At 31.0% G+C, this 248,253-nt stretch overlaps 2 protein-coding genes, 1 long non-coding RNA gene and 1 other non-coding gene across 12 annotated transcripts; 1 reads left to right on the plus strand and 3 right to left on the minus strand.

Moving 5' to 3' along the window:
* Positions 1–23,821: 23,821 nt before the first annotated feature.
* LOC139091838 (uncharacterized) lies at positions 23,822–101,881 on the minus strand. The gene is made up of 4 exons (XR_011544547.1): positions 101,058–101,881; positions 81,473–81,594; positions 59,201–59,319; positions 23,822–24,182 (listed from the first exon to the last, which is right to left on the minus strand). It is a non-coding gene; the product is annotated as an uncharacterized lncRNA (long non-coding RNA).
* pros (homeobox protein prospero) lies at positions 79,457–237,941 on the plus strand. Of its 9 annotated transcripts, none has more exons than XM_070642053.1 (8): positions 79,457–79,490; positions 135,735–135,791; positions 168,251–168,514; positions 226,868–226,931; positions 227,256–231,161; positions 231,984–232,196; positions 235,671–235,815; positions 235,884–237,941. In XM_070642053.1, exons 5-8 carry the CDS (start codon positions 227,440–227,442, stop codon positions 236,061–236,063), a joined length of 4,260 nt encoding a protein of 1,419 aa, XP_070498154.1. In that variant the 5' UTR covers positions 79,457–79,490; positions 135,735–135,791; positions 168,251–168,514; positions 226,868–226,931; positions 227,256–227,439; the 3' UTR covers positions 236,064–237,941. The 9 variants fall into 9 exon arrangements, with proteins under 9 accessions (XP_070498154.1, XP_070498155.1, XP_070498156.1 ...); XM_070642060.1 differs by lacking the exons at positions 79,457–79,490; positions 135,735–135,791 and adding an exon at positions 164,020–164,436 and having other exon boundaries at positions 227,256–229,855; positions 230,273–231,161; XM_070642057.1 differs by lacking the exons at positions 79,457–79,490; positions 135,735–135,791 and adding an exon at positions 164,020–164,436 and having other exon boundaries at positions 227,256–229,477; positions 229,541–231,161.
* On the minus strand, positions 137,203–138,019 carry LOC139091918 (uncharacterized). Its single transcript, XM_070642167.1, has 2 exons — positions 137,744–138,019; positions 137,203–137,684 (listed from the first exon to the last, which is right to left on the minus strand). Exons 1-2 carry the CDS (start codon positions 137,969–137,971, stop codon positions 137,466–137,468), a joined length of 447 nt encoding a protein of 148 aa, XP_070498268.1. The 5' UTR covers positions 137,972–138,019; the 3' UTR covers positions 137,203–137,465.
* TRNAN-GUU (transfer RNA asparagine (anticodon GUU)) lies at positions 145,956–146,029 on the minus strand. The gene has a single exon. It is a non-coding gene; the product is annotated as a tRNA-Asn (tRNA).
* Positions 237,942–248,253: the final 10,312 nt, after the last annotated feature.

Below are 248,253 nucleotides of genomic sequence, written 5' to 3' on the forward strand. Positions count from 1 at the left end.
CTAAGCATTTATTTGCACGCATGAATGTGTCTCTCTGTTGCTATAATACTCTTGAATTATCTATTTTGTTAAATGGATACATTCGGATAGTTTCTTCATTATATTGAAATTATTCCTTCATATTGAAAATTTGAATGAGAATTTTTGACTTTAATTTTGGAAATTTGTGAAATTTCTTGAGTTGATGTAGTTTGTTGTGTATCATAATATTTAGGATCAAGGAGATTTAAGGATATCAATATTGCCCCTTTAAGTTATGCTAACATTTGATTTATGTTTGAGTATTTAAGAACAATTGCAAGATTTTGAAAGATTATTTAAGTCATTTGGATGTTTATGAACTTGACAGGCTCCATTGGACAGAAGATGTTGTTAGGAGACCTGTGGAAGCTTTATTTAACAAGGTCTTTAAGTCATGTTCCTACAAGGTTTTTTTTAGAGACTAGGTCTTTGTTGGATAAGGTTAATCTGTAACTTGGCAAAATTTCTCAATTTTTAAAGATTCTAATTCCAAAAAATGTTGAATAAATGCAAAATTTCCATGAAAAAAACATAAAATCCTCAAAAAAATTCCAACAATAAATTTTTTATTCACACAATAGATACATCAGATCTCTAACTTAGTCTCTATAAATGCATAATTGAGAAGACAGAACAAAAAAAAAGATTCTTCAGAATAAAAAAAAGTACATAAAATCGTAAAACATGTAAAAAAAGAAGAGTAGGAACTGGAAGAATGAATTAAAATTGCATGTGAAGCAGTAACAAAAGTGAATTTCTATGCATCATAAATGAACACAAAAAAAAAGCGATAGAAGAAGTGAAAATTGTAGCATATCTCTACAACTCTAAATGGATAGATGGAGAACACAGTAAAAAAAGAAGAAGGAAGACAACCGAACCCATCAAAATGTACAATAATAAAAACGAAAGATGAAGGGGGAGGAATGAGCATTGAGCATTAAAAAAAAAGAGAGAATAAAGAGTTTTTTACAGACAATGGGAAAACTTTTCTCATCCTCATCTATTGCCTGTACATTACAGCACACAGGAAAAATTGTGCCATAATAAAATTTAATGTACTAGCTAGCCATTGCTAGTTGTAAAATTTTATAAGTTTTTTTTTTTACTTCTTTTCAAGCTTGAGGAGCATAGAAAATTTATGCATTTCACATATATACTGTACATGTTCATTGCTCATTGCCTTGTTCATGCCATTTTTTCCCATATCTTTACAGAATATTTGTACTGCTTTCATTTTTATAGGAATTTTTCGTGAGATAGTGAGGATTATTGGCCATATTTTGACTACTGTATTTTTTGGGCACTTTTTTGTTCATCTGATAAATGATTTTATGATGTTGTTCAACCTGAGTTCTAGTTTCTAATGCAATGATATGATGAGCGTTAGATTTGTCTTAGTATTGTGTTGGCTGAGTAAAGGAGAATCTAGGGCTGTGTTGTACAAACTGTTTGACGATCACACAATGCGGGTGTCTAGAGTGTCAAACTATAAGCTAGTGAGCAAAAATCCAGTAAACAGAGCCCAAGTCATCCAAGAGTTAGTAGTAAAATCACATTTTTCAAGATTTAGGTAATGGTTTCCAATACCAAGAACTAAGATTTCGAAAGATCTTCGTCCCCAGAATTTGTCTAAATCGAGCATTCGCGAATTTTTGAAATGCTATATGTAAATGTAGATGCATCAATGCATAGTGATTAGCCAACAGACTGGATAATTGTAACATTTTCTTATTGTAAAAGGTTTCGATTCCCACCATGACAATTAGTCATTTAAAGGGTAATACTATAAAGGTTCATATATTGTTCTAGACTTTACAGAAAATTCTAGATACCCTAAATATGACATTAAGTCAAGCTAGGATCACGTAGAACCAGTTTAGCGTCCAATTCCGTTAGGTTGCGCAATGAGCAGTATATCTGATTTTTTGGACACTCGGATTATAGCAAGAAGCAACCTGCAAGTATTAGCTTGAACAGATGCATTTATGTCATTGTCATTTCTATATGTCCTTTATGTCGAATTCACGCTGGGTTCTCTGACAGTGATTCTTTCAGGAACAAGTTCCGTTATGAAATTGAGTTTGAAACATCCCGAGATTATCACGATCTCGTCCCAAACTCGAGAATTTTTCGAAGCATATTGAATATTAAGCTTCATTTTTTCCAAATTGTGAACCTTTGAGTTCATCAAAATTCCCAAAAGAATCCCAACTCGACTCATTCAACTTCCCAACTTGTTTCTTCTCCTTTCTATTACAACATTCAATGGTCAACATTTACAGAAAAGTTTCCGTTTCCTTGGCTAAATAAAAGTGAGTACTTAGAATAGCATCATCGTCATCATCATCAACAACAACATGGTCCATACTAACTGTAACAGTATAAAAGACTAAGAATAGAAAAAAAAGCACATACATAGAGAGGAGAATAAAATTGAAAAAGAAAGAAAAAAAATTTTTTATATGCTTGGCTTTCTAGCTCCTTGTGGGTGAGAACAGAATAACACACAGTCGAGTGTGAGCATAAGCAAAAGGTGGTGGTCGAATGGTTGAAAGTACGTGCTATATTGCTATAAAAACAGCTATCTATCTTAATAGCACTCTTCTCATTTTTCATGTTCTTTTGCTACATAAAACTCCAACTACATACATCTTTGTGCTGTATATTTATGATGATGTATGCCTCCCGCCTCCTCTCAGCCACCCCATCCTTCGTAATAGGGAAATAAAAGTTTTTTATATTTTTACACCACACACAATAGCACACAAGCTATCTATGAGAATAAATTCTACATCTTTTGTGTGTTAAAGCTTGAAAAAAAAATTTTTTTTTTTCCTTCAACCTTTTTCCTACAGCTTACCACAAACAACCTTCTCTACAACTTTGCTCCTCTGGTGTGTTGAGCTGGTTAAAGGATGGAAAGATTTCTACTTTTTTTTTTGCTGGACAATCTTTGATTGAGGTATTGATTTTTAGGGTTATCAGTTTGTCTTATGAGAATTGGGAGGAGTTAATGTTTATACTCAATACTCAAGGACTTTGACGACGGGATAATAGGGTTCCTAGCAAGCTCTGAACATAATACCTGATGTACCCTACAATATACCTAGTTACAATTGAAATGTGCAAGATTTTGTAAGGAAAGTCATCCAGATATTAGTAAATCTTTGTATACTAGCAGTACTTACTTACTTACTGGAACCATGCTACGACTTGGAGCCTAGGTTATTACAAAAGGCCTTTCATCTGGCTCTGTTGCTTACCACATCACAATCCTTGAACAAATTCCCTGTTTTGACATCTAATTGACATTTAAGTATTACTGTTTTACGCCAAGTAGTTTTGGAGCACCAGGACATCTTTTCCATTGTGGATTCCATCCAAGCACGGTGTAACAAGTTTGTTTCCATCCGATTAACAACACTTTCAATATACCAAGCAGTGGAGATACGTTATGTGTCAAAGACTTCAAAACTGCATCCAACACGCTTCGAAAATTAGATATGATCTCGGACTGAGCTCAGGACCTTTGGTATGTAAGACCAACGTTCTACCATTTAGGCCACTGATGCCAATTCACGGTTTAGTACTGTATTGTACTTAGTATAAGAAATTTCCAGACGGAATCTAGCGACAGATCCTGCTTTAGCGACATCCAAGTTAAACTATAGATCACAATTGTTCTGTATTGTCATAGAAGTGCCCAAAAAATCACTCCAAAATGTTTAAAAAGTCAACAACTTCAAATGCGATTTAGTCACTCAACCCGAAAATTTCCAAACTTGTTCTTTTTTACATAAACCATAAAAATAAAAGAAAACTCCGTCCATACACAACATTTTTATCTTCCTTTTTATCTCCCCAACCACCCTCATACCATTTTCTTAGTTACTCATATACAACTACTTGTGACATGTAAGAAGAGGAAGAAAAAAAAAGCTCTCGTCCATGTCGTATACATAATCTTTAGGATATTTTTTTTTCTATACTGTTCTCTTTCTTTCTTTCTTCTCATCATCGTCATCGTCATGTATACATATAGTAAAAAAAAAGTAGAAAACTATAAGGAAAAGTTGTATACGATGGTAAACCACGCCTCAAAACTTAAAAATAACCCTTTTTCTGTATATCACAAGGATCCTTTTTTTTACCATTCTCTACTGACTTTGCCCTTTTCTTATTACATTTATCGACTTTTTTTCTTCGTATGGATGTATGCATGAGAGGAAAAAAAAAAGTGTTGTTCGTGATTTTATTACAATTTATGCTGAAATATATGCTTTTTGGATTATTTTAAATTCTTGAGCATCTTGAGTTAAATTAGCTTGAAATATGCATAGCTTTATGATGCACACATATGTTGATGCTTAGTATCTATAACGTGATTTTGTCTTTCAGAGGTTCAAGTTTCATCAAAAAAGCACTAATTGTCATTTAAAACAGTACCAAAATTCATGTTTTGATTATAGGAGACAGAAATAGTTGAAGTTATGGTTTGAGTAGGAATTTCAGAGCCGTTAGCTTAGCTCAATTATGGAACTCTAGAGTAATAAGATCTTATACGAACGTATCATGATTTTAGTATCATATACGTTTGTAGTAGTAATATTTTAAACTTATTAATAATAATTGACTTGTAATAGCAAGTAGTGTCTATTAATATGTCACCAGGAAGGTACAAGGTGAAGAAAAGGAGAAACATGTGGTCTTAGGCTGACATGACTCTTGTTTACGGTCGGATTTGGTAATATCCAGCTACAGGCTTGCCTTGTCTATACTGTATACTTTCCAATGATCAAATGATACATATAAATGCTTCACTAGTAGATTTACCATGCAGATCAAAGTGGGCCAAAAATAGCAGAAATGCTGCCATTAGGGTTAAGTTTACGGTATTATAACGTGTTGTCCTAAATACAGCGATGTAGCGGTGTTCTATCGACTATTTTATGCAGTTCGATTTCACGTTTGGAGATTGTTACTTCTAAGATGCATCTGAATTGAACTTTACCTTCTTCAGGATCAATCCACCTTATCAGACAACGAAAACACGTTTAGGTTTCGTTTTGTATGCTCTTTGTCTGTTAGGTCCATCAATGTCTGTTATCCAGTAATGTCCTAAAGGAATTCTATTTACAGTGTTACATTTTCTACCCTTTCATATACATTTTTCCTTCATTTTCTTTATAAAGTCTAAGTATCACTAAAACTCAATTTCAACCTCCTCAAGGAACATCAAAGACCTGAATACATAAGCATACATATTCAATCAATTTTCTTAATAGCATTTCCCTTCCAAATGAATGTCTTCAATCAAAATGTTTTTAATGAATTTTGTTCATTCAACAAGTAGTCAAGCCGATAATACAATTAAATGATCTAAAATCTTATTACTTGGATGAAATCAATTTAAATTGTCTATTCCAAAAAGTCTGTTAGCATGCTGAGGATCTTAAGGATTCCTCATTCTTTTAGCAAAAAAAAATATATAAAATTATCAACTCAGTAAATGCATTATGTACGTCCATTTATAAGCTATAGTGAAATATTAAAAGAACATAAATCTAACATGCTCTAGATATAAATTAAATTAAAATGTATTTATGTTGTCTTATGCTTCAGCTCAATGAGTCTATGGCTCAACCCTTTTAAATTATTCAAAAAGATGCAGAGTTAGGAGAGAAAATGGACTTTTCTGCTTGTGGCAATTCTTAAAAATTTTTCCTCTTTTTTTACACAATAATTGTGGATTTTTCTTCTTTTCTGGATCCGGCCAACATTAACCACTTTCTAAATATTTTACTAGGCAAAATTTTAACTCACACCCACAACAACTTCTGCCTATTTTTCTTCTTAATGCTTTTTTCCTTCCTTTTTATTCATTTTATTTTGAAAAAAAAAAGCTCAGAAATGATAATTTTTCTCTAATTTTATTTTATGTATATTTCATATCTTTATGGAGATAGAATATAAAAAGTTTTTCTATGTTGAAAATTTTTGCTGCTATAACAAGATGAATAAAAAGAAAAATTGGAGAAAATTATGACAAGTTGATGTTGATGATTTGTACAATTTGTTTCATTGGAAGTTTTGTCTTTGAATTGAAGTTAAGCGAAACAGCTTTGATGCATGTATTCTGTTGTGTTAGGAATGATTTAAATGAGAAGCAACTGTTGTGCCGATAATTTATATAGCAAGCAACTATTGTGTTGAGATTTAATATGGCGAGCAACTGTTGTACTGAGAATTTATATGGCGAGCAACTGTTTTATTCAGAATTTCGATGGCTAGAAACTGTTTTATTCAGAATTTCGATGGCTAGAAACTGTTGTTCAGAGAACAGGAATATTGCAAGCAACTGTTGTGCTAAGATTTCATTCTGTAAGCAACTGTTGTTCTGAGAATTTATATGGCGAGTAACTATTATCTGTGAATTTTTCTTCTTGACGAGCCAACTGCTGTACTTTAAAATTTTATGGCAAAATTTTTGTTCACATATTATACGATATTTCTTATGCGATGCATACTGAGATATGGCGAGATAACAAGAATAAAGAAGCACAAACAGAGAACTGAATGAAGCTCTTTCCTAGATAATTTTATAATTTATTATATTCAGCTATAGTATACAATGAAGATTGGACCATAGAAAGAATAATTTATATGGTAAACTATATTGAAAAGAATAAAAACTTTCTGGACAATGGCAAAAAGACAAAATTAATGGAAAATTTTTAGATTGTGTAGAAAAAGCAATTTCATGCATTTCATTTATTCTTGAACTATTCCCTTCAACCTTTTTATTCCTAATTTTGATTCGAACTTTTTGCATTTAAATCGCATAATAGCACATAAAACTTGATTATTAAAACTCAAATTTCACAGCATTAAAATTGCAAATAATTGGTTTTTTTGGATGTTATTTGTTTGGATGTGACGTGTGTGACTGTTAATGAGTATAAGGAAAGGTTTGCAAAATTGTATGATGCTGTGAACTAGGGGTGAGATTACAAATCCCAAGTATTTGAGGATGGGGTATTTTGTAAGAATTTGGGTAGCAACTGTTGTACTTGGGTTTTGGACCCAAGTACTTGCACAAATCTTTATAAAATAGAATTTGTCTTATATCATTATAATGATTATTATTTTTTTAGTTCTCAAAATTTTATCATTCATTAATATTTTCATAAATTTTATACGTAAGAAAAATCTAGGTTTGGCAAAAAACTACATTCGGCATTTTTTTGCCGACCCGTATGAAAATGCATTCAAGTGAATTTTTATTATATATGAAAATTTGATTGTTTAATTTTAAATAAATCATAGTGAAAATTCCATTTACGAGACTTTTTCAATTTAATGTAGGAAAATCCAGTCAGCAACTTACAATTTTCCATAAATTTTCACTTTATAAAAAAACTATATTGAAAAGAATAAAAACTTTCTGGACAATGGCAAAAAGACAAAATTAATGGAAAATTTTTAGATTGTGTAGAAAAAGTTTTTTTTTATATATTTCATGCATTTCATTTATTCTTAGAAATTCCCTTCAACCTTTTTATTCCTTCTTGCTTTTCGAATCCCTCCTTTTCATGCATTTCAAATTTTCGCATAATAGCACATAAAACTTGATTTTTTGAAATTTCAAATTTCACAGCATTAAAATTGCAAATAATTGCTTTTTGGATAGACTATTTGTTTAGATGTGACGTGTGTGACTGTTGATGAGTAAAAGGGGAGGTTTGGCAAATTGTACTTGATGCTGCGAACTCCTTTCGGTCGCCGACAGAACGACTGACCGACCAACCAATCATTATATCTTATTAAGCTACTTTTTTGGAAAAAATTCCAAAAATGCGCTAAAAATCCAAAAAACTAACAAAATATCCTCAAAAACCATCAAATTAATTTTAATTAAATCACTCAGCCCCACCAAAAAGTCCAAAAACTCCTACAACAATACGAAACCTTCCAAAGGCAACAACCGGTCACATTTCCAATTATTCATAACGATCATAAAGCAACAACAACAAAAAAAGAAACCATTTCCATCACTTTATTAAACTCTCGTTTTCTTTTGAAATATTTTTATGGACATTACCATACCTTAAAGTAATTAATAATGTAAAAAAGGATCAAATCCAACAAAAATTGGAAATTTATCACAAAAAAAGTCTTTAAAATAATAAAATTGACATTTATGATTTATTAGTTTTTCGTAGATGGACATAAAGTCTGAATAGAAAAAAAGAGTGAGTAGGAGATGAATGGCAAGATATAGACTGTATATGGACATCATAGTATGAAAGAGGCATTGAAGCATGAAAGAATGACTTGGTAATTTGAATACATTTTAATGACGATGCGAGGAGAGTGCTTGTGGGTAGGGGTGGATGCGATGCGAGGACGAAACAAAATGAAAGTTATGGAAAAATTTTTTGATGGTGTGTAAGGAATTGACAGGAATAGAAAGAGATTATGTCGGATATGTGTAATATTTTTGGGGATTATTGATGAAATGGAAATGACGTTTCTTACATAGTTGATGCAGATTGTAGGAATTTTATCGGTTTTATGGGAAGATTAGAATCGATGGCACACTTCTGAGTTGCATTTTATGGAATGTCTAGGGATTTGAGTCTATAATGCTATTAAATATTTGATATGTTGATGACCAAGGGCTCTACTGAAGAGAACGATGCAGTTAAACAGCTTAAACTAGGAAAATTTAGAGTCTGAACCTTTACATGTACCAATAAATCTAGCATTGATTTACTAAAGTAATGGAAGTCATTAAAATTTTAATGTCGTTAGTATTGAGCGATTCCATACCAGATGGAAAACATTCTAAGTAAAAAATTGAGGTTTCGGCTTCTGATGGGAATCGAACTCACATCCAGACAAAAGAGAAGGTTATTGATATTCGGTGTGGTGCCTAATCACTGACACCATTTACCTTCCTCTCGGTTTTATGGCAAATTTGCCTATATATATAGTTCAAATCCCTAGATTCCACTTAAGTCTGACATCACGACGAAGTCATTTCTCCGGGCGAAGCATGACTCAATTTTGCAGTCATTTAGAAGGTATATCAAGTCCATTAGGTCTTCTTATGTATTTCATGTCGATCCTTTTCCATATATTGTCTCATTCAGGCTCATTCTAAGACATTCTAGGTTATGCTATCTAAATTCGGGTATCCAGAGGTCAACTCAACCATAAAACACTAACTTAATGAGGCATCATGACAAACTAAGTCAGATTTTGATCCATTTAAAGAACTGAAAAGGTAACCAGTTTACCAGACACTAGATCTCTTCCAATCACTCAAAATCTCCCCATCCAAACCCAAATCCACATCAATTTGTGACACAACTTATGACTTTTCATCCTCATAACTTCATATTTTATCAAAAAATTTCCTTCTTTTGCCATTTTTTCTCCTCTCCCTCTTCATCATCATCATTCTTGTTGTTACAAATTTCCGAAACATCCTGTCATATTTCATATCACATCATTGAAAAGGTTCTCATCCTCACGCTACACAATTTTTTCCTGATTTCTTCCTTATAAAATATCATTTTTTACAGCATTCATGCATGAAAGGTCACAAAAAGGACATTCATAAGATGGAAATTGCTGTTGTATATCCGATATTTCTGTACATCTGAACCTTTTTTTGTTGTTGTTGTGCTGCTATCTCTCTCTATGGAAAGTTAGGCAGTTGATGATGATGTTGTAGGAAAAATGGATAGCATGAACTGATGAAGGATGACTTGAGTTTATTTCTCGGATGATATTCATTACCTTTATCATCATCAGTTGCTCAGGATCATTAGTGAATGTTGGAATTTGAAACTTTTTTCGTAACTGAAATTTTTGTTCTTGTTGTCCGTTGCCTTTCTCACGATACCAAAGATTCATCAACCCTTATATCCAGCAGCAGTAACATAGTAAATTTCTTGAGATGGACCAAAGGTCAATATGAACCTGTTTTTGTGTAGAATAATTTTCTTATAAGACTTTTACCGAAGGGGTTCCTCTCCCCTATCGCACATTGTCAGTTCTGTACACATGCATGGTATGGTAAATAAGATAAATGGCATCTTGGTAGCACATTCAACTTGCTTATATCATTTACGAAACATTCAAGAGAATTAAAATAAGGGGTTGCTTTTTTTAAATCCCACTCTGCTTAGTGATGCTGAAATTTTACTTCGTTCTTGTGTGACTCACAAAGAATTTAATTTAATTCTTGTTTATCTTCTTTTTAGATTTCTGGTCTTATTCTTTTTTCTTCTTAGTTCTTTTTTTAATGAAATGTTGAATGTACTGTGATAATACTTTTTTATGATGATATAACGGAAGATAAGTGAATGAAGGGAGGATTTTACAATGAATATAATGAAAAGTTTTTGTTGTTTATGACGATGTCCAGTGGGAAAATAAAGGTTTTTGGCATTAAAAATGGATTTTTGGAGAGAAAAACGACTTTGAGAGTAGTAAATATCATCTTTGACGTTACTAAAGGCCGAACATTGATATGGTCAGTAATAGAATAAGATGGAAGGCCTTTTTGTAATAACCTAGGCTCCAAGTCGGAACATGATTCAAATAAGTAAGCCAAACAACAGTCACAAAGACGTTAGGTTAATTTGATTGATGAACTTGGATTGGATGCAAGGTCAAGAACTGACAACTTCATGGAACCGTTCGTGTCTTGGAGCTCTAGCTATGAGATAAAAGACATTTTGCCATTTGGACTTGATTGAATGTAGGAGTGTGGATGCTATTACAAAGTGACTTGGATCCTAATCACTACATCTATTTACAAGACATTTTGCCACTTAACTAGGCTATTGAAGTGCAGTGGACCCTCACTCGTTAAACAATCATAAGCCGCGAATAGCCCTCTGGCTCTTGTCATTAACTCTAAATTCTGTTTTTAAATAATAAGTATAGTATTTTGTTAATCAATAAAATATCGCAAACTAGAAAAATTTAAGAAGCAATTTAGTTATTGCTATTGCAATTGATAAGAAAAAGGTTCGAGTCCTACTGAAAAAAATTAAATTTATTTGATTTTTACGAAATTTTTTTTAAAGAGTTTTTCAAATTCAATATTTTTAGGACAAAACTGCGCATCTTTTAGGTCTTTTATATCTAAAACGCAGATAAGCCTGTACCTTTCGCCCGAATCCTAACTTTTCAACAACTCCAATAACTATTCTTACAATTTTTTAGCGATTTTAAAAATTTAAAAAAATATCCAGACTCAAAATTTGTGCTATTTTCATCTCATTTTCTAAATTAAATAATCCTTAGCAACAACACCCTCCGGTCATCCATCTAAAAGGACATACGCTTAAATCTACGAAAAGCAATGCAAACATAAAACGGCATTAAGAAAGAGGGTGAAAACCAGTGAAAACTAAAAAACTGAACAAGAAGAACAAAAAAATTCAATAAAATTAATGTCCAAAGTCTTTATTGTAGACATGGCGATAACACAAGGAAAAGAATTAAAAAAATTCATCTCTTTAGGGAATTTTTCTCTATGTATGTGGTTTTGTGTATGAGCAAAAAAGAAGTAGAATTAACAAGGAAATGAGTCCATGTTATAAGAACACAACAAAGATCCTTTTTAATTCCTTTATTTCTTTTTCAGTGAACATTTTCCATCCTCATACTGCCAACAAAAGATATTTAAAACCATTTTGTAGGGAACGTCGTAAAGTATTATCTTAAAAACTCTCAGTTGTCATGACAACCACGACTGGAGATTCATGTCTATGTAGGAGTGTATATGGAGAGAGAGGAAAAAATATAACGGAAAGAAAAGAAAAAGATGAGGAAAAATTGTGTACATGTATATGGAATACTGGTATGGATGTGCTCGTTGTAAAGTTATTGATGGAAACGCATTTTCTCAGAATCAATCAAAATTAATAAAGCCTTGATGACTTTTGATGAAAATATGCATAAGGACAGCGTCATACTGATTTCATACCAGTTTCACGATAAATTCCACTTTACATCGGCTGGACACCAGCTTTATACAGGATTTCTTCTTTTTCTACTTTCCAGGTAAGGTAAAAATAGATTGCGACAGCCAGTTGTCTAACTAATGATCTCAAAAGCGGTATTGAAGGTATTTTAGGACATTTAATTGCATACTGTTCACTTTTCCCTTTGAAAATAAATAAAAGAACTTACTGAGCTTTAATTTTGATATCCGATTTGAACAGGCTGTGATTAGATGATTGTAAGTTTAGTAATTAACTTAATAATGTATGACAAGTCCCAAAAATGTTCATAACCAGACTATTTGTAGTTAGTTCCACTTGTTCTTCACCTTTGACATTTTCCATTGCTTCAGTTCTTAAATCTTAGAATCTGAACCAATATTGGAGTTTAACCTTCCAAAACTATGCTTTTTCACTGTGCTTAATCCTTTAAGCCTAAGTTCTACTTCTTTAAATTCGTTCTGGCTTAGAATTAATTAAAAATCACTGAATTTTCTTCAAAACAATTTCACTTGATTTATGTACGGATTAAAATTATCCGAACAACTTGAAGTTGGCTGTGAGTTTCGATAAACTTAACGAAATAAAATTCAAATTTCCAATGATCGTTGTGTTAGATATTTTTAGAATGAAATAATATCTTATTGATTTAGAATTTATGACAGGCTTCGATGGGTGAACATGGTATTACAAGACCTGCAGAATCTATTCAATAAGGTATTCAAATCAAATCCGACTTTACAGATAGTAAAAGAGCTCGTCGATGGTCCAAGAACTCTTCAAGGAATCTGTCGATAAAGACAGTTTTGCATTTGGTATTGAAATTGGCAGACGAAATCCAGCAATAAGACCAACGTTCAATATTATCTGAGGGAGGCCATGGATCACAATTGATCTGTACAACATCAGGAAATCATCAAAAATCATGAATTGCAGGTATAGTTTATGATTAGTTCGTATAGTTCGGGAACCGATGATTGGAAATCGGAATTGCATAGTAAAGTTGAGTGACAGACTAACCAAATTGACAGACAATATCGTCATTACCTTACAAAAACTATGCTCTCTAAAGGGGAGTTGTTGTCCATGTTATTCATTTACCATACATAAATACACAAGAGAAGATGAAGACGAAGAAAAATGAGAGGATGAGATGAGATGGAAACTTTCCATAACTTTTTTTATATTCCTCTTAGAAAAAAAGAACTATTTTCTATTATGGGATTCATTTAATAATTTTGTCACGTTCATGTAAAGTATTTTATAAACATTGTATGATATTGGATATGTGACATGAATATTAAATGAAACCCCACAACAAATATGAGAAACATAAAAGTTTTAAGGGTTTCTGAGCGCAAAAAAAAACTTTTCTCATGTATATGAAGCTAGCTTGCTATTATTCTTACTGATATTCTTCTTGTTCTCATTTTTCTGTTGATAACATTGAAAAAGGAGCCTTTTTTTCATGTGCTGTAGAAAAAGAAACTATCTTAGCACATGCAGACCAACAATTTTTACATCCCCCCCATACACAAAACTATCTTCTTTTCCAATAAGTAAATGTGTATAGCAAGCAATAGTTTTATAGCTTTAGGGGATTCATCCTCTTTTGACCACTCACATGGTGAAGATGATGTATAGAAGGATGATGAGTATGAGGGAGTCATTCATTATGGATTTTAAATTAGAAAAGATGGATGAGTATGGAAAAAAAAGTATTTTTCGAAAATTTTTATGGTTGAAGTGATGCTGATGCGCAGTTCTTGGGATATTGAACATGATTATTGAAAATATGGAGCAGCTCGAAGTCGACTTAAACTTCATATGGAGTCGGGTCGACTTGAATCGATTTAAGAATATTTAAAGCCGCAGAAGTTGAATTGGTAAAGCCATTGTGACCAAGTGGTTAAGAATCAGACCAAAAATCTGTAATTCACACCTTTTATGAAACGTGAGTTCGATTCTCAATACTAGAAGCTAACCCGAGTAACAAAAATTGATTAATCGGTCGAAAATCAAGGCTGTCGACATTGGGTCAATGAATCCGACACAAGGCACTATGTCATAGTCTGGTGTTGGATTTTGAATTGAATATCCAACTTGTAATATCAGAGTAAGCTCTCAATCAATCTCAAAAGAATGAAAGGAAGCCAGTCATAGAGTCAATTGCCTAAGGGATGCTCTGGATCAAAACTGATATGTGTGAACAAAAGTATGCTGCTACATTCAAATAATGCTCACGACATTCAAATTGTCAAGGATTTTAGACTTTTGAGCTTAAAAAATCTCATTTCCTTAGAGACATAGAGCATACTCACATAAATGAGCATTGTCATGAGTATACTCTTTTTCTGTGGGGATGATGTCTAATTAACCTTCAAAATCTGAAATAATGAGCAATAACATGAGCTTCATCCACAAATTATAAGACCTTATTCCTTAAAAATCAGCTACATAAATTAATGACTAAACATTTAAGCTCAAAATTTTAAAGCATGACATCAAACAAGTCTTAAAGCTTCCAATTAAGTGACAAGTCACACAACCTGAACTCTTTTCCTTTCAACCATATCGATTACTAAATTCCTTCTACATTAATAAAAGGTGCCATGCTATTCATGTCTTTCTATTCTTTACTTTTCTGTCTCCTAAAAATCTCTCGATTCCGATGTATTGAACTTACATTGGCATTAGAGGTAAAGGTGTGAGTGGATGTGAAATTAACATGCTTCATTAGACATTTCCATAGGGAGACAAATTTTCATCACCAGTACTTTTTTTTGGGGTTGATGCTGATGCTGTTTTTTGTTGCGGGTGGTCAAAATGCTTTCAACGAACGAGAAATTGAGAAATTTTTCTTAGGTTTGAGTGGATGGACGATTTTTTTTGTTAGTTTCTCCATCCATGAGACATTCATTAGTTCAGAAAATGGAAAGATGAGGCAAAAAATACAGTCTTAGCTTGAAGGGAATGGAAACAGATTTTATTGAGAAAATATCGAAGTAAAAGGAAATTAAAATTTATGTAAGTCTGTCCTGGAAAAAAAGGAAGATGAAAATTTTGTAAAATTTTTAATTAAATCTTTTGAGGATGATGTATTGGATTACTTGAAGGGTTGGTTCTTTTTTATGGGGAGGATGGACAGGATGTGTTGAATGGAATTTACAAATGTCTTTTGTCTGTATCGATATGAGTAATTTTTGATATAAAGACAATATATTTTGTAGGTGTTAGACCATTTGTGTGAATCTTACATTTGTGAAATTTCTATTATTTAAATCAGTGATTCAGGTTGGGGAAGATATCGATGTGATTCGTTGCTGGACCAAATATCCAGTGCCACATGGTATTCCCTGTCTTTACTAGAAACCTGCTGGAAATACTGGTGATGACCTAGTCGTCCCGATTTAATGACCAGATTGAAAGCCTATTCAAGGTTCTCGCATGCAGGTTGCTAAGTTGGCCGCTAGGTACAACGACTTAAAATGGATGCCAGCCGCAGTTGACTAAAACCATTATTGGGCGTCGGAGATAGTGAGTGGAGATAGACAGCCGTTTTCCAACGATGGTAAGCGTGGCAGACCCACAAATAGGATAGGAATAATGGGCTTGTAACCTATTATCTCTGAAATTAAGTGTACAAAACGTAAAGAAGACTGGATTGCCCTCAATAAATTGTCACAAAAACCTGACCTCACTTTCTCTTGACTCTACATAACATTGAATGGAACAATACTATTTTGGGATGATTTATGGTTTTTTTAGAGTACGGCAAGAACCGCAGGAGTTCATTTTCTGCAAAGTAGGTCTACAGACATTTAGATTTTGATTGTATCTTACAGTTTGTACAAGACCGCAGACCTGCAGATAAAGAATGTAATTTTTGACAAACCTTAGCTTTTTGCATCTAAAATCCTGGATAAATGGAATAATTATGTTCAATTAATTGGCAGAATTGACCATTAATCCTTCCCACCTTGGATACACCCCTGCAATCCCATCTAAACAATTAATTTCCTGCAATAAAATTAACTAAAAATTTCAAATCAATTGAAATTTTTTGAAGCTATAAGTTCATAATCAAATTAGATTCATCAACAATTTCACATCAACTCTAAAAAAATTTTATTTTTTTTTCGAGCATAGTCATGTCTAGATGAAGGAAAAGAAATTAAAATATAAAATTTTCATGAAAATGAATAGAAAAAAAGTTGTATTTATTATCTTATCTTGTAGAAATAACAAGTTTTTTTTATATGTATATAACAAGCTGCATAGGAAAAGGAGGATTTTGTGGTGGATGGATAGATTCACATGATTAGTTCTGTTGTTGATGATGTAGATAGGGAAAATTAAATGTAATTCCATTGATTGAATTATTTAGTTCAAAATTTTTTGTTTTTGCTCATTTAGGTCCAATTTTGGGAGTTGAGGAGCTTTGCTGATCATAATTATAGCAAGCTAGGTAGAGCTAACTGCAGTTTAGGTAGCTAAGGTCAGTGTTTGAAGGTCTTTGGGAGTCTGGACTTCAAAAGTACGCCTATACAATGGATTTGCCTCCAATGGAGTCCTTGCTCCGTTGATTTCGAACTTTAAAGGAACCGATATCACTTTTTTTGGAAGAAACTGGATTCTGGACTTCACATTGGAGTCCTACCACCTCTGGTTCGTGTAGATACAGTGAATGTAATCCCTAAATAGAGTGATCATGGGGATATGTTGTTAGCTCAATTAAGCAGTATTTGTAATTCAATCTGGGTAAGGTCGATTAGCAACTAGGCACCAGATCTCAAGTGACTCTATTACGATGTCAGACCCACGCCTGCTTTAGACTGGATTTTTGATCAATTAACCAATTTGTGATTGTTCGAATGCTAAATCCTGATCCAAATTAAGACGGAAATGGGCTATTTCTGCTAAAATTGGTCTAAAAATTGCTAAAATTCAATATAAAACATCCAAAATTTCCCTGAAAATTAAGAATCACATGACACACATGTGAATACAGTACAAACTCTCAACACATAAGGAGCAAGGGCATGATAACATGCTTTGCAATAAAGGAAAGAAATGCCTCAAAATTGCTGCATGCTAGACATTAAAAAGAGTTTTTTTTTTGTTGCTCCTCTTTCTTTTCCTTTTTGCTCTTAGAAAAAAAAGAGGAAGAAGAGGAAAAACTCTGCACCAGAGAAGAGGTTTTTGCATCACAAATTTATGGTATGATAATATGGGAAAAATTTAGCAATTTATTTGCATAAAATATTAAATTTTATTTTATTCATGTACAATGTTATAGACTTTTTTTTCCTCTCCTTTACGACTCATGTTGCTGCTTCTTCTACACTCAACCCCCAAAAAAACTGAAAACGGAAACTTTTTGTATCTCTCGTTTTTTGAAGCATACACATCATTAATCAAGTCCCTTATAATGGCACTTTTACTTTAGTTTTTTGAAAGCTTAATGGCCAAAAAGTTTTTCTTTTCATTTTTCTATTCTGTTGTGAATTTTTTTCCTATTTTCTCAAATTTAGAATGTAGAAAATTTTTGAATCAACTTACAACGAAGCTTTGAAGCTTTTGTAAAACTTCAAGATGTGTTGATGAGGACAGAAGATGGAGTTTTTGGAAAAAGTTTTTTTTTTGGAGATTTTCATGTAATTTGAGTTTTTGTGATGAAAATGAAGTTTACATTTTACAATTTGCAGGTTATGGCACAAAATTTGCTGAATTCTAGTACAAAATTGCTGAATTCTAGTACAAAAATGCTGAATTCTAGTTCAAAACTGTTAAATTCTAGTACAAAAAAGCTGAATTCTAGTGCAAAGTTGCTGAATTCTAGTACAAAATTGCTTAATTCTAGTACAATACTGTTGAATTCTAGTACAAAACTGCTGAATTCTAGTACAAAACTGCTGAATTCTAGTACAAATTTGCTGAATTCTAGTACAAAACTGCATACCCAAATTAACTTCCAATACCCACAGCAACTCCCTAAATTGCCTTCATTTTAAAGACAAAAGGAATTTTTTCTAAATTTCATTATATTCAACTAAAACCGAGCAAGCTCCACAAGCATAAGCAAGAAAGTCATAAATTAGTCAATGAATGGGAAGTAGGAAAAAAAAATTCTTCTTTTTCATCTCCTTCGTCATTCCAGCACTAAAACTATATACTTTTTTATCTTCATCTCCCAAGCTCCCAAATGAGAAAAAAAAAGTTTTATGTTAGAAAATTTCGAATTAGAATTATTAGAAGTGGGACTGAGGAACTCTCAAATACAATTTCTCATGGGCCTCCTCTTACTCTGCCTCTCCTCGCACTTACTCTTGATGTTTCCCCTTACTATTCATTTATTTAAATGAGAAAAAAAGTTTGTTTGGAAAAATGGAGAAAAAGTATTCTTGAACATTTTATATTCATTTATGAAGATGAATATGGACAAGATGGAGAAGGAAGATTCAGCAGTTTTGGACTAGAATTCAGCAGCTTTGTACTAGAATTCAGCAGCTTTGTACTACAACTCAGCAATTTTGTACATGAATTCAGCAGCTTTGTACTAGAATTTAACAGTTTTGAACTAGAATTCAGCATTTTTGTACTAGAATTCAGCAATTTTGTACTAGAATTCAGAAGTTTTGTACTAGAATTCAGCAGTTTTGTACTAGAATTCAGCAATTTTGTACTAGAATTCAGCAGTTTTGTACTAGAATTCAGCAATTTTGTACTAGAATTTAACAGTTTTGTACTAGAATTCAGAAATTTCCTACAAAATTCATTCTCATCAACTCAAATTTCACCAAACTTGATCATAATAAATAACCAGACCCTCGATCATCCTCACTCAAATCCCAAAACACAACTCAAAAATCTCCGATATCAGCTTGTCATTGTTGCTTGTTAAAACTTTATTTCTATGTTGATGATTAAAACTTTTTCTCTAAAAAAAGGCAAAAAGGAAGAGAAATGAGGGTACGAAAAAGATTGAAATATGCTTGTTTGAGATATGAAGCTCCTCCATTTTTCCGAGATGTCGAAAAAAATAATTTTTTATCCACAAGCAGAAGAAAATATGAAAAAACTGGAGATAGAACAAAATAGCATGTTTGATAATTTCTAAATAGTTTATCTTGCCTTTATCTTCATCAAATTTTACTTCTCTATTGGATATGAGAAACTTTGTACAGAACCGTCCTCATTCACATACACACATTCTTTTTTATCAGAAAACTAAATATTAATAATTTTTTTTCTGTTCCTTTTTCTCTTCGTTTTCTTCAGTTTTTGCATTTGATGATGTTGTTATCGCTTATAATTAAATGGGAAAATATGAACAAAAAGTTTTAAAAAAAGAACGCTTTGAGATAAAATAAGAAATTAAGGCAATTTTAAATGTGCAATTTTTTCAGTAAATTCAACAGTTTTGAACTAGATTTCTGCGATTTTGTACTAAAATTCTACAATTTTGTACTAGATTGTAGTAGTTTTGCACTAAATTTAGCAGCTTTGAACTAGATTTTTGTAGTTTTGTACTAGAATTTATCTAATTTATACTAGATTTCTGCAAATTTGTAGTAGAATTCAGGAATTTTGTACTAGATTTCAGCAATTAATGACTAGAATTTAGAAATTTGTACTAAAATTTATCGTTTTTGTACTAGATTTAGCAATTGTGCTAGACGTCTGCAAATTTGTACTGTTATTCATCAGTTTTGCATTAAATACAGCAATTTATTACTAAAATTCAGCAGTTTTGCTTTAGAATTTTGTCAATTTTGTACTAGAATTTTGAATTTTGTACTAGAATTTAGAAATGATACAAAAAGTTAGCCGTTTTGTACTAGAACTCAGCTATTTTGTAATAGATTTTAGCAGTTTTGTACAAAAATTTAACAATTTTCTTTCCCAACTCTACAATTTACACTAGAACTCAGCATTTTTGTGCTAATTCTTTTTTTGCGAAAATCCTGAGTAGAAATGGACACAAAAAAATATGTTTTTTTGCTGGTGTGAAAGCGCAACAAGTATTTTAAATGTGCAAAAAAATGTGATGGTTTTGAACGTTGAAATTTGCATGTGTACACAGATTCATTCATCATTTAGTGTCTTCTGACTGTGTAGTTCAGACTATGATAGTTGTGTATGGCTAATGTTCATCATGTCCTATTAGAACTCAATTTTACAAATTAGAAAATTTTCTATAATTAGATCAAAATTCTGTATCTTATTAATCTGAACCCTTTTTCTCTAGAAATTCTAATCAATATCGAGCAATAAACCTTTTTCCCATAAAATACCAGTCTCTAATTTTTCTATCAAACTATTAAATGTGACTTAAAATTTTATTATAATTTAATTATAAATTCAAAGAGAATTAATCAAATGTAAATTAGTGCTTTGAAGCCTTTTTCTTCTTATTTCTATTTTTCCCTTCATCCGTTCCGTAATCTTCCAACACAATTCATTCCACATCCTTACATATTTATAGAATACTAATAATAATATTGTTGAATAAATGTGAGAAACTTTATTATTAAATCAATAAACTCAAATGAGTGTATATAGCTATGGTGCCATCTTGAAATTCATTATAAATAGTCCAATGTATACATGAGAAATGTATGTGGGATGAGGAATTAGGTAGGGGTTGAAAAATGAATATACAGCAACACCGCCACCCATAATATTTTCTAAAGGATAATGAGATTTTCGAGAGAATGTAGCATAAGAAGAATGAAAGTTTTTTTCCTTTTTTTATCAGCATCAGCATTATGGAAACCCTTTTTATATGCCTCACACCATCCGTGCACCATAAAAAAACTCAATACATCCTTCAATTCCACCCCTATACTTTTTCCTAAGCCATTATTTTAATGTGCGAACCCTCCTTCATATAATCTTATATATGTATGTATGTATTTCATATTAGAAATGTACAGTTTTGTAGAAACATCACCCCATTTTATGTTTTCCTTTAAAATTTTTTAGCATCTTTTTTTGCAAAATGAAAAATGATGTTTTTTTTGGCTGGATTTTCTTTTAATTTTGATAACTTATATGAAATTTGACTGAATTTGCTCCTACAAAATCTAATAAACTATTGTTTCCTGAATCTTAATTCCTTTCTTACTTAATTTTGAATATACATTTTCTATAAACTCTAGTTATTGATTGACAATGTGCCGAGACAATCCACGGATATCACGTTTACGATTTAATATCAAAAATCCTTACTCAGTAGCTAATGCAATGTCTATATTCCCACTTATAGAAAGAACAAATGAAAATTCTGGCTTCTGTCACCACCAAATTGAAGCCGCCAATTCTTGGTGTTAGTTAAACACTCTGTAACGGAATCATCTCCATTTGTGTTCCCTTGGGATGGAAACGATCAAAATTTAGACAGATTTTGAATACATCCCTACAAACAATGAGCATATTCACTCAAATGAGCTTACTCATAAGTATACTCAATTAATATGACTATGTTCAATGTAGACTAACATAGAAGACCCATGCAATCGCCAATATGTAACTCATAAGCATGCTTCTCGGCCATTAGGATTTTTTGATCAAATTCAACATGATTTTGAGGTAATTCCATGTATCATAATCATCAGTATTAGACAAATCTTAAAACAGACTCGGATTTTGGCTATGAACGTGACACTTCAAATCAGCTCGACTCCATCTAAAACTCAGCTCAATTTCGAACATTGTAACTGAATCAGCGTCTTAGGAGTAGCTTAGCTTCATAGAAATCGTTAAATTCTTCAAACATCATGTCTTGTGAGTGTGCATCTAATATTAAAATCCATAACCAAAAAATGCGCTTCATCCACTCCTACCAAGACAGTGTGACTTTACTACTCATCGCCTACATATTTACACCCCGATGGTAAAAATCTCTCTTAATATTCTTCGAAGGAAAAAACTTACCTCAAAACAGAAACTTTTTTCTCATTTTTCTTGTTTGTTTGTTGATTTTTAATTAAAATTGAGAGAAATGTAGCGTAATGAAGAGTCCAAGGATGGTAAGAATATTGTTATGTCCATCCATAGCACTTGGGTTGTCGTCCTCCTCCCAATAACTCAAACTCCCAAAGGATGTTTAAAAACTAGCAAAAGTATAAACTTTATATTATAGTTTATGAAACAGCCAATCACTCCCTTGATTAATGCTTCATGCATGGCTTAAAGTTTACACATCACTTCACATGGATACAGACTTTTTGGTATACACAAAATTTTTTGTATTTTTTTCTCTCCAAAAAAATGATTTTTTAATTAAATTTCTCGACAATTTAGCACAAAGAATTTTATTTTCGGACCTTTTCTCGTAATGGGACGGTGAGGAACTGAAAAAATCTCAAAATTGTCTTCATAAAAGCATAACATTACGGTCCAGCTGGCCGATATCTTCTCAGATTCCTTGTTTTCATACAAGGTTGACCGTTATTATTTAAATAATTTATTCAAAGGTCATTCCTTATAGTTGCACCTATGCTGTATATGTGAAGATACACAATGTGTATGCTGTGTAGCATCAATTTTTATGTGACCGTAAACAATTTTAATGGGGGAAAAAAATATTCTTGAATTTTTATGCTGTCTTGCAAGAAAAAAAATCAGGTTTTTAAAGACAATTTTTTTCTGTTGATTCATCTTCGTGAGAAAAATGTAAAATAATGAGGATGAATAATAATTTTTGGAATGAATTTTTATAATTAAGGAGTTCTTGTGAACTTTGAAGATTGAAACTGGATATTTTGGTAGTTTAATTTTTGAGATTTTTCTAGTAGGGAGAATTTCGAGAATATTTTTTAAGGAATAATTCAGAATTTTTTGACTGTTTGAATATGAAATCATTAAAAATTTTAGCGTAATCAACACAAAGGTCAGAAATTTCAGACAATTGCTAAATTAGCATTCATTCAATTGGTTTAATATTTTTACGTGGAATCGTAGACTTATTTATTTACTTCGCTGGTCATACAGGTCAATTGTGATCCATGGCCTTTCTCTGAAGTCGTCTCTAACAGTCCTAATCGCTGGCTACCGCTTGTCAATTGCCAATACCAAATAAAATACTGTCTTTATTAGCTGTTCGCTTCCAATAGTTCTTTGACCGTTCTCGCAATCTATTTCCTCTTGCTTCATAATGTCACATTCTGTGTTAAAATGATAAATCTCCAAATAATTCCTTCATCTCCTTTAACTGCCATAGTTCAAATATGATTTTTAAAAGGATGCTTTAACACCTTACACACAGTCAATTTGAGCCAGATAGTTTCAGCACAAGATTTTGTTTCTTTCGCAACACACTAATAAATTTTAGATTTAATACCCAAAGTCTTGATAATTCTTCTTAAAACCTCACTTGATGATTTTTGTATTTCCTGAGAGTAATCGTAAATTCTCATTTATGTTTTGTGGAGCATAGTTTGAGTAGCATTGACTAAGCCTCTATTTGGCAACTAAATGGAGGAACTGAATTTGGGCCGAATCTTTTTAGGATCTCTGACAGAGTCTTTTTCATTTGTGTAACTCAGAATTAACTTCAAGAATAGTGAAACATAAATTGTAACAATCATTACGTTACAAAAACTGCTATTTTATACAAATTCTCCTTTAAAACTCCAGATGCAATGTACCTAATTTGCAATCAAAATCTCTGAAAAAAGAATTTTAAAATCTTGTCGAATAAAATTTTCTAAAACTCTTTTTTTCTACAAAAAAATAAAATTTATTAACAATTTTTTTTTTTTTTACATAAACAAGTAAATTCATTAAAGACTACGAAAAGCCACAAGTAAAGTCCATGAATAGCAAAATAATGAACTTCTTCATTCACCATTCAAAAAAGTTAGTTCCACTTCTCATTTTTTTTATTCACACACAACATTTTACAAAAAAATTCTGTATGAATATCAACAAAGTTGTACTTTTTTTGTTGTTGTTGTCAACAAATGGAAGTAATTTAGACTTGTCAACTTGCTTGTGGACTCACACAAGTCAGCCTTCAATCTCTCCATAATTTTCTGCTTCATCTACAGCTATAGCTTGAGAAACTTTATAGATTTTCTCAATTATCGTATACCAATATTACCATCATCATCACAAGTTTTTCATCTGGGAATAGGAAAAAAAATAAATAAATTTTTATAGCTTTTTTGGACATTTTTCATATAGAAAAAAAAAGAATTTCCCTTCCATAAAAATTGAAAAGTTTTGAGGAACAAAATGATGAAAATGAAATAAAAAAAATTGTTGGAAGTCCTCGTGTTATTAGGCGTGGGACTTAAGCGCAGTTTTGCTCAGTCACCAATATTTGTTTGACAAATCCAAGTTCAATCACTAATAATGCACAATGATAAGTCAAGGTCCTCAATAACTCAATAAGATGGAGTTAATGCTTCAAACCCTAGCTCTGTTGGATGTCTGGTTGGTTAGATCTCACGTCTCACCCAGCCATCGAGCTAGCCAGACACCCAGCTAACCTGCCACCCAGTCAGTGAGCCACTCAGCTATCCAGCAAACCTGTCTCTAGTCTGCAAGTAATCCAGTCGACCATTAACTTAGTTAGTCAACCACAAGACAGCAAGTCACCCATCATCCCAGACGCCCAGCTAGCCATCAAGAAAGCCAACCAGCCGGCTGCAGCCAGCAAACCACCCAGCAATCCAGAAACCCATTCACCCAGCCTATCAAAGTGAAATTATCAAGCTATTTTTATTCAAAAATTGCTCTAAAAAATAAATTTTCCACACAATCTATAGCTTTTTTTTTATATATGCTATAGTCCCTCATGAGCAGATCTTTTGCTCCTTGTTTCCATTTATGAAGAGAAAGTTTTATGACATTCTAATCATATTCTAATCAAACTTTTTAACTACTACTTCTCTCCTCGTCATGAATAAGTTTTTTTTTGACTCCCTTGTGCTTGACTTCCTTTTTTGTTCTCTGAGGCAGGTCACTTTTTTATTGGAGCTGGGAAAAAATTAAAATTGATTTTAGAGTGCTGTGGATCTGGAATTATTTGTAGACAATTCGTTAAAAAATGTTTATTTTCAATTGTTAATTTGAATAAAATTATTAAAAAATGCTCGAGAGGTTCAATTAATATAAATTGTCAAATATTCCAATTAGTGATTAATATCACAGTTGCTGGTGGGTATTGGAATTGCGCAAACAATTAGTTGATTTCCTTAGATGAGCACACAGAAATGACTCAATCCTGGTATTTAATGTAGAGTATAGACTCCCAAAGAGCATAAACCAATTATTCGGCCTAAAATCCGGCCATAGAACTCGAATTTAAACCGAATCCAAGATCATGTCAGAGTCAAACCGATCTGGAGTCAGTTTTTTGTTGCCGATTTATTATTGACCAATTTGTGCTATCCGCGACTGAAAAATCCAAATATTAATGATTTGAGGTCTGATTCCTAAGATTTTCACTTTATTCTGCTTGATTACGTTACTACAGCTATCGTAGAAAGTACAAATGAAAAAAAAAATCGACACTAGACCAATCTGAGGTAGATATAAAGTCGGATTCGGTATGGATGTGACATCGAGCCAGCTCAACGTTGTATTTAGGCTCCATATTTGGTGTCATAATAATATTATGAACTATTCAAGTTTAAAATAATATTAGTCCAAAAAATTGTTTAATTTTCATACTTACTTAACACTACTCTTAATAGTACATAAATTACTAAGTCAAAGGCTATTCCACATTTAAGGGATATTTTAAAACATTAACAACCCTTACTCTCAATAACAAGATCGAGGATATTATCCCCTACACACAAACTCATTCACTAGTGACATCTACACAAACACATTCAAATTACACCCTAGATTCATTCCTCATCCTTTTCATAAGGATACACATTCCACAACACATCCATCCCCTCAAACACAGAGGTCGCTCATATCAATCAAAAGAAAAAACTTGTTTTCTAGATGAATGCATAACGTAAATTAATTTGCATTTCATTCTTTATGCAAGCGTATTTATGTGTGTATACATGTATGAGATTCATGATAATATAAAGGAAAACATTAAAAACTTGTTGATGGGGATGATGATAAATCAAGTTTTCTGTGATTATTTTTTTCATTTCAGAGATTTGTTTTGTTATTGTTGTTGTAAGGACTTAAAAATTGTTGGAAATGCTTTACTTTAATAGTTTTTGATGAATTTGGGCATTTTGAAAGTAGTTCTTGGAATGTGATTTTTACGCCGTTAAATAAATGTTCATTCGGAAATATTGAAATTTTAAGTTAGACTCAACTTCCTAAATATTCAAATTTGTAAAACAAAATGCTTTTTAATTCCTAGAAATTGGTTCACAACCTCAAAGAGGGATACTAGCAATGTCAAACGAAATGCTTATATTGGACTAGATTATAATGAAAAACCATGCATCTAATTTTTAATACAAATTTCTTAAACATTTGATTTTGTTGGTCAAAGTCATTTTTAGAACATTGTTCATTTAATAGCCTAACAATAACCTAATAATAAAACCAGAGCTCAAAGTCGACTTGAATTTTGTATGGAGTAGAGTCGACTCTAATCGACTTTTCCATACAAAATCAGAGTCGAATTCGAGCTCTTAATAAAACAGATCCCATGACACACGGATTCAGCGAAATCCAGAACCATGCTAGAGTCTCTCTGGCAGTAATTCATCTTAATAATGTCAAAGCAAGCCTATAATTGATATTTTGATTCCATGAAGTTAGTGAAATTATTTCATCATTTTAATGCAACACTATAACATAATCAAAGTATGATTATGCCAAACGAGTTGAATTTACATGCTCCGGGGAAAGAGTAAACATTTCCTTAGAGCACTTAAGTACTAACACGTGTGTTTATTAACTACCAACTCGATCTTAAAGATACTTTTCTATCAATTTCGCACCAACTAACACATCTAGTTATCTCTAACTCTAGTGACAATGTATCCATATGTAATCCATGCATAAGATTTGCGGAGCACGTTTTGATACTGCTGTTTGTGTCGTTCAGGTTGCTAAAGAAGGGAAATTCATGCTAGAAATTTGAATAATTCAAACTCAAAATCGACACGAGTTATGTATGGAACAGTCAAATTAATTAAACTCGACTTCAAGCTCTTTAATAATTATTAATCATAAATTATGATTCTAGATCACTATGAACTAGGGAAGCATTGCATATGAATCAAGCATTATTATTATTATTAATTTCATTTATATTTAATCAAGAGTTAACCCAAAATTCCATAAATATCAGGAATCAATTCATAAACACAAAAGAAAAGCCATCCATTCAAAATTCTATCCGTTAAATTTCAAACATCCATTTCATTGATATTCACATCACAATACAATCACTAATGACACTCCAAAAATATATAAAAAAAAACTTTGATAATAATTTTAAACGGTTCAATTTAGCATCTTTATTTGTACATAAATTGTCACTTCCATCATTGTCCTTTATTCGATGAATTATTGAGTAAAGAATAACTACATATATTGTCCCCAACATACATACATGAGTATGTGTTATTGTACGTATATTGACATTGATGCATGGAAAATTTATTTTCATTCAAAACATTTGTTCGGCTTCGCATTTTTCCAGCCTCAAACTCCAACATCCTTTTTTTTGTATTTTATTTTTATTCAATTCATTTCCTTCATTTTTTTCATCATGCTAAATTATTCACCATCACATACATGCAGCTGTGGATGTGAAGTATCTTCACACATACCAAAATACGCACCAAATTATCTAACTAACGGACATAATAGAAAGCAAGCACATTTTTATGTGGATCGAGGAAAAAAAAGTGCTTTTCTAAGGCGGAGTTGGTTGAAAAATTGGAGAAAATCAAGGCACACATTTAAGGCCTCTTTTTTATATCCCATCATCGACACAGCATGCACAAAAAATGTTGTTTCCTAAAAAAACGTGCCTCACAATTACATGCACGCACACATTCACATGCACATTTTTTCAGCCAAGTTATTTGAAAAATAAAAGAGTTCTACGCAACATGGAGATGACGACGAGGGATATATACATAAAAAAATGGAAGGTGATGGAGGTATACGCATATGTACACACACATCTACAGCATTTTTCGGATTTTTTCGCACAAAAGTGTGAATTTTTTTATTCATTTACTCACTAACACACACACACACACACACACAAATGGAAACGGAAGTTTTTTAATGCTCTCAACTTTTTCCTTTTTTAACCCATTTTTATGGCAGCAACAAAAAAATTTTGTAGGCGGAGCTCAAAAAAATGGTTGTCGGCAAAAAAAAAGAGAACTTCTTATTTACTTAATTCCTTTATATATATTTTTTTGTATGTACACAACTCTGTGTGCTGTGTAAAAAAAAAGAATTAACTTTTTCCTCATCTTTCATGCCTTTCTCCTATTTCCCATTTCGCCAAATGTTAAACCTTATTTTTGGTAAAAAAAAATTAACTTTTTCCTCATCTTTCATGCCTTTCTTATTTCCCATTTCGCCAAATGTTATTTTTTTTTATCAAGCCTTCATATAAGCCCATTAATGGTGTGGGGATGTAGGTTATATCCCTCAAACTATTCATCTCGGTCACATATGCATTTTTGGTAGGATGATGACTCATTCCACTTCATAGTTCTTTGCCTTCATACGATGATGGTTGTGTCACATACATGCAAGATAAATTGTGCCTGGCTTGCTCTCTCTCATCTTCGCTTCCTCATCTAGTTGCGTTCCTAACAAAAAAAAAATAACGCAATATATGCTCATCATGCGTTGCGTCATGTCTTGACGCTATGTCGCTCTTCCTGAACTGCAGACACTCGACATGGACGACAGTAAAAGAATTCCTAGATGTTGCTGATGTTGAAAATTTATTGAATCTAATGCAATTAGATGTAAGCCGGAGCATGATAAGAGTTATGTGGCACAAGCATGATGTAAATATTTTTATTTTGGGGTAGACTGTCTGAAAGAAAAAGAAAATTAAAATTTATTAAAGGAAGACATGAGAGACGGAACTTAATGGAAAAATGGATGATAAATTTAAATACTTTTTATGGTTATAGGGAAAATTAAGAAAAATAAAGGGAGAATTTTAAATTGAGTTTTATGACTGTCAAAAGAAGGATATAGAATGGACATTGAGATTTATTTCTTGTTGTAATGGTTTTTATGGATCTTGAATAGATTCATTGAATGAACAGACAAAGAGCATGCTATCATGATACAAAAAGACCACTACAGTATTTAAAAGCAGTCTTTTTGCCTAGGATATAGAAGATTTGATGCTTTCTAACTTATAAGATTGAGAGAAGTGGCGTCAGTTAGAAAGCTCTAAGGGTCTCTAAGAGTCTCGGCTCAATCTCAGGGTAATTCTAGTAGAATTTTGGTGCTTTTTTGCTGTTCTAGTCACGATAACTCTGTTGTGAGATTCAGAGACCCTATTATCCTCTTGTAAGTTGCTTTATACAATTTTAAGTAGGTGCATTGAATTGATAAACCCTAAGTCATGCAGTGAATAGAGTTGAAAAAACAATGATCCGATACTTAGTACGGACCGCGGAGAATCAACTATTAATCCCTAACAAAATCTCCAAGGGCCTTGCATAATAATTGAAACGGTATTAGACAAAAAGCAGCACAAATATTGACCTAAGCTCCGAAAATTATTGCAAAAAGCAGTCGTATGCCGCCCGTTTTAGTGTCCTTCACGCGTCCTTAACCGAGCCCTCATCCCATTTCATCGCAACATTAATATTCCTGATTTTGAGTTTCAAAATCTTGAAGATTCATCAAAAATTAATTTACAGAAATTGACTAATCCACATCATAAATGGGCCACTAATTCAATAAAACCTTTCAACATTTCCCACACATAATAATAACAACCTGCATATCAGCATAAAATATTTTTTTTTTAAATATTAAACAAGCAAATCACACATAAAATTTTAATTTCACAATATTTATTTAATCATTGAATTTTTATTATTTATTTTGTGATTTCGACTCTCACCCAAGCGCTTATGAAAGGAGGTTGATATCATTGACCCGATAATGCAATTTAGTTAGTAAGCCGCTTACGTCAATTATCGATCAATCAATCTATGTTTAAAATGCAAAAACGATGACAAAATGTCATGAAATATTTTAAAAAATATGAAAAAATGCCTGAACATTATTTGATGTACTTATGCTCATGCATGTGTGTGTGTTGGAGACAGGAAACTTTTTCTATACGATTAAAATTTTAATTAAATTTCATGTTTGAGTGGCGGAATTAAAATGTGTGTGATGGAATGGATTTGTTTGATTATCAGTTTTTAGCTTTTTTAAACATTTTTTTTTTTTCTAAATTAAAATATTTCCTTTTTGATCCGAAAAAACTGCAAGTCATGTGCAGTTATGAATTTTTTAGACTATTGACAATAATATTAAAATTCATTTATATCTGCAATATGTCATCATTGCAATGAATTATCATCTTTGTTCTCTAATGGTGAACATTGTTTCGTAATTCAAACAATATAGTCAGCATAAATGGCTTCTAATACAAATATTTGATAGTTCATTGTTGTAATCATTTTGGTTTGTTACAGACTGGAATATTTTTATGGATTTTTTTATGGATTTTTTTTTTGGTGGTCAGGTGGAAAATTTTTAAAAAATTTGCTAATTGACACTAGAATAGAATATAATATAGGTTTCGCATGTAGCGAAATTGGCACAGTACCTAAGACATCAATGGAACAAATAATGTCCAAATAGCGCTGTTTGCGTACATCCTCAATAAGATAGACATTACTTCTTTAATTTTCTACTCTGACCGATCAATTGTGATCCATAGTCTCCTTAGATGAAGCTAGAAGCTGTCTTTGCTTTTTTTAGTTGGCAATTACTAGTACCAAATGCACTTTAATCATTCGGACTCCTTCGAAGGAAAATGCATTGGCAGATGAACATTATATTATATTTTATTCAGCCGAAAATAAAGGAATATTGTTTTTTGCAGCTTTTTGTGGCGTCACAATTTAAAAATAGCAGATAGTTTATCAGGGTTATTCTGATAGTTCAAGGTTAATTTGATCTGTACACCTGCTGGTTTGTTTGCTGTAGTTTAGTACCAAGCGTTCAATGAAAAGCAGGTAATCATTCAACATGAGTCATTGCATTCTGATTCCAGATCGACTTGGCTTTGGCTCTGGGCCAAATTCAATGATATCCGAACTCAGTTCAGAGTCAATTTAGTAGAGGGTTGAAATTTGGGGCTATTCTTTGTTGTGTGCTTTTCGGATTACCAGTTAGAGAACTATTGATTTTACTTGCGATTAGGCTTTTGACTGAATTAGATTTGTCTTATTGCAGTCACATTTCAAATCATTCCAATTTGATTTGTCGTGCATGAAACTAGGCATTGACTTGAAAAATTAGCTCAACCAGAGCATGAATTTTACTCGGATTTTGTATGCAAAAGTCAATTCCATATGAAATTTGAGTCGACTTCAAACTTTGTTGTCATCCCGAGGCTGTGTTGGTTAACAACAAATGTTAACTTTTCGGTGATTTTTAATGATTTAAAGCTTTTAATGTTTAATTCTTTTTAAGTTCAACATTCATTAATTCCCAAGACAACAAGCTTCATTAATCAATTAATTGCACCTCATTCATCAATCTATACTCCTCATTGACACCTCCATCAGCACACAGCAATTACAAACAAGTTTCATAGAATTTCAATAAATCCAAAATGATTCCCATGAAAAATCAAATCATGCATTCAGGACACAAACATCAAAAATTTTGAAACTAAAAAAACCAAAGCATCGATAGCAAAAAAAATTCAGGTGAAAAGTGCAGTCTCATCCAATGGAGTAAGTAAGTGCCTATGACGATATGAAGAATGCAAGTCCATGTGAGTACAATGATGTTGATGATGATGTATATGATATGCTATAGTATCATATAGCCATTAAGCCTTAATCCCGCCTATGTACAATTCATAATGCATTTTTTTTTTCGTCGCGCGAGATTTTTTTTTAAAAAATATATAAATTAAAAAAATGCACACAATTATATGAGACACGTGTTTTTTTTCCATACAGCATTTTTTTTTTTTTGTTTTGACCGAGCGACGAAATAAAAAAAAATGCGAATAATAAAAAAAATGGGTAAAAAAAAAATCTGTGCCAGAAACGCGGGTAAATAAAAAATGCTACATTTTTTTTAAATACCCTTTCCATCCTCCCCATTATTATTATTTTCAATAAAAAAAATCCCGTAATATTTCAATAATTAGTGTCATTCAATAAGCGAGCGGATGAGTAGCGCGTGGCTAAAAAAAGTGTGACTTTTTTTTAATAATAATAATGTGCATCTGAAGTTCAGTTTCTGTTTGATATTCAAAGGATTTTCAAGTTCAAAACAGCTCAGCAAAAGAGCCCAAACACACATAAAACTTTCACTTTCAAGCATATATAGTTTTGTTGCCTAACCTGACTCTAATATTTAGAGCAACAACATATGGACACAAAAATATTTTTCATATATGAAATTCATGTGTGCTCACATTCTATGCATGCATATATATTGCAAAGCAACAAAACAATATTTAGAAATCAGGATAATAGAAAATAGAGTGAGAGAGAGAGATGGATAGAATGAGGAAATATATTCTCTGTGTCATTGGCAATATGTGCAAATATTAATGAACCTAGAGTGTCATAAATATCAATATATATATAATATTGTGTAATAGATAATAATAATAAGATGAAATGGAAATAATGAATTGAAATAATAATCATTATCATTATCCCTTTGGGGTAAATTGTGTTGATTCTTCTTGTGAAGTGACTTTTGGATTTTGATCTGGTATATATTTGTGTAGATGTGGATCTGTGTAGGTGAATTTGTTTGTGATAAGATTGTGAGTGTTGAAGGATAAATTGAAGGTGTTAGTTGATGTTTGTGTTTGAATACTTTTATAGGCAACCGGCTTCTATCTTGAATTGAGTTATGAGCTAGCTTACCCTAACTGACAAAGAACATGCTTTAATGCAGTGGTGAGCAACCTTTGTGCCGCGGAACTATAGTGTGCCGGCTAATATTTTTGAAAAAACGTATGTCATGTGAAGTTTTTGGCCAAAGCTTACCACCAAGTTGTGCCGCTAAAAATAAAAGGTTGGTCAGTACTGCTTCATTAAAACAGTAATACCAAAATACCAGCAAAAGCGTTCTCTTTGTCTGTTAGAGTTATAGTTTAAGACGGAAATTCAATGCGATTTGTTGTGACACATCCATGTCAATCATTAATTGCCATTGATTTTTGAAGAAATTAGAGAAAGTTGTGGGAAATTTAAAGTATTTAATTAATTTAAATTCGTAAATTTTTGAAGACAGTTCTTACTGGTTTGGAACAGTAATTGAAGGACTCCATTGTGGAGGCAATTTCAATGGAGTCTGAATTTAACTGTAGACAAATTTTAGGACAATTGAAATCTGAACTTCAATGTCCGTATGGGCCAGTGGTAGACAATTGTTGTGTCGCGGAAAACCGGTGTGCCGCGGACAACTGATGTTTCACGGACAACTTGTGTGTTGCGGACAAACGGTATATCGCGGACAACCGGTGTGTCGCGGACAATTTGTGTGCAGCCAAAGTTTTCTGGAAATGACGGTACCAGTCGAGGCTTACCACAAAGGTTTTCCATTACTGTTTTAATCTACAAAACAATATACTTAAGCTGTTCCAATCCACAACTGCATGTTTTATGCGTTTCAATGCTCATATCAGTGCAACTTAAGAGAATTCACTAGAAACGTTGTATTTCATAGCCTCAACCTTTAGTTACAGTTCAATGCAACATAAACTCTTAGCTTTATGATGTCGACATTTGAGAATCCTTAAAGCTTTTCATTACTATTTCCAAATGTATACATGCACATGACATTTTCATTTTCATCTATCAAATTACTAATTTTCTAACAAATTGTCCACAAGCACATAACCATTATGAATGAAATTTTAATGTGACCGTATTGCCACATATATTACGATAATAATAATAATATTGATGATGAAATCGATTTGACATAAAATAGAAATCGAGAGTGCATGAATATTAGGCACAATTTTTTTTTTTTTTTTTCAAAACACATGTTTGAATATGAATTGAAATTTTTGGATCGTTAAAAGTGAAATCGATATGTTCATTAGACTCTGTCTGTAGCCAGCATTTATCGGAAATTGACTTTAAAATTTAATTTATATCTATCTTCGATCTATGTTCACAAAATGTTTGTGTCTGTGGGAATTTCTCTAACAATAATAATCGCACATGAATGGATTTTTGTTATCAAAAATTTTGTTTTAATAGAGAAAATTTTGTGTGTGTGAAGGAATTAAAATTTATTATTTAAAATTCTTGTTGCTTATTGTTGGATTGATAATTGAAATGATTGGAGGATTCTAGGTGTGAAGGAATTAGAATTAAAAGTTAAAATTTGTCAATTTTAAATTTTAAGTTTGAATTGAAACTTTTTTAAAAATTTTGATTTAAAATTGAAATTTGAATATTAAATTTAACGCTTTTTGATAGTTTGAAATATAAAATTGAATTTGAAATTTAAAATTTGATTAATTTGAAATTAAATTTGGATTTTGAAATTAAACTTGAAATTAAACTTGAAATTTGAAATTAAACTTGAATTTTGAAATTAAATTTGAAATTTGAAACTAAAATTGAAATCAAATTTAAAATTAAACTTGAAATTTTAAATTAAAATTGAAATTTGCAATTAAACTTGAATTTTGAAATTAAACTTGAAATTTGAAATTTGAAATTCGAAGATTGAAATTATGTTTGAAATTTTAAATTTTTAAAATGAATTTTTTAATTTCGAAAAATCAAAAATTTAAAATTTTAGTTTTTAAATATATCTCAGTCCACTATAGTCGGTCTAATTCCAGCAATATCACCATAGCATATCAACTGAACCAAATCATCCTCATGAAATTTTCAAGATAATCTTTCCATCCTCAATTTAGAAACAATTTACCAAAGATTCACTGCCCAATTTACCCAATTGTTCAAACAATTTACCAGCAAACACAATTTTCCCATCCACAAAATCCCGATTAAACCCAAAATCCTTTTGTACAAAAAAAGATAATTTTTTTTAGCGACGGCATTTTACAGCACACAAAATTAATTCTTCTATTTGTCAATTGAAATAAATTTAATATAGCACAAAAAAAAGTAACAACATTAAAACTAATTGTTGAATCGTCCACAAAATTGAAAAACCTTAATTGAATTCAATAGGATTGTGGCAATTCCTATTTTTTTGATAAGCACTTTAATATTTGTATTTTAAATGAACCGTATGTTGCACATGTGGACATACATTCACATGGACATTTAGAATACTAATATTGAATACTAATAAAGTTGATATGAATATGAGACAATAATGTGTGGAAATATTCAATGAATTCAAAGAATCAATTATGTACATTACATACATATAATTTTTGTCGATAAATTTAGTTCATTCGGACATTGTTAGAGAAAAATATTTTAGTTCATTGACTTAATTATCTTTATGGAATAACACGGTGTATGTTTGTGTATGAATTAGTCAGTTATTAATTGAATGTTCTGACAGGTTTAAATATTTGATATTAAATGGGTGTGATTACGGTTTGGTGAGGTTAATAGTTAATAGTTTATTTTGGAAAGTTTTAGAATTCATGTAATTTGCAGGTGTTTGTTATGTTTTAATAGATTCTAAAGTTTAATGATGCATTTAACTCTCTAGATTCTCAAAATTCTCTCTCTTTGCAAAACTAAAATTGATTCTATCTTTTTAAAATTGAATGTTTATTATCTTTTTGAGCATTGTGTCACACTTTCTAGGAATATCCGGTAGCTCAACATATAAGAGCACTTGACATGCAATTAAGAGGACGCAAGTTCGATTCTTACTCGAGTCGTGTTATGAGTAACTGAACTTGAATCTTATTGCAAAGATTCCAAACAGTTCAAACTAACCTAGACTACACGCAGTTACTATCAGTTTATGCAATTTTTAATAAGAGATCATTCGTAAATTACATAACGTTCATGGAAGAGGGGAGCTTATAATTTAGTTATGGAGTACAAAATTTGGGTCATGATTTTGTTTGAAAAAGCATTACGACGCAATTTTGAAACGTTCCCTAATCACATATTTAGACATTATTTAACGATCATTAAACATTTAATTGAAAGCCGGATCAAAGCTCTGATATTATATCAATTTTTTTGGTGTAAATTACACTCAAATAGTAACAATGGCTCTTAATTAAACAACATTTAAATGTGTGCCAATCAAATTAGGATCTAAATTTTAAGAGTAACAGAAGTCCTCTTCCGAGTTATTAAGATATACGGTCTAGATTATAGTTAGTAAAAGAGATAGATCTCGTTTAAAAATTAGACCAGTTACAACTTATTGTCTGTTAGGAAGTTCTATAAAATCTACCTTAAATTTTACTAAATTTCCATTCTTTTAAATCTAAATTTCATAAAACTACAAAAAATACCACTTTATCACATAAGAAGATTTAAGTAGAAAAGAGGTTAAAACTTATTTTAATATTAGTAAAATAATTCATGCAAAAATAAAATTTAAAAATTTTTTCAATATGCATGAAAAAACTCATATAAAGTAATTTAATTAAAAGTTTTCCCCGAAAAATGAGACAAAATTCATTTCTGATTTTTGAAAACAAGCGCAGAATAAAAAAAAAACTAAAAATTAATGCAAAGTTTTTAATGAGTTTTAAATGAAAAATCCCCAAAAAATATGTTTTTCAAAAATTTAAAAAAAAAAACTTTTTCCATCAAAAAAAGCTCTTTTTTGTTCTCTCGCATGTTAATCATTATGAAATTTTATATCATATTTATTTTATATATTTAAATACCTTTTTTTGTTCATTATTTTTCAAAAAATTGAGAGTTTTTTTGTGTTCTCATTTTATTTATTTTAATTTTTATTTTTTTTCGGTGATGTATTTGTACGCTGTTGGATGTAAAGCTTCCGAATTAATATATTTTCAATAATAATGCTTATAATGAGAGAGAGTTTTTATCATTATGAACATTTTTTTCGGTGTTGTTAGCTCAGTATTAAATATGTTAAATTTTGATTGTTGTTTGGAGGGTGAATAGGGCGCATTTTACTGTAATATGTTGAGTATATGTGTATAAGAATTGTATCGGCTGTATGAAAAAACCTCTGATGTTGCATATATAGCTTTAATCAGGGGCGTTTTCGAGCGACACATAGCGGCGATCCTCATTTTTTGCGATAAAATGCAACAAATCGCATTTTTGCCATAAATTGGATCGAAGTCAGCTGTCACGATGCCACAAATGCAACTTCGCGTTTTTAGATGTATAGCTCGTTTTAGGTTTGCATGTTTACATGTCTTCAAACTTGAAGTTTAAGACAACTCGTAGGTTTTTGCCATAGAAATCCTCACAAAATTGAAAAAATAAATTGAAGTAGACCGCTAATCCTTAATACACACCTTACACTAGTATCTTTCTCATTCTAACTCTAAAATCATTAATTAAGTCTTAAATCTCTCATTTTGTACCTAATTTTTAGTTTCTGTTGTCAAATTACTGCTCCAAAAAAAAGATATTATTAAATTATAAAACATATGATTGACTGAGAGGGATTCGAACCCATGAGATTCTAAATACAAACCTAGGGTCAGTGATATCGGCCTTACCACCTGGTCTATTGGGGCATTTTAGTTTCTTAACCTATGTAATTGAAATGCTGTTACTTAAGTTTCATTAATAGCACAAATTAGTACATTCATCAAAAATCCATCGCAGATCAGTGTGAATCTGACTTGACTCTGATTTGGTTTGAATTAAAATCTGTTTTAAATTCGACAATACAACCTTGTGCAGGATTTTGGATCAATTTACGCACTTTTGCGTTTAGAGGCCATGGATCACAATTGATCTAATCGGCTAACGAAGTAAGTAAGTAACCGATTATTCAGGATTGTGTTTTATTTTAAGAATACGTACTCCTTACATTGAGACTAACGATCATTGATAAATCCAATGAAAATTCCATCAAAAATGGCTATATTAATTTATGGACAAAACGTCAATTCCACCAAACCTAAATTGAATTTCCCGTCAATATTTGCAGACCCAAAATAAAAAAGTTTACTAAATGCGGAAAAACTGAAAAAGTCGACAAAAAAAAAGCTTCGCAACATGAAAGCGCTTTGCATTTATGAATGTAGATGTAGTGTGGAAATTAAAATAATATAAAAAGTTTATTAAAATTCTCATAAATAATTTCAAATATAATAAACCGTTCTGCACATATGTACAGGAACTATCTACATCATGCAGCTAGAAAAATAATAATCATAAAATTTCATAATTTTTTTGCCTCCTTTTCCTATTTTAAATATTAAATTCAATTTCCCAGTGGTTTTTGGAGAGGATGCAAGAAGCTCATAAAAAAAATGTTGAAAGGAAGAAAAAGTTGATGCTTTTTGTTGTTGTTGCTGTGAACGTGCACATCAAAAATTATTAAAATTCATTTTTGTGAGCATAGAAAATAAAAAAAAAAGTTTTTTAATATTATGAAAGTTTTTCATCATCATTGGCAAAAGCTACTGATGTTTTTTGGGGGTTGACAATATTTTCACGGATTTGAATACTTGATTTTGGTTTGTCCACAAACAGTGGGGTTATGAGAATAAAAGGATGCTTAAAATATGATAAATATGCTTTTTCTTAAGTAAATTCAAATTTTGCTTTCAATTTTTTTGTCAATTTTCTAAGATTAGTTATCAAAAAGGCACACGACTCCAAAATAGCCGATCTGGCCCTAGGCCAGATTAGAAACATAAGTTACGTTGGCCTGGGTCTGGATTTTCAGCCATTTTTACATCGTGTGCTTTCTTGGAACACTTTGCTCCTAAACATTGTCTTTGTCTTGAAATCGGATATTCTTAGTAAGATCATTGCCCAATTCAAGGACAATCAGTCAATTCCATTAAATTTCAATCAAAAAATCACAAATTCCCTTTCAAAAATGCACCACAAAACCCTTTTAACCCTTCATCCATTTCATACTCATTTATTTCATCATTTTTCTGCACATCTAATGTTGAGAGATGGAATTTAATAATATCCGGGATGTGCATAATAATAATAAAAAGGAACTTTCCATTTATGCAATTTCCATAGTTGAGCATCATAAAAAAAAAAAATATTTCAATTTTTGGCATAAAAACTTTTTTTATATTTTAATTAATTATAGAGCTTGCCATCCATTCCTCGCTCTTTCTATTGCTTGCCATATAAAGTTTCATGTCTAAGAGTTCATTCGTTATCATTGAAGTTTTTGTTTTTTTATTTAATATAGTACATCCTACATTCATGTCCATTTTGTATGAAAAACCGAATAGAAGATGAGATTTATGATGCTTTGTTCAGTTCCAAAATTGAGAAATTTTTTTTTTGGTAATTAATTGAAGATAAATAAGAAAAAGTTTATGCTGATCACAAATTATGTTTTTCTGAAACTTTTGAACTTGTTTTCATAAAGATAATTGAAAAAGTTTATCAGATAACATTGAATGATTTTTGTAGGAATTGAAGATAATTAAAATAATTGAATAAGTCTTGGCATGGATTGTATCAAGTTGTTGTCGAATGATCTGAAAATTGGTTTGGATATTTAAGTTTATGAATAGCATAAAGTCAGATTGTGAGTCGAAGTTGCTCAATGGTGGAAAGGTTTAGTTCTTTGGGACTTAAGTATTCCAAACCGATCAAGTGATCATGGGTTCGAATCTCAGTTTTGGAGATCTTTCACATGACCTCTTCCAAATCATATGCATCTCAAATGTGACTCACTGCTTTCCACTGTAGACTGCATGCAATAATGCCTGCAAAAAAGAGGTTCGAATCCTACATTAAGCTACAGTTTTCTGTTGCTGAGCTACATGATTGTCATAGATCTTCAGGAATTTTATAGGATTCGTAAAAAATTACAGGTCTGAGCTTCCAAGTCGACTCAGATTTAGTATGAAGCGGAGTCGACTTGAGTAATAAAGAACGAATGGGAAATACAACACTGCATATGTAATCAGGCTCTATTATTCTTGGTCTAGCTCTAAAATTTTGTATTTTTGTGTAAATTAATGAGTGAATGGATCCTTTATTTTACCTTATTTTAGAGATTCTTATTATTGTTCATTAGATCGACCGGAATTTCAGTCGGTCCTATGAACCTACGTTCTAATAGATTGCATAGGAGTGATAGTAACTAGGATGAGTATAGCACTTGAATTTAATGAAAAAATATAGACTATGCCATATAAATTTGAGGAACATTCCTAAATTTATGATTTTTCTATGATTCTGTCACAAAAGTTCCTTAAGAGTCCTAAAGTTTTATTTGAACCTGTTTAGAAAAATTGTCAAAAACCATGCATTTTCTCGTCCACAATCTCAATTTCAAACTAGTTAAAATTTCATCCATAGAAATGTAAAACAATGTAAACTTCCAATCTATGTAACACAAAAAGCTCTCAATTTTCCCCATTCATCCTTCCTTTATTACAAAGATTACTTAATGAAAAACTTTACAATCTCATCAAACTGAAGAAGTTCTCGAAAAAAATCAGCACAAAAAGTGAACTGAAGATCATCAAAATGCATCAAAGCTAATGTGAGTGCCACTCAATGTGCAAACGAAAGCTCGTTTTCAACTTTTACCCAAAAAAAAGAAATAAATGACTCTTCATATATGACAAAAACTGATCCCATCAAGTCTATATTATAGACATACAGCTAGGCATGCAATTTTATCGATTTTTTTTATATATTTTTTTCATTTTCTTCATCCTCGACTCGTTTTTTTTGTGTGCAACTCACCCTTCACGTTCCTATCCCATAAAATGAAGTCGCAATGTATGTGCATCGTATATGCACACACATTATATGGACGTAAAAAGTGTCGTCTGCAAAATGCACAAAATTTTATACCGAAAAAAAAAATTAAACAACATAAAAAAAAGAAATGAAAAAAAAGTTCTGCATGACAACGACATGTGCATATATGCATATAGCAACAGCAGTAGTTGAGAGAATGAGTGCTTCGATTTCGTGTAGAATGATGAAGAGATGCAATGGTAAAAAAAAATACGAGTCAAAGCCGGGAAAATGAAAAATTGCGATGCATTTTAGCAATATAAAGTGAATGTGTGTATGCATATGATGATGGTGGATGCAACATACACACGATATATGTGTATATGCTTTTTTTTATATTCTCTGTCGTTGCAATAGCAACTTTTTTTTATGCGTTTCATGAGCTGGATTATGAGGATGATGAGGGGGGATTTGAGATGCAGTTTGGTCTTGAGATTAGAAAGCATCTGGATTGTATTATTTGCTGGATTCTGGATTTTCAATGATTGAAGCGTTTAAAGATGCAGTTAAGGTATCTTGAATTTGCCTTAATTATGAAAATATTCGGGAATTTATGTGAATTAACGAGTTTGAATCAAAGACTGCTATTTTGACAATAAGGATGTGTATTTACTGAAGTATATCCATCCTCAGATTTAGCAATGCTCCATTATGGATGCACCTCCACTAAAGTCTGGAAAAAGTTTAGTCCAGACTCCATTAGAGGCACTTTTTTGAACTTTTAGAGTCCAGATTTGGAAAGTCCTGTCAAGTCAGTCCTTCCATTCCTTCATAAAGTCAAGCAGCGTAAAGATGACAATGATAGCCTTATGGAATGCACATTGAGTCATTGTCAGTTGAATTCTGTGTCGCTTAGATAACTTTTCAGCTGTATAACTAACTAAATAAGGAGTAATCAGTTTCAATGTAGCAATTTGATAAAGAGATGCTAAACCATTACAAAGAACATGCTTACTCAAGTAAGTACTGGTACATGAACGCTTGATTGGGACACTTTGTGACCTTTGTTCCTTAGGAGGCAAAGATTGAGTTCTCAAGAGCATACTAAGTTCAGAGAAACGATCACGAGTAAGGAAATCTAGCATATTTAAAGTGAGCAAGCTCTTGTAGGTCATGGATCATACTTGATGTCTACGGACAACGAAATAATTAAGAAAGTAAGTTCTCGGAATCACATTATTTTCCTGCTAAGGCTTTTAATTTGTTAGATCATCGCCCAACTTCAGCTTACTTTTCAATCATAATTTTGAGTATAAAATCATTCAATAAATGCAAATATCCAGATAAGTCCATCAATTTTCATTAAAAACTTCCATCTAAACTCAAAAACTGCGCCTTAATCATCCACCAAAATCACCCATAAAAAATCACAAACGTATTTTTTTCATCTCTGTCTATATGCTGCATATACACATAACATGTATATGGAATAGTTTTTTTTATATTCCTCGTTTCTGTTTTGTAGTGCATGGTGTCAGCCATCGTCCGGTAATATTTCAAAATGTGCATTCATGCCTATTTCCCATACTACACATCATTTTCGCCCACCCGCTGCTTTTTTCCTCTATTTTTGAACTTTTTTTTATATATATCCACCCTCGCCATCCTCAGTACATCTCACAAAAATCGAACTCAGTTTTTTTTATCCCTCACGCTGAATGGAGATAGATATGTTGATGCACATGATGCACATTTGAATATGCATACACGCAATCGTGAAGCTTTTTTTTTTGTGTGCCGTTGATGCTGCATTCAATAGAATTTATGTGTGTGCTTATGTATGCACTTTTTTTAGATTCCAATTTTTTTTTTTGCTGGGATTATATGGGAAGTTCGTTTGCATCGCGAATTTTGCAATTTTTTATTCTATGACTGCGAGGATTTAAAACAAAATTTTTTGATGCTTGCGGTTTTCCTTTTGGAAATTTGATTATAAAAGTTTTAGCATGGAAAATTATGGACAAAAATCAGTTCTTTTTTTTTTTGTTGATTAGAAACCCAACAATCCGTAGCAAATGAAAATGAAAATTTCGTAAAGCTTTTTTTTTTGGGCTTCTAATTGTAGAAAATTTTTCGAAGTTAATACGTGAGCGATTACATTGAATGACTAATTTTGGGTGCTTCATAGGGATTGTAAAATTGCAAAATTTTGTTGGAATATTTTTGGTGCTTGATTTGATGGTTTGTGAGTTGAGTTTTAGATTAGCTGTTGCTGTGTTGCATATGGATTGAATTTTGGATCTAATGCTAAGCAAATATGCTATAGAATGCTACATCTTGCTGAAATTTATTAATAAAATGAGACATAAATGCATAATGACGACTAATCATTTAATATCAGCAGCATTAATTGTATATGATCCAATTCTTAGTCATAATCCAATATAATAAGTAGCATCAACATTCGCATTAATTACCCCAGAAAGCACAAGGCATAGAAATATCAAAAATTAAGCTCAATACGAGACTTATGCATGCCTGGACCAGATTTTGTAACTTTTATGAGTCATGTGTCCATTTTTATTGGAAAGGCGTCAATTTGGCATGTTTACTTACTTACTTACTTAGTTATGTTAAGTTCTAAGAACGATAAATCACAGGACGACGACTTAGTTGTTCTTTGAACTAGACAATTGTTCACTAACCCTAGTGTAATGTGCAATTAGAATCATACTCAACTTTAATTGTGATCGGAGCTGGAGTGCCGAGATTTATTGAAGCCACAATACTCATCTAATTGACATACACTTTTAGAAATCATAATAATATCTAAGATGCCACCAATAGCTTGCTCACTGTAAATATGCTAGATGAGCATGTTCTTCAGCATCGCTTTCAGTTTACTGTACTCTTGAGAACACACATTTTGCCTGTTAGGGAAAATGCCTTCACAATCTCTCGATCTTCACTTAGCAGCAGAATTGACCGAGCTCAAGATTTAAAAATCCTTCACAATGGAGTCTTCCCAACTCCACGTCAGGGTCAAAATTTTGAGTCCAAAAAAGCTTTTCTAATTTTCTAAACAAAAATTTTCATCAAAATTTCAAAGATCATTTTATTAAAAATTTCTAAATTAAATTTGTCATCCAGTAATTAATTTCTAAATATCCTTAAATAAATCCTAAAATTTCCACATTTGCAAAATTCATCCAAAGAAGTTGTTTAAAATAAAAATTTAATTAAAAAATTCCTTTCATCTCATAAAATTTTCACACCTCATAAATTTTTCATACAATAAACAAACATCAGCATGCAGAACAAAAGCCATAGAGCAAGTATGCATATGTATGTGTGTGTATGTTGAGGCTAAAAAAAATATAAGAACGATAAAAGTAAATTTCCTTGATATTCAGCATCAGCATCAGTAGAAAATTTTCCTCTCATTTTCTTCTTCCTTTCCTTTTCCCCGTCAAAGCATCACACAACCGAAAGCAGCATCACAAAAAATTTTTGTATGGACATGGAATGGGTAAGTTTTTCACACAGTCAGAATATATCTGAATTTTTCATTGGCTAACGGGGGAAAAATGCAAAAAAAAACAAGTTTTTTCCTCGCCACAAAAAGTGCTTTTTTACTCCAAAAAATTTTTCCCATTTTTCAGGAAAAACTCCGCCCCAGCCGCACATTTTCTATTTTTTTTTGTACACTCTGTTCTTTTTTCACTTCGTCAGACAGCTACTGCTGCTAAAAACGCAAATGTCGGAGATTTCTATAGCATATACGTATATTCATGCAGCATAGAAAGTACGGTACATAAAAGAAAAATGTTGGAATGAGGAATGGGGTGGAATGAGGATGTTGAAGATGTGAATGGACAGTTAGATGGATGGACGGAATAAAAAACTGTTTCAGCTGCCTTTCGTTCGTTTAAAAAAAAATAACAAAATAAGGAAATTTTTGCTGTTTACATGCAGGCAGGAATTTATTTTTTTTTAGGTATCAACTTGGAATATTTAATGAAAATGTAAGAGAGGAAAAATGCATTAGAATTGGTAGCAAATAATTAATGACTTGAAAATAGCAGATGTTGAATTTTAAAATAGATATCAATAATATTAAGCTATGGTAATGAATGAAATTAAAAAAAATGGAATCTCGGTTAACTCATTTTCAGTTCATTCAATCTTAATAATCAGCATAATGAGACTGTTTGACTTGGATGTGTTGGTATGACAATATGAAGTTCGTACTATGCTATAGACTCTTTATTATGAATGTTTCTAGTAATAGATGAGTCAATTCTATCAAATAAGCTAGTTCTACAGATTCTTGGCTTATTTCTTAACTAACTTACTTATTTCGTTGGCTGGGGCGCACAAGGGCAAATTACCGCGTGTAGAGAATGTCTGAAAACAGCTCTTTCCTTCGAAACCTTCTCCCAGTTCGGGATATTAAGGACTCTAGCGTCCTTTTTGCATAAAAACTTGACGCTTATCTGAAGCCGAGTACGATCAAATCTGGTCTGAAGCTACAGACAATCTGGCTTAGAGTCAGAATAATGCTGACCAGAGACCAGATTTAATTGAATGTGGTCTAAAGTTTGAGTGATTTTGGCTTGATAACTGAAAATTGATCCATTTCTATGTCGTGTGCCTTCTGGATTATTGGTTCATTTCTTGTAAACTGTACAAGTGTAGAGTCAATGATTTGGGATATTTTGGGTATTTTGTTTTCTTTTCCTTGTTGCCTTTTGCGGTTCGATCAATTTTTGGCTATTTCATCGGTCATTTTCTTCAAGAAATTTGAAATTTTCAACCAAAATGGGTCAAAATCAGCGGAGCATTCAGTGCTGTGCGCTGTTTGGACAGCTTCGCGGCTCACTGTAATAACGACGAAGTAGTGGTGTACTAGCGAACATGTTGTGCTATTCGGGAAAGTACTCTTTAGTGTGAAGATGGGGGTTTAAAAGTTTGTTATGGATTGCAAATTTTTGTTCATAATTTTTTTACAGAGCATTACATTTGATCATTTGAAAATGCAATTTTGACAGTTACCAATTTTTCCAAAGACCCCTAACTTGCCGTTAATCATAGTCAAAACAAACAGACATTAAAAATTATATTTCAACTGCTCCACGCTCATCCTTCTTTTTCACAATTTTTCATTATCTCCAAAACTTTTTTAACTCGTACAATTTTTTTATTTTTACATTTTTTCTGACAACGTCAAATAAGAATCGCCATTTGTCATGACTGTTAAGTCGCTTCTTGAATATTCCTCATGTAAATTCCATTCATAAAAAAAAATATACACAAAACAAGAGAAATTCCCTATAAAAAAAGGAACTAGCATACAATATCCCATGTAATTTCATGAGTTGAAAAATTACATTTTTAATCTCGTTTTATTTACAGCACAAAAAAAAAATATCTTGATGGACAATTAAAGGAGAAAAAAATAATGAAACTTTTTTTCAGTGCTCTCTACAGCAATGTGCCTTGTTAAGACCATCACACACATACAGCCATGTTGAATGCACATTGCTGTACCTCATTCTAATTAAATCTCAAGAGGATTTCAATCATTTATGATGTATGATGATGAATTTTTTTGCCTCTTTTATAAAAAGAATGAAAATTAAAAAAAAAGGTAGAAACTGAAATGTCGAGAAATGAAAAATGCGTGTACGTGCTATAGACATGAAGCAGAAGCACACAAAAAAAAGAGAAAGGGATGAAAAATTAATTTTAAAAATTCCTACTGCTACATTCAGTCAAGGTAAGGTAAGAGACGATAATGTATGTGTGCAATGAAGAGGATGTCGAAGAAGCACAAAAAAAAACTAACGAAGAAAAATGGACGATTTAATTGAATTGGAATTGAATTATGAATGAATGAATGAAGATGATAATTTTTTTTGAAGAATGAAAAGTCAAGAAAATTGAAAATGAGACTGATGGCTATCGGAAGTGATGGAACGGGATGTATATTGCATTTAGTCAATGAGAATCTTAGCTGAGCTGCTTGGTTGACCTAAGAGAGAACCAAAGATTAGATTTATTATCAATATAGAGTTCACAGAATGTTCAGAACTCGTATAGATCCATTGTGACTGTTTTTGAGTCTTTTGTGGTCGTTCTGGACTGCAGACAAGTCTTGGTTCTTTAGATTTTGGTCCTAAGCAGCATGCTTCAGAATATCTCATTTTTTGGTGATCAAACTGGACAATAACAGCCATCAAGGTCATTTTGAGCTTCCTGTCTAAAATATCAGTTTATAGTCTTCAAAAATTCAAATTTCAGCTCATGGGACAAGCTTAATTCATCAACAGCACCTCAACATATGTTCAATCACATGCAATCCAACCAGTTGTCCATCATCATATTCTCAGTTCCAAAATGCCTATTATATACATCTCATCACTTTGTCAATTGTCAAACTCAAGAGTAAACATCATTCAACATTCAATTTTGAAAAAAAAATTGTTATCAAGTCTTTCAAAACCCCATCAAAGGCTTTTATTTGATTGAGGCAAAAAAATCCCCAAAAGCGATTGTAAGCCTATCAACCATTTTCATTAATAACAATTTTTAAAACAATCATATACAATGGATTTAATTGTTCCATCCATTTACAATCACTTATCCATCAATTCGTGTTCATAATGCAGTAACAAAGTATTAGAATTGTAGTTTATTGTCAATATTTGAGCTCAATAAAATTCCAATTTTTTTTATCTATAGTTGTTGCAGTACAAATAGAAATTGTCTAAAGAGATTTTCTTTCAGTCTAGAAACGTGGTTTTTTACAGATATTTCCATATACTTCATCCCATCAAAGTTTGTATACAATTGAGAATGCTACGTGATTGCATTTCACATTTATCGATTTAATATCTCGAGGAAGTGGCAATTTAAGGAGGAAGTTTTTCGCTGCAAATTGTGTATTGAAGGATGGATTCTCACTCAATGCAATATTGTAATTTTTTATTTCAATGGAAATTGAGAATGGGTAAAGTATTGATTCAATTTTATGTCTACTGAGGATTTGAATGGATGTGATGAGTTTCATTGATGGAAAAACAGAGAGACAGCTTTTGAAGGGGATTAAGAATGGAAACAATGTGGAAATTTTATTGCTTTGTTGTGAAATTTTTCTTTTTCAGATTTTAATTTTCAGACATCTTTAAAATATGTTGGAGGAATGCAATGTATTTGGTGGGCAGCGTCACGTCACCATGTCAACGTCAATTAATGCTATGGAGATTTTGGAGTGTCGTGACACTTAAATGGACATAAGATTGCCATTAACTAGTTATAGCGTACCAGAATGGACAAAAATACGTTTTAACTAGTTGATGACAAGTTAATGTCCAGTTGATGACTAGTTCTAACGTGTTTTTGTCCATTATTATATACTCAGAATTTAACTGATTGTAAAATATTCAAATTTTCATGGTAAGTCAATTTTAAGAGGGTTAAAGACACCATAGCTGCGTATAGGAAGGTTCACGACTGGGAAAAGCTTTACGATTGTTAATTTGACAGAATACTGCACTTAAACCTTGAATCAAAGACACCCTGATGTTGTTGACAAGTAGCAGTCATTAAAATGAGCATAGTTAGTTCAGTAACGACCGAGGTAAGTTATAGCTAGTTTTAACACTTTTAGTTGAACAACGGAAGCTTTTCGTCATTTTTCTTAAGAACCCTAGCTAACCTGATCGGTACATATTGAAATGATGCATTTAAGTTGCAGTTAATTGGAAAATTTGGTCGTTTTCGCCAATTGACTGCCGTTTGGTTTTAAGAATTCTGCCGCTTCATCCCAGTTGTGACAATATTTCAATATGTGCTGATCGGAAAATTGAAGAATTTTTCATCAAACTGACGAAAAAGTCTCCTTGCCTTGCCAATTTCTAAGCATATAACATTTTAGCTTTTCAGATCTTTTGAGATCCGAGCTGCGCTAAAGTGATTCGCGGCTAATGATTGTTTAACGAATGAGGGTGCGCCAGACAGCACTCAATAGACTTACAGTTTATAATGGGATTTGAACCACTATTTTTCTCAGATTAGTTTGTCTCTAGCCTACAAAGGGAGGCTGTGAGGCACTATCCAAAGTCAAATCCAATAGTTAAAGTCACTATCCAAATCCACCAAACAACAAAAACTCATTAAAAAGACACTAAAACAAATACAAAAAAAGTCAAATGATCAAACAAAATCTGATAATCATGAATCGCATTGACCATTTCCAATCATTACATCAAAGACTATCTATTCAATTGTTACTATAACATTAACAATCCGCCATGCAAAAAATAGCAAAAAGAATTTACAAAATGAAATTTGTATTTCAGCTTCTATAAAATCCTCAATTAACGAGCGAGTTTTTTTCATCCACTTTGATTACATTTGCATTAGGCTTGATGAACATCAAAAGGCATCTCAAAGGCCAATTTTTTCTCTACTTACAGAGAGTCATAGAAACGCAGCTATGGATGTTGGACATAAAAATTAAAGGGAAATTGATAAGTTTCCATGTTTTTTTCTATTTGACCCTCCACATGCTGTTCATCTTTGTCTTTCCATTTATCAACAAAAAAAAAGTAGCCCTTAAAGGCATGAATAATTACTCGTATTTATATTATTTGCTTAGCAATATTCAAAGGTTGTCAGGTTCTCCAAAATATACACATGGAGTGGAATTTTTCATTCTATGGAAATGATGCGACCGCTAGGCAGGACACACCATATACACCCATCAAATTAAGACTCAATTCTATGTTATGTCCATATACGCAAATTTATTTTACTTTCCCTTCTTCCTCTTTTTTTTTGTATTTTTTGACTGAATGTTATTTTCCATCTCCGGACATGGACAAACAAAAGAAAAATTATTCTCCATTCATTTCTGTACTCTTTTGGTGAAAAAAATAATTTTTTTTTTGGACAACATTTTACTGCTTTTTCTGAAAAATCATCATCATCATCCTTTTATGGTGAGAAATGGTTTTTTTTTGTTTGCTGCGTTTTGCAGATGGGGAGAAAGGGATGTGAGGGTGATTTGAATATGATGTGTGGTGTTTTATGAAATATACTTCATTTCGCACTTAGTAATTAAAGTCTGGAATCGAATTTGTTGTCTTACAATTTTTGATCATATGCTCTTAACACTAAGCTGTCAAAGGGGTTTGAAATACTTGGCAAAATGTCAACTTAAACTATTATTCTGTTCTTAAGGTTTCTTGACAGTGTACTGGAGTATGAAGCGGATTTACTTGGAAATTTCAACATTAATTCCTAGAAATTGGAATGATTTTATTGAAATCTGGTAGAATTTCGTACGTTGAAAGATGTTCTAAATAACATTTCAATGGAAAGCTATTCAATCTATTCATTTATCTGGTGTCTGTATAGTTTGAAATCTGAGATTTCTAGATTCGCTTATGCATGGATCTTAAGCGGATCTGGAAACCTCAGATTCCAACCTACTCAGACACCAGATAAATGAATAATTTGAATTGCTTTCTGTTTCTTAGAATCATCTTTATTGGAATATTAGGTATCCATGTATAAGCGAATCTATACCAGTGGGAGAATAAGTACTCTATAGTCGCGTAGCTCGGCAACAGATCCGATATCTGCAAATCTCTTTTATGAGTACGTGGGTTCGATTCAAATCATAGATTTCCCAAACATTGAATGGAGTGTTTTCGATAGAACTTGCCTTAAGGGTGCCTGAAACGCACGTTTCGTAGAAATGGCCGAAAATCCAGTTCTAGGTCTAATTGATTCTGGCCTGACACTGAATTTCATCGAATCTGATCTCATATTATATTCTTGCTGGCTTATGGCTAAATTTTCGGCCATTTTTATGCCTTTTGCATTACGGGATGGTTCATGCATCACACAACATCCAAATCAACCCCATTCGTTCCCATAAAGAACTAAAACACCGTCCAAAAAGAGTATTATATATTCTTTTTTAAAACATACACACGAATAATTAATGGAAGAGGCTTTTTCGCTTATGATAATAAAATAATGCCAAAAAAACCAAAGAACCTTCATGAAAATCCAAAAGCAAATATTTTTATAATTTTTTTTCCAACGTAAAGGATATAAAAAAGAATCATTTATCATACTTTACAACAATACGCACATTACATGTAATACGTACAGCATCGATATGTAAGGTTTTGTTCTACAATCAGACAACACAAAATAAAAAAGGATTCGCCGTGTGCTTATCATCGCGTTAACAGCACAAAAAGCGAGATATGGTTGGGAAAATGAGAAAGCCTTTCGCGAATGCGATGACATAAAGAAAATGAATTTACTGTTTGTTTAACGTGTTCCATATATTGCCAATCAAATTAAGCCCCGTCGAGTGTAGAAAAATACAGCGTGAAAAAAAAAACACTTTTTTTATGTTTGCATAAAACTTGACAAAAACGCATAAATTTGAATTAAAAATGGAGGGTTGTGTGCTGGATTGTACAGGAAGAGGATGATTTTGAGATGAGAATTTTCTCATTAAATGGTGTAAATTTATGCCATGATAATAATCTTTCATAAAATATCGTCTCTGTGGAGTTGGAAATTAGCAAAATTAGCAAAAATTTAGAGGATATCTTCATGGGGGTAGATTGTCAGTGACGTCTGTTGAGTTATTGGATTTTTAGGCATTTTCTGTTGGTCTGTAACATAATTTTGATACTAAACATGCATCATATGCTGTGTTATAGAGTTTATAGGTACCAATGTGAATCTATACTGTCTGTTCCATGAATTCAGTACGAAATATGCGTCAGGGAATGTGTCATGCAGTTTTCTACACGTACCCAAGTGTATTCATTCCACAAGGGTATAATCCAGTAGGAAATAGGCGTCCTGATGCTCTAAGAGCAACATGGCATTGGACGGTAATGAATGAATGCCAGTTAGATGTCAAAACTGAGAATTTGAACAGGATTTGTGGTTCAGCCATGGGAGAAACATGGAGAACCATTAGGAATCCATGAGGGAGGTCATGGATCACACTTGATCTGTATGGTCAGCGAAGTAAGTAAGTATGTTGTGGTTCAGCCAGCAATTGAGTCAGATGTAAGGTCTTTTGTAGCAACCTAGGCTCTAAGGTGAATTCATACTTCGGATTACAGAAGTATATCCAGAGAGAAGGAGCTTTGGGGTCAAAATCCAATTTTTGGATTCAGAATTCTTCAATTTTCTAAAGTTTTTTCAAGACAAAACTTCCAATCTCCTCACAAAACTTCTATCTACACCCTTCAAGGTCATACCTTAAATACAGACCCCAAACCCTCCCCTACCCTATCCTCAATCCCCAATTTCTCCACATCCACAAAGTAAATGTATTAGAAGACTTAAAAATGCACACATAGTGATTTTTAAACTAAATCATTAGCATAAAACTAAAATTCGTACATAAATTTTCCTCTACCAAGCTCTTTAGAGGCAGCCTCGGCTATCTTCTACGTCCACAATGAGACGATAAATTTCAAAACTTCTCTCCATCTTTTTTTTTTCGTCCCGATGAGCTCTTTTATCTTCATCAGACCGAGGATTTACTATAATTTTCTGTATATTGTTCAGATATGCTCTTCCATTTCTCCATCTACTTTTTTTTCTTTTTTTACTTCCACTTCAAATACATTCGCTCCTTCATTATATATTCGAAAAAATCTTCTTTACTAAAGTGGGCTGTGTCTGGGACTATTAAAAATACAGAGAAATAATAAAAAAGGGTTAAAAGAGAAAGAAATGCTTATGCAAGGATTTTTTTTATAATGCTATGAATGTATACAACATTATAGTTAGGGAATTATACAGTATATGAAGATAAGGGATGGTTACTGTTGGGTTATGGGATGGTGCTACGTTTTGTTTGATTATTATGTAGAATTTGACTTAATTGATCACTAAAAATTCAGCAAAATTCATGAACATTTTTAAGGAATTCATTAGCATTATTATTGCTTTTTACATAAATTCTAATTCCGTTAAAAGGATTTAATGCTCGATTTCATAGAAATTCACAAAACAATTTTCGGTATGCTAGTCAATTAATTCAAAGTACCCAAAAGTCCCTTAATATCTTTTTTGGCAAGGTTTAAGCCATGAATGTTGGTTTTGAACTTGAATTCTCGGACAACTCTCGGGTTCGATTCCTACCTTCAGCAACGTGATATTTCGGCTTTTTTATAAGAGCTGCATTGGAAAATTAACAGTTTTATAGACAGAATTATTTAGAACTATGAATTAGACACCATAAGACGTAAGGACAGGTCAATTACAATGTAGTTAGAATCATTTTTTGTCATTTACAGGTTTTAATAATGTACAACGAAAGCCATAGATTCACCCTAGTTGTTTGTTGGATTGAGCAAGATTGAGGATTGAGCAGAATTGAGGATTGAGCAGGATTGATGAGGAATTGACTAAACAAAGAAGAGAACTGACATAAATACTAAAGCTAAAGAATTTGTGTTCTCAATTAGCTGCTACTCAACAAACACCAAAAAGAGACTATCCGTTGTAAATCAGAGGTTATTTTTCAAGATTCAAAAATAAGTCAAATTCAGCCATCACAGTTCAATCAAAAATCAGATGAAAAACAAATTCAAGTCTTTCCTGCATCATGAATGTTGATACGACAGTGTCTGGCCAGTCGTTTTGTGTCAGAACACCTGGAATTCATCGCTGGAATTCTTATAATTCCGGTATCAACCTGAGGTTACCAAAAATAAGTCAAAAATCGTGCATTATTCCTATCTAACCAACACTAGTAATCTCCTCACAAGTATTCCATCCCCAGAAACTAAAGTTCAAGAGAATGAGTTCCTTTTTTATTCTATTTAAAAATATAAAAGCAGGGAAACTTTTTCTTTCTCTTTTTATACGTTCTTTTTTTTCATCTCTAAGCCTTTTTTCTACATCCATACATTATCAAGAGATTTTCCACCACCTCAGAGCTCCTCTCCATGCATACTTATGTAGATGAACATCCAACTTTTTTTGCAATAAGCATAGAATTTATTATTCATCCTAACTTTTTATATCCCTTAACCAAGATAAAGTTGAATGGTTATTCCTTTTTTGTTAGTTCCATTTCCATTATTTTTCCTCTTTTTTTTTGTGTAAAAATAACGAGAAAATTTTCTCATTTTCTAAAAAAAAGGATGTTGGGGGTGGAAAATCTCCATTTTCAGCCATTGTGATTTTAAATGAGAAAATTTCTTCTTCTTCAGCACATCCCCAAATATTTTATAATTGTCTTGAAGCACAACCGAGAAAAAAATTTATCTCTCAGTGCGGCTACGTGAAAAACGAAAATGGACGTTATCTCGAAGAATGAATCTGCATGCCATTAATGGCGATTCTATATAATTTTTTGTTGTTCCTTTCTATAGACTACGTGCTTAACTGCAGAAATGAAAGAAAATGGGGAATAAAAAAAAACTCTTGCCACCCTCGCTTGTGCATTATAGTTGTAAGGATGCTAGAAAATTGTACGAAAGGGGATTTATTTATTTTAATAACAACAATAGGGGTTTTTTTTATGCTGTTAAGGATAGAGAAGCTATTTTTCAGCTTTGTCTTCTCCCTCGTTCCTTTTTATGAATGCTATTATTTGCATATTTTTACAATTTCCTCTACTCTACTCTTGATATTTCTCATCCTGCAACTCATAGAGCAGTGGTGGGTAAACTGTGTGACGCGGCACAGTAGATTCCATGAACTGTATGCCGTGTGTAGTTTTGGTTCAAGGCTTATCACCTAACTATGGCGCGTCACTGCTGCTTTTGTTCTTTACTCTATGTCAGTGGTAGGCGACCTGTGAGCCGAGACACAAAAAGCGATGAAACGTATGTCGTGTGCAGTTTCTGTCTAAGCTTGCCTCCTAGATGTACCGTATTGTAAAATATAGTAATTACATATAGTATGGTTTTCCGAAGTCTCGAGACCGATATCGAGACTACCGGGAAGACTACTCGGGAAGTCTCGATTTCGATCTCGATCGGGAATCCTTAGCACACAGGTTGTCCACCACTGACAATAGAGTTGAAGAACAATAGCAGTGGAAGTTAAAAAATTTAAAATTCTATATGAGCTCATTTTTTGGAGTATAAAAGTTAATGATAGCAATGAGAATTAAAATCATTTTGAATGTGTGTTCTTGGAGTTTTAGTGCGCAATGTTTTTGAACAATGGGGTTTAATTTTGGTCAATTTGGTTCAGTCGATTTGGGAACAGTTATAGTCAATCCAGGTGTTTATGCATGCTATTGACATTGAGTAGGGGTTGAGCAGAGTTTGGAGTTGACTCGAATTTTGTATGGAGTTGAGTCGATTTTGAGCTCTGAGATTGAAGAAGCTGAGTTATGTGTCAAGGTAGGTGCATTAAACGCGTCTGACCTATGCACTCAATAGACCTACAGTTTACAGTGAGGTCAGAACCACTCCACTGAGGACATTACTGCCAATTACTGAATGTATCTTAAAAAGGAAGGCTGTAAGCTGCATTTTCGCTACATTTGATTCGAAATAGGACATGTCATGTTGAGTTTCGAACCCAAGATAGTTTGGTCGGTTTTGCAATAATTTAGTACCGAAGTACTAAACCATTCGCCATCGAGTCACGTCGACTCACTAATTTTTGCTTTTCTTATGCATCACTTAGACAAAGAGGTCATGGATAATGGATAATGGTCATGGAATTCATGTATATATAGCGCAGTAATTCAAATAGCTTCATATTTTCAACATTCAAAGCTTTATTGCCTCTCAAACTCAATAACATAACCACTGCTACTTGTCAAACATTATTTTTCATCCTCATCCACTTTACGTATGTACAGACAATGAATGAAGAATATTCACAATTCTCTTCATAATAATAATTCGAGTTCAGAAAAACAAAAGGCAACTGAATAAAGCCTGAAAGAAGTAAAAAAAAAAAAATATATATTTTTGAGGCTAATTTAACAATAAAAACATAACAGGAAAAGAAGTTTTGTGAATTGAAAAGGGTTCATATGTCTGATATGATAATGTAATGGCTACTCTGTGTAAATGTTCAAACCCAAATCATGAAAAATTATACCTTCAAATGCAAAAACATGAAACTTCTTCTGCGTTGCGCTTGGGAATTCAAATTTTAATTGGATTATATTATTTTTTCAGGCAAGGATCGTTTACATATCCACAGAAAATAATTAATGAGGTTTTTGTTTTTAATATTTTAATATTTTTTTGAAAAATTATTCATCTCTTGTTTGTGAACTTTATGGAAGATAATACGATGTAACAGCAAGATGGGGTTGCAGTCATGGCGCCCTCATCCCAACACAAACAAAACTCAAAATAACAAACTTTTCATATAGTTTGTAAAAACCCACAAAATGAAGCATTTTTCCATTAAGCTACACTAATCACGTCGCTTTTCATCATTAAAATTTCTACCATTTCCATTAAGTACAAAAAAAACTAACATTTTAGTAAAATTAAAAAAGTTTTTATCCACCATCGAAAGCAATTTACCTTACAGTGTAGGAAAAAAATTAATTTAAATGTGCCCACAAAAGCATGAAAAGCACTTTTTCTCAGTCACAAATGTCCTTGTGGTGATTTTTTGTCAAAATTGTTTTGGTACTTATTCGAAATAGCACAAGTTGGCTAATGGATCTAAAATTCGGTTTCAGAATAACTGACTCTAATTTGGTACCTGATTTAAATCGAATCCTGTTTTAATACAGAATCATGTCGACCTGGTGTCGGAATTTTGATTGATTGAACGAATTCCGGTATTCAGACTTAAGATTTTAACATCACTTGACTTGTTCTAATGTGATATTGGTGAAATATTCAAAAAAGTCTACAATATACTTTCTATTTCTTTATAATGCAATATTTCAACAACGCACATAGTGTGGAAATGGCAAAAATCCGGCTCTAGGTCTTTGTGAGTATGGCTTATGGCCAGATTTCATCGATCTGGACGGATTCATATATCATGTAATTTTCTTTCAAGATAGAAACTCGAAATTCCAGCTTGAATTCAATTAATTTTACTCGAATAGCACAGCGTGTTCACTAAGGTATCGGTACTTTCACGTTTCAATGGAAAGACTCGTAGTTGTTTTGACGAAACCATGAATACTGATTTTGACCCAATTTTACAGACAAAATTGCGAATCGCATTGCTCGGGCTTGATATCTGACTCAAGTAGACAGATAGACGATATTGACGTAATAATATGGGTAGCTTTGCTAGGTTTCTTGATGTCTAGGGTATCAATCAATTTGTGTTTCCTATCATTATGTATATTAGTGCCAATTTTCTCTTTTTGCTACGCCATTGTGATCTGATGTGTATGTATGACCAAAACGATAAAAAATCTCTAATGTTTTAAACTGACTATCCTCTTTTGATGATATCATTTTGAATCTTCCTTAATGCCTAATTTTCCTTGAGAATCTCTCCCAGAAAGTGCAAATGGACCAAATCTGGTTTCAACCGGTTCAAATCTAGTTTCAACAAAGAACAAACTTTAAGTCAGAATTACACCGCTGTAGTTTCCCTAACAAAATCATCTCAAGGGACATTTTTCCAGATGACGAGAAGAAGAAACTTTCTAATTGTTAAATATACGTAAAGGAAAAGTTTAAATGTGGCTTTCCAAACCGCTTCAACGTGCATAAATCATTTTTTTTTCTCAAACATAAAGAAAAAGTTTCTTCTTACATTATTTTTTTTTCCTCCTGAACCCAACCATCTACCATCATTTTATGTCGTTTTCTGTAGCCTCAAAAAAAAGTGAGCAATGTTAAAAGATATGAGCGAGTCATGTCGAGTGGAAAAAGTCTGTAATTCAATTGCTCTGCAAACTAAATTGCCGAGTTGGAAAAGTAATTAAAAATATTTAATGAAAATTTATCGTTTCCAGTTCTTTTTTCACTCGCCCGGGTACAAGCAGAAATAGAATCTCCGACAGCAATAAGAAGAATGGAGAGAAAAGAGTTTAATGCCATTTACAGATAGGATATTTTTTTTAAATGTTTCTATGCTTTACATTGTTCTATGTGCTACACAAGATGGATGTAATGAATTCCTTGAATGTAAGGAAAAATGGGTAAAGTTTAATTACAATTTGATTACTTTACGAACAAAAATTGCTGTGGGCTATTGTCATTAAAATGGGAATATTTATTTTTTTTCTAAGGGATTATATGGACAAGTGGTATTGTGGATTGATAGATCTGGAATTTTATAGTAAAATTAAATTTTTTTCTAGGGACAGTAAAGATTTTGGAAATTTTATTTGACAATTTTCAACATGAAATCATAATTTTTTTTATGTAAAGATATAAACTTGATGTGTAATAGTTTGTGTATCATAAAATTCAATTTTACTTTTGCATGATTGGTACAATAGATTCAATCATCCATAAGAATAACAGCAATTCTTCCCCAAAGTATGATGCCAAGATTCATTATATGAACAATCAAAAGTTTTTTGATTTTTGTCCAGAAAAACCACTAAAAACCAAGTTTTCTCACTGATCACATTAGCTAATCCTTGCAAGAATCGTGCCTACACTCCTGTAAATTAGGATATGCTCAACTCTTGCTTTTGATAAAAATATGTAGGTTTAATTTTCAGACTTTTCTACTTCAGACTTCTGTAAGTGATCGCGAGGAAGACCGAAGAATTCCTGGATTAGATGTGTTAAAAAGGAAGCTAGAGTCCTTAATATCCCGAACTGGCAGAAGGTTTCGAAGGATAGAGCTGTCTTCAGACATTCCCTATGCGCGGCAATGGGCCCTCGTGCGCCCCAGCCAAGGAAGTAAAAATGTACATAAGTGAGTAGGTTTAATTTTGATACTACCAAATAGCAAGCGCAACTTGATATTGATCGAGGAAAAGAAGGTTTTATATCCAGTAAAATAAGTGTGTTAGTCAATTGCCCAGCTATACGAGAACTTATCGAATATCAAATTAGATAAATTACAACTTAATGCTTCAAAATTGAAATAACTTTGACACCATGATTCAAAAATTAATTTTAGTTTCAAATTTACTGTGATTTTTTATGGCTTAAAACTTACAATGGTGTAACACAGGATTTGGATACGTTAAAATAGTCCCATTCATATTTTTTCTAGTGTTGCTTATGAACGATCATCAACTTTCACTATTGAATATCCTTGATAGGTATCTGGTTCATCTAAAAATAAAATAATTAGGAATAAATTAGTTCAATGAGCTCATTTTAGAGGATGATGGAATACATTAAATTTGGCATTAATTGAAAATATCTAATAATAAAGGATCAGACACAATTTTTCCAAATAAAACTGACGATTTCTACAATTCATACGATAGTGGCTGATCCTTGACAGTAATTTAAACACAAAAGCAAAAATATCATTAAGTAGCATTCAGGATAGCATATTAAAATAAAATCTTCAAAATTCCACCCAATCTTTCCCCCATGCATCTCATACCATTAACTAAAAATCTACAAAAAAGCATATATTTTTCAAAAATAATTTTCAACTAATGGATAAATAATTAAAAAAAAAGAGAATGTCTGCGAGAAAAGATAAAGGACGGACTTATTTTCCGTTCACGACCATCTTCATTACATTAAAATGCTTTTATAATAAAAAGCCATTTTCTATATTCTTAATTTCACATTATATATATATATATATATTTTTTATCTCATTTTAATGAGATTCTTGTGCTGGATGTGAGTTCTTTTTTATTAAATTTAAATTAGATGTGAGTGGGTAAAGATGGAATTTTTTTTGTATAAAATAAGTAGAATTTAGGGACATTAAAAAGGATGAGAAATGGATGGATGATTTGAATAAAATAACAAATTTAAATAAGAGGAATTTAATTTATTTTTTATGAGATTTTAGATAGGACAAATTCGGAAAAGAGTCTTGAGTGTCATTAGTCCTAGCTTCAGGGGCGTACTTTGGGATGTTGGGGAGATTTGACGGTTTAACCAGATTTGAGAGTTCAAGTAGCTGACCACCCAAAATTCCAATCAAAAACGGCCTCTGCTTCGTCCCTGCTACGACTCTACTACGTCACTGCTTCATCAAAGCTGTGACCTTGCTACGTCTTTGCTACGACCATAATACGCCCTTGTTACGTATCTACTACATCACTGCTACCACTATGCTTTGTCCTTGCTACATCCCTGTTATGTCTCTGCTATCGTCCATGCTACGTCTTTGCTACGTCTATGCCACGTCCCTGTTACGCCTCTGCTACTTCCATATTACATCCCTGCTATACCTTTGCTACGTATCTGCTACGTCCCTGCTACATCAATGCTACGTCCCCGCTCCGTGTCTCTGCTACATCCCTGCTATACCCCTGGCTAGCTTCAATTTCATTATATGAGGTGATTTGGGTCAATATTCATAAGGATTTAACATTCAGCCACCAACTCTAGTCTCAATCAAGTCCCCCAATCCACAACCAAACACAGTAATTGATACCAAAACGCCCCCAAATCAGAACATTCACATAAACATCCACATAAGAAACACAATAGAAACTCATTGAAAATTCAATTTAAAAATTACTGGAAATAATCTCCATCAACACTAATCAATCCCTTATTAATTAATATCGACAGTAAAAAAAAATCCTCAAATGTCATCATCGTAGCTGTTATGAAACATAACTTGAAGGATCCTTCATCAGTTCAAACTTTCCCTTTTCATTGAGCCAAATGATTTAAACATCACATATATGTACATCATCTCAGTCATCCTGTGTATATTTGTGGAAAATGCCAATGAACATATGACCAATAATATGGAAAATCATACATATCCATAATAAACAACAACATTCACATCATATCGTACGGTTATATAAAACAATGCAAGAGGAAGAGATGAAAAAAAAAATAATAAGAGTGAAAGCAGCATGTTGACCTCTTCAAAATTCAACAAAACAGAAAAACTTACCGTAAAGTTTATGTATATCGACAAAAATTGTTGCCATGACTCTTGAAAATCATCATCAAAAAAAGGGGAAACTAGGATGGTGATTAGAAAATATGAAAATTTATTCAATCTTTTCAATGGAATGAGATATAAAAGGAAATGATTTGAATAGATAACGTAAAATTGACTAGAAGATGAGAGATGACATGTATGATGTGTATTTACAGATATGGATGGTATTGAAGAATTTATTAGAATGGAGATTGAATGGCTTTAGTTGAATTTAGGGACTGAAGTTACAATTTAAGAGAGCTTGAAGCCAATATCTCAGTACAAAATTTCGCTAAATAAGGTCCAAGACACCAAAAAGCATGAAAACTGCATAAAAAATTATCAAAAGGGTGTGAAACTTTGCAAAAATTGACGATAAACTAATTGAATAGCAGAGCTTGACATCGACTCCAGTAGACTTTTCTACACAAAATTCAAGTTGATTTCGAGACTTGTGGTAATTTGTCAATTTTGGCAACATTCTGCATAGGTTCATGCCCTTTGATAAGATCAAGTCAAAATTTATATACGATTTTCATACTCTGATAAATTTTCAGGTTATTATGAGTGTAATACTCTGCTTGGGGGTACAAAACTATGCAAAAAATGAAGAAAAACATCAAAATAGGAACCAAATCAAAGGATACAAAACTTTAAAATTTTAAAGGGTGTAAAACTATGAAAAAATTATTGCTGAACTCGAAATCGACGTCTGTGTCATTCAGTTAGTTTATCGTGATTTTTTTAGCTTAGTTCGAAACTCTCTGATAAGGTTTTATGCTATTATGAGTTTAGGACCATACTAAAGGGCGTGAAACTATAATCAGAACAAAGAACAACAGCAGAGTTGCAGCCATACTAAGGGGCGTGAAACTATAATTAGAATAAAGATCAACAGTAGAGTTGCAGCAGAGTGAACCCTATTCAAAGGATGCAAAACTATAAAAATTTGCAGGGTGTAAAACTACAAGAATTGCATTTTTTCTAAGCTTAAATCAACTAATTTCAATTTTAACGCAGTTATTCTTAAATATCATAGCATGAAATGGAGTCTAGTCAACTTTAACCATATAGACTTCGAGCTCTAGTAAATTCTAGCTAATTCTACACCAGTAACCGATTCTGTCAACAACACATTCCTCTCCTAAAATGAATGATGATTTAATTCATGCCCACTTCTTTGATATAAAGGAAAAGCAATTAAATTACACTAAAACTTTCTACCATTAACAGCAATCAATACGTAAAATTTCTAATACAATACTTCCTCATCCCACATATTTTAATAAAATCATCAGATACATCTAACAATATTTAGATGCTACAAAATGTATTTACATTATCGGTTGTGATACCGGAACAAATTTTTTTTTTTGCATAATATTAGACACAGACATGAATGCAAATTTTGCTTACGGATCAACGAAAGTGAAAGCGAAATAGAATTTATTGAATATTAGGAGTAAATTTGTTGGAATATCGATAATAATTGCACATAAATTTCTATTACTGCGGATTATTGTTGTGTCATTAATTGATTAGAATCTGAATTTCATTGACACTTGTTGTAATTTATGGGGCTGTATGGACACAATAAATGATTTAAAAATTCAATTAATTTGTATGAAAATTCTTTATTGTTGTGGAATTTAAATTGGAGTGACAAAAGTGAAAAAGGCTTCGTAACGACCAGGAGGAGGAGGGTTTTTCCCCAAACCCCCTTGAATACGCTGCTGCTAACGACTCCGCCATGGTAAAACCCCAGAGTGACACATCATGACCATGACGTTGTAACTGAATTTATGATGACCAGGGACGTAGTCAGGAGGTGGGTTTTGGGGTCTAGAGTCCCCATCCTGAACAATTTCGGTCTTCCCAAGGGTCAGACACTCCAATGTTCAGTTCTGTACTTACTGTACTTTTCATACAAGTGCTTTAAATACAGTGAGTACAGTATTGTACTTTTGGAATGTTTGACTTAGGGTATGACATGACAACGTCATAGGATGGAGTCATACCTCTTTGAAGCATCTTGTCCCTAAGCTCCGTCATGACAATTTCCACCCTGGATGGAGTCGTACTTCGAAACCTTTTCCATTTAAATCACTTAGTACATTAACTTGACTAAACTTTAATCACATCCATTACATTTCATCAAACTCTTAAGCTTTTGTTCAATTGAATGCATCAACTTGGAATGCTTGTTCTGATAGTTAATCTCAAAGTCATCAAACTTTTTCAGGACTTCAGCTTTTAATTCAATCAAATTTTGATCATGGACATCCATACGAACTTTAAGGTTTTCAATTTTCATTTCGATGTCTGAGGATGTTGCCGGACTCCTGGTAGAATTTGAAAAAGTTTTTGCTATGTCTGGACTATATTTTTGACCTTTAAGCAAGTGTTCATATCTTAGAATCGTTGGACTTTGACATGAGGCTTTGGCTACAGCAATAAGGCCCAAAACTGCATTTCGATTATTTGTAGCTGCACTATTTTCACATGGATTTCCATTCAGCCATAGATAGCTTAAGTTGGACAAATGATCAAAGACATTTGAGCTGATATGAATAAGTTTATTGTAAAAGAATGAAACTCCAACTAATTTAGGATTATAGTAAAAGGTTCCTTCTTCCACAACTTCAATTTGATTATTATCGAAGTACATTTCCATCAAGTCTGGGAATGGCTTCAAGTCATCAGCGACGAGCTCTTTGATTTGTCCACCCGTGAAATAAATTGCGATGAGATTTTTGAAAGTTCTATGGATATCCCTTGGAAATTTTTGGACGTTTCCAATGTTGCCATATAGACCTTGTACGTTATCATTATTTTTGCCAGACATATGCGATCCACTAATATGTACTGTTGGATTTTCGGGAGAGCTAACGGTTTGTATAACACATGAGTAGATTTGGGAGAGTGTATAGTAATTTACAACACTATAGCTGCATCTGATGTCAACTGATGTTGCTATGGTGATGATTGATAAGAGACTAAGGTTGATAAGAAAAGGTTGTTGAAAAATTGAAAAATTATTAATTCGACTTTATATTTATTTTAATAAATTGATTCAGTTCCATTTGATTAGTGTCACGTTTAATTCCAGGCAGAAACAAATCGGATCGAAACTACATTAGTCTGCCTCGAACTAGACATAAAACTAGTCAAATAACAAATTCCAGCTGGCATAGAGCATGCTCTCAAAAGCAGAGCTGTGAGCAATACGAACATGCTCATCTAGGACTGTTAAGATACCTATAAACTAAATTCGATTATCTTACTTACAGTATTAATTTTTTCATTTTTATAAATTACTATTCACTTATTCAATCTTATTCACTTGATGTCAACAACTCGAAATAAACTCAATAAATGATAATAAATTGTCCTAAATCACGACTTTTATTCGAAAATTTCATATGATGTCATGCTTCAAAAAATGAGTAAAATTCTGTTAATTTAATTAAATTTAAATTTTTGATTAAATTTGTATTATTATTTGTATTATCAAACAAGACTTTATTCACAGACTCAGCGAGACTCATCTGGAAATTTCAAAATTTGTGTAATCTGTGCCTTGAGATTCACTTTCAATCTATTTATTAGCAAATTTGACTTAAATTACTTTTTAAATTCTCAAACTTAATATGTAGTGTGTACGAAAATTCAGAATGCATATTTCCAAAATCAATTTCAAAATCTTCAATTTTGCTTTTATATGCTGGACTCTCTGACGTTCCACATTGAGTCTTGATATCGACAATCTCGTTGCTATATTCGTTGAAGATTTCATCGATATTTTGACATTTTGTATTACATTTAGGACATTTTTGTGACGGTTGTGCTGATGGACATGATTTTGCAGTAGTGTAAGGTGTAGGTGGAACAGTTGGAGGTGGAAGAGTTGGTGCCGGATGCTTAGCACAAGTCCCTTTAACCTGATTTTGCAATCTCAAAAATGCTGCACTTTGGCATGTCAATTTTGCTGTAGAAATAATGTTCAGGACTCCATTTCGATTATTTATGGCAGCAACATTTGGACATTGGACATTGCCATTCAGCCATAGATTATTTAAATTCAACAAATTATCGAAAACATTTTGATGAATGTGGAATAGTTTATTGCTCAAAAATGAGATTCCAGCTAATTTTGGATTAAAGTCAAAAGTTCCTTCTTCAATCACCTCAATTTTGTTACGTTCAAAATACAGTTCCATCAATTCCGGAAATGGTTTCAAATCTTCTGCGACAAGTTCCTTAATTTGACCGTTATTAAAATGAATTATTTGGAGATTTGGGAAGTATTTTTCCAGTCCTTTGGGAAACTTATAACATTTCCAATGTTACCGAAAATTCCTCTAACATCCTCTGAACTTGAGCGAGCTGCATGATTTCCAGTTACATAAGCATCTTGGTATTCAGGTGAGGTAACAGTTTTGATAATGCACGAATAGATGCGCTTATGGATGTAGTAATTGTGAATGGCAAATCTACAATCAATGTTGACTGATGATGAAATGTTGAGGATTGACAGAAGGCATAAGGTGAAACTGTTTAAAAATTGCATCGGAAATAAAATAAATTATGTTTTAATTAGTCAGGAATTAAGATTGAAATTACTCACAAAATTGATTTCCTCATTCTTGAAATATTCAATGAATTTAGGTAAATTATGTACTGTACACAGCACAAAATTAAAAGTTCAACTGTCAAGATTATTTTTAGTCGCGAATACTTGCAATTTTAGATGATAAGAACAGAAAAAAAAATTTTAAAACTGTTATCATGCCTCAATACCGTATTTGTATTTCAATAATTTTATAATACTCAGAGTAATACTTTCAGAGATACTTAGGTCGTTGAACAAGTACAAAGGTAACAGAGTGACTTATATTAAATATGCATCGCTAAGACACGACTTTACATCATGGTTATTTTTTAAAAGCCTTTATCAGCCTTTATCCTCAGCATGCAAAGAGTTTGCTCACAAGAGCAGAGTAAGCTAAAAGTAACTCTCGCAAGCATGCTCAGCTAGTATATTTGAGTATAAAAAACTGTCAAGATCATGCTCTCTGCTTGTTAGAGCATATTTCTTTATTTATCTCAAAATCATATTTTACAACAATTCAAACCAATCATTCACAGCTATTCAAGTTGCTTTTTAAGTTCTCAAACTTATCATTAAGTGTATTCATAAATTCAGACCGCATATTTGCATATTCAACCTCAAAATCATTAATTTTTTCCAAAGCTTGACTTCCACGATATAGACATTGTCCCTTAAGATCAAGAAGCTTTGCACTGAAGCCTCCAAACGATTCATCAGAATTCACACACTTGACAGCAGGAACAGCAATTTTCGAAGGACTTTTGAGCTTCTTTTCTAATCTCAAATATGCTTGACTTTGACATGACGATTTAGCTGTGGCAATAAGAGTCAGAACATAATTTCTATTGTTTCTAGCCACACTATTCGGACAAATATTCCCATTAAGCCACAAGTATGTAAGGCTTGTCAAATTATCAAAGACATTTGCACTAATATGATAAAGTCTGTTGTTCAGGAATGAAATTGCAACCAATTTAGGATTAAAGTTGAAAGTTCCTTCCTCAATAACTTCGATCTTATTGTTGTCAAAGTAAAGTTCAACCAGATCTGCAAAGTATTGCAAGTCATCAGGACGTAGTTCTCTGATCAGTCCATTATAAAGGTAAATTACTTTAAGATTCCTATATCTTTCAAGACCTTTTGGTAGTGCTTGAATATTTCCAGTATTTCCATAAAATCCCATAACATCATTGTTAGATTTGCCTGTCAAATGAGTTCCAGTAAATTGAGCAAATTCACTTTCTGGAAAAGTAACTGAATTGATAACGCAAGAATAAATTTGTCTGAGTATGTAGTAATTTTGAATGCTGTATGCGCAATCAATTTCTACAGACTTTGAAGTGTGTAAAGTTGATAGAAGACATGCGACAAAACTAGAAATAAATTTATGAATTTGATAATGAATTATAACTTTTGGGTTAATCTGTAGCTAATTATTATACACTTACAGAAGTAAATTTCGCATTTTGATGATTTTTTGGTCTGACTTAATATTTTTGTGCACTTTGGAATGTTAGGGATAATTCATAAATTACGTAACACCAAAAAAGAAGGAGGAGTGTTTTGCAAATTTGATACGGAATATAGAACAAAAACGTAGAGGAAGGTGGATCTTAAAAAGCTATTTTTAGTGCCACGTAACTTCCGAACGATCCCTCACCGTGAAATAAGAAATGTCAATTACATTTGCATGTTTAAGATTGTGAACAACGAATACAATTAAATAATGCATTTGTATTTGAAAGAATTGATAGCATAATTTCATTTTTTAAAGTAACCGCCATTAAACTGAAAGAAGATGATAAGGAACTTGCCTGAATATAACAAATTGGTCAATCAATTTGAAATGTAACACCAAACTGACCTTAGCACGGTAACCGATTCATTTTCAAACCTTAGCTGGGAAAGAGTATGCCATTTTGGTATCACTATGTTATCTAAATCAGGTATTTTGACCTGTTAAGGTGAGTCAGAGTCATGTCAAATTGTAGCCGGATTTTTGAACGATTAACCGATTTGTGCTATTTCGGTTAGTTTGAATACGAATCTTCCAGATTGTAATACTCAAAATTGTAAAGATTATGTGCGAATTCTTGTTACAAAATGATTGAAATATCGGTGTCTGGTAGGAATTGAACCCACTCACTCACAAAAGAGTGAGTCAGAAATCCGGCCTGTTACCCAACCACTAGGTCACATATGCCTTTTTGCTCATACTAGCAAATTCGCATATACATCCCAAACCGACATCCCATTCAACCATTAATCCCCGCTAAATATGTTTAAAAAAAGTAAAACTCGACTAGAAAAATAGAAAACAAAAAATTGTCTGTAAATGTATTAACATCAATCTTGTTCTATCTCAATTCTATTATATCTGTAAGTATCCTTATGTATATACACACTCATCACATGAGGCTCAAAACAGCACAGTTATGGATGATACTGGAAAATGATTTTACTTATTAATCATTTAGATTGAGTTTTATATTTTTTCACGCGCCGTTAAGATAAAAGATATGAATTATCTCTGCATGTTGTGGATTTTTTCCTCTATATCCAGTTACTGCTTATGATATGTGAATATATATATATACTTATGTACTAACCCATCCATCCGTCCATTCATTCACATTCAGCTTTTTTTTTGTGTATATTTCTAAAGCGTATCCATCATCATCATATATCATCTGACAAAGGGGCATCTCTTCTGCTTTTTATTGTGCTGTTTTTACAGAAATATAAAAAATTTATATGTGAATATATAAACACACATTTATTCATTCATGTGCCATAAATGCCAGAAAAAGAAAAAAGGAAGAAATGAGAAATAAAAAAAAGTAGAGGGCGAATTGTGTATATTGTCCATAAATTAATGCATAAGAATTATACATTTTTTTTTGTGTTCATATGTAGGAGTGGAAAAGAATTTTGATCGCGGATTTTTGTAGTTGTTGGGTTTTGTAAGTTTTGTTGTTTTGTTTACAAATAAAGCTTCTGAAGGAGGATTAATAGCATGAGTTCCTTGCAAATGGACTTGGACAAGTTCAGAACACTACATGATATCTGAATCTAGACTCAAAGCACTTAAGCAAGCATTAGCCAGCATCAAGAGCTATCTAGCACTAGTTTGTTTTATCACACTAGCATGCAGAAGTGTCGTAAGCAGGATGGAAACTTGTTTAACCGCGCTTGAGTGGAATCCACAAGGAAAAAGGCGACCTTGTGCTCCAAAGTCATCTTGGCATAGAACAGTTTTGCGAGAATGTCAATTTGTTGTCAAATCAGAGAGTTTGTGCAAATTTAGAGATAAGGTGAGCTAAATAGCCAGATGGAAAGACTTTTGCACTAACAAAGGCTCGATATTGGAGCTGTTAATGATTACAGTACTTTATTAACTAAATTAAGTAAAGAAAATGGGTTCAATCCAGGGTTCAATCATTATAAGAAGCTCAACTTCCAATCATTACATACCCGGGAGGCATGCTGAAGTAAATTTGATTCAGCAAATAAACTACTAAAACGAATTAGAATCGTAAACCCAAGCTGAAACCAATGTTGAAGAATGGACAAGAATAGAAATATGGGTTGGAGCCGCTATAGCAGCTGGCAAAAATAAACCTTTCATGGTGCAATCAAAGTACCTTATCGTCATTTTTAACATTTTACATCATCTGGTGACGTTAGAGCACACCTACTCTAGTGATTATGCTCGATTTAACAGGAAATTTTCGTCATGTAACCAAAAAGTCATAAGTGACATCGATGTAATACATTATGGAATATTTTAGTTGCATGAAGCTGCTTTTTGGGTCCCAAATCTAGTGATGTGTTAAGCATTGCTAAATTTAGGAGCAAAATTTGGTGTTAATCATCAATAAATGCGTCAATTACTCAAAATTTCCATAATTTTCTTATTAACTCATTCATCCTTCACTCTCTCTTTTTTGCCATGTATGTATGTCTGTTGCCATGTTTAAAAATTACCGCACATACAGTTTCCTTTTAACTTTGAATTTCTCGTCTCAAACCCTCCTGGCCCTTTATATCATGCATATATATTTTCCTTCTTCCTACATGATATTTTCTCTCTGTGCTGTGCTTAGAACCCTTTTTAACTGAATTCATGTTATTTTTTTTACTTCACACACATTCGAGGGCATTAATGATGGCTTTTATCTTTTCCAATTTTAAACATAAAATAAACGAAAAAAATTTCACTCTTCGATGTTGCATAACTGCTGCTATTTTTTTTTAGACACAAATACATTCATAGACGAAAATAGAATGGAAGAGAAAGGAAGAATTTTTTTTACATAACGTAAGATGAGATGAGGTCTATTGTGAATAATGAATGTATGGAGAAATGGTTCATGTTCTATTAAAATGAAAATTTTTCAACCCTTCCATCTGCCTATGTTCTTTTTTTTCTTTTCATTCAATCCTCAATGTGGAAGTTGGAAAAAATATTTATTTTCTCAATGAGAAATTCGGTTTTGTGATGAATATGGGGATAGAAATGAGCATTTTGGGTATTAGATGAATTTTTGCGGACTTTTAAGGTTGAATTTATAGGAATTTTGTCTACAATTTTGAGGTTATGACCCTAATTTTGAGGTTATTTAACCAATTATAAGACATTGTCTAAAATGCTCAAGTTATGCCATAAATTGAAAACGCATAACTTAAGTTTTAGGTTATGTGCCCAATTTTGAGGTTATGACTTTAATTTGGAGGTAAGGTGGCTAATTTTGAGGTTATTTATGAAATTTTAGAGCTTAAATTATCAATTTGGCTGTTGCAGAACTCAGTTTTTGAAATTTTTTGACGAATTCTGAGATTTTGTGCATACTTTGAGGTTATGAGCCTAACTTTGAGGTTATGTAACCAATTTTGATGTTATGTACCGAATTCTAAGATGATATTCCAAATTTTTGAGCTTTAGTTATCAATTTTGATAGTGCAGAGCTCAATTTTGAGGTTATGTGTTGTATCTTGAGGTTTTGTGACCAATCTTGAGGTTATAAACCTAATTTTGAGGTTATGGCCCTATTTTTGAGGTTATGTGCCTAATTTTTGAGGTTAGGACAGTTTTTGTTTTTTTAAACCAATTTCGAAGTTACTTTAAGGTTATGTACCATATTTTGAGGTTATGTCCCTAATTTTTGAGGTTAAGTTATCAATTTTAATTTGTTAAGTAAAATTTGTAAGACCTCATCTGTTAAGATTGACTTCAACTTTAATGCAATTATACCACAAAACTGCGCTATATACCCAAATAACAATCAACCACCCCACAATTCCCTTCACAACTTTCTTCCTCTCGTCTCTGTAATGTTCTGTCCATAACTCTGACTAAAAAATTGCCTCTTTTTCTATTTTCTACATTTATTTCATTGGGGAGATTTCCCTTTTTTCCCTCTTTTCAGCCTGTTTTTTTCAATCAAGCAGACTTAAATTGCTCTCAATTCTATTCCACATTTTCTACATTCATTCAATGTGATAGGCTAAAATGTATTTTTTTTCCTCCTCTTCGAAGATGCTGTATGTTGAAGCTTTATTCCATTATATATGATTCTCTCATCCTATCGACCTAAACGAAAAAAGTTTGCTTCATATCAGCATAAAAAGCGAACATTTTAAAATAAGTGAATCAATGAGGAGTGAAAAGAAAATGAGAAAAATGAAGATGAGATGTTTCATTGAAAATGTCATGTACAGAATGAGTTTGATGAGAAATGGAATGATATGGACGTGAACATTTCGAGTGGTTTTGAAACTTTTTTTGTTTATTTTGAATTTTTATATGCTTTTGTAAATTATTTTGAGGTTATATTACAATTTATAGAGCATTTGATGCCTATAGGTTCGATATTTAGGAGGTTTGGCACAGTCTGGACTAGATTGTAACTTTCGTTAAGAATATAAGCAGTTAACTATGCCATAATACTTGTTTGACAGTCCTTAATCAATACCACGTGGTCAAAGCCTATTGGTACACCCTCAACATACCAAATTTCACTACAAATTAATTGCTATTAAGAAACCTAAGCAGTTTGTTGTCTCATCGTGCAATTTGGTCAGCCCTTAATCATTGCCACCTGATCAAGATCTATTGGCACACCCTCAACATATCAAATTTCTCTGCAATTTGATTGTCATTAAGAAACTTAAGCACTATGTTAACAAGCTGACAACAATTGTTGTCCTATCGTGCAAATTTGACAGCCTTTAGTCACCAACATTAAGACAAGGCCTATTGGCACACCCTAACTATACTAAAATTCACTAAAAATGCCATAGCATTAAAAACTTTAAATCTTTCATATCAAAAAATCCTCAAAATTTAATCAAAATGAGAAATCCTCACGTAATTTTCAAATAATTCTTTCCCCTAAACCCCCAACCCCACTCCCATCCCCCCAAAATTTTATAAAATTTAAAATTCAAGTGAGTAGTAAGAGAAAAATTTCCATAGTCCGTTGATGGTTTTCATCTCATTTTTTAACCCAACTTTCGGTATGTGCACAAGAGTTTCCATGCTTATATTCACATCAATACAACAACAACAAAAAAAAAAATGTCGGGTGGTGTGAGACTCACACACAAAATGAATGCTATATGCAATATAAAAGAGGCAGAAGGATATTTATATACGGTATTAAGTTCTAGGGATACTGAATTTCATTAAATCTATCGAGAGACTTTTTTCTTCCTTTCCTTTTCAACAGCAACGCATATATACATGTGATTCTAAATGATTCAAAATAAAAAGGGGTAGAAAAAGGAATTTTTTTTTTGTTCATATGTGAACTCACAGAAAATGCACACGACAGAGATCTCATGAACACTCTCTTTTTTCAAGGCTTAGTTTTTGAGATGGTGGGGATTTTGGATCTTATTGTGGCGATTGTTCGATTGAAAGGAAAGAGAAAATGTCATCTTAACCGAAAACAGCCGAATATAGACGATAAAAGCCGAACTAAGACGATGAAAGCCGAGCATAGACGGTAAAAGCCGAATTTAGACGATAAAAGCCGAATATAGACGATAAAAGCCGAATATAGACGATAAAAGCCGAACTTAAACGATAAAAGCCGAATATAGACGATAAAAGCCGAACTTAGTCAATAACAACTGATTCTTTCCCACAAAAGCAAACCTCAATGCCGAACTTTGCTGAAAACAAACGAACAAAACCGATGAATGCCGAACGCAGTCGAATGGAGCCATGGCTCTTTGGTAAAAGCTAATCCAATTCGAAATGAGAAGATTTAAGTGAAAGAGTCTAACCTAATCGGCAAGATGAACAATAAACCTGAACTTAACCGAAATCTGCCAAAGTTTAACGAAAATGGCCGAAATTAAACGAATATTGCTGAATTCAGACGAAATTTGTTGAACTCGAACTGAACATGTAGAACTTAATCGAAAATAGCCAAACTTATGCAAAAATTGTTAAACTTAAACGAAAATTATGGAACTTATACGAAAGCTGCCGAACTTATACGAAAGTTACATGATTTAGCTTTGAGCTAATCAAGCTTTGATTCATCCAAAACCGAATTGATCCGAATATAGTCGAATGGAATCTAACTTATTAGAAAATATAGGAAAATTACCGATAAAAAGCCATTAAAAATGCGCCTAATCCCCCAAAATCTCCAAAAGTCAAATTTTTTAGTATAACTGTACATAAATATAAATACGTATATCGCCTGGATAGAATGTCGACCAAAACATATATAAAATTTTTTGGTTAAATTTTTTATTCTCTATCCTATATTAAAAAAAAGAGTAAAAAATAGGAAGGAAAGAATAGAAAATGCCATTATCCATTGTCGTCGTTGAATATAATTTCTAGACATTGAAAAATGCAATGACAAAAAGAGGTGATGGAATGGAATGAAGTAAACAACAAAAAAAGTAAAAAGAAAGAAAGGGAAGCAGTTAGATGAGCAGTAATAGCACATACAGCATAGCATAGGCAGTCAACATCAAAATGATTTTAGTTAAAAAGCATTTTCTTCATTCACACTACACAAAAAAAATTAGGGACGAGATGGAATATAAAATTCTAATATGGAAGCAAAAGTCCACTGAAAAGAAACTTTCTCCGTGCGTGCGTAGAAGCAGTAAAATGTGTGGAATGGCGTGTGTGGGTAGGACAAGAAAAATATAAATTTTTCACCCCTCTTATTTTCCACGTCCATCGCATGCGAGAGTCGAGGAAAAAAAAGTATTGCTTTAGGTAAAATGACCACCATCTCATCTTATCATGCTAAATATGCTGAACACTTTTGAGTTTATGTATGTATAATTTTTTTTTTTTTGTATATTCATTTTCTAAAATGGCGCTGTTTGGAGGAGTTAAGTTGTGGGAGATATTGTGTTGGATGAAAGGAATTTTTATAATTATTAGAATTTTTTCATGAATTTAATTAGTTTTTGTATGGAAGTATGTATTTTTAGAAACTATATTGTGTAGGTAGCATAGTAAAGTCGTCAGATCATGGCTGCGTGGGCGACACAAATGAAATGTTGCTTATATGTGGCTTCCATATTGCTTCCATGTCGCTTATATTAGGTTTCATGTAGCTTCAATGTAGCTTTCTTTGGCTTTCATGTGGCTTCCATGTGACTGCTATGTTGCTTCAATGTGGCTTCTAAATTGCTTTTATGTTTCTTCTTTGTAGTTCCCATTTTTCTTCCACGAGGCTTCCATGTGGCTTATGATTAAGTGCCTCACAGACTTCATTCATGCTGCTTACATGTGGTTTCAATGTAGTTTTTATGAAGCTTCTATATTGCTTCTATGTGGCTTCTTTGTGGCCTCCATGTAGCTTCTTTGTGGCTTTCATGTATCTTCCATGTGACTACTATGTGGCTTTCATTTGACTATTAAATAGCTTCCATGTGACTCCTATGTAGCATTCATGTTGCTTCAACGAGGCTTCTATGCGGCTTCTGTGTGACTCACAGGCTTCATTCATGTGGCTTCTATGTGTTTTTCATGTAGATTTTATATGGTTTCTAAGTAGCTATCATGTGGCTTCGATGTTGGTTAAATGTGGCTTCGATGTTGCTTAAATGTGGCTTCTATGTTGCTTAAACGCTTTATATGTAGCTTTAATGTGATTTTCATGTGACTTTATGTGGCTTTCATGTTTCTTCAATGAAGCTTACTAGTTTCTTTCAATTTGACTAGAACCCAAATTCCTCAATGATTCCAACTACAATTAATGCCACTCAAAAGTTTACCTCAATTTTCCCAGCACTTAGTCACCCGAGACCAACATTCATTCAACCAAACATACTAGCCTATTCATTAAACAAAAATTATTCACTACAAATATGCATCAACTACTCAATATTTTGTGTATAAATTTATCTTTAAACAATATTCCACAATTACACAATAAATATTTGGTCAATTCATCCCAACTTATCATTTTCAATGTAAATTACTTCATAAATTTAACAGCTTAAAACTGAAATCCGTAATCGATTTGTCAACGAACACCAAAAAAAAATTTGTTTACAGCATATGAAATGTTCAATAAAAATTCGGCAGTTAAATGAATTGTTTAATTAATTTTCATGAATTGTTAATGATTAATGGGGAATTACTCATTTAAAATGTTGTAGAATGTCGAGTCTTACAATGCGATGAACAGATATCCGATGGATAATTTGTTAAAGTTTAATTAATTCTGAAAAAGTAAGATTGGGAGATCTGAGGTGAAGAAGGTGGTGTCAAAATTGAGTATGGAACTCTCTGTGGCTTCCAGATCAAGGAAGTGACAGTGAGTTAAGCGACATTAATGTTAGTTACTCAAAACCTTACAACTTTTAAGGTTCTAGAGAAAAAATGACAATTTCTCACAATATAGCAAAGTGGGATTCGAACCCATACCCTCTTGATTGTGTGTGGTCTTGTCTACTGAGTTCACGTGCTCTAACCAGCTGAGCTATCGAGGGTTGTTAAGAAGCGTGACACAATGCTGACTTAAACCTTTATTTTCCATACAGTGCTCATTGTAAGTCCATCACTAGCACCTAATGCTTCTATAACTATCCAAACTGACCTATAGTACCACTCAAAACCTCTCAAAACTCAAGAAACCTCAAAAATCATCAAAAAAATCCCTCAAATTTCATTGCTAATAAAAGTAATTCCTTTCCACCAATTAATTCCCTTTGTGATGCCACAAATATCCACAAATAATTTCTTTTTCATCATTCCCATAAAGGTTTATTTGCAGAAGCGATTAAAAAAATTCTGAATTATGAATTTTGTGTTTTTTTTTGTCTCCATTCAAATCGTGAAAAATATTCAGCACAGCATAAAAACGTGTACATGTGAACATACGAATATGTGGCGAAGGATTAGATCGGAGGGGATGAACATTTATTGTCATTAAAAGCAATAATATGAGAAAAGTACAGAGCTGAGTAGAGTTTAGTAAGTTTTATGGATACTCGCTTTTTGTTTGGATATACATTTTTTATGTGTTGGATTTTCTAATGAAATTTTTTGAAAAAATCGTCAATGTAATGAAAAGGAGCTGGAATTAAGATAGATTTCTGAACTAGAATAGCACAAGCCTGAGTCCATGCTTAATTAATGATTTTTAAAAAATTCAAAAATTTGAAAATTTGAATTTTATTTGACCGTTATATTTTCAAAAATAAAATTGACCGTTATTTTTTCATTCAATTTTAAATTCATTTCATTGATTGATCCAACGGCATCAACATTACAAACAGACTATTAATAGTCATCCAATGTAAATGCCTCCAAACTGTATCCAAAAAATCATCAAATTTTATCCGAAAAATATCATCAAATTTCAATCATATTTCATTACAACTTTTTTTTACTCCAGTTCCAACTCATATCCATCAAAATCAACACACACACAACAAAAAAAAATCAATCAGAATTTCCCACTTCAATGGATAAGCACATAAAATAAAAAAAATCTATAAAAACTGATTGAAAATCAAGTTTTGTACAAACTATTGCTTTGAGTGTTCATTAAGTTCCTCCAAAAAATTGTTGACACAAAATACCCAAAAATTCATTTTAATGGAACTCTCGAAATGCGTTAAATTTTTGTATTTTTTTTTTCATGTCAAGAACTTTCTGTTTTATTTGAGAAATCCGGCATCATATTGCAGTCATATTTTAAGTTAAAAAAATCCATTATGAATATTAAGCATGAATAAATAAAAAAATAACTGACCTTGCTGAATGTGAAAAAAAAATTCACATTTTTTTACGTGCGAATTTTTTTTTCTGTTTGCGTTGTTTTAAAAAAAGTTTATGAAGATATAAAAAAAACTGTCTGTAGTATGGGCAAAATCAATAATCGATTCGCGATTTTTATGTCATTCACTTTTTATTTTGCGGAAGGATTTCCTCGAAATGAAAGTTTTTAAATTGAGAGTTTTAAGAATTTTGGTTTTAATTTTATTATACTACAAAGTACTTAGTAGCAGCTAATGAACCCAGAAGGCACAAGGCGAATAAAAGATCGCAAATCTATATTCAAGCCAGTATAACTCTGGTTTCAGGTCAGATTCGATGAATTTCTGGGTTCAGGTCAGAGTCAAGTTTACCTGACCACATTTTTGATCATTTCTGCAAGCCATGTGTATTTGGGAAAGCTATTTAGATTCTTCAAGGAATCCACTAATGACCAAATTATTAAGAAACAATATTGCGATAAAATATTTTAAACAACAGGAATTTGAAATATCTAACTATATTTAATAATCTTCAGCAAGTAGTTTTAATGAATTTATCTAAATAGGATCGCGAAATTTTCATTACGTGATTTAGATCTAATGGAGGAGCCATGTTCCAGTGAGGAAAGTTGGTTTTAAGAATTTTGTCCCTGACTTGTATGCACCAACAATAAGTGTAGTGCTACAAGAATTAAGTTAACTTTCAATTTGTTTTGAAGGTACTTATTGAAGACTCCAAGTTGACTCCAATGCACGAGGGCGTGAACTCTTGAAATGCTACGATCAGCTATCATAAGGATGAATCGTTATTTAAAGCTTTAGATAACATTTTATGGTTCTGTTTCAAGTAAGATCTTAAAATAATTTTCCAAAGAAAGGAAAATGAAAAGTTTAAGAGTCCATAGGCTTAATAGAGCTGTTCATGGACTAAGCAAATCAATTGAAGTTTCAAAGCACATTTATATGATAAGAAATCATAGAGTGTCTGATTTGTATATTTGAGAGACATTAGGGATATATTTAGACTGGCAGATGATCGTGAATCAAAATTAATGTCAGCAAAGTGAAAAATCAAGTTGGTAGCCAGAGAACTCTTGAGAGGGAGGATGTAGATAGAAATATTTGATACTGGTAATTGACAAAATGCAGCCAGAAATAGAGCCAGTTTTAGACGCCAAATGAGAAAGTCCATGGATCACAGTTGAATTTAGAAAAATGTCAGATAATACTAATCCAAAAAATAATCTAAAAGTCATTTAAAAATGTCAAATTTTAACCACATATTTACATAATTAAAATCTAAAAATTAAGCAAAAATCAAAATTCAATTATCAGCAAATCAAAAATTTCCCATAAATTTCAATTATAACTTTTTTAAACTGTAATTAATTTTCAATTCATTAATTTCAAATTGAATCGTTCACAATTTGCTATCAGCATTAAAATGTAATAGATTTTTAATAGAAATTATTTTTTTTGGTACCCTCAAAAATTTTTCCTCACCCATAAAAATTGTGCCTCTACCTCACAACTTTCGACCCCCCACAAAACAACTTTTTTTCACCGTCCACAAATCTTTCGACAATTTTTTTTTTCAATTTTTTCTCTTCTACTCAAAAGGTGTCGTTAGTTGTACCGTCCAAAAACAAGCAGTTACAGACTTGAGAAATAGTCAAGTTTATTTCATCCTGCTGTATAAAATGCTGTTAATCAAGGGGACATACGTGCATATGTAGGGAAATGCTGTACATAAGAGTCACACAGCAGCAGCATTTCATTGAAATGTATGACATGGAAAATAAAAGAGTCTACAATGATGAAATATTGAAAGCAGCAGCAACGGTCGAAAAAGGAAGCAACAACAACAACAAAAAATTGAACGCGGGAAAAAAAAGATCGCGAGAAAAATTAGAGAGGAGACATACAAATATTGGAGCATGAAGAGCATAACTTGTGCTGTATATCTGCACCCCCCTCCTCGCCAATTGTATCACCCACCATCCTCTATATCTGACGACGACATCGTCATCAGGGCATGAGGCAAAAAAAATGAAAATGAAAAAAAAAAGGAATTGTATGAAAAAAAAAATGTGCGGAAAAAAGCATAAAACAATATTTTTTAGGTTCGCCGTTTTTTCCACCATCGGTAGTCGGCCAGTGCGAGAAAATATTTTGTTAGCTGTGGTGTGTTTTTTATCATTTTTCCGTGAAATATATAAAAACAGAAAATTTGTTCCTGTCTTAGGAAAAAGGAACTTTAAATAAATAACAAATTTGTAGGATTTTTGTCACTTAAAAAATCGAAAAAAAAAATTGGACTAGAAAAAATTGACATTCAAGTGAAGCTTAATAAACTCACAGTAGACATTGACCTTTTTTTTGTTATTGTTAGTGAAAAATTTTAATTTTTCTTAAGTTTTAAGACTTTTTTTTAGTTCCTTTATCTTCATCGACACACATGACAACCAACCCCACAGTGGAAGTGACGACGGGAATTTTACAAATGTGAGTAAAATTTTCAATGTTGCACCTTTAAATATGATCAAAAAAAATATATATATATTAAGCATGCTGATTAAATATGATGATGATGACGGTAGTGGTGGTGGTGGGGTGGGTCAATGTCGACAAGTATATTTCACTATTGTATTGTGGTATGATGGCCAGCATGTCATCCACTATGCATATGTATATTATGTACATATAATCATTATATATATGTGATAAATGCATTATTGCATTATCGAAATGTATACCGAAATTAGAAAACCGAAATACCGGTATCAAAGATTTTTTGAATAGTTCAACTGTTTATGCTCAATTTATTATTAATTACTTATTTGCTTTACGGCAAATTATTTTTGCGAGATCACAAAAAAGGATGTTAGTTTTTAGTTTTTTTGTTCATTTTTTGTTTAATAAGCTGTAAAAAAAATTTTTCGAAAAATTTGGGATGAGGTCATTTTAGTGTATTTTTGGGAATTTTATGCAGATTTTGAATATTATTTTCATGGATGGAGGTATTGAAATCCCTAATTGCATTATGTGCCTACAGTTCAACTGGTCATCAATTTTGAGATTGTTAGTTAATGACTAATGAATTTTATGCATATGGATGGGGGATTGGCAAACTTGCAATTGACTAATTATATATGTGATGCATTTTCAAGATTCTCAAATGAGATAAATATGAAGCAATAAAATTAGCACGGTGCTATTCCTTTATTATGCGATCGACAATAGCTGTAAATAAGGCATCGACTTTAGTCGTCTCGACTTTATTTGATTAACATCATTGTCAATATCCAAGTATTCAAGCATATTCTTATTGAGCATCTTACGGTACTAATGAGCATATTCACCAGTTACCGTATGTTGCTCATTTAGCATATGCTAGTATTTCAGGGTTTGTTTATGAACAAATTAGATTTCTAATATAATTTCGACGAATTATCGAATGGGCAATAGATGGGGAGGAGGGATTTCAATTCGAGATTAGAATTGAATGTACCGAATTTCAATAATGATTCTGAATTGCATAAATTTCAATTTTGAGATCAATGATGAGATTAATTACATTTTGATCTTGAGATTGAATTTATGCAATTCAGGATCGGTTCCATAATTCGGTACATTTCAATAACCGGATTGAAAATTCTAATGAGTAGTAGTTCCAGATATAAATTCAGCAATTCTCTCCTTTGCGTCCTAGATACGAAGAATAGCTTAATGAGGTCAACGTTACAACCTTAACCTTGCTTGTAGCCCAAAACATGTTTGATAGTGTTTATGCAACTTGTTTAAAATGGAACAAAAGGAAAATTTCTTAATATCAAAAGAGCAGTGATTTTAAGATTGTCTAAAACTCTCCTTCAGCATTACATGAAGCACATGAGTATCTTGTCTATTGTTCATAGTTTACATTACTATATATGCAACATAAAGAGTAGATTAGTCACGACGTTCATTATATTATAGCAGACAACAGCCAAAAAATTATAATTTTGTATTAATTCTCAACATCGGTCAAGACAGCAGTCGATTTATTGGACAGTATGTCATAGATGAATCTCAAAAATTAGCAGTTAAAAGTAAATTTCAAAAACAGCAGTTAAGAACTCATACCAATTCCAATATACATCCTCAAAAACTCACCTATGCATCATATCCACCTTAAATTTCAAAAATATTCCATAATCCTATTTTCATGATAAAAATTATTACAAACCTTAATTCATTATAAGCAGTACAGATAATATTTGCTATAAGCCTCAACTCCTATAAATCTGTCGAGTTTAGTAATTAATCATGCAACAACAAAAAAGGAAGCGATAAGCGTATTAAAAAAGTTTTGATCTACATTTAAGCCTTAAATTCTAATTTAATTGAAAAAGCATTTTTATATATTCTAAGCATATAATATTTTATTAAGCATTAATTTGATTTATTGTGACTACAAAAGCTGAATTGTTTGAAAAAAAAATTACTTGATGATGATGACTGGCAATGGTGGGAGTTGATGATGGTTGTGCTGAATTGTGTTCATTTTTAATAAGATGGCGACATTGTAGAATTTTTTAAAAATTTCACTTTTAAGTCACTTTTGAGCCTGCAAAGATAAAGACAGTCATAAATTAAGTTAAAATTCATCAAAATTTTTCAATAATTTCAAATAATTTAACCTCAAAAATTTCAATTATGGCCGATTTTTATATCCAGTTTGCCATTAGAAAAAGTAACCCACACCACCATTAATCCTTGCCATTTTTTCTCATGCGTTTTCACCCGCATTCGTACATTTTTCAAAACCCTTCATCTCAAATTTCCTCTTTTTTTATGCATGTCCTGTGCATGTGTGTGTGCGACTTTCTATGAAAATAAAACTTCTGCGCAGGCATTTTTTACCATGACATGAAAAAAGTCATCATCATCAACAACAACAATAAGAACTAGAAAAAGAGTACAAAAATTTTATAAAAGTTGGATTGAAAAAAAAAAGGTCTACGAGAGGATATTGTGACTGTATGTGTGCATGCACAGCATGAAAAAATCACACATTTAGGGGATGAGTTGAAGAGAGAGAAACTGATGAGAGAATTGTGAATATTTTATGGTGGCAGATGATGATGGTGGTGAGATGCTGATTGTGAAGATGGAACGCACACATGCACATGCTGTATTTTTTTTAAAAAAAAATACTCAAATTCTACAAAAATGAAATAAAAAGAGGAATTTTTTTAACTGGCGATTGCGCAAAAGTCGTTACTGAATTTTATTGATGTTTTATCCTCGCGCTTTTTTTTTGTGGACGTCCAAAAAAGACATAATTTTTTTACATAAAATTATAAAAAATATGTGCTTTTTTTATATAAAACGAGATTTTTTTTAAATATTAAAAAAATTAAAGCCTTTAAATAAAAAAAAGAGTCGAGAAGATGCAAACTGTTGCACTCACGGATTACGAATATCGATTATTTTTTTTTCGTACCATATATAAATTATATGTTGCAATTCAACTGTGTTGAGGCTGTCATCATTGAAAATGAAATTGAAAATTGGCTTTATGACAAATCGATAATTTGTTTTAATCACTTTAATATTTAATGAGAAAAACTTTGTATTGGCTATTGGACTTTAAACATTTGTTTATTTATGGTCAGTTTAGAATGTGATGGTTTTGATAGCCTTTGATGTTTGATGATTTTGAGGAATATTTTTTTTGATTGGTTTATAATTTAATGCAATTAATTTTGATGTGAATTATATTAATTGTTGAAAAATTGGCATAAGGATGAATAGAAAAGATTTCTTAATTTTTAAGAGTTTATGCTTTGAAAATGATGATTTTCAATGTTGGAATCCTGTTTTTAGACAGATAGAAAAACTTCACTGATAGACAGCCTGGACAAAAACTTAGCAAGAAAATCATGTTCCATTTCCCTGAAAGTCTTATTTGAATACTAATCTAAATTTGCATAATATAATGTCGTGAGCATTTTTCGAATCGTTTTCATATCGACAATACTCTAATATGATGATTAAAAGATGAATCTCTGATGGGAATTGAACCGACAAACTCACAAATGAGTGAGAAATTTATCCGATCTGCTGTCGAATCACTTGATCAGATGCATTGACAGAATTGCCTTTATATGACTTGGTACCCAAGACTTCGCTTATCTCAGACAGCACACAGAAGTTATGATGTGACATCAATTAAGTTACAGAATTTATTATTTTTCACACTCCAGCTATTAATTATCTGATTGAAACAATGATATGAAAGATCTTTTATTTGAGCCTCTAATTTTGTATCTTCTAAAATATGTAATCCGGCACATTGTTGAAATATACAAATGTCATGGTCAGCATGCCATCAAGCACCTTGTGTGGACTTGCCATCAAGATGAATTGTTCCAAAGTAGTTAAGACATGGACTAATTTCTTCTAAATGTCATAATTATCCTAGAAAAATTCAATTACTCCAAAAATTCATTAATTCTTTACATTTATGTCCGAATTGGTAAGACTCCGATTTAGAGACGTCTTCTTTAGAATCAAGACTAGAGTACGGGCGGATTCTCTGGAGTTCAGACTCGATCGGAGGCGCCTGTTTGCCTTTTTTGATTCCAGATTTTCAAAGTCCTATCAACTCTGATTTATCGTAAAGACTAAAATGCATTTAACTAAAATATTTCAATTTCTAATCCAAATATCCATCAAAAATGTTCCTTGTCTTCTCTTAAACTGTACAAATCTATTGACAAAATTCTAGCCATCAATGCCTTTCACCTCTTAACAAAAAGATAAATAACTTTCATGATCTCAAAAGTTCATCATTAGTTTTGCTGATTATTAACCATAGAAATATGAATAAAAGAGAATAAAAAGAAATTATTAACATTAAAAAAATATTTTTTTTGTGCATCCCATCTGCGAATGAATTTTCATAATACGAAAACTAATTTTCATATATATAAAAAGGGATCCCAACTTTCTCTCTATGAACATGATATTAACATCGAGTATTTTGTTTTAATTATAAAAACTACAACGACGGAAACATTAAAAGTTGAGCTGTAGCATGAAAAAAAAGAAGAGTATCAGGTATAATTGCTCAGCTTCATTATGTGTATGTTATGTTACCTCTCACTACTGACTGTTGCTGTTCAAGTATAATCCCGTTTCTTTATATCATGTGTACATGAATAGCCATTTTCAAATGTAAAACTTTTAATTTTTTTTTTTTTTTTTTTGTCCATACTCACAGCAAAATGAACATTGAGATCTGTTGGAAGTTGAAATTGCATTTTAATGTAGCAGAAATATTATTTTAATGTTTATTACTTTTTTTTCATACAGTTTTTTTTTTGAAATTTTCATAGATTTGAGTATTGTATGAAATTTACTGCAAGAGGATATTCAAAACTTAATGTTCTGGATGTGCATTAAAAACAGGAATATATACGGGTCTCGCTTTTTCATTATGGCTATTACATCTTATCACGTTTCAACTCTTGCTTCATAATTATTTTCTTGTCAGTTTGGAATTGGTTACATTGGATTGATGGTATGTGGCGCATTTTACTGCATTATCTATTGTTGCTCAGAGCTTGACTTTCTTCTTGATTCTAGAATTTAGATTCTTAATTGACTAATATGTATACATTGCATGTTTTAGGGCATGATGTACACTGTACATATCCACAATTTGTGTATTTAGAATCAAAAGCCAAGTTATCGAGACTGAGATCGACACAGGGTCTAGATCGGGATGTTGCCTAGATCGGGATGAGTCCTAGGTTGGGATGGAGAATAGATCAGGATGGGGTCTAGATCGGGATGAGGCTTAAATTGGGATGGAGCCTAGTTCAAGACGGGTCCTAGCTCAGGACGAGACCTCGATCGGGATTAGAGCTAGATCGGAACAAGGCTTGACATCTCGAGAACCTCTCCTAAGAATGGCATTTATTGATCAAAATTCCAATATTTTGCATCTCCAGTGTGTAAGCCTATTACTCTATAGAATGCTCATTGCATAGCTCTAATCGTTGAACCTAGAATTGAACCTAGACCAAAACCCAACAATATGACTCAAGAGTTCCCATAACTTCCCCACAAAAATCCGCTAACTTTAATAATCGTAAATGAATTTTAAGTACACATATGAGTCACATAAAGCAAGCACCAATAATGTCGATCCTTTCTCATGAAAGCAAAAGTTTTATTCCTTTTTTTATATACACATATTTCTCATAACAAGCCATTATAATATGACAGTCCAACAGGCGACGAAACGATGAATAATCGCATATATATTTTAATTTCATTTCTTTCACATCAGCGTCATTAAAAAAATCACTTCGCTTATTTTATTTCGAAAAACATTACTTAATGATATCGTTTTATATTATGTCTGCATATTAAAACTGTGGATATGAGACACAATTTTATGTTTACGGGAAATTAATTTTCTAATGTTTATTCATAAAAATTCAATTTTCTCGTTCGTGAAGGGATGAAAAATACTTTTTTTTGGGAAATTTTTAAGTGTAAATAACAACAGCTATTGTGATGGATGGAAGAATATTTTTTAATGGTGATATTAAGGAAGTAAAGAGATTGATTGAAATATGATGAAGAAAATGGAGGAAATTTAGGATTAGATCAAAAGCAGCTGGTATGAATTTCCTGAGTTTTAGATGCAAAAGGCTGTAGTTTTCGACTCTACTTTATGTATAGTTTGAGGATGCAGACTTGTAGTTACAGATGAACACTAAGGAAAGTCATATTCCGGGTTTATGAATTTTAGATTGTTTATATCAACTTCAGTCATTAAACTGCTGCTCACTTAAGAATCCAAATATATAAACATCTGATAAATCCCTAGCTTGGAGATGGGGGTTAGAATTCAACACCAAATTTTGTGGATCACTTCTTTCTGGGTGAACTATCAAGGTACATTTGCTTCTTGATTTACAAACTGCTTGATTGTCGGATAATGTATTAGGGTTTTTGAGGTTTGAGCTCGAAATTGATTTATATTTTGTATGGAACACAAATTTGACAGTTTCTTGTTAATGAGACCATCCCGAGCAAGTTACGGATTATCCTGATCTTTATTCAATCTTGAGAAATCATAGTTAAATACTAGCTAGATACCTAGTTGCACTAGTCTTTAAATATTAATATCATTGAGCTATCTTACCCTCTCTAGGTTCACACGCCAAAGTATTTTGCCCAGTACTTGTCGTTATTGAAGACTTTTCATAATTTCTCTTACTGGAGATTGAAATTCTCCAATTTTATCCTCCAAATGTAGTCATAGAAAATTATTAACCATATAAGGGCATATATCGAGACATTCAACCAGAATATTACTCCTAATTCTATAGAACCATATCTAACATATCCATCACATAGAGAATAGTGAATAGAATTCACATCCAGACTCGACTTGTTCCCATTCTTTACAAAATTATTAATTCCACTACATTACAAAACAAATATGTATGAATAATATGGATAAAAATTCTTCAAAAGATATTTTTCATATCAAATAAAATGCAAAATCATAAATGCAGAAAATAAATTCATCTAAAATTAGCTACAAGGCATTCATGTATTTCTTTTTTTTATGCAGCCATTCAAAGAAAACTGAATTTCATTTTATTCTTCCTTTTTTTCTATTCCATTTCGAGATAACTAATTAAAATTTCAAAAAGTAATAAAAGAAATAATATAAAGCATAGAAAAAGGATAAAAAAGAGAATTTTTTCTTTCATTTTACATTTTTATGTTTTAGTCATTGAAGGAAGGAATGAAAGAAATGCCAACATAACATATTATGAACAGAGTGAGAGAGAGAGAGAAAAAAATATCCTTTTTCTAAAGCTTCATTATCATGCAAGAACGTAACATTAATTTATTTTCTATTCGAATGAAGAGAACCAGAAAAGAAGAAGAGGAAAAATGTAACAAGTTTGAGAGGTATTTGGGTTGGATTATGAGGCGCATTTTGTTAGTTAACATCAACTTATTCACTTAGACACCAAGTTAAAACGTCAATGCATTTTTGCAGCCATAAAACGTGAAATTTGGATCTGTTTCATTTGAACCCTAGTCCAAAGTTGAAAAGAGGTTTATTCAGGACACACTCACTGCAGATCGATTTTTGGGTTCAAATTGCCCTACCCAATTCTTTTTTCGAACCCATCTAAATGCTCCTCTAGGGTTTGATGCTAGATTTTGTTTAGTCAACCTTCAATAGAGTCGTGTTTCTAATTTGCGTTTTAATGTACTAAGATTGTTATTAAACTAACACAAGGTATTTTACAGTCCCATTCACCTTATGTTGCTTTTTGTACAAGTTGCTTTGGGAAATGGTCGATTGTAGACTTTATCATCTAATCTGATTGTGGGACTATTATTTTTCAGATGGGGTGCTTTGGACAGGCTTGTACTTTTTCATAGTTTTAATTCGATAATTGCTCGGTCGCTATTGATGCGCTAACGGTGTCAGAAAAACAACAATGAGGTATAGACTTCATTCCGTCAACTTCGGAGTAAGATGGTGAATTCCGAATTCAATGTAATAGCTAATTATTTATTGGACAGTGGCTCTCAAACTATTTGCTGCAACAAACTCGTTTCTCGAATTTCCAACACAAAAATTTTAGAAAATTGAATTTTATTAATGATTTTTGATTCTATTCTGATCAAATCAACCCAAATAAAGAGATCACACTGAAATTCAGGTAAGCAATTAGAGTTGAATGATCATGACCCTAATGCAATCAGATATCACAGATAACCCAATATAGCAAATACAACTCATAAGACAATATAGACAAACCAACGACACAAAACTCAACATCCATCCCAAAATAGCTCCTTAATGAAAAGAAAAAGGCAAAAGAACGAGAAAAAGAGTAAAATGTGGATGTGGAAAAAGAAAAGTTAAATATATGAAAAAGGAAAAACTTTTTTTCTGTAGAATATTTGAATAACTTTTACATTTTAAATGGTTTTCAAATGCAAACAGAAAATTGTGATGGAACAAGGAAGGAGGATGAGAGAATGAGGAAGTAAATTGCTGCTGGATAGTATGCATGAATATACTTTTTACGACCATCTCTATATTTTCTTTACATTTTATTTTTCCTCATGTATGAGCCACAATCACATTTTTGTTAGAGGGGATCGGGCATGCCACCCACTTCTTTCATTACATTTCTATTTAGTTTTTCTCTACATTTTAAAATATTCAATACGTATGTATTTATCTATGACTAGTATGGTACGATATGTTGAAAATAAAAAGATTTTTTTTTTATCTCGACAAAATGAAGTCAATGCTGGAGATGGCAAAAAATGGAGATGAAATAAAGGAATAAAAATTTACTTTGGTTTTACATTTCTGTATTCTTTTGGGACAGGGGTGGGTTGCTTGGTTGACACCTGTCTCTATACCTATCCTTACCATTTACAGCTTCATCTACCCATACACCTACACCAATCCTTACCCTAACTTCTACACATACCCTTAGCTATCCTACTCCTACTCTTACCCCTGCACCTATCCTTACCCCTAACCCAATTACCCAAGATCTACCCTTTCACATACCTACATATACCAAAGGTATACCTATCCTTATGGACCTACATACTACTCAAAATATAGAGTTCATTTACATACACCTGCCCTTGCTCCTACACCTACCCGTACCCTTACCCCTACACCTATCCGTACCCGTATATACCTCTACACCTATCCTGCATGTTCCTGCCCAAGATATACAGGGCATTACTTACACCTCCCCTTGCTCCTGCACCTACCTAGCTCCTTCACCTATCCTAACCCTTAACACTTACCCTTATCCTAGTAGGTGTAGACTCCTATCCAGAATATGCAGTTGACACTCATACATCTACCCTTGCTCCTTGCCCTACTCTAAGGTATGCCCTAGGATATGCACTAATTGAATGGGTATCTAAACCGACTCCTGGGGCTTACTCAGGAGAAGTTGGAGAATTTTGAGGTTAAATTCAACCCCCTTTATTCCACCTTGCCCGATTTGGACAAAATTATTCAATTTTCTAGGGTTTTTCAAGAGTAAAATGCTTTACTTCTTCCCTATTCTCCTCCCCAAAAAATTTGAGGATTCCCTTCAAAACATCCAATTCCCGCCCCTGCCTTCAACTTTCAATAATTCAGAAATAGAGACAAAAAAAAAAGAATTTCTATTCGAGTCACATTTTGAGGCACATGAGGTTCATTTGCATTTGAATCCATTTTACATTCACTTATTGTTCATGTCATCCTTTCTTTGTCATGGCTAAAGTTTTTTTGAAAAATTGAAAATATTCCTTTAGTTTAAGGCCATCAAATAATTGCATCAAATTTTCTAGACAGACAAACAATTTATGTCTCATAATTATTTACAGCTACAAGTAATTCAATTATTTTTTAGACGTTATTTACACAAAAAAAATATATTTATTTATCACCAATAGACACTGCTGGAAATTACCATAATAATTAAATTTCTAGCAAAATTTACATCCATTTTCCCAAAAAAAAATAAATCTCATCTTCATCTCATCTAACAGACTCGAAGATTTTAATTAAATTTGCATTAAACTGTATCGTAAATTTAATCATCACAATAAATCGTTAGACTTTTGTCACTTCTGTGGTCCTGTCTCCAAAACATAATGAATGCCACTTGAAGCAGAAAAAATAATTTTCTTAATGGACATATGGAAAGTAAAAAAATAAAAATAAAGTGCAATTTCGTTGTAGCCATCTAATTGTGGGAAGGAGAGATGAACATGTAAGGATTTCTTTATTTTTGGACAGTTGGATGTTGAGTTTAGAAAGGAACCCAGTGGAGATGTTGATAAACATTCCTTAATATTGGTACGAAATTGTAGTTTTATGGGAATTTAGCAATCAACCTGACAACCAGTGAAACTGCTGTTTTGTCCTGAATATTATGCTGATCAGGGTTCAAATCCTTGTCTTATTGGCAATACTCTACAAATGAGATGTAATGATTGAGATCGATTGAGAAATCGGACTTTGATGGGAATTGAACCCACATTCTCACTCAAACAGTAATGTAGATTTACGGTCTGATGCTTAGCTACTCGGCCACAAAGGCCTTACTCTCGTACTGGCAGATTTGCCTGAATATAGTTCGATACTCCAGATTCAATTCTGCTTAGAATATCCTCTAACTTCAATGTTGTCCAATCTTTTTTGCATCACGTCGTCACAAATTGGTGATCAGCTTGAACCGTGTGTGATTTACGGCATAAGATATTTGGCATTTCCAAAATACTCTGCGGTATACAGCTGCACAGCCCAAATAGCTCGAATATTTCAAATCGCTTAATCGATCCAAAATCCGACAAAAGGCTGACGTGACCTCGATTTGATGCCGGATTTGGCTTAAATTCAACACAATGTCAGAGTCAAGTCAGTCTTTTGCTGGGTTTTGGATCGATTAACCGATTTTTGCTATTCGGGACACTGCTTTAACTGGTAAATGTTAAAACGTTTAGTCAAGCTCTAACAGATTAAGAGCATACTCTGAGTATACTCAGTTTTGTATTCTAAGTAAGGATCTCAATTTCCTATCAATACCAATCCATCTAAATATCCATCCCCAATGGGTTAACTAAAAAAAAAATTACAAAACAAACGACATTCATGAATAAAGAGCACAACAAGAGTTTTTCATTTCCATATTACAATCTCAACAAATGAACTAACCAAAAAAAGGAAAAAAAAAGTCCATTTGTAAAATGAAGTTCCGAATTTTAAAAACACATTTCTATTTCTATTTATTCCTGTACACAAAAAAATACTCTTTTTACCATCTAAGCACTCAGAAAGCTTTTAGATGAAATTAAAAATGAAATTTATACAAAAATTTCATGAAAGAATGCAATCACGATATTAATTTGATGGGAAGTTGATGTTAAAAGATTGAGATGAGATGAGAATGGATGAAAGTTAAGGGATGGTTTTTGTGTGAAAAGCTATCGTGAGTTGAATGACAAGATAATGCATGTGTGCAAGTTGGATGGAGCTATATTAATGTCATCAGATTCGGGGATTGGTACTTTAGTCAAATTTAATATTCAATATTAGAGTTAAAAGGCTAGTTAGCAAGGAAAGTTTGTGACGAGACCTGTGGAAGCCCACTTAACAAGTTCTATGAGTTCAATTTTGAAGGTCAAAAAAGCGTGAGGAAGGCTCAAGAACTCATGGATAGAAGCTCTCATAGAGATAGCATTGCATTTGGTATCGAAATTAGTCAGTTGGAAGCTAGTGATAGAGTCAACTTTAAGGAGATGACTAACAAGGTAATAATAAATGGCAATTGAGGACTGTATGAACAGCGAAGTAAAATCATAGAAGCCGACTGCATTCAATCGATTAAGACTTTCTTCGAATGGCCTACAGAATCAGCTGAGATGAATGAACCTCTTTCAATTGACGTCTAAATGGTCAACTGGCTGAATCACTAGTTCCCTTGCCTGAAGTTGCCAATACAAAGTGCTAGCAATATGTCGATTAATCAACAGAATTCCTTAAAAGAATACGATCCTTCCTTACGTTCATCTACAGTTGGCAATAAACTCCTGTGCATCTCCAGCATCAACATAACTAATTAAGCAAGTGTGCAACACAGATTAATAAAACATGGCTTGAGGATAGTCATGAGCAACATTAACTTAAAGCATCATAGAAGAATTTTGGATCTGAAGATGTAATAGATACAAGACTAAGGTTCGAATCCTACTCCACAATTAGTAGTTAAATGAAGATCTACATGCATTTTTCAGATCCACAGTTGAATCAATATGGCTAGAATAAATAGTTCCCTTGCCTAATTTGCCCTAAGACTCCTCTAAACCCCTAGCTACTATCTACACCCCAATTAATTATTTATTTCCCCCAGAACTAAATCAATTAAATTCATCTCATTATAATAATAATTATATCTGTCTCAATCTCCATCATCAACATATGTATCATCATCACATACACAAGATTGAAAATAATTAAATAAAAGCAATTCAATCAACATCACATGGCACGGTCTCTAAATGAAGGAACTTAGTTTTTTTTTAATCATTACCAGCACAAAAAAATAAAATTTTCTCGATTCTAAAACTATTCAATTAAAATATCTTCTCATCATCTCCATGTGCAGAGATATTATATGAGCCATTTTATATGGATACAAGAAATTCCATACAGACATTGGTAATAAAAAGGATAGAGGATAGCCTCATTGTTTGTGAAAAAATTGCATAAAGCAAAAATTGAATTTAAAATATTTTTTCCAATTTTCTTTACTTTTTTTTATTATTATTTGCTTTTTATCTCATGTGCTTTTGTAATTATAATATTCTGGTCCATGATATGAAAAAAAAATTTCTAATCATGAAAAATAGTTTTCGTTATATCCTTCCTTACATGCCATGGTAACGATGCTCTATGTCCATAAAATGTGAATTTCAAAAAAGAGAATGAAATGAAAAAAAAAATTTCATCTCGAATAATTTTCTATAGAATAAAAAAGGAGGGTATAGAGGAGGGGTTCAATGTTATTATTCCTATAGATACCATTAGTTTTTAATGCATGCTTGGAACTTTGAACATATATACAGAAAAAAAGAAAAAAAAACTATATCATTATAGTTTTCTAATATATTTTTTATGTAAGCTCATTCTATATGGACATTTGGAGCTGATTTTGAGGATGTGATGAAAATTTGATGGAATTTTGACTTGATGAACTAATGAAATTTAAAAATTCAAATTTCAAATTTGAGTTCGTGGAAAAACTTTCTTAAATTTTTGAATTAGTCACTTAAAAATTTAAAATAAATCCAGTAAAGTTCATTTTACAAACAAAATTTGAAAAATTCAAATTTTGAATCTAAAAAAAATTTTAAATTTTAATTGAAAATTTAAATTTTGATTCAGAAAAAGTTGCATTTTGAAAATTAAAAAAATTAAAATTTGAACAAAAAAATTAAAATTTTGAATTTAAAAATTTAAGTTTCAAAATTTAGAATTTAAAAAAATTAAAATTTTGAAATTGAAACAAATTTGAAGGTTTTGAAATTGAAGAAATTTAAATTTTAAAGATGAAGAAATTGGAAATTTTCAATTCAATGAAATTCAAATTTTGAATTTAAAGAAATTTAAATTTTGAAATTTAAACGGCGTGAAATTTAAATTTACGCCAATTTACAGAAATTTTTCAAATACGTTTCACGCCAAAATTTGATTTCAATCTTAAATTTCATTTTTTTCAAAGTTTAGTTTCGATTTTTGTTCGTAAATCTGTCAAAATTCAAATTTTAAAATCGCTTAAATATTTCCTTCCACAAACTCTTCCCTACTTCCATCTCATTTCTTTCTCATCATCCTCTCAGTGTTGCCCGATGTCCTCAAAACTTCCCCTTTCTATTATATTGACAAACATCCAATACAATAACCCTCTTATTACAAATATAAAAACTTTTTCTTATATTCAAACAGAGAAAAAAGTAATTACGAAAAAAAAAAAAATTTCCATCTCCCTCTGTGGATGTCTTTACTTCTCTATGGAAATCTAAGGCAAAATATAGGAGTTACTTTTACTATACAACAAGCATCTATCTATGAAATGAACATGAAAAGTGGTTTTAAAATTTACATGTTCGAGCAAGGTTTTTCGTTTTACTAAAAATGTGAAAGAAGAAAAAGGATATGTGAGGTGTAGTTGGAACTAAAAAATGAAAATGGAAGGAGATAAATGACCTTATGGGTGTGGGATGAATGGAAGTTTTGGGATGTTCAAAAATTGAATAAATTTCAAAAATAATGAATTTCAAAATTGAACAAATTTCAAAAATTAAGAAAAAAATTTTAAAAATTTAAAAATTTAAAAATTTCAAAAAATTAACAAATTTCAAAAAATAACAAATTTCAAAATTGAACAAATTTCAAAAGTTGAATAAATTTCAAAATTGAACAAATTTCAAAAATTAAACAAATTTAAAAATTGAACAAATTTAAAAAATTGAACAAATTTTAAAAATTGAACAAATTTAAAAAAAAAAAGAACAAATTTCAAAAAATTGCAGAAAGTTTGAAAATTTCAAAAATTTAAAAATTTCAAAAATTGAACAAATTTCAAAAATTGAACAAATTTCAAAAATTGAACAAATTTCAAAAATTGAACAAATTTTAAAAATTGAAGAAATTTCAAAAATTGAACAAATTTCAAAAATTGAACAAATTTTCAAAAATTGAAAAAATTTCAAAAATTGAATAAATTTCAAAAATTGAACAAATTTCAAAAATTGAACAAATTTCAAAAATTGAACAAATTTCAAAAATTGAACAAAATTTCAAAAATTGAACAAAAATTGAATAAATTTCAAAAATTCAATAAATTTCAAAATTCCAAAAAATCCAATAAATTTCAAAAATATTGACATTATTCACAAACATCTCCATTTCCTCCTTATTCAAATCACACACACATCACACACAACCCCCACTTACATAAATTTTATGTTCAAAAAAGTGTAGCTCCTCATTTTCATAGCATCAGTAATATGAATATCCCCAGCTGAGTCTCATCTATAAAATACCCTTTTTTTTGTGCTCTCCTTCTACTCGTCTTCCTTTTTTATACCCTTAAAAATAACGAAAACTTTTTTCATATTCAATGTGTGTACTCTAGCATCTCTAGCATCCCCCATATTCATAGTTTATAGATATTATAATATAGTGTAAGGTATTGGATAGAAGCAGATGAAATGAGTAATGAAAGGAAAAAGAAGTGGGTGGATATGGAACTAAAAAATGGTTTTTCGGTTTTCTTCTCATTTTTACTAAAAAAATTTTAGTTTTTTGTATCCATAGGAGGAGAAGGAGCTCCATGGTGATATATTATTATGAAAAAAAAGTAATATGAACTTTACCCCATACCGCAAACTTTTTCTACACCACATTCGACATTTTGCTGATGATAAAATATTAAAAACTATGTGGATGGAGGCATGGACATAGAAAACTTATGAAAAATTTGTAAATGAGGATATATATTGAATCAAAAAGGCAAATGGAATTCTTATTTTGGGGGAAAAGGAAAATTTTGGTTTTTTGATGAGATTTGAGAATTTTATGAAGGAAATTTTAGAGTTTAATGAATGAAGCGTAAGATTTTAAATTTTAAACTGCACTAAAATAATAAAAAAAAATTTTCAAACTCATTCTGAAAAATATTATAAAATTTTTCTAACTTCATTTAAAATATTTCATTTAAATTTAAATTTTTGAATAAAAAAAATAAATTTTAGAGTTTTTTTTGAAAATTAATAATTTTTAAAATTTAAAATTTCAAATTTTAAAATTTAAATTTCAATTTTTAAAATTTAAAATTTTCAATTTTTAAAATTTAAATTTTTTTAAAATTTAAAATTTCAACTTTTAAAATTTAAAATTTCAATCTTTAAAATTTAAAATTTTAATTTTTAAAATTTAAATTAAAATTTTTAAAACTTGAAACTCTTAATTTTAAAAATTTGAAACTTTTAATTTTTAAAATTTTTTCAAAATTTAAATTTTAAAATTTAAAATTCCAATTTAAAAATTTCAAATTTTTAATTTTGAAAATTTAAAATTCTTAAGCTTTTAAAATTAATTTTTTGATTAAATAGATAAATTTCATATTTCCAATTTTAACAAAGTTTTGATTTTTTTGAATCTTAAGTTTTTAAGTTTTATAAATTAGAAAGTATTCTAACTTTTTAAAAAATTTAACAATAAAAACAAATTTTAAATTTTTTAAATAATTAAAACTATTTAAATCAATTAAATTTTTATAAAATTGCCATTAAATCATCAAGATTTATTCTTGAAAAACGATGGATTGAATTCAATTTATTTTTTAAATTCATTTTTTCAAAAACTGAATTAAATCTTTATAAAATTTTGAGCATCATATCACAAAGCATTTCAAAATAATTACAAAAATTGCAAAAAAAATACAATTAACTAAAAACCTTTTCTAACATCCACTTTCTACTAAAATGGAACTAGATTTTCATCTAAACTTTAATTGAACCAGAAAAATGCTATAAAATTGCAAACATTTTATATGAAAATAAATTAACTAACAGTAACATGAGTCGTGCCATAACTATTAAAATTTACTATCAAATTTATCCATTCACAATTTTTACTATCCACAAAAATGGAATTAGATTTTGCTTAGAAATTCAATTAAGAGTGCCCTTATGTACCTCGAAAAAAATCGCCGAATAAAATATAAAAAAAAAATGTGCTCGTGTGAAGATCCATTTATCAAGCTTAATTCACATGCCGCTAGAGAATGAGGATGTATGGAAGCATATTGATATCAAAAAATCGAATTTTTTTATTATTATTTTATTATTTTTCTTCATAATATTTTTATATTCATACTGGAATGGTCAATGCCTTGATATCATGACAATTTAGTAAGCTTTTTTTTTTGTGTCCAACTGAGAATATAATATTATTATAGATGGTAGTGGTCGAGATGGGTGGGTGTGTGTGGAAAGAGGACATCAAGTAAAGAGCTTTTGTTTGTTTGGAGATTAAAAACTTTTTAATTAATATTCAGTGCATGTTCCATGTGTGATATATATATCCATATGAAATGGAAGCACATAAACTCAAATATATTGACTATGAATCACTTTTTCTACCTTTTACAACTAATAGTTTAGAGTTTTCAAATTTCTGAACTCCATCTTGCATCTTTTTTTGCTGTCGAAAGATAAATGATCTTTTTTTTGTAATAATTACATCCCTTACTAAAATACAGATGAAAAAGATGTGCATGAAGATATAGCAATATTTTAGTTTTAATTTATATGAAATTTTAAAGTTAATGCAGAAATAAAAAGAGGGTGGATATGTACACATGGAGATGTTGTTGGAAGATGTGAAGGGAAAATGTGAAAAGAAAGATTAATTACTGCCTTATGGCTTTTAGTTCTTTTCGGTTATGGAAATTTTGTGATGATTGGGTGAGCGTGGATTTCTCAATTCTTAAAAAAATTGTTAATTTTCATTCAAATCTCATTAATTCAAATTTCATTCAAATTTCGTTAATTTTCATTCAAATTCAAGTCTTTCTGTCAAAAAGTTCGTTAATTTTCGTTGAAACTCAAATCTTTCTGTCAAAAAATTCGTTAATTTTCGTTAAAATTCAAATTTTTCTGTCAAAAATTCGTTAATTTTCGTTAAAATTCAAATCTTTCTGTCAAAAAGTTCATTAATTTTCGTTAAAATTCAAATCTTTCTCTCAAAAAGTTCGTTAATTTTCGATAAAATTCAAATCTTTCTGTCAAAAAGTTCGTTAATTTTCGATAAAATTCAAATCTTTCTGTCAAAAATTTCGTTAATTTTCGATAAAATTCAAGATTTTCTGGCAAAAAGTTCGGTAATTTTCGTTAAAATTCAATTATTTCTGTCAAAAAGTTCGTTAATTTTCGTTCAAATTCAAATCTTTCTGTCAAAAAGTTCGTTAATTTTCGTTAAAATTCAAATCTTTTTGCTTAAAATTCCTTAAAATTCAAATTATTTTGTCAAATTTCCTCAACATTACTTCCATTACCGAGCAAACCGCGCTCAACTTAACTTCCCATCTTAAATGTTCCCCCATTTTCAACATTCAACATTTAAATTATTTTTCCATCCACAATTCACAAAATTTTTAATGCTTCTTTTTATAAGTAGATGAAAAACAAATGAAAAATGTCAGAAAAATCCTTTCATGCTTAATAAATTTTCCTTTCAAGCAAAAAACTCTTCTTTTTTCCTCCTTATTTATTATTTTTCATTTTCTACCATTACATTTCACCCTCTTATGCTGCTCATGCATTTCAGGCTTCCTTTTTTATGTTTACAATTTCATTCGCAAATCTATCCCGGGGGAAATTTGATATGTGCGGTGTATGGGTGTGTGTGTGTGTATGTGTTGTAAATTTTAAATAAGTTTCCATCTTTTTCACTCGTTTTCAACTCCTTCAAGTCAAACCCTCGCACCATTTTTTCGTTTGCATAAACAATTTTGAATGGATTGAAGATTAACAATTTTAGTTTTAAATGGTATTGGGGTTTGTTTATGAATGACGGTTATTTAAAAATGGAATTTTTACGCACATTCTTAAGCGACAAAGAAATTTACGAAAATACAGCTCCAGATTCTAGTCTAAGTCGGATTCCATCGAATCTGGCCTGAATCCTGACCTTGGTATCGAGACAATGCTGGCCTGTAATCAGAATCATGCCATTTGAAGCCAGAGTCATGCCAGTATGGAGCCAGAATCATGCCGGTATACGGCAAGAGCCTTGCTAGCCTGGAGCTGGAGTGATACTGGCCTAGAGGCAGAGTCGTGCTAGCTTTTAGTCAGAGTCATTCTAGTCTAAAGCCAGAGTCTTTCTAGCCTGGAACCAGAGTCATGCTAATCTGCATGTAGCTAGCCTAGAGTCAGAATCATCCCGGCTTGGAGCTAGAATCATGCTGAACTGAAGCCAGAGTCATGGTAACCTAGAGCCAGAGCTATTCAGGCATGGAGCCAGAGTCATATTAATTTAGAACCAGGGTCATTCTAACCTGGGATCGAATTTCTTCCACTATTTGCCTTGTGCGTCTTAATCCATATTAGACTTCATTCATAAATGCTCAACCAAACTTCCCATCAATTGCCTTTTTCCTTTCTATCCATTCCTTTTAGTAATCACATAACATGCGTGGAAATGGAATTAAAAACTCTTTCCAAAAATATAAGAGAAGCCAAAGACTCCTGGATCATGTGATTTATAGCAAGTTGAGGTTTTAAGTCAAACGCTTTCATTTTTGTAATGCCTTAATACACTCTCTTCGAGACTTTATTGCCAAATTCTCTTTTGAGTCTATTTTTTTTTTGTAAAAAACAAAATATTTACATGCACGAAATTGAAATTGACATCATTGCATTCGATTGCATTGTTGTTGTACTTTATGGATAAATCTATAGCTTAACATTTTCTATGGATTATTGAATTTTCTACAACACTAGGGAGAAATTTTTATTTTTGAAGAGGATTTTCTATAGAAATGTCACAATCAAATACAATTGCAATTGGCTACTCTTTCACATTGTGCAACTACAATGCGCGTTGGATGTTCCTTTATCGTTAAAATCCTCCAATATTAAATCCCACTGTGCCATCCACAATGAAATGCGTAAAAGGCTTAAAAAAATATTGTTTCCTCGCATTTCTAAATTGCAATCTATAAAATTGAATGCTGCATATAAAAAAATTGCGCTTTTTTTTGTATTTTTGTGCTTCTTTTTGGATGATGCTGAAGCTTTTGTTTATCGAGGATTGAATGAAGTTTCTGGATTATAGTAATTTTTATCTTGAAGCACCATTGAATTGTAATAAGGTTTAGTTGGCTATTTTATAGAAATTAGGAATGGATATGCAATTGCAGATGAATTAATTTGATTAATTGATAGATTTTTTGGTGGTATTTTGGATGTTATGGATGGATGAGTTAGCTGACAACATTTTGGGCAGTTGTTTAATAGCTTGTAATTGACTTGTAATTAAATGTCGATTAAAATGAACTATAAATTATCAGAAGCTGCATAAAAGTTACATCCGATCGGCTTATATTGAAGTGTTTCTGCTACGTTGCAACTACATGGCAGCAACTTGACGAAAACAACCAAATTTGCCATTTGGCTACAACTTGGTGCTAAGTATAATGACGCTGATTGGGCTATATTTTTGCTTTTGTTTCTTAGAACAGCCACGATCCAACAACTCGGACTCCCTAGGAAGTCTTGGTCTTGGCTATCGATCTCAAGAATCTGTCGAGACCAAGACATCGTGAAACTTTATGATCAATGTAGCAAATTTCATTTTTCACAGTAAAACTGGGTCAATGATACCCGACCTTTAGGTCATCTACACTTCATACTATGAATACAGCAGCATAGCATTCCCATAGCTGAACTATTCATAACTCTAAACTCCCATAAATTCCAACATTTGCTGCCCACAATCACTTAGTAACACAAACTTAATATGTATAAACATTATAATAATTCAGTATAAAAAAAATTGCTACTGATGTGATTAAAGCTTAACGCGGATACAGCGGGAAACCACCGGAAAACCAAAATCAAATAAACACGATGAAAAAAAAAATATTACATCGTAGGTAGATGTTACTGAATTGAGCGTGAAAAATAAAAGTTTTTCGTTTACACTTTGGTTTTGAGATGAAAAAGGAAAGTTTCTATAAATATTTTTTAATGGATTGATGGATGAAAGTTCCAGCATATTATTATGATTACTATTAAAGTTCTTTTGGTATCTGATCGAAATGGAATCTGGGTTATAGAGTCATATGTAGATGAATCTGTCATTGCGATTATGAAGTTTCTAAGGCCAAGTGGTTAGGCAACAGAGCACATATCTGTATCAGTCTTTAGTAAAAAAGTTGGTTCAATTCTCACCAGAGATCGGTTTCCTAATCATTGTATAAAGTATTGCGATTAAGACATGGATTCGCACAATATTCACAACAATTCACTGTCAAATTGAAGAATAATTACCTGTCGAGAGAGAATTTTGTCTTCAAAAAACCCTACCCTTGCCTCAACCCCTTGTACTACTTCATACTAGCATTCGGACAAGAACCGAAGACCTGCATTTTTAGCTGCGTTGGCCTGCAGTCTTTGACTGTATCTTTTAGTTCGTTCAAGATTTCAAGCCTGTCTTTAAGCCCACATTTTTGGACAAATTCAACTTCATATGTTATTGATGAACACAAATTTTTTATGCACTTCCAAATAGCATTTACACATTTTGTAACAAAAAACTGAACAAGTATAGATATACTGAAATTTGAGTGTTTTGCAAACGGCCAAACGGCATTTTAATTGAAATTTTGAGATGAAATTCAATAATATTTCGTTTTTTAAAATTACTAAAATACTCACGTATCCTTTTACTCAATCCTTATCATTCTGCATATTTTAATGGATAGCTGCATTGAGGTCCAATATTACAGCATTTAAATGCAATGTAACTTACAAAGTTGAATATTTTGTTAATCATTTCTAAATGATTGATCCAATTTTTTTATCATCCCCATACCACGTAATGATTATTTTTAGTTCCTCATGATGAATATGCTTATAATATTATTAAATAATAATCATATGTGCATAAAAATTATTAAATTAATTAAAGCATCTTGATAAGGTTCATTTATTAATTATTATTTTCACAATTTTGAATTTTTTAAATAAATTATTTGGAACTTTTATCGCAATTTAAATCGATAAAATCATGTTGATTGGGTTTGAGGATTATGACACATATTTTGTAACGTCACGAACACTACAACGTGGTCAACAGGGCACAACTTGATTGCCGTATTAACGCTCGATCGGGACGCCGGATTTTGTTCCATTTTTACGGTAACATGGGCTTTTTTGATACATTTTTTCGGGATGACTTGGTTACATATTCGGTATTTAATTTCAATACTAAGCTTCTGTATTATTATTTCAAATTTTCAATATTTTCTATGATAAAGCTCAATAGCTTAGTGGAATGAGCACTTGACCCGGCAATCGAGTACTCCGAGGTTCGATTCTCGCTTAGGATGATTCATTGAGTGAATTTCTTATTCCAACTAATTTCATAAATGTCAATATCATTCTATTCCCCAATCAACAAAACCCCAACATCCCCACACAAACCCCAAATCAGCACCACGAAAAACCGTACACGAATATCCAAAAACAATATTTCTCAATTCCGATACACGACCGACAAAAGATGAAGAAAAACTAAAAAAATAATAAAAAGGAACAATCTTCAAAGGCCATAAAAAAAATCTTCAAATAACAAAATTAAAATTATCTCACGCTCAAGAAGAGCAACGTGAACTTGCTTCCAAAAAAAATAAGAATTTCGGTAAAACTAGTTCCAACCCCATCCAAAAAATTCAAGATTGAGAAAATAAATAAGAAGATGAGTCAGTTTAATTATATATGCAATGAGATCCTGATCTTTTGACATCTCACCGGACTGGTATTTAAATACAGCACACATTGTGTGTCTGTACATCCCCTTAAAGGATTCCTTTTGAAAATTTTAAGCATCAACATTTCCATGTAAATATTTGAAATTGAATTACGTACGAAGAGTTGAGTTAAAGTATTCAAATATTTATTGAGCCTCGATCGAATATCATCATCATTACATATTTGAATAACGGATATTCATGACTTTGTAAATATCGTCACCAAGGCTCCCAAAAAAAAAAAATCGAAAAGATGAATGCAGAGAAAATCGAAAAGTATCAAATTTCCGGTCAACATTCATGTTTAATCCTTTCTATTTGCATAACATTTTTTTAAATAGATTAGAAGTGAAGAAGTGGCCTGTTTTTCTGAATAATGAAAGATAAAGTCAATGGAAATTTATTAATTCAAATGGTAAATATTTGAAGTTATTTTTTTTATCGGAAGGCGTCAGAAAAATTGCTTGTTGGTATGGAATATTTTGATAGATTGGTATTTTATGGATTATTAAGGCATGATTAAGTACTTATTTGGCAGGTTGTAGTTTAGAAAGCGTGAGTTAACTCAGGGTTGCCAGGACTCCAATTTGGAGGTTCCTCTAGTTAAATCCGGGCTTCAATGCAGACGCATTTTCAGATTTTTGTTTTATGGACTCCAAAAATCCTGCCAACTCTTGGTTAACTCGATCTCAGTATTCAAACCATAAGTTTTAAGTAGGATCTAAATTATTTCTGGGTCAAACCTATTAAAAAGAGACCAGAGTTGACATACCGATAGATTCTAATCGAAAGACCGCGTGATCACGGCTGATACAAGTGAACTCTTCCCAGGTAGCTCCCTTCCGCCGATAGCCGCATGTACAGGTTGCTTCGTTCTGCCGATGACCCATTTCATAGGTTGTCATTTTCCATGGTTGGCCTATTTTGCAGGTTTTCCTCTTCTGTCTCCTTTTCCAGGTTGCTCCCTTTTCGATCTCTCTTCAGGATACCATCTTTTGGCCATCGACTCTTCTTTCTGAAATTTTTTGCCGGCTTCAACCTTCCGTTAATGGCTCCTTCTAAAGGTTAACACCGTGGCATTGACAGAAAGCAATAACCTAAGAAAGTAGCATGATGGAGCATTAAGAATTAACTGTTAAATGACAAAACCCTGGATTTTCTCAATTCTGAAATATACTGTTTGCTACGTTTCTCACCGTGTTTAGCAATCATTTACAAACTTCGTTAGCAATACAGATGAATCAAGCATTTAACATTCAAAAGACTTCAAATGATATCCAACTTAAGATCCTACAAAAGACTTTGATCAAATCAACAGCATATTCAGACATTTTTCTATCACAAACCTCTTCAACTCTCACAAACTCAAATCGTACCCATGTTCATCCCCATTCCAATAATATCATCTTCTACCTCACCTCATTCCATTAATATCATAATAGCACATCACATCACATCCCATAAAAGTGTTGAAGCTCAAATGTCAAATACATTCATCCTGAACGATATCTCGAGAGTGGTAAAATGAAAAGTGTGATGTGAAAGCAGCAGCATTAAAAATTTTTTTTAGAAAAGTTTTTGCATCAAATGCAAAAGTGCGGTTCTTTTTGGAAATGTTGTCATGTTCGGGATGGCTTTTTTTTAGAAAAAAGAAGAATATTCCAAAATGAAAAAAGTTTTCATCTCCATGGAGGGGAAGTGCAATTTTAATGAAGAATTGTAGTTGATAGTGGATGATGATGAGGACAATGCTTGACTATAATGCATAAATATATATATATATATCTCATTCTTGCCTCTATCACCATAGACATTAAACCGATGTGAAGAAAATTTTTCATATAAATTATCCTAAAAAATTATATATTATAAATATAGATAGAAGACTATATGTGCATGCATGTAGGCCAGTGGTGGGGAACCTTTGTTATGGGATGAGACATCTTAGTTAACAGGGTTCGATGAGGCTGGACATGTTGTTAGAAGACCTGTGAATCGTCCTCTAAATCTGACTTTAGATATGACAAAAGAGCTCGTGGACGACCTCTTTGAAGGAACCCATTGATAGAGACAGTATTACACTTGATATTAGTGATTTCCAAATGGAAGTCAGCTTTAGGTGCCATCTGAGGGAGGCCACGGATCAGTTTTTCACTTAGTATTGGTAATCGGCAGACAGAAGCCAACGATAGAGTCAGCTATCTGCGCCATCCACGGACATCTATGGATCATAATTGATCTGTAAGGCCAGCAACTTAAGTTAGTATAGACACCTTGTTGCTGAACCTCGATAGAAGCCACAGACGGCATAGGGTCCACACTACTTACTTACTTCATTGGTCATACAGATAAATTTAAATCCATGACCTCTCACTGGTGTCACCTGAACCTTGCGCTATCGCTGACTTCCACTTGCCAATTTCTAATACCAAGCACAGCAAATCTCTATCAACAGCTTCCTTCCAATAGTTTCTTGGTCATGATATTCCACTAATGCACACTAGTGTCCCATGACCCACAGGTTGCCCACTCCTGACATCCCCAATGCAGCATGGAAAAAAAAGGGGAGGAAAAGAAAAACTTTTTCTTTATCATGAAAAATTTGTTAACATTAAAAATTTATGGAATAAAAAAAAAGAATTTTTTTATGTTAGAGAAATGATAAAAGGTCTTTTCCTATGAATGAGCTGTAGATGATGTAGACGAAGAGGATTGCTGAAAACTTCTACTGCATAGTTTCTTTTGCTAGGAGGAATTTTTCTAAAATATTTATTTTTTTTTGTGCTTGGAGTTCCTGACTAACAAATTTGATTCTTTTTTTTCTATTCCTTTCGTATCCAAAGAGACCACTTGAGGTTGTAGAAAATTTTTTCATATTTTATATAACTTTTTTTTGAAAAAAGATGTGATTGTGTCTTGGTGAAAATTTGTAGATCCATTTAGTTGATGTAGTCAAGAATTTGGAATTTGGTATTTATTAAGGGAACGTTTGTTAGTTACGTAACAGTAATTATTGCGTTTTTAGGGAAGCCTTCTCAAAATACCCTTAATAACACTTTGTTACAAAACCATAAACCGAATTTCGGCATCCGTACCAAAATTATAAGCAACACTGAAAGCAGATAACTTCTTAGGCATTACTGTTTCCTAGATTCGGTCAAATCCGGCCTTAGGGCAGAGTTTAGGCTAGTGTCACGGTTTTTCTTTGTCATGTATCTTCCGGAGCATAATCGAATTGATGAGACATGCTACTAAAACTACTCCTGGGACAATATTATGAAAACGGTGGCAGTCTCAAGCTGAATCCATCTTTGTACCAATCTGATGTCGATTTTGTGCTTGGTTTAATAGCAAGAAGCAATAGTCAAGCAGCTCTTGAAGTTGACTTAGATTTTAGGGAGGATATTAAAGATAATGACCGAGTCGGCTCGATCAAATGAAATATTCAAGTCAATATTGAGCTCTAGTCAGTGATTAAACCATAACCAGCCATAACCCATCATTACCTAGTACCTTAGTACCAAATTTCAATTCAATTTTAACCAGCAACATCTCAGTTCAAGCTACACTTCAATAATTCTAAAACACAAAAAAAAAACTCTCTCTGTCCATCTCTCTTCCTTTTACTCTGCAGCACACAAAAAAAAGACAAAAAGTAAAAACTTTTGCATACACAAAGTTTTGAGAGGTACTTTTAGGGGTAGCATTAGAGAAAACCAACATTGAAAATTTTCCATTTTGAGGAAAATACAGAAAAAAGTAAAACTTTTCAATTTCTGCCTTGTCTAAGAGCTACCAACTATTTAGTTCTTCTTTTTTCTGAAGAGCAGCACAGAAAAAAAAATATTTTTAATCATGAAAGTTTTTTGAAAATTTTTTGCCTGGTTTTTTGGTCTAGAGCAGAAGAGAAGTTTTTTCTTTTGTGCTGTGTGGTCTTCATGCTGCTTCTGATGGGGAGCTTCTTTTGAGGAGGGATGAGAATTATATTTATGGAAGGTAGGGGGACTGTGTGCTTAGGATTAGAAGTTTCAATACATAATCAATAATGATTAGAGGGTTTAAAATGTACTGGGATGTCCTGGGATGGATCTGGGAACTCAACAGAGATGCTGTGTAAGCAGTGGTGATTTTAGTGATTTTTGGAAGTCAGAATTTTCAATTCTTTTGGAGTTTCTGAATTTTTTCTTGAAAAATCAAAGCAAATTGAAGTAATTGTTCTGTCTATGGCAAGGATGGGCAACCTGTGTGCTGCCAAAAATTTATAGAAATGCCATGATTCATTTGCTTTGAAATTTGTTCTCTAACATCCTCAATTACGACCCTGTGTGTAACTGCAAGTTAGTTTTGTCAAGGACATTTTATATAGAATTTGGGATTATATCCTTCTGTAAGTTTCTTTTTACAGATTGTGAATGGTGAGTTGTAGTGGCTTTGTGACATTGTGGACTCAATACCCAGTGATCATGGGTTCGATACTCGACAGAAGAAATTTTTCAGTTGAATAGATTCGGAAAGTGTCTTTTAATATGAATGTCTTAAAAATAGGTTTCATCCATGATCTTCAGGTCTGAAGCGTTCGGTTCTGTCTTTTAGTTCGTCCAAGGCTGCAGTTTTAGACGAAGCCATACTCGAATACAATTTTCCGATCCACATCATTTACAAACTCCCCAATCATAAAATCTAGAAAATTCAATAAATTATACGTTCCTATTAGAAAGGCTGAGCACATCCTCATTTGTAAGATTCATTGAGTTATTTTTTTAGTCATGGCATTAGAAAGTCGAAGGTGGAGTAAGAATAAAATTTGAATAAATAATCACAAAAAGGGTTTGGCCTTTAATTAAAAATATTTTTTTCTCTCTAGTCTCCATTTTTCTGCCCACATCTCATCCTCCCCAGTTCGCTATGCTTGTGTACATTAGAAAATGTAAAGGCATAAAAATTCGATTAGATGTGAAAAAAGAGAGAGTTTTTTTCCCTCATCTAATTCTTCTTTGTCTTCCTCATACTTTTGCTTCTGCTAACTAAATTACGCCATGTATTAGGACTTTTATCTATAGACGTCCGGTTCAAACAACAGAAAAAAGGTTACGATAAAATATTAGAAGCTTAGGACTGTAACCCAAACTCATTTCCATTATTATATACTCTAATAAAAAAAGTAAATTTTATGTTGATACGTAAATTATTTTATAGGAGCTCAAAGAGATTGTTGATGAAGACAAAATAATGTGAATAGGAAAAAAAAGTGTAGCCGAGGAGGTGGAAATATGTAAATGAAGGAAATTTATTTCTTGCCTTTTTATTTGATTAAAATTTTCTCTCATTTTATTTGAATTTATAATGAACTTATAGAAAATTAGCAACTATGGGTGGTGAGGAAATGGTAGTTTTTGAAGGGTGAAGAAGTATATTAGGATACTTGTGGGGAGTTTTGTCAATAATGTCAAGTAAAATGAACTATTTAATTGTAATATTACATGTCCTTGATATTTCAAGTAGTCTAGTTGTGGTGATTGCAGTTAAACTTTAGATTTAGCTGAATATCCGCACCAAGCCGACTTAACTCAGGCCTGAGATCAGTTTTAATCAAATTTAGCCTTGGACCAGAGCAACTTTTACTTAGGGCAGATTTTGGGTCATTTTTAAATCATGTGCCTTCCGGGAATATGTTTCTCGTTTACATGAAATTACTCAATAGATCGTTAGTCAAATTACCTAGCCTCAATTCATGTGGTCGCGTTCCTCAAAATCCGAATTGATTGATTAAAATAGGTGATCGAAACTCTAATCATTATGTTGATTCTGACTTTTAGATACTAGCTTAGAAAATCATAATCTAATACATTTAGGATGTAGTCCATACTTAAAAGGACTGTGAGGGGAGTTAAAACTGGGATGACTCAATTTTGGAGTCAAACTTTGGAGTCTACTTACAGTCAAGGGGAGTTTGAATCTTGAAGTCGTGTCAACTCTGACTACGAGATTTATAAGTCTTGAACATAGGATTGCCAAAATTTATAAACCAAATTAATAAGTATGAGAACAAATTTGAATTTGAAATGCTCATTGTAACAAAGTCTCCTTCTACATTCCTTTCGTATGTATCCTCAAATTTCCACTATTCCTTCTGAATTTTGAAATCTCAACCCCTATTTTCTCCCCCTTCCCTAAAACAAAAAAATATACAAAAATTTGCCATCACAACAATAAATCAATATACAACAGACATAACTTTTTTAAAATTTAATTGAAAAATATCCAACAAAAGGTCTTCCCATTCCACATCAACTAAGAAATGTTTCTCCTTCTTTAATTTCCTTCATTTCATCATTGCCATATCGTAAATTTGAGACCATTTTCTACAGGAAGGTTGGCAATAAAAAAGGAGATTCTAAAGTTTACACCCACAATGCTGTATAATTTTTGCTGAGTAATTTTTTGAGGTAGAAAAGAAGCAACAAAAAAAGGATCTTATTAGGTATGAGATGACAGCAGCAAAAGGGTGCGGAGTAGCCAAAATGGCATTAGTAAAATTATTTTCTATTAAAATAAATTAGATGTTGGTTTTTTACAGCACCATCATCCCACAATGACTCGAGAATATAGTCGAGTATACGTCGTGCATGTATAGTAAACATGGATAATAAATATATTGTGTACACAACTGTAAAAACTAAACCCTTTTCAAAATAACTAACAAAAAAACTCACCCTCAATGAATAAACATGTGAAAGGGGTGAAGGAGGTCTCCTCTATCGCACCCGAAGTTATATTATTTATTTTCTACAATACTTACGACATAAAAAAGCATCTCATTTATATCAGCAAAGCAAAATGGATAAAAAAAGTCCTTTTCTGTCCTTCAGAAAAATTGCTTTTACTTCTTCCTTTTTTTTTGTGGACATTTACAGCGTTCACTCATTTGATATGGACATAAATTTTAGATCTAGTGAAAGGGTGCTCATGCCTTCTTTCTATTCTAATGACTATATAACCATACTTATCAAAATGGGACACATTCTAAGCTCATACACGTGTGTGTATATGTGTGTTGCCCATCTTATATGCTAACTGGATTTTGGTTCTTATTTTTTTTGGGTATATCGTGGATTTTGTGAATGTGGAAAATGAGTTTGTGGAAGAACTTTGTATGACTGGCTGGCTAATAGGATATGAAAGTATAGATTCGGCGGCAGGCAAAGAACGTGCTTGCAAGAGCAGCGGACGAGCAAGCTCAACTGGTATATTTAAGTAGAGAGCATGAACTATGCTAATTAAGGATTAAAATCATTTTAGATGAATAATAGGCTTCCAAACGATTGCAGCTTCCATTAGGTACTAACAAACTCTACCAGACAATGAGCATAATCACTCAAATTAGCAGGATCATGAGTGTAGTCAAGCAATATAATTTAGTATGCTCAATTTTGTACGCATGCTCATGAATATGCTCCTTGTCTGTTAAGGAAATGTTTCTGTGATGGGAACTTGAAAGACCCGAGGTAGAACCTTCTTCATGTGTGCCGTTCAGGTCCATATTTCATTCATAATGTAGCATTAAAATCAACTATCTGAACTTTTTCTAAATCCAACGTTATCCAGAGATTCTCTTTCGTCCAATGGACACTTTAAGTGTGTTTCATAACATTTAATAAGCCTGTAAGACTCAAGCCGATTATGAATCGAAGATCTTCAAGTTTTCACATCAAATTCAAGTCAAATTTCCTTTATTAAAGCCTAGTAGTAGCTCTCATTTCCAACAAGACAGCTTAATCTATGAAAAAGATCTAAGAATCATCATTTATCTGCAATAAGATTCTTAATATCACTCATTTATCGATTTCTCATTTAACATCCTATAAATAATTCTTATAAATTTTAAAAATATACTCATAAGAACAGGTTCAAATCCTAATACATATCTATTCTGATTTCTCTAATTGAATTTTGATGCATTTTTTTTTTAAATTTTGATGAAAAAATTCAAAAAAAAAAATTAAATAATCCAAAAATGCGTCTTTCAATCCACAAAATTTCTTACTTCCCAACACATTCAAGAAGGGTAAGTAAAAATATTGCGTATCTAAAACAAAAATCTAAATGATAATGCTTAGGATTGTGAAACGCAAAAGGATGTTGATGATGATGATTTTTTTTTTCCTCATGACTTGATGGATGGATGAAGAGAGTTCTCGGGTAGCACATTAATATTAACGACCATCTCCAAAGGGTTCTCTTAACAATTTTTTTTTTGGATATATTCCACCCTCCTGCCTTTCTCTTAAGCCATACAAAATGATAATTCTCATATTCAGTAAAAAGGAGGTAAATGCCTCGTTTATACTTTGAAGGATGGATAAAGTATTTTTGGTCAGTGCCATTCAGAAAAACGGAGAAAATCCCCAAAATTAATGGCGATCCTCACTGTTTTTTTGCCGTATATAAATGAGATGAGCACAAAAAGTTACACAAAACACCTTCCAACATATAATTGTGGGATTAAAAACGGAGAAAAATCATTTATTTTAATGCAAAGAAGCACAATTTTGAGATATGCGGTGTGTGAAAATTAATTTATTGGTCAAACAGGTCGATTTCAGGTTTTGGTTAAGGGAACGGGAAATAAGATGATGAGGATGTTAAGTAACTTGACACTTTTTTTCTATTCAACTTCATTATAATCGTCCCGTGTCGGAATTGTGTACGGCCAATGAAATTGTCTATTGTTACGACATTTCACCCTTCATGCTATGTCTATCCGTAAACGGAACCCTCCATTTTTTACTCATTTCCTGACTCTTTAACTTCAAGTGTGCCTTCATCCCTTGTTTATTTTTTTTAGAAAGGTCCCAAATCAGAATGTGACGCGTGTTAGAGTTGTTAACCTTTGAACTGTACTTTTATGTTTCATGGGTTAAAGACAACTAGTTGGGATCATTATGGTGAATATTAAGGGATGGTTGATGTTTGAGTAACATAAAATAGGAAGAACTCTTAGGAGGAAGCTGTTGATAAAGATATACGGCAGGCAATGAGACGGCGCATTTAGGTACCGTAGTGATATTTCGATACCATGAAACCAGAGCTCGAAGTCGACTAGAATTTGGTAAGCAGTAGAGTAGACTCGATTTTGGTATGTAGGCCAGTAGACTCAAAATTGGTGTGGTGTCAAGTAGACTCGAATTTAGTTTGGAATTGAGTCAATTCAAGACAATTCTCTCATACATAATCCGAGTCGACGTCAAGCTCTTCATGAAAGAATGCTCTTCTCCCCAAGATCCCCCACAAACCCCAATTTCTCCTTTCCTCAAACTATATATTAAAAAACTAATATCTAGTTTCATTTAAAAAATGTTAAACAAATTTCATTATAATGTATGCATAACATATTATTATCATTATTAACATCCACATACACTTGAGCTATGAAACCAGTAGAAAATTTTGTTGTATCCACTTGAAGCAGAAGATGAAGGAACAAAAATTTATCTCGAGATAAACACAAGCAAAAACTACACCAAAAAAAGGAAGTTGTTGAAGTGAAACATAAACAAATTTGTAGTTTTTAATTTCATAGTTTTTGCTCTCATCATTTAGTGCCTGAGTTTGGTATCTCATATTGCATAGAGAGATTCTAACATCCCCCGTACCCAAAAAAAGAAGGAATTTGTTGTTCATACATGAAAAAAAATCTCCATTTTCGCCCTATTATCATCTCATTAAAAAGCATTTTTGCTTCTACAAAATACACAACTTCTATGCTTTATACATGCACAAAAAAATGGAAAAACTCATGCTTGAGAGTTTTAAAATTAAAAAACTTTTTCTTTCGCCTAAAGTGTGCGCATTGCCACTCGAGGAAAGGCGTCTTTAGAGATATGGATATAAACCACATAAGCAGTTGAAGTACACAGCATTTTTGACGCATTTTCGAAAGTAAGAGCACTTAATAATACAGATTGTTCTGCTGGTTGGGTTATTGACTGACTAGCTGGCTTGCTGGGCTTGCTGAGCTTGCTGGGCTTGCTGGGCTTGCTGGGCTTGCTGGGCTTGCTGGGCTTGCTGGGCTTGCTGGGCTTGCTGGGCTTGCTGGGCTTGCTGGGCTTGCTTGGCTTGCTGGGCTTGCTGGGTTGCGATATATAATTCTCATCTGAATCTGAAACATCGTTTAAATATCTCAGCTGAATTGATTATTATATGCGATTAGATTCAAATTCTAAAATTAGAGTCCAGCATCACTAAATCGCCACCCTACCTAAGACTTCAACTTTTTCTCACACATTTTTCTCAAGACACATTTCTTTTACAAAAACATTAATTTCATTTGAACTTCTTGTTCTGATTTCAACCCTTTTTGATATTAAAATAAAAAAATGTAACATACGGTCTTAATTGAAGAAATATGTGCAAATGTGGAAATTCTGGTTTTGTCGCATAAAGTTGTTCTATTCATTTTACAGTAAAGTAATGAATAGTGCCAAAAAAAAATTTAATCCCCTGTTTAATGTCAGAATGTAAGAATATGAGATTTGTTGAAATGTTTTTGGAAATTTGGAATGTTCGATAATTAAACGGATGCTGCTAATGAAATCTAGAGCATTAGTTGGATGGAAATTAAAAATTGTCTAGAGTTGTGGGTTCAAATCCTTTAAACGACAGTAATCTTTTGTATGACAAATTCGACCCAGATTCCTATAAAATTCGAGTTGACATTGAGCTCTATTGTCGGCAATTTTAAATATATCCGAGAATCACAGCATAGTCGCTAAGTCTCTTCTATGTCGTCTTGTCAATATCGAGACATAAAAGTGCCCTAAAAGCCATTTGAATGCTATTTTTGGTCCATTTTTCGAAGAAAAACAACTTAAAAATTCCATCCTCGTTACCCTTGACAACAGAGCATCATTTTAATGCACATTAATAAAGATTCACACGGCGCAGCATCCCTCCGTCCATAATACCAAGTAAACGATATCTTCGAACCAAAAAAAACAAGATGAGATGACCAACGAATTTTCAGTTCTTTTAATTTCAAAGGAAGCGCTACAATATGATAAAATTTTAACCCTTTTATTCATGATGCTGTAGACGAGATGAATATGTGAATTTACTCTCTATACAGATCATCATCATGATGCTGCTAAGAAGCGTGAGACTTTTTCCTTCAAAAACTGGTTGGAATTTTTTATTTTTTTTAACGTTTTTTTTTTATATTCACCAAAAAATTTAAATATTTTCATATCGTCACGTTTCACTGTGGCTTTTTGATACAATTTTTCAACTGACCACGAAAAGAACTTGTTGGCGATGGATGCAAAAAAAGGTGAAAAAATTAAACAAATAAATGAAGCATGAATGACCGCAACTTTTTCGAGAAGAGATTTTTGTCGACGACCATAAATTACTTTTATTTGTGTCTATCCATTAAAGACATCCTTACATGCATGATGTCATCAATTATTTCGGTAGTTTTTATCCTTTTTGAATTGATTTTTTTGGAGAAGGTTTGAGTTATTGGAAGCTAGGCGGGAATGACCCATGAATGACTGTAGGATGCGTGGATATAAAATTTGTCTTTTTTGAGGACTTTTCATCAATTAGGTCCATCAATGAATGAGATTTTGAGGTCCAAACTCTAGTTGCACATTAAATGGCTGCTTTGGAGAGTCACACAGGTTCAGTTGACCATTCTCCTACCCTCAGTAGACTTCATTAACAAAAAATGCCTAAAATATGGTAAAAAATGAGACATTAGAAGTCTGAAGTTGTGTTAAAGGCAGTTAAAACTATTCTTTTGTGTCAAAAATGCCTACAAGCCTTTGTTTTACGGATAATCCCTATCTATAGGGTATCCTTCTTCTCCTGGATGTGCACTTACTATCTTTTTTACTTAATGTAACTCTATGGAACGTAGACTACAATAAAATGCTTTCCATCTGACTCTGTGGCTAGTTCTGTCTCATATTTGTCTCATAGTTTGCACATATTCTCTATCCATGCGTTAAGCTGACATTACTTCATCACTGTTCTATGCCATATAGCATATGGAGCTCCAGAGCGTCTCTTCCCTTGTGTATTCCAACCAAGGACGGTGTAACAAATTTTTGTTTCTGTCTCACCAATGCTCTTGCTATGCACTATTCCAATAATCTTCAAAAATTATAAATTGACCCTAAAATAGCCTCAAAACTCCTAAATTGACCCCAAAAAACTACTCAAATCCCATTACCCAGTCAATCTTTCATTCGACTACATCAAAAACTCCAGAACACCCATCCAGCATCATTTCAAAGCTGCAGTGCATATTTGGAGAATATGTCTCATCTGGCACTTACAATCCATTAATGGTCATATTGATAATGTACATCACATGATACAAAAATAACAATATGGAGTGAAAAAAGTTGGAAAATATTTCACATAAATAATGAAAAATGTGAAAAATTTTATTCCATAAAATGCATTTTAAATTTTTTTTATTTTTTTTTTAAGCCATGAAAGAGATAGATATTTTTGCGCATATGTATGTATGCTCATCGGAGCATAACACAGTGTAATGTCCTAAAGAAATATAATTTTTTATATATATATATTAAGCATCATGAAAATGCATTAAAAATACAGAATATTATGATGATAATAATGAGTTTACGTTCAGTTACATGAAAAACTACTCTCATTATGATGAAATTTTAGTGAATAAAAATTTTTGGAGATTTTAATTATATACCTGGAGAGAATATCTGGTGGTTTGGAAATTAATGAAGTTTTAAATGTGCTTTGAAACTTTTTTGATAATAATCGAATTTTATATTGTTAAAAGATACAAAATTTGTTGAGGATTTTGGAACAATTGATTTGAATTTTTTTGGCTTTGTTCATTAATGTTTACATTGTTGTATAAAGAGAAGGTAATAATGCTGATGTAAATAATGCATTAATATATTTTCATTCATTATTGACGTTATTCAATCATTGACTTTGGATTGTTCAAATTTTATTCCACTTCGATTTTTGACCTCATTAGTTAAATAAGTTTGAGCAATAATTTTAATTGCAAATCACAATTGTGGTCGGAGCAAAAATGATTTTACTATTTTGAATATCTAAAGCTTCAACATAACCTCAAAATTCTTAATTATTGACTTTTGGAGAAAACATTTTCATTTTCTCATGGATGCTATTCAGCAACTTGATTTTCTCATCATTAAAATAACTTTTTACAATAACAATTGCAAATCAAAACTACAATCGGAGCAAAAACGATTCCACTATTTTGAATATCTAAAGTTTCAAATCACATCAAAAAACTACAATATAACCTCAAAATTAGAGTTAGTAATTTTCAATCACAAAAAAAAAATTACAACCAAAATGCAAAATTTTCTCTAAAAAATCACCATAAATCTGCATATTCAGTAATTTTTTCACTGATTTATAACAAAATTTCCATCTCAAAGACAAAATCACCTCAAGCGAGATGCACTAAAAGCATTTTCTGGTAATTTTGCATGAAAAATTTTCCCCGTTACACAATCATTCTTATAAATGGTGCTATTTCATCATCAAAAAATTGTAAAAAAAAAAAATCGTGAAATTTTATTTTCTGCATCCACAACTTGTCCATCCACATCACGATATATGTGATGCATCATGCACAATTCCCCATTGATGCATATTAAAAATGTTATACTGCGAAAGACTATGGACGTGCATGTATGATGCTTGTTCATGTATGATTGTTGAGCTGCGTAAAAAATTCCATTTTTATGTTCTTCCGAAAACTGCACAAGATTTGTGCATCAATGTTGATTTGTTTGATTATGATATACCGCATGTCTACAGGTTTGTAAATATTGCAATGGGTAAAAAAAAGGAACTTCTAACATTTTTATTATTTGTGTGAATCTATTGACTTTGACAGTTATAAATGACTGTGAATGGAAGGATGACACAAGTGAATTATGAAAGTAAGTGAATTTTGATAAATTTTCATCAGTTTTGATGTTTATCTTTGTTATATAAAAATATCTAGTGAGAAATATCAATAAATATTTGAAGGACCTTTTGTGTCGATTGTTGATCAATGCTGACTATTTGAGTTGATTGTTGATCTGATGTCTTGCTATTTGTAGAATTGATAAAAATGTTAAGGTCTGATCAGATCCTAGGAATGTGGGATGTCTTGCTTCATTTTTGGTAGGAACTGGGAATGAATTGAGTAAAATATGGCTCTGATCAGATTCTGGAAAGCTCATGTCGTAGAAAATACTAAATTATAGCTCCAGACCGATTTGACTCTGGCAGTGAGCCGAATTTCATAGATTATGGCCAGTGTTTAGTCTCTAATTGACCTAAAACTGCATTTTGTCCCATTTCTCCATCGTGTCCCTTCCCAGAATGTTCAATCACTCAATTCATATCAAATTCTTCAATTTTCATCAATCTCAAAGTCTTCCAAACTGCATCCTGCAACATATCGCTGATCTTACTGTTATTACCAGCCTATACGCTCCACCGCTCCCCCTCAACCCCCTCGAAAAATTCCACACATTCACCACCCGATGACAGCTTCATGAATTCAATTCCTCGATATTCGATTTCATCATCCAAACTCTAAAGTCCATCCATTTATCCTCCTTAATGCAAGTCTTTGAGTCTCTCTTTTATATCATTGTCTGCAACTTTATTATTCAAACTCAAACACGCCATCAACGAGAATAAAAAAAAATGCAAATAGAAAATGCAGTCTCTAATGTACATAGTCATCTCTAAATGTATATTGATGGCACTCGAAGCATCGTATTTCATTGCAGTTTTTTTTTTCAGCAGAATCTGCCTTTTTCTTGTGCATTCCTAAATAAAAAGAGTCTCCACTCATCCTCAACTCCCACTTTTTCATTTCCACACATTTTTTCGTTGCGTACTTTTAAAATGAATGCAGACTTGCATATAAATCAATATTATACGCGATGCGTTTTTCATGTACACACATCAGAAACATTGCAATTCCTCTTTTTTTTTGTATTTCCTCATATATGCAAGGCACTTTTTCATTCTCCAGCATTCGACGACGACGACGATGATGATGAAAAATTGCAATGATGAGAAAAATGTGTATACATACTTATAGCTGTGTACACAAATCGATGAGAACTATAATGCTCTTGGCTTAAATGGTCAGAAGTGTTGGACAAATGAATGCATGCACTTTGGATTAATTTTCTATCATTTTATGGATATACATAGACATCTTTGTGTCATCGCATTTGGAGACTGTGAAGAAGGTTCATTGGGAAGACTATGAAGAAGGGAGATTAAGAAGGTGAAGTTTGGTGGAATGTGATAAGGAATAGTAACTATGTGGCTTTATGCCATATAGCCGAGTAACTCACAACAGCTCAGTGGAAGGAGCATGTGACTAGAAATTGTAGGGCGCCAGTTCGAGTCCCATTTGGGATCTACTATACGAATCTGACTTTTTCTGTCAATTTAACATGCACCAAAGGAATCAAACACAGATTTTTGACTCCATAACACCAACTTTTCTCCAAATTAACTCAATTATATTGAAATACATCCTGATGCATCCCGCTGGCCTATCCATTAATTTCATGAATAAATTAGTGATTGCAAATCCATCAAAAATCATCAATTCCTCCACATTCACAAGCCTACTTACAATCAAATGAATTAATCATCTACGCAAACTATTTCTTTCAATTGATGGTCCATCCTCATCATCCGTTGTGTCTATCATCATTCACTGTGTGTCCGGTTATATTTAAAATTAACCAAAAAATGCATAAATGAATAGAAATCGCGTAGAAAAATGATGCAGTTGAGGATTGTATGTTATATCCCCAAAAATTCATTCTCATCACCTCAAATAGTGAATTTAGAGGATTGAGGATTCAAATATTTAATTTCGTATAAAAAAGGCTGCGAGATGAGATGAGATGCTGAAAATGAGAAAGAAAAAAATTAATGAAAGAATTTTCAATTTTGAAATGAATTGCATTGAATGACTGGAAAAATGCTTTTGAATAATGCACAAAATGCACATTTTAAGTGCATGTATGTATGTGTGTGGTTACGCGCGAAAGAAAAATCAACAAATGTATGCATGAAAAGAGCTGAACATAAAATCAAGTCAATTTTCAATCAAATTTTCGTCATCATGTTTAAGGCATTTTTCAGCTCTATCCTTTTCACTATCAGGCACTAAAAATTTTGTATATGATGCATTTTTGATGCTATCAAGAGAATAATTTTCATTTTGTGGTGCCAAAAAAGTTTCTGGAGCGATGTTGGATGGGAAAATGAGGGATAAATAGATTCAGTTTGGTCGGGATGTGAATATGCTGATTTTATCACTTACTGGATTACTATTTACTAGCTATCGTTTCTATAATATGCATCTATAGATCACTTATCCTAATTTGATACGATCGGGTCTGGTCGGATTTGGTCGGTTCTAGTCGAGTTTAGTCGGGTTTAGTCGGATTTAGTCGGATTTAGTCGGGTCTAGTCGTGTCTAATTAGATATTTTCTGGTCTACCCAAGTCTAGTGAGATCTAGTCAAGTCTAGTATCGAGTCTAGTATCGAGTCTAGTATCGAGTCTAGTATCGAGTCTAGTATCGAGTCTAGTATCGAGTCTAGTATCGAGTCTAGTATCGAGTCTAGTATCGAGTCTAGTATCGAGTCTAGTATCGAGTCTAGTATCGAGTCTAGTATCGAGTCTAGTATCGAGTCTAGTATTGAGTCTAGTCGAATCTAACCAAATGCGTCCCATTCCAGTATCAAATCATATCCACAGAAAAAACAGCTTATCCTCACTTCTACTGCATTTTTGCTTTTGTATTGCACATAAAAAGGCCTCATTTTTAGGACTGTGTGTCGATAATGTATTGCATGAAATAAGCCTTTTATGTCAAAAGCGAATGACAAGGCATGATATAATAATCTACGATGATGATAAAAAAAAACCCGGGTGTAAGGGCACCCACCATTGAGCAATTGTATTGTGAATATTCCCCCAAACTCCAATCGAAAAAATTGTACGAATGAGGCATGACGCGATTACCTGACACATGCAGAGAGAAAAAAATAATGCAAGCTGCAATCATTGCATACAGAAAAATGAATGATAAGCATCAGAGAGGCACAAAATGCACTTTTTTAATCACCTCATACCACCCCTCAGCACCAAGCGATGCCTAAAAAATGTGATTTGAAGTCGTTTTTTTGCATCAAAAAAAACTAACGCAACAAAAAATAGGCAGTAATACACGACTATTGCATTTTTGTATGTAGAATCCACACAAAACTATATACATCCCCCGAAGGGTGATGGCTGTGCATTTTTGCATTAGTTTTTTTTGTGTGCCTTCCTACCACTCTATTTCATTTTAATCTCCGCACACACATGCACACATAAAAAAACTATTTTTGTACACTCATATTGCATGTTCAGTCCATGAACATCCCGAAAAAAAAGGAATTGCATGCTACATAAAATGTGCAAAGGCATGTGAGGAGGAAGACACACATAAAAAAAATTGTGCAATGGCAGAAAAATGAAAAAAAGTTGCTCTGAATGCAATGATGGCGAAAAACAAAAAATACAGCATATACATAATGGTATATGATGCAGGAAAAAAAGTGTACATTGCGTACGGCTGTAGTGCATCGAATAAAATGTTAATATATATCGACTACATGGATATTGCATTGAAAAGTACACAGTGAAAAAAAAAGGAAAAAGACCTTCAGGGAAATGAACGACAAAAATGAAGCTGTACAAGGAACTGGCCGTGGTGTGAGTCGGGCGGGAGACAAAAAAGTGCATTTTGGATGTAAAAAAAATGAGTTCATGAAAATGCATTGATACTCAGATGGGAACATACTTTCATTTCTAGGGCTTAAAAATATTAAAAATCATTGAATCAATATTGAAATTCATGCTGAAAATTTTTTTTAATTTATTGTCTATGATGAATGGATTGAGCTTCTGTAAATATCCTTTGATTTACAGCACTCACATGTTAATAAATTTTATTTTTTGGATATTTTTAATGTTTTCATTAATAATTGGTACTTCAATTAAATTGAATGATTGAGAATCTAAGAATAGATTTGATGGAGTGTTGGCTTGGTGATGGTTTAGTATTGAATAGGCTGGAATCAATCTTAATTGGGAAAGAGTGTGCTTTCAAGGTACAGAAACATGACTACGGTACCTAAAAGCGGGTCTCTACCTGTTAAGGGTATTGAGAAGCGGGTATCAAGCATGTTGTTATCAATGAAGTTGTGAATATCAAAAATCGATCAATCGATCAAAAATCTAGCCTCAGGATGGAGTGAGTCTGAATTGTTGCCAGATTCGGGGTAAATCTGGCACTATGACAGAGTCACGTAAGTCTGGTACTAGTTTTAGGATCGATTAACCGATTTGTGTTATTTGGAAATCTATGACGTTTGTTTAACGCATTGATGCTGTTTTTAGATCAGCTTGGCATCTGACTTGATATTAAATTTAATTTTATATCATATAGGTATTCAAGATTTCTAGAACTAACTCAAAATTTGTCTATTTTTACCCTGATAATGAGATGTACGTTACAAATGGCTTCTTTTAAAGACTGTAGGTTGTTGTGTCCTATCAACTTGAGTGTCGATCAATATAAGGGTGAATCTGTCAGTGGCTTTTTTATTCAAGTGATTTGGGAAATAGTACGGGAATCAATACTAAAAATGAACAATTAGAAAATGTAACATTTTGTGAAGACTTGGGTTCGATTCTCACCAGAATTCGAGTTCCTCAATATTTTTATCCAAAAATTAACACAGTTCGACTCAACATCAACTTTTAAGTCCCTTCCATTGACGCCAATTGGTTATAATTATACTGTATTTTAGGCTACAATGTGAGGAGCATTTAAGTGCATCACGATCGGAATAATGTGACATTTCTGTTGAGCAAATAACAAAGAACACATTATAGTATTTAAATGAGTATTTTACAGATTCTTGTGCACAATTCTTGAATATTCCGAGTGGAAAAATACGTTAGAACTAGTCAATGGCAAGATAATGTCCAGTTGATGTCTATTTCTAACGTATTTTTGTTCATTCGGGTATCTACTGACGTTAAACCATCTTCGCAATTTATGTTGAATTTACATCTATTTCAGCTTTATAGGAACAAAGCAGAATACTTAAAAAAGATAGATTACAATATTTAATGTCTCAAAATGACATATTTGACTGTATCTGAAGACAGTAATTCAATCCATCCACAAATAATTTTAAACAACAAGCCACAAAATTCCATAAATCTTTCCAAATATCTGAAAACCATTAAAATTATTCAATTCCAAAATTACAAATGTTCAGATTTATTTTCCCAACTTTAATTTCTCTTTGATTAGAAATGTTTTTCATGTTTTTCATTTTTCCGGTTCCTCATTGAAAAAAAAGTGCAATAAATATCCATCAATTTAGAACCGAAATTGCTTTCAAAATCACAGATTTTTAATTTTTTTATTTCTGTTGATGTAATTCCATCCTATTCAATAGCATTCATCAGCATATGTATGGTATTTTGTTTATGCCAATATGACCATACATTCTCACATAATGAATAACTATTCATGCTAAATTTTCTATACACTATCTATACATGCATATTTTATTGTGTGTGCTTTTTTATGCAATTTTTTTTTTTTTTGCATCCCCAACAGGAATGCACAAAAAAATCTATCTAAAAAGTGCATTTTCATCCAAAAAATTATATATTTTTTTGCATTTCAGCCTTTTTTTCCCAACCAGAACCTCCCTCTAAATGCATCCATAAATTTTCAGAATCCTACACTCATAATAGTTGATGGTAAAAATGTAAAGCTTTTTTGTTGTTGGTCCTAGCTGGAAAAATGCTGAGTAATGTACAAAAAAAATTGAATATTTTTTACATAAATATAAAGTGCAAAAACAACACATGATGATGCATTTTAGCATTTTCCATGCCATGTCAAAAAATAAACTATTTTTTTGTGTTGTGCATATCTGGCTGCAATGTTGAGTATTGCTGTTGATTTGACTTGCTGACTGAGTTTTGTTGCTATTCTGGCTAGCTGACTAAGTTTTAGACTTTTTGACTGAGAAAAATTCTTTTGGCCATGAATGATTTCCCAATTTTGATAAAAATCTATAAAAATTCACTTATTTTCTTATTCCTGACTGTCATTTCTGATAAATTGAGCCAGATTAAACCAGCCAAATCACATTTAAGTCTCAATAAACAGTAAATTCAATTAAATACATTCTTTGAAACAATTTTGCAACTTTTGTCTACAAAATGTAAACAAAAGGGGTGTGAAACTAACTTTAGCACTCTTGGTGAATATAATTTGAATCTTAAAAGTCCGTTAGATTGAAATTTTTCATTCATTTGATATTTATTTGAAATTTATTCAATATAAGCACTGATAATGAACTTATAAAGGAGGTAATACATAAAATTTGGAAAATTTGAGCTTTATATTGACTTAAGAACAAGCTTAACCTGCATTAAGATTCCCATTTCAACTCAAAACCCGAATAAACAAGGAGCATGAGAATTGAGTATACTTATGAATTTATAACTCTGAAACTCTTGATAATGATAACATTTCATTTGGTATTGGTAATTGGTAGAAATAATTAACGTTAAAGTCAGTGTTAGGAGACGACTATGCGAGATCATGGATCGCAATTGATCTTTACGACCAGCGAAGTAACTAAGAATATGAACATGAGCTTATTTAAGTGAGTATACGCATTGTCTGCTAAGGAAAATGCTTTATATTCCCAATCCAAACTTCCTCAACTCCATCTAACTTCTCCATAGTGCAAGCATCTCCAATATTACCACTTCCCCTAATTGTCATGTCCACATTCGAGACTTTTTAATTCCCTTGAGTAAGAGGAAAAGAAATGTAATTGGAAAGTAGGGAAAAAAAATTTCAGCCATAAATTTTCATTTTTTTTTCATCATCCGAAAATGTTCACCAACAGAAACAGAAGCTGTGCACACACACACATCGACCAAATTTTTTTGAAGCATACGCATTTTATGTAAATGAAACTGCACAAATTTCTCTTCTTTTTTTGGAGTTGCTGTTGAAAAATGTGAATGCATTTTTTGTAAAACATGCAAAAAAAAAGTGCATAGATGAGAGATGTGGATGTTGCATCATGCTGTACGTGCATTAATGTTAGATGTTAGAAGGGTTGGAAAATTTATTGCAGATTTTCTCATCATCTATGCATTTTAATGGATGTGAGTTTATGAATTTTAGATTTTTATGGAGAATGATTTTGAAGACTTTCAATGTTTTTTTGGGGAGGAAATTTGCTGAATTTCGGGCATTATTTGAGGTATACGATGATACATTTGAGAATAAATTCACATTAAGTCGAGAACATATAGAATTGAATTTTAATGGATTCTTGAAATAGAATTAGGAGGCAGAATACTATGGAAAAAGGAACTATAGGTAACATCTATAATGAGTTTCTATGTTTCACTATGGTTTGGCTATAGAAGTGTCTTTTGATACGTTTAAGGATTATAACCAAGACGTTTTATATTCCTGGCAATGAATGACGCTTCTGTGTTTTAACTACTGACTCTGGAATTTTGCAATCTAACCCGGTTCGCTTGCTCTGCCTGGAGCGCTACTAAGCCCAGGTTTGCTCGTTTTTCCAGTTGCGCTCACTTTTGCCCAGGAGCACTCGCATTGCTCAGTAGCACTCGTAATTGCCCAGGGCACTTGTATTGCCCAAAGGCACTCGTATTTGCCCAAGGGCACTCGTATTCCATGGCCATTACTAGTATTACCCAGGCACTCATATTACCCAGGGACACTCGTATTACCCAAGAGCACTCGTATTACCCGGGACAATTGTATTACCCAGGGACACTCATATTACCCAAGGGCACTCGTATTTCCCAAGGGTGCTCGCTATACTTAAGAGCGTTCGTTATACCAAGATGCGCTAGCTATACCCAGGAGCAATCGGTGCGCACTGGTAATGGACTATAAGGATTTTTTTTTCTTAAAATTCCCTAAAAATTGATGTGTTTTGTCTAAAACAGGGATGGTTTTTGACTACTAATCTGTTCAACCCTGGATACGACTCTGGCACAGCTACAATCCTGAATATCCTTAAAAATACTTCGAAAACCATTAATACCAATAGGAATCCTTTACACTACTTCTTATTTCCTCAATATGAAAACTATTTCCATCTGTTGTGTGACGAACATAATCACAAAGTTCATCTAACAATAAATAGATGCCACTAACAGTTCATGCACGAAAAAAAAATAAAATTTCCCTCATTCCAAATTTTTCTATTTTTTTCCTCGTCTATAAGCGAGTATTAAGCATTTTTTTACCCCTCCACGTATGCATGCCGAGAACATTATCAATATCAACATCGTAAGCAAAGAGAAAAATTTAAGTAAAGGAAAAAGGGGCAAAAATTGAGAGGAATGAGTTTGGATATGCAAGTTCTGAAACTGGTTTTTCCCCTCGTTTTATTCATAGAAAATGCTTGTGAGAGAGAATGAGGCAATGTGGTGATTAAGGAACGACCAAGTGTTATTTGCATAAACCATCAGTTAGTAAATTTATATCCACATGTATGCTTATGCTGTATATAGAATAAACTAAAGAAATGAGATATCATTAAGATTTTTATCTTCTATTCTTTAAATTTTTGTGAAAAATCCTTTTCTATTGTTCTTGACATGTGGCTTGATTTTTTAAGAATGGACCTTTTTGAGATGGAAAGTTTTTTATCAGATTCTTATGAGGAAGAAACTTTTCTTGTAATTTAGGAATTAAAGAATTAAATCACTTTATGCTAATGAAATGAATGAATTTTGGAATTTCTATTTAGGAGTTTGATTAGTCTGATTGTCTTCATTAAATCCTGAGCCACGAAGATGCGGCCATACATATGACTTTCAAATAGAGGAGCGTTTGGTTTTAGCAATTTTTCCATAACGAAGCCTTAAAAGAGCCTGAAGCTTTTTCATTTGTGTCAATCGGATCCGATTATTGACATGATGCATTATTCATTTAATTTCATTTGAACATTTCCCACGACTTGTAATCAACTTATTACTCTGCTTCTAAAAAAGTCGTTTTTTGGGGTACTTGCATGGAGTTTGTTGATGTTTGGCAGTTTTTGATGTCCAAGCCATGGTTATTTACTTGCTGTAATAATATTTCTATGTAGAGAAAATGTACGTTAGAACTACACATACCCTGGATATTGAATTGCCACTATCTACTATTAGTAAGCTATAACGTAGTTTCAGCTCACTGAGGCTTTTTTGTAGACTTTTCAAATGTTTTTGTCCACGTGTTAATGATGTGTCTAGCGTAGGGGTAGGAGTAGACGCAAGAAATAAACAATTGTTTTTCCAAGAATTATGCAATAATTTTCTAAGTGAGAAATTTTACAAATGAGCAGGATGACAAGCTTGTGTGTTGACAATGACATTTTTTCGTAAATAACCATCTCAATGAATAAACTCATTACAGATTCGTATATTCTTTTAAAATTAGTTTCTATAATCTCTCATATTAAAATACTCAGCTCTCGACTTACAGTGCTATTTAGGCAACAGTAATTACATTTTGTTAATTAGAGGAGCTTCAAAGCTATCTAAAAATTCATTGAATTCTAAATTGTTCAATTAAAATTGTCAAATTTATTGCCAATTCCTGTAACCTTGTAGTAAAAAAAAGTTCATTCAACTTTCAGGAACCGGCACATTCCCGCTAAAATTACACACATGACAATCCCAAAAATACCGTTCCGGGTTCTATTAATAGAATTTCCTTCCATAAATTTTCATCTAAAAACAAAGCCAAAATTACATCACATAATTAATAATCAGCTTCACTTTCAGGGTTAATCAGATAAAATTATTATTTCATGTTCAACATTTATCCATTGTATGTAAAATAAAAACACCTTAAAATTGGCACCAATGATAGCATTTTATTATCTCACACCTAAAGTACACACACGCAATGTCATGAAAGTGTTTACGCATTAATTGCTTGACCCTCTTTTGAAGACACAATTTTTTTTTGCATCACATTTGTTAACCTTCAAAAAGGAATCGCTTATTTTTTTTTGCAACCAATCAACTCACATGGCGACATTGACGGGGCACGAGATGTACGAACAAAAACAATAAAGAAATATTGAGCAGCACAAAAAAAGGGACCGTCATTGATTCATTAACGGTTGAATAAATTCAAGGTTGAGTTTAATTATCAACTTCATTAAACTTCCGCAAAAAAAAAAAAAACAGCCGAGAATTTCCGCTGTGTAGTCGAGCACAAGTGCAAAGTGAAAGGAATAAGGATGGGGTGAAAGTGAACAGATTACCACAAGCCTGCAAAATAAAGCAACAACAACAATAAAGTTTTTTTTAAAGGAATTGATTTTCATTTGAAAAACTGCTTGTGCTGCTTATTCAGGAACACAAAAGAAAATTTTTGTTTAATAACCGAGAAAAAATAATTTTTTGTCATTAAGAAGGGTTGATTGGCATTGCCTTTCATCCATACGTTGATGAACAAAAAAAGAAATTATTTAATAAATTTAAATCTTTTTCCAATTCATAGACGTAAGCATTCGGGAGCTGTTGAGTTTTCTTAGAATGAGGAAAATGCCAAGCTTCATTAGGAGAATTGAGTTTTTGTTGGCAATTTGAGATTGATGCAATATTTTATTTGTTGTGCAATGAGTCATTGTTGTTGCAAAATCTGGAGAGCTTCTGAATATCTGTAAGCAAAATTCAATGTTTTTGGGGTAGCTTTGTTTGGCAAGTGCAACAATTGATGAATTGTGGAGTTGAATTCACATCTTGTTGTAGTCTTTTCCGGGTGTTTCGTACAATATGTCACTAGTTAAAGCCTTAGTCTAGTTAATAATTAGATGTATATTATAATTGTCCACTAATAGAGATTTACACAGTCCCTTCAACTTTCCCTCCTCCCGATTTCTGTTAAATTCTGAGTATGAAGCTGAACTGAGTTAGCTGATATTCAAACTGAAGAATAACTGCTCTAGTTGAACCAGGACTGTCCGAAGTCCTTTCTTATTCCAAGTTTTAAAGTCGATAAATCAGTTTTTTGTCATTTTCTTGTCATATGAACAACACTTCATGTCAAAGTCGTGCTCTTAAAAGTTACAAGAACAATACTTTATGTTTCAACCTGAAGATTTGAAATCTAGGAAGAGCTCGTAGTCAACTCAGTTAGTTGTAAGTCGACTAGAAATGACTCGACATCATACGAAATTTGAAGTCGACCTCGAGTTCTAGATGTGAAGCTTACAAGCGCTTCCTTACTAATCATAATCTATTGTTGTTTAACCAAACCAAACCGAAATAAATGTCAACATTCACCTGGATAATACTGATAACGCGACTTCCAACCACTCTTAGTTATTATTTTAGAGAAAAATGAGAACTAGATGCTCCCAGATGTCAAATTTATGCGTTGTTCCTGGTAGGACTCGAACCCACATATATTCACAAAGAGGAGTTTGTATATGTGCGATCTGTTTCCTGACAATTCTGTCTTTACTTTCACACTGACAAATTTGCATTCATTATGCTTCATAACTTAAATTTTGTGTTATAGTAAAACTCCAAACCAAGTAAATTTCACCAACGATTGAAGATATTACTTTTCATCCATAAAAAACTTTCTCATTTTACAAGGAAGGAAATAAACCCTAAAGGTATTTAAAATCCTCAATAAAAACCACAATTCTTATTTTGAATTTTTCTTCTTATTTTTAATGCTTCTTACTTCTGTTGTTTCATCTTCTCACGTTTCGTTTCCAAAATTTTTTTCCATCATTTATCATAAAATGCTCATCATCACTTCAACAATTTCTTTGTTGTTCGTGAAAAAGTAAGGAAAAAGAAAAGTTCCAATTTTTTGTGGTTTTAATGGACTTTTTAAAAAACATTTTTTACATCCTTTTCCCTCATCAAGTTGTGTCCACCGCGAAAAAAAGGCATTTAAAAAATTTTTCATTTTTTGATTTCTTTTAAAAAAATTTCTTTTTTTGTCCTTTTTCTGCACCGTCAGCATAAAGTGGATGGCAAGAAAATTGCCATAACACGATTCATGTGCGTAATAAACAGAACATAAAGGACAATAAAAAGAAACAAAATTATTATTGTTGTTAATGTCATCGTCACAGTATATATTCGAAATATAAAAAAGAATAACCGGCAGAAGCAGAAGGGGGAAAAAATGAAAAGGAAGAAGCGAAAAAAAAAGAGCCGCAGAAAAATATTAAACATTTGCACATTAAATTTTATTTCGCGTGTTATGAATGTTGATTTTATTTTCTTGGTTGTAAAGAAGATATGGTCAAGGGGGGTGCAAGTAAGGGATGGTACAATATAAGAATATGTAGGAAAGTAGTTTGAAATCTTTCGCATAGTTCGGCCTAATGAGAACGTAACAAACCTTTCCTAATTAGAAGCAAAGGCCTTAGTAGCTCAGCTGTACCAAAGTACGTCCAAGGTCAGTCCAAAATTTTGATGTTCCAATTAATGAACTCCCGTTCGAATCCCACCATCATCCTAGTCATTTTTCTAAATAATGGTACTTGGCCTCCTTAAGAGTAGCAGATTTATAACGGAAATCAAGAATTGTTTAGGCGTACATGGGATGATTTGATCCTCAAACCAAAGGTCTTCAATGATTGATTTACTAGTCAACTTAATATTGGAGTTCAATAGTCGACTTAACCAACTATAGTCAACTGAAACCGACTTGGACTTTTGGATCCGAGTCATGAGATTTTGTCGTTAAAATGAGAAAGACACTAGAGCTGTATATTCACTTTAGAGGGGCACAAAGTAAATTTACAACACTGAACTAGACTATTGATACCAAGACGTATCTAAGTAGTGTATATTACAAATATTCAAAAGCATTACTTGGCCCAAAACAGCATGAAAAATTATTTCTAGTCTAAAAGTCAATTCAGATATTTCAGAAAAATAATTCCAAAGTTGTCATCCCTTCCATCACGATGACAATTACATTTCAAAAAAATCCGCCAGAACACGTCAATATAAATAATAATATGTATGCAATAATAATACCTAATTGTGCTGATACGGTAAATAGGAAAAGACAAAATGTGATTTTAATTTTTTTTTCCTCATCCATAAATCGCAAAATTTTCCCATTTTTATTTCCCACCGTTACTTTATTCCTCTTATTCACATCGATTTTGATGTGAAAATGACAATTTATGATTTTGTAATGTGAAACTCTTATGCTTTATACTTTTTTTTTGCTGAATTGTCATACATCAATTGACTTTCCTCTTATTGTTTATTGGACGGGAATAGTAAAACAAAGACGTAAATGCTTGAGTTTAAGAGTGTTGTGCTGGGAAAAAAGAAATATTTTCTTTTTATGTTTACATCATTAATAGAAATTCTCCAAAATAATTTGTGTGGGTTATCCAAAGATTTTTGTGCATCCCTTCCAAAGTCACTGATGACAATGTAGGATTTCAGTAAAAAATCCGCCAGAACACGTCAAAATAAATGAATAATATGTATGCAAAAATAATATTTTAATTGTGCTGATACGGTAAATAGGAAAAGACAAAATGTGATTTTAAATTTTTTTCCTCATCCGATAAATCGCAAAAGTTTCCCATTTTTATTTCCCACCGTTACTTTATTCCTCTTATTCACATCGATTTTGAAATGAAAATGCCAATCTTATGATTTTGTCACCATTTTTTATGTGAAACTCCTCTTATGATCGAGCGACTTAAGCACATTTTTGTTTGCTGAGATCCAGTCATCCATCAATTGTCCACAAAACTTCAGTAGGATCCTCACTTATTAAAAACAAGATATTGGACGGGATCCAGTTTACTTTCAAATAGTAAAACAACCCTTAAAAACATGACGTAAATGCTTGAGTTTAAGAGTGTTGTGCTGGGAAAAAAGAAATATTTTCTTTTTATGTTTACATCATTAATAAAAAAAAGAGGAACATAATTTGTGTGGGTTATGATAACAGATTTTAAACGTGTGCTACGCATAAAACGGTTACTGGAGTTACTGTGGTCATGTAGGACTTGCTATAACGCATTATTTAAGGATAAAGATAATTTAGCAAATTTTGAAGATTTAACGGTCGAAAACTATTCAAAAATCAACAATTTCAAATATTTGGAAAATAACCGTTAAAAAAATATTCAAATTTCGATCAATTTTCTGGCATATAATTTGAGTTACGTAAGATTTACGCAAGAATTTTTACATAATTTTAGATTTACGTACGTATTTGTACGTAACGTAAGAGTTACGTAAGTATTTTTACGTAACAATTGGTTTACGTACGTAATTTTACGTACCTAATTTTACGTACGTATTTTTACTTCATCAAAAATTGACAGACGGACAATCAGACAATTTTGACATTCTTGTTCATTTGAGAAAATCTGATAAATTTATTGCTTATTGCCAAAAATATAGAATTGTAAAAATGATCTTAGAAAATTATTTTGCTATAAATTATTTTCCAACCATATATTTATAGCTTTGACAATAAACAACAAAAATATAAAAATTATTAAGCAGCAAGGCATGTGGCAAAATCTTTCACACCACAATTGATTTAACAAGCAAATTTTCTTTGAGATTGTGTGAAATAAGACGGAAGGAATTGTTTTAAAAAAATTATATATTTTTCGCCGAGGGGTGGAAAAATTTTAAATGGATGTGGAAAGCAATATGCGAATTTTCTTGTGAATAAACTTTTCGACTGTTTAATCGACCTAAATTACTTTGATGGATTTTTACGTTCGTTTCTTTATTCGCATGGAATGAAAAGTTTTCGTTTTAAATTTTCTTGAATTTAACTTTACTAAGTGTTTGGAGTTCAATGGTTGTTAGCTTAATTTGGTTAGAAATGTGAAGGATGGGCAGCACTCTTAGTTTCATAAAATTTGAACGTTGATCAAGATGAGCGTCAGTTTGGGAATGATTTAACAAAAATAATGCTAAAGTTAAGCTGAGCAACATTACGGCTGGGCTTCAGTTAAGCTGAGCGTCAATACGGCTGTGCTTAAGTCAAGCTAAGCGTCAGTATGGCTGGACTGTAGTCAAGCTAAGCGTCAATACGACTGGATTTCTATCAAGCTGAGCTTCAAAACGGCTGCGTTTTAGTCAAGCTGAGCGTCAGTACGACAGGGCTTCAGTCAATCTGAGCGTCAGTATGGCTGGATTTTTGTGAAGCTGAGCTTCAATGCATCTGAGGTTCAGTCAAGCTAAGCGTCAGTATGGCTAGGCTGTAGTCAAGCTGAGCATCAGTATGGCTGGGCTGTAGTCAAGCTGAGCGTCAGTACGACTTGATTTCTGCCAAGCTGAACTTCAATACGACTGCGCTTTAGTCAAGCTGAGCGTCAATATGTCTAGGATTCAGTCAAGCATAGCATCAGAAAAGCTGGCCTTCAGTCAAGCTGAACATCAATATGACAGCTATCCAATCAAGCTGAGCGTCATCATGTCTGTGCTTCAACCAAGCTGAGCGTCATTAAGACTGAGCATTAACTATAGAAATTGAACTCAGCCAAAAAGACTCAAAAATCACAAAAAGCATTCACAATTTCAGACTTGTCCTTTCTTCATTGAACAAAATAAAGCACCATACATTAAGCATTAATTTCCGCATTTTTCCATACTCAAATTGAATGGAAATATTTCCTCTAAAAAAACTTTTCAATTCTTTTTCTTTTCACAAACAAAAAAAAAACTTTTGTTTTTATGTAAAATAAACTGCAGTAATTAAGGACTTTGAATGTATTTCGCCGGTTTTAAGCTGAAAAAAAAACACAAAACTTTGAAATGCAATTGCATTTCCATTGCATATAAAAGGAAGGATGAATAAAGTTCCAAGATCCTTATTTTTGTGTTACGATGAAATGATAAGTTGAATAGAAGTTTGAAATGAAAGGCTTTTTTTTTTGGTATTCAAAAATATTTGTAAAGGTGCATTTGAGGAATTATTTAATTATGATGTCTGAGGATTTGGAATTTAATTGGCAAAATGACTTGAAGTAAATCCAAATTCTAAGTTGAAGTTCAAAGTTTCATTTGTCAAGCTGAGCTGAATCTACCTGAGCGTCGAAACGACTAGGTTTTAGTCTAGCCGAGCGTCAATAAGGCAGGGCTTTAGTCAATCTGAGCGTCAATATGGCTAAGCTTTAGTCAAGCTGAGCGTCAGTACGGCTGGGATTAAGTCAAGATGAGCGTTAGTACAGCTGGACTTCAGTCAAGCCGAGCGTCAATAAGGCTGGGCTTCAGTCAAGCTGAGCATCACTAACACTGAACTTCAGTCAAGCTGAACATCAATATGATTGGATTTCAATCAAGCCCAGTCGGCCCAGTTTAGTCATGCTAAGCATTAGTACGCCTGGACTTTAGTCAAGCTGAGCGAAGGTACTGCTGAGCTTCAGTAAACTGAGTATCATTTCGGCTGGGCTTCAGTCAATCTGAGCATTAGTGTGGCTGAGATTCAGTCAAGCTGAGCGTCAGTGTGGCTGTTTGGCTTCAGTCAAGCTGAGCTTCAATCAAGCTAAACAGCAGTGCATCAAGCTGAGCGTCAATAAGGTTGAGATCAAGTCAAGCTAAGCGTCAATAACGTTAAAATTCAGTCAAGCTGAGCGTCAATAAGGTTGAGATTCAGTCGAACTTAGCGTCAATAATATTGAAATTCAGTCATGCTGACCATCAATACGGTTGGGTTTGAATAAAGCTGAGTGCCAATATGGCTTGGTTTCATACGCTTCCATAAGCTACACATCATTTATGAACGACCATTTACTATAATTGTGCATTTACTTAATTGCATAAATAGAATTCAAAATGCTTTGAAAAAAATCAAGACTTGAAACCATTTATTCATAATTCTCATAGAGCATTTAAATGCTCTACAGCACTAAACCACCCACTAAATTTTGTTATGTTATATCCAAAAATGCGTCTTTCTTATCAGTCTGACCTAAAACTTTTTCTTATATTTATTTTTTTATGTATGAACATAAAACAAGCAGCCTTAAATTGCATGTCGATAACTCTTTGCTTTGTGTTTTTTTGTGGATTCATATGGAAAACTCAGCAGGTGTAGAAATATCAAATTCTTATCAAAATTTTCTTATCATTTGACACTCTTTGCACTTTTTGTTGTTGTTGTTGTTTTCCCCCGCGTGCGTCAGCGTCTAATTAACATATGGCGATACTAAAATCGATGATGAGACATTGGTGTACAATAAATATAAAATGCGCAAAGATATCAGTCACGACAAATAAGGCATAAGTGGCTTGTGTCAGCTTAGAGCCAGCCTTGTTTGTTCTCATGTCGAAAAATGTATGAGGGGAGCACTTAGTGCTGAAACTTTCTGATAAGATAAGTTGATGGAAATAAAAAAAAAAGAGTGGAAAATAAATTTTTATTTCTTTTATTGCGATGCAATTTTTTGCTGTTGCTGTGCATTCAAACTTTTTTTGGCGATAGTCAAATCAATAAATTTCATTTTTTTTTTTTTTTGTAGCTTTTTGTCAATGAATAAAGTCAAATAAAGGAATTAAAATGCACAATAAAAGAAGTCAGCAATAGAAATTAAGCAATTTACTGCCATATGAGGAACGATAAGATAAAAAAAAATAAAAATGTGTGTTTAAATTTGCTTAATTACGATAGAAAAACTTGTGTTTACTCTTGCATGTGACGATGATAATCGAATGTCGAAGTTATAAGCATTATTGGGATTGGAATATTAAGGAAAGGGAGGAATTGTGGACATTTTGTCTGTTTTAAGTTTTGCAATGGATTCTTAGATAATAAAGGAGACATAACGAATCTACTGGAAAATTGGGTGGCTTTGACTTGGCTGCCATATGGATAGATTGAGTCCCAATCACCTGAATTCCATGCTTTCAAGAATATATAGTGACGCGTCTTATTAAGAAAGCACAGTGACACAAGCAGTACAATACTGCGACTTGATCAGTCGTCACTGTGTCGTCAGGGTAACTTAGCGTCTTGCCAATAATACGGCGACTTAGCATTGCCCTAACGAACTGTGCTGTCCTAGCCTTGCTACTTGCATGTTATACCTTTCAAACTGGTTTAAAAGATCTAGGTTAAAGCAAACAGACCTAGAAATCCTTAGTATAATAGTAGCGTTCGTCCAAAATTGCAAACCTTCTTCCTTAGACGAACTATGCATAAATTACAGCCAAAAAATGCAAACCTGCACAATTAAAATGCAGATCTACAGTTCTTGACCGAATCCTAGAATTTACAGACCAAGAGATGCAAAATCTTAAATTAGGAAGCACCTTGCTATGTCTCCAGATCTAAGATATGCTCTCAAACGTAAAAACAGAACTAACCTTCTGATTCGATTCCTCGTAATTCAAATCATAACAAAATAAATCCTTGGTAGTATAGTGGTGAGTATCACCCTTACAAACTATTTAAAAATGCTTCACTTACCTCTCAAAATGCATTCCAACTCACCTTCTTTTATTCGTCTTTCTCCCTTTCTGTTGATTTTTCTCGCTTTTCACATTCAACATGGAAATAAAGTGACGCGCATTTCGAAAATCGATTGAAACGTATTCATTCTTCTTTCTCACTTCACACTCATGTGCTTGTTATTATGTCTTTTTTTTATTTACCTAATTCCTTCCTGAACGAATGAATCTATGTGGATTCTTTCACCTGTTTTTCGGAATATGCAAATGAAATGAAAAAGAAAATTTATATTTTTTTTATTCAACCGATAGAAGTGTGGAAATTGTATTTTATTGTTAAGTGATAAGATTATTTCTCTTTTGTCTGAAATTTTTTTTTATTGGAACTCACCTCTTTAATGCTGGTAATCCATAAAAATAATAAAAATTTATTTGACGTTGATGAATGTTGATTTGGGAGAATTTTTTTAGTAGGCTTTGGAGAATTTTTTTTTTAGTTAATTTATTTGAAGTTGGAGTTTTGGGATGAAATTGAGGTTAAGTGGGCAACTTTGAGGTTATGTTACTCAACATACTTCGCTGGACGATACATATCAATTGCAATCCATGGCCTTGCATAGATGTTACCTAAAACAAGTTCTATCGCTGGCTACAGCTTGTCAATTATTGAGCTTCCTTCCATGAGGTCAACAGGTCTTTTAGAAGAATATTGGCAAGGTAACTGCGAAATTAGTGCTGTGATTTGCATTAAAATTAGAATTTTGAGTAACTTGTCAATGCTTAAGCAACAAACTAGCTCGATACACATTAGAATGTAGCCAAGCAGCTCCCAAGTGACTTCCAGGTGGACACAGTTTGGTACTTTCTGATTCTTATTGAGCAATATTCCTTTTTGACTAATTACTCAAAAATCACATCCGGTAAAGATTCCCTAACTAACAATTTCCATAATTTCTTTGTCTTTACAGGTAGTTCGTGCTGTTTAACATCAAAATAATCCATAAATCAAACGTAAAATTCTCAAGGTAAGTTCACAGAACTCATAATGTTTTTTTGTTAAATCCGTAAGGAATAGAGCAACGACGACAAAAAAGGGGTTTTTAATTATCTTTACTTAGCTTAATTACCAACCCTCACTGTTGGCATTTCCATTTTCTTAATTAAATAAACTGCGACCGCGAGTTGAATAGAAAGAAATTTTTCTTATCAACTGTTGGACATCTTTTTATACTTTTTTTTTGTGTCGTCTAAGTGAGTGGGTGATATACGAACGTTAATGAGTGGACTTACGACAAACATTATATGCCGAAGTCAACAAACAAGCCATTTTTCAACCCCATGTCTTTTTCTATTAAATCTATCTTAGATTGTCATGTCGTGTGATAAGAAATTTTAGTTCATGTTCCTATTATTATTACTAGTACAAAAGGCTATGTGAATTATGGGTAAAAATGTCAGTTCTATTCTACCTTAATTATCCCTTAATATTGTCTCACATGTAATTGCTCACATGTGTCGACTGTCTTTTGCATGATGTTTAATGTTAAATGAATATAAAAAAAAAATTAAGTATTTCCGTAGAAAATGCGCCACACATTCCATTCCATAATAATTTTTTCTTGAATGTTAATGAATATTCTATAAGGCTGTACATTAAAAAATCTACATATTAATGATGAAAAAAAGATAATGTAACAAGCAACAGAAATCATTTTATAGCGTGTGGACTTATTTTAATGTTGCAGGTTTTTTGAGGTTATGTCATTTTTGAATTGATCACATTGAATGGCTGGAATCCAGCTCAAGAGAATTGTATTTGACGATATTTAAAAAATCGTTGAATTTTCAAAAAATGAAGCTAACTTCATTCTTAAAAATTTTGAATTTTACAAAACCGTTAAAAATTTGGAATTACACAAAACCGTTGAAAATTTGAAATCTACAAAATTGTTAAAAACCTATGAAATTTTACAAAACCGTTAAAAATTTAAACTCTACAAAACCGTTCAAAATTTTGAATTCTACAATAACCTTGAAAAATTGGATTTTACAAAACCGTTGAACAATTTGAATGGTCAAAAACCGTTAAAAGTTTTAAAATTTACAAAACCGATAAAAAATTGGATTCTTCAAAACCGTTATAAAATTTGAGTTTTACAAAACCGTTAGAAAATTTGAATTCTATAAAACCGTTAAAATTATTAAATCCTTCAAAATCGTCGAGAATCTAAATTTTACAAAACAGCAAATTTAGTCGCTTTAATCCTTCATGTCCCAACTCCACATTTCAATCCCGATCACTTTTTATGGATCTTTATGTGTATTAAACAAATATGTGCAGCAGAGAAAAAGTAAAAGAAAACGGGCGCGATGTTGCGTGCAAAATTGAAGCTTAATATGAATAAACATTACATTATTTATTATCATGTTCTGTGTATAAGCATTCGTGTATGCTTTTTTATTCGTTATTATTGTAGATTGAAAGAAATATTTGCCTGCTCAAATTTTTATCTCGGCTTGACTGACATAAATTTTTTTTTTGTTCTGTGCTATTGATTATTTTATGCTTTAGAAATAATAGTAAGTAAATTATTTATGGAATATTGTTCTGGATTCTCAATTAAAATTTCTTTAATTTCTGCTTAATCTGCCTTCTGGTTCTTGGTCAATCTAAATCGATGATTCTGACGAGCTTTTCTCTAATAATCGCTTATTTCTAACGAATTCTTAGAGCTGAAGATACTCTCCTCAGCTTTATGCTGATTCTTAATTCTTCCAGTTACTTGATTCTTATGCGGATGAATATTTTCATCTTTGGCACCAACATTTTTGCACTTTGTAATTTCATCGTCCATTTCATTACTTGCATTCAAAATAGCTTCTATAGCTGTATCTCTGATTTCTGCACGTGTTAATATCTTTAATAGAAAAATTATTTCATTACTGGATGTTTTTAATAATATTTATTAAGTCTTACAGGTTCAAAAGCATTAGCACATACTGTTACTGCCTCTTCAAATGGTGTATTAAATTCGTCAGGAGTTTGTGTTTCGGATGACTTCTTATTATGCTCAATACCGTCAAAAGTAAAATCCTGGATGTTGTCCTGATCAATTTTTCTAAATTTTGGCATGGTTACTTTATATCTTGGTTCTTCTTCCACTTCTTCTGGCTTAAACGCAAGTCCAGATAAACAATTTCCCATTGTTGCTTGTTAGTTTAATTAAATATTAAATAAAAACGATATTTTACGTTTTCCACGAACTTAAAACCTTAAAATTATATTCTTTGAAACCTCACAACAGTCATTCATATCATTAAAAACCATACAAAAGTCAATAAAACGGTCTTCATCATTTAAAATTTATAAAACCGTTAATATTAAATTCATATCAACAATTACAAAACTGACAAGTAGGTTGAATGACTAGTGCAAATAGCATACATAAGTCATATTGATAGCCTCTAATAGTATCCTACAAACATCTAATTATAAAATGTCGTAAAGTATAAAAAAAAAATGAATAATATCATGTCATTTCACATTTGTTGGGGGCTATCATTCATCTCCGATCTTTAATGTCTGACTATTGATTTCTCAACTGTATAATTTAGGAATGTAAAGTTGATAGAAAAAGGAGAATAAAAATAATGTCCATAAATGCATGTCTCATATGTATACTCAGCTTTTTATCATAAGACATGGACGTCCATCATAATTGACATGTGCGCGGCTTCTGATGTTTATCAGTAATAATTTTTTATTGACGATATTTTATGGGGATTGAGGCATTCACTTTGACTGATTGGAAATTGTGAATGAAAATGAAAATCCGTTATAGAAAATTTGAAATTGCAAAGTTCAAAAATTGACCTTTAAAAGTTCAAAAATTTGAATTTTAAAAATAATCCCATGATATTTGAATCGAAGTTCAAAAATTGACCTTTAAAAGTTCAAAAATTTGAATTTTAAGTAACCGTTAAAATTCAAATCTCAGAAAACCGTTAAAATTTATTTGATTTTTTTGAATTTTTGTTTTTCATTAATTCATCAGCCCACAAAACTGCGCCAATGTCCAACCATCCAAACTAATATTTCCGTGATAATTTTTTATATTCATAAATTACTCATCGTCATATTCTCTTTCCTTTTGTCGTCATACATGAAAGTTATAAGGTAAAAAGTAAAGGCAATCATGTGACAAATGGCAATAAAGAAAATGTTGTGTTGCTACCTATAATGCCTAGAAAATTATCAAGAAAGGCTTGTATAGAACTTATTGCTTTTTAATAATTCAACCAATGACTACATTTTTCTACAATTTTTTCCGTGTATATGTAATGAACTTCCATAAGATATAAAGTAAAAAGGCAAAATGTCATTAATTTCTTTCTTTTCCATTTCCTAGTGACAGACATACAATTTACATAGAAACTAATTACTTAATCTTGACGAAATGAAAGTCTCTGGGTGAATAAATTTATACTTGACATGAGTTGAATGATTCCATGTGAGCTTAATGAATCATTAAGGTCAATGAAATTTTTCGTTTTATGCTTTAAGAATTTTTTTTTTCTGTTTGAGCTGGAATTTATGAAGCTTTTATGGCATTATGGCTGTTTAGATGGCACATTTTCATCTATTCTGTTGAGAATTTGTTTTGAGTCCACAATTTCCAAAAAAGAAAAAAATTCTCTCACTTCGAAAAGATTTTTGCTATTATCTCTCAAATTCGACCATAAATCTTCAAATAAACAAAATAGATTGGTTTAAAAACATGGCAAGAGATCAATAGTAACGTTTATTCTTGATTAAAGTGACTTAAAAGCAATTTTCTAATCAAAAACAAAAACCACGTGTTTTTTTTAAAACTAAAACCTAATACAAATCCAACAACTGCGCTTCAAACATCACACAATAGACTCTTCTCAACAGTTTTTATTACATATTCCTTCCATTCATGTCGCCTTCATTAGTAAGGACAATTTCTTAATTAATCCAGATTGAACTTTTTTTCGTAAGCGGGTGCTCGTGAGGTGTGTCTCAACGTATTGTGTTTTTTTGATGAAAATTTATTGCTCTACAGCTGTTTATATGGAAATTTTCTTTGCAATCGTAAATTTTAAAAAAAAAAAAGAGTGAAAAAGACATGGAAATGAATTTTTTTATTTTCGGATGAGAGGGGGACAGGGTAAGGCGATTTTCTTTTTTCTTCATTTAGGTGTGTTTCATGACACTTCCTTGGGGAGTCTTTAATTTTGGCTTTGCAGTTGTATGCTTCTTAGTTATACAAAAATTTCTCAGGTCACATGAGTCCATGACATACGTTTGATAAGCACAACTTGATGAATATTCCCTTAAAGACCAACACACCTTACGAAAAACAAAAATTTTTTTCGGTGGACTTAAAAGTTACTCATTAGATATAAAATTAGGATTAATAACAGTTATGGCTGATGATGTTCACCTTTTGGGGTTTAAGACGACTGACACTCGCATCATGTTGGTCACTTTTAATAACTGTTAATTGTACCGTAAAAATGTGATGATTAAGCTTTATTGCTGGTTAAATAAAGAGGCTTGGAATTTTTATTTTGCTGGTTGAATTCTTAGTTGTGGAATAAAACTGTTGATTCATAGTTTTATTGGATGTAGAAAGCAAGTATGAAGTTTGTGAAACTGAGAAGCAGTTTTGAAGTTTAACGGTCAAAAATATTTTGAATTTTACTAATTAAGTTTGCATAGTTTCAGGCCCTTCATATTGATTGTTTACATTATTTTCTAGTGAAAATTTGTGATTTAAGCTATTAAATTATTAAAAAGTGCAATAATTTAATTATTAGAACTTTAAATTGATTATTTCAAAGATATTAGAGCATTATTAAGTCAAAACAGCATTATTCAAAGCTTAAAAACATCTCAAATCCTTAAAAAATCAATTTAAACTCAAAATACCTTATTGCTCCTTCCATAACTCATTTCATGCCATCCTAATTCAATTGTGCCTAATAAAATTAAACGTAAATTTTATGCTGATCATTTTGAATAAGAATGTGTGTAATATATGAATATATATATATCTATACGGATATAAAGGAATATAATGTGAAAAAGGAAGGCCTTACTACTCGGTACCGCAAAAGGAGTGGCACAGATGGTTTTCTCTCTATGTCTAACTCATCCTCATTCTACCTTAATTTTAATTCTTTATAATTTTTCGTCGACATATCCATTGCTTTTATATTTAGTGAGTTTATTAGTTAAATTTATATATGGACATATACTTGGTGGAAATAAATAGTCAGTATGGGAGTGAATGGAAAGAAAAAGGGTGTACAAACTATATGGTCAGACACCAGTAAAAGATGATAAAAGTTTGATAATGTTTATATTTCTTTTTATGCAAATTAATTGCTGCGATGTATGTGGATTTTTATTCAATTCACTCAGGTAGTCCCATACGTCGTGTTGCTGGTGTTTTTTTTTTCGTATACGTTATATTGGCATTTACAATAAGAAGCAAATAAAAATATGTAAACAGCTACGACGAAGTTGGATGGATACAATCATGCGATGATTTTAATCTAATTAAAGTAAAATTAATTTGTTTGTCGAAAGGATCATATCATTCAGTAAATTAATATTGGCCGGTAAATTGCCTTTTTAGTCGCAAACAAGCAACACCATTATTTGCTGCTAATTAAATTTTCTACTTTTTTTTGTTTATACATTTCTCAGTAAAGTTTGTTTTTTCGTTTTCTTTATTGAAAATGTGTTGTAAAGTTTGGAAAATTTGGGAATAAAGCGCAGAGTTGCAGCTTATGGATTGAATTTACACTCTCGGATATGAAATGTTGTCATTTGAGATGAAAATTGGTCATCTAGGAAATTTTTCAAGAGGATGTAATTTTCTCTCACCTCGAAAAGATTTTGATGATTTTTTTGATAATCGAATTAATCAATTTAGATGAAAGAATTGATGAAAATTTGGTCGTCTATTAAACTAAATTTAATGAATTTAAGATGAAATTTGGTCATCTAAGATGATATTTTGTCATCTGGGATAAAATTTGGTCACCTAGGAAATTATTACCAAAGGGATATAATTTTCTCTCACTTCAAAAAGTTTTTTGATGATTTTTCAACGATAATCGACTTAATGAACTAATTATTGATTCTAAAATGTCAAAAAAGTTGGCAAAAAACATAATCAAGTCAATAAACTCTTCAAAAGTGACCAAAAAATCGAAATTTAATCTAAAAAAAAGTTCCAAGCAGAAAAAATAAATCCAATCCATCACCATCCTCACAATCCAAAACATGTCAATAAAAAGTAAGAAAATTTAATTAAATAGTCAGCAGGCGTGAAAAAGGAAAGCAAAAATACATCGAAGAGCATGCTTGTTGTTTACTATAAACAAATCCGATTCTAATTGCTACACATTATGCAAAGACATTAAACTGACCGGATATGTAACCCTTTTTTTCGTACAAGCATTGAAAATTTTTTCCCTTCTGACTTCTTTCTTCATTTCCATATGTGATAAGGAAGGAATTTCTGTCATACGATAATTAAAAAAAATTGTTTCTTATTTTGCAATCAAAACTCAAGCTGAAGGCTATGACGGAAGTAAGACGAAATCTTTCTGATTGCCATTTGCCTTTTGGATAGTTTCTAATGTCCTCAGTTAAAACTTTAAGGATTCAACCCTAATTTAGATGTCTTTAGTAAATGACATGCACTTATGTAGTAATGGAAATTGTCCTCAACCCTTCTACATATGAGTTTTGAGTCCAAAATATTAAAAATAGTCTTATCTTTATTGCGGTCTTTTAGAAATTTTTCTAATTTACCTCCTTAGTCTCCAGATGCCAATCTCCTATTGTTCTGACTAAAATCCATTACGATTATTATTATTTCAAAAAACGGAATTATCGACACGTGTGAAAAAATTCTATAAGAAAAATTTCTACAGCACCCGTGCAGATTTATGTAAAATTAGACGAAGGTCAGTTTTGTAAAAATGCTTAAAAAATTTTAAAATTTATCGCAAACCAAAACTTTAATGGCTTGGAAGAATGACCAAAGGAAAAAAAAAATTATATTTAATGGGAGATAAAATTTGAAGTGTGTCTAATTATAATTTGAGACGACTGACCATTCTCGTGATGTCTTTGCTGTTTTTTAACTGAATGAATGGATCATTAGATGGAAATTTATGGATTAGGCTGGTTGTTGAGGATTTTTAGGATGGGAATTGAGGATATTTTGGAGGGGTGAGTTAGTTCCTAAAAAATAATTAAAAATGTAGCAGATTTTAAGTTTGAGATGCAAAAATTTCGCATCTAAAGTGCGTTCAGTAAAAAAAAAGATGCGGAAAAAAAATCGAGAAATTTTGTCAATTTTTGAATAATTTGCAGTAAGTTGAAACATTTTGCATTAAAAATACAACTTTTAAGCTAAAGATGTGAATTTTTTGCATCAAAAGTGCGTTCAGTAAAAAAAGATGCGAAAAATAAAAGAGAAATTTTGTCAATTTTTGAATATTTTGCAGCAATTTGAATCATTTTGCATCAACTGACGCAAAAATTTCTGCATCTCAAGTGCATTCAGCAAAAAAATCATAACCTCACATATTTCTTTTCAACATCAAATCCTTAAAAATATCTCAAACTACTTCTTCAAATTCAATCCAAATCAAGCTCAATTGCCCTCAAACTAAAATCTCATTATCTTATCTTTTATGACTGTCTATTCAGAAAGTTCAAGTATCAATAAGAGAAGAAAATTTGTTCGATAAATAAAATTTTAGCACATATAAAGAAAACTTCTCAACTCAATCACAAGCAAACAAGATACTTCAATATAAATTTTTATATCGTTTTCATATAGAAAGTCATTCAGTCCTTAGAAAATCGTATTACACGTAGGATGATAGTTAAAAGTATAAAAAGGAGACTTTTTCAGAAAAAATGTTATTTTTATGTTTATCCTTTTTAATTGTCAATCCTTTTTATTGCTTTGTTTGTTTGCTTATGGGCTCACATAAAAACTAGAAAAATATCTTTTTCTACTAAGCATACGTTTTTATATTAAGTAAGTTTTTTAGAGAATCTTAGCAGGAAATTTGTGAATATTCTCAGTTTTTGAGGGTTGGTTTGACTTAAGGGAACTTATTTTGAATTTTAAGCATGTGTTTTTCAACGTATGTGAAGAATTTGAATTTATTTTGAACTCTAAGTACGTATTTTGAACTCTACTTACGTATTTTGAACTCTTCTTGCATATTTTGGACTCTACTGATGTATTTTCAACTCTATTTCATATTTTGAGCTTCAATTTACGTATTATGAACTCTACTTACTTATTTTGAACTCTACTTACGTATTTTGAACTCTACTTACGTATTTTGAACTCTAATTGCGTATTTTGAACTCTTTGTTCAAATTTTGAACTCTCCTTATGTACTTTGAACTCTACTTACGTATTTTGAACTTTAATGCTTCTAAAACACCTTAACCCACATTTCCTTACCATAATACTCTCCTATATTATACGATGATACTTAAAAATTATTCCTCTAAGCTGTAGCTGTATATATTGTAGAAAAGAAAATGAATTAAAAAACTATTTCTAGCTTTTTACGCTCACATGTGAAGGATATTGAATGAAAGGGGGTGTTAGAGAAGGTAATTAGATCATTATCATTTCGCATCAATAGATGTTGTTCCTCTTCATGCTCTTTTTAATGACTTTTTTTTTTTTTCGTCCCTGTATGTGTCCTCATCTTCCATAAAATCTTTTCTTTCCTTTTTATTTTTGGAATGGGAATTATTGCGTGATGCTGTGGATGTGTACGGAGTTGGATCAATTAAAATCATTTGACCGTACGAAATTAGGGATTTTTGAGCTGAAGTTGGCTTTAAATGTTTGAATAGAAATTTGATATTGAGGCATGAAGCGTTAAAAAAAGGTCAAGAAATTGAATTTCTTAATTGATTTTTTTCTGAATTATTTACTTTAAAGCAACGACTAGAAGAACCATAAGTCATCTGTTAAATAAACATTATAGTCTCAAAAAAAATCCATGTCCCTTCTTTGTTATATCCTTAATTACTTCATTAAGAAGTCATTGCCTGTAAAAGTAGAACAACAACAATAATGACAATAAAAATGTTTTTGATGAAGGGTTTCCTATCATCTACACATAAATATAGAACATTATGGCTATATACATTCACAGAGTGTAAGACTTGAAACAATAAGAAAGAGTATTTATAAAGAGGGTCCGGTCGATTGAACACAAAATAAACTTTTTTTTTTATTTTCTTAATTTTCTTTATTAAGATATCCCTTAAGTTGGTTCCTTTTGTTTAGATTTTATTTGGGATTCAACAAATTAACAGAATGAATTTTGAGTTTGGAAGGTTATTTGGTTTGATTGATGTTGTAACGCATGTGAATTTTATTGCGTCTCTTTGCGTCAAGATTCGCGTATACGAAGCAAAGATTCGCGTTTAAGAAGCAAAGATTCGCATCTAAGAAGCAAAGATTCGCTTCTAAGAAGAAAAGATTCGCATCTAAGAAGCAAAGATTCGCTTCTAAGAAGCAAAGATTCGCATCTAAGAAGAAAAGATTCGCATCTAAGAAGCAAAGATTCGCTTCTAAGAAGCAAAGATTCGCATCTAAGAAGCAAAGATTGTCAATTTTTTGAATTAAAGTCTGTAATTTTGAATCAAAATTTGCATCAATATTTAAAATTTTGCATCTCTACCCCAAATTTTGCATCCTTAACTCAAATTTCCCTTCAAAGACAGACAAATCAACTCACAAATCACTCACAATCTCCAAAATTCAACTCAAAGAAATTTTTCTTTTCACTTAATTTGATCCCTCATCACTTCATATATTCTCATACTCTTATAATAACATCTCATCTGCCTTTCACATCATCTTAATGTCATTAAATTTCTCCTTTTGTTTGTTGAGCAATATAAGGATAATCAAAATAGACTCAGTGATGACATACTAGTGACGTCAATTACAGAACTGATTTTACATACATTTTAAAATTGATTTGAAAATGAAACTCTTTGGTGATTTGAGTTTAAGTAAGAAAAATGTCCAAAAAAATAAAAAAAGCTTGTAAAAAAATCAAAAAATGAAGATAAATCCTTAAAGCGAACACGCTCCTGGGTGGGATCGAACCACCAACCTTTCGGTTAACAGCCGAACGCGCTAACCAATTGCGCCACAGAAGCTGTTGACTTGTTGGAAGTTTTATTAGCATTATTCATACTTCAAGCTCTTACAGCTGATAAGCTTATCAAAATTGATTACTACAATTAAGTTCGCAACTTACAATTTGATAAGCTACATTGTTTTAGTGTCCAAAATGTTACTTTTTTTGTTGTAGACTGAGTAATTAGTACATTGTAGATTGTAATAAAGTATTATTGTGTTGTTCATATTACAGTATTGGTGAGCAACTTGTGTGCTGCCAAAAATTCTAGGAGATGCTGTGAACCGTATGCCGTGTGCGGTTTTGGTTGAAGATAACCAACCAAGGTGTTTCGCGAAAAATAAAGAGAAGTCCAACTGAATTAGAGTATATATTGGAAGGGGCGTTGTGTGATGATTTCTTAATAACTGTAATATCTGCATATATTTGAGGAAGTGACATCTTTCGGACATAAAGTATGGAACATCAGGCATGAATGTCATTCATAATTCATGATTATTCCTAACCCGGAAAGCACATGGGATAGAAATGGCTGAAAATCTGGTCCAAAGCCAATGTGACTCTAACCCCAGACCAGATTCAATGAAACCCGGTCTCAGGCCTTAGTCAAGTCAATCTGAGGCCGGATTTTTGGCCATTTCTACGCAAGGTGCTTTCCTGTTAAATTAAGTCTCAAAAATTCCTAATCAATCTGCAATTCTAAGTGACATTGGCTCTTCTTCCCCAGTCTAATCTCAATGATTCTCCTTGAAAATCTCCTTTAACTCAGTGACACAAGGAAACAACAAATTTCATCATATTTGCCTTATCCACATAACTTTTATTCACATTCACATAGTTCTCGAGCATTTTTTTTTATTCCACATTTTCTGTCGTTCTCCTCCCGCATGTATACAATTTAATGTACATTGTGATTATTGTTGTTGTATTTTTGGCATTCACACTGTAGATTGTATATATATATAAAAAAAAGTTATACATAAATGTGGCAACAGGTGTTAATTTATTCGATTTTATGTTCATTCAACATTCATTTCATTAATGCTTTTTGCTCTTTCTCCTCGATGTTGGTTATTGCATGTTATGTACGAAAGGCTCATATCGTGTGTGACTCTTGAGATATATTTCTGAAAACATATATATATCTCATATCGATTTCTTGTTGCCTTCACTTTCGATGATTATTGCTTTTCATGATCGATTCATACATTATTTCACTATCTCACTTTTTCCACATTATTCAAGTGGATTGAACATACATTAAGAGGTTCCATCTATAATTTTGTGTTCTGTTAACATGACCGAAAAGGAAATTAATTAAAAGAAGAAGAAACAAAAAAAAAGTTTTATGAGCTTCAATATTTTTTTATAGTCATTTCAGACTATTTTCTTGTCATTTTCAATTAATTGATGTCATAGTGACTTTATTGCTTGACGAAATTATTTAGTTATATACTTTAGAGACGCTTGAATTTGAAAATTGGGTTATAAGAGGATTTAAGATTGAGAAATGTGGATATTTGAAGTATTTCGACTTTTTAGGCAAGAAAATTTGATTTGGACTAAGCTTGCCATCTTTTTTAACCATAAAATCTTATTTGTAGAGGCTGCAATTGTCTAAATCTGGAAATATTTAAGAAAACCTTTTCGAAGTGAGGAAATTTTCCATCCGCCATTTTTGAATCTTAAATTTCAGTTAAATTTTTGTCAATCTATTATGATTAATTTTTTCAAACATTTTCGTCAATTTTTAGCTAAATTTCAATATTTTTAACTTTAAGTCTTTAATTAAACCATAAAAAGCAGTTCCAATAAATCTACCACTTTAATTAATACCAAGAAAAATGGTCAAGAAAATAAAATATCTGCACAGAATCTTGTCGACATTTATATACGTACAATGAAGTGCAGAACACAAGTGTTTAAATGTTTATCTGGTATGGACAAAAAAAATACCATATGGAAGATGCAATGACTATGCTTGGAGATGAAGAAATGTTCAATATCTACGAGAAAATTTTATTGTCATTCTTTCTCCTTGCCTCATTGCATTATTTATCTTTATTTAATTTTATTTCCTAGAAAATGTCCTTCATATCAACCGCACATCTATACTTTGAGATTGGAGATGGGAACCAGATGACTCTAAGACCGCAATAAAATCTCTCAGTTGATAAATAGATAAATATCTGCTCTGACCATGTCTTTTATCCTATCATTTCTGTTCTATTCATGGCTGTTTGTTGGAAGAAGATTCAAATACTTTAATTAAAATTAAAAGGAAAATTTCTGAATTTATTGTCTTTTATTGGAATTATTTGGGTTTAATGGTGGGGTGGGTTAGGGTTAGAGGGATAAATATCAGTTTATAAGAGTATTTAGTGTAAGAAGCAGTCACTTCTGGATTTTAATAATTCACTTATTATTCTTAATATTTAACATTTTAAACTAATACTTTTGAATTTTTTGTAACGGAAAAATATATTAAATAATTTTGCATCTTTTTGCATCATTTTCTGAATAGCTTCTGTCTTTTGCATCTCTTTTGTGTCTCTTTCGCATCTCTTTTGTGTCTCTTTTGCTTTTTTTGTGTCTCATTTGCATCTCTTTTGTGTCTCTTTCGCATCTCTTTTGTGTCTCTTTTGCATCTCTTCTTTGTATTTCTTTTGCGTCTTTTCTGCATTTTTTTTTGGTCTCTTCCACATTTCTCTTGGATCTCTTTTGCGTCTCTTGGATCTTTTTTGCGTCTTTTGGATCTCTTTTGCATCACTTTGGATCTCTTTTGCGTCTCTTGGATCTTTTTTGCGTCTTTTGGATCTCTTTTGCGTATCTTTCAAATTTCTTTTGCGTCTCTTTTGTGTCTATTTTGCATTTTTATAACGTCTCTTTAATATCTCCTTTGCGTCTTTTTTGTATCTGCGTCTCTTTTGCATCTATTTCCTCTCTCTTTTGTATTATTTCAACGTTCAATTTAAATTTAAATGGCATTATTTCAGTTTTTAAAGCTCCATCGAGCTTTTAAATCTTGAAATAAGTTTGCATCCCTTTTCAATAATTTAAGGTTCAATAAATTGATCGTCATCGTTTCTTTAAATTAAAATTCAAAACCCACCAAAAAAACAACTTTTCCTTCATCGCTTACTTCAATTTCTTCTTTATAATTCATACGTTCCACATACACATTTTCTCTCACCACTTTTCCCATCCTATCCAATATTTTTTTGTCATTCTTTTTTTTTCTCTTTTCACTTTCGCTCGCCCCTTCATTTTCCTATGCTCATTTCTCAATCTTCGCCTTTTCGTATTTCACCAGCAAAAAAAATAAAAAAAAAGCTTTTTTTAAAGGCAACACGCCACACATTGCTGGAGAAAATTATCGCAACACATTTTCTATTTGAATTTCAAAGCGTTAGGTCGATTTTTTTACTACACAAGTGTGTTGAAGGGTAAATAAGGAACTGAATATAACGAAGAAAATTTCTGGCAGCAATTTACAAAAAAAACTATTTAGGAATAATTCAATTGAAGCTAGATTGAGTGGATAAACGGTGGATTATTGTGAATTATTTATTGATGAAAGGATCGACTTTAAGGAAATAATTAAGTGAGGAAGAACAAGTCAGTGGATTGTAAAAATTTACTATTTTATTGATTTTGGGATTTTGTGGAGTTGATATAGTGAAAGTATTGTGTGAATTTTTTGGATTATTTACAAACAATTTGATACAATTTTGTGGATATTTTTTGTGAATTATAAGAAGATTTGAAGATAATTAAAGTTGAAGAGAATATTTGGATTTTTGGGTGAGTTTTGAATATTTTTTTACAAATTATTTCGAATTCGTGGAATTTTTAATTTTGACCTACTAAAAAAATGCTTAAAATTATGAAGCAGTTGTTCATTAGAGTAATTATTGAAGAAAATAGAATATTGACTAGATTTGATGAATTACCACACATTTAAACTATTTAGTTGTGAGTCAAATTGATAAAAGTTGTCAAAGTTGTTCGGTGGCAAAATGGTTACGTGCTGCGGTACCTAATCATGTACAATATCGACCATGAGATCTTAGGGTTCGAGACTCAGCAGGAGAAATTTGTCACTTGTCTTTTTTTGAACCATATTTGTTGGGAACTCGATACGCAGTCTGCCTTGTAGGCTCAAGCAAAAACGTTATCAAAGAATGGCTCATAATCCACTTCAAACTGTAGATCTACTGAGCACTATCTCTCATTCGGTAAACAACTTTTAGTCGTAAATCGCCCTTGCGCAGCTCTGAATCTATACACATTTTGATATATTAAAATGTAGAGTTTGTCCAAAACTGCAGGAACTGGAGGAACCTTACAAGAATACAAGCCTACTGTTCGTGGCCGAGCTCTGATAAAATACAAATTTTAACGACAATTTATTTTCAAATTTTAAGAAAAAAAAAATTGAATTTTTATGCAAAGTTTTATTGAGAGTTGGCATGATTTTGGGAGTCCGGACTCCAAAAGTACTAAAAGTTTCCTCTAATATGAAATCCGGTGCAATCGAGTCCGGACTGCAGAGTTGACACCTCTACATGTCAACTCTGATTCAATCATAAACCTGCACATATTCAACAATATTTTAATCACTTTCCCCACTACAACAAAAAAAAAATAAAAATCCATTTACATCCACAACAACAAATTAATTTAATCATCACTTATCCATCTTATCAGGCCTCAATTTATACACAAATTCAATAATGCAATTGTATTTTTATTTTCTTAATCGATAATTAAACAGCGTCGAGCCGCAATTAATCTGAGTTGAAAGTCATTTCATGAGCAATAATGAATAATAAAAAAAAAAAAATGGGAACAGTGGGTGAAAAAAAAAAACGAGTGAGGAAGATGACCATCACAGCACATAACATTCGGCCACCATAAAAAAAAAATCATAATTAATCGCCACTTGTTGATTTCGTAGTCATCAAAATAATTAATTTGATGGAACGATTGATCGATTCGATTTTAGTATTATGACTGTGTCTGTGCTTTCCGGGGCGGGTTTGCTGTGTAAAGGACTTTATATTTTCTGTCACGGGATAGCTTTATTTAGGTTGGGAAGTTTCGGTTTCAATTTGAAGTAAAGTATGGAGTTGGGGAAGGAATTGGAATGTTAATAAGGGAGGATTTTTGTGGATAATTTGGGTCGATATGGGAATATGGATATGGGATTTTAGAAGCAAATGTTGTAGAAATGCTAATCGAAGTTGACCTCATTGTTGAAACTTATAAAGACAATTATTGAGTCGATGATGATTAATAGTTGTCGACACCGAGATTGAGGCTTATTGGTCTCGATCCCAGACGAAGAATTACCTTTTAATTTTGGTCTTGGTACCGGTATCGATCGCATTCTTGGCAAAGGTTTGGGTTTTTGATCCCGTTCTTGGTAATGGTCTCAGATCCATTCTTCGTCTCGATCTTATTCTTGATTTCGGTTCCATTTTCGGTCTCGATCTCATTATTGGTTTCAGTCCCGTTTTTGATTTCAGTCCCGTTCTTGGTTTTGGATCTCGGTCTCGGTCTCAATCCCGTTCTTAAATTTTGGTTCTTTTTCCGTTCTTGATTTTGTTTCCGTTCTTGGTGTTGGTTTCGATCTCAATCTCGGTTCCGTTCTCTGTCCATTTCGTAGTGTGGGTCTCAATTTCGGCCTCGTTCTAGGTGTAGGTATCGATCTGGATCCAATTCTTGGTCTCAGTCCCAGTCTAAGTCACGTTCTAGGTTTTGGTCATAAAAATTCGTCGAAATTGAGTCTTCTGGATACATGATTTCATGAATTCATTAAGATGAATACTGATTTCATTAAGATTTTAATAAAATTTTTCTTAATTTTGCTGATTTAAAATTGAAAATTGTAAATTTTTCGAGTATTTTGAATTAAAATTTAGACTAATGCTGATTAGCAAAACTGGAAGTAGATTCTACAGTTCAATTAAATTTTATATACAATATCCTAATCGACTTTGAGCTCTACTGATTAGTAACTTCCAATATTCTTCAAATCACGAAGTAACCTCCATAATTAACCAAAATTCTTAAACTAAAACACCCAAAAACTTTATCAAAATTTCCCAAAATTTCCCACACATCACAGCAAAAAAAATCTCACAACGTCACTAAGCACTCATTTACATAATCAGATCAGCTTTGACTTATTAAACTCCATCAGCAACATATGAAAAATTAATTATCAAACAGTTTCATTTAATAATTAAAAACTGATTAACTCAAATCAGATGAAATTGAATTATATCCAATAATTTTTTTTTATTCACAGTAGTTCTCCCTTTTCGTAGGCATGAACACGTCCAGCACATTGTAAGCAGAGGGAAAAAAGGTACACAGAACAAATAATAAAAAAAAATTATTTTGCATTGTTCAGCATTTCAATTTTCCATGTCAATGTCCCATGATCGATTGACCGTTAATTAAAATTTAAATCACAACCACGAAATCGCTTAATTGATTCCTTACATACTTTTTATGTTCCATGAATTTCCATTCCTGTATGTTGAAAAAAAAAAAACTAAAAAATCGATAAATTGTGAAACTTTTTTTCATCCACGACTCGCTTGTTCACTCGCTTCCTCCCCACAGTTTTCACTTTCTCGTTTTTCAAGACAACTTGCTACTGCTGCCACAAAACACAGCTGCAGATGCAACGATTCTTTTTTTTTTTTCATCATTCTAGCCATTGTCCCCTATTTTTTTTTCGTTTCATCTCTCGCGCGCGCGACAGCAATAATACTTTAAAAAATGAGATGAATTGGGTAGGATGAGGGAAAGGAAGGAATGAAAGTTGAAAAAATCTGAATGAATTCATTATGGTATTATTGAGAGGATGTCAAAAAGATACATAACAGTGAATACAAAGAGATATAAATAAAAAACTGGATATTACAAGCAGACTGACTTTAAATAATTGAATGATGTATAGACAAAAAAGATATAATGATAAATTGTAGCATCATCGCAAAATCATCAGCAATTGCTTTCTTGTTTTACTACTTTTTTGGTACTTTCCAAAAATATGGTCGATTTTTTTATTGACAAACAGCGAGTTTTTAATGGATACACTGTCTTCATTTATTAATAGCGCTGATGTCATGATGTTATGATTGTTCATAGAAGGCAGCTTCAATACTTGAATAACTTGTCTTTTGTTAAAGAATATTGAGGGCATATTGTATTTGTAGATTCATAGATATATATAGAGAAGCTCGTCCATCGAGATTTTGCTCTAATTTCATTGATATTTCATTTTCTAACTGGCTCCTAACTATAAACGCGCACGACTTAGAAATTAGAAGAAATCCAGCTGCAGAACAGCATCATTATAGCTTTGGGTTAAATTTGACGAAAATCAGCCTCATGCCAGACTTTTGCTTGTTTATGACTAGATTTTCTGCTGCCACGTGATTTTTTGAATATACAATGTATAAGGAATAAGGGATGCCATTGAAATACATATGAACTATATGAATTGTACATATATAATCCAATGAGTTGAAGTATTATCAAAATGAGTTGAAGAATTAGAAATGGTAGGATTTGAACCAAAGACCTTCCAATTGGCACACCAAATTAGAGTCAAGTAGCATTAGGATTGCTCTAATGCACCTAATTACGTCTGTTAAATATGTCACTACTAAATTTCTGCTAAAATTAGTTACCAATTTTCTAAAAATTCTCTAAAATTCTTTAAATTTTTATGAAATCAATCACAAATCTGTACCAAGATTTTTAACCAAAAGGACCTCATAAGGAGTCTATCCCTGAACTATAAACCAAAAATGTTTGAGAAACAAAGCTCCTAATGTTGCTAAACTCTTCGTACTTGGAGTTTGAGAACTAATTCCACAAAGCCATTAAATCTAATAGCTTATAATGAAAGCTACAAGTAGTAATTACTTATTTACTTCTTTACTTCCTTGGCGAAGGTGCACAGGAGCCCATTGCTGCATTTAGAATTCGTCAAAAGACGAGTAGAAATTACTAGAATAAAATGAATAAAGCCTGAATAGCACTGGTCGGTTAATCGATCCATAATTCCGGGAACCAAGGCGAATTGTTTCTGGATTCAAAGTCAAGTCATACCGGCGTAGAGCCGAATTTTTGATTGATTAAGTGATAAGTGATATTCAAGAATTATCATCGATAATATTGAAATCCCATCAAAAATTCAATTCAAGAATTCAATACACTAGTCTTTAAATTAATAAAAATGAAGTAAAATTAAAACTTAAAGTTCAAAAAAATTTTAAACTTCAACGGAAACAATCGATTAAGATCCCCAAGCTCGATAAAATATGGCAAAAAGAAGAAAAGAAGTTTCAAAAAAGCTCAACGAAACAAAAATAAATAAAATAAAAAACTTTTCTTCTTTTCATTTTCTACGTGCGACAATCGAACATGAGAATCTATACATATGCATCAAGTCTATAAGAAAGTACACAACAGAAAAAAAAAATAATTTCATTTCTGATAAGCACAGAAAAAAAAGTGGGAAAAGAATAAAGGCGGAGCAAGTGGAGAAAAAAACAATTTTTTTAAAAAACGCAAGCGCATTTTTCCATCGGATGAGAGAAAAATCCACTTTTTTCCATGCATTACTTTTTCCCACCACCGACAAAAATAAAAAAAAAGTCTTTTTCTTTTTTACTGAAAAAATCTCCCCGCTTTTTTCATCCTTTTTCTATTTTTTCATATGTCGTGCGTTGCAGCTGTGTGCATATGTGCACATAGATATGTGTGTATGCTGTGGGAGCAGCAGGCGACTAAAGTCGATGATGTGGGTGGTTGGGCGAACGACGAGAGAGAAAAAAAACTCATAAAAAAAGCAGGAACAAAAAAAATTCTTTCCGAAAACTTGAACAGAAGAGAAAAAGTTTTTCATTTTCTATTTTTTCACACACAAACGAGAGTGGATGGACCATGCAAAAAATCGAACGGGTTGTGTATGGGGTGGCATCGATGTTCGAGGGTGAGGTATGATTTTCGCGTAAAAGAAAATGTATCGCGAATGGGGTGGCAGGTGGGTCCTATATACAGCACAAAATTTATGATATGTGTGCATGCAGATGATGTAGATGTTTTTCTCTGGACTCATGCATGGAACCTGTGATGTACATAAACATTTGAGAGAAGTATGTAGGCATCTCGCGCCGTTTTGCATCCATCCAAAAAGCCCGAAATTTTGTATCGCGACTCGCACACATTCGTTCGATTGTCGATTCAGTCACGCTGGTTTAGCGTCGTTGTTCATATGCAGAATTGAAAAAAAAAATTTCTTTTTTTTTTTTAATTCTCGCCCGTCAATAAATAAAAAATATACAGAAAAAGTATAGAGTATATATCGATATATTGGTATATGGACATATTACTCACATTTTTCCTGTAGTTTTTCATATTTTTTTCACACCGCGTGTGTATTGCAACTATTTTTTTTTATACATATAAGTGCAGCAACAAATAACAACACAAGCATCCCTCTCTTCACCAATTTTTTTCCCGGCTATTGCAAGTGAGTGCATTCCACACATTCAAAAAAATTTTATACATTTTTATTCATCGCGATATTTTTTTTTGTACTTTTTTTTATGCATTGCCTGTTCCTTCTTTCTCATTTCGACGCGCGGAGAATCGCAAAAATTGGCAAAACTCGCGCGGCTGAGTTTCAAAAAAAAAAAAAAAAGTAAAAAAATATTTTTGTGTCTGTCGCCGCGAATTGCAATTTTTCTCTTGCAAGCAAACCGGGACCTCGTCTCCGGCAATTTCCTTTAGTTTAAGTTTTATTCAACATCCATTCACATCCAAAATACACACAATAAAATCAATAATCAAAAACAAAAAAATAGACAAAAAATAGACACTAAATTGCTTTGTTAAGATAACCAGTAACAAAATATAATAAAAAAGAAAGCACTTACAAAAAGAAAATAGTTGCAGTTCATAAAAATTCTGGATTTTTTTTTAAAAAATAACTTAAAAAAATTAATTTTTATCTTGTGTTGTCTAATTATTTTCTAATCCCATCCTAAATCCCTAAATTTAATTTTATATTAAAGGACACACTTCTGGACTAAAAGTTTAGAAAAATTAACAACTCCTGGTGCAAAATAGTAACTAAATTAAAAAAATTAGTTTTAAGGATCTACAATTCCATCTTGTGACTGTGTGTGCGAGTGATACAAAAAATATATAAATAATAATTTTTTAATTTAAACTTTTTAGTGAAATTTAAAAAAACATTTTTTGGAAGTAAAGTTAACAAAAATTGTGAAAAAAATTAAATTTTGGATGAGCTTTAATTTTATTTAAAAAATGAAAAAATATTTTCTGGCCGAAAAAAACTTTATTTTTTTTATTAAGTGAAATTTAAATAAAAGTTAAAAAAAAATAAGCAAGAAAAAATTCTCAAAAATAACAACGACGAAGAAAAGTTTGGCATTTCTTTTAATCTTTTGGACGAAGAAAAAATTGAAAAAAAAGTTGAAAACTTTTTTGGACCACAAATAAATAAATTTCAACATCAAAAAGTCTATCTTTGGAGCAAAATAATAAAAAAAGTTCAGGAACAACCAAAGTCAAGAAATTTTTTTTATTTGTGAAACTTTTTAAGTTAAAACAAGAAATAAACATCTGAAAAATAAGTTGAAAATCTACAACAACAACAACAACTTAAGAGATTAGGAAGAATACAAAATATATTAAAATTTTGCATCGATGTGCGAGTTCCATGAAAATAATATAAACAATCAACAAAATTTTATTAGGTAGGTAATAATGTTCGTGCGGTGTGGGTATTAGCAGTGGAAATATAATGAACGTGTTTGTGTGAAAAATACAAAATTATGGACTTTGTGTATTGAAATTCATACGTTGAGTGCTTAATGCATTATGAATATTGTGGAACATTCTGGGAAAATTGTTGGTTATGACTCAATGGAATTTTTTTAAAAGAATTTAGAGGTGCTTAAAGCACAATATGGAATTATCTTGCAATTCAATTTAAATATTGAAAAATATCTGAAATTTCAATTTTTCTTCAGTATTAATTTAATTGAAATATATTGAATTAATTAAAATAAGATGTTGATTTTCAAGAGCTGAAATCAATTTTTTGCAAAGTCACTTTGAAATTTCATCAAACAGATCAAAAATCTGATACACTAAAATTTCAAGATTGAACAAAAATTTTGTCTCAAAAACTCAAAAGATTTAAGTAAATTACTTACTTATTTACTTACAAGTTTTTACTAACTAACTTCTCTAGCCATGCAGATCATCTCTGATCCATAAACTTTCTCATTTGGCATCTAATACTGGCTCTTTCTCTTGCTCTTCTTTGCCAACTGCAAATACCAAACATTTAAGTTAAAAACGTATAATTTTTTGTTGAGAAGCTGTTTGATTAATTTAGAATCAAATTGAAAAACTAAAACTCGATCCAACATATGATTGGAAAATTTTGTTCAAAACTTAAATTTGGAAAATATGAACCAAAAATTATATTTTTTAAATAAAATTAGAACTTAAAAACTACATTTTGATTCTTTATTTTATCAATTTGAAGACTGAAACTTGACACATTACATCTCTATTTGCTCACAAAATTTCACATAAGTATACATTTTCATTAATTTAATAACAATTTTCATATATTTTAATGATAATGTCTCTTCAATTAAGATTAACATATGTGCATATTAGTCATCAATTTTGAAAAATTAATATGTGATGTCTTTTCATACATACACATTAAATGATTACAATCTTATGGTTTCATAGATGGCATCACTTTCACAAAAGAGAAATTTTTGTCTGAAGACTAAATTACAAACAACAAACATTGGGGACATGAATGTAAAAATTAATTATTTGAAAGTTTTCTTCTTTTGGAAATTTGTTTTTTTGAATTCTTCAAATTGTGAATTTTAATTTTCATTCTTGTTGTTAGCAACTTTCGAGGAAGTATTTTCATATAAATTTAAAATAATATATTGAAACTAATAACATGTCACATGTGCTCTAACAATTCAAAATTCAAAATCTTCTCGAATTTTATGTAAAGTAAAATCGACTTTTATTAACTTTTCCATACAAATTATCAATCCTTTTTGAGCTCTATAAATTGTTGTCAATATAAAGTTCTTTATTTTTAAATTAAAAAACTTTCAAATTTCAAATTTTTATATCGATTGAAAAATTTTAATATTTGAAATTCTTAAAAAATAAGTTTTGTGTGTTTTACACAATAATATTGTTATAAGAAATTTGAAAATGATGAAAATTCATAAAATTTTCATAAAGTCTTAAAAATTTGAAATTTCATCAATTTTATGAATTAAAAATCTTAAAATCTGTCCTGAAATTTATTTAAAGTTCTAGAAAAATCTTGAAAAATATGAAAAAAATTCGAAAAATTGGAGAAAATCTAAAAAATCCAGAAAAACTTTTTATTTCAATTGTAAATTAAAATTTACTCAAATTATTTACTAAAAACTGAAAATTTCAAAATTTGTGTTAATTAAAATTCAATTTCCACCAAGAAATTTCACATCTCAATAATATAAAATACTAAAAAACTAGAAATTTCCCTTTGAAACGCAATAAAACAGAATATCAATGGTCAATATAGTAAATGAAATAAATAATCATATTGGGTGAGCTAAAACTTTCGCCTCATGCTGGGGATGATTAAAAATTCAAGGGAGTAATAATACAGCGCCCTTATATACACATCTATACTTATTCAAAGCAAGACAATTTTAATACTAAAAATTAAAAAGAGTTTCGTACATAGAAAAAAAGTCATCAACGAAGCAGCAACGAAAAGAAGATTTTTTTTAGAAAATTTAGAGAGTGAAACTGAAAAATTCACTTAGCGCATGCCTCAAAATAAAAAAATTCTTCCCTTTCCTTCGTGTCCGTTGCTTTTTTCTCTCAATTCTTCTTTGAATGCTTTTTAACAATTTTTCAATCCCACCACCACCCAAGCCACCCTCTCCTTTCTCTCACATTATATGCGTACACATATGTGTAGACACGAAGACACAAAAATGCACATGAACGAATATATGAAATAGAAAGGCATTAGAGGCAACATATCACATCATCATCATCGTCGTCAGATCGACTTTATCGTATAGTTGTTGTTGTTATTATTGCTCTTGATGCTTACACATTGCCTGTTGTTTAGAGAGTGCGAAAATGTGTAGGTCCACACACACACACACACACACATGATGGAACTAATATTGTGTGTGTAGAAAATGTTTAGAATGAGACTTCTCCAAATTCAAACCCCAGTCCATTAACTTCTATGTCCAAAAAAAGTTCCGATCTCCTTGTCCATATACACACATACACACACATGCTTTGTAGACGTAGGCATACAAAACACAGCCGACTTCTTTTTCTCTTTTCTCTGGATTTTTGTGCCGAGGCGAAGGTGAAGTTTTATTTTTTTTTTGTTTTTTTTGTTAGAAAATGAAAAAAAAAATAATTTTTCTTTCCTTTCTCCACGGACGGTGGCATTCCGTACATACGGAGAGCAAAAAAACAGTTTTTCCTCACTCGTTTCAGTCAGTCGTTTAGTAAAAGTCGAACCGCAGAGATTTTAACCGTTTTTTGCATTTAACCCCGTTATTTCTATTACTATTTCAGAACATAAAAAAAAAAAACATTTTATGAAACAAAAAAAAAACACAAAAAAAATAAATAAAATAATAATAATAAATAAAATTCCGGTTTGTTGATATTTTTTTTATTGTTTTTATTTTATTCCTTTTCATCCTGTGTCTTTATTTTTATTTATATGTGATGATTTGTTGTTGTTGTTATTGGAAAAAAAAATTAAATTTTTTCATATATGATAAATATCATGTGGCATATATGTGAAGTGATGATCAAATGATAAGCTGAAGACATAAAAAATTATTTTCATATTTGGATATTTTTAATTGAGAAAAAAAATTAATTTTTCTCAGAATGAAACAATTTTTGTGGATTTTGAAGAAATGTTGCCAAAATGTGACTGAATTTTGTCATGTGTGAGGACTAAAACAAAATATTTGCTTGATATAATGAAAACAAGAAATGAAGTTTTTTTTGTTGGGAAAATGTGTGAAAGAAAATTAAATTCTTGGAGTAAATTAAAAATATTTTTGAAAAATAATATTTAAAACAAAATTATTTTATAAAATTTAACATTTTAAGAATTAAAAGAAAATAATTAAAAAATTGTTTTTCAAACTTCATTTTCATATTCAAGAATGAAACATCAAGAATAAAAATTCTCAAATTTTAATTGGATTTGAAAATTCACTTAACAAAACTTAATGAAAAGTAACTAAATTATTCTACTCTTATTCAGTCAAATTTAGTTTATCAATTGTGAATGAGCATAAAGAAACGGAGAAAATTTTCTATGTGAATGTGAAAAACAACCAACAATGTTTGGTTTTCAAGTTTCTAAATGAGATGTGAAATTTCAGTAGGTTAATTTCCTACAATTTTTAAAAATATGTTTTTAAAATTCAACTTGAATATTGAAATTTAGTTCAAAGTTAATATTTCAAATTAAATTTTAGAACTTTATGATTCTAAAATACATGTTAAGATTTAAATTCTTTGAAAATTTAAAAATTCAAAGCATTTTAAAATTGATATTAAGAATTTCAATGCTGAGTCAAAACTTAAAATTTGAAAATTCAAACTTTAAAAAATTTAAAATTACATTATATATTATCTGATTTTCAACAAATTCGAAAGTTCTAATCGAAATTTTGTCAAATATTCAAATCAAATAACTTTTCAAATGTTGAACAATCTTCAAAATTTTATGATGTAGATTTGAAAATTTAACAATGTCAACAAAATCATGATATTTTATAAATGTGTTTAAAAAATAAACAATTTCATTTTTCAAAGTTCTTAAAACAAATCTTCTCAATTCAATTCAAAATTTTTAAAACAAACTCTTTTCAAACTCTTCAAATCCTTGCGAACAAAAATGAAATTTTCTTTATCAATTCATTTTTATTACATTTAAATTTTTATCAATCATATTTTCAAAATGCAATGAATTTTGTTCAATCTAAATTCTTATCAACCAGAAAAATCTTGAAATATTAAAATAGAATTGAAAATCTTGAAAATTCATAAAATTAAACTCATCTCTAAAAATAAAAATAAATTTTAAAAAATTAAAATACAAAATCAAATTCAAAAAATCTTAAATTTTCAAATCAAATTCCCTAAAAAATCTTAAATCCAAAAAACATCAATCACCAAAAAACAATCCATTCACAAAATTTTCAATACCAAATTTACACCAATCAATTGAACTCAAATCAAATCTAAACAACAAAATTTCATACAAAACAATTCCCAAACACACGTGCTAAAAATATGAATAATTGAAAAGTTTCAAATACAAAAACTAATTCATTCAATATCCCAACAAGCCGGTATACACAAAAAAAATATATTCTCTAAATAGACTAACAAACATTCTGTTACAATCATTAAAGCACACAACAAAACTGATGATTTTTCATGAAGCTGAGACATGAATACGTAAAAGGGATATAAGAAGGATGATGTTGCGTTGATGTTGCTCACAATATACGTAGTCAAAAAAAACCCAAAGAAATATGTGTGTAAATTGTATGTATGTGAGATGTAAAAAGTGAAGATGAAGAGAAGGGGTGGTGAACAGGCAGGGAGAGGGTGGCGGGAGAAGAGCAGCACTAAAAAAGTGTGTGCGCTTCGTCTTCGTTTACTTTCTCATTTTTTCTCCATCGTGTGTCGTATCTAAAAAAATATTATAATATTAAGGGAGATGATGAAAATCGAGAGAAAGAGAAAGGGTTAAAGAGACCGGCATCATCATCATCATCGTCGTCGTTTTCGTCTTTACGACTTCAAATGCCGAAGTCAAACCACCCACAATCTCCGAAGAAGGATTCGCCTTCGCTCTTTATACATTATTATTATTTTTTTTTGTTGGAATTGTACACTACTTACCAAACAGTCTTACGACGAAGCCGAAGAGAAAGCGAAGTGTATGCGGTACCCTCCGCATACATGATTATAAATTTATTATTATTCCTTACATCCGACACCAACAACAAAAAAAAAACTAGTAGAGTTAACAGTAAAATCATCATCATCATTTTTTTGAGTCTTTTCTTTTTGCATTTTTGCACACACATTCTACTCTCTCATCTCTATCGGTGGGCTACTACTTTGCCTGTGTGGTGTGTATCTCGAATTTTCGTAAGGAAATTTTCTCAGTATATACATACAATTCTTTTTTTTTTTATTTTTCTCTGTGCTGCTCCATTCAATTTTCTGTAGTTTTTTTTGTGCTGCCTGCTTGCTCAGCAGCATTCTTAGTTCAGTGTATAGTGCATAAAGGAAATTTTCTCCGAATAGTATATCTCATCAGTCTCCGTCTTATGATTATAAAGTGTACGACGTCAGGAAGTTACCAAATCATATCGCACTTGACTCCACAGGCGATCGGACGCTAAAGAAGCAAATTTAATATTTATGAAAAAAAAAAAAAATAATTTTTTTGGATATGCAAAAAATAAAATTAATTTCTTGTGACTTGGACGATGGAAATTTGTGATGAATAAAAAATACTCGAAATGCATAAATGGATTTAATGCAAATAAAATGAAAAGAAAATAATTTGTGTGAAAATAAAAAGTGATAAGTGAATGGAAAATATGTAAGAAAAACAATTCTTTTTTTTTGTTTGTTTCGCTGTGGACAGAATGGAAAAATAATGAAAATATTATTTTGGACAGTGAATATCAAGCGTATGAAAATAATTCAAATTGTTTGAATTTTTACAAATTAAAATCCTCACAATAAACATTTAAAAAAGGACAAAATATATATTTTTGTGAAATATTTCAAATGAAAATAATTTTTTGGATTTTTATCAAATTTGATCATTTTTAGTGCCGACTAGAAAAATGTTTTTTAGTTCACAAAAAATCTAAAATTCTTCGACAAATCACAAACTTCTTATAAATTTCTAATTTTCAAAATTGAAATTAGAATTTTAAATATTTTGATCATTTTATTCATGAATGGAAAAACAAGTGAAATAAGTGAAAGTTATTGACAAACAAAAAATTATTTCTTATCGCTTAACAAAAATATGAAAATTAAAAAGATGCTAAGTTTGGAGTAAAATAATGCAGAAATGAATTAAAAGTTGAATTAGAATATGAAAAAGGAAAATATTTTATTTTTTAAAAGTTGGAAATTTCCATCTTTTTAAATGTTAAAAATTTCAATTTTTGAAAAGTTAGATATCCAAATTTTTAAAAGTGAAATATTCAAGTTTTCAAATTAAAACTTCAAGTTTTGAAATGAAAATTTTCAATTTTTGAAATCAGAAATTTCAATTTTTGAAACCAAAAATTCCAATTTTAACAACATTAAAAATTTCAGAAATTGAAAATTACAAATTTAATGTTTTCTAAGTTAGAAAATTGTGTTTAATTTCATAAGAAGTAATATTCAATATTTAACAAATACTTTTAAAATCTTAGTTTTTCGATGAAAATTGAAGACAGTTTTAAGAAGTTAGTTAGTTTGGTTGAAGCGCAAATTTGATATTTTAAAAACAATGAATCAGCTGAAATAGAAATTGCAAACATTTTTTGATGCTTTCTTCACTTTCACTGGTTTCACATCTCCGGAAATTTTTTCTAAATATTCTTTATTAATTTTTTTAAAATTTCATTAATTACAATTATTTTTTCAATTTTTATATGTTTAATTAAATGTGTTTATATGTTAAATGTATTACTAATATAAAATGTATAGTTTCAAGCTCATTTCTTAGATAGAGCTAATAAATCTGTATCAATCAACCACTTTATTTTAAATAACATAAAATAATTAAAATTTTTCTCATTTTAGTTTCAAATAAATTCAAAATCATCAAGACAAAAAAAAGTTACTGAAAACCTAACAAAAAAATAAAATTCAGAAAAATCCGTAAAAAAATACCAAAAAAAGTGTTGATAAAAAAGAAAATAAAAAAAGTATCAAAGCTGTAAATTAAGTTTTTTTCGCTGTAATTAATCCATAAAAAGTGTGTATAAAGTAAATCTAAATGTAAATTAATTTGTACAAAAGACCGAAAAAAAATAAACAGAAAAAAAGTGATAAGACATATAAAAAAAGTAAAATAATTCGGAAATGAGAATTAAAGTTTCCGATCAAGATAAACGAAAAGTGTGCAACAATAAATTGTGGAAAATTAAAAAATCACAAAACATTTATAATGACGATTAAGTGGCAATTGTGGAAAATTTAACTTTTATTTTGTTTGAGAAGAAAAAATTTTTCAAGGTAGAAAATTTAAAAGCTTTTGAAAAATTTAAGAAATAGAAATGAAAAGGTTTTGGGAATATGTGGAAAAATTGGGATTTCTTCTGGGATAATTGGAAGGATTTTTGAGAATTTCTCAAAATTGTTATTTATAAAATAAATTGTATTTGATAAATGAAATAATTCGGACTAGTCCAAAAAGCTGAATTTGAAATTCAAAAGTTTAAAAATATTTGATGATAAATGAATTTATTACTAAAATTTAAATTGTCCATGAATTCTTAAAATTCAAAAAACATTCCGAATTATTAGAAAATATCTGAAAATCGAAACATTTTAACAATCTAAAAATTTTGAAATTTGATTTTTTTTTTTAATTTGAATTGCAAAAATTCAAAAATTAAGCAACATTTGAAAGTTTACAACAAAATTTCAGATATTTTAAATTTGAAAATTTAAGTTTTAAGTGTTTAAAATTCTGAAATGTTCACAAAACAAAATATTTCAAAATTCTTTAATAACTTAAATGTTATAATTCTGAGAAAATTAGGAAAATTCAAAAAATGTTGAATTTCAAAACCAAAGAATTTTAAATTTAAAAAAAATTCTCAATTTAACTCTAAATTCGAAGTCGACTAGAATTATTCAATTTAATTTAAAATTTAACTTTTCCATACAAAACCTCGACCTCTTAATTATAAACTTACTCAAATAATAAAAATCTCAGTATAGCTGCATCCCAACATCTCAATCTATTCATCCCAACAATCTCCCTTATAATCACCATCATCATCACATAAATAAATCAATTAAAATTGTCAACATAATTACCTTCAACACAGGCGATTAAAAAACAAGCTTATTTTCCTTCAATTAATGCTACTGGTGCTTTCTCTTTTCACACATTCAAGTGCCACGACAGAAGAAATACAAAATAAAAATCCTCATCTCAGCCAAGTGTCATGATAGTGTTTGTCGAGTGACACTTCAAAAATAGTGTGGAATTTTTTTTTTCTTTCCTGCTGCTTTTTTTATATAATTTTTTTTTTTCTATCCATCTCACTTGCTCCCATGTACTAATTGTTTATGCACAAAACGGTACTTTACATTCACTTTGTGGGTGCTCTTTTATGCATAACATGTGTGTGTATTTGGCTTATGTTATTGCTGTTGCTCATTGCCATTTTGCCTCGATTATGTTTGCATAGAAATTTCCTTTTGGTGATACTTATAGTGATATAGACGAGTACTGTGTTGCCAGAATAATGAAGAGTGAGAGAAAGAAGAAAAAACTAGCGAAAAAAAAAGAACAAAGAATAAATTGTGCATTTGATGTTGTTTGTTTGTTTTTTTTTCTATGTTTATGGGACAAATGAAGAAAATGGTACAGGCATGACTAGAAAAATGTCAGAAAATTGATCATAATTTATTAAGTGACTTCGCAATTCACATCTAGTTGGATGCACTGAAATTAGTTGTAAATTAAAAAGAAATTGTTAAAGGTTTAATTGAGGAATTAATGGAAGGAATTCAAAAATAATATGGAATCTAAACAATTTGCTGGAATTAAGTCAAAGGATATAGAAATTTGTTGTTCTTAGAAGTTGAATCTTTTATAAGTTTTAAAATTAGTGACAATGATGCTTACTTTATAGCAAACCTTTGACATAATTATAAATAGTAATCAGCAACTTAAGGAATTCCTTGGCAATTACGGTTGTGACCGGTTTAGGACAAAGACCCCAAAACTGCTTCCAAAACTCAAACTGAGCTTTGTAACTAGAACAGAGAAATGAAAAAATCTAAGAAAATTAGATATGACCTGGGATTGAACCCAGGATCTTTGGCACGTAAGGCTAACGCTCTACTATTTAGACCACTAAGGCCATTTCTCTGCAATATAAAAGTCCGCATATTAACTTATAAATATGAAAAATTAAGAATATATATCTAATAAATTTAGTTAAGCTTTATATGAAATCTTTAAAAAAAGCTTTCAAATTTGAGAATTTTCCATTGTTAAATTCAATTTTAATCCACTAAACTGAATCACAATTCCTCACAAAATTTCATCTTTAAAAACCTCACAATCCTTTAATTTTTAATCAATATTTTGACTTTTTTTATATTTCAAGGACATTCATTTGCTTCCATGGAAACCAACAATCTCAGATGCAAAGTCAGAAAAATAAAAAAAGTTTAACATCACACATGGTTGCATAAATTAAAGGGACATGAAAAAATAATTCATCTGCTCCTTAAATTTTATTTTTTCATCCTCTGAATTCCCAATTGCATAACTTTAAGGCACAAAAAATATTTTTTATTTATTTCTGATAAAATAAATTTCTGAGCGTTCGCTTTCATTGTGTGCTGTTGTGGAGGGGAAATGCTCATTCAATATTTTTTTTTTGTATTTTCTTCTCACGAGCAATTTTTGTTCTGCTTTGTCGCTTACTTTACGACATTTTCTTATTTCTTATTCGCTTAGACTTAAGACAATTTTCTTGGCCCTGCCCACATTTATTGTGTGAGTGTTTTGAGTGAGGTGGTGATGGAGAAAAGTTTTTATTTTTTTGGGGAGGTTTGGTGATGAAGAGATAAAGCTTGTTGATGAGAAGGAGAGAATTTTAAGTGATGTAAAGTTATTTTTTATGAAAATTATTAAGTTTTGAATCTTTTATGACGAATTTTGTTGATAAATTGATGAAATTAAGTGGGTTTAGGAAAATAATGTAAGTCTTTAATATGTAGGCATCTTGACTGGACTTTTAAAATAATTCTTGGAGTCCAAATTACTAAATTCTTACTAAATCTGTTTTTAAATTTGAAAAATGTATGAAAATTCTTAAAATCACTGAAAAATGAGTAATTCAACAACATAATATAAAATTATTCATAAATTCGGTTTAATGAATCACAATCTTCAGAAATTGAGATAAAAATATTGATATAAAAAATTTAAACAAATTTAAAATTCAAAAGAAAATAAAATTTAAATTAAAAAATAAACAATGTAATTTAATAATAAATTGAATTAAATTTAATTTAATAAGAAATTAAATTTAAATTTTAAATTTTTTAAAATTCTTATTAAATTTGTTCAATACTTTCATTAAATTATAAAAATTTCACTTAAATTCTACAATTTCTCAATAACCAAACAATCTTAATTGTGAGAAATCTACAAATTCTACATTAAAATTCACATAATTGACAAATAAATTTACTAAATAATTTGTGTGTTGATTAAATGAAACATAAATGTTAAATACTCCAGCTATTTATTCAGAATTTTGAAATTCATTTACATATTCTTAGAAATATTTTAAAACATAAATATCGAAGAAAATAATATTACATTTATTTAAATCTTGTTTATGACATTTATTCTATTTAATTTTGAAATATTTGTCAAATATTTTATAATATTCTACAATATTCTACAATCTTGACAATCTTGATTGAATTTAAAGACATGTTCTTCACAATTAAGTAGTATTTGGGGCATTTCTTGATCAAATTTCTTACTTTGGGGTCATTGGTCATCAAAATGTATTGATAATTCTATAAAAAGGTTTGTTCGAGTCATTCTAGTGACAATAAGCTTCATTTTGAAGTTACATGGAGTTTAGAGCCTGTTTGAACTCGTCCTCTTATTTTGTGTCGCTTGGGGTACTAATTAAGCCTATATATTTCTGTGTTAGACGAGCAATCGTATGTCAACATCTAAAATATATCTTAATTAGTTTGAAAATTTCTAACTTAAATTCTAATATTAATTTTCTAACAAAATTTCTAATCTCCAAATTTCTTCTCACATTTCTCATTCCAGATTTCTTCCACAAATCATTCAATTAGACATTACACCGACTTAGACATAAAACACATAAAGAAACATAACAAAAATCATACAAAAAAAACTCATTTAAAAAAAAAACTAAAAAAAATCTTTAAGTAACATCAAATTCAAAAACCCAAAAAAATAAAACACTTAAAAACAAAATCATTGCGACATCTAAAGAGGCCCAAAAACATTGAAGACGCTTTTTTTGGAAGAACATCAAGACAAATAAAAACAAAATCTAAAGCAGTTCAGGTGAGTTGAAGATTTTTGAATATTTTGAAGAAATTGAAAAGATTTGAATTTGAGTAGATTAAGCGATGGATATGGATGAATTGGTCAATTTTTGGAAGAATTTTGAATTGAAATTCAATTTTTAAAGTTTGAGAATTTTTGGTTTTGATCATCAAGAGTCTTAAGACGTCAGAAGTCGTAGGTTATGCGTTTGAGACACGGGAACACTGATCAAACAATCATCCATATCCATCGTTTAAACTCCAAAACTTCCTACAATTCCATATATTTATTTGAAAATTATCATGACGAAACTTAAAATTTGTACTAAACTTTTATTCATAAATATCATAAGAAGTATTACTAAATATATGCATGATATAACTTTTACATTCTAACTTGATAATGACCCATATGTTACTTTATCTCTCAGAATTATGATTAAATTTATTTACTAAGAAATATTTCGCTAAATTATAATTTTAATCTCGAATTTTTCTAAATTACATAGCCAAAATATCTAAAAATTATTCATTAAAATGATAAGAAAAATAACTTTAAGCAAATAATATTAAAAAATAGCTCATGAATAAGCACATTAAGTCAGTAAAAAAAAATTATTCTTCTTTTTATGACAACTGAGGAAGTGATAAGAAAAGAATGAATATTAATTCTTTATAAATTCATTTTTAAATCACAATAAGCGAGCTGTGCTGCTCATTTCAAAGAAATTTATCTCGAGAATGTTTTGTTTAAACAACATCAGAACTGTAAACCACATGTGAGTTTTGTCGTATGACGAAGTCCAGGCAAGATATAGTCTGTTAATGCAAATGATAATAATTATTCATATATCTACATATATGTCATAAGTGGAGGCGTATTTCTTTTCTCGAGATACTTACAATTTTGTATATGGGTTTGTGATATGAGTTTGAGAAAGTCAATGCGATAAGAATGAGGCTTATGGAAATGTGGAATTAAGAAATGTGCAGATTATGTGGGTTTGAATGATAAGAAGGCAGAATGTCTTTTTTGCATGTTTTTTAGTTCTTTTGGATGACTTTAGAGTTGGATTTGTGGGTTTTTCTTAATTATCTGTGCAGCACAAGGTTCCATTTGACAGCCATATGGAATCCACGTGGATTTTGAGACCATTTGGAACATTTTTACTTACTTTATGTCTCAGATTACTAATTTTAATAAATCTTGTTGTTTTTAACAGTTTTTAATAATTTGAAACTTATTTCGTTAAGTTTAACGAATGAAGCTAACTTCAAGACAATCATTGTTGTTGCAATTTAAATTTTGGCAAATTTAGAATTTTCTTCAATTTAATAGTGTTTATAGAGTAATTTTGCATCAAATGAGCAATAATAATCAACAGTCAATCACTAAACAGCTAATAATCAAGAAAAACAAGCACAAAACTAAGGTAAATCCAAGTAAATTCTCCAAAACACATTTTCGTACAATTTTCAAAATTATACCAAATCTTATCCACAACTTCATCACATTCCCGTCTCATTATTTCCTCTCATATCATCACAACTTCAAGCATAACCCAACTTAATACAAAATTTGCTCCCATTCCATAAGTATCCCAAACTCAAAATCAATAATTTTCCATTCCATTTCATTTGCACCTTCAAGTTGTTTACAGCTCAACGAAAATTGCAATTTAGAATAAGCGAAAAAATTGGAAAAAAAATATAATCGAAGAATTTCTAACAAGCCTTCACCCACCTCCTTCTTTCTTTCTACAATACCTTACCGAAGGAGTATTTCAAAGACTGATAGTTCATTGCTATTTTTTCCTAATAATTTTGCACAATACAAAACAAATTTTCCAATTTAAAAAGACTGCAATAAACCAATAAGGGTTGAAAAGCCTTCAGAACAAGATTTCACTTTAATGACACGAAATTGCTGCAATTTCTTGAAATATAGAAAAAAAAAATATATAAATCACCTTCGAAGCCCTTTCTCATGCTTAAAAATTGTAATGGAATATAAAATACACTCAAGTCGCGTGTACAAGACAGCGATGAGTACCGAAAGCTACACAAAGAAAAATAGCAGAAAAAATTATAATTTCATTCTTGTCATCACAAAAATCAACAGCTTGAAAGGCTGAGTTTATTGCAAATATATTTCATAGACTTAGGAAATAGGAATTTATGAAAAAATTGGATTTTTTCTGATGTTTATTAGAAAATTGCTTTTTTTAAAGAAAATTGAAAAACAAATTTTTTTGGAGTGGATTTTGAAGGAAGAGAGCTGATTGTTGGGAAATTGAGACTACTGGAAAGTAGTCTCCACTTGTTTTAGATCAGTAGATACTTGAGTAACGTCTCATTTGGTTAAACAAATGACATAACTTCTTCAGTCAACTTGAAAACAAAATCTTTGAATTCTATTGACAAGTAAAGCAAATTAGATAATATTTATGCCAATTATCATTATGGCTGATGATTTCTTCTAATCTTTCAAATCAACTAATTCACACAGTTTGAATTCATAAAACCTTTGAATTATTTGCATTTAATTCATGAGACTATTAGGTCATAGCTTCTAATTAATAATTGCGGAATTGTTGGATATTAATAATAACTTTATTTTTGTCGAAGCTGGGTTTTACCCGATGATTCTTAAGATCTAATATTTGATCACAGGCTAGTGTGACTCTGTCTTGAACTATTGTAGATTCTGTTTAAATTCAAGTCAGAGTCACACCAGATTTAACCGAATTCCAGCACTAAGTCAGAGTCACACCAGACTAGAATCTGAGTCATATTTTCCACACTAAATCCAAGATGACTTCAAGATTCGATCAATAGCAGTCGCCATATCCACAATATTTAAAACCCATAAGATGCCATAAATGATGATTAAATCATCCTAACTAGACCTCCTAACCCAAAAATATTATCCAATTTCAAACCAATTATTCATTAAAAAATCTAAACAACTTAAAACAAATTTTACTGTCAAAATCAAGTCATAGTTTATTAAATATACACGTAAAATAGTTGAATGACTTTACCATGCGTTTTATTTGTGATTTCGCACTATGAAAAATAATAACAATGTTTTCACTTTGCAACAATGTATAAAAATCATTTTAGTTTAAATTATATAGAAAATATTAGTCGAGGTGTTGAATTGTTGACAAAAAATGATAAATTGACTCATTTAATTTGATGTGATTCAAAATTGTTATGTCTTAGTGACCTATTTTAGTGATATTAACATGACTTTTGGAGAATTTTGAGGTTAATTTAGTTAAAATATCATAAAAAGTGAGTTTATTTTGTTAAATTTGAAGTAAATCTGAAATTCCATCAATCTCTGCTCTGAATCATAACCTCAAATCTCGTGACTCATCCAATTCAAAGGTCAATTAACCACAAAGTCCAAAAACATCAATCGATTCTATTACCACCCAAAAAATATCCAAATAACAATACACGAAGCAATAATTTAAAAATAAGTAATGTGCACAACCTGTAAATGTGACATTCTATAGGTAAGTTAATGAAAGACATAAAGCAAATCAAGTCAGAAAAAAAATAATATAATATACTTCCTCATACATCCGGTCTTTTATTATTTTTGCTTCTCACTAAATCTACATGTGTGTCTAGCTTTTTTTCATTTCATTTAATTTACTTTTTTTTATTTTAAATGGAAGTGAATATGAATGTTGTGGGGTTTCTGAAGGTACTGAATTTGAGGGCGTTTAGGTTACTTGGTTGAAATTGAAGCAAAAGTTTTCGCATCTTAAGTGCGTTCAGTAAGATTGAGGCAGAATTTTTTGCATCTTAAGTACGCTCAGTAAGATTGAGGTGGAACTTTTCGCATCTTGAGCAAAATTGAGGAACTGGAAACTTCTAGCATCTTAAGTGCGATCGTTCAGTAAGATTGAGGCAGATCTTGTTATTTTTCGCATCTTAAGTGCGTTCAGTTAAATTGAGGCAGAAATTTTTGCATCTTAAGTGCATGTTCAGTAAAATTGAGGCTAGAGTTTTTCGCATCTTAAGTGCGTTTAATAAGATTAAACCAGAATTTTTTGCATCTTAAGTGCGTTCAGTAAAATTGAGGCTAGGTTTTTTACATCTTAAGTGCGTTCAGTAAGATTGAGGCAGAACTTTTCGCATCTTAATTACGTTCAGTAAAATTAAAGCAGAAATTTTTCGCATCTTAAGTGCGTTCAGTAAGATTGAAGCAGAAATTTTGGTATCATAACTGCGTTTAGTATTACTTAATTCTAAATTAACTTGAATTTAACCTCAAAACATAACTAGAGAGCCCATTTAATTCCAAACAAATTGTACATTATTACATCAAATAGAACAACTTCAAACTCTTTTTTTTTTCATTCCTCTTCTTTTCTCTTATTCTAAAAGCATTACGAAAAATGCTAATGTCCATCAATTCAATGGAAAAATAAAAAAACAAGTAGCAACAACTACAGTAATAATCATTAGAATTGGTGATCTTTGGACAGTAGTTCCGGTCCCGTTTACTCAATATTTTATATAGCTCGCGACAATCAAGTAAAGTACATGCACCAAAAAGAATTAATATACGATGATATTTCATCATTCCGTATCTACACCTTCAATATTTTTTTAAAATTTTAAATTCTCGATGCTTTTCATTCCTCACATATTGTTGTGCTGCTTTTTTTCCCCCATTCACGTTTTTTTGTATGAAAAAAAAAAATCATCATGATCATTATTATCATCACCGTCGTCGTCGAAGTTGAAATCGTGCACATGAAAAAAAAAGCTATAAAGTGCTGCTTATAAACAAGAATTTAATGAGGAAATTATTTCCGTTTGCTTTTTTTTTTTTTATTCGCGTTCTCGAAAATCACGGTCTGAACAAAAAAAAAAATGAGGAGAAAAAGTTGCTGTTGATGTTCTATAAAGAGTTTCTGCCTTGTGCTTTTTTTTATATAATATTTTTCAATTAACTAATATTTCCTGTTGCCCTCCTTTAGGGAAAATCGTGTAGATTATTTTAGCTGCCATTATCTCTCTTTTCATGACTTGTTTATTACGTTCTTTTTTTTCTCGACTCACGAAGCGTTTCGTTTTGTTGTTTATTTGATGCTCAGGAAATTGTTATGATGTATTTCTCAACTGCTATATGTTCATTTTGTGTTATCTCAATAATTTGATTGAAATTTGTGAAATTGCTAGCTTATTGCTTATTATTCTTAATTTAGACTTGATGAAAAATTAAATGTTTGCTTATTCATGGGACTTATTGTCAAGAGCTTGATGTCTACAAAGAATTCTATAGGGTTCGTATAAGAACCGCAGGCCTTCATTTTCTTCATTTTAAATGCACAGGCTTGTAGTTTTTGGCTATACCTTAAAGTTTGTCTAAGGATTCAGTCCTGCACTTTCAGACAGCGAGCGAAGTCATTAAGGAAGTTGGATGTTTGTGTAAGCATTCAAATTAAGAAGTAATTAGTGGGAATCGAACTTGTTTCTTGCAATTTTCTTAAAATTGAACTGTTGGTTTGACTACTGAGCTACTCTGAGCCTTGAATTGTCTCTTGGTAAAATTAACATAATGCATATCTTAACAATCGAAATTCGGTCGAGGATTGTTATTGTCCAAGGTTTGACATTATCGTAAAAATCGCAATTTACGCTTTGTTATTGTATTTTACCTTCGAAATTATTCATTTTTGCACATGTAATTAGTAATACATTTTATGTTAATTATTGATGACAATCTTAGGTCTTTATTATGAAATCAAAAGTCAAATTAATGGATTTAAGCGATTTTGAGCATCTTATAATAAGATATATCAAGATTCAAGTTACTTTATAATTAACTAATTTCTCAATCTTAAGAATTTATCGAAGATGAATCATCGTGAAAGCATATATACTTGCAATAGTTGTCAATTGATGCCAAATAATCCAAATCATGTCATTAAATCATTGCAAATTCAAGAACACAATCGATTCCTTCAAATATCTCAATTAAAATTTCGTCTAACTTCATTAAAACCTTCAGCTTATCATTCTACGTATCAATTTCAAATTATAAAGCATTACAATACAAAATTAATGACAAGCATTTACATCGAGAAAGCTATGGCCTGTTGTAAAATATCAACAATATCTTATAGCACAGATCATGAACATGAGGCAATTAAAATGCACATTATTTCGTTGTTATCTGATACAATACATACGTTAAGTGGAGCGTTATTTTTTATTTTTCTACAAAGTCAAAGCTGTAGATGATGTTTTGTTGTTGTTGTTGCTGTGTTTAGATATAGAGGGGGATTAGAATTCGCGTGATTTTTTTCCTACAGCGGAAATTGAAATGACAATGAAGCAAATTGAGTCGCTTTTTATAAAAAAAATTTTTAACGATATAATGCAAGCATGAAATAAGAATTTGCTGTTGAATGGAAAATTTTTGCATAAGAATTTGTTGGGTTGTTGAAATGGAATGGGTGGTGATTTTGGGTATGAGTGGGGTTTTGGAGTCTTCGGAAGTAGATTTTCTGAACAGACATGTTCCGCTCATGAGTTTGCCCACAAAATTGAGCATGCTTAATGATATTGATTTAGTATAGCCATTAGCAAGCTCATTTAGGCATTTATACTTGCTATGATTATGCTTTGATGCCAAAAAATTGACCCAAATCAAGACTATCATCAATTTGAAGACCATGACTTCCAAAATCATCATTTTCCCATCCGCGGAAAGCATTAACTGCAAAAATTAATTCGCAATCATTCCAATTCTTTACAAAAAACTAGAAAATCCACAATTCCGTTCTCTTTTTTCCGCTTCAAGCTGTTTTTCAAGCCATCAAGATTTGCGCTTGACTAACTTTTGCTTGATTCTTTTTAATTTCCTCGCAAAAAAGCAGCACAAATGAGAAACTCATTGAAAAATATATAAAAAAAAGCGAATCGCCATTCATCGTTTTGTTGCCCCGTAAGCATACAAAATTAGTTTTCTGATTCTCTTTTTTTATATATTTAAAATATACTTTTTGTATTTTTTAATTCAAAGAATATTGTGATGGAAGTTTCGCATCCGTTGTCTGTGTATTATACTTCATCAAATCATCATTTTTTTTTTTTGTATTTCAAATCGTATATCTTGTCTGATACTCCACCCATTATTGTATTCTATAGTCTCCAATTTACTTCATCTTCCCCACCTTATTTTTTATTCCATTCCAACTCTTTTAATTCTACTGACTTGACCAATTGACTTCTTCAAGCATTTTTCATTTCCACTTCCAAAAACTTTTTTGTTGTTGCTTCTTTTCATTACGAGAAATAAAGTAACGATGATGATGACCCAAAACAACTTGAGACTTTTTCTTTCATGGTCAGTTGAACTTTTTTTTTATTCATTTTCTTTTACTTTTCTCGACTAATTGGAAAAAATGAGGAAAAGAGAGAGAGATTCGAGGATGGAACTTTGTAATTGTGTAATGGAGAAATTTAATTAAAATGGTCAAGAGAAAAGGGGAGCAAAAAAAGTTCTTTTGAATGGGAAAAATAGAAAGAAAGTTGGATGTACTGGATGGGATACTGTTGGTATTATTGGGGATGAATCTGCATGTTATGGCATTTGACTTTTGTATTATTGAATAATTGGGAATGACTTGACTTTGATTAGCACCCGGAAGGTACATGAGTAAAAATGATTGAAAATCCGACCAAAAGCAATAACTCTGCCTGAGGCCGGGTTTCATAATCTGTCTTGAACCAGAGTCACACTGACTTGGACCGGTTATGTAGCCATTTCTGCGTCATCTTCCGAACACTTCTTGAATTAGCAGCTGTCACTGTTAGCCCAGAAAGCAAAACATAGCCGCTACAAAGATCATCATATTGCTAAATAGTCTAAATGATGTGAAATTGCTCATGACGAAATTACACAGCTTTCTTTGAAAACATGTATATTAAGTAATTCGAATAGTTTGTCTAATTTAAGGAATTGAACATTAATTTCTACAAAGAAGCATTTGTTAATCCACAAAGTTCAATATTTGAGATTCGTAATTGCTCAAACTTTCTAGCATTGATCTAGTTCTTTAAAGATTAGACTAGAATTTGATATCTGATCAGTTGTTCAAATCCTAAGCCATATCAACAATTACTTTGCATACTCTGCGATATTCAGAAAATCAAACCTTAGCTTCTTTGACACAATCTGTGGATATATCCAAGATATACCTCTAATCATCAACTCCTACTCCAACTTTCCTATTTAATTAAATTAAACTTCATTATCTCCAAAACCAAACAATCGCAAAAAGACTCAATTCATTGTAATTAGTTCCTTCCCCACAAAATCCCTCATTATCTTAATCAAAATGATCTCAATCTCCATATGCCACCTGTAAATAATTTATTCCTTACTCCAACATTTATTGTAATCATCACCACGGTCATTTGACTTGTTACTCCACACAATTTCTTTCCGGTCATGGTTCCAAAAAATACCATGAAAAATGTAGAGAAATGAATCACGGCTATCAAGTTTAATTGCCATCAGAAGGAACACGTGCTTTACAAAAAAAATATAATTTTAAGTGCCACCGTCACACCAATTTTCTCTTGTTGAATACTCACAGATGAGCATTCGGCATGTGTATTTGACTTAATTGTATTCTACCGGCTTTAAGGTTCTATGAATCAAGATTTTAATGATGGATACAACAAAAACACGAGCTAATTATTGTCTTCTATGTGGTCTCTTCCTCTTCATATTACGCAAAAAACGTAAAGTTAATGAATATGGCACGAGGTGGAACGAAGCAGCCAGTTTGTTATTAATGGCTTGAAAGATACCGGAAGGATTCATCGTTGATCGCTTTTTTGGACTTTACCTTTAGTATAAAAATTCTGTCAATCGTATCGCCGTTTACTATGTCATTGACTTACTCACTACACCTCGACTCTCTTTGGATGAATATTATTTCTCCAGGTGCAAGCATGCTGCATCTTAATGGGTTGTTTTCACCCTTATTGAAATTTCTATAGAACAAGTTATACAACTTTATACATTAAACCTTCTTATTGTTGGAATTGCACTCGTGTCTTTGAAGTTTCCTGATTGCATTATTGTTAATGAAAAGGAACAACTAATTCTGCCAGTAATTGCCTCACAATTTATAGCTCGAAAAATTGATTCCCTTCAAAATAAAAACAAGAATCAGCAACATCGTGATAATAACGCGTACAGAAAAAGGTAGAAAAGTAAATAGGAAGAGAAATGCAAAAGGGTACGACGACGCGCATCTCCTAAAAATTGCCAGCTGCATCGAAATGTTTTCCAATAAATGTTAGGGAAGGGTGTGCGGATGAAATAAACTTATAATTAAAATTATACATGTGAAGATATTCTGCTGCTCACAAATGTGTAAAATAACTATAATGTACGACGACGAGCATGTAGAATATGTCTCGTGCGGTGACTTATTGAAGAATTGTTTTTGAGTAAATTTTTGTGGAGGACGCATTCACGCATAGCGGAGTGAAATGGATGGAAAGACAGGCGGGATGATGATGAAAAATTGAATTTATTTGGTGCTGTTGATGAGTTTGTGTTGGAATTGAGCATGAAATTGTGTTTATAGGAATTAGTTTGACTTTACTAGCTTCTTAAAGGTACCATAGCCAGAATATGGACTCCTAATCAGACAAAGAACAATTTTTCGAAACTCTGGTTTTGAGAACAAGCTCTTTGTCTGCTAAGGATTCGAACCCAAGCCCTCTCTTGACTCAATGTCGAGTTATCTTACCTACTGAGCTACCGGAGAGCCACAAGGGCTGCTTAGGTGCGTGACACATAGCTTACTTGTATTATATTCTCTACGGCAGTGTTGTCCATACCTTCTACCCAACGGCACATGTTGGAGAGTAAGCCTTGACTAAGTAATCCTCATTCCACACTTCCTTATCATTTTACAATCCCAAACACCAAACAAACTCAAAGAATATCTCAAAAAACTCTCAATTCCATTCTCCACGCATGTCAAGAAACTGAAAAAAAGTCCCAAAAAGCATCCACAAAACTGCGGTCAAACGAGAGATTTTAAGTTAATTAAAAAATTCTTCCCCAAAATCATCTCCACAATGAGACATTCTTATAAAATAGACACAAAAAAATGTCAATGTAGGAAAATTAATTAATATAAGTCTGATGCCTTAGAAGGAATTGGAATTTTACATGCGGTTGACATTTGTGTAACTTGAAACAGCTGAATATGTCTTCTTCCAAGAATTTTCAGCACTCAATAATTCGTAATGGCAAATTACAATGGGCTCATTCCATTCAATTATTGTATATTACATTTAATGAATAGCGGTTCCATAAGTATAAATAAAAAACTCAAAATCGCATCCATCATCTACAGTCAAATTAACATAATTGTTGTGCATTCAAATCAATTCTCATCATCTGCATTTATTTCTATTCCGTTATATTTTTGCATACTGCAATTGCTTTTAATAAAAATGCATGCGGACATCAATAGACCATTTATTTTGGAGATGCGACAAATAAAATGATTGATTTGATTTTTTATGGTTGAAAAATAGAATTTTGAGCATCTTGAAGGACTCTTGGAATTTAAAATAGGAAATTTTACCTGCATAAACATGCTCTTTATGTTTACAATGAAAGAATTCTTGAGGAGATTACAATATTCATGAAGAATGGGATGAGAGAAAGGTTAAGAAATTACCGGCAGGTTGTTGCAAGTTGTGAATACAAAAAGATCAAATGAATAAATTTGAGGTTAGGTTTTGTTTGGTATCAATTTGAATTGAAGAAATTGAGAAGAAATTTGGATTTTGATGCACGCTTATGGAAAGATTTTGTGAATTTTAGAACATGTCTATCAATAATTCCAGCAATTTTAGAAAATTGGTTTACTTTTCGAAATTCGAAATTTCGAATTTCCAAATTTTAAATTTCGAAAAACTAGTTTTCAGATTTTAAAATTTTAATATTTTCATATTTTTTTTAAATTTCGAAATTAGAACTTTCGAATTTCCTGTTTTTTGAATTTCGAAATTCGAAATTAACGATCAAAACAATATTTTAAATCAAAAATTCATAAAACCTGCCTGAAACTTGCTGCAAAATTTAAAATTCATCATTTCAGAAATTCCCATTGACTCATCAAACCCCCTCGAATTCTCAAAAAAGACAAATAAAAACAAAATCATCCACTAAATCACACAGTACACAAAACAAAGAAAATGCCTGTGTGACTAAGACTTGTTTGAGAAACGGCACCCCTCAAATGCAAACACACAAAAAAAGAATATTCCTTTCAAGACAATTTTCACTCACTTTATGGCTTTCCGCAAAGTGCTCAACAAGTGTTCAAGAGGATTTTCTTAGTAAATATTTTCCTTACCCTCCTTTTGTATTATATTCTCGAAAATTGTTCTCAATTTTAGGGAAGATTAAGGAACAATTTTAATCGCTTCGTTTGGCATTTTTATAGCACCTTTTATTAGATTAATGAATCCACTCGACATGAGAAATGAAATTGTTTCATTAATTATGGCTTTTTTTTGTGTTTTTCCCTAATTTAATCAGAATCATCGTCACTGAGCGACATTGCCAATTGTGAGGGTGAGAAAGAAAATCTTTCTTTTATGCTTAATGAATTGTCAAAGTGGAAAGACTTGAAGGAGATGATTTTTTTTTCTCACACTTTAGGGCAAATAAAAACCTCAAAAGAAGTCTTGCAAAAAAATTGTACACAAAAGAAGAAGAAAGTGACAAGACCATCTGCTGCTCTTGCTACAGTTTCTTTATCTTCATCTTTTTACTCCTTTTGTATTCATAAATTATTATTTATTTGAATGAATATTCAAAGATATAAAATTTTTGTGAAAGGGATAGATTTTATGGTTTGGCACTATGAATAACAATAGATTGATGATGTTTGTGGACTACAAAGGATCTATGGGAAGAAAGTTGTATTTTTTTGGGAAGAGAATTTCTTGGCTTTTTTGTTGTTGTCATTTCTTGAATTTCTTTCAATTTGTTGTGATTTCTTTTTTGAATTACACGCTTATAAGTTTTTTTAAAGATTTTTTAAGGATGATTTTTTGGTAAAAATATAAAATTTGTGGTTTTTGATGAGAATTAGAGGATTTTGACAATTTTCAAAAATTAAAAAAATGTTTGAAAATTTGAATCTGAACAAAAAATTTAAGTTTGAAAAATAATTTGAAATTTAAGTGAAGTTTGATTTTCTATGTAAATTTTAAAATTTGAAAAGAATTGAAAACCTTCAAAACTGAACATAATCAATTTCTAAAACATTTTTAATTTGTAAAATATTTAAAAACTTTCAATTTTTTTTAATTCAATATTTTTAAAATATTTTAATATTTGTTGAAAGTTAAATAAATGAAATTTGTTTTAAATTTTAAAAAAATTAAATTTTGAAATTCTTAAAAAATTATTGATAATTAACCAAAATTTGAAATTTCTCTAAAACTTCATAATTAAGGCAAATTGAATATTTCAAAAATCTATTTTAATTAGTTCCTCATTACTCATTGCAACATCCAATCATTGCAAAAACCAACCTCAACTTAAGTGCACTCAAGAATCATCCAAAAAAAATTCATTAATTTAACAAAAATTCATCGAAGCTCATGAAAGAGTTTCCCAAAAACTTAACATAACACAAACTCTTCTAAAGAATTTTCAATTTTTTGCTCATATTGCAGTTTCAAGTCCTTATGCCTCATGAAATTCTCATAAAAATGTACTTTTCTGCATCAAACAACAAACAAAAAAAAAAGTTACAAAAACACAAACATTAGCAGAAAAATTTTTGTAATTAAAATTGCATTATGTATGTATGAAGCTCTCACGTCTCTATTGTAATCGATTGCAACAATGAATGTAAAGTTTTTTAGCATATTATGATGAAAATTCATAAAAAAATTCGCGTAGGATTAAGCTACTTTGTATTATACTTAAATAAACTGTTTATTACTTTTTAAAATCAGCTGAAGCGCACTTTTTGCTCTTCTTTTGAATTGTAGAGATGTAAGAGCAGTTCTGATATATGCACATTTATGATTATTTTCGTATTATGAGCACTTCAAGAGTCTTGTGAATGCACTTTTTTTAGTGGAAAATGAAAAAAGTTTTTCTTTTTTAATTATTTGTGAGTTTTGAATTTAAAATGTTCAGGTGGATTTATGGAGATTATTGTTAGGGAAATTATTGAATTTTGAAAAAATTTGAAATTTAGAATTTTTTAAAATTTCAAGATTTATTTAAAAATATTTTTTAAAAATTTTTTAATTTTCAAAAATTTAAAAAAATATTTTAAATAATTTTATTAAAAAAATTAAAAAATTTAAATTTTTTAAAAACAATTTAAAAATTGAAATTGAAACTTCATAAATATTATTAGAAATTGAAATTTAATAAATGTTTAAATTAAAATTCAATAAATTTTCATTTTAAATTTTTTCAAAAATTCAAACTTTTTCAAATTTTAAAGTATATAAAAAATTAAAAATTTGAGATTTTAGTTTTTAGAAATCAAATCCAATTTGACCATTAATTTCAACTAAGAAACTCTTTTTAATTCCCACATCTCCTCACAATAATTCACAAACAATTTCTTTCTCACAATCAAAATTCACCTTTTCAAAATAATTCAAATTTATGTACATAGATTTATGACCCCATGAAAATACTTCCAACAAGTGTTTCCTTATGTCAACGATCACAGTCATATGATTTAAATAATTCAGTTCCTTATGGCTGAGTTTTCTCAAACTTGATATATTTGCCATGCCCATATTGCGTGGGAAAATTACTTCCTTCCATTAAGTTCTTAAGAACATTCTCACAATATAGAACAAGTCTCATTGTTTCCTTTCAAGAATGTCTTGCACTCCTTTTCCTTAATTATTCTGTGCTGTATAAAAACTACTTCCTAATATGTGAAACAAAAGGAAATACGAAATTAATGTTGAGTCCACCCTATTCCTCATAAATAAACTCAAGAAAATTTAACATATGTTGCACTACAATAATTTCATTTTGCATCGCTTGGTTATTTTGTTTCCCATAGTTCACCGTTAATGCCTGGAAGTTCCTTTGATACGCATGACATATTGCTGTGTCACAAAATTATGTACGAGAAGGAGGAAAAGAGTTCATTGAAATTTTTTTATGCGGTGGAATTTTTTTTTTTTATGTTTTTTTGTGAATTATGAATAATTTGAGGGAATTTTGTAGCTTCGAGTAACTTCTTTTGATGTAGGAAAAAATGATAAAAAAGTAGGATTTGGTGGGAAAATTCTGGGATGGAAATGGATTTTGGATTTGTTTACTTCCTTATTTCTTGGGTTTGACTAAGAGTTAGAAGACTACAAGGCTACAGGCCGGCATTTCCTGCATTTTAGATGGTCTGCAGTTGTCAGTTGTACCTTATAGTTCGTACAAGGCTACAGATTGTATAGTTTAGACGAACACTATTTAGATCACTAACTAAACAGATCAATTGTAATCCATGCCGATCCTTAGATGGTACCCAAGAATAGATAATGATTAGATAAGAGATATGTAATGAGCACATAATAGAGAAAAAAAAGGTTTAAATGTGCTTTGTGCCACACTCCCTGATAGTCCCCGGTAGCTCAGTGTTAGGAGCATGCAATGAAAAATTGTAAGACGAGTTCGAATGCGGGTTTGAATCCCACTTGGGTTATGTTGTGAGAAAGTGAACTTTTTTCTTTAGAACCTTATAAGCAGTAAGGTTTTGATCATATACTGCAAATTATTTTGTAAGAAGGAACTCAAATTCATTTCAATTGCAAACTATATCTTAAGAAGAACCAAGAAAACATATTCTAACTTCATGAATTCTTAAGAAAATTCAAACATTCAAAGTTAATTCCTCAAAATCACTTCAAATATAATCATAACTCAGCAATTCACAACAAAAACATTCTTAGCCCTTTCCTCATTTCATCACAATTGTCTTAATATCAAAATCATGTACCAATTTTAAAGCAAATTTGCATATAAACATTTAATATAATATTATCCAACATGATGATATGCAATTAAACATTTTGCTCCTTAAACTTGCATATCTGGCAAAGATTATTGTTCCATGTTTTGCAAAAACAATAATAATTATGTAGATTGTTCTTGTAGATTTTCTGCTTAGTTCATAAGACAATGAATGCAGAATGGCAAGATGAAAATTGATTCAGTGAATGTGAAAGGCTTTATAAAGGCAAACAAATCTCCTCAATCTTATTGTTGAGCATAAGTCAATTAAATATATTTATAGGATTTAAATATTATTACTATTGTGTTGAATTTTGAAGATGAAGAATTTTAGTCAGTAGAAGATGTTGTTGAGGCATAAATTGAAGATAAATTCATGAAAATGATGATGATGATGGCTAGGTAAATTTGAGAATTTGATATGGTAATTGTGTTAATGATTCTTAATAGTTTTGGAATGTCATTATTGGACTTTAAGATGATTTTTATTGGATTTTTTGAGGTTATTTGGTGATCTTTTAGTGTTTTGAGGTTAAAATGGTGAATTTTTGGTACTTAACAATCAACAAATTGAAATTAAGACAATTTTGAGTAGATTTTCTAGAATTTTAATTGAATTTTGCCGATTAAATTGTAAATTCTGATTTATTTCAAGAATCATAACAAGAGGGGAACACAACTATGAATTTTCAATGCAATTTGAAATTATTTTGACCAGTAAATTTCTCTATTTAAGATAATTGTTTCAAATTAATAGTTTTGAGCAAGTTTCCAACTTTTTGGAATAAGGGGCATGAAACTATGAATTTTATTTACAATTTGAAATTTATTTGACTGTTACATTTCCCTTTTTAAAACAATCACTTCAAATTAATAGTTCCAAAGCTTAATTGAAAATCAATTAGCACTTTACACAACCCCAACATCCTCAAATCTCAAAACCTGTCAGAAGCTTCAATCTCAATTTTCTCAAAATTTACATGTTAAACAACTCTATTCAAAACTTATTTACTTATAGAAAATTTCAGTATTACTTACAAAATCACACATTGTTCTTTACACTCATTAAGATTTTCATGTTAAATTGTCAAGACAATTTCAATTAAGCAACAAAAGCCAGCATGCATGTATTACCTTATCACTTCTGGACATTCACAAATATAATTATTTTATTGATATTTATTATTATTGTACAGTATATTCAATAACATATTCAATTACTTGACAAATCAATGACCAAAAAGTGGATAAAATGACTCAACAGATGCCAATTAATTTTCTGAGTATGTAAAATATTAAAATCTCATAAAGATGAAACCATAAGAACAATTATAGCAATTAAATGAGTAAAAATTTTCTCTCACTTGACATCAATACCTCATGAGGAGATGAGAAGCATTCAAGAATGTAATTGATATGAAGGATTTACATGACATGAATGGTGAAGAATGCTAAAAGGTCTTTTAATGATTATTACTATACCTTACTATTTAGTGTCGAGCATGTAATTATTTTAATCGGAGTTTATTCATTCATACAAGTTTTCTTAACAATGTTGTTGCTACTTGCTGCTATTGTAATTATCATCTTTACATGCTTGTTGGGAGAAAAACATAATATTGTGCACTACTAGCTTTTCATTGTTTTGCTATTGTCACAATCTTTATAGTTATGGAAAGTACTGAAACTTTGTGGATTGAGGAGAGAATGGCTTAAGAAATGTTGATGAAAAGTTGAAATTTAAATGAAATTTTTCGCATCAAAAGTGAATTCAGTAAAAAAAAATTTCGCATCAATAGTGACTTCAGTAAAAAAGATGCAAAATTTTCACATCAAAAATGAATTCAGTAAAAAAAGTTGCAAAATGTTCGCATCAAAAGTGAATTCAGTAAAAAAAAGGCGCAAAATTTTTGCATCAAAAGTGGATTCAGTAAAAAAAGATGCAAAGTTTTCGCATCAAAAGTGGCTTCAGTAAAAAAAGATGCAAAGTTTTCGCATCAAAAGTGGCTTCAGTAAAAAAAATACACAAAATTCTTTGCATCAAAAGTGAATTCAGTAAAATAGACGCAAATCCTCACAATTTTCTTTAAAATAGTCTTTAAATACTTCTTTAAATGCACCTTAATTTGATTCAATTTTCCCCACTACCTCAACTTCCATTCCTTCATTGAAATAATTCATTTCCCATTGAAACGAGGGGAAGAAAGCAGTTTCATGCAAATTAAGCGGAAATTCTCAACCTGCCCATTCTTAAACTCCTACTTTAATGCATTTCCGGAAGTAGTTTAAGGTAGAGTCGATTACTTGCTATTTCCTTCACATTACAATATAGTTCCCTATCTTGATTTTTCTCAGCCAAATACGATAAAAGAACGGAAATATCTAGTGTTTAAGTTGTGAAATGAACAAAAAAGACTGACTGAATTAATTTATTTACCCGCGCATAAATATGTGAAAAAAATAATAAAAGAAATATTTGTTACGATTTGTTGAATTTCCGAATTATTTAGTGCAACTAGTGATTGAATAATTTTTGAATTTTTCTGATTAATATGATTGTTTTGTGGTTTTTTAAAAAAAAGGTTCACACTGATAGTTACGTGCATAAATTTGGTGGAAGTATCAATTTTAATGGTTTGATGCTTTTTTGAGGAAGTGTCTTTTTGGGTGGGAACTAAAATTATGAAAGTTTCGACCATTCTTATAAAATTTTACGAATTTTGAGTAGAAATTGATTCAAATTTGACAAATAATTCAATGAAAGATGCAAACATACGCATCAAGAGTGAATTCAGTAAAAAAGATGCAAACAGTTTCGCTTCAAAAGTGAATTCAGTAAAAAAAGATGCAAAATGTTTTTCATAAAAAGTGAATTCAGTAAGAATGAAGCATAGAATTTCGCATCAATAGTGAATTCAGTAAAAAAGATGCAAACAGTTTCGCTTCAAAAGTGAATTCAGTAAAAAAAGATGCAAAATTTTTAAATCTCAAGATATACTTAGATGCAAGTTAAGCATTAAGCTGAATTCGTGACTTCATACCATTGACTCAAAACATATCAAAAACTGAACTTCCCAACAATTAAAAACTTCCTATAAATTGCAATAATTCTTTCATATTTACATCCTCGCTGTTCCTTTTCATGTTTCTTTTTCACAAAAAAAAATATAAAAAAATCAAAATTAAAATGTTTGTCTGTCTCATCCTCGTACATCGACTTCGAAAAAAAAAATCATTTTTATTATTATTATGCCGGTATATGAATGGATATATAAAAAAATATGCATTTTAATGACATAATTGGCGGTGTTTAATTTTTTTTTTTTTTTCGCAATGTTAAAGAAGAGCAAAAAATAAAAATTGTGCTGGTTTAATTTCATTTTTTTTTTTCGACGATAATGTGCAAAAATGCATTTTTTTACGATGATTTATTATGTTGAGAAAAAAAAAATTGTATAATTTTTTTTATTCATCTGCATCCATTCATTGATAATGATGTAGCAGCAGACATAAAATAAAAAATTGTGCTGCTTTTCTACTCTCATTGTCAAGGTCGTTTGTGTGTAATTTAACGTGTTGGTGGAGGGTGAGGATGTTAAATTAAAAAAATATACAAGCAAATGAGAAGAGATTGAAACAAATTTTAATTAATAATTTTGGGTTTGATTAATATTCTGTTGAGGATTTGAAATTGGTTTGAGTCGCGGTTTGACTCATTGATTCAAGGATTTCGGTATGGGACACTTAAGAGCTACAAGCTAAATTTTGTAGGATTGAAATCAATGAATTTGTGGTTACTGTATTAATTTTGAGCGTATATGTATCCATACCTTAATGACCAAGACCATTAGAAGTTATGTTAGCTTACTTGCTCAATTCGCTGATCGTACAGATCAATTGTAATCCATGGCATCCTATAGATATCTTTAGAAGCTAGCTTCTACCTTTTGTCAAGTTCTAAAACCAAATGCAGCACTATCTCTATCAACAGCTTCTGTTTATGAGCTCTATGGCCACTGACGTGATCTCATACTATCTTCAAATAAATCTACAAACCTTAATTCAAATCTCGAAGTCAATTCGAATGTTAAAGAATCTCGTTGATTAGTCGAGCTGATTTGTGTCGAATTTTTCATACAAAAATCAAGTCGAATTTGAGCTCTAATTCAAATGACTAGTAATATTTTACAAGTTTGTCAATAAACGACCATAAAAACTCAATTTCACAACCAATAAAACTGGAATAAAACTAAATTTGCATATCTTTTTACAACACAAGCTAATTCACAAGCATTTAAATTAAATGTTTATTTAATACCATCATACTAGTTAGTCATGAACAAGCGAACGTGAACGGCACAAGCCAGAAAGAAACAATGAAGTCAAAGAAAATGAGCTCAAGGTGTTCATTTTTCCATCACAATAAATCTAAAATAGTTAAAAAATGAATCAAGTTTTTTTTAATGAAAGCCACGAGCCCTCACTTCTTTTTATATCATTTCCCTCCTCAATTTTTGAAATATTTTTATAATCTCTACGTTTTGTGTATTGTTAAATGTTATTCAATTTTTTTATTCCTCTACATTTGATATGTTTCAAGTGTAATGAAATGATTCTTTAGTAAAACTGCATTTAGGTATTGAAATTGAGAGACATTAAAATTCATTCTTATATATATTTTTTTACAATATAATAGAGGTAGTTTGAATGACAATAATCGTAATTCGTAGGTTTTATAATAGAAAAATTATAGATGTGCTGAAAATTGAGTGAGGGAAAATGCAGTGCGACAAGATACAGCTTACAGATTTACTCGTATGATTCTTCTTGGTTTTGAATTGAATATGGAAAATTGACGAATGAGTAGGGAAGTTTGAGGGATTTTAATGCGCATTTCTGAGAAAATTCTAGTTGCTTCATTAGATTCATCTGAATTCTGAGTTTAGTTTACTGATTAAGTACGGATAACACTACACATGCTTTATTAGCTTAAGTTGGGTAAATGTACAGATCAATTGTAATTCATGGCATCCCTCAGATGGAGCCTAAAATTGACCATATGTCGGACAAACTTCCAATACAGTGCATACCTGATAATCTATATTGAAGCACCTATCCATACCATACCTGAAGAATCAACCCTAAGACAAAGACCATTCCATCTCCTCAACCCAATCCATCTCATCTCAAAATATCTGCTACACGAAAAAAAAAAATAATAAGAAAATAATTCTAGCGAGGCCAGATGTTGAACTTTATTAGTCAGACATGTAGTTGTGTCTTTTGATTGCAGCTCAGAAAATATATATATAAAATTTTCTTTTGTTATAACCCCGATGATCTGCTTTTTATTTTTCAATTCCGTCTGCACATACATATATGTCGTTTACGGCAATTTACGGGGTTTGCATGCCTGCATGAATATTCTCTCATTTTTACTTACCAAACTTACTTACTAACTTATAAAAATACAAATATACAGTACATCACAACAGTGAGGAAGTGAGAAAGGAAGAAAAAAAATTTTTTTTTTTTTGTTCCTTCCCCTTCACCTTTACGTCATTGATGCAGCTGCCTCTTATTTCATCAAAAAAATAAAAGTTTTATACATCAACAATATAAAGTAAATACAAATGCAGAAGAGGAATTTTTTGAGACTCTCGAGGGTTCGAAAAAAATATAAGTACTCGTGGAAGGGTCTTATTGTTCTCTTTCTCACCCATCCGTATACAATCATCATCGTACGAAACTAGCTTAAGCTTACGACAATTGAAATAGAAAGACACAAAATTTGAAATGTGTTTGTAGATATGACTGGGGTTGGTAAATGCCACATGTAGATTCATTTTTCGATATAAAAATTTATACTTTTTTTTTTCGAGAAATTGCTCGAAAATGTGTGTCAAACTTACGGTTTTACTTACCATATTGCTTCATCCTTTATTATGATCGTGGCAGATGTTCATGCCGGAGTTATCGATGCAGAAAGAAGTTTTTCTAATTTCTCGATTTCGACGCGTGACAGAAATAAAAAAATTTAACGAAATTCTCTTAAAGACGCTTCCAAAACTCTGGAATTTCTTACCCAACCTACGGCAAGGTCGTTTGACTTCCTTAAAAAATTATTTCTTATGCAATACATTCAAAGACTGCAAAGTTCTTACGTCATCAAATCATTCCGTCTTCTTCTGTTTCCTTTCAAGACAATCAACTTACATTCGTGTCTGTAAGACTCTCTCTCCCTTCTTACGAGACGCTCTTGCTGTGTTGGTGAAGAAGAAAAAAACTTAAAGTGGGGAAAAGAAAAGAAGAAGACAGTACGATGAGAGAATCTTATAAGAGCTTCGCTGTTCATACCATTGTCATCGACTTGAACTTCTCGTTCTCTCTCTCAGTTTTTTCCTCGGTCTGTTGAGTGAAGAAATTGGAAATCTTTATAAATTCTTTTTCTTTCAATTGCGCAAGTGGAATTGCCGTCTTTCTTGTTATTGGTCTAGATGAAAGAAATTGGTAGGTTGGATGTTTCTTATAAGAATTATTTAATTTTCCAATTGTTGTTGCGTTTCGTGCGCTGCCGCTAAAGTGTCTTGGTTGGTTTTGTTGTGTCTTTGAGTCTTGAGATGTTTTTTGGGACGCGGTAGATGCGCTGTTTTTGATTTTTTGGTTTTTTGTATACATGGGTAGGGTTCGGAGTATGTTTTCCTATCATAGACACAGAAATCTTATGTTTTAAGGTTGCAAGAGGTATCAACGTTCGTCCTTTGTTTGTTTATCAAGCCTCTCATCTTATTCTTCTTTCTTTTGCTGGTTATACTGATCAATTGTGATCCATGACCTCTCTTAGATGTCTCCTAAAGCTGGTACTATGGCTGGCGTCAATATCTGCCACTTATTGATACCAAATGCAATACTATTTCTATCTACAGCTTCTCTTCATGAGTTCTTGAACTCTCTTCTTGTTTACTTGCTATCAAAAACATTTGACTCCATGTCCTTATGTACTGCAGCTTCCACAGGTCTTCTAACAGCCTGTCCTGCCAAACAGAGCCTGTTAACCTTGATTCTGCTCATGATACCAGCTTAATACACGGCATCAAGCTTCTATACCTTCAAAATTGATCAATTCTCTATCCAAAATATCAAAAAATTGACAAATTCCGTTAATAGACTTAATTTCCCATTCAACCATTTCTCCACTACAATATCAATGATATTTTCCACTTCAATGTCAATGATATTTTCCACAGCATATCGAATCAACCAACGTCTTAAAGATGTTTTCATGTTTTCTACACCACAAAAGCCACATGATGAAGCATGAAATTGAATTTCTTTCAATTGCTTGCCCTCTTACTGCTGCTTGATATAAATAAACAAATTTCTAATGTTTTACGCTAATTGAACGTTAAAAGTCCTATTTCCTCCTTAAAATTGAAATGGTTCCGTGGAGCACCATATGACATATGCATTTATGATGAATATATTGTAATAATCTTTAAGATACTTTCTCGCCCTTCACTCATTTATCATGTAATATAACCATTTTCGATTGTTATTTATTGACTGCGCCTTAAAGACAAGAAATTTTGTTTTAATCGTTTCGGATCATCCAGGTCTGAATATAATAATATTTTATATTGTTGTTTGATCGCACATTAAGAAATATAAAAGGTCTATAATTGATGCCAGGTGTTTTACCGAAACTGGAAATCCCCCTTCATAATCAAGAGAAGAATAAAACGTCAAAAGACGAATCGATGATGTTGAGGGACCAGCGGTTACCTTCACTAAATATCATCTTTACAATTATTATTGATGGATATTAGCTGTATGTGTTGGTGTGTGCAATATGCCTTTGCATAGTATCAAATTTACATTTTTTTTTTCCATTCTCATCTCACACGGCGTGCCTCTTCATAAATCCATCTAGTTTTTTTTTATGTTTCTATGTCTGTAAAGATGTTTTTTCGACACGAGCCAATTTTTATTTCTTGTTGTGCCTTTTTTGTGTTTTTATGATGGATTTCTGTTGTGGATGGGATGGATGTGTGATTGCAGTTTGTCTAAATGAGATGATTTGAAGACTTGATCGTAAAGATTTGCAAGAGAATTCATAAAATTTTAAAATTTTTTTAATTTGCGCATTTTAGAGCCTAGAATCAGATAAATTTCAATTAATTGATGTTTATAAATGTTAAATGCTTACCTTAAATCACAATTTAGCACTCAGAACCATTAATTTACATTTTATTACTAGTTAAATATGAAAAATCATCAAATATTTCAAATGTAAACAAACAAAATAATTTGCACGTGTTTTAGTAAAAGACGCGAAAATTTAAAATTAAGTTAACCGTTAAAATATTTTGCTTCAATTTCCAAAGATTCAAAAAAATAAAATTCAAAAATTCGCTGAAATTTGCTTCAATTCGTTTTCATAGAAAAAGATGCGAAAATTCAAAATCGAAATTTCCGGTAAAATCGCTTTCTTCAATTTCCTTACAAATTTACTCAAATCTAATAATTCTTAAATGCGTTCAATCTCTATCCTCATCCCATAACTCTCAAACTCATCATTCGTTAAATTCAAAATGCAAGAAGATGAAGGTGAAGGTGGAAACTAAAAATTAATCCGATTCTGTCTAATAAAACACAGCCTATTAAGAGCGCCAATGAATCATAAATTTTGTTAAAGAAATTTAAGTCGAAATATGGAAAAAAAAATGTGCAACACACAAAAGGAATAAACCACATGCGGGCAATGAGCGGATTCTTTTACATCCTTAGCATCTTGAATTGGATGAAAAAATTTTTCGTCGATCTCAATACGTGGCATAGAAAATAAATTGAGGATTTTCATTCATATGTGATGGCGCTGTGCAATAAAGAAAGTCCCTGAATATCCATAACGTCTCGCATGCCTTACTTTTTTTTATGTTGAAAAACATATGTTATTTTGGCATAAAAGCATTTTTATAGAAAAACTGATTGTTTTGTTTAGAAATATATTTTTGCTGCCGAGTAGCAGATTGCTACAAGTCACATGTGTATAATTTCCACACCTTGTTGTGAATCTATTGTGAATAATTTCATTCATAAAAATATCATTTTCTGCTTCTGAATGCTCAATTTTATTTATGGTAAAAAAAAAGCAAATTAAGGATAATTATTTGTAAAAGTCACAGCGGTCAATTTGTCGCACATTCTTAAGAATCCCATGAATGGACAATAGAGTGTCAACAGGAACTGAAAGAATTCCTTTAAATTATCTATTGTTTAAAAGAAATTTGTCTTAAAATGCGTAAAATTACACCTTGCCATTGAGTAAATTGAGTGCCGACACATCCTCTACGAATTATTATTATTTCTTCATGCTTCTACGATCTTTTGATTGCACATTTTCATTGTTCACAGTCTGTAAAGAAATGTAATTTAATATTGAAACTTAAGAGTTACACAAACAAATTCCGCCTCATGACGCAAGACAATGTAACACAGGAGATACAAAAGACATGAAATCCTTCAGGGGGACTAAAGACGATGAATGTAAATAAATTTTTAAGTTCCGGTTTGTTTGTTTGTCACTGTTTTCTTGCTCCTATTTCAAAAGGAAATGAGGCAAAGATGACTTCTTTTTTTGATGCCATTGTACCTACTACTGTGTCTTTATGAGACATACTTCTTTTCATACGTAACTTCACCTTTTTTTTTCTTGTTGTGTTAATAAATTGCTGAACAAAAAGGCAATAAACCTAATGAATGAAATTTGACTTTTTATGAATAGAAGGAAGAGATTGTAATTTATATTTGTAATTTTTTTGTATTTTTGTTGTCAGTTTTGGATGTTAAGTTGGATGTTTAGTTATTGTTATGGTAATTTTTGCGATGAATTGCTTAAAATTTGGGTTCTTTGCTCAAATATTCTTCAAATTTTAAAGAATTGAAGCAAAATTATGACGCAAAACTTAAGAAATTCAAGATTTTGACACGAAAAATGATGCAAGATTGAGAATTAAAGCTGAAAAAGATGCAAAAACGTATAAATTGAATCAAAAACTGATGCAAAACTTCAAATTAAAACAGAAAATGATGCAAATTATAAATTGAAGAAAAAACAAAACTATAAATAAATCTTGTAAATTGCAAAAATGATCACTATAAATCAATTGAAATGAAAAAATGATGCAAGAAAATTAATTTGAAGCAAAAAATGATGCAAAATTTGAACACAAATTTGCAAACATAAATTGAAGCAAAAACTGATGCAAAACTATAAATTGAAGCAGAAATTGATCCAAAATCGTAAATTGCTTAATAATCCATAAAATCAGCAAACAACCAACCTCAAAATACGCCCAGAACAACAACAACACTTCGCTTCCAATCCACAAAAGAAAGCCATCAAAAAACCTCAAAACGACAAGATAATAGCCTTAAAGTAACAAATATATTTTTAAATGTAACAAACACCATCAATTTAAGCGATCAACAAAAATACAATTCAAAACCTGAAGAAATTGAGAACCCCAAAAAGTATCGGAATTGCATTCTTGAGTGCGCACTCAATCGTATAACGGAAATTCGAAATTTACTCTAGACTAAGTTTTAAGTTCATTTCTTCAAGTCATCTTCAAGACTCATCAAACATCATCACCTACATATGTGGTTTGTCTTCATATCCTCCAAATGCTGTGAGGATATATCGACAGATATGCATACAATTCAAAAGGTGTTTTTTGCATCGTCATCATCATCCACATTGCGTGTGTCAGTTGATGTTCTCGACAAAAACTAAAAAAGGATCAAATTTGATGAATTTCTAACTGTAAAGAAATGGTAAAGATCGCAATCAATCACAAAGAACCTTTAAAAGTAGATGTGCGCCTTATGGAATGCTGGGTCAATAAAGTAATAAAAATGAGATGAAAAGAACCAGAACAGAAATACAAAATTCATTTCAATGAGCCCACATGCGCCTTTCTTATAAATCATAAAAGAAACATGCTTAAAGAGGACCATCTTGTTAATAGAAGCTGGATATTCAATGGAAATATAATAAAAAGCGATTATGATAATTTAATGAAATTTATAGGGTCTAAATAAGCATAAAACACTTAAGTATCAATTATTTTTCTTGTGAGATTTCTTGAATGGCTAATGAGTAGGGGACACTTTGATACACAATAGCTAAACCTCAACAATTGTTGTGTACTTTATAGTTTGAAATAATGAGATTGAGACATTATACGGGCAATGTTGTTGAGTTTATGGTGTTGGAATTGGGATTATTTTGTCAGAATTAGATTGGGATTTGTTGGTTGTTTGCTTATATTGTTAAGAATACGGAAACTCTGATTCTTGGTCTCTCATACTTACTTACTTGATTCTCTGGCCGTACAGATCAATTGTGATCCATGGTCTTCCTTAGATGTCGTCTGAAACTGGCCCTAACTGGCTTAAGCTTGCCAATTTCGAATAACAAATGGTCTCTCTACAGCCTTTCTTAGTTGACATCTTAAACTGGTCCTAACGCTGGTTTCCGCTTGTTAATTCCCAATATCAAATGCAATACTGTCTCTGTCAACAGATCCTTAGTTAGCTGTCTTAAGCCCTGTCACTGGCTGCCTGCTGGCAATTGCAATACCAGCATCACTGTCAACAGACCTGTTTTAAGCTAGCCCTGGCTGTCTGCTGGTAATTGCCAATACCAAGAGCAACACTGTCTCTGCCATCTGCATTGACTGTAGCCTTGGAATTGCTGCATTAATATTAAATTTGCTTAAATGTCGTTTGAGCTGCATGTTCCCAGATAATTCAACAATTCAGCAATTATAGCATCTACCACAAATCTGCATAAATCTAAAATTATGTATCAAATTCCTCCTCAACTCAAATTCAACCCAAAAATCACCACAAGGAACAGGCATCATAATTATTACAATTCACACACAAGAAAAAAAGTTGAGACATGAAACCTTACTTTCAAGTAGATATTACGCATACATGAATGAATATTCAAGCATCATTGCAAAATCATCGCAAACTGCACACACATGAATATACACCTAATTAATGCTACAAGCATTTAACTTGAAAAAAATCTCTTTTTTTTTCTTCTCATAAATCCCCTAAACTATTCTACATACAAAGGAGGTAAAAGACTTTATGAAATAAAAGAAGAGAATGCAAAGATTAGAAGCATTAAACTCAACATTATGTGTAGTTTAAAAATTGTTAACAATGTAATTTATGCACAAAAATAGAAGAAGAAGAAGACTACAAAAATTGTTCCAAATAAGTTTGTCCCTCGATACATAAATACATGCAAAATAGAGAAAATTTTCTTTTTCTTCTGTCGACTAATTGAAATTTCTGTTTAAAAATGATTTAACAAGTACCCTGATCAATGGTCGATGGTATTGAAATTGCACTGTTGGTGGCCTGGTTAATGGAAATAGAGAAGAAATAAAAATAATAGAAAATGCGTTTGAAATGCGTAATTGGCTGGATACATTTGAATAAAAAAGTTGTTTTTTTGAGGCTTGTTGGAATAGTTTTGGATTCAATATTCCAGAGCTCAACGAGCTCTGACAATATTCAAGATTGTTATAAATCTGAGAATTATTATCAAATCGATAACAATCTATTGAAGTGATCGAGAGATTGACTTCAGATGGGAATCGAACCCACGACTTCTCAAAACTAGTTAGTAAGCTATACAGATCAAGAAGCTAGCTACCTTCTCTGCCAACTGTCAATACCAAAAGTAACACTGTCTCTATCAACAAGGAATCAGATATCGAACTCAGAACTACACAAATCCAATTTTTTGGCTAACTTCCAGGCGACATAGGGCTTGATTCATTAGTAACACACTAAAATGCTTTAAAAATACCAAATGTAACACCGTCTCTATCAACAAGCAAACGGGAATCGAACTCAGGGATTCAGAAACTCAATTTTTGACGAACTTCCAGGCGGCAAAGGGCTTGATCTTTTAGTGACACACTAAAGTGCTTAAAAAATACCAAAACACTTTCTTTATCAACAATTGAGAAAGAAAATAAAGGCTGCATAGGGCGAGCTAAAAGTCACACCTCTTATAAAATTCCCACAAACCCCCTCAAATAAATCAACGAATAAAAACTCTAAAATAACAAATAAAAGAATCTTAATCAACAAAAAACTCTCAAAACAAATAGAATTTTTTGAGGTGTAAACTGAAGCCTTTGAGCACTCAAAAGAAGCAACTTAAAAGAAACAAAAAAAAAATCTTGTTTAATTAAAACAAGCCACAGAAAATCTTTGCCAAAAAAAGAAAAATTTTGTAAAGAAAAAGGATGAAAAGCACTTGAGACACGAGCTAAAAGTGCCATCAGCAAATTTATCTTTCATTTCCACAACAAGGACAAGAATTATTTCTTTTTATCGTATTTTTTTCTGTATCCCCAACTAAGCTGCCACTCTTAATTTTCAAGCATTTAGCAAAATAAATTTTTTTGAACACTTTTAACGTTGACATTTTAAAATACGACATTATCACCCGCATTCTCTTGCTTTTTTGCCTTCACAAAAACTCAACCAGTTCATTCAATTTACTCTTTCTTTCATTTCTACTTGCTTGCTTGTTATTGAACGGCTTATTTTTCATCATTAATTCAAATTCACTTTTGACTGTGTCTTTGACTTACTTTATTTAAAAGTTTATTATGTTGATAGTTTGTCAACGTAGAGTTTTTGAGTTAAATTTGAGTTTATGTGGGATCTGAGTTTATGAGATATGTTGGTTGAAAAGAACTTAGGAGAAATAGCTGTTTTAGTCAAGTTCCAAGAAATTCTTGAGACTCGGAACGGGATAGGGAATAAAACGAGCATTCCAAGTCACGGCATCAATAGTTAAAGACTTTAAGATCTTAGCAACCAAATTTTACTATTCTTTGTAGAGTTCGACACAAAAACTTAAGGCATCCGCATCCAAAACACGGGAAATGTAGAGTTTAGGATGTGCAAGCCTGCAGTTTATTCTGTTTTTTATAGTTCGTTCAATGTTACTGCAATTTTGGTTGAATCCAATTTTTTTACAATTTAAGTATTGGATTCTGCCAATTAAAAACAAATGTCTTTGTGATCGAATGACTAAGGTAGTCATCATAATTTTTTCTAATATGAGTTTAATGTGGGTTCAATTCCCAGTAAGAATTTCAAGATTTTTGAATCAAAATGTATATATGATTTTTGAAGAATTATTTTAAATTCAAGCACTTTTTATTGACTTTTTATTGTCCTTCTGTCTTTCTGTCAAAATTTGTGTGACTTTTTTTGACACTTTCTTAATTTTAACCTTAATCGACTATAATGTTGTATAGAGTCGAGTCGACTATCCAATACAAAAACCTAAGTTGACTTCGAGCTCTCCATCAACATTCATAATTCAAAGATCTAAAGTAAACGAATAAGCTTCAAGTATAATCCAAACAAAAAGCCAATGAGAACTCTAAAGCATTAATTACCATGTCCGAGAAAATTTATATATTTTTTTTACATCCATATATATATTTTTCTTCATCAACTTTCTTGATTAATTGCACTACATTTTCATTTGCACAGCTCATAATTCTTCATCTTTTTCCATATTTCTCTCTGTGTGCAATTCCAAAAGACTTATTTATGGATTTTTTTTTTTATATTTCTATTTATGCATCCATAAATTCTATATACACTTAAAGACAAGTAGACGACTTTTTTCTCTCCCTTATATATTTTCAAATGCTTTTTTAATGAAAGGAAAAATGCTCTGGAAATGAGGAAAAAAAAGGATTTTTAGTGCATTTTTCTTATAGGAATGGGAGCTGTTGTTCGCATTTTGTCTGTCTGTCTGTCCGTCTGTCTGTCTGTCTGTCCGTCTGTCCTTCTGTCCGTCTGTCCTTTTGTCCTTCTGTCCGTCTGTCCGTCTGTCCGTCTGTCCGTCTGTCCGTCTGTCCGTCCGTCTGTCTGTCTATCTGCCCGCCTGTCTGTCTATCTGACCGTCTGTCCTTCCGTCCGTCCATCCGTCTGTCCGACCATCCGTCCGTCTATTCGTCTGTCCGTCTGTCCATTTGTCCGTCTGTCCGTCTGTCTGTCTGTCTGTCTGTCCGTCTGTTTGTCCGTCCTGTCCGTCTGTCCGCCTATCTGTCGCTTAAGTTAAGCGGCTTTGCACTATTCCTGAAATTAGAGAAATGCGCTGTCGTCGGTCACGTGTGACCACATCTATACTAGTTGTTCATGCCTCCTCTTTCTTCCATCATTGCGAAAGAACTGCATTTTTTATTCTTCATGCAAATACGAAGAATTGTAAAAATGAGGAAAATTTACATCATCATAGTCAGCATCTCATTCCAACCCGTCATCCACCACAACTCAATATTTCCACTGCAATATTAAATATTTGCATAGACATTCATCTCCCAAGCCTTACGTCCACGCCTTTTTTACCCCATCATCACTTTTTTTTTTACAGGAAGCCTTCAATATTTCATCCATCCATCCATTCCCATCATTACAGTAGAGGAAATTTCCTTTATAATTCTTAATGTACTTTATATTTTTTTTCTCTATTCTATCCACTCACAAAACTCTTTATTTGCAGGCGATTTATGAGATGAGAAGAAAGAAATACAAGAGAGAAGAAGAAATAAAAAAAATTGTTTGAAAGCTTAAGTAAATGAATGAAGGAAATAATCAAAAAGAAAATGAGTTGAGGCATAAGGGAAAAATGCTGATGCTTATGATAAAAAACAGTGCTTCTGCAAATAACACACGCAATTTTAAATAGAAATGCGATATGAAATTTTAAAATACATAAGATGGAAATGAGTTTGTGTCAATTGAGATAGGAAAAAAAGAATAGGAATGGAAGCGAGAGAGAAGAAAAGGATGATTATGGGAAGATAATATTCTGGATGTGTTAAGGATAGGGAGTTAATGATGACATACTTGACTAGGATTGTAAAGTGGATTTAGATGTGTGGGGGATTTGGAAATGGGCTTTTAAATTAGAGATTCATTGATTATTTGGAGGTTATAAACAGCTATAAAGAAGCTTATTGAGTTCTTTTGTTCAAGAAGTGTTGATTGCAATTTTAAGTAATCAGAATCAAACGTGGAAGGAGTAGTTCCAATATTTAGCAGTGTTTTTGACTCAAAATCGAGTTGAGGTCTTAATGCCTGACAATATCATGTGCAAAACCTCAATTTAGTTGGAACAGGCTGCAACTAGTCGTTATTATGCTTACTTGAACTAGCTAGACATTAGATCGAAACAGTCGTAGTCGGTTCTATTGGGAAACTAGCTCAAAGCAATGAACTAGCTCCTCTGTAATGACAAAGAGATTCGGATCTAATAGGAATCGAACTCACATCTCACGCAGAACCCTTGGTCTATTAACTGTTGGTCTGATAACTTGCTAAAATCCCATTTGTAACATTCTCAATTTTGCTTGATCTACTCCAAATAAACACATCATATCCCAAACAATTAATGACATTTCATCCATCAAAACACTCAATAAGACACCAAAAACTAACAAAATTATCTCCGATGAATTGCAAAAAATCAATAAAGATAAAGTCCCTGAAAACTGCAACCCAAAACCTTTAAAAAGGAATCGAATGAATAAAAAGGAGATTAAATAACACGAGAAAGAGTGAAAAATAAAGGATTTGAAGAAACAGATGCACTAGTTTCATGCATATGACATTGCAATGTATATCCAACATAAATGATATATTTTTATGCACACATCTCTTCTATTTTTTTACCTAGAAAAAGAAATTTCAAAGACGATGCATTTTATACTTTTGATGTTATTTCTGGCTTGTTGTGATATATACGACTCTATATGAAGAAAAGGCAACACAAACAATACGAATGCACCTTGAAATTTTTATCTACAGACAAAAAAAATGCATTTCTTTTGCTTTAACAGAAGTCAGGCAAATAATCCTTTTTTTCTTCTTTTCTTTTTTTTCGTCTCCAGAATGAATTTCTCATTTTTTTTCTGTTCCAACTTGCAATCTCTTTTTCTTTTGAAGTCTCAACATATTCTTTTTTACTTTTTGCTGCTGTATGTGATTATATGCAGTGCATGTTTTGCATTAACATGACATAAATTTCATTTTACAATGTATTATTCTTAATATATATGAAAAGAGATTAAAGAGTTTTATGTTCAATTCTTAAAGTTGCTTTTTATGGAATTGAGTCTCAATGTGCATCTTTATTATCATTATGTTGTGGATGGTAAGCGTTTGGTGTATAATTTTTGCGGATTTATAGATGCAAAATGTTGAGATTTAGAATTTTTTGAAAGATTTTTGAATTTTTGTCATCTTTTTTGAAAAAAAAAATGAAGTTCGTTGGACTTTATGTCTGTTTTCTAGCTCATGGGGACGTGCTTCAATTACAGTCGGTTCATATAGACCAGTAGCTAACCGCGGCTATTATGCCGAGACACACAGGTTACCCATCCTTGATATAGACAATTTGTCATTAATAAAATCGATCAATCTTATCAACTTTTGATCAAATTTGATCATTTTGAACAATTTCATCCCATTACTCTTCAGAAGACGCAAAATTTCCCCATCATCTCCTCAAAATCTCTCCAAAAAACCATCAATTCCCATTTAATCAAACCAAAACTACTTCAAAAAATCCTTCATTACTTCACAAGTTTCCTTCAAAACTATCACAACCGATGCTTCATTCAACTTCACAGAATATCTTTAGAAATTACACTCACAAGACTTTCCATTCATCTTTCTTTTTCTGTTTGCATCCTTTTGTCTTCGTCCTTTGTTTTTACATAAACTAAAAGCTGAAAGCTTATTTGCATTTCATTTTTTTTTCCTCATTAGTTGAAATGCTAGAGAAATTAAAAAGTTTTCTTTATGTTTATTTGCCTTTCTTGTCATAATTAATGGAAAAGATGCTAATTTTCTTTAATCTTTATGACGACATAAATAGAAAAAATATTGTTAAATGAAGATGCATGTGGGCATTGTTGTGACTTCTTTTGTGACTGTTTTTTCGTAATTATGGGATGGAATAAGCTTAATAAAAGTTTGGATAAAGGATTATTGTGTAATGAAGTAGGCTAATTTGGTTGTTGGATGATGAATGAATGAAAACATTGAGAAAATTTGAAAAAATCCTAATTTTGAATTCAAAATTTTGAAATGATGCGAAAAATCAAATTTAAATTTTCCGTTAAAAGATGCAAAACTTGCAAAACTAAAATCTTATACTAAAACTCGTGATGCTTTAAAAATTTAAATTTTACATTACAAATCAAAAGATGCAAAACTTAAAATTGATGCAAAAATTTAAATGAAAATTTACATTACAAGATCAAAAGATGCAAAACTTAAAATTGATGCAAAAATTCAAATTATAGTTTTCCGTTAGAAAAAAAGATGCAAATCTCAAACTTTTTTACTATAAATGATGCAAAATTTGAAAAAAAAATATTTGCATTACAAAATCAAAAGACGCAAATCTTAAAATCGATGCAAAATTTCAAATGTGGAATTTCCGTTACAAAAAGACGAAAAATTCAAAATTCTTTCAACTTTTTCTAATAAAATTAACAATTCCGCCCATTTCAAATCCTTTGAAAACTTCCAAAAAATCAATAATTCAATTAAAAAATTAAAAAAGCAGCTCAACATTCAATATTAAAAGCTAAAAGCATAACAAATGAACCAAACAATTAATCAATAAAATTCTTTAAATATTTAAATGCAATAAATTACTAAAAAAAAAGAACTTTCATCGCAATATTCCCAATTGACATTGTTGCTAAGTTAATCTTCAGATTAACTTTAATCCATTCGATAATTCTTTGACAATATTTTACTGTTGATTTTCTGTTCCAAAACATCCCCGTCCATCACAATTCATATTGATTAATGAACGAATTTTTTCCAGTACGCGAGAAATAAAAAAAATCGTGATTTTAACAATGATGGTGTCCATCATTCATTTGTATATGAAAAAAAAAACGGTCGAAGGACACTTAAGTGCAGTAGAAACACTATAAATCAAGCGCAAATTCGCACAATGTGCAATGTGCATCACCATAACAAAAAAAAATTATTGCACATCAAAAAAAAAACAACATCAAGAGAGAAAATTTTATATTTTTGCATGACACTCGTCCCAAAAAAAAAATATTCAGTTTTTTGCTCCGTTGTTAGGATCGTCCAATATGCACCGAGAATTAAAAAAAAAAAGGAATTTTTTGCAGGCTTTTTCCATTTGATTTCTCACTCGCACATTAATTTAATTTTTTTATTCGTACGCTTGTATGTGTGCTTATGTATCTGCAATTTATAGTCAACTTTTTTTTGCTTTTGCGCCGCTTTTTTGTACAATTTTTTCCTCACTCATTCCCATCAACCATCCCCAAAATGACCAGGAGGTGAACTTGCAGTTGCAATTTTTGCATTCTGCAAAAAGTTCATCCATCGGATATTTTTTCAGCCACCTCTTCATTACTCAGTCTCTAAGTGCATTGCCTACCCATGCACCACCCATCAGGCCTCGCTCTGTATGCATCATCATCACAAATGCAATTTTTTTCACGTCCATCTCGTTTTTTTTTTTGAATTTTTTTTTTCCCAAGCGGATTGTTTTTCTATGCAATTCTTTTTTTAAATATTAAACACCCAAATACTGCTGATGCATAAATTTTTCACTCAAAAATACTGCAAAAAATGTGGAAATTGTGCAGCCTTTTTTTGTTCATGATTGATGTTTTAATGTACAATTTTTTAGATATTTTTATCTCTAAAACACAATTGGATTAATGATAAATTATTTGAAGTATATATTGAAGTTTGTGTGAGTGGTGGACTGAGGTGGAATAGGATTGTTGTTGAAATTGTTGAAGGAGAATTTATTCAGATTTTGAGGTCTTTTTAATTATTTTTATTTTTGTAGGATAATTAAATTAATTAAAAATTGTATTAACGGTTTTTTGAAGTTTAAAAAATCTGCATCTTATTGTGCAGTTTCTGCATCCAAAGTGCGTTCAGTAAAAAACTTCTGCGTCTCAAATGCATTCAGTAAAAAAAGACTTCTGCATCTCAAGTGAATTTAGTAAAAAACTTCTGCATCTAATGTGCATTCAGTAAAAAAGACTTTTGCATCACAAGTGCGTTCAGTAACAAAAATCTGCGTCTCAAGTGCATTTAGTAAAAAAAACTTCTGCATCTCAAGTGCATTCAGTAACAAAAATTTGCATCAAAAGTGCGTTCAGTAAATAAATTCTGCATCTTTTGTGCGTTCAGTAAAAAAAACTACTGCGTCATTAGTGTATTCAATAAATTCTTTGCGTCTTAAGTGCATTCAGTAAAAAAGTTTGCATGTTAAGTGCATTCAGTGAAAAATTTGGTCTGCATCTTTTTTACTGAACGCACTAAAGATGCAGATTAATTAAAAATTGTACCTTTAACTCTGATTCAAAATCCACCATTAAAATATCATTGACCCCACTTCAATCCCTTTAATTTCCATCCAAAAAACTGCATTTTTTTTCAACTCATTCAAATTAATTTTTCCTTATTTCATTTTTTTGACATTCACATTCAACTTCAAAAACTTTTGCTTAATAACAACAAAAATCCATTCAACGTCCACCTATCCCTCCATTTTTCTTCCATCATCCACCTCACCATAATTTGCATTCGCATTTTCAATTCATTTTATGCTTGATGCAAAAATCAAATAAACACACAGTCGAGTGTATTTTTTGACAGAGAAAGAGAGTATATTCAGTTTTATATCCTGTGTACTTTTTCTTTTCGTACATTTTGCAACATCTCTACGGCCTCCATGCACAACTCTTTCAGGAAAATTAAAAAAAAATAACAGGAGAGAGGAAAAGGCCAAACTGAGTTGTTCTGATGCAGTTTTTAATGAGAATAGAGGTTGACCTTAAAGTTCATTTTGGGTTGAATTAAAGGACTTTGAGGATGGCAACTAATTGGATGCAATTTAGATGAAGATTTTGTTACTGAACGCACAAAAGATGCAGAATTTATTTACTGAACGCACTTTTGATGCAAATTTTTGTTACTGAATGCACTTTAGATGCAGATATTTTTTTACTGAACGCACTTATGATGCAAACTTTTTTTTACTGAACGCACTTAAGATGCAAATTTTCTTTACTGAACGCACTTACGATGCAAATTTTCTTTACTGAACGCACTTTAGATGCAGATTTTCTTTATTAAACGCGCTTAAGATGCAGATTATCTTTACTGAACGCACTTAAGATGCAGACTTTATTTACTGAACGCACTTTAGATGCAGATTTTCTTTACTGAACGCACTTTGGATGCAAATTTTCTTTACTGAACGCACTTAAGATGCAGATTTTCTTTATTAAACACGCTTGAGACGCAGAAGTTTTTTACTGAACGCACTTAAGATGCAGACTTTTTTTACTGAACGCATTTCAGATTCAAACCTTTTTTTTTACTGAACGCACTTTAGATGCAGATATTTTTTTACTGAACGCACTTATGATGCAAACTTTTTTTTACTGAACGCACTTAAGATGCAAATTTTCTTTACTGAACGCACTTATGATGCAAACTTTTTTTTACTGAACGCACTTAAGATGCAAATTTTCTTTACTGAACGCACTTACGATGCAAATTTTCTTTACTGAACGCACTTTAGATGCAAAAAAATGCGCCTCCCAAAGCAATCCAACTTAAGTCCCCCCTAAAATTTCCATCTTGCCGTTGCATATCCAGAGAACTTTATGTTATTCTCGTGTTCAAAAATTAAAATATAAAAAAACTAGAAAGGGTTGAAGAGGAAAAGCAAAAAAAGGAGGAAAAAGATGGCTAGTACATTTTTTCAAAAAAACAACATAAAAATTGCATTTGAAAAGGAGTTAATTAATTAAAAACAGGAGAAAAAACGAGTAAAGGAAATAAAACTGAGCATGTACGTCATGAAAAAAAAGCATCCATCCATTGATATGATAGACATGTCGAAAAAGAGTTGGAGAGGGTTACGGCATGAAGATGCCTTAATTAAGTCCATCCGTTTCATTTCAATGGTAGGAATGGATGGAAGATCAAATAAAGGATACTGCAATTTCTGCACTTGACTCCCATATCGTTAAAGATACTTGATGATAGAAGGCAATAGATGCAATCTCATTATATACAAAAAATTACTGTGATGATTTTTTTGTAGAAAATTTATTAGCACACAGGTCCTCATTCCAATATGTCCAATGCATTAAAGTACATGCTTAATGTCCATATATGTACAGTAGTTAAATGAAAGGAAACGAAGTAAAAAAAAAGTGAGGGAAAAATGTCGGAAAATTTTCGTATCAATTTTTTGCCTCATTCCTTCAACTGACCACCTTCATATACAGAGAGAAGCTTTAGTTTTTTTTACCATGCCTACGACTGTATATATAGGCAATTGTATTTTACAGTCAGGGATGTGATACACGCATATCTACATAATTTTCTATAGAAAATATTCAATCATGATAAAATCTCCCCCCAGTATGCAGGCTAGAATGGGATGGAGATGACGTCCTCTTATTCAGAATTGAGCTAAAAATCAAATGGTATGGGTGGGTGGAATGCATGTACGTAATAGGAAAAATGCAATTTTATCGAAAAATTCGGACTTTTTCGTAGCCTTATTGCAATTTGAACAATATCTCGTATGTATATATGCAATTTATGGGTGGGTGGTGGACATAAAAATGCAAAAATTGCAAAATGCGGGCTGGGATTGATGATGGAGATATTTTTTTTTTTTTTGTGTTTATGCATCCGTGCTCCAGCTGCCTGGCTATATATGCATACAATTTTTGACTGGATAATATTAAGCAAAGCTACACATAGAGAGATTTATATGCACATGATGCATTCGTAGGCAATTTTTTTTTTATTTTTTTTCAGTATCGAGGCAAAAAAGTGCATTTCAGAGGGATTGAATGCTGTACATGCATATGTATGGCATGGAAAAAAAAGAGGAGTCTGATGGTGAATTCACAATGTGAATTTGAGTTTTATATTTTTTCGAAAAAAAAAAGCAGTGCATTGAGTATGAGTATTTGACCATTACATCTTGCAGCGCCTTTATCGCATCAGTTAGGATAGGATTCGCCTATATGTGCATAGAATTAATTCCGAATATTCAAATGAAAAAGTTTTTTTTTTATGCTCATCGGATCTGTGCATTGTACATAAAAAGCGAATATTGAGAAAAACGTGAAGAAGTGGGGGAGGAAATGCATATAAAAAGTGAAGGTATTATGTGGACTTTTATGTGATTACGAACTTTTTTTTATGCTGCCTATCTATGTACATAAATGCACTTTATTTTGATGTTGCAGAAATTCAAATGATTATGGACATGAAACGAAAAAACAGGCAGCATTTGATAATCCATCTTTATGCATGGATTTATATCTACAAAAATTAATTAGTGTCGTTATTGAAGAGAAGATTAAGAGGACACGGTCATTTTTATAAATATTCAACTTCTCTGTCAGTTACCTAGCGCATCCGTCTGTCTATTTGCAGAAATGGCAGTAAAAAAAGAGAGAGACTTTTTAATTAAATCAAGTCAAGATGGCAACATTGCCGCTCATTAAAAAAAAGTGGATTTCTGTCTCTTTTGCCATTTCTTTGTATGCATTTCTCCTCCTTTCCAATTACACAAACTATGATATCAGACTGACTTTTGCTATTTTATACTGATTTTGTAATATATAAAGAGACACAAGACGGAGAAGAAAGGAACTCTAATTTGCAGTAAATTTATAAAGCAAACTTTTTTTTTGCGCTTCCTTTTTCCTATCCTGTCGCTCTCTTTTGAAAGTTTTTTATGTTGCATCATAGATAAATTTTTTTGTTGCTTTTTTGAGTCACAATTTAATTTAATTCAGCATAAAGATTACTCAAAAATTTATTGCTTGCTTGCTCTCTTGACGAAGGCACACGGGGGCCCATTGCCGGCCACATTTAGAATTCGTCGGAAGCTGGATTAGATAACTTCAGCCAGTTCCTAATTCTCACAAAGACATACTTTTAATTAAAACATCTTCAATCCTCAGTTAACAGCAATTAGTGTCTTTAATAATTTACCTTAAATTATTGAATTTCATCCAAAATTTCCTTAAAATTAATTATTTACCTCATTATAGATTCTTGAGTAAACAACGAACGATGATTATTGTATGGTTGAATAATTCAATATGATAAAATAATTTATGCTTGAATTATTTCTTGAATTAACGATGTTTAGACATATTAGGAATTAAGAAATGAAACTTCCGTTCCTTAAAGTCACTGTTTAATGTTATTTAAAGTAATATTTCATTAGTTTATGGGATGAATTTAAAGGAGGATATTAAGATGTCAAAAATTGTTTTTTGTAATAATGTTGAAGTTTTGGATGGTTTTCTTGGTTAGTGAAGTTAGTATTGAGGGAAATTGGATCGTGGATGTGTTTTCCTTAAAGACAAAGAATATGCTATCGAGAGCTTGTGCTACTCAAATGGATAATTGAGCATACTTGGCAGCTTTACTCTCAGGCACTCAAGGTTTAGCTGCACGAGCAGGGGAATGAACTTGATAGGGCATCGCTACGTCACCGTGTCAACGTAAAAACTCGAAGGTCGCTGTAAAAATGGATCGAAAACAGCCGTCAAGGTCTCGTCAGGGGAACTTCGACTCTTTCAAGCAACGTAGCAGTTTTCGGAATGCCCGAAATGCTGTTGAAGATAAAATCAAAATGAACAGAATCTCCGTTAGTCATTATGACTGCTGGACAGCTTAATATTGATAAGTTACTTAACAATGTAAAAGATGTTTATTGTTTGATGATCAAAATATTGCAAAGAAGAGGTTTAGAGCTGTAAAAGAAGATTCAACTAATTATTTAACTAATTTAAGTTACAAATGCAATTTGAATATCAAACAACTATTGACGTATGATCAACAATCATGGGTATTTATGACAGATAGTTAAGATATTGTAAGTCAACCGTGTGGTCAGTCGTTATTTTAGCATATGGTCGATATCTGAGCATGTGGTCATAGATTTTCATTTCCGTAGGTTCAATTCCTATTGTCTATTCTCAAAAATCCAATAGTCTACCAAACTCAAATCACAATCTCCACTTCAATTACTTATAAAAATTATGAATCCATAAATCAAAGCAAGTGCAACAACTCAATCATCATTTCCAAAGTCACTCGTCAATCAACCCCAACATCTTAATCATATTAAATTCATAAACCATTTTTTAATAATTTCTTCATCAAAAAAAGGAATTATATCCACAAAAAAGTATACAAAACAACAAAGCAGCATAAAAAAAAAACCTCTCGAGGCAATATAAAAAAAAATGCCTTTACTGAATGCATTCAATGCAATAACAATGCATTCACAAATGTGAAAGTGGAGAGAAAGGGAAGAAGACAGAGAGACGATGGATAAAAAAAAACTAATTAATTTAGCCTTCACATATGGTCTCTCCTTCAATATATTCCAATATTCATATTCGTACAATAAATTTTCATCAAAAAGTACGAGGGAGGTGTACAAAGGCATACATCTAGCAAAAAAGACCCAGAGTACTTTTTATTTCATTTCATTATTGGCGGAAGTATGAGAAAAAAATTATTAAAAACAATTGATTTTTTTTGTTTAATTTTCTGAACGAAAAAAAAAAGGAATTTCTGGAGAATGAATGTCTGCTGGATGGAAACAATGTCCTTTATTAAGAAAAAGGATGAGGAATAAAAAATTACAAAAGTCCTCGTGATATTGATCGAGGGACTTAAGCGCATTTTTGTTCCAGCGATCAGTAATTGATTAATAAATCAGTTCTCGATCTACAAAACTAGATCCAGTTCACTTCTAGACCCGCAAAACAAGATCCAGTAGGATCCAGGTCACTTCCAGATCCCGTAGGATCAAGTTCACTTCCAGACTCACAAAACAAGATCTAGTTAATAACAGGTCACCATACTAGAAATTTAAGAATTTCATAATTTAACGGATTTTGATAATTTAAACCATATAACGGTCAATAAAAATTTAAACATTGCTCAGTAAACACTGTTAAAACATCGAAGAACATTGAAAAACATTCAAAAACAATGAAAAAACGTGTTGTTGTTTTTGTTGTTGTTGTATATGAAAATGAAAAACTGTTAATTATAGTATTTATGCTTTGATTTGGAAGTTTTAAATGGCCGGCGCCGCAATAACTTTATGGAACTGATCTTTTAAAACCATTCCGAGCTCTCTACGATGTCTAGTTAAAAAGTTTTTAGCGTCAGCCGAACGCCCGAACAGCCGAACGACCGAACGACCGAACGAACAAAGTGATTTATTAAGCTACCTTTTTGAAAAAATTTTCAAAAATGCGCTAAAAAATGCTGTCCATTTATTAGGGAATATAAAAACATACAAGAGCTGAATTTTGTTATCGTAGAGAATAATGCAGAAAAATGTCAATTAAATTGAGAAAAAAAGATAATAAAGTGCATGAATAATTTCTACAATCTGAATAGCCATTCGAGGATGGAAATAAAAAATATCCCATCAGTCATTCATTTCTCTGTACCGAAAAAAAAAAGTTCTTTTTTGTTTCCTTTTTAATTAGAAAACTTTTTTTTTTTGTTCGATTTTTCATTTGTTTCTAAATTTTATTCCAATTGAAACATCTAGGAAATAAGTAGGAAAGGTAAACGCATATGTCTAGGCATGCAATTCTTATGAGTGCCGAACATTTTATTCATATTGTTCACATATGCGAGTTCTTTTTTTTCGACCGGACATTCCATCAGTCATTAACGTTAGAAATGAAAAATCGATTTTTTTTTATACTTTCAATATTTATTCTTGCTTTGTTTTAGAATTTTTCTTTGTTCTGATATGATTCGCTGAAGTTGAAGAATAGAAAAATTGATGAAATGGTTGGATTTGAATTATTAGAATAATTGAGGCAGAAAAGATTAGAATCAAAATAGGCATAGATTAATATTTCGCATCAATATTGCATTCAGTAACCATTTTGCATCAAAAGTGTGTTCAGTAACTTTTTGCATCAAAAGTGCGTTCAGTAACTTTTTTGCTTCAAAAGTGCGTTCAGTAATTTTTTCGCATCAAAAGTGCATTCAGTAACTTTTTCGCATCAAAAGTGCATTCAGTAACTTTTTCGCTTCAAAAGTGCGTTCAGTAACTTTTTTGCATCAAAAGTGCGTTCAGTAACAAAAATTAGAGCAAAATTCTAAAATTTAAACAGTTTTCATCCAAAAAACATTCATTACTCTCACGTCAGTCATCAATAGAAAAATCCAGTCTACACCAATTTCCACTTAAACTCCAAAACTCATTTCACGTCAAACAAAATTTTTCATACTTAACAAAAACAAAAAATCCATTCACTTCTATCTCTCTTGTTAATATTTAAAATACACATAAAAAATTTAAAAAATATATACATATATATTTTTGGCAACTCAAACACCGCACACACAAACGATAAAGGTATTGCATCGTGAAAAAAACACAAATTTAAGCAGAGGCAAAATAAAAAAAAAATATTCATTATAAATGCAATAAGTGCAACGTCATTTAACGCGCAGATACGGTAAACATGTTTTTTTATATAAGAATGTATACAAAATTTTTTTGGTCGTTGAATGCATGTGCAGGATGAAAAGGAAGAAGTATCCTTGTTTCAATTGAGTGAATATGCATCCCGAAAAAAAAATCCATGTCGAATTTCATTTCAATTTTTCAACACTTTTGAATACTTTTTTTTTTGGGTGAAAAGGTAAAAAGGATGAATGCGAGTACCATCTTGTGACTCTAATGATGCATAAGATCATTTTTAAAATATTTTCATTCATCTAAAAACAAGAAAATATCTTTTATGCCAAAAATCATGAGTGTGAAAATGCATAAAGGTGCTCCTCATTGTGACTATATGCATCATGAAATTGTCAAGATGCTTCAGGCACACAAGAACTCTTTCTTTTTTTTGGCATTCAAACGATATTTTTTAGTTGCCGACAAGGACTCATTGGAAAGATGAAAAATTATCATTAGAATATGACTTGGCATACTGTTTGTGTTGACACAAAACATTTCTTCAACAGTGTCCAATTTATGCTTGATGAAAAATGATTAATTAGTGTGGATTTTGGATAATTTACTTTACTTGTTGAGTTGATAAATTGGTTTGGAATCTTTAGGATTTTTTGGACAATTAATGGACAGTTTTGAAATTTTTGTTCGTAACGGTCAGAAAGATTTCGCTTCAAAAGTGCATTCCGTAACTTTTTCGCATCAAAAGTACATTCAGTAACTTTTTCGCATCAAAAGTGCGTTCAGTAACTTTTTTGCATCAAAAGTGCATTCAGTAACTTTTTCGCATCAAAAGTGCATTCAGTAACTTTTTCGCATCAAAAGTGCATTCAGTAACTTTTTGCCTCAAAAGTGACTCGAGTGACTTTGGCATCAAAAGTGCGTTCAGTAACTTTTTTGCCTCAAAAGTGCATTCAGTAATTTTTCGCATCAAAAGTGCATTCAGTAATTTTTCGCTTCAAAAGTGCATTCAGTAACTTTTTGCTTCAAATTCGTCAATTCCATCAAAAACCTTAAAGCAGATCTTAAAGTTCAAGCACTTAAAACCATTTTGAGACGAAACAATTCCTCATTCTTAAACATTTTAATTATCCTCAATCTTTTCACAATTTATTTTCTGCAATGGAAGTGCATTAACGAATTTCCCGCGCATTTTTCCTTCAATTTTTCCTCTTCTTTGCATTCCACTTGAAGCTCCACATTACGAAAAATGCAAAGAAAAATGAAGAAGAGGAAAAAGTATTTTTTTTATACGAAAAAAAAGGATTGAAGGAACGACTATGCATTGTGTCGATTCTTTAACTTCCCGTCTGCAAGAGGAATAAAAAAAAAATATTTAATGAATGTTGAAGTCTCTCAATGCAATTCCTTTTATTTCATCATACTTTTCTATAGCATACGAGAAAATTTCCTTTTTGTCATGAGAATATACTAAAAATGGCGTAGACATTTTTTCATGTCCTTGAATTGAAAAAAATAAAGTCGTGCACATAATAAATGAGATGCACATACGTGTGCATTACTTTAATTTACTCATGACAATATATATATATATATATTTTCATTCCATTATATCATCTTCAGCATAGCAATTCATCTCATTTTCCTATGATAAAATATCACGAGATAATTACGATGACAAGCAGCAGAAGCAGCAGTGAATTAAAAACTTTAAATTGCATAATCTCACACCAAAAACATGAGTATATCTTAAACACAAAATTGTCTCAATGATGGAGACATAAAAGAATGTAAAAAAAATCTTGCAATTCTTCGTCATTCTTCTTTCCTTCCTCTTCCTTGTCCTCTCATTGAGACACTTTGATTTTTCTTGTGCGACGTTTAGGGATTTGATGAGTTGGAAAAATGTTGGGGATTGCTGGGAATTTTGAGGTTAGGTTAGTGTGGTGGGGTGTAGTCTGATGAGCCTATTGAAGCTCAGGGGGTAGCAATGAGTAGCTAGTCATCAGAATGATTAATACATAGGTATGTCCAGAAAGTGGATCAAAAGCTGCACACAACGAGCGTAGAAGAGGCTCTTTTAAGCAAAATGAGTTTGGCCGCTCGAAGAAGGAACTTGGTCACCTTGGATTCCCTCGGTTCCGTCCAAACTATACTCTAGGATTGAAATTAGGGATTCTGGTATCAAAAAACTCTAAAAAATTAAATATTGATGTTCAATCAGGGATGATGAGTCATTTTGAACCCAAACCACCTTGACCACATGTATTCCACCCATGCCTGCCTGTTAGAACTTCATTAGACCCTCCTGTTCTATTCTACATCTAAAAACCCATCTCTTTTCCTTATCGGACATTCCGTACCCCTAATCATCCAGATACACAACAACAAAAACAAAATATTCATCATCATCGTCAGATTTCCATTCTCTCCTTCTTTACTTCATTGCGTGGGTTGAGGTGTGCACTTGAAAGTGAATTGCATGTTGCAAAAAAAGGAAGAAAAAAAAACGTCTCATATATATTTTTTGTGCATAATAAGGGGTTGCCTACGAGACGTGAATATTCCCGATCCAGAAAGACTTTTTTTTTGCAATTCCTGAAAAGACATGGAAGACAATAAAATTGAAGTACAGCACCATACATTGCAGTTTTTTAAACTCCCTCTTTTGCATTTAATACACATTTTTATATATTGTAGAAAATATCAAGAAGAAGAATTACTTTTTTTTTCATATATTAAAGGGTTTTGTCTTACACGTTGTTTGCTTTTAAGAGTTTGCTGACTGCTGTGTATATGTACTTGAGATTATACAACAACAATCGTCGACGATGATGATTATGATGAATATATATATATATATATATATATTTTTTTGATGATGGAAAGATGAAAGAATAAGAATCAGGAAGAATATAAAAGTATATTTGAGAACAAGAAGAAAATGTTGAAAAAATGCACAGGATGGAAAATTCATCAACAGAAATCGATTGCAGAGAAAAATGGAAGAGATTTTGTGCAATGTCTGAAGGTTTTGTGATGTTAAGGCTCATATCTTAAATCTGTGTCATTTAAATATAAGCTTAGGTATAGTTTTGGTTTCTGTCATAGAACTGCTGCACTTAGAAACCGAAATTTCTAATCTTCCGAAAAATCACAAGAATGATCGTGGGATTCGAACTCGAGAGTTCAAGTTCAACACCAATCTTCGTGATCTGTACCTTCCCTAGTGAGCTATCAAGGCGCTTTTGCTTTTTAAGCCTCGATTGCGAAAGGTTCATTAAGTTGTTTACCATTATTGGTCTGAACACTTATCTAACTTCATTCTCTCATGCCTATATCAATTTTGTCCAAACTGTGTGGTGCCAAGATTATTTAGAAACGCTATGGATCGCATTTCGTGTACGATTTTGACCGTATTAGCCTCTTAGGTATGTAATAGGTCAAAAATGCGTGGACAGAGCTGCTTTATAGAATTATAATCGAATTTTGAGTTATTTAAGTACAGACAGAGCTAAAAGTCCACTCGGATCTCCATATGAAATTCTAATCGACTTCTGACTTTGAGTGCAAAGAAGCTCTGACCAAAAATTGACCACGATCCCTAAACAAATCATCAAACTGTCCAAATCCATTTTTCATGTACAAAAAATTGCAACCTTCCATCAAATTTAAACTTCACTTCATCAACCCTTCCTCAATAATTATGCAAAACATTATCAGCCCACCACATACACATGAAAAAAACATTTCTTTTCCTTCATTCCTCACAACATTTCTGTCTATTCTCATCAAGATTCTCAAACAGTAAGCAAAAAAAACCTCCGTTTAGCGCACACGATGAAGACAAAGATTATGAAAAATCAATAAGAGCCTGTGTGTGTATATTTTGCAATACACAAAAAAATTATAAGGATTAAAAGAAAAAGGGTTGACTCACACTCATCGAGATGGGTTACCATCCAGGATATGCAATCTTCTTCTTGATTCTCGAACTTCATTCATCATCAACAATTGCACGAAGTTTTCCTGATATGGTTTTTTGTGCCTGAATAGCGAAAAAGGGTTGCGAAAAAAATATCTTTGAATTGAATTGTAAAGAAACAAAAGCCAAAAAATATATACAAGGGAGATGAATATTGGGAGTTGGGTGTGTGCATTTCTGTGGGCGAACAACAATGAAGTTAGCGGTATGTCGGATGGATGGGAGTTGGAAAATTCAGCATGGAAACTGTGCAGAAAATACAATTCATATGGACATTGAATCTCCCGTACCGTCATGAAAATTCACATACACAGCTATACAATTTTTCAATGAATAGTTTGAGGCTCTATGGGGTAGGGCGGTAGATTTTAAAAAAGCTGCAGCGATAATCAAATTTTGTTATCAAGCTTTTTTCCTCCGATTTTTTTCAAAAGAACTTTTTTTCTGCATGTGCACTCGACAGCAGCATAACAGTAGTTCGCGAATATACACACACAAAAAAAAAATCATAGCTGCGGAATTGAACGAACAAACACAATTTTCTCATTTTGTTTATGCATGTGAATGAGTTTGATCAGCCGGGGATTCTGAGATGAATGAGAATTTTATGGAGAGTTTTTTTTTTTTTGCTGCTGCCTGCCTTTTGTTCTCGACTGCATTTTATATCCTTTTACATAATTCATAAATGCATTTTGATGGGAACAAAATTATGATGGTTAGGAATTGGAAATAAAGTTATTTTTGAGAGTTTTTCTGCGCTTTTTTAGAGGAAGCTTTGTTTAGAGGAGCATTGAAATAAACTTTGAGGTTTTGGAAGACTAAGGCTTATTTGCTTACTTGCTTAGATGAACGTACAGATCAATTGTAGTCCTTGATTTCGCATAGATGTTGCTTAAGGCTTGCTCAATCGCTGATTACCATTTGCCAATTTACAATACCGAATGCAGCACTATCTCTATCGAAAGCTTCCTTCCAAGAGTTCTTTGGTCGTCCACGAGTTCTTTTACCATCCAAAAAGTTAAACTTCCCATAGATGACGCCTTAAACTAGCTCTATCGTCGACAATATCCCAATTCCAAGTGCAATACTGTCTTGATCGACATCTTTATGATCTTTTACCATCCACAAAGCCAAACTTAAATTTCATACTTAAAGGAGCATCCACAACTAATCCTTACCATTTCTAAATTCCCAAAAAAACACCACCAACTCCAAAAATCCACAAAAAGACATCGAGTCCAGAAGGCAATTTCCTATGCAATATTCTTCATCATCTTCATCATTCGTCATTCGTCAGTCTGATGCACTATTCAATATATCACAATATTTATGAGTAGCCATTTATGGAGGCCTACAAATTCGTCTTTTTTTTCTCATTTCCTCTGTCACATAACATGCAGAACAGAAGCGACATTCATTAATTTTCCTCTGTTATATTTCTTTTTTTTCTCGCGAAATTTTATATATAATTTTTTTTGTGTATATGCATCCTCTTGATGTGCCATTCTAGTCATGTCAAAAAAAAAATTATTTTCTCTTCTATAGTAGATGAATTCATTTTTTTTTTTCATGTGTTTGTGTGTGCGAATGCAGCTAAAATAAATTTTCACAGTCTTTTTTTTTTTTGTGCATCGCCATTGTTTACTCATATATTTTCTCATTGCTGCCACTGTCTCTGATATCATAGCTCGTTTCGCATTCATTAAATAGCAACAACATTTTTTTTTTTCATAAATACATATAAACATGAATAAGATAGGCGACATGCATGCAATTTGGATGGCTTGATATGCATCACTTCTATATGCATTATTCAACATTAATCGCTTATGACTTTGTTTGGTAGATGTGCTTATTTTTATTTTCTCTATTGACGCCCTTTTTCTTTTTGTCAATGGATGAAGGTAATCACATCTTTTGTGAATGAGGCTTCTTTAAACTCATCAACACTTTAGTGTTGAGCTCTTTTGAATTTAATTTTGTTTTTATTTTCTAAATTGAACAGAATTATTGCAGTAAATGATACATTGTGTAATTGAATTAAGTTAAAGGAATTTAATGATGATGTGTGGATGAGTTGATGGAGTTGAAAATGGGTTTTGTGGAGAAGGCGCAATTGTAAAGAGTCATTGAGCATTAGTTTTCGTATGATTAAATTTTTTAAAAAAAATTTAAACTAAATTTAAACTTAATTTAAATTTAAATTTCAAAATTTAAAAAAAATAAAATTTTCAAATTTGAAATGTTTAAAAATGTTAAATTTTCAACATTTATTTGAGTTTTAAGCTTTAATTAAATTATTTAATTTTAAATTTATTACATTTCTTTTAAAATTTCATAATTCTCATTTTTACAATTTTTTAAAATTCTAAAAATAGCTTACAAATCCAACAAAAAAGTTCAAAATAAATTCTTAAAAAAAACTATTCTCAATTACATAAATTAACCTCATTCTGACACCAGAAAATTATTGCAAAACTTTCACAGTTCCACAAATACTTTTTATATATTCAATTCAACATGAATTTAAATTTAAAACCTCATAAAAAACATCTCACTTTATTCGTTCTGCTTGACGAATCACAAAAAGAATATTTAACAATTTTCGGTTTAAAAATTTAACCACAGTTAAAGTACTTATTACATGTTCATAAAACGATTTCACTTTATATTTCATCATTTTTTTACTGAAAAACAATAAAAAGGAATTTAATCAAATATTTATCAGACATAGAATGAGATAATCCGCATATGTTGGTAATAATATTAAGAAAAGTAAAGTAAAGTCAATGTGTTTGTTCATAAACGAATAGATAAGTCAGAAAAATAATAATAATAAAAAAAAAGTCATAAAGAAAACCGCCCATTTCTCACAATTATTGAATATTCATATGGCTTTGAGTAGATTAGTTTTAAAGTATTAACACTGATAAACCACATTGCATGTCGTGACTAACGCCTTTTTACTTTCGGATTTTTCAGAAACTAAACTCACCAAAAATAAAACTTTTCTTTATTGGACAAATAACTTTTTAGTGTCGTCGTAGCTATTTTTATTGTTTCTGAAATATTGAAGGAAATTAAAGGCAATAAAGTCACTTTTTGTTCTTTTTACATGCGACGTTTATATAGTTTAATGGGGGTTCACTTGTCAACACTTGTTGAGGTTCTCAAGACAACAACTGGACACATCAATTGAAGTTAATTTAAAATTAGATTTGTTGAAAATGAAAACAGATTTAGAGTTTTTTGTGAGTTGTCTATTTTAACTCTTGGAATAATTGAAAAATAATTGAATTTTGGGTATAGCTTGATTTATGAGGCTAAATACTCTTGATGCTGCATTCTGCCTCGTTACTACTGACTGACTGACTAAATTTTTAAAATTTATACTAAAATTTTAAATTCAAACTTAATTTTTAAAGTTCAATTTTAAGTTCATAATAAAGAGTTAAAATTAAATTTCATAAAATCTTTAAAAAAAATTCAATTTTAAACATTTCATCATCCTCAAACTATGCTCAACATAATAAATCACCCCAAGAATGCAATCCTAATTAAAGCCACAAACAAATTCAATTGAAAAAGTTCTATTTATATCTCAATTAAATTCCACAACTTAAGAAAAATTGCATCTCAAGTCTATTTTTATCCCGCCATACAATTCCATCATCATGGCCTTGTGTGACCGGATCAATTAAAGACATTTGTAATAACTCATTTATGACGCCAAAGCAAATAAAAAAAAGATTCTCCCGATATTTAAATTAATTGCCTTTTTTAAAGATTTTTTCTCACTCCCACGCTTAATAATTTAAAGAAAGATATTTTTGCATGACTCATCATCACTTGTGCATATTAATAAAAAGACATTGTGCATCAAATGTCGTGAGAAAATTGCCCTGCATTTCAATTGTCATGCAAAAACAAGTCGGCAGTTGTAGATTAGTTAAGTTTCCGAAAATTGCATTAATGCACTTCCTTATCAGGCCAATTTACTACAAATTTTTTGTGAATCTTGTAATTCACATTTCGTTTGGCGGGAAGACGTGGAAGAAGGGGAGACGAACAAATGAAAAATTGCACATTTAATGCAGATTTCGGATGCGACTGATAAGAGAGAATTTTTATTAAAATTTACATTTTTAAGGAAGTTTAGAGCAGTGTTGCAAAACAGGTATCTGGAACAAGCAAAAACCGTACAAATTCATGATAATTTATATGGTTTTTCTTACAAAACCATACAAATTATCAAGAGTTTGTTCGGTTTTCGCCTGTTACAGGTGCCTGTATTGCAACTCTGGTTTAGAGCAATAAGCACTAAATATTTAGTACCCCAAAAAAATTCCACATGGCTTCTTTTAAAATTTTCAATTTTTAAACAACAATCATTATTTTATCTCACATCACTCAAAGAGTTTATGAGATGCTCACATATATTACAATGTTGCGTATACAGTCAATGAAAATTACTGTCAATGAATATTCATAAAAACAAAAGACATCAAACAATATAAATGTAATAATGTGATACTAATGTGAAGTAGGGCTGTAAATGAGAGTTTCGGGGATTTTAGAAGGGATTTGGTAAGGTGTTGTTGAGGGATACATGTCTAACATGATTAGGTTTGAGGTGGATCGTGAACATATTTTGGGTTTAGGTATGATATAGAAAAGTACAAGATCCAGCCTTTGGATTAGGAGGGTCAACCTCCATCCTTCCTATTAATGGTTCCCTATTGATGGCTTTTCGAGTCAAAAAGCCTAAAACACTCTGAGGAGCTTCACAGGTCTGAGGTGTTCGGTTATACCTTATAGCTCGTCCGAGGCTGCAAATCTGGATTTTTTGTCTTTTATCGGCCTACATTAATGGACATCTTCAAGATAACCCAAAAATCTAGCAATTATAGCCCAAACTAATACCTGCTTGATTTCAAAATTGACCCAAAATTCAAGGATTCGAACTGACGCTTTTCAATTTATAAAACCACATTTCAGCCAAGCCGATTAATCCAATAACTCCACAGACTCACTTATCTCCTCTTTTAATGCAATCTTCACACAAAACCTCCAAAAAAGTACCAATTTAATTTGTTCAAAAAGCAAATGATGATACTCATCGTCACCCAGCCACACATAGTGTTATGTATACATACAATATCATCCAAAACGGAAGCATCAATTGCATAGCGATTATATTGTAAGGAATAAAAAATTGATATGTATATTAAAAAGATATCTGACTCCAGTGCAGAAAAAGAACAGAAGCGAAAAAAAAACAAAAAAAAGTTTTATGACAATTAGCGGATGAGAAGATATACTCATAGATAATAATTTTAACGTCGAGGGAAATAATATCACGAAGAAGCAAAAAATTGTACAGATGGCTTTTGATATCGCATTTCACTTTGCCAAATGGTAAAAGATTATCAAGTCATGATCTTTTTTTTTCAAAAAATTATCGATCGAGTCGTGAAAAATGATGATTTTTAAAAGTGAAAATGGCACTTCCGTCACTTCTTACACATTAAAAAAAGGTTTTTTTTTATAATTTTTCATATTCACAGCTGGTCGCTTAATATTGTCGTCGTCTTTTTTTTTATTGTTCTCCCCCTTCTTACTTACATGTTATAATGTAATCAAAAAAAGATTTGTTTGATGAGGCGGAGAGCACAAATGACCGATTTCTGATGCCCGTTAATTTACTTCCTCGGCACTCTGTAAAAAAAACGGTGCTTTGAGTTCTCTTTTTATTTGACATTTCCTCAATTTTCTTTACATTTTAAAATAAAAATCATTTCGGAATGGATTAAACAGAAGTTTTTGTTGTAAATTTCTTAATGGGGACATTCAAAGGTTGTCGATTATTAGCAGAGAATTGATCGAATTAATAAAGGCAGCAGTGGCGTAGTGGTTAGAGTGTCGGTCAATTTGTCGGACTCTAGCGATCCTGGTTCGATTCCAGAGAATGTCTAGCCAAATTCGGGTGTTTTTTCGGTGTTTTCAGTAAAACCAAATAGTTATGGCAGCTGAAAATGCAGCAATAGCGTTATTGATTAGAGCATTCAGCCCAACCGATTCTAACGACCGGGTTCGATCCCAGGAAAAGTCAAGTTGAACTAAAGTGCTTTTTTGCTGTTTCCAGTCGCACCAATTCGATTTGTGTATTGGCAGAACAAAAATTGTGGCTAGGGACATTGCAATGACATATTCTGGGTCATGAAACTGCGCAAAATGTCAAAAAAAGATAGAATTAACCTTAAATTCTAATGAGATTAAGGTAAGCAAGCCCATGAGCCCCTCCACAAAATTCATAAATTCTTCGATGGTTTAAACGATTAAAAATTCAACAAAAAAACATTTATTAAAGTTTTCATGATTAATTTTCCGCCCGTTCATAAATTTTCCATCAGAAAAAAAAATCCACTCTTAATTTTTCACCCAAAATTTCATTCATAATGCTTGAAATTATTGAAAATACTTATATATATTTTTTTCATGCACATTCATCGCGAGTCGCGCACATTTATTGCATTCAATTTATTTAAATTAATGGGCATTGTGTATATTCCGCACTCTCACTCTATTATTACTTTATTCTTTCTCTCACTCTACTACAACTTGGATGATGATGATGATGTTTTTTTTATTTGTTGTCCATCGCATAGTCATTCATTTCGAAATGAAAATGCATCACATTTTTTTCATTCTTTATTTACAATAAATAATTTTTTATTTTTTTTTTTTTGTTTTGTATCATGCGATTTACTGGGCTTATTATTCTTATTGTGAAAGTGCGTGAAATTTTTTTTTTTCATATATTTAAAATCGAGAGGATTATGAGAGTGGTAAATTGTGGGCAAAAATTAATAGATTGAAGTGTAAGTGAAAATTGAAAAAAAAATCGCGTTTATGGCTCTTTTTGGGGTCAATTAATGGATGGTGGTGGGTGATTAGAGTTAATTGACATGAAATTGTTGGTATGGATAGTGAAATTGAGTTGAAAATTTGAAGAATCATCACTGAATCTGATGTTAAATGCATTCTTCGGCCAAGTCTCGAACCCATGATTGCAAGATCGATACTGCAACATTTAGGTACCGAAGTATTTAACCATTCCGCCACAAAGCGACTTTGACTCACAGATGCAGGTGGAATATTCTATGATAAAACCATAAAATCCAGAACAAGCCAATTTAACGGGCATTATTCTCCGAAGTCTCGGTTTAGACGTACCTTCTAGTCCGAGACTGAGAACTCTTGACCTCAGTCTCAAGATCCTTAAGTAACTGACCATATCTAACCATGATTCACTCTTAAAAATTCAATCAAATCCAATAAAACTCCCATCAATTCCAAATATTCCGTTACAAGCACAAATTCCAATTCAAAATTCCCAAAAAATTCTTATTTGATTGCACAAAATTGCATCAATTTAAATCTTCTATTATTCAGCAATTCCTTCATTTCTCATATTCTTTCTTACGTCTTTTCTTCTTCATCTCCAAAATTCATATTATGTAACATAATCGCATGCACATTAACTTTCAATCCCTTAATAATATTTACTCTATTCATATTTTGCATTCAATCGTCTTAAATGCCCTGCCTTTATGTAATTGCTTCCCTTCTTCTTTTACATAAGAATACACCAGCATCTTTAACATCCTGTCATATTGCTGAATTTTTCTCAGGATTCTAATTGGAAATCAGGGTTCTCAGCACGCACACTTCCTTGTAAATTGAAAAAAAAAATTGCCTTTTCTTGGTTTCCTATCACATCCATTCATCCACATCTTCTTCCTTTTTTCTTACACTTTTTTCTTGCCATTCTTACTAGCTTTGTTATTATTATTCAGAAAAATTACATTTTTGTTGCTGCGTTCTTTTTTTGTCAACAAGTAACATCCGGTAAAGGACGGTGTGAAAGCAATGAGAAACAATTGATGTAATTTATATGTTTAAGCATTACTTTTTTTAGGGTTTAATTTTTATTAAGTAAAAGAGGAGATGAAATAATTTTTTTTTTTTTCTTATTTGTTTGGAAACAATGTGAGAATTTTGAGAAGAAATTTGGGTGTTGAGAGTATTTTTGACAAAATTACACTTTTAACGGATTTTTAAATTTCGAATTTTTTTTTCTCACTTCGAAAACTATTTTTGATTTTATTCTAAATTAGAGCAAAGTTTATCATTATTCTTAGTTGCTTTTCATAGAAAAAAGTGGCAAGCATCATTTAAAATGAATTTGACTCAATAAATCTCAAGAATTTTGAAAATCTGATCAAAAAAAACATGTGCTCATCTCAAAAAACAAGCTAAAATCCACTTTTCAGTGATTCTTTTGAAGAAATTCAATAAAATTTTTATTCAAAACGTCTTTTGGTCAGTTCAGAGGAAGGAAAACTAACCGCCGTGAAGAAATCTTTTTGTTTTTTGTCTTAAATTTCTCCTCATCTTCCTTTTGTTTTTAATCAAGTCATCGAGACCGAACAAAACACGAAAAGAGAGCATGTGTAACGTCCGTTGAATCTATATGATGGATATTTAATTTCTTCAAAGAAAAACACTTTAAATGCCTATTGCACCATAAAAAAAGTGAGACGAAATTATTTCGGTTAAAAAGAGAATTTTTTGTCCGTTGACAATAACAAAAGAAACTTGTTCCCATATAAAAGAATTATCAAAATACAACATAAAGCACCAAAGTACGTCAGCGAATGTTTCATGTCATGCAGAAAAGAAATTGTAGTTCCAATTGACTGCCTTCACCCTTCACATTAACAAATTTTTGTTGTTTCCCTTTAAATTTCCTTTAAGACGCTATGGGAATATGAGTTCTGTATATATAATCATAAGTTACCTACCGTGAATCCATACAGTCAAGGTAAAAATGCAAAAGGGAACGAAGAAGAAGAAGAAGTAAAAAAGAAAAAGGAACAAATAAACGACAAAAGGTGGTTTCTTATGATGAATTAAATGTACTTAGGGGATTGAATTACATACAAAATGCACATGAACTTCATGCCTAATTCCTATCTGCATCTATAAGAAAATATGTTCAAGACATAACGAATGTCTTAAGACGTTTGCACATTACCTTTAATAATAACGAACTTTTCCCTCCGTTCAGTAACTTATTGTTCTTTATATTGTTCCATATGATGGAATTTTTTTATATGTTGTAGGAATGAATTTAACTTTTTTCGTAATGAGGGAGTTCGTTTTCGTTGTTCCAGATTGTTGGTTTTATCGTGTATGTAAGAAATATTATGGGAAATTGTTTCCAACGGTCATAAGACACATAAGCGAATAAAAAGATATGAGTAAGAAGATATGAGAATTATTTGAAAGTTTGAGGAATTTGGATGTGTATAAAGCGCATTTTTTTGATTTCTCAAAGTCTTGATACTGACTAATCATGAGATTGGAAAATTTTGGTCTCGTTGTCTAGAACCCTTAGGTTAAACCCTTATGACTCTTAAGAGTCTTAACCTCAATTTAGAAGCAAAAATCTAAAAGGACCTCCCATGTTCCACCCGGAAGTTAGTCTGGAAGAGTTTTGTGTCCTAAGGCAAAACATCTCATAAAAAATACAGAATCTTGACTTGACTTTAGAAACGAAAATCGAAAAGTATCATCCCATTTACACCCGGAAGTTAGTTCAATATTCACATAAAGTCGCATAAATCTTTGCTAAACTTCACAAAACCCTTTATAATTAACTAATCATCACGCTATCAACTCTAAAAATAAAGTAACTCATATTAAAATATTAACATAACCTAGAAAACCCTCAATCACATATAAAATTCCAGAATAAAAAGTAGACAGACCGTCAAAAATTCATACATAATATTTCACAAGCCACAAAAGCCACTTTCAATTCATTAAATATAAACAATTCCAAAAAGACGTTATAAAAGAATGTAAAGTGTCACGAAGCATGTAAAGTGTAGTGTACAATTATCACATAACAACAATCAAGTTATTGATTTGATATATTCAATAATTATTTATTCCACGCATTTACTCATACTCGATGTTTATGTCAATCGCATTTTCATTGTCCAATATCAATTAACTAATTGCATCATGTCGCGATACTACCAAAAAGACTACTGCTATGTTTGTGTGTCTCTATTTTATGAATATTTCATTATAAAAAAATTGTGAATGTTTAATTAAATTAAAGCCTTCGTAAAGTGGATGGGAGATAAGAACAATTGTCATTCGTTTGATCTATTACGGTAATATTTCAAGCTATGTAAATTAATTAATAGATAAAAAAAAGTCTTTCCGATGCATGTTTGTGTCTCGAGAGGAAGTTCCGGAAATTTCTCATCTCAAATTTCACAAGAAGTAAAACCGCGAAATTGAGGAAGGAAATTAAACGACCAAAATTTTTTATGCTTCAGAATTGGACGTATAGACATTAAATGATAAGGAAATGTAATGTATCGTCATGGGAATTGTCCATCACTTTAATTTATCTTTATTGATTTACCTGGAAATGCTCTAACATAACACATATGCGGTCGTAATTAAACCAATTTAATATGAGCACTATAAAATTATGTAAATTAATGTTAAATACTTTTACTATGATTCTCAGAAGTGAAATTTTTATTTTTATGATTTAGTGCATCTTGTGGGCATCTTTGGAATTAATATAACATTTTGCGAATGTTGAACCCAACAGCTGACTTAGTTTGATTGTTTTGAGTTTTATAGGCACTAATACAAATGTTTTAAGGAGGAATTTTGGCTCCTTTATATGATTTTGTTTGGTATTTTGATAATTTTTTCAAAAATTTGAACTTTATAAATTTGAGGTTAGAATTTTGAAATTTTAAATTTTCTGAATTTGAGGTTAGAATTATGGAGTTTGAATTTTAAAAATTTGAGATTAGAATTTTAAATTTAAGATTAGAATGTGGAGTTTAGAATTTTAAGATTTTGAATTTCACAAATTTGAGGTTAGAATTTTGAAATTATAAATTCTTCAAATTTGAGGTTAGAATTTTCAAATCTTTAATTTTACAAATTCGAAGTTGTAGGTTTGAAGTTAAAATTTCAGAATTTTGAACTATTGAATTTTAAAGTTAGAATTTTGAAATTTTGGAATTTGAGGTTAGAAATTCGAATTTTACAGAATTAAAATTAGAATTTTAAATAATTCTAAATTTCTCGACTTAACTTTGAAATCAAATTTCCGAATCAAAATATCATTTTGCAAATAAAAATACCTAAACTCAATCCAAATGCACTTTTTCTTACCCCTCAAAGTAAATTTTGGAAATAATTTTTTTTTTACAACTTTCCTATTCCGAAACAACAACATTCGTCAATTCCAGGTGTGCAATGAGCACAATAAGTGAGAGAGAACCCTTAATAGAAAATTTCTTATTCTTTTTCTAAATAATAATGTGTTCATATATATCTGAGGTATAGGGGCACGAGTCAGAAAGAAATATAGCATATATAAAAACCATATCGTCACAGCCACATGGTCATGATAATTTTTATAGCATAAATATGTGTGTGTAAATTTATATTCTTCTAACGATCTTTTCATTTCTCCTCGAAATATATCAAAAAAATTTTGAATTCTTTTTTACTCAATTTTTTCTTCTTTCCCTTTCCTCAGGTTTAAGCAACAACAAAAAGGAAGAAGAATAGAACCAAGCAAAAGCGGGGAAAAGAGAGACAATGTAAGATCCGAAAAATAATAAAATTTAACTTCAAAGTAAAATAAAAGTTTGAAAATTTATATCGGTTTATGAGAGTTAGGGGAAGTTGTAGACAAGAAGAGAAACCGAAACAAATTTTCAAAGAAGACAAAAAAGTTATTTTTTTTTGCTCTATCATCATCGTCGTCAACAGAGCGAAAAGAAATAGAGGGAGATAATAGAATAGTTTTAAAAAAAAATAGTATTTGAGATCTACAACGACAAAGCAAGTTTTGGGACCAATAGACGGTGTTGTTTTCTCATTATTCATACTTTTTTTTCTCTTTCTCTCTCCTTCTCCTACAGACGACACAAAACCAAAAGCAACAAAACAACTAAAAATTCTCTCTCACGCATATATACAGAAACATATAGCTATACACAATATAAATTCTCCGAAGGCAAAGAGTTTTTTTTTTTTTTTTGTTTAAAAAGAGAAGAATATTGAGTGGAAACAGAAAAAAATTGGAGGGGAGAACGTTCCCTTCTTATGATGTCATCAGCCGAGGAGGATAATTCAGATTGTTTCAGTAGTTTGTTTGGAGACGACGACAAGTTAGGATTACTAAAGCAACATAAAGAACAATTGAAACGAAATCGACAACGTGTAGACGCTGGCGAACCGAGAAACTCTTATTCGTCAATACCAAATTTTAGTTCGCGATCGTCACTAATGAGTGGCAGTTTGTACGGGGCTATTTTTAGCCAACAATCACAAAATTTTGGTGGTTTATTTCCAACAAATTATGCGCCAGCAAAAATGCTTAATGAATTACTTGGACGACAAGTTAAGCAGGCACAAGATGCTGTTACAAATTCAAATGATGTATTAAATCAAATTGAATCAGCATCAAATAATAATAATAGTGTTAAAATGGATTTTGATAGTGTACAATCACATAATTCAGATGGTGGACAATCGCCAACACAACAATCAGCAAATGATCTCGCCCATCATATGTTGAGAAATATATTACAAGGAAAGAAAGATTTAATGGCACTCGATCAAGAATTACGACAAGTAGCAGCTGGTGTTGGTAATGATCGTCATACGCCTGATTCAAATCAAAATACAATAATGAATAGTAAGACAAGCAACATATTGAACAATAATAATAATTTGATGAATAATAATAATAATAATAATTATGATGTGACCAAAAGTGATAATGTTAATGGATCAATAGACAGTGATCAAAATAGTGATGTGACAATTAACAATTCTTCAAATAATGTGAATAATAATAATAATGTGAATAATAAATTATCGACCAGTGAAAAGGATTTAAAGAAAATTAATTTAAATTCAGGAAGTGATAATGATATAAATGGCACTTCACATGATGGTAAAAAAGATGATACAAATGAAATTATTGATGATGATATGATTGTGAATTCATTAGCTGATGGTAGTAGTTCACTTCCATCACCAAGTTCTGTGAATAATGTTAAACTAAAGGAGGAATTAATGGATGGTGATTTAGACAAGGAACTATGTCGTTCACCATCACCATCACCATCAGCATCAAATAAAAGCGATCATGGTAATGCATTGGAATTAAAACGTGCTCGTGTTGAAAATATTGTATCAACAATGCATTCAAGTCCTGTACTTGGATCACAAGGATCAATACAACAGCCACAAGTTAACGGTTGTAAAAAGCGTAAACTATATCATCCACAACAACATGATAATAGTGCTGTTGAACGTTATGGACTCTCATTGGGATTAAATTTACATAATCTCATGTTGAATGATGACGATGAAGATGAAGAAATGGATACGAGTATTGTACAAAAAAGACATGAGAAAAATATTCTAAAATCACAATTGCGTTCAATGCAAGAACAATTGGCTGAAATGCAACAAAAATATGTCCAATTATGTAATCGTATGGAACAAACATCAGAATCAACCGAGGATATTGACGATGGAACTAGTGATCTCGTCGATGACGATTTAATGCGTGAAAATTCAAGTGAAAAACGATCACCATCAATGAATAGTGTACAACAGCAACGAACACCGAGTACATCACCAAATAAAGATCTACCTGGAAAGCAGCAAGTAAGTCACGCTCAAAATGTATTAAATCAAATGATGAGTAAAATGATGTCGGCTAAGTTGCACCATCCATCAATGCCATTTAATGGAACTCATCCGTTGTTGCAACATATGCAACAACAAAATGCAGGCAGCGAACATGTCGGACATGTACAACATCCAGCATTCAGTAATGCTGCTGCTATGTATTTGAGTCAAAAATTATTGATGGAACAGGAAGCAAGAATTGCAAAGGAAGTTGAAGAACGTCAACAACTTCAGTTGCAACAACAACAGCAACAGCAACAATTGCAAAAGCAACAACAAGAACAACAACAAAAAGCCCAACAAGAAATGATTGCTCGTGAACAGCAAGCACAGAATATGCATTCAATGCATCAGCAACAAATTGTTAATCATACACCAAATAATATTCCACCATTAAAAACTTCTCCACAGCAACAGCAACAATCGAATGGAGCTGGTAAGCCAAATGTTCCTTCTGATCTTAGTGATCGTCTTTCAATGATGCGTGTTAATGCATTAGCAGCTACAGTTAATTCAATTGGACCGGTAACAGGAGCCGATTTGGAAGGACTTGCCGATATTCTTAAGTCGGAAATTAATTCATCATTATCAGCACTTGTGGATACAATTGTTTCACGTTTTGTACATCAACGACGTATTATGACTAAACAATCGGAAGCAGCTGCAGCAGCCGCCGAACAACTTAACAAAGATTTAATGATGGCATCACAAATTCTCGATCGTAAGTCACCACGTACAAAGTCGAGTGGAACAGATCGTCCAAATGGTAGCAACAACGGTAATGGAAGTGGCGGAAATGCAAACACACAATCAGGTAATAATGGAAGTAATAATAGCACAACTAACACTAGTAGTAATAATACTAACCAAAATCATCATATGGTACCACAAGGTGCCATGAATCAGATGCAACATCATTTAGCCCAATCGATGCTCAACCAGCAAATGGTATCGAATGGTGGCAATAGTAGTAATAATAATAACAATAATAATTTGAATAATAATAACAATAATAATAATTCACCCGCAAATATCCAACAAGCTCAAATGCAACGTCATGCAAATGGCACAGCATTTCCGCCACTTGGTCAGCACTTGGCTGGACCTCCGCCAATGGTTGCCAATGGTCCCGATCCAAATAGTCTCAATAGTCTCACGCAAATGCAATCGCAAATGCAATCACAAATGAATCCATTAAATTTACCATCTCATGTACGTCCTTCTCCAACAGCTGGAATGTTTCAAGGTCCACCAAAAGTATCCGGACCCCAAATGAATTCCGTTGCAGCAGCAGCCCTTTACAATTCAATATCGGCAATGAATGGCGGACAACCAAATGGTAATCCATTCTGTATGCCAGAACCACCACGTGAGGGAATTAATGAACAAAATGAAGCACTCAGTCTTGTTGTGACACCGAAGAAGAAGCGTCATAAGGTGACTGATACAAGAATTACACCACGTACTGTTTCAAGAATTCTTGCGCAAGATGCACTCGCTGCAGCCCAACAAAATCACCTCGAGCAGAGACAAGATCAACAAAATCAGAATTCAAACTCATCACAGCAACAACAGCAAATGAATGGGTCGAATGGACAAAATAGTCAATCAATGCAAAATGGTAACAAGTCATTTGGCTCAACAACGCCAATCAACATTCCTTCAAGTATACCATCAGAAACACCATCACCGCGTGGTAATTATCATCATTCAGCACCACCATCAATGATGCCTGTCTCATTGCCAACATCTGTAGCAATTCCAAATCCATCACTACATGAATCGCAAGTATTTTCACCTTATAGTCCGTTCTTTAATCCTCATGGTCCACATGGTCCACAATCGACATCGATTCATCATCATATGCACATGTCATCATCACCGCCTGGCATGGGCTCATTGATGGATCCACGCGATTCACCACCATTACCTCATCCACCAACGATGCTTCATCCAGCCCTCTTGGCAGCTGCTCATCACGGTGCATCACCTGATTATGGACACATTCGTGCCGCTATAGATGCAAATGATCGTAATTCTGATTGCAATAGTGCTGATATCTCGTACGATGGAATGCAACCATCAATATCATTCTCGAATGCATTTTTGAAAACTTTAAAGTAAGTTGCCATTTCTATTCCTTTTTACTATTTTTTATTAAATAATGAATTAGCATTGGGGTTCTCAAACGATGGGAAAGCAAACATTCTTTATGATATAATATTACCATCTTCTATGCCAACACTTTATTTATTATTTCCTTTCCTTTACGTTTTATTGAGCGTTTTTCACTATTAAGTGTTTTTCAATTATTTAGAAAATCCGTTTTGTTCGACACCATGATGAATTATATTCTACACGCGATCTTATTGCAAAAAAGTAGGAATTCAAGGATGGTTGAGGAAGTTGTTGTGATTTATGACGCATTGGTTAGGTTTTTTTGCTCACTTCGAGTTTTTGACATTAAAATTCTCGGTCATTATAAATTTTTATGTGAAAATGATTAGATATCCTTAAATATACGTCCGGAGCAAACAAGAATCACATCAGTCTAAGTTAAAATATGTGAAAATGAAAACCTAACCTCAAAATTGACTAGAAACTCAAACTGCATTTTTCCATTTTCTTTCAAGAATCAAGTTAATTAAGCCTTTATCCACATCACCTCATACGATGGCGTGTCTTCATTTTTAATTTATAGAAAATGCACTTGAGTGTATTCACATACTCCTTTTTGTATGTAATGACACATAATGGTTTATGGTGGGATTCTTAGGGTGGATGGGATGTGCATAAAGAAACCATAAATGACTTTAAGTTAAATGAAGGTGAAACGTCCATGTTTGCTTAATCCGATATTTACAATTGAATTAGTAAAATGAAATTAAATTATTTTCTAACCTTAAAATAATCCGTAATTATTTTCTTTCCATTCAATAAAGCAGCAATAAACAGAAACAAGAGCAAAATCAAGATCAATTTTCGTTAACGACTATACATTCGGCGACATTAACACCAATGCATTTGCGTAAAGCAAAATTAATGTTCTTCTGGGTACGTTATCCAAGTTCAGCAGTGCTGAAGATGTACTTTCCAGATATCAAATTCAACAAGAATAATACAGCTCAGTTGGTCAAATGGTTCTCCAACTTCAGGTGAGTTATTGCTTTACTTTTGTTGCGTGCATGCAAAGAAATTATTAATTGCTGTCTCATTTGCAAATTTGAAATTTTTAACGTCACGAAAATTGCGTGTCGCAGTTTTTTTTTGGTAATGAATTTTTTATTGGAAAATAATTAAGGGGTAATTATGTCATTTGGAAAGACAGGATAAATTGGGTACTCAAAAGGGGACTATTTTGTGATTTTTTGGTATGACTCAATAAGGTTAAGGGTATTATTGGGAATTTTAATCAAAGTCGAGTAGCATAAAATGAAAATGTGTAAAAATCAACTTTTTTCCCGTCAATTGCACAATAAAACCATCACAATAACTTCATTAACCATAAAAATAGAGATATGTCAATTTCATTAGATCCAAAAAAAGGATGGCTTTTTGTGGACTGTTATCAAAATCCAATTTTCAATGCGCGAAGTTAAATTTTATTTTTAAATTAAATAATCTCATTTTTTGTGGTGACAAAACTACACGAAAAAAAAGGCAACAAAAAATTTCTTCGATAAAAATTTCACGCGAGACTAAAATTCGATCATAAATCGATTTAAAATGAAAAATACAAAAAAAAATTGCCTCTTTTCACACTGAAAATGCATTCAAACAGAATTGCAATTTTTTGTCATCTCATTGGCGTCGGCGATTTTGAATGCATTTTTAATTTGAAGCTCTCTTCTCGACGCCAACAATTTTTTATTTTGCCTATCAAATGCTCGAATATAAAAAATAATTGTAAAAAAAGGAACTGCAAAAATAGCGAGGGTGTTGTTGTCCACCAAACGGAACCAAAAAAAAAATATCTAAAAATTTTATGCATTCAACATTTTTTTGTTCGTGCTACTGCAATTTTATGAGAAAAAAATAAAAAGTTGAACAATATTGCACAAATATATCTCGCACATGGGAAATGATGAACGCAATTTCGAACTTTTTTCTGATGTTTGATTATTTCCATTGTTATTTTATCATCATTCGCGCCTTGTGAGTTTTCATTATGATTTAAACATTGGTTCTTGAATTTTTTTGTATTTTTAAAGAATTATTCTTACAAAAAAATGGTGACAAAATTTGAGATTTAAATGTAAATTGAGCTTTGATTATGGTGTGTATGGTTGTTTGGCATTTAAGGAGGACTCAAGAGGCAAATTGCGAATCGTAGAAATCAGTGGTCAAAGTGCCATCCTGACAGCTTCGCAGCTTATCATTAATGCGCCGACTTAGCGGTTCCTTACAGAAGCAATTTCAAGAGACCTAACCAGAGAAATTTGTTGTCTTTTTTGAAGACGTTAGATTTCCAACTCTACACAGTTGCATGACCCAGAGCATATCAATACAATGTACCTAACCACAATTTGAGAAGCATGAATCACACAAATCGAGTTTACGTGGCTAAAACAGTGAAAAAGTGTCCTTGAATTTGAAAAATTCAACTGGGATTTGAACCCAGGTCATTAAAATCGAATGCACAACACTCTAACCGACTACAAGACTGCCGCTTTTTTGCTACTCGCTGTTCAACCAAAGCTTTATTAAAAACTTACTCAAAAACAACAACTCACATTTAAAAATTAATTAAGTAATTTTCTGAAAATTAACTTTTACTCTTTGACTTCATCAAAGCTTTCCTAATGAGCTCTAATTTTTTTATTGCTGCATAATAAGCCTTGCAATAATCCACATTCCAATGAATTTCAATTTTTACATGTACAACATCAAACAAAACATCAAGAAAATCGTATGTACTATTTATTTTAATTAGAGAAACTACAATCATATGAGAAAAAAAGCCACCTTCAACCTACATACTTGAGATACTATCAAAGGCTTTCAAAAAGCACCATTTTTTGCTCATTAATTAATTCAAAAAATAAAACATTTAATTTCTTATCACAAAAGAGAAGTGAAAGAGCTTGTGTGCTGGTATAAGGTATATAGTATATAAATTAGTGAATTATACCGGTTTTTAAAAATATGTTGAAACATCTGTTCAAGCTTAAGAAATTCATTTTTTTCTGAGGGTTGCGATAACAAACAATAGTTCACATACAACCATAAATGCATATAACAATACACGCCTAGAAGTGTGTAGACTGAATGTCTTATGACTTTTGTCTGTTTCTTAAAGAAATGTTTTATAGTTTTGGGCGCGAAAAATGTGATTTTTATCCATATGCAAAAAGTAAACAATTGGATATGATCTTTGACAACAAAATTCAAATTGCAGGGATCTTTGACAAAATTCACTTGAAGTTATCGATTAATGAATAATTTTAACATCATTTGCAATTGAAATTCGACAAAAAAGATCTTAAAAGAAAATTTAAAGAGACAAACAATAAGAAATTTAGGGGTGAATGAAAAAGTCCGTTAGAAATTTTTTTTTTCTTTTTTGTTTCTTCCCTTATTTACTCGCATACCTTTACGTACCGTACATTACATTCGTGAGAAATATCAATTTTGTTTCCTTCTCATTGGTAATAAGTCCTTTTCTTACTACAAACAATACGAGCTATTAAATGTCTTGAGAAGATAAATAAGAAAGAAAAAAATCAGATGATTATTGAATAAAAACTAGTATGTGCTGTTATGTAACGGTTTTTTGAGGATTGTGATGTGAATGGGGTTTGATCAGATATATTTAAGAGTTATCTTGATTTTTTGGGAATTTTAGAATTTTTTAAATTGTTTGAATTTATTGAAATTCTAATTTTGACTATTATTGACATCTATGAAAGGACCAAATCCCTACAAATGCCTCAACAAACCCCATCAACATCTCAACAATCCAATTCTCTAATTCTTCAGCCCCAAAGCACCTCAACCATCATCCAATTAAGCCTTAAATAATCCAATCAACTTCCATTTCTCACCACTCAAATATGAACATTATGCCACTTTTTTAATACCGTCAACATCAGTGCACTATAAAACTACTAGAAACGTGATTTAAAAAAAAAGTGTAATAACTGACACTCTTTAAGCACATAAAACCGTATACATAAGTAGCTGTAATGATCTAATGGAGGTGTTTTTCTACCACTTGATGTCAAGTGATATTTTTTACACTATAAAAAGCTCAAAAGTGTCATAAGTTGATGCTAGCTAGTTTTAATTGCGGTAATGATGAAAAATATATATGGATGAAGATCCTCTCGGTGGGGAATTCAGCTCATTCGTATTAATGGTTCAGATATTTTAAGAGTTGAAATAATTCAATATCAAGTTAAGAAAAACTAATTAAGGAAATGCATGTTTAAGTCTTTAGAGAATTTCCTTCCGTGATTAATTCACACCTTTTTTGCATAATTATTGAGGTGTTAACAATTAATAATTACAGTGAAAAAATTCCTTAAATAATCTCGTGGGAAATTTATTTCAAATTATTTTCTTGAGACAATTGCAATGCTTAACAGCGAACAAATTAAGTAATGAATTTTTTTTTTTATTATCAACAGGGAATTTTACTATATTCAAATGGAGAAATATGCACGTCAGAATGTCACAGAAGGTGTCAAGAGTGTCGACGATATTCACATAAGTGGCGATAGTGAAATTTATCGTGTGCTTAATCTTCATTACAACCGTAATAATCACATTGAGGTAAATTTTAAAGAATTTAAGCATGTAACAGCAAATATTTATCGTAATTTAAAATGATTAATTTCCAGGTGCCGCCAAATTTCCGTTTTGTGATCGAGCAAACGCTTCGTGAATTTTTCCGCGCTATTCAAGGTGGAAAGGATAACGAGCAGTCATGGAAGAAGTCAATTTACAAAGTTATATCGCGCATGGATGATCCTGTACCAGAATATTTCAAATCACCCAACTTTCTAGAGCAATTGGAGTAAATGAATTGAAAAGCATTTTTGTCATAAAAACAAGAAGTTTTTTGTGGTTGTATGTAAATCAACTTAAAAAATATATAAAATATATATATTTTATGTAGATAACATGTATGTGGATTTGGGTGATTCATCGATGGATTAAATGACAAAAGAAACCCATCCAAAAAAAAATAATAAGAACAAAGCTGAACAACAACATCAAATTTACTACACTTATAATGAGAAATATTTGTGTAATTAAACAAGCAAAACCATAACTGTTATTTAAATATCGTAAGCTACCAAAGATAAGAAATGAAAAAAACAAAAATAACATACAGAATAGACACTTTGTGGTTCCTGATATATAACTTATTAACTAATCAACCAAAAAAGTTTTAAGAAGAAAAAAAAATTGAGAATTTAAAAAAAAATTGAGATTTTTTCGGTTTTAAAAAATTTAAAAAAAAAACGTTATTTTCTCTTTCGACACGAATACTCGCGTTTCGGCCTTCATTTCAAAATTTTCTTATTTTTTAAATTGTAAAAATTCTTTTATTGATTTTATTTCACTAAAATTTGTGAATTAAAATCAAATGAAATCATTTTTAATGAATTGAAAATTTTTGAAAAAATAACAAAAAAATTTAGTTCGAGTCAGAAAAAGAAATTCTCATGCAACAGAAAAATATCTTAAGAATCTTTTTCAAAACGATATTTACTGTTGTATGGAATTAAACAAAAAAAGAATATCTCTTCGGTCAAAGATGAAGATGATCATAATAGTAATAAATGATAATCCCCAACCGCAACATAAGAAAAAAGAAAATAATAAGAAGTAAGAACAAAAAAAAGAAAAAGAAACGTCTTAAGAGAATAAATGAACATCCAAAGGATTAAAAGAATAAATAGCCAACAAATAAGAAGATCAAAGTAAACTGCAATAAATATATCTCTCTATCTCAATTTTTTTTTTTGGCCAGATAATAGACAAAAAAGAAAATAAATCTTTAGTTGATAAGAAGCACCAAGAAGTTTGAGAATTTTTTAAACCAAAAAAAAGAAACAAATTTCTCAAATTTTGGTAAATCAAAGACAAAAAAAAGGCGAGTTGCTTCAAAGAATGACAGCAAAGCTGTCACTTTTTCGACCAACTCATCATGTGATTTGTGTAATTTTTTTGCTAATTGGTTAAGATGACAAAAAAATGAATTAATAATAAAAAAATAAAAAATATTAGGATAGAAAACATTCCAAAAAAAATTAAATTATTTATTGCTAAATTAAATGAAAAAAAAATTGTAATAATTGATTCATAAATGAACCAAAAAAAAAATATGTGGAAATGATAATTTTTATGATTTATCGTGGGAAGAAAATAATCGACTTTTCAAATTAGTTTTAATAAAAATATATAGCGGGGATTTATTTTTTATTTTATTATAATTATAATATTCATTCAAGAAATTTTTAAACCAAAAAAATTATTATTTTTGCTTGCGTTTTAGTTTTTAAAATTCAGTGAGTTATTGACTTGTTACTTCATGGTCACTTTATCGCTATTTATAGCTTTAAATTGAAGTAAAAGTCAACTTAACTCACTGAAAATCATTTAAATTATCAAATTTTTATGTAAATAATATTTTAAATTCAAAAAAAAGTATTTTTATGTTAATATTTTTCACAAATTGAATGAAAAAAATGACACATTGCATTGAATCTAGTTTTTTGGGGCACTTTAGGAACAACCAACGAAGAATCCTGAACAAAAAAATGTTGGACGTTTCTAAAGTGTCGCCACATCTACACGCATGATTAGATAATTAGGAGAAAATATTATTATTAAATTTTATTATTATTATTATTATTTATGATTATAAATAAAATTTTTAATAAAGTGATGCTCGACTTTTTCGGATGTCATTTTTTAAAAAATTCAAAAATAAAATTAAAATCTTTTTTGTTTCTTTATTTTTATGAGAATTTTTCAGTTTTTAATTTGAATTTTATGTTGTGTTTTATTTTAAATTTTTTGAAAGATTGAAGGTTGAATTGAGGTAAAATAATCTTATTGGGAAATTGAATTTAGATTCAAATTTAACGGTTTCTTATAAGAATTAATCATGAATTCTTATAAGATTCAATTAAATATTTCTAATAAGACCAGAGTTGGGATTTTTAAATGATTTAAAATTTTTAAAGAATTTGAAACTTTCAACATTCTCAAATTTTACCTCAAATTTCAAAAAACTCTCAATTTTCTACAATTCAAAAAACTCCTAATTTTTTTCAATTTATTTGTTACATCAACGATCTTCCTTTTCGTTTATGACATTTTATGCAGCGACGAATCCCAAAATTTATTTTAAAAAAAAATTATAAAACTAAAACAGAAAAGCGAAAAAAGTCTTTTAATTTTAGCTCAAAATTTACAGAAAAAAGGTGAAAAAAAATCATTCAACATTAAAAATTTCATATAATAAAAAAAAGTTATCATGCCTTCGAAATTAAACGACAAATGTAACTGAAATTGTGATATTAAAAAAATTTAAAAAAAAGAAATGAAAAAAAGTAAAATGGAGAAATTTCTTTGATTTGATGTGGTGATGATTTGATTTATTTTTTGACAACTTTTCCGAAAGATTTTCATTTAAAAGTGTTAATGAATTTTTCGGCATAAATAAAATTAAAATTTTTACTTAGTTTTGGTGAGAAAGTTTTTCGGAAAAGTTTGAAGAAATTAATGGGTGAACTTTTTTGTTTCTTAACTTCAACTTAAATAAAATTTTAAAACTTTTCGGAAATTTGATTTTTAAAAAACTTAAATTAATTATTTTAAAAAATTTAAATTTAAAAACAAAATCAAATTTCAATGATCTTAACTTTATAATTTTTATAATAAAATTTTAAAATTTCAAATTTTTTGATTTTTAAATTTTAAATCTTAAAAATTTTTAAATTTTAAATTTCAAAAATATTTTTCACTTTCTGCACACCTGCAATTCTAATCATCACCACAATCATTCAAATAGTTAAAATTTTTGGAAATAAAAAAACTAAAAGCTAAAGAAAAGTATTTCAAAAATACAAAATAAAAGCTAATAAAATGTTTTGGTATATATTTAGGCAGTGATTAAAATGAAGCAAGAGAACACGAGGAGGAACTGATTTCTGGAACCTCGCAGTCCACCTCCTCATAAACAAGACAAACATTTCTGTACAAATTTTTTTGATTGCTGTTTTTGAAATAAAAAATTAAAAACTTTAATTCAGCAATTGAAGGAAAACTTTAATGAAATAAAAAATAATAATCGTTTCGGTCTTAATGAAAACATTTAGATATTTACTTAAGGATAAAACGTTTAGGACACATTTAACTTTTTGGCATTAATTAATATTTAAAAATTTAAAAAAAAATCGTTTAGGCAAAATTTGTTTTTAATTTTCAAAATTCATGTTTTGGATAAAGAAAAAAAAAGTTTTTTAAAAAAAAAATGTGTTTGGAAGTGACAAAAAGAAATCGCGCTCATAAAAATTCACAAACACTTTTTGTTGAATTATTATTGTAATTGTTTTATTTAATTATTTTTCTCATCTCGCAATCATTTTTAATTAATTTTTTAAACCCGCTAATTGTTATTCTTTAAACATAAAGAAATGAAAAGTAAAATAAGGAGAAAAAAATATTTAAGAAAAAAAAAATGAAATTAAATTTAATGAAAAGAAAAAAAATTATAAAGAAAAAGCTCTTGTGTTTTGTGTTTGTTCGTGAAGAGCTTTTTGCGTGGTGAAAAAAATTAAAAGAAAAATGTTTAAACTTTTTTATTTAAACCATTGTGGAATTTTTTGAAAAACTTTAAAATATTAATTTTGAAAGATTTTTTTTAAACAAAAATTTAAATTTTTGAGAAGAAAAAATTTAATAAATTTGCAACTTAAATAATAAAAAATTAATTTTAAAACATATAAAATTTAAATTTTTGAAATCAAATAATTTAATAATAAAGAAATCTTTCAAATTCAATATTTTATCCCTATAAATTGTACAAAAATAAAAATTTAAAAAATTTCGTGAAGCAAAAAATGAAAAAAAGTATTTTATAAAGAATGAAAAAATATATGTTTAGAGATGAAGAAAAAGTAAAAATAATATTAAGTGAAATTTTTTCAGTTACAAATTTTTTTCTCATACGATAAGGACCTTTCGATATAAAAAAAAAGTATATAAAGAATGACGAATAATTATCAACAAAATTGACACTCCCACGAATATTTTAGGCACAACAATAAATTATGGATCACATAAGTTAAAAAAATCAAATAGTTAATAAATTTCCTAAAAACAAAATATGAAATGCAATAGCCCAGTGATGTATAGAATATTACTTTCATAACACAATAATTTTCTAATTTTTTAAACAAAATAAAAATACAAAACTTTCTGATAAAGTTTCAATGAGCAAATATTTAGTACAAGACGATAGTAGGAAATGGCACGCGAGATCAGAATATGACATAATTCAATGTCATGTCTCAAGTGTTCAAAGTTTTAAGAGATATTAATTTCAACATCCTAAGTTGTAATATTAACCACAAAATACATGCAATAGTAATAGAAATAAATTTAAGATGTCCAAAATTGGTGAAAATTTAAATAGAATTAATTGTTTGGTATTGAGATTTCTGACCAATATTCTGACAAAGATTTATAAAAAATTATTGTAAATTTATATTAAAATTAAGAATATAAAATTTTAAATTTGACAATTTCCCATCAATTTGGACATCACAACATGAATATTGATGAAAATGACTTTTTTTATCAAAACTTCAGCAATTAAATTTTTGAAAAATCAAAAAATTTAAATTCATCCAAACTTAAGGCTAATTAAAAATTCAAAAAATACAGCAGACAATATACAGAAAATTGCGGATTTTCTTCCATCAATAACGAGCATTTTACACTGCACATAATTTTTGTTGTTGAAAAAATTTAAAGCTCCATCCTTTGAAGTTTCAAAATTTTTACACAGTAACAAAGTAAACAAACAATAAATGTGAAAAATGCATTAAAATGATGAAAGAAAATTCCTGCAACTGTGAAACAAAAAAGTGAATAAAAAATAAATAAAAATTTAAGTCCTTTCATCAATTTTCATCAATAACTGGATTAAGTTTTTTAAATGTGAAAAAAAAAATAAAAATTTCAACAGAAAATTTATTAACTAAATATGAAATGAGAAAAATGAATGAAAATATTTTCATAAATTTAAAGACATATCAAGCAATAATAATGAAAAAAAAAGTTTGATTCTCAGTTGATTGCATGATGGAAAGTTGACAATAAAATTAATTTTTGTCACTTTAATCGCCCCACTCAACTGTAGAGAAATCTTATCTAAATTAAATATAAATTTAAAAACGTCAAAAATCAATTGCAGTTTACAATAATCCGAAACAAAAACATAAATATCCAAAATGTATTTAATCAATAGAGCAGGAAAGAAATATGAATGTTTAATATAAAATGTATAACCAGCAAACAAAACAAAAAAGCCACAAAAATGCAATAGAAATATCTAATTTGTTCTTTAAGTTGTCAATCCATCAAATACAAACAACAATAGTAACAAATTGAAGCGATTTGATGTAATTTTTGGAAGTTGACTTTAGTGTTGATGGTGATTTAATTAATTTACAAGAAAAAGGTTTACTTGCTATCTTAGTTGGACATACAAGTCAATTGAGATGATCACCGAATGGTTGGTGGCAAGCTAACAGCTTTAAAATGAACAAAAATGGCACATTAAGTGAAACAAGTTCAAAAAATCAACTTTTTCGTCCCAAATGGACAAATATTCATGAAGTTGAGACTTTTTTCCACTTATTTAAAGTGCTTTTGACACAAACTACTAAAAAATCATCAATGAAAGAGAAATACTGATAGCTGATAGAACGCTAATGCAAAAACTAACATAAAATCAGTCTAAAAATACAAACAGTCGAACTAAATGTTCCTTATTATCCTTAAAAGGATTTAAAATTGTCTAATAATTAAATTAAAGTACTTTTGCTGACTCAGCAATGATCCAAGCATCCGCAATCTGCAATCTAAAATGAAAAATATAGTTAAATTCATAAAAAAGCTTTCAAATAATTAAACAAGAAATAATATTGAAATAAAACTTAATTAATTCCCAAATCACCTTCAATTCAAAAAGTCAACTACTCTTAAAATTACAAAAAATTGCTATTTAAATAACAGACAAAAATAATAACAAATCAGCTCCAAGTAAAATAAAATTCAAACAGAGCAAACAAAAAATAAATTCAAATCCAATTGAAATAGAAATGAAAAAACTAAAAATTACAGGATCACAAATAAAATCAACACAAAAACTAATCGGTAACCGGCAAGACACCCACGATGAATTTGGTGAGTGTCGACATTATCACTAATCAATAAAACTAATCACAATCAATCAGATATCACAGGTCACAATATAATAAAACTGATAAAAAAATATATTGAAAAATAATATGAAGAATTGTCACATAAAAAAAAAAATAAGAAAAAACTACAATAGAACCAAAAAATATTGTAAACTTTTATTTTCATAATCAAACTTTTGATTTTAAAAAATACAAAAGATGAATGAAAAGTAAAAAAAAACATGTTGCTTGAAAAAATTTCTCAACATAAAGAAAGGCAGAAAAAAAAATCATTTTTTGTGCACAATTAATATGCGGAGAGTGAAAAAATGTCATGAAAATTTTCGAATGGAAATAAAAAATCATTTAAAAAATAAAGTTAGAATGAGAAAAAATCCATAAACTTATCGTTGTGTATAAAAAACCCAGAGAATAATCAATAGTTAAGAGTCACAGAGTTAGATATTAAGTCAAATTGATGTCATAGTTAATATTTGCATAAAACTTTTTTTTTTTTTGAGGGAAATGAAAAACTTTCATAGAACTATCAACATTTGAACAAAAGAAAATGAATAAGATGAAAATTTAATTAACTTTATTAAATATTATCGTTTTTCCAAAAAGGACAAAACTTTAATTTATCACAATGATATTTTTAACATAACATTTGTGTAAAAAAAATGAAATTCAATTTTTCGAGAGAAACAAAATTAATCGGAATATTTGTAAAATTATGTAAAAGAAAATGAACTAAATTGAATATTTAAAGGGAAAACAAATTATCACCAAAAATAGATTGAAAATTACGCAAAAACAAAGTAAAAGTAAATTAATTGGCTAAATAATGATAAATAATATGAAATATATATCAATAAAAATAAAAATTCAAAAAAAAAAACAAAAACAAACCCCAATTGGCTCAAAATTTTATTCAAAATTTCATCCAAAATTCAATTAAGTGAAAGAATTTTTGAATTATTTTTCAAATTTTAATTAAATCTAAAGTTTAAATTTCTTTATTAAGTTCTTCAAAATTAAACTTATAAAATTAAAGAAATTTAAATAAAAAAATTAAAAATTTAAAAAATTAATTTAAGATTTATTTTTAAATTATTTCCGAATTTAATAAAATTTAGATTCAAACTTAAATTTTCAATTTCAAATTTAAGTTTTCAACTTCAAATTTAAGTTTTCAAATTAAAATTTAAATTTTTAGTCAAAAATTTAAACTTTTAATCTGAAATTTTAAATTTCAATATTAAATAATAAATTAAACTTTTTTTTCATATTCAAAAAATCTTTCACTTAAAATTCAAATTCATAAAAACCCATTTTTAAAATTTTTCGCGAATTTAAAATTTAAAACATTTTTAAAAACCATATTTTCGGTGATTTTTTAGAACTTCACATCAGCAAGATTTAATTTTCTTGTCACCCGATGGAAAAATGAAGAAAAATCTTTCCTTTTGTGTAAAAAAAACTGAACAATTTTTAAACTGAAATGAACTCTCTTTTTAACATATAATTATATTCGTATTTATCGCAAATCTCTTTGGATGTAAATGTTTCGATACTGAGAAAAAAACGTCTTCAAGTGGAGTGAATTTTTTCTTCTGTCCCGACCAAAAATTTCCATCAAAATTAAGAAAATCATCAAAATTTTCTTTCAGAAAATTCTATGAAAAATTGGCTAAACTCAAAATTGGTAAATCGAAAATTCATGAAGCTGTCGAAGTCAATAATTCAGGTAAGTATGACACAATTTTTATCTTTACAATAATTTTTATCAATATCAAATATAATCCAAATGAAAAAAATGAAGAAAAAAAAAGTTTTTAGGCATTAAAGGACTAATAAAAAAAAATAAAAATTAATTAATGACTGTAAAGAAGGACAAAAAATGCATTTACAGCTTTGATTTTTTTCGACACATATAATAAATCTCTGAGAATAAAAATATAAAGAATAGACAATTTTTTGGGATGAATTTTAGTTTCACACAATAAAATTCAAAATAAAGTTTAAAAAAATTACGACGAAAATAGCCCAAAAATCTGATCACAAAAGCAAAACAGACAAAAAAAAATGCGAGAAAAAAAATTTTCATTTCATTTCATTTTGATGGTAAAGAAAATTATTGAAAAAAAATTGTAATTAATTTGTGTGCATTCACGATTAACAGTCTTTTGGAGGATTTATTATTTTCTCAAAATCTTACATCAATTTAGTTTGCAATAGACGCTGAACTAATTCAGCAAACAGGTTTTCAGTTAATTAAACAAAATTTACAAACTTACTCAAATCTTCAAAATTCGAAATTAAATAGAGTAAAATTTTCAAAATGCTCCATCCTTTGTTTTTAATCTTAAATAATAAAAAATAAATATATTTTTTAAAAAACTACAAAGATAATTAATGAAAAATTCCTGGAATGGATGGTCAAGGCAACAACACATGGCGGATCATTCCAGAAGATCTGATGACGAAAAGCATTTCAAAATTTGTTGATATATATAAATAAAAAAAGACAATTTAACATCTAAAATGTCTTAAAAAATAAAAATTTTCAAATCTATTTTTTGGATGAAAACAAAAACGTTTTTTTGAAAATTTAATAGATTTTCAAAATTTTTGCTTGTTTAAAATTTTAAAGTTAAAATTTTTAAACATTTAATTTCAAATTTTTAAGATTTTAAAATTTTTAAAAATTCTAAGATTTTTAAATTTTAATCTTCAAAAAAAATTAAATTGAAATTTAATTTTAAATTTTGACTTTAAAAAATAGCAAAAAATCGAAAATTTTGAAAACCATTAAATCTTTAGAAAAACGTTTCAAAATTACAAAACACGAGAAGCAGCTCATTTCCAGTTTTAAGTTTACAATAGCAACGGAAAGTGTGAATTTCACTCACACAATTTTCTATAATTTCAAATCAATTTTCCATATAATTTCCTACAATATCAACATATTTTTATGTCACATTAAATAATAAAAAAAATTAAATTTTCAAGAGTCAAAATTTTATCCAGAAAAACAAAGGAAAAAAAAAAACATTTTAACAATAATTTTTTCAGTTTTGTTGACCATTTAATTTGCAATAGAAGTCACGAAGAAATGCATTCAAAAATGACAGAAAAAGAAAGTTGAAACTGAAATTTCATTTTTCATCTCATTTGTATGCATTTCTTTTCCCGACAACAAAAAAAAACCGGAATAATTTAAAGTACAAATTTACATAATATGCAACTACACACAACTTTATTATACACAATTACACATGCAAATTTAATCAATAAGCAAATAACGATGACAAAATAAGAATCAATTATCAACGTTTCTATTTTTATACAACAACAATGTAATAGGAAAAAAAGAAAAGTTTTATAAGAAAAAATAGATAAAAAACTTTTTCGAAATCGACTTGAGATTGTTGGGAATTTTTTTGGAAAAATATTTTTAATTTCAAATTTTTAGATGATAAAATTGAAAAATTTAACAAAATTTTATTAAATTACTAAATTTCAAAGCTTTTTAAAAGTTAATAAAGATGTAAAAGTTAAATAAAATTTGAAAAAATTTCACCAAAATCTCGAAAAAATCTCTTAAATTTTAAAAATTCAAAACTTTTTAAAAGAAAAAGCTTTTCAAATTTCAAAATCTTTAAAAAAACCTTTTTAAAGTTTCTAAAAATTCAAATCTTTTTGAAAAAAAAGTTTTAATTTAAATATCTTACTTAAATTTTTTAAAAGAAATTCAATTTAAAAAATATTAAAAAATATTTAAAAAGTCCTTCAAAATCAAGATTTTTAAAAATCCTTTTTCGCAAAAAATTCCCAACAAATCAACCAAAATTACTTCAATAATTATAATTTCAACAATATTTTTTATTGACTCCTTCTCTCATCCTTATTTAAGCAACAAAACAATAATGAAGAATTTATTATTTCTTTAAAAAACAAAACTTAATTTTCTCACTCCCTCCTCAACAGAAGGTATAAAAAATAATTAGAAAATTTTTTATACACACATATCCACTCATAAAAAATTGCAATAGTATGAATGAAAAAATAATAAAAAAATGTGGTTTAAATAAGAAAAATAAATCAACAAATTGATTAAGTTTTGCATTTTTCAAATTTAAATGAAGAAAAAAATAAATTATGAAAATGCACATGCAGAGACAACCAGAGACTGTTAAAATGTGATCAGATATTTTTTAAAGCATATAAATTAATTAATAAATTAATTAAGTATATATTCACAAATTCTCAAATTAATCTAATATTATAGTTAAATGAGATAAAATAAAAAATGAAATGAAATATTATAAAAAGCTCGTAAATTGAGTAATCTAATATAAAAAAAATCAAACACGCTGCCAATCGACTTAACTCAAATCTATATTTAAAACAAGTGAACAAGAAAAATTAACAAAAAAAAAAAAACAAAATGTGAATGAGATGATGAATTAAAACAGATGAAAAATGTCTATTTATTAAATGTTTTTTATACAATCATATAACTGCAATAGTCAATAGTGCATGAGAATGTCAAACGCGCATTCTCATGTGTCCTTTAAATTTATACAATAAACCGGGTTTCAGTTTATACAACAAATTTAAATTAACTCACACACACAAAGATGCCATAAACTAAATAACAATATTTCTTTATTTTTTTCGTCTTTCCGTTTGTAACCAGTTCATTTGCAATAGTCAATAAAAATTGTTAGAATTGATCAACATGGAGATTTACATCTACTTTAGTTGGTAAAAGGGTGGGAGATTTCTTAAAGTTAAATATTTTTTGAAACTAAAGCTACAAAAAGCTTTTTAAGTGTGAAATTTAAATATTAAAATCTTCAATAATTTATAAAATATCAGAAAATAAACAAATTAATCTTTTAATAAAAAGGATAACTGCTTGAACTTCAAAAGTAAACTGTTGAAATGAAAGCCGTGGTTTGACTTGAAAAACCTCTATCTGAATCCGTTCATGACAAACATCAACTTTACATTTTCATTCAGAAAATTAAAAAAATTGATTTCAATTTAAAAAATTGAAGAATTTCAAATTTTTCAATTCAAATATTTCATTGAAGTCGACATGAATTTGGTATGACGTAAAAGCGACTCAAACCCATTTTCGCAAAAAAGATTCGAACAATTTTTAAGTTCTGGCTACTACCAATTATAAGGTAAACCGTGTTTGTCATAAAATTACACTTAAAATCAAACCCTTCGATCATTTACAGCCATAATGATCGCTTATTAATTTACTACGCTGGTTATACAGATCAATTGTGATTCATGGTCTCTCTTAGTAGCCTTTTGAAGCTGACTCTATAGTTAGCTTCCTTCTGTCAGTTACCAATACCAAAAGTAATACTGTCTCTATCAACAATCAACTATAATAATCCCCAAAAAAATCTAATCTCCCCAAAAAACTCAATTAAACTAGATGTAAGATCAATTCTAACACAATAAAATGAAACAAAATGTGATGATTGGTAGATTAATCCAAACTGAATTAAATTTACCAGTTAATTACATTTGTCCAGTACAAAAAGGCAATTATTGTTGATAGATTTATAGATGACTTTTTCATCGTCTTCAACATTTTTGCTGATGTTAACCACAATGTTAATTTTCAATGAAACTTTTTAAACACAACAAAAAAAAATTTTATAATTTTTGATGTTTCTCGGACGAAATAAAACTAATTGTTCTGAAAGGAGCAATTATTTGAGAAAAAAGAGGCAAAAATTTTCGTGGCTGGTTG

Source organism: Chironomus tepperi, unplaced genomic scaffold (assembly GCF_022539635.2).
Source record: "Chironomus tepperi strain 1889 unplaced genomic scaffold, CSIRO-AGI_Ctep_v1 contig_262, whole genome shotgun sequence".
In the NCBI taxonomy this organism is placed as follows: domain Eukaryota; kingdom Metazoa; phylum Arthropoda; class Insecta; order Diptera; family Chironomidae; genus Chironomus; species Chironomus tepperi.

Excerpts from the sequence above, each read along its gene's own strand:
- pros (XM_070642053.1), top strand. The coding sequence starts at position 227,440 with ATGATGTCATCAGCCGAGGAGGATAATTCAGATTGTTTCAGTAGTTTG. Across the intron at positions 231,162-231,983 it reads GCATTTTTGAAAACTTTAAA|CAGCAATAAACAGAAACAAG; the intron begins GTAAGTTGCCAT and ends CATTCAATAAAG. Across the intron at positions 235,816-235,883 it reads ACCGTAATAATCACATTGAG|GTGCCGCCAAATTTCCGTTT; the intron begins GTAAATTTTAAA and ends ATTAATTTCCAG.
- LOC139091918 (XM_070642167.1), bottom strand. The coding sequence starts at position 137,971 with ATGGGAAATTGTTTATCTGGACTTGCGTTTAAGCCAGAAGAAGTGGAA. Across the intron at positions 137,685-137,743 it reads GTGCTAATGCTTTTGAACCT|ATATTAACACGTGCAGAAAT; the intron begins GTAAGACTTAAT and ends TTTCTATTAAAG.